The following is a 243436-nucleotide window of genomic DNA, read 5'->3' as shown; positions in this document are numbered from 1 at the left end:
TTGTCTATGAGGACATTAGCTTATCTTAAATAAACATGGTCACCATCGGCCAATGAATTTTAAACACATATTAGAAGGAGGCCTATCAGAACGATTTTTAGTCTACATATTCGACTCTGGCCTTAGAGGTCTTCAAGAATTTTGAAAGAAATCGGCCACTAGTTGGGGCTAACGAGTTTTACACCTCTGTAATCACATGGTGTTTCACATATCCACACAATACTCATATAATTTGATAGATCTCCTCATACTGAGCAACTCATACTGAAGAACCACTGCTGTCAGTCAAATCGTTCATTAAATATTCTCCATCATGTAAAAGCCTACTTATTCATAGTCCTAAAGGTTTTTCCACTCAACCTTAATATAAGCACCATAGCACAATTCTCTGGACTCTCTAAAAAAAGCTGAACTTTTAGAAAAGGAACGTTTAGAAAAGGGGCGTGGTCAAGCGAGTGCAAAATCCAATAACTCCAAAACGAAAACTCAGAACTTTACGAAAATAGCTAAGCACATGCTACATGATTCTAAATAAGCATTCAAACATTTATGGTGACTGGCCCATAGGTGGCGCTATAACTGGTAAAAAGCTTTAAAAACCATGCATTTCCTTAGTTGTAAATCTGGGCAACTTCGAACCTGGAGGGCCACTGTCCTGCAGAGTTTAGCTCTAACCCCAATCAAACACACCTGCCTGTAGCTTATTAGTAATCTTGAAGACATTGGTTAGCTTGCTTAAGTTTACAGCCCTGCTGTAAATGATCTTTTTCATCTATAATGTAAGTGTATATATTTAAAGCGCTATTATACATCTATATCTATATCTATCTATCTATCTATATCTATATCTATATATAAATCTCTCTCTCTCTCTCTATAGCTTTTTTATCATAAGAAATGTCTCAAAATTGTTCTGCATACTATGAAAGTGGATGGTCATCAAAACAGTTTGGTTGCCTTTTTTTTATCTTTTCTATTGTGTTCCACAGAATAAAACATGAACATAAAGGGAATATGATGAGGGTAATAAAACGGAATGACGTGAGGGTGAGTAAATTAGTAAAATTTCACTTTACAGTGAACTATCCCTTTAAGTGCTTGTTGTGACAGCATCAGCACAATTTATAAATATCAAGTTTTGTGTGTGGATTCTATAATCGGTGACAGACTCATTTGCAGTGCGTGTTGCTGAAGTTCCTCAATCTGTTATTAGTCAACTGCGTCAACAGAGAGAACCAAAGAAAGACAGAACAAAGAAAAGAGAAGAGCAAATGTTGGAAAACAACAGCAAAGGCTGTTCACAGCTATTGCTATCAGTTAATAAGAGGCCTGACATTTTTTGTTGTCACTTTAAAAGAGGTTCATGTTAATGCATTCAGGATATAATTAATATGTTAATGATTTGTCAGCAGCTGATTAAAGTCTGCGATAGGTTGTTTGAAGTCTAACAGTGGTCTCCTGCTTCTGCAGAGGGCAGACTGTGCATGAGAAGCATAGAAATGCACTGCAGCTCAACAAACTGTTGTGTTTGCTTACATGTTTTTTTGTTTGTTTGTTTTTTAAACACCTAATAAACCCTTGTTCCTACATTCAGACTTGACCGTTAAGTGTGTGTCCATTCTAAAACAACAAGTGAGTCATTGTCAAATATGTTTCAAGAGTCAGGAAAATATTGATTTAAAACTGATTTACTAGTATATAATTATGAATGCACCATAGGTTGCTCTGGATAAAATCATCTACAAGATGCATACATTTAAATGTAAATTATTCACTACAGCTTTACAAAAAGAAAAGCCATTTCTCAGGGCCATTGCATTATTTTGCTGTTGTTCCTCTTTTGGGAGGAATTGCTCTTTTAGGTGGGAATCCCATGTGCTTGAACCATCTGTCTTAATAATTTTAATAAACAGCAGATGTCAGAGCTGTGGTGCAGTGGCTCAGCACTTGTAAGAGCTGTTGGTTCCTGTCCTGATCCCATTCCCTATCTCTCAGCCTTTCCTGTTTCCATTCCACCATCCCATATAAAAGCAATTGTAAAAGAATCATAATTTTATTATATATACTACCATGAATCAGATAAGTAAGACTTAAATCTAAGATTAATTAAATTGGTCAAAACTGACAGAAAATGCATTTACAAAAGATGTCAATTTCAAATAAACGCTGTATTCGCTTAAACATTCTATTAATCAAATAATTCTGATTAGAATTGATTTCTGAAAGGATCATGTAAGACTGGAGTATAAATGACTTTTTTTTAATTAACTAGAATAAATTACATTTTAAAGTATAAAAAAGAAAACAGCTATTTAAATTGTAACTCTGTTTCATAATATTACTGTTTTCGCTGTATTTCTGACCAAATAAATGCAGCCTTGGTGAAATCTTACAGACCTCAAACTTTTGACCGGTAGTGTATATGTATTGTGGCGGGTGGAGCAAAGGACAGACACAGTGGTCGTGACGTCAGGCCTCGGAGAGGCTTTTATTAAACATAAAATAACCAAAAAGTGTCTAAGAAAAGGGGGAAAATAATGTGTCCAAAAAGTGTCCGTGAAGAAGGGACAGTGTTGGAGAAGGAAGGTCCAGGTAAGGGGCGGAGTCCGGCGGCCGCACGTGCTCCCCTCTCAGGTCCGCGGGTCTAGGTGCGGCGGCTTTCTTCAGCGGCTACGTCCTCCTTGGCTTACGGCACTTCTGGGGGATTCAACGGCCCGGCATCCTCGCCCGTCAGCCGTCTAACAGGTGCGGTACTCGTTTTGGCAGCACTTGATCCCCCTCAACGCTGCCTTCCTGGACCCACGAGGACACCAGCGTCCATGCACGGGGAAAAGACCGGTCTCCCAAGATGATTCATTTCAACAGTGGCGGTGATGAGGCTTCATTTGCGTCAGGTGCGCCTCATCACACGCCGCCGGACCTGGCTGTTTCGGCGCCCCTCCTCTCTCGCACGCCCACTCCCATCGGGAGCCTGGTGAAGGGCGGCGATTACCAGACGGGGTGACGAGGATAAGCAGGGGGAGGCAGCTGACTGGTCACAGTATGCATATATTAACAAAAGCAGGGAAAGAAAAAGTGTCGAGTTCTGTTATGATTCTATACCGTGTATCATGAGGCTTTGTTTGCGTCATTATCAGAGCAGCAGCTGCAGTCTGTCAGAATGAATGATCACAGTCCAGTTTCTGTGCTCCATCTCTAGGCTGCTGGAGAGGCGCCCCCGGAGCATTGTGAATGCTGGCCTGAGTACTGTTCCTGGCCAACTAGAGATTATGGCAGGGAGAAAAATCTTCTCACAGGTCACTTAAGGCCATGATGGAATACGAAAGTGGTAGAGCCTTGCTAGAGCAATCCTATTCCCAGGTCCATGCTGAGCACAGGGGGCTCATCCTCAATATTGTGCCAGATACCTAAGCTTGGTGTAGTGTAATACCTTTGGAAAAACTGGTTGTGCTTTGGGTGACCTGAGTCTCCTTTTCTCTCATACATTGCTTCCTGTCCTCTCTATACTATACTATACAAAATACACTATAAAAATGGCACAAAAAAGCATTCTGGCAACGGAAAGTATGCGTGAGAGAAAGGCTTGTTTTATTACGTTAATAACAGCAAGAAAGTTCACTGCTGGGGCAGAGGAGAAAGGTCACTTTCAACTATCAAAAGATCCTTCAGAGCATCTGCTCCAAATCTCTAATGTGATCATTACAGCATTTTCAGACTCCAGACCTTTCTTGCCCACTCTTTTTCTCTGAACTTCTAAAATATCAACATTTTAGGCGATGCTGATGCACTGTGGCTCAGCTGACCTAAAGATGTTTTTCACCTACTATCCAAGGATAGAAATAACACCACTGTGACTCCCATCATGTCTCTGTTCCAGCAGTCAATCAAAATGCAACCTCATCTGCCAGATTTCTGCAGCTGGGTTTCCTCTCGAAGTCAGCAAACAACTATCTATAAAAGCATTGCTGAGTGTGTGTAAGGCTGGGCAAGGCTTATTAATGGGGGCTTGGGACAAAAATGTCCCTGCACAAATAAACTAAATCCATTAAGGCTGTCATTAATAAAATGATCTGAATTGATTGCGGCATCAAATTTGGATCTGCCATGTTTTTACAGCGTTATGCATTATAACTAATCACAGACAATTCAGTTGAGTTTAGTTTTTAGAGTCATTGCCCAGTGTTTTGTTGTTCAGTGTGCTGCACTCTTGTGAATTCTCTCATCATAAACAAATGCAGATGTATGTACGATTTAAATAAGAGATTCATTTCTCATACAGTGTATTCTATGACATCACACACCTATATCTGGTATCTGGTTTATGATGTACGTAGTTAAGATATTGCACTAACATTAGGCTAGCCTACTTTTAGCCTTACCCTGCAGTTGGTTCATATGAAGGAAGCCCATGTCTGCCACTGAATTAAAAAAAGGCAATTGTGACTTTTATCTCATGATTCAGATTTTTCTCTCACAATTGCGGGTTTACAATTTTTTTTCTCAGCACTGTGAGATATAAACTCGCAATTAAAGTCAGAACTGCAAGATTCTGATAAATAAAGTCAAAATTGTGAGATATAAACTCGCAATTCTGCAAAATGAAGTCAGAACTGTGTGATATAAACTCCCAATTAAAGTCAGAATTGTGATAAAAACAATTTTGAGAAATAAAGGCAGAATTGTAAAATGTAAACTCCAAAAAATGACTTTTTTTCTCAGAATTGCAAGTTTATCAACTGTGAATTGTGAAGTCAGAATTGCAAAATATAAATGAGCAATTCTGAGAACATATCAGTCTTTTTTCCTTAAAAATGGCATTTTATAACATGCAATTGCAAATTTGTATCTCACAATTCTGAGAAAAAAGCCAGAATTGCGAGATATGAACATACAATTGTGAAAAAAAAGCCAGAAATGCAAGATATAAACACTAAATTCTGACTTTTTTTTCTCAGAATTGCGAGTTTATCAGTTGTGAGTTAAGTCAGAACTGTAAGATATAAACATGTAATTCTGAGAACATATCAATCTTTTTTCCCTAAAAATTGCACTTTATAACATGCAATTCCGAGTTTATATCTCACAACTGCGAGAAAAACGTCAGAATTGTGATACAAACTGAAATTGCGAGTTCTTATCTTTGCAATTCTGACTTTATTTCTCGCAATTGTGTTTATTATTCAATCTGGAAAAAAAATCAGAATTGTGACTTTATATCTCTATATAACTTACAATTGCGAGTTTATATTTGTTTATATATGCAAGTTTAAAGAAATAAAGTCTCAATTCTGAGAAACTGTCAGTATTTCTTAGAACTGCGAGTTTATATCTTACAATTCTGAGAAAATAAGTTGAAATTACATTTTTAAATTTTTTATTCAGTAGCAGAAACGGGCTTCCATAGGTTAACCCTCAGTCTATGCATACGATTGTTTATATTGTGCTAAGAGAATCAATACAGTTCCAATAATCAGCACCAAAATTGTGCGACCAAATGATCATTTATAAAAAATAACATTAGGGTATTTAGTTTTATGGCCATAGAGAGTACAGGCAAAATTAAACTCTGCTCAGGAACATTTTTTAAAGCATCAAATATTTATAATCTTTCCTGACACTTGCTATCAATGACATGTGTCCCAGAGCACATGACACATTTTCACTTCTGTCATTATACAGCATTTGCCAGGATTTTATGGGAGCAGAGCAGGAAGCTGAAATTGGTCTTTAAAACCCCCAGACAATGGCAATTTAGAAAACGACTGTTCTCTTGTATTTGATACAAAAGTTTTTGTTTTTTTTTTTAATTAAAGTTGAATTATGTAATTTTTGCCTCTTTGTCGCCATCTCTGTTTGAAATCTGCAAATGCAGTTATTTGCGGAATTACTTTCTTTATGTGGGTTGTGCATTCCCAGAGCAACATGGATTAATCTAAGGCACCAGTGTGGATATTCGCTGTACTTCGGAATTACAGATACCACGCCTTATAAGTATGTCCAAAATAAGTTTTACCAGAAAATATCATCTTGACAAGTAAGTAACATCTGCCAGTTTTGTTCTGACCAACTGTAAAAAAAAGTTGTACAACAAATCCCACTACGAATGTTGATTAAACCTAACAACACAAAGTTTGGCTAAAATAGGGAGATTTTGAACACTGATTGGTTATGTACTTGCTCAGTAATTGATTTTGAGTCATTTTTAACCAAAAAAAAAGTTACATGATGCAGCTTTAAGAAGGGATATGTTTGGCTTATTATGAGAGATTTAATACAATAAAAGGCATATTTAGGCTAAAACTTAAATATACATCTGGCAAGTTCTGAAATGTAACTGCAGTTAATAACCAATACAAGTACGCTTTGAAGAGTTGCTGCAAGGGGCGCTATAGTGAAAAGTGGCATCTGAACTGTTACCATCAGTTTTTTAAACTGCTGTGAGGGTATGTTTCTGCCTAGGCTGTGTAGTGTGTGGGTGGCATTAGCCTGTCATGCCATTCAAAAGCTGTAGTAACGAAAGGTAAAGGAACATGGCAATCTTAACAAAAATCCATGCTGGTGCTGCTTGTGATAACTTGAGTCAGTCCTGCACAAATAGAAAAGAACAACAGACAGCACAGGGAAGCAGAATTTCTCAGCTTAGAATCTTTCCTCTTTGGAGATAACAATCGCAGAACATCAGAGAAAGACGACACTAAGCCCGTCTCTGAGGAAGTGGCAGATGTGACCTGAATGTCAAAAGAACATTTGTTGTCTGCATTTCAGTATTTGATGTAGATATTGATGCCTAGAATGCTGTTCTATGCTTTCAGTTTAAATGACATTCTTGAGAGATGAGTGAGCAGATTGCTCTTTCAAACCCTTAATGCCTCTATTAGAGACAAGAAGCACATATCATAAACAGGTCCTGGTAACAGCTCCTGTCTAAGATACCTTTGCAACCGCTTCTGGTTGCAATAAGAATATTCTCTGAAAAGATGGAACCAAAATTACATGTTTATATCCCTGGAAGGATGAAACTGGCTTATGAGTTAGCAAAACCTTTTCCATTTGAGAGCAAAACTGGTTATAGCAGGTTATGGGAACTGCATCATAGCAATGTTGGTGGTTTGTTATGAGCTCGTATATCATTCATGTACACAACGTTTAGTATAATGTTACATTTCTTCAGTTCAGTTAAAATTTCATATGTTGTTTCATTAAATCTTTCAGCTGTTTTTCACAGCCATTAAAGGAGACCTATGCCCATTTTTACAATATAAGTCTCACGTGTCCCCAGAATGTGTCTGTTAGGTTTCAGCTCAAAATACCCCACAGATCATTTATTATATAGTTATCATTATCATGTCTATTGCACTGAAATCATGAGTTTTATAGCCAGATTAGTTTAAACTTCTGACATAGGGTTTTCTGAGTGCACACATCCGAAGATGTGCGCAGAAAGTGCCTGTCGCACGGCATGTGAGTACTAAACTAAGTTCTCTTTCATGCTTATAAGGAGTGCTATTATGCTTTTTCACTTTTTGAATTTTAGTCAGTGTGTGGTGTGTATCTTTGGGCATAAAAAAGATCTACAAAGTTACAAATCTCAAAGTTCACTCCAAAAGGAGTTTTGCAATGATGTCCTAACGTAGTCCATTAGAATATCATTAAATTAAATCCGGCCTACGGAATTCGAATTGTTGGAGGGTGGGTAGGGACGAGGTGAGGCCTGACTTTAGTGATGCAGCGCAGAGAGCCGCTTCAACGAGCCGCAGCGCGGTGGGTATAAACACAAGTGGCCACTTCAGAGCTGTAATGCTCCGCAGACGTGTGCAGTACAGGGGGTCGAAACACATGCCGAAGCCGCAATCTACTTCGGTTGCCGCGTCAGAGCCGCAACGCTCCACAGACGTGTGCAGTGTGTGGTAAGAGATCTATTCATCAGACAGTATAGATAGCTTCACTTGTAACACGAGTGCTTTTTAAAATGCATTAACTTGCACTAGAATAGGCTAGGCTAATCATTGATGATGTTTTTTGAAAAGTGTTAGGCTGCTTTTAGCCTTATGCTGGAGCTGGTTTCAATGAAACTAAGAATGTAAAATAATTAAATAAATTAGCACGATAATATCATGTATCGGCGATCTCGCAGGCTGAGGATAGGACTCAACATTACTGTAGCGTATTATTTACTCACCCTCCATGCATCCTAGGTGTAAATGACTAGCTTCTTTCAGACGAAAACAATCGGAGTCTAACAAAGTCTAATAAAGTGCATCTATCCATAATAAAAAGTGCCTCACACGGCTCCCGGGGGTCTGCTGTTGTGAATCGATGCGTTTTTGTAAGAAAAATGTCCATATTTAAAACGTAAGATTCACTATTAATCTAGCTTGCGCTAACTGCTTTGACAAGGGGCGTGGCAGTACTGAAACACCATCTAAGCTGTTCGCCAATCGCAACGCACTGGGATAGTTAACCAATCATAACACATTTCCTTTTTCGGAGAGCTGGCCTTAATTAAACCCAGAACTAATCAAGCCTTTAGTGCCAGGCTGGGAGAAATGTATTGTAATACTGTAAATTATGTGAAAAATAATGCATTTTTCTAGTACACCCCCAAAACAAAATCAAGACTTTGAAAAAGAGCATAATAGGACCCCTTTAAACTGTCAAATACACACAAGTTGATGTTAAAAACACACAGGAGTTACAAAAACAGTCGGTTATGTCTGTGAAGGTAAACAGCTGGGAAAAAAATTGCATGTTTATATTACATCTGTGTGACAGCAGTGTTATATAGACGTTTCTCCTGAACGCGGAAGTCACGCCTGACTTTTAACTTTAAAAATGCTTTGCATTTCCGGTCTCCAGTCTCAGTAAAATTAGCGTATATTCCGATCTGATAATCTAATGTTAAACCTAGTAAAAAGCACATTGCTCCATAGCACCATCACTTTGCAATGTCGCAATGACCGTCACGTGAAAACGTGCAGATTAAAGAGCGGTAATATTATAATAAGAATCCCTTTCTATGTTATGGGGGTTGGTAGATGCACTGGTGACTCTATTATAGCACTTATGGAAAAAGTCTGATTTTCATGATATGACACCTTTAAGGAAACTGTTTTTTGTTAATGCAACTCTTTCCGATGATTCATCTCTCAGTCAATTATAGCATATTTTCTGTCAAAGTGTTTGCATATTCTCATTTTACTTTTGTTCAGTTACTGTCATCCTTTTTTTTTGGGAGTGGAACTGATCAAACTTCATCACTTGAGAACCCAATTGTTACCAGGCATGTTTTAAAAATTGGGTGTGAAATGAAAAAGAGAGAATCATTATCATTTTATTAAAAAATATTCCATAGTGAGCCTTGAATCACATTATGTTAAAAAAACTCATTCAGGAAGTAATTTTGAGAGTTTTTGAAATAATGAAGGACGTATATTGTAGTCTGCACTGGTGGAAATTTTGATTTGTCATTTCCTCCTGATTGAGCTAAAATGAATCAGATAATGTGAAGAAAGTCAGTGAATGTTGATTGATAGGTCATTTACAGTGTTCTCTCTGTTAGTTTTAAAACAAGGTTTGACAGAGAAACTGATGATGGCAGAAGGGTTTTGTTGATAATTGTTATGTTTGATGGGATACTGCAGGGTGACACTTACAAATGAAATCAATTATAATTAAAAATCATCTAGGACTTTGAATGGAAATGATGCTTTTGTCAATCAGAGTGCCTGCACGAGTCAAAAAATTGACCATAAGGACGTCCTTATTACTATAATTAATAATCAAATTGACTGCAGTCATTGATAACATTTTAATATTAAGGTGTCTGGTTTAATTTCCACAAGGAGCCAGCCATGAGCGAACACTATTTGAGGAAAGCAGTTTTACACCAGGTCGCTTAGGGCAAGTTGTCTGTGTAATGAGTGAAATTTTGGAAATGAATTCCACTGGTCTAGTCTGAGTGGTGGTAAATAGAGAATATATCCAAATGACTGTAAATGAGTTGAATGTAGATTATGAGACGCTGAACTTCCTCTAATAATTTGAGTATTTCAAATGAGTTGGCTGAAAATCTGCTGACGGAGGTGCTCATGGGAATCAGAGACAAATTCTTGTGTGTGTAGGCCTGTGTAAGAAGTGCCTATGTGTTTGTGATCTCTGGCATGCTGGAGTGGGAGAGTGAAAACACTGTTAGTTTTTGTTTTCTTTGTTTTTGACACATAACAAGAGTGGGTGCGAGTTCTCAAGAGAGCTACTGATAACTATGTACAAACAGTGTATGTGTGTGTCTTTTTTCCTGCAGGGGTCTGATATAATAGTCAGAAACAGATTTGAGATGTCAAATCGATTTCATGTTTCAGAGTGTCTGTTTTTTGGTAGTTTTGCGTTCATGTTGCCATCTCAGGCAATTAAGTACTTTCTGTTCCTAAGCTGTGGTATAATAAGGCAGTGTTTCCCACCCTTTTTCCCAAGACTATACATTTTGGATGTCTCTTTTATCTGACATATACCCATTTCAGGTCTTGGAGCCTTTAGTAATGAATCAGGTATATGCGAGGGACAACCAAAATATGCAATATGAACAGGCATTCAGAAACATAAACACTGGTTTAATTTTATATTCATATAATTTCAACTGTTAAAGCTATCATTTACACAAATATACACTCTTTAACTTTATTGTGTTTAGGTCTCAAACCAGTGATCAAATGTTTTTTTTTTTTTTTTTTGCAGAGCTTTCCTGGGGTGTGGTCGTTGCGGTACTCTCCTGAACACATGTTGAAGACAGACACGGAAGAGAAGAAATTGTTGAGTAAAGTTGTTATTTTTGTTTTCTTTGTGCACAAAAAGTGTTCTCTAAGCTTCATAAATTTAAGGTTGTACCACTGATGTCACATGGACTATTTTAATGATGTCCTTACTACCTTTCTGGGCCTTAAACTTGTCAGTTATTTTGCTGTATATGCAGGGTCAGAAATCTCTCGGATTTCATCAAAAATATCTTAATTTGTGTTCTGAAGATGAACGAAGGTCTTAAGGGTTTGGAACGCCATGAGGGTGAGTAGTTAATGACAGAATTTTCATTTTTGGGTGAACTCTCCCTTTAAGCGGATCAAAAGGTTTGGGAACCCTTGGTTTAGCACTGAAGTCCTTACGCATTAAAAAAGGAATCTGTGAAACAGGACCACCAACTGTAAAATCAAAATTTTGTAGTGAAATAATTCAGTTTTAAAAAAAGAAAAAAATGGTTTTGCAATTCACAATAAAGCTCTTTACCTTTTCAGTGAAGCTAGCTGAATCTGAATATGTTTTGGAGTGTTAAAACAAGGGCTATTGCATAAGTTGTTTACTTTTGTGAGATTCTTTATGTAAGCACTAGTTTACCCAAACTGGAAAAAGCTGCAGTTTTTTCCATCCGCTTATTTTCTTCAGTCATACACAAGGTGTTTGTTTAAAAATGTAAGTGTTTAAAATGTTTCCTTGCTGAAAAGATGTATTCACTTATTTTTTAACAAATCTTTCTAACCCCATATAGGCTGCATTTGCAAACCATGTGAGCTGTCTGACATTAAATTTAATCTGAAGAAAAGCCTATTGTAATGTAAAAAGTGTACTTCAAGTATCCTTGTTATTAAGCGTTTATTTTATGAAGGTGATGCTGAAGCACAAGTGAGAGTGCCCAGAAAAGCAGACACAAAGATGTTGTTCTGAGATTACATCAAATGTGAACCTTGAACCACAAAACCAGTCTTAAGTAGCACGGGTGTATTTGTAGCAATAGCCAAAAATACATTGTATGTGTCACGACGTCGTTCGCAGGGAATGAGGAGTAGTGACGAGATCAAGAACATGCACTTTATTTAAATAATCCACAATATGAACAGGAATGAACAGGAACAGCAGGGAATCCACACGCAGCACAACTACAAACATGTTGAATGACATAGAGTGATAATATAAGAACTTAAAACCAAACGGGGAACTCAACCAAACTTAGATACACAGACTAATCAGAGGGAGACAGGTGAGAACGATTAAACAATGATGTAAAAATTGAAGACAGAACAGGAAAGACCAAATAAGGGCATGCATGGGGAAAGCCAAAGAAAACAGTCCATAGGGGTGTGACAGTATGGGTCAAAATAGTCGATTTTCCTTTTATGCCAAAAATCATTAGGATATTAAGTAAAGATCATGTTCCATTAAGATATTTTGTAATTTTCCTACTATAAATATATCAAAACGTATTTTTTGATTAGTAATATGCATTGCTAAGAACTTCATTTGACAACTTTAAAGGCGATTTTCTCAATATTTGGATTTTTTTTTGCATCCTCAGATTCCAGATTTTCAAATAGTTGTATCTCGGCCAAATATTTTCCAGGGTCACAAATATGGTTGTGGCATTTTTTCCTGATGTTTCAGAAGCTGACCTGCTGTCGTGTCCAGAGCTCAGGTAAGGGTGTGAGATTCTTTTATAGCTGAGTGGCTTTGCCACTAACAACATTATCACGGCAGCTGAAACAGGACCACCAACTGGAAAATCAAAATTTGTAGTAAAATAATTCAGTTTAATAATTTTATGTAAAAAAAAGAAAAAAAAGAAAAGGTTTTGCGATTCACAATAAAGCTCTTTACCTTTTCAATGAAGCTAGCTGAATCTGAATATGTTTTGGGGTGTTACAAGGGCTATTACATAAGTTGTTTACTTATTTTGTGAGTTTCTGTATGTAAGCACTAGTTCACCCAAACCGGAAAATGCTGCAATTTTTCCATCCGCTTATTTTCTTCAGTCATACACAAAATGTTTTACGGAAAATACACAGATGTTTGGCAGAATGTCAGAATGACTTGCATACTATTCATGTGGATGTTTTTTTGTACTGCCAAACAAAAAGACAAAAAGCACAATAAAATGGTCCATATGTTTTATATCCCAAGCAGAGGTCGCGTTAACCGAAAATTGTCCGTCACTGACAGATTTTTTTTTATCAGTGACAGAAAAATCTAAGGACGTCCATCACTTTGACAGATTACACTGATGGTAATCTATTGTAATTTCTAACTGTAATTCCCACTGTCCCCTGTCCAGTTGGTGGCCAGTGTGCTCCAGTATAGCAGCAGAGGACTGGATCCAGAACAAAAACGAAACTGTCACCAATCTTTTTCTGTGTTTGATTACGGACAGGCGAGTACCCAGTTTTAAGACACAACAAATACCAAAACGCTATTTTGTTTTATATCAAAAGTTCACAAGGCTTATTAAAGGTATTGGATGGGAGGTGCACTCTCTGTTCATTCATCAACTAAAAACAGCATAGACCAAAAGATTGACTGGGATTTACAAATCGATATTAGTTCATAAAAATGAGAATTTAAAATCGTTGTCACTGCGGGGTGTAACATTAGCGTTGAACATGAAAAGTTATGCAGTCTCATCTGTTTTCTTTTTCAAAAAAAACCAAACAAACAAATAAAACTGTAGATTAATAATTAAAAATGAAAATGTGAACAAAAAATGAAACAATTAAATGTGTTATTATAATTAAAGGGGTCATCGCTTCTACGTGTTGTTTGAACATTAATGTGTGTTGGCAGTGTATGTACAAATCTACCCTATAATGATACAAATCCATGAAGTGGTTTTTAATGAATCTGTAAAAATAATATCGCCTTTTTCAAATTCTCAGATGCCTGTCGGTGTGACGTCACACCCACAGAGGCCGCTCCCACAATAGTTGATTGACATGAACGTCTTACCTCAGATCAGCTGTCACAGTCTGCCCTCTTTATTTCCATGCCAGAGCAGGGATGTAAGTTAGACAAGAATATCTCCGATTGAGGTGTTGTGTTGCTGGATGTAATAATGAACATAGTGGTCGTCATTTACTCGCGACATCTGAGCTGCTGAAGATGCAGTGGATTACGTTTGTTTGTGAAGGGAATGCACTTCCTGATCTACATATATCCGTCTATGTTCACACAAATCATTCATGATCCAGCTTCACTTACAGCAGAAGTGAGTATAAGAGGTTTTTTATGAATCTTTGCGATTGCCTTTCCTAATAATGTGCTAGTTAGCAAGTTTAGCGGCTAAATGAGGCTAAATGCGGCTAACGTAAACAATCCGAGCAGCTCCTCACTCCACAGGAGCTCCTTTGCATTTAAAGCAGCCTAGACCAGAATGAGATGATTTTTTGCAGAGCTGATTTGGCAATGTAAAAAGGGTGTTGTTTTACACTACCATTGAGAATTTTTATCCAAAGTATATTATAGACTTTTTATTAAGACCCTAAAGAATCATATCAACTTGTGGAAAATGGACAATGACCCTTTTAAAATATGAAAATGATAGATTATGATGAAGTTTTTACGACCCTGTCCATCAAAATGACAGACAATGTTAAAGTCTAAAGCAAACTCTAATCCCAAGTCAAACTATATCACGAATCTTTTTAATTTTTGTGATGAATTAGAATGCTGTTAATATAAGAGTAGCTCATTCTGGCTAGCATCTCTTTAGTATTTCACTGAAGAAAGAAAATAATACAAAATTGGAATAACGTTTCAAAGTTTGCTATGGTGTGCTTTTCCCTGTATGGTCTCTCTGTTCTGATAGCAGATCCAACTGGGCTTCTTTGGATTTCCCGCTGTGTGTTAGCATTTAGTGCTAGCTACAATGGTATGCTGAGAATCTCTTCTCTTGGCCAGCTGAAATATGGCCTTGTGGCCCCTCCCTATCTCCCTCTTCAAGCTGCTGAACTCCGGACCATCAGACACTCAGAGAGCCGTTATTCTGCACAGACTCACACGGCAACCTTCATGACTGTTCGGCCTCAACCTTTTGAACCTGACCCTCAGTGTGGGTACCTGTGAGCATGGCTTTTTTCAACTGCCTAAGAGCACTCATCAACCAGGCTAAGGTAAGACAGAAAGATACAAAAAACGCAAAGTATAGATTTAAAAGCACAAGAAAACTTGAGTCATGCTATTACTGACAGTTGTCAAGATCAGGTTTATCTGAGAAGCGAAACAGCTGCACTTATCTTCTGTGTCTAGAAACGTACCAAAAGTTACCATGGTGTTATCATGCTTTCGGATGCTCTTAGATATGGTTTTCTTTGAATACCATAGTATATGAACATCTTACACAGGCACAAAAGAATGTTTTTTTGAAATATACATGTGAATTGTTGTTAGAAGGCACTTTGTGAGCATGTGTAAGTGTTTTGGGTGGTGCGGTGGGCGTAGGAAATGATCATTTGCTGGACTGGACTCACTCACTGGCTGCTCATAGTGAGGTGAGAGTCGGCCAAAACTCTGTTACCAGGGCAACGTCTTTTTAAAAGCACCCATTCACCCTTTCCGCATTGCTTAGCCAGTAGGCTACACTGCAAACCTTATGACATCACAACGTTCCTAAGTGAGAGATCCTGATATATTTAGTTTTTTTCCGTTGCAGACTTAGGATACAGTGAAATGCCTGTTCAATTGAAATTACTGGAGAATCACACTTTGATTCAGGGGCACACACACACACACAAACACTCTACAAAGTGAAAAATGAGCTGTTGGGCAAAATTTCAGAGATAATAAAGAAAAAATACTGTGTGTATATATATATATAGAGAGAGAGCTTTATTGTGAAAGCAGTTGTGCTGCTTCTTTTGTGGAAACCGTTATACATTTTTAAAGTGAACTTTCTTATTAACAGAAAGTTCAAGTGAACTGCACTAATTTAAAATAGAAATCTTTTGTAACATAAAGTTCTCCACTGTCATATTTGATTGCATCCTTGCTGAAAATAAGTTTTTTTTTTTACAAATCTTTCTGACCCCATTTAGGCTGCATTTGTAAGCCATGTAAGCTGCCTGACATTGAATTTAATCTGAAGAAAAGTCTGTATAGCCTTGTAATGTAAAAATTGTACTTCAAGTATCCTTGTTATTAAGGGTTTCTTTTATGAAGGTGATACTGAAGCACAAGTGAAAGTGCCCAGAGAAAAGCAGTCACAAAGATGCTGTTCTTAGATTGCATCAAATATGATTGTGCCATTTTGTCCTGATGTTTCAGAAGCTGACCTGCTGTCGTGTCCGGAGCTCAGGTAAGGATGTTAGATTCTATTACAGCTGAATGGCTTTGCCACTAACAACATTACCACAGCAGCTGCTAGAGCACCTAGAAAAAGACTGTGAGTGGAAACTCACCATTCAGCCTTAAACAACACACTAAGGCATGATACCATGTATAACTGTCACTCTGCTATCACTGTTAATGAAAATGTATGCAAATAATGTAGATGATATGGAGGAACTATCCCATGGTTCAGTGTTGTGCGGTGATGTTCTGAAATGAGAAGGTGACATACTCAGTTGTTTTTTTATTTTTTTTTATTTTTTATTTTTTAAATCAAATGCAAATGAATGTCCTCTTGGTTAAATAAACGTTACTTACACGATCAGAAAAAGTAAGGGGGGAAAAATCTATTTTATAGTTTTACATTAACAATATAATCAATATTCCATTTATTAAAACCAATTATGAATCTCATCAAGTTAGTGTTTTTTACATTTTACATTTATTCCAACATAGTTAACATTTAACTATTTTTGAAATTTTTGGATCATCAGTCATCAAAGCCTAAATAATGAAATAAATATAGACCAATTTGGAGTAGATGTCATGAGTTTGTCAATTCTCAGGGGGAAAAAGTCAGAGCCAAGGGGAAAAGAGAGAACGATGAGTTGTTTTTTCTTATCATAATTGTGAGATTTAATCTCAGAATTGTGAGAATAAATCAGAATTTTGAAAAAAACGTCATTTTCTGCAACAAGATAAGCTTCGCCCACAAAAAAAACAAAACTAAAAAACCCCGTCATCACTGTTTGCAAACACTGAATTGGTCTATTGGTCACAGACATGGTTTTTACTCACTAAAAACTCCCACAAATCCTGTTTTCATGCCAATTTAAGTCTTATTTTGATGTAAAAAAAGTGGTGTGAGTTGACTTTTTTAAATTAGTCTTCCCAGTAACTCCATTATATTGTTCATTCAGACTGATTAGTGAAATGCGCACAAAAACAAGAGGCAGGATTTATCGCATGAACCAATCACAGTCGAACATAACTAGTCATATCCAATCATATCGCATTGCTTCCTCTTACATGACTTTCCCAATTCATTCTCAATTAACCCACCAAACTCACTGCACGCTTTAGGGGGTCTGTTAAAACTCACTGGGCTCAGGAGAGGTCTGCTGTAACTTTACCTGCTGGTGTCACTGTTGGACAATGTTTCTTTAGAAAACAAGGGATTTACACACTTTTTAATATGTTCTAATATTGGCGTTTTTGTACTACAAATTTTTTCTCATCCAGTATTTTGAGGAGGCTCATTTTACATTATTTGATGGTACTTTCTTGATGTCTCTTGATCCATAGTTTGAGCTGTTCTAGAACTCCCAGACCTCTACCCTCTCCGTGCAGTGATCTACCGTAGTTGTCACCCAGTTGCATTTTAGGAAAGTCATGGTAGTCTCCAGTCTTTGGGTCACGTGACGCAGAAAGTAGATCATACTATTTATAACACACCTCAGATGGCATGGCAGATATCTAATGTGTAATTATTCACCACAGACTGTGAGGCACAGGGGTTCCTTATGTGTGCCATTTTAGGAGCTACTCTCTGGAAATACTTGCTATAAAAAACACATTTAGAAATAAAATGTATAGCTTTAATTTTATATTGCATGTTTTATGTGGATGATTACCTGCAAAACTTTGCAGAAACATTAAAATAAGCCAAGATGTCTTTACTTGTTCTACTTTTAAAATGATCAGACTAACAAATATGATTCAGTCCCTTTGGGAAGCATATTTTAGGCACAGCTTGTTCAGTTTCCGCTGCGACTTTATGGGTATGGTTTATTCGACTCTAATTAGAATGTTTGTAGTTCATCCTAGTTTGCAAAGGTCCCCACAAACTATGCAAATGAACAAGCTCAGCAAACAGACTAATGTGTGTGGTTGTTTCTGTGTAAATTTTACACACAGACAAGCCATCTTTAGCCCACATGGGTGATAGCTTGGTTCTTTAATAGCTTACTGTCAAGGTCTCTTAATGTTTTTTCATTCAGTTTGCTGAATTGATTGCTTCATCTTGTCATTGTTCTCTGGCATGTGAACAAACTTTAGAAATGTTCTTTCCAGCAGTCATTCTGATTTTACCTTAGATTAGATATCTGTTTGGTCACATAGATTGGTCAAGCACTGTAACATAAGTGTGAGATATTTACTTTGTATATTTACAGTTTCATTCAGATCAAAGTCTGGGAAGTATCAGTCCACAATGGCAGCAGTATCAGGAGCCTCTAACTTCAAATACTGTATAATTTATTAATTTGTTTATATGTTCATGGCTGTAACCACCATGTTAAGCAAGAGTTTTTAACCAGGACACAAGGAAAACAAAACACTTACACTACCAGTCAAAAGTTTTTGAACAGTAAAATTTTTTGTGTTTTTAACACAAAAAATTGCATCCACCAAGCCTGCATTTATTTGATCCACAGTACAGCAAAAACAGTCAAATTTTGAAATAGTCTTTACTATTTAAAATAACTGTTTTCTAAATTAATATATTTTAAAATGCAGTTTCCCTGTGATTTCAAAGCTACATTTTTAGCATCATTAATCCAGTCACATGATCCTTCAGAAATCATCCTAATGTTCTGATTTGCTGCTCAAAAAATGTTTATTATTATGTTGAAAACAGCTGAGTAGAATTTTTTCAGGTTTCTTTGATGAATACAGTTCAGAAGAACAGCATTTATCTGAAATAGAAATATTTTCTAACTCTGTAAATGTCTTTATCATCACTTTTGATTGATTTAAAGCATCCTTGCTAAATGACGGTTTCAAATATCATTAATAATAATAATAATTCATGTTTCTTGAACAGCAAATCAGCATATTAGAATGATTTCTAAAGGATCATGTGACTGGAGTTATTTAGCATTGCTCACATGAATAAATTACATTTTAAAATATTTTCAAATAGAAAGCAGTTACTTTAAATAGTAAAAATATTTTACAACATTACTGCAAGTTACAAAATTAAAGTTTAAAAGTATTGAACTTGGCCTGAGTGCAGTTAAACGATGACTAAACATAAAGACTCTTAAAATAGGCATAGCATTGCATCAAGCATGACTACATCGTTTAAACAGCTCGGGGACTGTTTAAAAAAGCTGGGCGTCATCACGGAAACTACTACAGTCAAAAGACGCACACGTGAAGAGACTTCATATCCCGTGATGCTTAGCGGTTTGAATGGTTGCGGGGCAGCGTCCACGGAAAGTCTCTTTAATTAGAGTTTTTTAAAGAAATGAAACGGTAACGCTAACAACTAATGACGAAGCAGCATGAGTAGCCGCTACTTCGTCTCAGGACTAAGACTTTGTACACGTCAGGAGTCTAACAAAGAAAAAGTCTAAGGTTAAAAGTTAAGTTCAGAAGTCAGGAGAGAGCTGGCGAAGGAGTTTGGAAATGGATAAAAGCTGCAATGGCCAACAAACGCGATCTCTAACTTCACAATTCAGAGAATCTACATACAGAGCCCTGACTTTACTGCGGAGGAAGGCGAAACAGCGGCAGATAGCGGGTAAGTTACAGAAAATCGATTTTTTTTGGAGGAGAGTGAGATTTTCTTAAGGCACCGGGTGAGACAGCAACGAGTCAATTTGTGAAAACCGTTCAACGGGGCTCGAATGTGTGTCCAAGATTGTTTTCTATAAGATTATGGGTGTTTCATTTAATAATAAACCAGATATGTTTGTTACGTTCTAACATATATAATGAAATATTGTATGTGTATGAATGAACGAAACAGTCCCTTGAGATTTTCTTCATGCATTGCTGAACCCTCAGAAATTACGTGGTAACCATAGTTTCAGCTAATTTAGTCAACTTATTGATTACTTCTATATAATCAAAATATTTTCATGTGAATTTATGTATTTTTAATGGCAGAAGGCCATTTTTGTGTGTGTGTGTGTGTGTGTGTGTGTGTAAAAACAATAACTGCAGACATAGTAACTATCATATTTTAGCTAAAGTTATGTTTACCATGGTAAAATGTTGTGAAGGTCAGCTATAACATGGTTATTTGAGTGTACAGGCGCTGCCACGTTTTTACATGCAACTGAAATAAGAGATCTATTCATCTGTTAGAGGCCAACAACCACACGCAAGCGACTGTGGAAAATGCATGTATAGAGAGCTAGGTGTGAGTTGAGGCAGTGAAAGATCAGTTTACACTGCTCTCCTTGAGTTTGTTCACTAGCTGTGTCTCAAAAACATAATGCGCTTCCTACCTACACAAACGTGATGTTCAGAAGTGCTGTTTTGGAAGGACTTTCAGTTGGTTTTAAGGCACGGCCCCTGTTTGTGCATACATATACATTAACATAGCATTGCTAATAATCACCTTTGGCTTCCCGCAAAACTTTTATCTGCAGAAAGAAAGAGTGGAAGATTTGAAATTGCCTTCAATTAACATAACTGTTCACATTTTTGGTCTTTTAACAATCCCTGAGTTTTTTTTTTGATTTATGAGTTGACTTTCTGCTGATCTCATTACAAACATGACACTACGAGTTTCCCATTTCCAATGAGACTGTGATTATCTTAATGAGTTTTCCAGTTGCTGTAATTAACCCGTTTTGGAAATGCACCGCCTGTCTTTAGAAGTAGTTGCCTTGTGCCAGTGGACTTTTATCATGTTTGCCCCAAAGGACAGGGGTGTGTTTGTCATTGTGAAAGTAATTTTTGACATTAAAAGTAGGAGGTTCAAAAGTCAACTGCTTTTACAGAGAATTTGCGTTTCCTCTTTCATGTGATTTGTTTAATGAGCTTATGATGGGCATGTGATGAGCAGGTTTATCCTTGACCAAAGCATTTCAAATAAATGAATAATTTAGATTTTTTTTAACAGTGTTTTGGCGTTAAAGACCATTAAAATATTTTTACTCGTAAAGTGAGGTCACTTGTGTAAAGTATAATTTAGTTTTACTTTTTAATGAACATTTTCCAGCCTTTTAGAATTAATTTTTATTTTGTCGCTTGGCCTTTATAAGTTTCATTCCTAATTTTTGATTAGTAATATACATTGTTAAGAACTTTATTTGGATAACTTTACGTTTTCTCAATATTTAGATTTTTTTGCACCCTCAGGTTCCAGGATTTCAAATAGTTGAATCTCGACCAAATATTGTCCTGACCTAACATCAATGGAAAGCCTATTTGTTCAACTTTCAGATGATGTATAAATCTCAATTTTAAAAAATTGACCCTGATCCAGGGTCACATATGACATTTTGAATGGAGGCGTTAAGTGTGTCATGCGTGCTGCTGTGGCTTTATGGTTTGAGTTTGTGGATGGTCCGTCTCTCTAGGCTTCTTTCGGTTGTCATGTGTTGATTGACGTTCATTACTAACCTCTGCAGAATGTCAGCTGAGAGGAAGCAAGCGTGGAAATCCAGTGTTGCAACGTGAAAAAAAGTTTGTGCGGTTTATTGGAAGAGTCCTAGTTTTAGATGTCCAGGGCTTCGTTTACCTTAATACAGAAAAAATAGAGAGAGAAAAAAGGGTGCTCGTTTTGTGTGTGTGTGTGTGTGTGTGTGTGTGTGTGTGTGTGTGTGTGTGTGTGTGTTTATTGGCTATTTGTGTTGCTGTCACATCCAGAAAAAAAACAGAGACTATAATATTTGTCCAAATAAGCTTGGTGCAGATACTTTTCCTTGTTAGATGAGATTGTGACATCTAGACTGTTATACAGTTAAGGTAAAAAGTTTATATCCCCCTTTCAGAATCTGCAGAATGTTAATTATTTTACCAAACTAAGAGGGATCATACGAAATGCATGTTATTGTTTATTTAGTACTGACCTGAATAAGATGTTTCACATAAAAGGTGTTTACATATAGTCCACAAGAGAAAACAATAGTTTAATTTATAAAAATGAACCTGTTCAAAAGTTTACATCCCCTTAATTCTTAATACTTTGTTGTCACCTGAATGATCAGCAGCTATGTTTTTTTTGTTTAGTGAGTGATAGTTGTTCGTGAGTCCCTTGTTTGTTGTGAACAGTTAAACTGCCCACTGTTCTTCAGAAAAAAATTTCAGGTCCCACAAATTCTTTGGTTTTCCAGAATTTTTGTGTATTTGAATCCTTTCCAGCAATGATTGTATGATTTCGAGATCCGTCTTTTTACACTGAGGAGATCTGAGGGATTCATATACAACAATTACAAAAGGTTTAAATGCTCACTGATGCTCCAGAAGGGAAAACAATGCATTAAGAGCCAGGGGGTGAAAACTTTTGAAATATCATATTTTTTCACTTAGTACTGCCCTTCAGAGGCTACAGAAGATACTTGCATGTTTCCCCAAAGATAAAATAAGTTAAATTTGCCCCTACAAATTCAAGAAGTTTTCATCCCCCCACTCTTTATGCATTGTTTTTCCTTCTGGAGCATCAGTGAGCATTTGAGCCTTCTGTAATAGTTGAATATGAGTCCCTTAATTGTCCTCAGTGTTAAAAGATGAGTCTCAAAATCATACAGTAAAAGTTTGAAAGGGTTCAATTACACAAAAATTCTGGAAAACCAAAAAATTTGTGGGACCTGAAGGATTTTTCTGAATAACAGTGGGCGGTTCAACTATTCAGGACAAACAAGAGACTCATTAAACAAAAACAAAAAAAAAAAAACACAATCAAAATGTAAACTTTTGAACAGGGTCATTTTTATAAATTCAACTACTGTTTTTAAGAAATTAAACATTTTATGTGAAATATCTTATTCAGGTCAGTACTAAATAAACAATAACATGCATTTTGCATCCCTCTTATTTTGGTAAAATAATTAACATTTTGCAGATTCTAAAAGGGGGGTGTAAACTTTTGACCTCAACTGTAAGGCAAGGGGTAATGCAAATTGTCAGTAATTTTATTATATTTTCATTCTAATTTTGAATAATTTCAAACATTAGAATTTTCCACAGAAATGTATTAGTAAATTGCAGTCATATTTAAAACAACAACAACAACAACAAAACAACAACAACTGTTATACTATATGATTTGACACCCAGTCTGCACAGGGACAAATACTTTATCTGTGCTGCTGTCAGTGATTAGGTTCTAATCTCATGCCTGCTAGTACTTGGCGGAAAAAATAAATGAAGTCAAATAGTGATATGTGAGATTGTGTGGATGAGATCTCAGTTCTATCTTGACCCGCTGGGTCGATATTTGGTCAGGTTCGTTGGTCTGATGAGGTCTCAGTGGTCTGGCTAGACTACCCTTAAATAAAATTGACACTCTGATCTTCTGTGGTGTATCAGAAAATAACTGTGTTTGATGATGTTGATTTCTGCTCGTGTGTTTGTCATCTATATCCAGACAACTGTAAAATGCCATAGAGGAAACCTGCGAGAACCTTAGTGAGAGATGCATATCACAACACAACAGAGGCAGACATACAAAAGGCCATGAAAGTACAAAGCAAACAGTAAAGTGCAAACAGCCCACAAGCCTCTGCAAGAGGAAGTTGATCGTGTACTACATTCTCACATTCTTTTTAATAGTTTTTCTCTTTCTCATTACTGTAATATGTGTGTGTGCTGAATTTCTGAGGCCTTGTTAAAAAAAGGTCACTGCAGTTACGGCCATGTAGAAACATCTTGTGTGTGCTTGTGCTCGTGAGGGTGGTGTTTGAGTGTGTGTGTGTGTAAGGGAAATATTTAGGTAACAGCTGTTCTTGGAGCACTAGACCAAATAGACTGGTGACTAGACAGGCCACACGCTGCATGTTTGATGTTACCTTGTGTTTCAGCCTGCTGATCTTGGATGATGATAGTGATTTTGACTGGGAAGAGTTCAGTGAAATGGTCTTAAGAATTTGTGTTGTTTTGTGTTTACAGATGTAAGTGGAAGTGTAAAAGTTTCCTTTTGTCTGGTCTGTTATTCTTTAAATATATAGATTGTAGATTAGGGTTGATGGATGGATTGATTCATTTAAAGATTCATTGTTTCAGTGATTTATGCATAATTTCATAGATTTATGCTTTTATTGATCAATTTCTTCCTTCATTCCAGTTGATTTCCAGGGATGGAAATAAGAGGAAATGTAATAATTCTGATTTCTCTTAATGATTCTGGTTAGTTGATTTCTTACTTATTTTTGCATATTTGGGAACAATAAAATGCATTTTATATAGTGGCCTGTTGACAAATGACAAGGTCACTTCAAATTTCAGATTTTAGTCTTAGTCCTTTGTCAAATGTACTTTTTAGTAGGGCTGTGCAAATAATCGCATGCGATTATGATGCGCATCTCTTCAGTAATGCCGGTTCCGTGATTAGTCGTAAATTTCCATCATGTGCAGTCAGACGCATTCATTATGGAGCGGCACTCACTACAAAGAGCCGAAAGAGCCGAAATTCACTGACAAGCCGCGCAATATCGCATTCATTATTGCAGGCGATAATGAACGCGATATTGCGCGGCTTGTCAGTGAATTTCGGCTCTTTGTAGTCTTTTCTACAGTCTTTTCTACCACACAGTATTATTGCTGTCTTACAGTCTTTCACATTATCACAAAAATATGGGATGAAAGATTATAAACATCTCTATGGTAACGATCAAAATAGAGCAAGTCGTCTTGTAAAGTAACTGGGGCTTCAAATAACGTTTGTGTCGATTGCGCCGTTTCACCATTAGGTGGCAACAAGTGACTGTTAAAAAATGTCTTTGTCATTGAATCATTCATTCAAGAGATTAGTCCAAAATGCTGATACATTTAGTTTTGAATAGGAGTGTAAGAAAATATTGATACACGTGTGTATCGCGATATTTAGTTTGGCGATATTGTATCGATTCTCAAAAGTGGAATATCGATATTTAAAAAAAATAAAATAAAAATCATACAAGATTCATGACAGTTGCTTCGTTTTGAGCGTGTATCCTGACCGCTAGATTGCAGTCGTCTCCTCTCTGAACTTCAAGAGTGACAGGAAATACTAGCATAAGGGCACCCCACTAATGTTAGCGTTAATGGAGGATGAAAGAATAGTTCCTACTCCCGCCTCGGTGTAAAGTGCGGCGTCATTTCGGCTTTTGAGGTAAAGTTCGCTCCAGGACGCGGCAAGCAGCGGAGCCGCGGTTCTGCTGCTTGCCGCGTCCCGCAAAAGGGCCTTCACGCTGGGCGTGGTGGGGTAGCCGCGCAGCTGCCAGCTGCTTTCTTTCGTGGTGGGACTGTCTTGTGCAGTTGAGCCGGTGCTCGCTTCACGGTCTCTGCGATTCCACGCGGAGCATAATTACAAACTGAAAAACTTGCGAAATCCAAAACTTGCGAAATTCTCAGAACAAAAAAAAGTTCTCAGAATGTCCAATATCCGTATTTAACAGATAAAACTTTTTGTTGTCTTTAGGAATCTTGCAAGCACTTTATTTTTTATTAAAATTAGATGTAATTCTTAAGTTCAGATCAAAATGATCTGATATGGTTACAATTATAAATTGTAAAGCAGGGTCTAAAAATATATATGGTCTGTTTAAAAAAAGCTTACATTTTATACATTTAATAACTAAAGAATCTTGCAAGCACTTTATTTTTCCCCTTTACTCGTACTGCACAAAAAGTGATTCAATAACATTGAATGGTTTGCATATGGTTGTGTGTTCTTAATTACAGCTTTCCTTATGTCCTATTCATAAAATAAGAAATTTCCCAATATATCGCCTTGTTTACAGTATCGCAATGTATTGCAACTTATCATATCGCAACCCCTGTATCGTGATATGTATCGTATCGCCAGATTCTTGGCAATACACAGCCCTAGTTTTGAAACAAGTGAAGTATTTATGAGTGAGTCATTCATTCATTCAAACCACTTTTATATAATTTTAATGGCAGAGTACATTCAGCAAAAAAACTGAATTTCATTTTAACAGATAATCTCCGATTTGGGGATTTGAACTCTTGATATCTGGCAACCGCACACATGAAGGCTCACGTAGTAGAAGTGTGTACAGCATTCCACAATAATATTTTGTCTCCTTTTTTGATGAAATAAAGAGATTTTGTCAAGTTCTCATTTTTTAAAAAACATTTTCTTGTCATTGTCTTTTATCATCAATAATGATATTGCATGTTTAAATAGACACACTTATAATTTATTAACCTTATTGTTGTCTTGTCATCTCATTTTAGTAATAGGAAAAAAAGCTTGTCAATGAACTTTTTTTTTTTTTTTTTTTTTTTGTCATAGTTTTTGTTTATTGATTATTTAGTTATTAATTTAGTTACTTATTAGCATTAGTGTTTGGAACCGGTTTGGGTAACACTATCTCATGACCAATTTTACGAGGTGGTTAATTCATATGACTTTGTCAGCCTCACACGATTTTCTACGATTTGTCTAGACCCTAGTGACAGATAGGTTTAGGGGTAGGTTTAGGGGCCACCTCGTAAAATATGAATTCCTCGTATTGCCATGAGATCAAGTTGGTTTGGAATAAAATGCCACCAGAGATTGAATTTGCTTTTTCATTCATCCTGTTGGTCTGAACTATCACATTGAATGTGACGATCTCAGCCAATTTTCATGCATAACATTTGCGCTTGTGTGAAAGCCTATACGTGCTGCAGATTTGATCGCATTTGCTTTGCTTCTTTATAAAAATGTAATAAATCTTTGTCGTATTGGATCATTTTATCAACGGCAAATATTTTGGGTTTGCAACAAGTTCTAAACACACACGCTGCTTAAAAATGCACACAAGAAAGCACACACGTTTGAAGAAATCTGAAGTGTTTGAAGCGGCTTTCTTGGATTTCTTTCTAGATTGTGTGTGTGTGCGCGTGTGTGTTAGTCATGCTGTGTTTGTGTTTGAAGTGGAAATGCTGTGTGTAGCAGTAGGTCCGTGTGTGCTGATAATGCTCTGTGTATGTATAGGTGTGTGTATGTAAAGTGATGGCGTGCATTTGAAAGGGGGGCAGATTGTCAGGGCCGTCTTCTGCTCAGTTTGTGATCTGATGTTGCCTTTGGTGTGATCGGCTTCAGAGTATTTTAGTGTCCATCAGTTTTTGGGAATGTGAGGTCAAAGCTGAGTCACTCACTGTCATTCATTTCCTCTTTCAGATTACATCGTCGGTCTGTCTCACACTCGTGATTTTCTCATGGTCTGTTTCACTTTTGTCCCGCTCCCCGTCTTTCTGCGTCTGGGGTGTGCGAGTGTGTGTGTGTGAGTGTGTGTTTGTTAGTGTGTTGCCTGTCTGTTGATGATAGACATCAAAGAGGCCCATCGAAAAGGAAGTGATGCGTGTATGACAACGCCACACCCTTTTCGTGCCGTGACATTTTCCTTTGTGTTTTCCTGGCTGATCCCTTGTTTCCTGAACTGTCTGTCCTTCCCCCTCTTCTTTACCACTCCTTTCCTTTCCCCTCACTCTCACAGGACCTAAGGAATGACAGCCAATCCCAGGGAACAGGAAATGACTGTACAGACCATTTGAACTGTGATCCAATTAGAATTGTTTGAGTACCATCAGGACATACTTGCGCCATTTAACTATTCCTTTGAGTAGTTTTTCAAAACTACACTGTAAAAGAAAATTGGTAAAATAGGACACAACGTACTGTTAAAATGAAGTTTCCTGTATAGATTTTTACAGGTGTTTTACCTGTATTTTGAATTTTGCTCTTTATTGTGGTGTTTTACGGTTACCTTACCTTTATGGTTAATGGAAATGTCTGTAAAAAAAATTAATGGACAATGTCCTAAATTACCAGTACATTTTAGGCAAAATATTGTCAATTTTATGTCCGAGCAGCACACAGCAGAGTTTTTGTTTTCTTTGCACACAAAAAGTATTCTTGTAGCTTCATAACATTATGGTTGAACCACTGATGTCACATTTTAACAGTGTCTTTACTACCTTTCTGGGCCTTGAACGTGTCAGTTGCGTTACTGTCTATGCAGGGTCAGAAAGCTCTGAAATGTAATCAAAAATCTTAATTTAACATCTTAATTTGTGTTCTGAAGATGAACGTTTTGAGGGTTTGGAATGACATGAGGGTGAGTGACAATTTTCCTTTTTGGGTAAACTTTCCCTTTAAGTGAATTGCTACCACCTACTGCCCGATTAATTTAAAGGAGAAGTTCACTTCCAGAACAAAAATTTACAGATAATTTACTCACCCCCTTATCCAAGATATTCATGTCTTTTTTTTTGTTCTTCAGTTGTAAAGAAATTATGTTTTTTGAGGAAAACATTTCAGGATTTTTCTCCGTTTAGTAGACTTCAATGGCTCCCGCGACTTTAAACTTCCAAAATGCAGTTTAAATGCAGCTTCAAAGAGCTTTAAACCATCCCAGCCGAGGAAGAAGGGTCTTATCTAGCAAAAAGATTGGTCATTTTCTAAAAAAAATACCCGGAATACACAGAGTTCACGCAGAGCTAGATAAGATGAGCATTTGAGGTTAAAAAGTATATAAATTGTTAATTTTGTTAGATAATAACCAATCGTTTAGCTAGATAAGTCACTTGGACCGTTTAGAGCCCTTTGAAGCTGCAATTAAACTGCATTTTGGAAGTTCAAACTCACCGGCGCCATAGAAGTCCACTATACAGAGAGAAATCCTGAAATGTTTTCCTCAAAAAACGTAACTTCTTTACAACCGAAGAAAGAAAGGCATTAACATCTCGGATGACATGAGGATAAGTAAACTGTAAATTTTTGTACTGGAATATCTAAGTTTTAAAGTAACATTTAACTTTTTTCAAATCGTAAACATAAACACATTCTGCAACAAAAATCATCTAATTATCATGTTTGTCAAAATCCCACAGGTTTTTTGGTCAACATCGTACACCCCCATGTTCAGCACAATTATTCGCCGAAACACAGACGCACACACCTTATCTGAGTGTCGCAGGTGTGCAGTTGTGCTTCGGGCTGGTTGTTATGTTAAACTTCACCGAATTTAATAACTTTATGAAGCACCTAACAATCCCTCAGGGCCTAACACACAACTCTAATAAGGCTAATGACAGGCCGTCTGGATTACGGCGCTTGAGCTTGTTTAGCATGTTGAGGCACACAAGCACACACAGATTGTAGTGTGGTACATGGAGGAGGAGTTTTTGAGGGCCGAACATTTGGTCTCAGAAACCAGATGGTGTAAATGGGTGGGGGGCGGGTGGGAGGGCAGGAAGGGCCGAACCCCCCACCACCCCCTCCCCCTCAGGATACTGTCGCCACAGTAAATCAGATCCTACTCTACTTCTCAGCGACGATTTGGTTAAATGTGACTCTAAACGCGCTATGGCCTTGTTTGGATAAAAACTACTTTTCTGTTCGGACCTTTTGGAAATGTGTGAGTGTATGTTGGTCTTAAGCAGGTTTTAGGTGTTTGAATGGCTGTTAGAGGCACTTTTTTGTGTTTCCTGATGGTTAACACGTAATGTTGGACCGCTGGAGTTTAAGTGATTAGGATGGAGAGGTCGTCCCCACAGCGTCGAAAGGGTCATGGTGAGTTTTAACCTCACTTTATTCTTCAGTGCGTCTGGTTGTGGTCTCCATACTAAGTGCCTCTGGGTTTTTGGCTAGTTTTCTGTAGCTATGTGGTTTGATTCAGAACTGAATTCAGAAGTGATTTAAATCATTCAGATTGTTTACATTGGATCTTGTATATCAGGGTTTTTTAAACTTTGGTGCCACAAAATATAATGACCACCTTGCAAGCGACCCCGTTCTGAGAATATTCTGTGACAAATAAGTAAATATGTGTAATATATTACGAAACCGTATGGTGCTAATACAAAATATTTTATTTTTTATTTTATTTATTTATTTTCTGATGTCTTCCATGGAACCAGGACTCCTTTAAAGACAGCTATACGTCAAGTATTTCAAGTATAAGTTTCAAGTAAAGTAAAATGTTCTGTATGTGTAAAATATTTTTTACACATTTTACATTTATTATTTTTATTTATATTTATTTTATTTTATTATTTTTAAATTATATCTGTTTTTATATTTTTACGCTATTTTTCTCTGGACCTTCCCATGGACCCCATAGCACCCCCTTGTGGCCCCTTAAGGTCCCCGAACCCCATTTTGAAAACCTCTGGTGTGGATTATAGGATAATTTCTTATGACACTGTAATCTCAAGATATACAGCACAGTTTAGCCATATAAGACTGAATATGTGTGTGTAAACTTGAAACTGCTGTGTTTAATAGCTTACTCCTGAACTAGCTGGTACGGACGCACAGTGCTGCTTATGACACGAAGGGTTTAGTGAGAATTTGACCTTTGAACCCTGAAACTAATGTCAAATCAGTGAGGAATGTTAATCATACATTAGTTTGTTTGTTGGGTGAATGAGAGGAAAAGTGTAAGAGGAGAAAGAGAGGCATAAACAGGATTGGTAGAAGAAGAGGAGGAGAAGTGTAATTGGGGTAAGTGGAGGTGGACTGTGGGACTGTGGGTAGAAGCCAAAGAACCACTAAGAACAATGAGCTGTATTCAGCCAAACACACACACACACAGCTAGAGTACAGAAAACATTTCCTTCCCTACACACACATTTCACAGATGCTATTTATTCATACAGCAGATGCCTCTGTCCAAAGGAATTTTACTATGTAGATATGAACATCTGAAACTGAATGATTTGAGAACCTGTTCACCTAAAAATGAATATTCTGCCATTTTTTTCACCCTCATGTTGCTCCAAACATGTATGAATTTCTTTTTCATAACGCACACAAAAATATATATTTTGAAGAAGGTTGATAATCAAGCAGTTTTGGTTATTACTGACATCCATTGTATTGAAAACATTAAAACATTTCTCAAAATATCTTCTTTCACATTCCACAGAAGAAAAAGTCATACTGGATTCGAACGACATGAGGTGAATAAATGATGACTGAATTTTAATTTTTAGGGATACTGTTCCTTTAACATCATGTGTGGGTGTGATCCGTTTCTGTTCAGACAGATGTGTAAATTCATAAAGTTCTGTACATGTACCATAAATATCCAGAAATTTACAGTAGCATGTTCACAAGAGTACTTGTATTCTTCAGGAACATAGTGATACTGTGCGGAGAGGGTGGAGAATCCTCAGAAAGTCCTCTGAAGAACACAGGGACTCTTTAGAAATGCACAGACACTCTTTGAAATGCAGTCTTTCGAAACACAGAGACTTTTCAGAAACACACAGAGGCTCCTTAGTCTATTTCTCAAAAGTCACAGTGTTTTCCTGATGAGCCTCTGGATATGTCCGTGACCTTTTACTTTAATCAGCGATACAAAGATGTCATAGAATTATCAAAAATGTACCCTAGCACATTGGGAAATATAGGAGAAGTCTTGAAATAGTCACTGGAGTGGCCTAGTTAAAGCACTGACCTGAATGCCTAAACCACTTCAGGAACACTGAAGAAACATAGAGGCTTTGTTAGCGATTGAATCAGCGGAATTTGATTTTTGTTCTTCAAAGTCACTTGGAAGTTGATACAGATTGAAAATATGCAAATATAGACGATATGGCGATGGTAGAAAAGTGAACATATTTTTATTACACGTTAACAGTAAGGCCAGGTCTTTTCTTTTTTTATCATTGATTAATGCATTAGATATCATTAACATTTATTATTAATCATTTATTATTATTCATTATTAATCTAGGTTAATATTCATTTATAAATATACTGTTTATTGTTAATTCATATTTGTTCATAATAGGTTATCTGTTCACTTCGAACATTTTAAAAAAATTAATATTAGTTTATTTATGGATTAGTAATTTTATGTTGGCCTGTCACAATATAGGATTTTCACTACAGAATTATTTTGGCCAAAAAAAATTAAAAATATTATTACAACCTATAGAAATAACTAAACTTTTATTGATTTAAACTTTTATGATGTATTTTCTTTATCTATTCTATTCTATTCTATTCTATTCCGTTCTATTCTATTCTGTTCTATTCTGTTCTATTAAGATTAATCAATACTGAAACCTTATTGTAATTGAAACTTATTTCAAAATTATTTGATTATTTAAACTTTTATTTTGTATTTTTTTTTTATTTTAGTCTTTTTAATTTAGTCTTTTCTGTTCTATTCTATTCTATTCTATTCTATTCTATTCTATTCTATTCTATTCTATTCACCAAGATTAATAAATGTCGAAACCTTATTGTAACGCGTAACTAAACTTTTATTTCAACTTTTATTCTGTATTTTTCTATTCTATTCTATTCTATTCTGTTCTATTAACCAAGATTAAATGTTGAAACTTTAGTTTAATTGAATCTTATTGTAAACTTTTATTTATTTAAACTTCTATTCTATTCTATTCTATTCACCAAGATTAATAAATGTCGAAACCTTATTGTAACGTGTAACTAAACTTTTATTTCAACTTTTATTCTGTATTTTCTATTCTATTCTATTCTATTCTATTCTATTCTATTCTATTCTATTCTATTCTATTCACCAAGATTAATAAATGCTGAAACCTTATTGTAATTGTACCTTATTGCAAACTTTATACTTTTTTGTATTTTTCTCTATTCTATTCTATTCTATTCTATTCTATTCTATTCTATTCTATTCTATTCTGTTCTGTTAACCAAGATTAATACATGCTAAAACCTTATTGTAATTTAATCTTATTGTAAAGTGTAACTAAACTTTTATTTGTTTAAACTTATTTTGTCTTATCTTTTCTATTCTATATTGTAATTTAACTTTATTGTAAAGTGTTACCAACATTTTATTTGACAATACTGAATTGCATCAGATGATACAGATTTTGAAAGTTCATGCATTTCCATAACCTTGGCGTTGCTTGTTGCATGCTGTATTTTTTATGTCTGTTTATTTTTATTTTAATACAAATTTTAAAATATTTATATGATTATTCTCACATGCAAGCAATGATGGAACTATTTCACCTCTGGCCATGGGGGTGTAAACTCCTCGTATGGATAAAACTCTTCCAAATGGGGGCGTAATTTGATTACATCACTCTCATTCTTTCACTTTCTCTTCTCGTCTTTTTTTATCTCGCTCAGTCCTTTTGGCTCTGTCCCTGTGTTAAACACACAACATGAGTTTGGTCATCTTAAAACCATCTGCTCAGGGTGCAACCAGTCAAGAAGCACACACTCTCACACATGCAGAGAATGAAGTAAGGCTCCCTCCCGGCACACAGCGGGCTCACACTACATTCAATTTACCAAAGGTCACTCCCCCATCACACACATACAGATACAAACATATGGGATGCCAACAGGCTTTTAAAGTACATTCAAAATGAGATGAAGTACTTTCCTTCTGCTCGCTCAGTGCTCGTGGGAGCATTTAGTAGTGTTTTTTCTCTTCTGCTTCAGGGTTTTCAGTGCTTTAAATGCCTCTCAGTCTAATTCTGGTTTATTTTGTTCATGCAGCAGGGATTACCTAGGCTTACTACAAATCACTCGCACCCGCTCAGCGCCGCTCTGTGTGCGGTTTGGAGCTGAGAAGGAGCGAGTGGGCGGGTATCTTATTAATCACGGCGTGTTTATTTCAATTGTTAGTTATTGAAGGTATTTTGCACTAATCCAGGTTTCCATCGCTTATATAATGAGGTCCTAAAATAGCTGTAGAAATTCTGTGTCTGCACTTTGAATTTATGAACATTTTAGTTGCTCTGTAGCATGTTGAACTAATGCAGCAGCTTATGTTACTTCAGTACGCATGATGTGCTAGTACTATAGAAAAGTGAGGAATTTGGCAAATAAGAAAATGAATGACGCTTTACTTTTGAGAACTTGAGTGTTTAAAATTATGTTTTCTCCAGGTTCTTTGACAGTATTATGGAGGAATTCACTAAGAATGAATTTCAGCCACTGATAGGGTTATTTTGCAGTTGCTGTCTGCTTTTTTAGTGCATAACTCCCTAAAGGAATTATGCAAATTAGGTAGCATCACAAACGCGTCCTCAAAATACACGCTGAATGCAATTTGCACTGTTTGTCCACTGTGGTACAGGAACCTGAATCATCTCTTTAAAATGCTGAAAGTGCACACTGGATGCATGCCCGGTTATAATGCTTCATTATTTGATGAATAACTCCTGTCTTGATCAGTAAAAAAAGTACACAAACATATTTTGAATAAAAGTACATTGACCACCTGTTTTCTGTGGGTGGTAATAATACGATATTAATTGAACAAGGCAAATAGTGCTGAGTTTTGTGAATGAAGAGTAATCTATACTGAGTCTCATTTACAAAGAAGGTGTGTTTGCTTCATTGTTTCAAACCTGTATGTCTTGCATTCTCCTGGTGAAGATAATTTGCCAAAATCCATACAATGGAAGTCAGGGCACCAGGATTGTTTTGAGTTCCGCTAACGTTCACTGTACAGACAAAATCATTTGAAACATTCTTTAGAATCTCCACAGAATAAAGTAAGTTAGACTTGTTTGGAACGACGTGAGGGTAAATCATGACAGAATTTTCACTTTTGGTTAAAGGTGAAGTTCACTTCCAGAACAAAAATTGACAGATAATTTACTCACCTCCTTGTCATCCAAGATATTTATTTATTTTATTTTTTTTCATTCAATAAGAAATTATGTTTTTGAGGATAACATTTCAGGATTTCTCTCCATATAATGGACTTCTATGGTTCCTGCGAGTTTGAATTTCCAAAATGCAGTTTAAATGCAGCTTCAAAGGCCTCTAAATGATCCCAGCTGATGAAGAAGGGTCTGATCTAGCGAAATGATCTGTCTTTTTTTAAACAAATTTACAATTGTTCAGAAAAAATATACTTTTCAGGGCATGACAATAATGAGTGCCCGATGGCCCGGGGCCAGAGTGAAAGACACTTGGGACAGCTGACAAATCTGTCTCTGGCCCGATTGGGCCACTGCATTTGCCATGTGTTTTTTTAACCTTGTTGATTTGAAATTAAGCGATCACAGAGAGATGTGTCTCTGACAAATAGCCTACAAAAGTATGTCAAATACTCGTCTTGACGATTAGCTTTGTAGCTTTAACAATGATCAATCCATATCTAATTTATACAGTTGAGTACAGATTCACAGATCGACCAGACATATTTCAACTGATCTCTGTTCCGGGCTTGCACACAAACTGCATGCAATCTTTTTTCAAAATGTCATGTGTATGGAAATAATACGAACTCTTTAGACATCCGTTAGAAGAGGCCAGAGACACCGAAGACAAACGCAACGATTTTTTTTGTTTGTTTTTGTGGTAGGGACAGTGAAAATTTTGACCAGGCAAGTACAAATTTGATTGAAAATTTTGATTGGTTCAAGAAAGTTAGGGTAGGTCGAAAGACTCCCATCTCATTTTCTCCTCCAACTTCAAAATCTACATTGCTGCAGAAGTACCGCCCCAGTGTTTACAAAGTGAACATGCAAAGAAGGTCAAATGCCCTTTATAAAAAAACAGGTAAAACAGCGATATACATCTTGGATGACAAAGGGGTGTGTAAATTATCTGTAAATTTTAGTTTTGGAAGTGAACTTCTCCTTTAAAGCAACCCTCAAAAGAACCTTTTTTAGAGGCAGAACAGCTTGCATTTGATGAATGTAAATCTTGTTTTTAACTAAAGCTGTCAAGCTTCTGACGATGTGAACATGTACTTTTTACAGCATACCCTGAAGGGACAAATATACATCAAACGCATTCAGTGTAAAACATCCTGATTCACTCTGTTGCAATCACCTGCGTTCCCCAGTGTTCTTGTTCTCATTTTAGTGATCTTTGCATTGGTTTACTAACAAAATTAAGGCAGTAATGCAGGCAACACATGAAAGGGAGTCATTAAGGGAGTCTTTAAGGGTTTTTTTTTTTTTAATGTTTTTTCGGTAACATTTTACAAAAAGGTTCCTTTTTGGTAGTTAATGTATTAACTAACATGAATGAGTAACAAGCAGTACATATATTACAGTATTTATTAGTCTTTGTTAATGTTAGTTAATGAAAATACAGCTGTTCATGTTAGTTCACATTGCATTAACTAATGTTAACAAGCACAACTTTCGAGTTTAATAATGCATTAGTAAATGTTGAAATTAGTTAACTACTTTAGTTAACACGAATTAAGAATGAACAATTCTCCAGCATTTATTAATCTTAGTTAATGTTAATAAAGCTTGTTGTAAAATGTTACTGTTTTGTCTTATGCTTGCCAAGACAAAAAATGTATTTGATCGAAAGTACAGTAAAAACAGTAATATTGTGAAATATTACAATTTAAAGTAACATTTTTTTCCCTTTGGTGTATTTTGTTACATTTTATTATTTATTAATTTATTTCTGTGTTGACAGCTGAATTTCCACAGCCACTGCTTCAGTCTTCAGTGTCACATGATCCTTCAGAAATCATTCTAATATGCTGATTTGGTGCTCAAGAAATGTTTCTTACTACTGTAATTTTTGAAAACAGTTGTCTTGGTGGAAAGTGTGATATGTATTTATTTTTTTTTTTAGCGTTCTTTGAATAGGAAGTTCAAACAAACAGTATTTATTAGTTGCTTTTGATCAAATACATGGAATTAATAATTTCTTTAAAACATATCTTACTAACTCATATGAACTTTTGTTCACACTTTATTTTAAGGTCCAGTTCTTGCTATTAACAGACCATTAACTATGACTTTTGCCTCAAACTACTAATTTGCAGCTTATTAGTAGTTAGTAAGGTAGTTGTTCAGTTTAGGTATTGGGTAGGATTAGGGATGTAGAATATGGTCATGCAGAATATGTGCTTTATAAGTACTAGTAAATAGCCAGTATGTTATGAAGGCATCATAACATGCTAATAAGCAACTAGTTAATAGTGAGAATTGTTCCCTATACTAGTGTTACCAAACTTTTATTTTTATTTTAAATATTTTTTTTAATGAACCAAAGTGGTGCACGTCAGTGGGAAAAGTAGAACGTCTAAAAATATCCTTTGCTGGTTTCTTCGCGGGTCTAACAAAAGACAGATGCTCGGTGGCAGGAGGTTACAGCGGCTGTCATCATAATTATTTTAGAGCACAAGTGATGCTTTTGAAACGTTTAAAAATATCAGTAATGGAGAAAGAGAGATTGCATAGGGTGGGAAATTGTGTTGCGTTTTAGCATGCATGTCAACTCAAGTTACAGAGTAATCTGTAAAGAAAAATAACTTTTAAACACTATCAAACATTGACTTGCTGCTCCATTGATGTCTGTATTCGTAGGTAATTGACTCAGAATTGCAATATGAGTGCAGTCGATTGCGATTACATTTGTAAACCACAGGAGTTGCTTAAACGTCAATACCACTAAAACGGTATAAGCGTGCGGTCGAAAGTTTGCATGCTGTTACTGACTTCTCTCATCTTACTTTTTTTTTTTTTTTTGTGTGTGTGTGTGTGTGCTTTTTTTTTGAATACAAATTTTCTTGATGCTTCCATGAGAGAATGTCTTTCATTCCTTACCTGGGTAACCCTATTTTAAGCACTTTGTATGTAGACAAAGCCTTGTCAAAAGCGACAGATTATAGAGTTCTGTAGTATACAGGTCTCATATCAACACATAGAGACACTTACGAATGCTGTAAAACCTCAAAGCATGTTTTTGAAACAGCTGTGAGAGGAATGCTGATACACATGAACACTCCCTCTATCACAAGAGCTTTATTTAGCCCAGAGCTGTGGCTGACATGTCTTTGGGCTGCATAGATGTTATAGATGTAGCCCAACGAGCGACCAATGGTAATGTTGGGCAAAATGCTGAGCGTTTGGTGACGTTTAAACTATTTATCAGAAGTAACTTGGTATACATTCTACAGAAAAATTTAATAAAGAGAGTTATCGCATCCTTGTTTTATAAAACATCAAGCAGTTCACACAGTTTGACAGCGTATACTGATCTTCAAGTAGAGGACATAGTCATCTGGGATATCCTAGCATCCCGTTCACGCTCGTAATGAGGACACTGCAGAAATGTCTAATAAGACCCCAGTGAAGCAGCTGCCCTGGAGGCAATTACAGGAGTGTTTTTTGTGTTGTTTGTGGAGTAGGGATGTTCATTTCAGTTATTTTTCCCAATCAACAGCCGACGCTCGTTAACCGATTTTATATATATATATATATATATATATATATATATATATATGAATGAATAGGCCTATACGATAAATATTTTTACTTAATTAACAAAACGAAAGAAAAGGCCTTTTCATTATCATAATAAAATGCAGTCAGCCAAACATATGGAAAAATCACACTGCTTAATTGTTTTCAACATACTACTGCCGTGATATTATGCCTAACAGTTTGTATATGTGGATATCGAAATGTGAGTGAAGTACAAAACCAGGTTTACATAATAAATATTTTGGCATTCAAATACATCTCAAATACGGAAACATTTGGATTTGTGTCGTATGAGAGACCCAACGTTAGTTTCAGTTTTGTTTTAGCCTAAATGAATTTGTTTTGGCTTGTCGTTTATATAGGCTAGCTTCTTATATTTTTCATTCTTGTTCTTTTCGGGAATACTGTAAAAATGAAAGGATTTTTTTGTGGAGTGAGGGGAACTAAAATAGCCTAGCCTATGTTTATAGTGTTTGTAAACATTTCGCGTCGACATCAGGTCAATTAACGACTTAATGTTATAGGCCTACGTGATTTTATCTTTTGTTTTGTTTTGTTTTTTTCCCTCTCTTTCTCTCAAAAATGCAATTTTATTTTAATTTAACCATCCAGCAAATATTTTAAAATATTTTGAAAAATTTCTCCAAAAAAAAAATCAATATATATTAAAACATTACTGGAAAAAAAGACCTTTTTAAATGACCTTTTAAACCGTTTAACTGATTGTATTCATTTTTTCTCTCGGTTAACAGTTAACCGGTTAAAATGAGCATTGACGTCACTTTCCTGCCAGGACACGCCCCCTTTTCAGTACTTCAGTACTTCTCTTTTCAGTAGCTTTCAGCATTCTGTAAAAATATACCTCAGGTTTCTTGTTAAATCTCTTTGTACAGTCAATCGCAAAACTTGTTCTGGTTTTAGAGGTGTTATGTGTGTTCTGTCGCAGAATTCACGTTGAAACCAATGCTGCCACTCAGTGGGCGGAGCAGCAGCCACTCCAACTGACAGTGATGTCACATGCATACCCTCTATTGGTTGGTTGGATGGTGCTATTTGCATATAAAAAAGTTGTCAGATTTCATTGGTGATTTTAAATATGAAATTTAATCGTAAGCTTGATGAACCACTTTGGAGAATTTTATTTTTTTTCTCTTAAAGAGATAGGAGCTAAAATAGTTGCCAAAGAGGCCTTTTAAAGATGGTCGCAGAGTGAAATGACTTGTCTTAAAGTGACTTTCCTAAGTGGTCTTGTTGAATGTTTTTTATTTTGTCTTATTTTGTGAATCAAGTTACGCTGGTCACACTGTGTGTTTGTTTTCGAGTGCAGCTGGCAAGGATAACTCAATAGAGAGCCATTTTTCGCAATTAGTTTGTGTTGAACAGTCTTTTTATTGTACACTGATGCAGACTGTGGACTTACATTAGTAACTCCAGTGAAATGCCATGGTGCTCTTTTAGCATTGAAATCACTAGACATCAAGCGTGTTATCAGAGTAAAGGTCAGTGGTGGGGTAGTGGATTGGAAAAGATTGTTCATATCTACTAAAATAGAAACTGGTGAAAAATTCACAGATTTTTGAGAGATCTTAGAATTTTACATACTAGAAAACAATGTCCATGTTATATAATCAGCCTCACAAACAGATGTTTGTGAGAGCTGCTACCTTGTGACGGCACAGTGATGACCATCACTGTGCCGTCAAAAGCTTTGAGCTTTCTCAAATGTGTCCACGCATGGAAGAACATCATAAATGAAACATCCCTTATCCTGTAGGGTTTTTTTTTCCCTAAGTGAGCAGAATTACAGTAAGATAAAAATGCTAAGCCATAGTACCCCCACCCATTATGCACTCACTTCTCCATTTTATTACCATAACTCTTTAGACTTCCTGTTTATTGACTGGAGAAAGAGGGAGGGGGTGTAAAAAGGAAAAGAGAGGGAGGGGTAGTGGAGAAGGAGAGGGGAAAAGAAACACTTTACTTGGGGGGTTTCCACCTTTCCTGAGATGAGAAGCAGCTGTATAGGAATGTTCATATTTTATGCCTGTCTGGACCTTATTATAAAATGTGAATCTCTTATTTCACCATCAATGATTTCTGAACTTACTAATAATAACATTAACTGTTGTAATGATGAATGACATAAATAAAAATGTACAGTAATGATTTAAATAATTTAAACTCTTGTTAAGGGTTGCGGTGGTATACTGGTTTCTTAGTATATCGTGGTATGAAAATTCACGGCTGTCACACCTTGTGCGTTTGCTTATTTATGGTATTGAAAAAAAAATCATCCGGATGGAGAATGTCAAGTGCATGTACACAAATCCTTTCCTCCTCAAATGTCTGTCAGACTTGTCAACTTGCGCCAAACATATATGTCGGAGAGAAGTGAGGCTGAAATAAAGATATTAAAATTGGCAACATGAGTTTATTTTGGATATCCCAAAAAGGTTCAAATCTAAATTTTAATGATCTTGATATGGATCCTTAAAGGAACAGTTCACCCAAAAATGAAAATTCTGTTATTAATTGCTCACCCTCATGTCGTTCCAAACCAGTAAGACCTTTGTTCATCTTCGGAGCACAAATTAAGATATTTTTAAGGAAATCCGAAAGTTTTCTGACCCTGCATAAACAGCAACACAACTGACACATTTAAGGCCCAGAAATGTACTAAGAACATTGACAAAATAGTCCATGTGACATCAGTGGTTCAGCCTTAATTATATGAAACTTTGAGAATACTTTTTGTGCGCAAAGAAGACAAAAATAACAACTTTATTCTACAATTTCTTTTCTTTTGTATCAGTCTTCGACAAACATTCATGAAAGACTCAGGAGCCGGCGTTCTGTTGTGGAAGAGACATGGAAGAGAAAAAAAAATGGAGAATACTTTTTGTGCGCAAAGAACTTTATTCAACAAAGTCGTTATTTTTGTTTTCTTTGCACACAAAAAGTATTCTCATAGCTTCGCAAAATTAAGGGGCCGGTTGCATAAGCTTAGTCACAATGTTAAGACAGTTTCTTAAGAAATAGTTAGACCAACTAGCAGTTAACCAAGTGGTAGAGCTGGACGATATGGCCAAAATTTATATCACATATATCTTTTAATTTCGGTCGATTTGAACAATATTCGATATGAACAACAGCCTGAAAAACTGCCAAGAACACCCTCAACTGATGTCTGTTCCATGTCTGTGACACCTCCTCCTATAAAACTATATAATGTTTTAGAAACAAAAATGGTGCAAATAAATTCATGTTAACCTTTTATTTGTATTTAGCCTTCATACAATGATGTGAAATTACAGTTAAATAAACACAAGACTCACAGACTCACCTTATTAATATTATTATCTTTAACTTAAAAAGTGAGAAACAGCAAAAACATGTTGCTGGAGAACCTTATTGAAAATGCAGATTCATTCTCTGCCAGCAGGAGGTGCTTTTGGAGTGACGGAGATGGTGGTTTCTCTGGTAACTGGACTGTACACAAAACAGTGTTCTGCTCATTTTGCTGCTTTATCAGATAAAATGAAAATGACATCGAAACTTTTAAGAATACAGTCGAATTCCTTCGAAGATGCATTCATATAAAACACCCACGCTGCATTTTGATTTTGAAACGCGCAGTGCTTGTGTTTATTCAACTAAGTTGTGGTGGGCCGCCACAAATAAATTAGTGTATGGGAAATCAAAATATCAGAAATGTGTTTAAAACACTGTTATTAAAAAAAAAAAAATACTACGATATAAATTGATATTAAGTTATTGTCCATCCCTACCAAGTGGTAATCAGTCTTATGTTTCAGATTCAAATTAGACCAATATACCATTTTATGTAAGTGAATTCAAAAAGTTATGACCAGTCATAAAGAAAAAAAAGACTAGTTTAAGTAGTTTATGCAACTGGCAAAAGGTTGAACAAATGACGTCACATGGACTATTTTATCGATGTTCTTACTACTTTTCGGGCCTTGAACGTGGTAGCTTTGTTGCTGCGCAGTCAGAAAGCTCTCTTTCACAAAAATATCTTAAAGGAACCGTATGTAAGAAATTTATTTCAGTTAATCATAAAATGGCCCTGACATGTCACTAGACATTAAGAAATCATGTTCATTTCAAATACTTATATCACTGACAACAGTGGTCCGGCCAGGATATTGTCATTTAAAAGTGAAAGTTGCAGCCCTCAACTGATGTTGATGTTGTCATGTTGTGTTTTGGTCTGAGGCGCCACCCTCCAGCTATCTACCAATCACAAAGTCAGTAGAGTTTCGTCATCCGGGTTGGCAGCTCTGCTGTAGTTACAGCTGCACCTACGAACGTGTCGGATAAAACATGTATAAAGTTACGAAACCTTAAAGACCTCGTTATGAATCCGAAGTACGTCCGAAATAAAACAAGGATTTGTATAGGAGATGCCTTTGACAGATGGAGACGGCTGAAAACGGAGAAGAATTTTGTTGGTATAGGCTAAAAGCCCCGTGCTTCCGTACACAGTGGATTTTCCACGGTCGCCCGTGCTAAATGCGTTCATAAAAAGCTTTATATCCCACCACTAGCACGGTATGAAAACAATCTATGTTCCGACTGAAATGTGGTATTACAGTACGTCTTTACGAAATGTTTGGCTAATCGCCTTTAGTAAATTTTTGCGACACATAATTACTTCGCAAAACATCTCTCGTGAAGCATAAACATAAGTAACAGAAGAAAAAAAAAACTTATTGAGTAGGACTCGTCACTTGCCATTGGAAGCTCCTTGTAGCAGCCTACGTTCCTGCGGAATCCTGCAGCTTAGCTGGCAACCTCGAGTCAGGGAGAAGGGGGAGGGGATACGCCATTCTACAGTATTTTGAAAGTGATTGCAGTACCAGTTTTGGCCACAATCCTACATACGGTTCCTTTAATATCTCTTTAATTCTCAAGATTATTTTAAAATTTGTTTCATGCTGTTTTCAGCTGATGCATGGTCCCATTCAGCAATCTCAATGAGCTTTATGCTTTATTTCTTCAATAAGAAACAAAGTCTCAGCTTTCAGATTTTGTCAGTTATGAAACATTTTCAAATGATTCGATATTGAATGAAATCTTGAAATGCCATATTCTGTGAAGCTGTGACACTTTCTGAAACGGTTATTGTACTGTGAAAAACTCATACTGTTGCAACCCTACGGCGTTTGAATGTATCGTCAGACAATGTGTTTGACTATAAGTGTGTGATCTAGAGGCAATAGCAATGTGGGCGTCTGGGCGGGAAATCCCAGAACACTGCTGGGAGTCAGGGAGTTCTGGAATGCTGAAGGGGCAGAGCATGGAGGCAGGAAACGGACGAAGCTGATCTGATCATAGGAATGAAAAGCGTGTGTACGTGACCATTGGCGTTCATACACGCATGAATATTTACACATACACTTTCAAATGTGAGTTCTCCTGGCATCTGAGATTATAATTTGCTATCCAGTGACTTGGGGTGGGGGGGAAACCTCTATTGTTGTCCTCTTTTTCTTTTCACCTTCATTTCCTTGTGCTTTTGTTAGAAGCAGAATTGATCTTTTTAGAATAGCTTGAATAGACTAATTTGCCATTATTTGTTAATTTTATGTATTTTAGATCACTAGTGTGTTAATGGTTTAAATGTGCATTAGACCGTTTAAACTGTCATGCATATGCAAATGAGCTCTAAAGTCTGTTCGTATGATGTAATTTGTCATTTGAGTGTCATTTGCTCCACATCTGTTCATTTGAACACAAGTTTGCTTCAGCGTGCCAGCAATCGTCTTTAAGGGCTTTCGGCAGACAGTGCCTGCCTTTATAAATAGGCCAGAATTTCAGAACCCAACTCACCCTGACAGCTGTATCAGCTCAGGCTGCTTATGAATACAAAGACTGTTATTGACTACGTTTGCGAGCTGTCTGATTGTTTTGGATTAGGTTCACACGCATTTATATTTCAATTTTGCTTGTTCATGTTTATAGTCACAGTGTCAAATTGTGCCACTTCTACTGTTTTGATTGACAGGGTTATTCTGCTGAAAAATGTTGGTTTACTACTACTTGTCTCATGCAGCAATGCCATTGGCTAGTCAGCATATGTGTGGATCTGACTGGCTAGTTTCCCAAATGACAATGTTTTATGTTCAATTTTTATGCTAATGTGACCTGCTTATGAAATCATTTTATTGTTATTCGTGCTGCACAAAGAGAAAATGTTTTGGCATGCAGAAGACACAATGACAGTTAATCATGGTTTCATCAAATGCTTATTCTGATATGCCATTCGCATATTTTATACTCTACTGGGATTATTTGTTTCAGAGTAATAAATCCCCATTTTATGCCATGCAATTCCAAATCACTATATTCAATTAAAAAACTCCTTTGCTCCTTCCCCCGATGTACATCAAACTGTATCTCAATATTTTCAATGCAAATTACTCATATAGGAGAATATTTGGTGTGTTAACTAGTGCCGTGTAAACTGATTTGTTCTGTCAGTCAAACACCAACAAAATCAAAGAGCTTTCGTTGGCTCCTATAAACATATAGTGTGTAATTTCTCCTGTGCCCTCGCAAATCTCTTGATAGAGATCACTACTGGAATATTAATGACGTGAGGAATCTACTGTTTGCTCTCTGACTATTTCTCGCTCTCTCATGTATTTTAATTCCTCTGTAGAAATGTCGCTTCTGACAGGTTTAAATCAAGTTTTTAATGAGATGATAATGGGATCTGGGTTATTGCTCCTCAGATTTGGTGGATAGTGTCCAGATGGAGGCTGATGAGGTACTTTAATGTCAGGATTCAGGGGTAGAATATTTCAAAATCCCTGGTAGCCATTCGGGCAGGGATTTTTCATATTTTGATAGCCAAAAATAAATTTAACTAGCCCAAATAAAAAATATATTGGGTGAAATTCACTTTGGACAAATCGGCATGAACAAAAACTGCAGTGATTGTTGTTGTTGTTTTTTTTTCCTTTAAATGACAAGTTCTTTGATACCACAGCAAAAATTAGTAGCATAGTAAAGGTCAAACATTATTAAAGGGGTTATCGGATGCCCATTTTCCACAAGTTTATATGATTCTTTAGGGTCTTAATGAGAAGTCTCTAATATACTTTGATTAAAAATATCATCTCATTCTAAGGGGTTCTTCCTTAAAATGCGAATGAGCTCTGCTCGCCCCGCCCCTCTCTTCTCTCTGTGGAATGACGATCGTGTTTACTTTAGCTGCATTTAGCCGCTAAACTTCCTAACTACCACGTTATAAGGAAAGGCGATCGCAAAGATCGCAAAGAAAAACGCTTATACACACTTCTGCTGTAAGTGAAGCTGGATCACGAATGATTTGCGCGAACATAGACGGACATATGTGGATCGGGAGGCGCATTCCGTTCACAAACAAATGTAATCCACTGCATCTTCAGCGGCTCAGATGTCGGGAGTAAATGATGACCACTATGTTCATTATTACATCCAGCAACACAACACCTCAATCGCTCAATCTGAGATATTCTTGTCTAACTTACATCTCTGCTTCGGCGTCAAAACAAGGAAAGTTACTGGACTGTGACAGCTGGTCTGAGGTAAAACGCTCATGTCAATCAACTATCGTGGGAGCGGCCTCTGTCGGTGTGACGGCACACCGACAGAGCATCTGAGAACAGCTCGATTTTGGAAAAGGGGATATTATTTTATTATTTTATTTATATTTTTACAGATTAATTAAAAACCACTCCATGGATTTTTATCATTATAGGGTAGATTTGTACATACACTGCCAACACACATTAATGTTCAAACAACATGAAAAAGTGAACTTAGCATCCGATGACCCCTTTAAAGACAAGTGAACTGTCAGTAATAAAATACAACAAATTGCAAGCATAGATAAAATATTACAAAGCTACAAATCAAGTCTGGTCTAACATTAGTTTTCAGGTGCGGAAATATAATAATTAGATGTAAAATAACGCTAGCCCGACTGGAAAACATAATTGCCCAGTAACATAATTGGATGTTGGGCTAATGATTTTGTGAGCCCTGTTTTTATTTTATTTTTTTCCCCATGATTTGTCTTGTGTTTGCTTGAGATCTGGTTATTATCAGGCAAATACCAGTATCCTAAATAAACAGTAGTTTACTTTGTAGTTTCAGTTGTTTAATATGGTAAATGGGAGTTGTGTGGACTAATTCCCAGCTAGGGATTAAAGGTTCCAGGCTACACTTGCAGAGATTTTGCTAAAACTATACAACATTACAACTTAAAAATAATAGGGCTATCAACAGATTAAAACTACAACAGCCAAAAACTGCTAATATATTGAAACTGCAGCTAATCATGACTAATCTTAAGATTTTCTTAATTGCTTTTTTGTGTGTAAAATTGTGTAAATTTGCTTCTATAGCATTCATAGGCAAAATGTATGTAAAGTTATCATGTTTTTGTGTATCACTGAGGATTATCAATTAATATTAATCCAAAATAACATGATTTGATAAACATTCCAGTATTTATTCTATGTTTACAAAAAGAAAAATCAGGAATACAGATGGCTAAATGAAAAAACTGGGTTTAGTTTCACAATTTCTCACTTGGTTTTCACAGTAAAGTCTTGGATTTGAAATGAAATGATTGAGGTGGACATTTCTCTTACATCTGTATTTAGTTTTTGGACAGTAACTTAATGGTTTCTGCAAACCATTAAATATTTAATGCCACATTTCGCTGTCAGTGTGCTGGACTTACTGTTGATTAGCTCACTGCTTTGAATTTTTAAATTGCAGTTTTAGGTTGTTCTTGTATCAAGGCCGTTATTTCTAAGATCCTATTAGTTTTTGTTTCAGAGTTGGTGATCCAACTCCTTTGTCACCTCAGCAGTTTCCATGGTGATCGTGCACATTTCATATCAGTCTAAAGGCATTGTCCGACAAGTTGCTGATGACAGATGACAGGTGAAGCGTATGGCGCCTCTGGATGAAGACTGACGTGTCAGTTATTAAAGTAGAATATACTAATAAATGTGTGTAGATTCATCTTAATTATGTTTACTTGTTGCAAAGTTTGTTGGACTGCAATAATCTCATCTTTCTATCTCGGCTAAATGTTACAGTTTCAGTCTCATTGCCATGCTGAACGCAGACATACCTAATAATATAACCACAGATTATCGAAATAACCTTAAATGGCTCTTATTCATGGTGAAACGAGTAATCAAATCAAGTCTGATGTCTCATTTAATCAAGTGATGATGATTAATAACGTGATTAATTTCTTTCATTTAGTTCAGTTGCCTTGAATTTCTTAAATGAAGTATATTATCTTACTGATTTCATTAATTCATTCATCTTATTCTCTTTCAGAGCTGGAGGCAAAGGAGGCTTGTGAGTGGCTCCGGGCGGCAGGGTTTCCTCAGTATGCTCAGCTCTATGAAGGTAATCCAGAACTCATCCCACAAAAGTCCACTCATCCCTCCATTTCCACACTATTATCTGTCTCTTTCATTCACCCCTTAGCTCTGCTCCTTTGTGTGACTCAGTGTTATTTTCCTATTTTCTTTTCTCCTGCTTTCCCTCTGTATCGTCCCTTTAGAAAGGTGCAGAGATACTCCCTCCCACTCTGTCTCTGCTTATGTCCATGACTGAATAGATGGAAGCGCTCCGCTGTAGAAAGCTTGCATATTATTTTGTTTTAGGCTTAGTGATAGGGGAAATACATGTGAGACCAGATGGCGTTTGGTTTTGGTTTAGATCCCTTTTGGGTTGTGAGTGTAAAGCCATGCTGAAACAGCAAGAGTTCCATAGCACTGCTCTACAGCAACCAACACAGGTGCTACGGATATTCAGAGCTTGTTTTAGTCCTGCTGGCCTGCTTCCACCCCAGAGATTGATTTAAACCATTTCACACACACTGAAGTTTAACACATCTCGAAAGCTCATGCAGGCTCAGTTCACAGAGACTGGATTTGACTTAATTTTTTCCACAGAACATAAAAATATTTCCTGCTCACCCATTTGCCATGTAATAAAAGTGAATGAGGAGAGGTGCTGTCAAGATCCACAATGACCAAAAAAAGCCCAAAGTATGATCAAAGTGATTCCTATTCCAAATGTTCTGAAGCTCTGCCATAGCTGTGTGTGATGAACAGAACTAGGGATGCACAATATAAACTTTTAGATCTATAGGCGCTTTCGCACCACATAGTTTTAAGAACTCAGTTCTAGAAACTAGCCAGCATGGTGGTTCCTAGAGAACCAGTTTCCCCCTCAGATTGTTTTCCTGGTTGCGTTCGCACTGGCAGCAGGACAGCCGCTAGACATCTTTATTTTCAGCATTTACAAACGTCAACAATCTGTGAATGGAGGACGCCATGATCGGAGCTGGTATTGTTGTGTGTCGTGGTTTTGTGATAACGAAGATAGAATGTAAACGCACAATTTACGCCATTAAAATAGCATGAAAATCTGACAACATGCAGTGTTACATATCATCAAGGCTGAGAAAAGAACACAACGCGGCAGATAACAAGTAGCCGAATGCCGTTATTATTGCTGTTTTCCGTGTTTGTGGAGTAAATATTTTTACACAGCTTTTTTTTTTTAAATGCCGGGTAGGCAGTGTTTCATATACGTTTGGTCAATCAACATAGATAGTTCACCAAAAAATGAAAAATTTATTTTTATCTGCTTACCCTCAGGGCATCCAAGATGTGGGTGACTTTGTTTCTTCAGTAGTACACAAACAAAGATTTTTAACTCAAACTGTTGCAGTCTGTCAGTCATATAATGGCAGTCAGTGGGGATCCACGGCTTTGAGAGTCAGAAAAACATACACAGACAAACCCAAACTAAACCTTGTGGCTTGCAGCGATACATTGAGGTGTTAAGACACGAAAGAGCCGGTCTGTGCAAGAATAAAAAAAAATATATATGTGTGTATATATATATATATATATATATATATATATATATATATATATATATATATATATATATATATATATATATATATATATATATATATATATATGTGTGTGTGTGTGTGTGTGTGTGTGTGTGTGTATATGTATGTATGTATATATGTATGTATGTATATATATGTATATATATGTATATATATGTGTATATATATATATATATATATATATATATATATATATATATATATATATATATATATATATATATATATATATATATATATATATATATATATATATATATATAATTTTTTATTTTTATTTTTTTTTTATTATTATTTTATTTTATTTTTTATCTCTGATCCACTGCAATGTCCAGCTGTCCTGAGCACATTCACAACAGCCGTCAAAATGCTGTGGCATAGGCAATCAGGCTGAAAAGTTGGGAGTCAGTGAAAAGCCAACACCGCTGGAAGAGTTTGCGCAAGCAAACGTAATCTTTTAGTTTTTAATCAGTTGCAACAATCAGGATAAGCACAAGTAATTACTACTTTGAGTAGCCGTCGTACCCACTGTGTAAACAATGAGTGACGTATACGCGCAACAGATCATTTCCGTCTATGCGTTTACTATGCCAAAGCACGTTGACTCGTCATGCGCCGGCTATTGTGAACATTCTTAGGACAGTTGGACATTGTGGTGGAACAGAGGTAAAAAATGAGATATATATACTCTTCAGTGTCTTGCACAGACCAGTTGTTTCATGTCTTAAGACCTCAGTGTGTCGTCACGAGTCACAGGGTTTAATTTGGTTTTGTCTGTGTATGTTTTTTGATTCTTAAACCCGTGGATCCCGTTGACTGCCATTATATGACTGGCAGACTAAAAAAAAAAATCTTTGTTTGTTTTTTCATTTTAATTTTTGGGTGAATTATCCCTTTAACATCACTGATATTTCCTATAGAACTTGTTTGGACCCTACTCTTAAGTAGGAGCTAATATATTTCCCCCAAACGGAGTTCTTAGAACAAAATACATTCCTAGTTCCTGCAGTGCAAACACGCCAAAAAGCGTGAACTTCCGCCAATAGTTCTAGGGACTGTGAAAAGGTTCCTCTGGTGTGAAAGCCCCTTATTTTGACATTTAGATTACTTTTGCCATCATCCAACACTCACTTATATTGATATTAATATTTTACTTATTAATATTTTAATGACTATTAAATGCAATATTTTGTAAATCTCAATCAAATTTTTATACTGTAACATATATAACATTATACTTAAATTAAAGGGGGTGTCTAATGCTATTTCATGCATTCTGACTTATTTACACTGTTAAAGTCCCCATGAAATCAAAATGAAAGTTGTTGTTTTTTTGTTTTTGTTTTTTTAGTATGAATATGTTAGCCTTAGCCTAACTGTAAAAAGTTAAAAAGTCTCTCACTTGCACCAATTTGAATAAAAAATTTTGATTCAAAATTTTTCACCTGCACTTTGGCTTCTCATCAAACTTTCTGTCCAATCAAATGCTCTCTAGAATCCAAAGCGTCCCGCCCCATCCACTATAAATAGATATTAAAGCAGCGGCTGAGATCGGTCACTTGTTCAAAGTGTTATTTTCTGTATGACGTCATAAAGGGCGGAATTTCTTGTGCTTCAGCAGGAAGAGCGCACACACATATCAAGCAGAGTGAAAACAAGAGCACGCCCATCAGCGTTCTTCATTTGGGTTACACAAGTCGTCAGGATCAAATATGTATGGCTGGATTTTTGTTGCCGTTTTATGTCAGGGTCACAGCTTGCCTTCTAAATGAAAGAGCCAATCGCTGATTGGTAAAGTCATTGCGTCACTGCAGCAGCCGTTAGAAGCTATGATTCTCATAGAAACCTGAGGCTAGCGCATTGGCTGAGCACATTGGCTGGTCTAGCCTGAAAAATAAGCTTTTTAAACGCTATTTGAGCATAAGAAACAACATTTCATGGGCCAGTTCATTTTCAGACTTTGTTGCTGATTGGAACTTGTAATTTAATTGGGAGTTCAGCGAGCAATTTTTGAGATTTCAGGATTCCCCCATTCATTTAGATAGGACTGCCCGGAAGCGTTGCAAATATCACTGCAGAGTGAACAGACTTTTCTTTGAAAGGGGTTTTGTCGCTTCACATGCTTATGACTCTAGCTCCGCCCTCGACACGCCTCCAGGACCTCGACTGTTTTCTTAGTGAAGCTTTATATCTTTCATTTATAAATCTGATAAAACTAAAAACGCTTCGGAGATATGAAGAATGCAATACTAGTCTGTAGATACTCAAGATTAACATGAGATTGAGATTGGCAGAAACTGTGTTTTGTCCAGTTTAACTTTTATCATAAATCCATCACTAAACAGAACTCACTAAAAATCTTCCCCTGCACTGTAGCTTTTAAATCAAACTTAGTGTCATGAAACACGTTAAGTTTTGTCAGTGTTCTATGATCAAATGTTATGATTTCAAACACATATTTTAAGTCTGATGCACTCAACTCATTATATGGAGAAGAATATTCTTTATGAAAAAAGTTTCCTGTTGTGTTCCACAGGAGAAAGTCATACAGGTTTGGAAAGAGATGAGATAATTGGAGAGAGAGGGAGTTTTCATTTTTTGAAAAAAAAAAAAAAAAAAATCACACACAAAACCTATCCTAACTGTGACCATGTCACAGTAACTTTTCTTTTTTTTTTTTGTAAGTGATGTGTGGTCTTAAAAGGCCACGCTGTTATGTTTCTTTACTTCCTGATGTTTTTACTCGTACAGCAACTGCAGGACTGTAGGTGATGCTGTGTGAAGCAGGCGTACCCGTGACCCAGACGATGACGAATCCACAGACAGGTTCTAATATTAGCCTACTCAGATTTCACTGGCAGGGCTGAACCTGCACCTGAATGCACATAAATCATTTTTTTTTTTTTTTCATCCCTCAGTAGGCTTCACGCTTATGAATATGAAATAAGAACCAACATGTCTCTGAATTTTTATATATATATATGTATATGTATGTATATGTATATGTGTATATACATATATATATGTGTATATATGTGTGTGTGTGTGTGTGTGTGTGTATATATATATATATTTTTTTTTTTTTTTTTTTTTTTTTAACCAGCCCTTAATAATAGAAGAGTGTGTTTTTTTTTTTTTTTTTTTTTTTTTTTTTTTTTTTTTTTTTTTTTTTTTTTTTTTTAGTTTTTGTTTTGTTTTTAATTAAGGTTCTCTGTTCTCATTAGTAAGCCAGGCTTCTGGCAGGTCTGTTTTTTAATGTTTCTTAAGAAAAAAACACATCTGTGTCACCTTCCTAATTATTCCTTCCAGTGCATTTAAAATGTTAAAAAAGAAAACGGGATGATGGATGAAAACAGGGCTGTGAGAAAGTACAGCAGTATAATCTGTTGAACACTATGTACTTCTGTCCCTCACAGCCTCATTTTCATTCCTGCCAAAAAAATGACTAAGATCTATGTACAGACTTCTAGTGTATATACAGGCTATTGTATCACACCCTTCTGTATTTCATTATCTCTCACCAAGAGTGCTGCGTTTTTATGATGCTGTCGAGTTATAAGCCGTAACTTGGAATGCACAGTATTTACATGATACAATATTAATTATCAGCTGATATTAGCATAAAAAAAGATTATTTAGGTGAATACATCATAGTTTACAATATTACATACATTTAAACTCATTTAACAAACATTTAAGACACAAAAAATGTAACATCTCAAAGTAGCATTTTAGTTTTTAGTGTATTCAGGCGTTCTCTGTAATCGCTTTTTACCGAAATAGCGCTAATTCTTGTGCTGGTGTTTCACTGAAATCTGAGCCGGTGAAGGGCTGCTGTTTGCTGGTGTAACTGCAAATTTCAGACCGCGGCCTTGCATTTCACTCGTAGCGGAAAGATGCCGTGACTGACTCCAAAATCTGCCCTTAAACGAATAGTACTGACATTAGAGAACATATTTTAATACCAAACTAAATTAAACTATACAATAAAGAATAAAATCCATTTATTTTATGCAAGGAAAAAGGTGTTTCCATCCTGTGAAACAACCGCTGCTGACGCAGCTGACTGACATCTCGTCCTTGCGTTGCGTTGTGTAGAATAATAGTTTACAACACAGTAAAGACTTTATAAATGAAATAAAATTTATACAAACCTTTATTTCGCTGAAGAAGTGCACCAAATCGGCACGCTGAGAACCTGTCTCTCCTGTAGAGGACTCAAAAAGCCTGCTGTAAGTCAGCAGCTTGGCTATTTCATTACAGACCGGCTCAACCCAGCACCCAACACTCTTAAAAATAAAGGTGTTTCACAATGCCATAGAAGAACCTTTTTTGTCTAAATGGTTCCGTAAAAAAAACCTTTAGCATCTGAAGAAACTTTCTGTCTCACAAAAGGTTCTTTGTGGTGAAAGAAGGTTCTTCAGATTATAAAAAGGTAAGAAAGAGACTTTGACTGAATGGTTCTTTGTGGAACCAAAAATGGTTCTTCTATGGCATTGCTGTGAAGATCCTTTTAAAGCACCTTTATTTTTAAGAGTCTAGAAAAAATAACCCAGCGTTAAATGACCCAGCAGCTGAGTTACAGAAAAAAATACCTAGCACCTGGGTAAAAATATTAAAAATAACCCAATAAAATTACCCAACGGGCTAAACTCAGCATTTGGGTAAAAAAAATAACCCAGCATTTTTTTTTTTTTTTTTTTTTTTTTTTTTTTTTTTTAAGAGTCTATCTATATTTAAATTTATTTCTTCTTTCAAGAATTTTAATATTAGCCTTTTATTAGTTATTAGTGGTGAAAATAATATCAGCTTATGTGTTTCAGCCAGAATTGTAATATTGGTGCATTTCTAGTTGTAACTTTTAAAAATGCTTTTAGCACCATTCCTTTGCAAGAACCCATTCTTGAACAGGTCTTTACTCATTCTGAGCTCTTGGTAAGTGTGGTGTGGTTAGACATGTTGCCTGCAGTAGCAAATAGGTTTTTTGTTTCCGCTTCAAAAATTGCACCTTATTGCAGATTTTTTTTTTTTTTTCCCCATGCATGAGACAGAGTGCATGATTGGATATTTTTTAATAGTTAATCACATCACGCTAATATGTTAGTTTCCCTAAAACAAATAACTGTCAATGTTTTCTTGCTTTAAAAATTTTGCCACCTGCATGCTGAAAATTTAAAAGCCAAATGCTGCAGCACTTCCGTTCACTTGTCTCATTTAAGCATCCTGACAAACACCTGTCATCTGCTTGGCTTCCTCTGACAGACTTGTGTATTTTCCTGCTGCATGTCACAGACTAAGCTGGCAGTGCCCTGACCCACGTTGGCTGTGACAGAAACAGAGATGTGCTGAATTAATGATACGTCGCTTGCCAGGATGTTCCCGCTGTTCACGTCATAGGTCCTTATTGGATTTTTTTTCAAACCAATATATATCAAAGCGAACTTGGACTCATTCATCCTCTTGACATTTGCATAAAAATAACTTGAAAAAAAGTAAAAAAAAAAAGACTTTGATCCAGGGTCTGATCACAGAATAACTGCTATGAATTGGTGTAGGTGCTGAGGCATTCTGTGATCTCTGCTGTTTATTGATGTCCAGTTTCAGTGTAACAGTCAGTGGTTTCCCACTTTGTCTCTGCGTCATCCCCTGACGCTCTATTAAAAACTCGATAGTCGGTGCTGTTTTAAAACAGCAGGGATGCTGATGTGTGTCTTCTCTCTTTGCAGCTGTTGAAAACAGGTTCATGTGTGATATTACCTTTGAATAGTGAGCTTATAGCAATAAACATTGATGTATTGGGAAAATAAATGAGGCCAGTTGTTGTCACTTTGTGTTTGGAGGCTGAACTGCATCATCAACAAACAAACTGGTTGGGCTTCCCCTGGAAAGGGATTATTTTATATTCTGTATCTACATGTATGCTTCTATTTTTATTTTTATTTTTTTAGAAAAACAAAACATTAAATGTGGCAGAGTGGCCTTGATGCTTTATTTGCTGTTATTTGTGCATTCGTGTCTGTAATTCACCTTCTGAGCAACAGCATTGATTGGATATTTTCCTCAAGTAGCGTATGAAATAGAGAAATTTAAGTGTCTGGCAGTGTTTGAGTAAGAATTTGTTGGTGTTCCTTGAACTCCTGTGATAAGGACACTCAAAACCAAGACATTTTTCGAGAGGAAGAGACACGAAGAACTTCTTGTTCTCTGATCAACAAAAAGAAATGGCAGCTTTTAAAGTTCACACTGACACTGTATGTGTCCTGCTGTATTGCATATTGTAGAAATGCCTAGTTTAACTTAAATGTAACTTTGTTTGGCAGCAGATTTCTTTTTTTCTTTGTGTGAGCTGAATTTTTTTTTGGCAATCTTCCTGCACTAGTGTCATTAGTTGGATCTGCAACCCAGAAGGGAAGGAGGTTGAAACAAAACCTGGAAATGGGACACCTCAGCAATGTTGACGCACTCACACACACACATAGGCACACAAACAATACACAGGTATACACACACACTCACAGTCTCTCTGTTCTATCCAAAAAAAAAAAAAAAGGGCGGTAAGACATTATTGCCGTCACTGTGTATGCATTTCTATATTTTAGGGTCTTGTTACAGACCCCTTAGTAGATAGATGGACAGAGCATATGTAATGCTCACATTTAAAAAAACATTTAATGTAATCATTACTGGTGTAACATCAAGTCATATTTTGATGTTACTTAAAAAAACAATTCAAATTTGAGCTGTTTTATAATTAACTTAATGTACTTTTGTTTAACACATTTTCATGTTGTTGTTTTTTCCCACAAAATTTGTGATGAGACAAAAGCTGATGAAAGCCCCAGAAATAACACTATAAATCCTCAAGCAGTCATGGACCCCTGCTGAATGTCTAAGCTTCAAAGAACAGCGGTGTATTTTTGTTGTGTTGTACATGTGCTCAAAACACATTATCTATTGTGCTAACAGGGACATGTTCAAATCTGACCTTTATGTCTCAATCTCATCCCACCACACCCTCTGTCCACTTTCCTGTCTCCTCTCTATTGTCCTCTTAAAAAAAAAAAAAAAAAAAAAAAAATCATATATCTTTAGTCATGAAAGTATGTGTATGTTTGTAAATACTTTCCTAAAAGATATTAGAATTGACCTCTGTCGCCCCAGAAGAAATTTTTCTTCATTATTTTAAAGGCACAATGTGTAAGATATAGTAACAATGTGTTACACTAGTTAAAATTGCTAGATTTAAACATTCTTTGAAACATTTTGGATGAAGTACAAAACTCAGCAAAATATATAAACCGTTCTAGTGGTTTTTGGATATTTAAAAAAAATTATATATATATATTTCAATTGCATTTAAAGGCACAATATGTATGTTTTTGCCGCAAAAGGGTGGATATTCAGCCCCACCATGCTTCATACTACAGTGACCTTAAGTCTTTAATACAGTGGCACATCCATGGACGTGATTTCTGCCCGAGACCCATCGGATTGTACCGGTTGATTCCACACTCAATCACAGCGTCATCAAACCATGCCTCTGGTTCTTGTTCGTTTTGAATATCCACCCTTTTGCGGCAAAAACATACATATTGTGCCTTTAAATGCAATTGAAAAGCATCAATCTAATGTGTTTACTGAAAGAGTAAAAGTGTTTGTATTGACTTTCCTGGATGTTAAAGTGAACTCAAAACATGTTTAGTTCCCATTCACACTGGTGTTTTAGGATGCCAAACAATTTGAAAATAAATAAATAAATAAATAATAATAATAATAATAATGATAATAATGCATTTTATCAGTGCCTTTCATAACACTCAAATACACTTTACATCAAGCTTAGACATCAAATTAAACATTATAACATATAATAGAAGAACAACAAAAACGCATGTATATGAATTTTATAAATGTTGATATGTGTATGCTAATGTAGGGCCCTATGAAATCCGTTTCATTTTTTTTCCTGATTTTTCCCAATTCCAAAAGTTTATTTTTCCCAAATTTTGTGGTTTCCATTAATTTTCTGGATGGTGTTTTTAATGGTTTCATTAAATTTTAATAATCAAAAGCATTTTTAAGTAATTGATTTAAAAAAAATAATTATTTATTTATTTATTTTCAGAAATACTCTTCACATTTTTATTGTAAGCATTCCTTAACAAATAATGTTTTAATATTAATTTTATTACTAGTAGTAGTATCGTTACATTAAGTAAAATATATTTCTGTCACAGTTTCTTCAAGTTAAATCTAACCTTTAAGAATACCTATGAATACCTTTAAGTTTCTGTTTATATATGAACTGATGATCTTTTTTTCTCAAAAGAAACAGTAAAATACTTATGAAGTGACTCTCAAAGCAGTTCTAGAGATTATGTGTTCATGTACTCGTATATTAAGGCGACAGAGGCTGAAAACACTGCAAGCGTCACGCACGCTTCAGTTTGTGTGTATTAAACAAAACTGAGCGTCTGCGGCATTCATTCACAAAGAAACACGCAGAACATGCGGGATTCATATTTAAATAATGTTTTTGTTGCTTAATATCCACAGAAATTAGTCCATGTTGTGTTTTGTTTTAAGTGAACTAGCCTACTTTTGATTTATTCATTCAAAACGTGTGGAAAATTCTGTGTTCTACTTCTGTAAATTCCATTTTTATGACCGGATTTCATGATTCCATCCGTGTTTTCCACATTGCTGAGATCATAATGTTGCTTTGTGTTGTCAGTGTTTTGTGACTGAACATACTAACAACTCAGTCTCAAGATTTATGTATTCTCGTGAACACATGCAAATACATTTTCTCCGCATCTTCATATGTGGGTTAAAGTTGACGGTGTCCCGTGACGTTTGTGTGATTAATCTTACTTCCTCTCTTTCTCTTTCTTCCTTTCACTGACCACTAGATTAAATGTTACATTTTGTCTCAGTAGGTTTTAATTAGCCCTATTATACAGCTGAATGAATTAATTGGTGCGTCTTTGTGTTCCTTCAGCCTCTCTGTTCCCCATCGAGATCTCTGCTGTGAGGAGAGACCATGAGTTTCTGGATCAGGACTCTCTCAAGGCATTATGCAGGTGAGAAACCATTGCATATTCACTTAAATATTAATTACAGCCCTTTAAAAATATTCCATCCTACACAATAATCCCTTCTGGCCTGAGTTTCACTCAGTACCTGACTGCACTATGGCATTTATGGGGGAATAACGCATGATAAACATTCATAAAGTAATGTGCTCATGACATACGTTTAATAATGTGAGTCACATGTCACAAGGGGGCATTCGTCATTTTCTATAGACTTTCAGTATCCTTTTCTAATCACCATGGCGACTGGCCGTTTGTGTCAGCAGGCCTTGCTATGCTTCATTGTTCTGTATGTTGCCTTTTTATTCTTAACTTTATTCTATTTCTTTTCACCCCTCAATGTGGAATAAGTGATTAAGTGACCGGTCACACCTGCAGAAGTCACGGTGGAGTGAATGGCCTTTTCTGAAAGATAAGGAGTAAACAGAGAGGGGGAAATTATATTTCCCAGGGTGCAACTGGTGTCACTGGTCCTAAGGCGATAGAAGAAGAGAGAGATGCAGATTGAATATACCATTTGTCCCACAGTGGCTTGTTACACACTGTATGCTTGGCTGCTAGCTACTGATAAAAAACATCAGGGTGGCTCGATATATTAAGAGAACTGAAACACACACACGCACACACGCACACACGCGCACAGCTGAATCTGAAATGCCATAACTCTAAATTGTATGCATGTCCGTAGTTATCTATATTTAAAGCTGTGAAGAAAATGAAGCTATGTTTGTGTGTCTCCTAGGGCCGATTGTTTAGATTCAATGCTAGTGTCAACACTAAACTGATATCTTACTTATAAACAGCCTCAGGCACCCGATGAAAGATACTAGAATATTTAATAGATTAAATAATTAAACTTTCATCATTCGAATTAATTTTGTGATCGTGTTAAGTCTTTTTAATTTAAAAAAGTAAAAGGAGAAGGCCATCAAATGACAGCTGCAAAAACTTCTGTTGTGTTATATTTATCCAAAGCTACTTATATTAACGATATACAATTCGTAAATACCATTCTGGTCACAGTGCAAGGTTCTCGTTTTAAAACATCTTCGATTCAGATTGCTCGTAAAAAGTCTTAAATGGCATAATAAAAATCTTAATTATATTTTAAGAGGTCTTAAATTTGGGCTTTGGAAAAAGGGGAATTGCATTACAGCCTAATGTGATGATTAAACTTCAAAAGGCAATTATTTAATTAAATACATCTGGGAACATTTCAAAGTGAAAAGAGTCACTGTTGCGCGTAATACAACCTTGCGGTTTCAGAGCAGTTTACGATCAATTTAATAGCGTGCGTTTGTGACAAGCAATTGTTTATGATCTGTCACTGTTACTTTATGGACTTTATGTAATATGTGACCCTGGACTACAAAACCAGTCTTAAGTCGCTGGGGTATATTTGTAGCAATAGCCAAAAATACATTGTATGGGTCAAAATTATAGATTTTTCTTTTATGCCAAAAATCATTAGGAAATTAAGTAAAGATCATGTTCCATGAAGATATTTTGTAAATTTCCTACTGTAAATATATCAAAACTTAATTTTTGATTAGTAATATGCATTGCTAAGAACTTAATTTGGACAACTTCAAAGGAGATTTTCTCAATATTTTGATTTTTTTGCACCCTCAGATTCCACATACTGAAATAGTTGTATCTCAGCCAAATATTGTTCTATCCTAACAAACCATACATCAATGGAAAACTTATTTATTCAGCTTTCAGATGATGCATAAAGCTCAGTTTTGAAAAATTGACACTTACGACTGGTTTTGTGGTCCAGGGTCACATATATTGTAGATGGAGATAAAATATGCACTCTCATAACCATGTTTTTGAATGAGCAGCTGGAAGTAGTAAAACCTTCAAAATGTTGAGGCGTATTTCAGACTTGTTTAAAAGTCCTGCATTATGCATTAAGTATTTTTTCTGCATATTATTTGTATTTTGGTTATGCTGCATCATTTAATTTAATACAAACTTTCGTTTGTATCTGTCTGGGTTACCCTGCCACTGGAAGGAAAGGCAAACACCATTATTTGATGGTGCAAATTATCACACTGCTTATTATTGATACGTCGTATCAGCAATATCTGGTATCGCTTAACTTAAATCTAATGTCTCTTTGTATATCAGTACATAAACCAATTTCAATACATATGTACTGAATAAAACATGTGTTGAGATTGTGCCCCAGTCTGTTTAAAGAAGTAAAAGAATGTCAGATCCATGATTTTGATATTGTACATGTTTGTTTTGTATGGACATACAGTCTTAACCAACATTTATATTTTGAATACATGTTGAAGCAAAGTTTTTCCTGGTTGTTCACTCTTGCGACAGCAATATAAAAATCGATCTCCTTGTGCAGAATCACTTGTTTTGCTCTAAATGCATTCCGGCTGTCACACACCTGATGACCCTCTTGCATTAGTGAGATGATGAGCTCATCTGCTCGTCTTTCAGCCACAGCAGGTTACTAGTGCACTTAAAAATCTCAGACTGTCTCTCGATGAATTTGCTCCTTGCAGAGTCTGTCTCGCTGCTTGAGTGAATATGTCAGTGTGGCCATGTTAGCAAATAGCTTTAAGATCAACTAGACTGCCAAGTATACCTCATCAAAAATGCAGAGGTGAAATTTCATGCTGTCAGTCAGCTGTCTACTGGAAACCGCTATGAGCTTTATTCAGCTGGTACTTCAAGTGTATTTTTGCAAGGCATTTTCCTTGACTAAATATCTGTACTGCTGAGGCAGTGGCTGTCAAGAAAACATGTTTAAATTGGAGCTGTAGCCTAGTGGTTAGTGTTACATTTTGACCCAAAAATGAAAATTCTGTCATTAGTTACTCACCCTCATGTCGTCCCAAACTCGTAAGACCTTTGTTCATCTTTGGAACACAAATTAAGATATTTTTGATGAAGTCTGAGAGCATTCTGATCCTGCATAGACAGCAACACAACTACCACGTTCAAGGCCCAGAAAGGTGGTAAAGACATTGTTAAAATAGTCCATGTGACATCAGTGGTTCAAACATAATGTTATGAAGCTATGGAAATACTTCTGGTGTGCAAAGAAAACAAAGTAACTTTTTATTCAACAATTTCTTCTCTTCCATGTCAGTCTTGCGTTGTGGTACTGTTGTGAATGTGCATTGAAGACTGACATGAAAGAGGAGAAATTGTTGAAGTCGGTCAGAAAGCTCTCGGATTTTATCAAAAATCTGTGTTCCGATAATGAAGAAAGGTCTTACGGATTTGGAACGACATGAGGGTGAGTAATTAATGACAGAATTTAAATTTTTGGGCAAACTGTCCTTTTAAAAGATTTGGCTTTCAGTTTTAGATGATACTTGAGTTGAATTTTGGCGATTACTCGGGCAAAATGCAATCGAGGATTTAAAAAAAATCGAATACTCAAATAAAATCAAGGAATCGTTGCAGTCCTAGTATATATTTATTAAGATCTCGCGAGATCTCGTGACGAAATCCTTGTAAAACATTTTGCAGTATTTACATTAAGGCTGCACGATTAATTCTTAAAATATGGAGATCTCGATTCAGACACCCACGTGATCTTATTCCTTTATTAAAAACTGGGATTCTCAGTTTATCCAGAATCGTGACGCTCTTGTTTAAATGTTGTTTATTACTGCATAAAATTCATTAAAATGGAAGTTTAATTCATAAAGTTCAAAACGCACCTACATTTTTGCATTTTGTCTTTTTCAGTTGAATAAAAGACTATTTTCCCTATATATTTCATCATTGAGGATTTCTTAAGAAAAGTTTAAAAATCTCGTCTCGTCTCGTTCTCGTGAACCCAATCTCGTGTCTCATCTCGTCTCTTGGGATAAGTGTCTCTTCACACCCCTATTTATTATGGTTCTTTGCCCCCAAGAATTTCCTGTTCCCTCCCTTGTATCTCTTAAAACAGTCCTAAAAAGCCTTTGAATTGAAATTTTTGAATTCTGCAGATGACATACATTTTTACATTTGGCAGATACATTCAGACTACATTCAAGTCATACATTTTATCAGTTACATACATTCTCCGGGAATCAAACCCATGACCTTGGTGTTGCTAGCACCATGATTTTTGCTTGAGCTACAGGAAGTAAAAGAAATCTGAAAGGCGTAATCTCACGTTTTATTTATATCCTATTTTAAAGTTTTGGTTTGTTCCATATTCTTAATAATCTGAATTTTCTCTTTTTTTCTGAGAAAGAAGACAAGCAAGACAACAAAATAGCTAATTCTTTCAAAAAGGCAGACAAGCACACCAGCAAAATGACTAATGATGCACACAGCTAACAGTCTTTAAGTGTTTGCTTGCAAGCTTCTTGCTAGCCTATTGTTGGCACTCTGTAGCCTTATTGTCTTCCTACTGATTATTATTCACCAAGAGTAATTAGTTTAATATGTTCATGTGCACAAACTCTCAGATTCTTTTATTGTTTGTATCTCAAATGCCACCAAACACAGTCCCCTCTTGTGTTTTCTAGGATTAGTTTTGGTCTGTCATGCAGAAAAAGCAATATGTCCGACAGAAATCCTGTGCCTACTCGTGCCAAACGCTATGGTGTTATTATACGTGTTACTACTGTGAGCATTGGTGCAGATCGACTCCATCAGTCAAAATGGATGGTCGTTTATGCTTGTAGACGTTCATACTGGCTGGTGTGGACTGTATTTATCTTTGTCTCGCAATATGTGTACTTCAACTGTAATGAGTTTCTCAGCTAAATCATATGGGGACACTCACATACATGAATATTGGTCATCTTCTTACATATACACACATAAGAGGCGCAATGAGATCATGCAGGGCACATTGAATGCACTAATTAATCGAAAGGGCCAAACGCTCATGAACGCATCGTTTACTGTCGCGCTTCAGGGTCACTCACATCAACTGTAAACAGATTGATAATCAGATGATGACATGGTGATGAATGCCTCCTTAGCTCTAACAAAACTACTGTCATGTCAGAGCCAATCGGGCACAGATGGAGGGAGCGGCAGAGTCAAGTTCAAACCGTTCTAGAAAGGATACATGGGCTGATAGATTTATCACTCTGTCAAGTGTGACATTAATGCAATTCACTTGGGAGCATCAACAAGGCTCAGGCAACATCACGAAAAGCACACCCAAACAGAACTGAATGTGTTGAACTTGGTGGCTTTGTGGGTTAATATGTCTATATTTGCATCACTGTTTTACTTTGTGGTTTTGTCTTGATCACAAGAACATATAATTTGTACTTAAATTATGGTGTCATTCAGCTGACGATTTTACTTAATGTTACTAATAGTAATATAGTTGACTTCAATGGGGATCAGTGAGTTGAAGGTCCAAATTGATAGGACTCCAAATGGCCCAGCTGAGGAATAAGGACCTTATCTAACGAAACGATGGGTTTTCCAAAAAAAAAAAAAAACCTTTTCAGCTGAATAAAGATAGACATAAACATCTTTGATGACATGGGGGTGGGTGATTTGTCAGGATTTTTTTTTCTGGAAGTAAACTAATCCTATGCGAAATATGGTGGAAACCAGGGTCAGAAATTAACAAGGGTTTGTGGCAAAAAGCCACCAAAATGAACAAAAATGCCCCATAAATTCAAGACAAAGGGGCAAAAAATGCCCCTCCATAATTAAACAACGTATTAAGTCTGTTGTAATTAAAATTAAATCTGAAAATTAATGTAACATGTCAATAGATGCTTTCAACGGCAACAACATAAACAAAAGTTGCTGTGCATGCATGCTTTTGTGGCCCAAACATAACTTCCAGTAAACTTCCAGAACGTCCCTCTAAAGTTGATTATTTCTGATAACAAGCAAAATAAATAACAAGAAAGTTGCATTAGCTGTGCTCTCTTTACATAGTGGTGGTCCATGCTCGCCATCTCCCCTCGCAGACTTACACTGTATGTGTGACGGCACTTCCACTGGGAAATATATACATGTACAAGTTCACATCTACAACTCTGCTCTGCTAGTTTGCTATGTAAATCAGATGGGCTGAATGAAAAAACAAATTCATTCTCTGCCAGAAGGACGTGCTTTTAGAGTGGCAGAAATAGAGGTTTCCCCAGTAACTAGCCAGACTGATAAACAAACACGGACCAGAAGTTAACTTTGAGCCAGACGCATACGTTCGATGAAACAATCTATACATGGAATTATATTCAGATTCGCTCACACTGCATCAGATTGCTTTTATGTGCTGTTTTGTGCAGCGTTGAGCCTTATAACCAATAAAACACGTTCACTGGCCAGGCGCTTAGAATAGTCAGCGCTGAAAATGCCTGGAGCTGTTGATGAGTGCGCACGCTTGCGAAATTCCAGATATGATGCAGATATGATGTAAATAAAAGATTAATTTAATTATAAGTATAAATCAATTTAAGTATAAATTAATTCCAGGGGACAGATATTGCCCCTTAATGAAAAAGGTCATTTCTGACCCTGGTGGAAACACAGATCCAAAAAATAGATATCATATCTATAATCTATATATAGAGGTCAAATAATTTTTATTTTTTTCATGTTGTATTTTCAGTCATTTTAAATGTGTGATGTACTGATCAGCTAATACAAACTAATACAAAGGGTGCAAAATGAAGTATGTTTGTTAAATACTATATATATAAAAGTGATAGAAATGCATAATTTTCATAATTAAGGAGAGAGTCCATTTACACCTGGTAGTACTATACCAGATCACAACTTGTGAATTAATTTCATCGAAGTAGATGGTCTTTTGTGTGACCTATGCACATGTGTTCACTTGGCATATGTTATACAAAAATCTTACTGTTCTCCTGTGTTTGAGTGTGGATGCTGAAAATGATTTGTGAAGGGTTTTTTTTATTTTTTTTATTTATTTAAATTTTTTTTTTTTTTTTTTTCCAAATTTTAAAAGGTTATTTTCATGCTTAACTCAGACTAGTACCTTATGCCAACCCGCCCCACCAACCAAGAATATACAAGTAAATTTAATGTGAATTTAAATCCTACAGCACTCAAAATATGCTCTTCCTTGTGTTTATGTGTGTGTTTAGGAGGTTAACAACCCTGAACAAATGTGCTGCGATGAGCTTAGAGGTTCATTTCCAGTGTAAACAGGTAAACAAACAAACATGCCATCCACTTCTAATGTAATTATGTGATCTGATGTCTGCTGACAACTGCTCTTCCCTTGTCTGTTTTCATTAGTATTGACTTCCACTAGATGGTAGCTTTTACACTTAACTTTAACAAGCCTTGTAAATCTCACCTATGCCCTTTTTTTTTTTGCTATTTTTAGTAGTAAATTCTGGTACTCTCGTTTAGCTACTTTTCTTCAAAATACTCTTTCTTTTTCATTATCTAAGTGTGCATGTTTGTGTTAACATCAGCAGAGTGAAGACTCAGAAGAGGATGACGCATGCGCCCTAAGCTCTCGCTGGGCGTTTCAGCGTGAGAGTAAAACTTGGTCCCGTCTCCGCACTCTCTCGCCGACCCCTGTCCCCACTGGCAATCGGGCCACGACCTTACGACCCTCAGGCAGTAGCGATAGCGTGCTGAGTGACATTAGTCTCCTAGAAGTCACCTCGCTGACCTCTGACCTCAGTGCTAGCAGCTTGAGCTTAGACAGTGCCCGGGAAACAACTTCTCCAGAGGTTGCAGCTTTCAGTGACATCACGGTGGGCGAGGGTGCGTCATCAGTTTGCGTCTCAACCGCCCAAGATGAGAACGACGACACTGGATCCTCATCTTCATTGCCGTCCGTAAGAGAGAAGCCAAAGCGTCCTTCTAGATTTTTTTTGCGGAGGAAGGAATCAATAAAGAAGCGGGATTGCGAGAAAGAGAATGTCCCAAGAAACATTTCAACGCTAACTCAACACCAGCCACCCTCAGGTCTACACTGTACATCTGATGCAAGTTTGCCTGGACAAACCACAAATAAGTGCAGAGTTGGCAAAGATGTGGCATGGCGGTCACATACAATATGCCGCAGTAACGTTAGCCAGAAAGCCACTCTGCGCAAGCCTCACAGAGCGTGCCTTTACCTGGAAGACTACCAGTTAACTTGGGAGAAGCCCAAGTTAACCAATCAAAACAACTTTCAGAGAAAAGAAGATCGTGTGGTCCACCTCCCCTTTGACCACAAGCCTGGAACCTTCCCCAAGTCTCTCTCTATCGAAAGTCTCTGTCCGCGCTCTGTTTCTCAAAGTCCTGACCATATTGACTGGGCGGGAGAAGATGTAGACTTGTCCTTGGATGGAAGCATTAGTCGCAGTGGCTCGCAAGACTTTCTCTCAGGTTTTGGGAGGAGGAGAAACTCTCTGAGCTCAATTGGAAGCATTTACGACAATGTTCCAGAGACACCAAGCAGTCCATGTGACATTTTCGATCCTGGAAAAGAGAAAGCCTTCCAGCATCTGGATGACATTCTACAGCATGTACATGGGCTACAGCACAACATTGACGAATGGTCGCGGTCACTCGGCATTCAACTGCAGGACCAATCGACTGCGGAGACTGAATCTACAGCGGACACAACATTACCCAGCAGTCTGAACTATGACGAGCAATCCATGTCGGATGTTGGGACAACAGTGAGTGATTATGATAGTCCAGGAAACTCTGTCAATGAAGGGGAAGGAGAAGGAGAAATGAGAGAGAGGAGGGACTCAGGGGTTGGGGCATCACTCACAAGACCCAGCAGGTGAGTAAAACTGATGGTTAGAGTTTATAGACTGGAAATTTTGACCTGTCCACACTTGTGAGTGCAGTTGGCACTTATCCAGACAAGGGGTTTCAAGCGTTGTGAAAGAATGTGATAGAGAGAGAGGTACTCCATTTGTCTTTTGGTAAACTGTCTGGAGACAGTGACAGCTGTGTGTACCTTGAAAGCCTACTTGCAGCTTGTCTGTGTTTGGGATTTAGTTTATTTCCATATTATAAGCATAATTCCACTTCATGCAAACTCATCACTGATGAAGATTAAAGGTCCTAGAGGGAATCCCTGGGGTACACCAAATCTGTTCACTGGAAAAACACATTTTCTGTGTCAGGATTTTTGTAAAGACTTTTTTGTAAGTCTTGTTCCAATGAAAGTACCTAAGCATTCTTAAAATATGATTTCTTTATTACTTTACAAAGCAAATTTGCACACTATAATAGGGTAATATAACTTTTACCATATTAATTATTTTTTTAAACAATAAAATGAATGTGCAAGAAAGGGTTGCAAGAGCTTGACAAACATACACTGCCATTCGAAAGTTTGGGATCAGTAAGATTTTTAATGTTTTTTAAAGAGGTCTCTTATGCTCATCAAGGCTGCATTTATTTGATTAAAAATACAGAAAAAAACAGTAATATTGTGAAATATTATTACAATTTAAAAGAACTGTTTTCTATTTTAATAATGTTTAAAATATAATTTATTCCTGTGATCAAAGTTGAGTTTTCTTCTACCTTTACTCCAGTGTCACATGATCCTTTAGAAACTATTCTAATCTGCTGATTTATTATCAATGTTGAAAACAGTTTTTGCAGCTTAATATTTTTGGAACCAGTAATACTTTTTCAGGATACTTTCAATTTCTCTTGTGGTACCTCGGATTCGATTAACTACTGTGGGTGCCAGATCCTTTAGCTATGCTGCCCCCCGCTTATGGAACTCTCTTCCCCTTGATCTCCGCAACAGCGACTGCTTGGTGACTTTTAAAAAACGTCTTAAAACGTATCTTTTTATACAGGCTTTTTTATAATATGTTTTTCAGTCTTTATTGTATTTTATTTTTGTATATGGAGTGTTTGTTGTTTGTGTTTTGTTTTGTGTAGTGATTTTGTATTTTTTATTAATTATTCTTCCTTATTGTGAGGTGACCTTGGGTGTTTTGAAAGGCGCCGTTAAATAAAATGCATCATCATCATAATCATCATCATCAAATAAAAAAATTTATTCAAAATAGAAATCAAATACAAAAACCATATACACAACCATTCAAAAGTTTGAGGCCAGTACATTTAAAAAAAAAAAAAAAAAAAAAGAGAAGAGAAGAAGACTTTTATTCAGCAACAGTGTGTTAAACTGATATAAAGTGATAGTAAATGCAGTTCTTTTTAACCTTTTATTCATCAAAGAAATCAGAAAAAAGTATCACAGGTGCCAATAAAATATTAAGCAGCACAATGGTTTCCTACATTGATAAAAACTGAATATCATATCATCATATTAGAATGATTTCTGAAGAATTGTGTGACACTGAAGGATTGTGTAGAATTATATTTTAGAGAGTATTAAAATAGAAAACCATTATTTTAAATTGTAATAATATTTCACAATATTACAGTTTCTTGAGAGACTTCTTTAAAAAAAAAACATTGAAAATCTTATTGATCCCATTCTTTTGAACAGCAGTGTAGTTTGAGAGGGCAGGTCCAAAACATATGAACAAGAGTGGTTAAATCAGATTTAAATCTGCCACATTAAGAGTCAAAAGGGAGGTTCATGCAAGCTAACCTGCTTTTTCACCTGAGCTATTTTGTCATATAAAGTTACTTCATTTCTAGACATTTACATGTGTCTCTGCTATCCAGGAGAGTGAATGTGCCCGCTTTTATATTTATATCCATCTGTTTATCCTTTCATAGTTGTCATTTTTCTCACTCTTGTTTGTTCCATCCATTTCTCTATCCTCAGGAAGTTGCGCTGGCACAGTTTCCAGAACTCTCATCGTCCGAGTGTGACCTCTGCGTCTTTAGAAATCAACAGGCAGTCAGCTGCCCAGCTCAATCTGCTGCAGAAATTCAGCCTTTTACGACTGACCGCCATCCTGGAGAAACACACAGACACCAGTAAACACGGCTGGAACTGGTGAGAAGGCATATTTTCATTCACACATACTCGTACATGGTCATGCATTTTCTAAATAACCCACAAGATTGCAGCTCAAGGCATGGTCCCCTCCTAAAAAATGAGAGTGATTGTGTACACACATTGATGTGGTGGACACATTCTCTGACTCATCAGGTCAGTTGTGGCATTAATGCTCTCTTATGTCTGAGGCGGGAAATCTCATTTCTGCCAAAAGTGTTTTTTAATGGCACAATCAGTTGAGTAAAACAGCTCTAACAGATGCGGTTAATGACAGCATCTTTCTGTCTCTCTCTCTATCTGTTCCCCGCTGGCTTTTTATTGCTTATGAAAATTACATTCCATATCTACCTCTGCCAACAGGGCTAAAATTACAGTTCTATTTATGTACGCTCACAAACACACACACACTCTTCCCTTCTCCAGTAATTTTCTATTTGGCATTGCAGAAACGTATGCAAATTGGTTTATAATTTTTGCATTTGTCCATTTTAAACTTCAGCTGCCGGAAAGGACTTGAGATGAGAAGCTTATAGGTCTATCAGACACTGTCATGGCTCGCAGATCTAAAAGATGATTCATTTCATTCTGCACTGGTGACTGAGGAGGCATTATCTTTCCTCTTTCGTCCATTCCCACACACCCCACAGTCAAAGGCCGGCATCATGGTCATAGGCAGCAGACAGATCCAATTTTCACAGGGTTTATACATACTGCAATTCCATTTGCTCTTGCTCACTTACTACATCCTGCTGCTGTGATTTTTGAGTTTATCTTGCAATGATATGACCTTGCAGTTCCATATATTGGATTCCTGTAGTATTGTGCTTTTTAAACCTCATTTATACATGAATATATTAGTATATCAGTATATACTTTCATAATAAAAAAAAATTCATTTTTTTCCCTCTGTCACTGGTCAGGGTCGTTCCAAAGTTTATGAAGCGTTCCAAAGTTCCGGATTACAAAGATAAACACGTGTTTGGAGTTCCACCGATTGTAAATGTCCAGCGAACCGGTCAGCCTTTGCCACAGAGCATTCAGCAGGCGATGAGATACCTACGCAGCCAGTGTCTAGAAAAGGTCTGTATGTAAGCAAAAACTCGCATACATCCACACCGTTTTTTTTTTCCCACTTCTTACCTCAAATTCTTCTCTACAGGTGGGAATATTCAGAAAATCGGGAGTTAAATCCCGAATCCAGGCTCTCAGGCAGCTCAATGAGAATTCCCCCGATCATGTGACCTACCAGGGCCAATCAGCTTATGATGTGGCTGACCTGATTAAACAGTACTTCAGGGATCTGCCCGAACCCGTGCTCACCTCCAAACTTACAGACACTTTTCTGCATGTGTACCAGTGTAAGTGACGCACAACGCCTCGCAAATTTTTTTATGTTCGCAAGTTCGCATTTTTTATGTGCCAAACGCATCATTGCTTCAATCAGCTCTACAGCTTTGTCCCCTGTGTGTGTGTGTGTGTAGTCGTTCCAGCAGAACAGCGTTTACAGGCCGTGCAGGCAGCCGTGATCCTGCTGCCGGATGAGAACAGAGAGGTTCTACAGACGTTGCTCTATTTCCTCAGTGACATTGCATCTGCACAGGAAAACCAGATGACTGCGGAGAATCTGGCTGTCTGTCTCGCACCCTCCATACTGCACCTGAATGCCTCCAAGAAAGATGGAGCTTCACCAAGGTGTGTGTGGGTCAAGTTTTGCCTTTGTTGGGGGACCAGCCATCATATGGGTCATATGGGTTTTTGAAAAATATCTTTTTTGCAGTTTGTAAGGTAGCTATGTTTCAACATAAACAGTCTGCAAAGTTGTTAATCAAACAAGTGCATTATACATAAAGATACTGTCTCTCAAAAGAAAGAGTCGACCATAAAGAATCAGTGGTTTTTCACAATACCACATCAATTCAGTTCAAACCTTTTGTTGTGTGCTCGTCATTTTAACAAGGACTACTTCTCTAATCTTGGCTTTTTCTTTGGATTCTAATCTTCTTTATCTGTACTAACAAGCGTCTCCGAACCACAACCTGTAAGTACGATTGATACATTGTGTACATTTTCAAGTGAGGTTTTTAGGTTTAGGTTTCCAGGTACACCACGATATTACTGTCTTACTGAAATAGTTCTGATAATTCGCTGTGAACCCACTATTTCCTAAGAATGTGTTGATTAACGTAGACTGTCGTTGGGGGATGATTCGCTTACAGAAGTGTTACACAAAATGTTTTTGTTATTATTTTAAGAACAGATTGGTTTTATGTAGAGGTTCATCAGGGTTGCCAGGTTTTCACAACAAAACGCACCCAACTGCTACTCAAAACAAGCCCAATTGTGTTTCGAGGGGTCCCCCATTAAAAATCACATTCCGGGGGGTAAAATACATGCCTTTTGTTGGGGTTCCCCTTTTAAATTTGCATTCCAGGAGCTAAATATGATGTTATTTGGGGTCGCTTCAATCCGCGACATTAAAAACATCCGCAGACTTGGCGACACAGATGGTAGTATTCGCTAACTTGTTCAAGTACTTCTCTCTGTTCCAATCACAAACAGACTTGGCCAGCTGGCCAATCAGAGTAGGCTTATGGAAGGGAGGGATTTACAGACAATACGTTCAAAGCTGATTCAAACTAATAGTTTGATCTCTGATAAATTACTCTATGTATAAATGTACAGTCATGGCCAAAAATATTGGCACCCTTGCAATTCTGTCAGAAAATGCAACACTTCCCTCAGAAAATTGTTCCAGTTGCAAATGTTTTGGTATTCACATGCTTATTGTTTTTGTTTGCACTGCAACAACACAAAAAAACAGAAGAAAACAGAGAACAGAGAAAACTTCATAAAATTGAACACAGAACTCAAAAATGGACTAAACAAAAATATTGTCACCTTTTCAAAATTGTAAGAAATTATTGCTTTTCAAGCATGTGATGCTCCTGTAATTTGTATTTAGACACACCTGTGGCAAGTAACAGGTGTGGGCATTATAGTAATCACACTTGCAACCAGTTGCAAGGAGAAAAGTTGACTCAATGTTTGTGTTGTGTGTAGGGTGACCACCTGTCCCGCTTTGCGTGTGTACGGCACAGCATTTTCACCCCTTGTCCCGCACGTTGCATATTGGGAAAATGTCCCGCATTTTCATCAGCCTGTTGGTTTTTAATTTTTATATTAAGAAAACATCCATTCTTTTGCGTTTTATAGAAAACCTTTTATTTAATCTTTTTGCCGCATAGTTTTCGCGCAAAGGATTTGCGGACCTCATCAAGTGATCCAGCACTACCGACGGAAATGGTCAAGCGCACGGAAAAACACGATATTCTCTATTCGATATAGCCAATTTAGAAAATCGAGGCAGCTTTCAGACGCCACTTTCTTCTTATTTTAATAGTTCGTTTGATGTGGTTTCTATGGCGTTATTTTAATTACAAATGTCTAGGGTGCATTATTGTAATGTGGTAGCACGTAAAAATGAGCACGCACAGTTGGATTCTCTTAACTTTCAATAAAAAAGACGCGCTTTCTCTCGCTTGTATGTGCACACTCAGAAACATAAATCGGCGTGTATAACAGCGGATGTAAACAGTATTTACATAGATACATTTTCTACTGTTATGCTATCTCACACGTGTCCTGCATTGTCCCGCAAAATCACATCTATGTCCCCCAACAGATCTATTGCCAGGTGGTCACCCTAGTTGTGTGTCACACTGAGCATGTAGAAAAGAAAGAAGTGTAAAGAGTTGTCTGTGGATTTTAAACAGAATGAAATGAAAAATTACTACTAAATCTTCCAAAAGAGCTCATAGTCCATTATGAACATCAAAAATGCTTTTCAATCTCTCGTTGAACACATTTTGCCTGTTTTCTTGTCAACTTTTCTCTTACTGTTTGTTTTTGTTACAGGCTCATGAGCAGGAAAGGAGGACCCAAGCCAGACCACAAGGACCTGAGTGAAAACATGGCTGCCACACACTGCCTTAGTCACATGATCACAGAATGCAAGAAGCTATTCCAGGTAACCACTTTTTAATTTTCTGGTGTTTGAGTTCTGATGTCATGCCATTGTAAATCTTGTATAAATAAGCAGTGGCAGGATTCATTTGTGGGAACAGGGCGCAGCTCATTTTTGCACTGATCAGCTTTCTGTCACTGTTTCTTTCTGCAGATCCCGCATGAGATGATGCTTCAGTCTAGGAATTCTTATGTGGCTGCTGACGCTCAGCCGCTGCCTTTGCACGGGCTCGGGGTGAATGCCCTGGGCGAGCCCGTGGATTATCGGGCGTACCTAGAAGACAACATCCAGTGTCTTCTCAGAGAGGCATCCGAGCGCAGTAAAGGGTGGCACCATGCCCACGGACCCGACAACACCGAGCTGGCTTATAAAAAGGTAGAGATACACTTACTCTCAGAAGCAAGTCTTGACTACAAGGTTGAATGCAAGATGGGTGAAATTTGAGCAGACTAAATGATTAGAGAAATCTGGCATGTGTCACCAGAGAGAAAACTTTCATTAGGAAGATGAATAATTAAGAGGTCAAAACAAATATGCAAAAAATGCAACATGCATAGATTAATCATTCATAATAAAATCAATAACATGGTGTTTAAATTTTAATTTCATGGTGACTTTAAAGAGGTTGTACATCCAAAAATGAAAATTCTGTCATGAATTACTCATGCTCATGTCGTTCCAAACCCGTAAGACCGTTCATCTTTAAAAACACAAATTAAGATATTTGTTGATGAAATCCAAGAGCTTTCTGACCCTGCATAGGCAGTAACACAACTACTATGTTCAAGGCCCAAAGAGGTGGTAAGGGCATTGCTAAAATAGACCACGTGGCATCAGTGGTTCAACTGTAATTTTGCGAAGCTATGAGAATACTCTTTGTGTGCAAAGAAAACAAAAATAACAACTTCATTCAACAATTTATTCTCTTCCATGTCTGTCTTCGACGCATCTTTACAAGAGTACCACGATGCATGCATGTGGTGCTGCTGACGCAGGAGCCGGATTTGGATGCTCGTATCTAGAGGGAAACAGTGCTTATTAACAGCATTCATCCCTCTTGGATTTATTGCAGGATTCAGAGTGGACTTAAAGTTTTTGCAGTAGAGGGAATACTCTTTAATTAGACCTTTATTAAAAAAAAAAAAAAAAAAAAAAAAAAAGTGACCAAAATCATTTTGTGTATTAAAGAAATGTCAAGGGATTTTAGTTGTTTTTAGTATAAATGCACCTCTGCAACTGTTTGGTGAGTCAATATTGTGGCAGCATTTGGACCGTGAAGAAAAAAGGAGCACTCTCAGCAACTCTGTGAAAGAGGAATGGAAAAACATGTGGCTAGGATGGATACAAGCACATTTCCAAGTCACTGAATATCCATCGGAGTGTGGTTAAATCAATTTAGACATTATTAAGAAATGGAAAAGAGCGTGGCACCGCTGTAAATCTACCTATGGCAGGCTGTCCTCAACACAGTGACTGTGCGTGAAGGTTACAGGTTTCAGTGGCTGGGACTGGAGAGACTGTGCATTCCACAGTACTTCATCAGTCACAGCTTTAGAGTGGCACTGGAAGAGGAGAAAGTCTTATGGCATCTCCGCTACAGTTTGCCAGAAAGGATCTGAGAAACAAGCTTGAAGAATGTTCTGTGGTTTAATGAAAATACATGCTTAAAGGCACCTGCGGCTTGCTAAAAACATATTACGTCTTGATTTCTTTCATTTCTGTGAAAAATTCTTTAAAGGTTTTCAGTTTAATTCCCTCAACCACCATGCATGACAGCCTCTCTCTTTCTCACAAACAACATAATAAGGTCTTAATTGCTTTTGATGTGAATGTTGTTTGTGAGGTTCAAATATTTTTATTTTGACAGGCATGCAAAACTGTAAACTTCAAGACAGTAATGGTTCAGAAATCACTTAATGGGGTTTGGCTGTTCTAATGGACATTCAGAATTTACCTCAGATGCCCGATTCGTTAATAAAACACATCCATCACACATCCGTATGGGCGGTGTTGTTAATGCGCTTTAAGTGTTCGCTCTCAATGTTGTTTACAGTTCAGTTATGCAGTTTTAGGGCAGATTATAGCAACACTTTTGCAGAATAAATCTTTGCAGAACAGCAAATTCAGTTTTAATATTATTGTATTACATAATGGTTTTGAAAACACTTTAAAACCCTGCTGTTTTTATCGTTATCCTGATGCCAAATCTGATCATTCCGGTGTTTATGAGCTCCAGGGAAAGATTCCCAGTCCTTCCCACTGATTCATGACAAATTGTGTCAGAATAACAAGAAGAGATGTTTATTTGTGTAATTAATTGTTTCATCACATTCCAGTCACTCTAGGCACTTCCAGTAGAAACACAAATAAGGCCACTGAGGATAGCCTACCGTTTTTAGAAACAGACTTGTGCTTAACAAAAAAATACCCTCATTTATTTTGTGAAGTATGTGGCTTTTAAAAGGCAATCAACTCTAAATGAATTGAATTTCGAGTCAGGTTGAGTCCGAAAGCAGAGTGCATTTGTTTTGTCCCTGTTTGTCAGACAGTTGGCCAGTTACTATCTGTCAAGGAGGCTGAAGTGTACCTGCCCACAGTAGACAGATGTACTCTACTTGTCTCTTGTCACTTACACTCAGGGGAATGAGTTTTTAATGCATGTGGCAGTCTGCTCTGTCTCCCCTTAGATTTAACCTGAAAATATCAGACGCCCAAGCACCATGAAGACTGTTGGCACAAACCAGGGCTTAGACCATCTGCCATTAGCTCACCTGCTGAAACGGTCTCTCTTAGATTCAATCTGAGGTTCATTTTAATGGTGGTTCGCTGTGAGACATACACAGATATCCTCTTCTGATCAGCTCATCATTTTCCACTAATTTCAGTAGAATTTCTAGAACTTTCAAATCTGTCTGTGTTATCGTGTTACACTTTCATTACTGTAGTTTTGTAATTGCCCTGACCGTTTAATGTTTGGTTGGTTGCAGGTAGGAGACGGGCACCCGATGCGTCTATGGCGCGTTTCGGTGGAGATGGAGGCCCCGCCGACTGTGGTGCTGCAGCGTGTTCTGCGAGAGCGCCACCTGTGGGATGAAGATCTTCTGCACAGTCGAGTCATTGAGACTTTGGAAAACAACACAGAGGTTTTCCATTACATCACAGACAGTATGGCTCCACATCCTCGTAGAAACTTCATAGTGCTCAGGTACATAGCTGGAAGAAACTACCATTTTTAGTGTGATCAGTTTGGTTTTTATTATGCCACATCCATAATTAACAAACTGAGAACCCTAGCTGAAAAATCTTGAATGTACAGGTTTTCAAATTTAAATTATTGCCTAATTATTAACAGGATAACATAAGAATCAAAGAATCAAAAGATTTTGATTTCTGTAAAGATGTTTTGGGATTCTATTAAGATCCTTAAGGATTGTTATGTTAAAAAAATTCCTATGTGTTTATGTGTGAGAAAAAAGTCAGAATTGTGAGTTTGTATCACGCAATTTTGAGAAAAAGTCAGAATTGAGTTTTTAACTTGCAGTTCTGACTTTATAACTTAAACTTGCGAGTTTATAGCTTGCAATTCTGAGGAAAAAAGTCAGAATTGTAAATATCTTGCAATTCTGACTTTATAACTCGAAAATGCGAGTTTATATTTCACAGTTCTGAGAAAAAAATCAGAATTGTGAGTTTGTATCATGCAATTCTAACTTTATAACTTGAAATTGCGAGTTTGTATCTCATAATTCTGAGAAAGTAGTTGTTTGTATCATGCAATTCTGAGAAAAAAGTCAGTATTTTGAGTCTTTATCTTGCAATTCTGACTTATAACTCGAAAATGTGAGTTTATATCTCACAATTCAGAGAAAAAAGTCAGAATTGTGTTTATATCTTGTATATTTAAGGCCCCTCATTATATAACACAATATTCAAGGGCTATTTATAATTTATTTATAGGCTATTTTGGGTATTTCTGCTGTAATTATAAAAAAGTGGTTTGTTTTTAGACTTTATTAACTGAAACTTGGACTATTGATATGAATAAATTAACTAAAAATTAAATTAGGGATGTCAGAACTGTCTGTTCTTCAGTTAAGTTACTAGGAGGGATTTTACTATTTTTACTATAATTTATTTTTTTTTACTTTATTAATGTATATTTAATACAATACTTTATTTAAGGTTTGACTGTTTTAATATAGTAGTAATAATTTATTCATTTAAACAATTTTATGCCCCCTTGAAAGTTTGCTGAGGCTACCTACAGCATTTTGCCAATTCTTAAACCGTACTGTGCATTTCCACCACATAAAAAAGGGGGTTCTGGGCCATATCCCTAGGGGGCACAGATTTGTGAAACTGTGAAAGAGACCTGGCGTGCAAGAGTGCGATTGAATCAGCAGTTTCAGTCTCAATATCACTCCAGCAAGGACTGAACTGAGCTGTCGGTACACTCGAATCACAGTGTTTGCATTTTGACTGGTTATAGTCAGGTAAACACCACACAGCAGCGTTGTGTCACCATTCGCTTATCAACTGGAAACATGCATCTCCAGTTCTCCTGGCTGAAAATGGGGTCTGGCTCCAGAATGTGAATTATTCAGGTGGAAATGGGGGTACTAGGGTTATGACCCACTGATCTAAATGTAGCATTTTGCGTTGCAGACGGTGGTGTAATGATCTTCCAAAAGGAGTGTGTGTTCTTGTGTCCTCCTCTGTGGATCATGATAACGTCCAGCTGGAGGCAGGATTACGGGCTGTGCTTTTGACATCACGCATCTTTATTGAGCCATGTGGAATGGGACGGTCCCGCCTCACACATTACTGCAGAGCTGATCTACGGTAAAACAAGTCTCTACAATATACTGAACAAAAACAGCTTGTGTTAAGGTCTGTCGTCATTTTAACCTTACGTGTTTTTGTCCCACAGGGGGCGCTCTCCTGATTGGTATAACAAAGTGTTCGGTCATCTGTGTGCAATGGAGGTTGCGAGAATACGCAGTTCTTTCCCTGTTCTGTCAGCACGAGGACCTGAGACCAAACTTTGAACCCACTCGGGTTAAATCTAAGACTGTTTTGTATGAGAAAGAATGAAAGTTCTGAAAGCACAAGTATAAAACCAGGATGGCCGCGCAAGTCAGAAGGTGGAAAAGTAAGAATAGTACAGAATGTTGCAAACTGGTTTATTAATGAGAATGAATACGGAATGAATGAAAAAGAAGTCAGTACTGTGTAGAATAGTAGTTGGACTATGCAAAAAAACAAACCCGTTGTGGTTTTAAAAGCCATGGATGATTAATGTGAAAAAGCTCAAGCTCACAATCATACTGTTGACGTTGCGTCTAATCTTGTATGTGTGTTTTCTTTGTGAGAGTGTTCGTGTTAAGCAGTGTGTGTCGATAGACATCTGTTACGCCTTAAAGTCTTTGTCTAATAATCCGGTGTGGTCTGTCAGACAACTCATTCGTTCTCAGGGTAAATATAAATAAGTTTTGCTTTTTTACTTGCACAGGAATTTTGCCATGTGGCACTGATAATAACCAGCTGGCAAAGAGAAACAGACAATCACCAAACATCATAAAACACGTGGCCTGTTGTTATAAGCTCCCTGTGTATTTTGCATTCTGTACATTATCAGTCCAACACGAGAGACTCCGTGGTGTTGTTGAGCAGATATGACACCCTCTCCACTGATACAGCAATTGATAATCTAATATATGCAGGCCAAATTGAATCAGTCTGACAATTTTCTACATCAGTTATATTTGTGACCTCAATCTCTTTCTTCCTTTTCTACTACCCCTCCTTTTCTTATTTATTTGCGTCAGCCATTTGCATGTGGCAAACTTCATTTGTGAAGTTTTAATAACTTAAGGTCTGCATGGAATCCATGGGAATGATATTCAAGAGACTTTAATACAGCTTTACTTTTGTACTCTACGTTCTCTAAAGCTAAAGATAATTTTTGCGACACAATTAGATGATTCTCTTTCTTATTACTGTTCTTAATTGTCCTTAAGTGCCTTTGAGTGACTAAAGAGAAACGTGTCTTATATTTGTCATTAAATCTGTGCTGTTTCACCAGGGCATTATGTAATATCAGTATTTTATTTATTTAAAAGTATAACTGCATGTATGTTGTTTTAAGCATTCTGCCTCAGTGAAATGGTTCAAGTGATCATTTTTATATGTGCGTTTTATGATGTACAGAGCTGTGGTCCATTTACCCATATTGTTTATTTTATTGTTTCAAGTTGTCTTTTATTGAATGATTATTCAGTGTTAAACACAGATGTCATTTTCTAATGTTGATTTGATTATTTCATTTTCAGACGTACTCTCTTGTGTATCGTGCCAATTTAGCTTCCAGTGCAATTAGAATAAAGGAGCCCTTCCAAAAAAAGTTTCAGTGTTTCTTTGTACACACGAAGGTGTTAAGTCTGAGAACAGAATTTAATTCAACTAACAGGTGTCTTACGGTGTGCTGCAATCCATTTAAACCACATTGGTGTCCTGCTGGCACAAGGTATTGTAGGACATCTAAGGACACAGGTTTGGTTGGCAAACATGTCTGTAAATGTATTTTAAGGCAGGTGATGGAGAACTCCCATTTATACAAGCTGCTTTTCTACAGTATTCATTCCAAATTTGTTTGATTGATACAGAGTAATTACTGCATCTGAGTCACAGTCTGTGGGCTGACAGCCTGCTCCTTCGCAGTGAAAACTCCTCGTGAGCTGTCATTTCTCTGGGGAGATAAAGTGCTCCTTATTTTTTGCCTCGTTAATTATTAAAGTGTCTAAAATTGGCCAATTATGCTGTGCTGACGGCCTAACAGGCGACAGTTCCCGGGCACCTTTTAATGTTAGATGAGAGAAATGTTTTTGGAATGGTCAGAAAATACAATACACAATGGATGGGGTTTTTAAAGGAAATTTTGTTTGTGTCGAATAGAGACATTTCAGGCTCTGTCAACTACAGTTTTTTGATTGCATCAGCAGACCATTTTGTCATTACAAGTGCTGTAAGTGATTTTTTTTTTTTTTTTTTGACTTTTTTTTATGGAATTTCGTTTAGAAAACTATATTTCCTGGAAGTTATCACTGAAATAATTGTCACTGCCAACTCTGACTGTTTCTCTAGTTTCTGTAAACATGGAAAAATAAAGTGGCTGTCTGTTGCTATCGGATTCTTTAGCCAATCACAATGTATTTGTGGCATTCTCTGCCTGTCAACTATTTGGCGCGCTTTTAGTATGTAGTCCATATATGGGGCATCGGAAGCTTGGTGAACTTGCAGCGTTTTTAATGAGCTATGAGGCGAAACGACTCACGTTTTGAATTGTCACCGCATACACAGCTAAAAGTCCTTAAATAATAGTCGACAGTGGCAACACAAAGAAGAATGTTCCATCGCTAGAAGGAGCTGGGAGTTTTAACGCGCTTGAAAATGATTTACGTCTGCTTAACAGGTAGGCCTAAATATATACAGTTAGTTAAAGCTGCAGGGTTACGAGTGGAGCGTTTTTACACTCGGTGGAAGCTGTGAAAAGGCTGACATCGCTTATAACTAGCGCCTTTAACCAGACTAACCAGAGCCACTGAGAACGAGAGTTGCGTCAAGCTTTTGATCTCACCGTCAGGCGCTCACGTGGTTTAACAAGTCCGGGCTTTCAACCTCTTTGAATAGGTTTAAGTGGGACTGATAGCCGCAACTACTATTTGCAATAATTTTCTGGTAACATGAACACGAAACGATCATCAGTAGCATTTAGGGAAAAATGAGAGACGGCTTCGGCAGTTCTTCTGTGTTTATTTTTAACATAATGGAGCGGTTTTTTTACGACGCATCATCAGTCGGCCATATTGGCGGCACTGAATGTAAACAATGCCAATGAACCTAACGAAACTCGCATATTTTGCTGATTATTGCTGCTGAAAACGATCAATTATTGTCATATTTTGGGGAGTACTAATCAAGGGACCGGGAAAAACCTTTGGAGTACTATAGACTGCCAAAAGTCTTAACAAATAAAGGGGAATGCCAAAAACTGAGGAACAAAATGCGTTTGTGATTGGCCAAACTAAACCAGGATTTCGAGGGCAAGAATCGTGACGTTCTTATTTCCGGTCAGGTACGTGAAATATAAGGCTAATATCTTAATTAATACTGCTCGTACATATCTTTACTACGTGTTAACTTCAGTTTGTCAAAATATTGTGCCTTTTCCTGCTTACTAAGTCATTCTCTATATAATTTAGCAGTTTTCACGCATTTGTTCCGTGGTTTAGGCAGAATGTATTAGCAGAACAACGTATTAAGTAGTACATTTACTGTGCAATCCATGCTCTTTTTTTTTTTTTTTTTTTTTTTTACATCTGAGTATCGCCGTTATGGCTGCGCATGCGGGTAACCCTCTGTACACGTACAGTATGTATGCATTAAAGGAGAGGTTCACTTCCAGAACGAAAATTAACAGATAATTTACTTACCCCTTGTCATCCAAGATGTTGATGTCTTTCTTCAGTCATAAAGAAATTGTGTTTCTTGGGGAAAACATTTCAGGACTGTTCTCCATCTATGGTGCCTGTGAGTTTGAACTTAGAAAATGCAGTTTATATGCACCTTCAAAGGGCTCTAAATGATCCCAGCCGAGGAACAAGGGTCTTATCTAGTGAAATGATTTATCTAATTGGTTATTTAAAAATAAGTACAATTTATATACTCTTTAAAGTCAAATGTTTGTCTTGTTTAGCTCTGCGATGTGCATGCATACTGTGTGTAATCCGGGTCAATACAGTTAGGGTATGTCAAAAAACACCCATCTCATTTTCTCCTCCGACTTCAAAATCGTTCTACATTGCTGTTCTCTTTTCTTTGCACGTTCACTTTGTAAACGCTGGGTCGGTACTTCTGCAGCGACATAGGGCGATTTTGAAGTTGGAAGAGAAAATGAGATGGAATTTTTTCGACATACCCTAACTGTATTGACCCAGATTACATACAGTACGCATACACATCGCAGAGCTAGACAAGATTTTGAGATTTGAGGTTAAAAAGGATATAAATTCTAAACTTTCTTAGAAAATAACCGATCGTTTCGCTAGCTAAGACCCTTCTTCATAGGCTGTGATCGTTTAGAGCCTTTTGAAGCTGCATTTAAACTGCATTTTTGAAGTTCAAACTCATGGGCACCATAGAAGTCCACTATATGGAGAACATTCCTGACATGTTTTCCTTAAGAAACATAATTTCTTTACGACTGAAGAAAGACATGAACATCTTGGATGACAAGGGGGTGAGTAAATTGTAAATTTTTGTTCTGGAAGTGAACTTCTCCTTAAATAGTTTTCCTATTGCTTCTGTGGTCATAACTGCTCACACCCTGTTACCTTATTTTAAAACATTTACATAAGCGTGCACAACACTTGAATATCAATGAGCACAAACAACTGCTTGGTTTAACCCAAGACACAAGTTTGGTCAGTAGTTAAGGGAAAGGGTAGAGGAGTTTTTTTTTTAATGGTTAGTCTTTATAGAAACTATTTGACCTTCAACAGAGAAAGAAAGATGGAAGCAAGCAGGCCATGAAAAGCATAAAAGAGTTCAAAAATAGGCATTGCAGTGTTTCAACACAACAGTAGAGAGAAAAGGACAGCTGGGCACCTGGCCATAAGTGCTCGATAAACTTCACTGGATGGCGACTGCTCAAAACGTCCTCAGACACTTGTGCAAGAAGCACAGAATCAAATTCTGATCCATAAAATGGTAGATAAAACATTCAAACTTTATGCCCTGAAGTACTGCTACAGTTACCGTATGTATTTGGCCATTGGCATGATTTCTGTCAAGTGCATTGAATTTGAAATGAAATAATGAGTATGGACTTATGGTACAAACTCTAAGCTTAAATATGTGGGTATTTATGAATGTATCAGTTGAACCATGTAGTAATTATGGCCATTTGACAGACTGCCATTTTTAGAGATCCAACATTTATTGCAGTAGTTCCTCTTCATATAAATAAAATAATCAATTTAGATTTGGTTGAAGATTCTTTGAATTTGATGAACAAATAATACCCTCATACTGGAGCTGAAAGTCTGCAACACCTAATTATTATTGTTTCAAATCAGTTCCAGAATAATAACCAAAAATTGAGTGTAATTAGAATTTAACAAGCTTTTAGCTATCTAAACAATAACAAAAGCTGGCTACATAAAATATCACTACTAACTAGATTCATGAGAGGTCAGTAAATACAATAAATGTCCAAAAAAAAAACAACTCATCAACTTACCAGCAAGTGTGCTTGTTGCTCATTTTCCCAGTAGCTCTGCTTTAACCAGGATCATTTTCCTAAACATATTTTTTTTTTATCTTGTTTTCCATTAAAAATATTTAAAAATCTATTAAATGACGAATTCACAAGGACCATTGCCTGCTTGAGGAAGGCATTTACCTATTAACCTAGGATATCCTAGATGAGGGTTTCCCAATTCAAAGTGACTTTGGATAACGATGCATGTGCTAAATTTAGAAGAATATAATGTAACGTCCTATTGATCACCTGCCTAGAAACCAAAGCGGTTTCCTGTTCTTTCAAGCAGCTTGGCTCAAAGCTATTCACAGGCCAGTGGTCTTTTGAAGAGCAATTAATTTCCTTGTTCTTTTGTGCTTCCTCCTCCGTGTTATCTCCTGCTACAGATTACAGTGTAACACATAGAAGGAATATAGATTCATTTGACTCCCTTTTGAAAAATTCCCTTTAGCACTTGATGTGGCAGGTGGCAATGCATTCTGCAAGTTTTATTCACAGGGTCACAGATGAGGTTGGTTTTTGATTTACTGCGATGTTTTCGCACTCTCTCGCTCTCTTTCTCTCTTTCGCACCGTCTCCTTTTCTCTCTTCAGTCTTGATTGTGTCTCATCTGCTGTATCGATTAGATAAATAGATTGTCTGATAGCTTGGCTGGCTCAGGTGATAGAAAGAATCACTTAGGTCACATTTCAGGCCTGTTAAAAAAGATTTCTTGTAACATTCTGTTTTTTATGTCAGAATATACCTGAATCAATGTGAGATGCAGGATTATTTTTGTAACTGGATCAAATGTAGCATTAGCTGTTACTGATACAGCATTATAAGCATTACCCTACATTTTTTAACCAAAATACACAGACGAAGAGCTAATCGCGGGTGACTTTGATTACGCAATGCGTGAAGACACATATGCACATCTCAGAGCTAGTGCAGGACGAGCATTTTTTGTTAAAAAGTATATCATTTTTAATTAAAAAAATTTTTTTTTTTAGATTAGACCCTTATTCCTCGTCTGGGATCGTGTAGAGCCCTTTGAAGCTGCATTGAATGTGCAATTTGAACCTTCAACCCGTTGATCCCAGTTGAAGTCCACTATATGGAGAGAAATGTTTTCCTCAAAAACCTTAATTTCTTTTCAACTGAAGAAAGAAAAAATGATGAATTATCAGGAAATTTTAATTCTGGAAGTAATCCTTTATCATTGGTGGACTTGTAAAATGGTGTGTATTGACATCGTTCTGCGGGTAAAACAAGATACCTTCTGATGTTCACTCCTGCTTATTTCGCACTGTAACTAGTAAAGAGATGATCGATCGCTGATGCAGCTACAGTGATCCGTCAGGACACATTAAAGAGCCACAGAACAGTATTTATAGTTTGAAAGCTGAGACTTTGTTTTATACCAAAAGTAACCTGTTCTGTCTTGTCTGTCGGCATGTTGTCAGTTTCGTCTTTGCTCCGCAATGTATTTTTCACTGCGTGAGAACATGATGTGTAGCGTTTTCCTGCCTACACCAGGAGACTCTGGAATGGGCTTCAGCATACCAATAGTCTGGAAATTGGATGGATGAAGCTGTATATTCCAATCTGTTTTTGAGTTATGACTGTGAAATAATCCAACCCTGATCAAACACAGAAAGTTAGATCAGACCTTATGCTGTCTGACTTTGTGAAAGTAAAAAAGTCTAGCTTTGGCATGCTGTTTAGGACTGTGCAGCCCAGGGAGATCAATGAACGTCTTTATTCAGTAAAGCTGCTCTCTGATAATTAAGCCTATCCTAAATCTTTCTTAAAAGACATTCTTTAAAAGCTGATTTAGTGGTAAGATACGTCAGAGCAAAGGAACAAGTGCTGCCAAACCAAACCAGTGCAATGAAATGTAATGAAATAATTATCATTTATTGATTGCAATTATTTGGATGTTACATTCATTTTACATATTGTAGACAACTGACAAATTACAGAAGATAAATGAAAGCCGTGAGATTAATAAATAATAGACTCGCACAATAAATTCATGTAATCTTAATAACAGCAATCTGGAACAAATTTGTCATTTTATGCGAACGTGAACACCATAATGATCTGGATTTCTTTGTATTTTTTTTTCACGGATGGAGTGCTGTGATTCATTTTAGTGTGATCTTTGATTGTGAAATCTTTTTATATCCATTTCTTCTCCTCCAGCTTAAAGTTTTTGGTCTATCTGGACATTTTCTGTCCTGACTGTATGCAACTGTCTCTTTGTTTTCCAAACACATCCACACAAGCTCACAAAAATGCAATTAAATCAGTCGGAAAGGTTCCAATCCTCAGCCCGCCGGGGCCGTCTAACGAAACGAACCGTCCTGAACCGTTTCCTGCCTGCATCTTCTGACAAGTCTATATGCCAGTTGAAGTTTCTTAGATTTGCGTGTATGTCATTTCTTTGTTTTTTTCACATAAGGCTTGGTTTTACATATTAATTGCATAAGCATACATTGTTTATGATGGTCTGCTGGTTAATGTTGCCGTCTGTGCTCTCATTACTTCAACCCTACAGGCTCTTAAGCCTTATTAGCTTGTGCTGAGGATGAGAGCACCTCATGTATGTGTGTGTGTGTGTGTGTGTGGTCATTATACTGTCATCTATTAACTTTTAATTCCACATGGAATATTAATCTCAGAGCATGTGCATAGTGTGCATAGTGTGCGTTTGTGTCAGTTGGTCTGCTGGCAGCGATATTTCAAACACTGTTTGAGTCTCTGCTGAAAGGCGCTGGTTGTGATAGTGTACAGGATGGGGTTCAGGGCGCTGTTTATGGGAAGGATAAAAATCACCACCCACAGAATGATGGTACCTGGAGGAGACAGAGAGAGAGAGAAAAGAAAGTGCAGATTAAACCGTATTGTCCAAGGGAAGAACTGCAAAGCCATTCTAGCTGATAAGCGTTCATGTGTGCTCATGGCAGTTGAATGTCTAATCCTCTCTGCACCCGCAGCTTCAGCTTCTCGGCCATCTACTAATCAAAATGTGCCTGTCGGCTCAGACTGGCTACTTGCATAACTTGTTTGGTAAATGGCAGTTGTCAACAGACTTTTGCAAGGAATAAACCGTTATATCTGGATTCAGGCTTAAAATTCAGGATTTAGGAAAACAATGAAATTGGCTCACTGTGTCTCAATTAAGTCAACTGTTTAACGATCAATACTCATTGATCAAAAGTAATGTGAATATTAAGAGATGTATAATGCCCCTAGAAAAGATAGCATACTAGCTAAAATATTACAAATAAAATGTTCTCTCAAATTGTGCCACTTTTTATTGATTTTAAGAACAAAATGCCTCTAGATAAGATTGATTCTCCTAAAATAATCTGAAATGATTTATCTGTACCACACAGCATATGCTAACCTGTATCAGCCCCTCTTTAAAAGATACACTAGTATTACCTAGTACCTTTACTCTCAGAAACAACTGTGCAAGGCACATTAAAATAGTCCATGTGGTTCAACTGTAATGTCATGAAGGTACAAGAATACTTTGTGTGTGCAAAAAAAGACTTTAGTTTCTTCTTTTCTGTGACAGTCTTTGATGCACATTCACAAGAGAAAAAATCTAAAAAAGCTTAATTTGTGTTCTGAAAATGTTTTTCTGACAGTGTTTGATATGTAATTTTCGTGGATTTATGTGTGTTTAATTGTCAGTCCTTGAGCTGCAGTTTATTTTTATTTATAGTTGTGTAAATTTGTCCACAAAGCAAAAAACAAAATCAATATTTACTGCAGTGGAGGCCAGATCTGAATGTAAAGCTCTGTAAATCCTCCTCTATCCATCAAACATCCACAAGAACAAACCAGGGGAACTGTAGTTTATTAACTAGAACGCAGGTTGAGAGAAAGCAGTGATACATGGGTTTCATTTCACCATGGTATAATATTAATGAGTCGCCTCATTAAGATCATTAGCTAATGTGCAGCCAAACTGCAGTCACGGCAATTATTAAGTGAGTTAAGTGACACATTTATATCCTGTCGGCGTGTTCTTTCACACATATTAGCTTGTAATATGTGATCACACGTGTTCGCTTACCTGCGATCTGTACTCTTAGTAGTGATAGTATCTTCAAGAGGAAGATGGGGATCCAGCACATGGCATCAGTGAACACAATGAAGAAAAATCGCTTTGCAATAGTGACTTCTCGATCAAATACTGTTTGACGCGCTGTCTTCGCCGTCTTCTGGACGGAGTAAAACATACTGGAGTAGGAGAATACAATCATCACGAAAGCCAGCAGATTCAGACCTGCCAGAGAAACACATACATCTTTAGTAAAATCAAGTGAAATGTGTTCAACTAAATAAGCTATTCAACAAATGTTAATTTGACTATTAAAGTTTATGAGGTATTTTACCAATTTAGTCTTTTTATACATTAGCCACATATATTGTTGGAATTTTTTTCTTTTTTCTTTGGGTTTTTGAGCTTTGGAAGCCTTTTTTAGGGGTTCAAGCACGTAGTTCGGAAATTGCTTTTATGGATTTTAATAACAAAACACAAGAAACAGGTGAATAAAGACTGACAATCACTGTTTAATGTTCAGAAATTATTATTTCAAAAAATGTAAAGAATTTTGGCTTGTTTATGTGTCTCGTGTTCTATGAGAGCTGTGTTTGGAGGGAGGGGAGTGTTTTTTTTGAATGTCTGAATGCGTTTCGTCCATTTGCACACATTGTTTTGAACTATACTGTATGTGTGTTGCGATCAGGGCCGTCCCATGCATGGTTGCGATGTGTTCATTGTGAAACTCAAAAATTAGATTATTTTTAATTCTTAAAACACGCCATTATTTAATTTGAAAAAGTTAATAATTTTATTTTATTGATAAAATATTTTATATTTTTTTCATTCAATCAGATAACATTTTAAGCTGTCATATGGTCATGTTATAACGTGCTCCTCACATGTTACAATGTACCCCACCTACAGGGCATGTTGTCACATTTCCCTTCCTTTCTTTTGAGGTAAATAATGTAAAATGTATACACTGTAATTATGAAACAAAGTGACATATTTGTACTAGACAAGTGTGAAATTAATGTGGAATAAAAATTATACTCTGAACCCCACGTGGATTTTCACAAACTGAGAAATTCATAAAGTGTTAGGTTGTGCCCTACGCTCCCCTACTCACACTGTCTATAACAGGGGTGCCCAAACAAGCCTTGGTGATGTTGTAGACCAGGGGTGCCCAAACTCGGTCTTGGAGGGCCAGTGTCCTGCAGAGTTTAGCTCCAACCCCAATTAAACACACCTGAACCAGCTAACCAAGTTCTTACTAGGCATACTAGAAACTTCCCCACAGGTGTGTTGAAGTTGAGGTAAGTTGGAGCTAAACTTTTCAGGACACTGGCCCTCCAGGACCGAGTTTGTGCACCCCGGTCTACAACATCACCAAGGCTCGTCCCAGTCGGCCTTACGGGGGTGCTACAGTGATCAAAAGAACAAAATGGCTCAGAACTCTTAAACCATTTGTCGCAGGCTCAAGCGTCTTATGGCTCATGCTGGACAAAACCATTCCTCGGATTTGTCCGTCACCAGAATTTTCGGGTGTTTTGTATTTTTTGAAAAACCTACTTTTGCAAACTAGTCCTAGGTTTTTCACCTGATCGGAACCAAACCAGTGCAAGAAGATTCTCTGGAGAGTGCGAATCTCTGCCGCAAATGGATGCCAAAATGTGTCAGAAAGTGGCAGGGCTGCCTTTACTTAACGGCTATAACTTTTGAACAGATATCTTTGCCAAACTCACAATGCATATGTAAGAGCCAAATCTGAGGTCATATGCCTATCGACATGAAAACTGGTATGCACAGTCTTAGTCCAAAGTGCCACAAGTGGCTATAAGGACATTTGCGTATCCAAAAAAGCATGGCCTCCATACGCTGATAAGCACCTATTAGACAAGCATAACGGAGGTTGAACCGAAAACTCGGAATAAAACTCTGTAGGCCTGTTTGACTCACGGCTGTAAAGGTCTGTGAGAAATTTGAAAGAAATCGGTTACTGGGGGGAGATATCGCATTTTTAAGGGTGTAAACAATTGTATATTATGTGGTTTTTCAAAAAAAAAAATACTTTTGCGAACTGGTCTTAGGTTTTCATTCAATCTGGAAAAAAACACTGTAGTACAATTCTCTGGACTTTCTAGGTCAATAATTAAAAAATATTTATATTGAAATCTGCCCTTTGGGAAGCTATAACGGCACCTGTCCAAATATACCCAAAAGCCTATAAAGCCTAAACGAAAACCTGGGAGCACATTTGACAACCATGCAAAGTTTTATGGAGATCAGACCACAGCTGGCACTATAACAGTCATAAACATTAAAAAACATATTTCTATAGCAAAATTTTATTTGCGAAAAATGCTTTTATAAATCATTGATTTAGGTGGTTACAGGCTTGCTAAATAATATGTAATGTCTTTTTTTCGTATGTGCTTAAATGCCAAAAAGTGCTTGAACCCCAGTAATAACTATATTATTTTTTATATACATTTGAACATTTATTTTAAGAAAACAGACTTGTTTTATTAGGTTTTAAACACATTTTGAATCAAGTTTTCTTAAATGACTATGGGGAAATTAAAAATACTTTTTCAACTTAATTCATTATGTGTTCTCTGAAAACAAGTCGTAATATTTTACACAAAAGTGCTTAATCACATCTTCAGGATGTTTAGACACTTTTGTTAAAAAAAACGAGAAAAATAGTGACTGCAGACCTTTTTTTTCAGTGCAGTTGCAACCAAGGAGAATCTCTTTCTGAGTTAAGTTTATTAAAAAAGAGCATGGTTGAATCAATGGGGAAATGCAGTAAAATTGTTAGATAACCCTGGAAAAGCCCAATACAAACCTAAGTCACCTCCAGGGAATGACACAAATTCACACACTGGCTTATTCAGGTCGCAAACATACACAGTTCAAAATTTACACACTCCACTGCTCTCCGCTCTCACCGAGAAAAATGGCTGTAGAATAGCATCTGGCACCAGGTTTCTCTGTCTGGTCTGAGTGAAGAGGGAAACACACTCCGTTCCGCCCATAGAAATTCCCAAATGTCTGTTTATCCCAGAAGGGAATAACGGCAATGATAAATCCTAGCAACCAGATGAAGGTCAGTGAGCACAAGGTCTGTTTTCGTCCGGCACGGTAATGTTGGAATGGGAAGACGATGCACAGGTACTTCTCTAGTGTCATGTAGGTCAACATCATGACGGATACCTCAGTGGACAACATAGCCAGAGAGCCTATCAACTGGCAGGACAGGCTCTCCATCCATATCTGAGCGTGACGGTTGTACTCGCCGCAGTACTTAATGTCAAAGGCACCGATGAAAAGCAGATACACACCCATGAGACAGTCTGCACCTATTAGAGATAAACAAATCCATCTTAATATATGGTTTAACATCTGTTCATCAATTTATCTATTCATTCATCCTCTTTCCATTAACCTGTCCATGCATCCATCCGGCACATGCATTTAGGTGTTATTGTTAAAGAGATAGTTCACCCAAAAATGATAATTCTGTCAGTAATTACTCACCCTCATCTCATTCCAAACCTGCAAGACTTTCATTCATCTTCGGAACACAAATTCAGATATTTTTAATGAAATCTGAGAGCTTTCTGACCCTGCATAGACAGCAACCAGTCAAGTCCAACCTGATCTCATGACGAAAACGTACCTGTGGGAAATTTTACGCAAAACGCAAAATACGTACTGCCATGTGAGTTTTGTGACGTATTAGATGTGAAATGTCCACTAAGTGGTGCTAAAAGAGTATTTGTTGTTTGTATGTTTTATGTGATATTGGTTTTGTACGCGTCACCACAGTTCTGACTTGAAATGTCCATTGAGTGGTGCTATAACTCGTTTTAAAATAACGTACCATCTGCACTACCCCTAAACTTACCAGACAGTATGAACAAAAGCAAATGTGACATAAAAGCTCAATCCCAAGCATGCCATTTTAGCTTGTTTTTCGATCTCTCATCTTTCAGCTCTTTCATCGCGAGTCATGTTTTTCACAAGATTCATACCCATGGATTCCGCAGCCAAAGTCCAATTCTGTGCCGGGTGAGCTACCAAGCAAGCTTGCTACATCCAGAAAGCAAAACATATGGAGCTCATAACTCGATTACAACGAGTTAAAACGATTACAAGTGCTCACTGTTTTACCACCTCTAGTGTTCATTTCTGTTGGAAAATTCAGTGATATGTATTTATTGGTATGTATTTCGTGTCTTGTGAAAAATTCCCACAAGTATGTTTTTGTCATGAGATCAGGTAGTTCAAGCCCCAGAAAGGTAATTAAAATAGTCCATGTGACTTCAGTCGTATTTTTATGAAACTACAAGAATACGCTTTGTGCACAAAGAAAACAAAAATAACAACTTTATTCAACAGTTCTTCTCCGTGTCAGTCTCCACCGTGCATTTGCATTGACATGGAAGAGAAAGGTATTCTCATAGCTTTATACAATTTCGGTTGAACTACTAATGTCACACATTTTAACAATGTCTATACCTCCTTTCTGGACCTTGAGCATGGTAGTTGCATTGCTGTCTATGCAGGGTCAGAAAGCTCTCGGATTTCATCAGAAATATCCTAATTTGTGTCCCTACGTTTTTGGGTGAACTATCCCTTTTAACTAAGACTATTACAATTTTTTAGGTATTTTTCAGTATTCATAATCAGTCATGTTCTATTGCATCCTGCTATATTTACTTCCAGGGTGTGTAGTCAGGCCAGTTTGTGTATTATTTATTTATTTATTTTTTGCAGTTCACTCTATTTGTGTGTCCCAAAAACCTGCAGAGCAGTTGATTCAGCTAATAATTAAGAAGCACCAAATCACCCACACACTTTCATTCACTGCACTCCCTCCAAATCATTTTCTTTCCGTCACAGATGTCTCTCTCCACTTCGGTTTTCATTCATCAAATTCAGGGCCTCCGAGATGAGATATTTCTGTGAATGGGTTTTTGCAAGTAAGCATGAATATGGTGTTATTCTAGTCCTAACTGAATAAGTAAGGCCTACAGAGACAGCTAGACCCCCCTCCCACTTCCACCACCACTACTAAACACATTCCAGCCAATGTCACTCAGTGGGGAAACTCCAGAGCTTGGAGAAACACACCGCAAACTCTTACCTCTCTCTGCATGTCTCTCATCTGAGGGGGTGGCAGGTTTTGATAATTTAAGAGAGCGACGTGTCCTTTCAACTCTATGTGAGTTAAAAAAAACTTCACCTATCCAGCCATCTGTTCATCCATCCATCTCTTTTCAGCCCCCTGTCTGCTATCTTTCTCCATCACTGAGACACAGATTAGTCCTCAGACTCTGATCCCCAGCTGAACAGCTCTAGATATCGCAAGCCGATCCAACCTTTTCTAATAAAACTTTCCATTTCTGTTGTTGAATGAAAATGTGTATGCGTGTCCAGGTATGAGTCGTTGTGTTGCAGTGTGCGTCATGTGTCAGTGAGGTCGTACACAAGTCAGCAAGCTCTCTTTGTGTGTGTCTAAAGATACCGACTGTTGTAATTATTTATCTGCCCAGTGGGCGGGAAAGAGTGTGTGTGTTTTGATGTTTATTAAAAGCTTGTGATACTGCATAGATGTATAATTTAGTGAGTTTCAGAGCAATGTGTTGATGTGTATAATTAGCAGAGTGTGTATAATGGCACGTGTGTGTGTAAATGTTGCAATTAGAGGGAACTACGACCCTTTAAGCCTGTTTGTCTGACGCCTGTGAACTTCCAAAATTAGACCCTGCATTCACAGGCTGCCATTTCAAAAAGCAAACAAACAGCTTTTCATTAATTTTGATTCACTTTACATAGATAGATGATTATGTCAATGCAAGATTAAATAATTGATTTAATCAGGTCAGGTATGTGTATTACCATTGTAAATGGTAATACACATACCTGACCTGATTAATCAATGTTATGCCAAAATACAGCTGAGGTCAAAAGTTTACATACACCTTGCAGAATCTGCTAATTGTTAATTATGTTTACCAAAATAAGAGGGATCATACAAAATGCATGTTATTTTTTTATTTATTACTGACCTGAATAAGATATTTCACATAAAAGATGTTTACATATAGTTCAATTTATAAAAATGACCCTGTTCAAAAGTTTACATATGCTTGATTCTTAATACTGTGTTGTTACCTGAATGAGCTGGGGGTTTTTTTGTTTTTGTTTAGTGATAGTTCATGAGTCCCTTGTTTGTCCTGAACAGTTCAAGTGCTTGATGTTCTTCAGAAAAATCCTTCAGGTCCCACAAATTCTTTGGTTTTTCAGCATTTTTTTGAACCCTTTCCAACAATGACTGTATGATTTGAAGATCCATATTTTCATGCTGAGCACAACTGAGGGACTCATATGACTTCTTGAATTTGAAGATCAGGGTAAATTTGACTTATTTTGTCTTCTGGGAAAGATGCAAGTTTTTCTGTAGCTACTGAAGGGCAGTACTAAATGAAAAAATACAATATTTAGGCAAAATAAGAAAAATGTACACATCTTTATTCTGTTCAAAAGTTTACAACCCTGGCTCTTAATGCATAGTTTTTCCTTCTGGAGCATCAGTTAGCGTTTGAACCTTCTGTAATAGTTGCATACGAGTTCCTCAGTTGTCCTCAGTGTGAAAAGATGGATCTCAAAGTCATACAGTCATTGTTGGAAAGGGTTCAAATACACAAAAATGCTGAAAAACCAAAGAATTTGTGGGAACTGAAGGATTTTTCTGAAAAACAGCAGAAAGTTTAACTGTTTAGGACAAACAAGGGACTCAAGAACAAATATCACTAAACAAAAACAAAACACACAGCTGTAGATCATTCAGGTAACAACACAGTATTAAGAACCAAGGGTCGTTCCAAACCCGTAAGACCTTCGTTCATCTTCGGAACACAAATTCAATTATTTTTGATGAAATCCGAGAGCTTTCTGACCCTGCAACTGAAGTGTTCCCAGACCCAGACAAGAATATTTTTGTGTGCAAAGAAAACAAAAATAACAACTTTATTCAACAATTCTTCTTCCCCAAGTCACCATCTGCCGCCATTATCGAGTGTACTCAAGAATGGTGCTCTCAAGAATGGTGCTCTCAATAATGGCGGCAGATGGTGACGTGGGGAAGAAGAGTTGTTCAATTAAGTCATTATTTTTGTTTGCTTTGGCCACAATTTTTTTTTTCGTAGCTTTATAACATTATGGTTGAACCACTGATGTCACATGGACTATTTTACTGATGTCCTTACTACCTTTCTGGGCCTTGAATGTGGTAGTTGCGTTGCTGTCTATGCAGGGTCAGAAAGCTCTCGGATTTCATCAAAAATATCTTAATTTGTGTTCTGAAAATGAACGAAGGTCTTACAGTTTTGGAACGGCATGAGGGTGAAAAATTAATGACAGAATTTTCATTTTTGGGTGAACTATCCCTTTAAATTGTTTAAGGGACAAACTTCTATTCATCCTAAAAAGGCAGCACAACTGTTTTCAATATTAATAAAATCATTTAATAATGTAAATAAATGTTTCTTAAACAGCAAATTAGCATATTACAATGATTTCTGAAGGATCACTGACAATGGCTGCTGAAAATTCAGGTTTAGGAATAAATGAAATTTGAGTATACAATATTATTAATATATAATACTATTAAAATGTAATGATATTTCACAATATTACTGTTTTGACTGTATTTTTAATCAAATGAATGCAACCCTGGTGAGCATTTGAGAATTTTTATAAAAAATTTATATTAATAGCCTCATTCTGGTCTAGAAAGTCTTTCATGTTCCATTCAATTCCTGATGGATAAAACTTGGTCTACATCTATTCTCTGATTTGAAGTATTACAGATTTAAAATGGGCTGTGAATGCTGTTTCATGCTGACTTTAGGTGTTTTAGTTGATTCTATTGTGGAAGTGTATAAATGTCACTCTTTATCTGATGTAGTCAGACAACTGCTTTGAGTCCAAAAGTTTTTATCTCACTTTCTAATGCATGAAATTGATTTGGACTGATTGATCATTTGTGCTTCACTGTGCTTGAGTGGGAGCTACATGTTAGTTTTGATGTACTGTGGACTCACAACAAAGGGATTTGATGGCCATGGTGTGATGTTGATTCTCTGAAGCAATACAGGACCGCAGACAGATGACGAAGATGTTTCCGAAGCAAATGATGAAGGCGACGACCCAGACAAACACGCGCAGAATGATGTTTGCCAGCAGATTCTCAAAAGATGAGATTCCGTCTGTGTTTGGTTTGCAGCTTCGCACGTTTGGAGAATATCCACAGAATTCAAAACGCTTAAAATAACTGAAATGATCCAACACATTAATGATAAAAAAAGAGAACAGAAAAGCAAAGTTGTTTTACACACAATTGCACATTTCATCAAAAATCACATAATGGAATTTTTCATTTGAAAAAGGAAATTCTTTCATCATTTACTCATGTCACATGTCTTTCCAAACCTGTATGACTTCAGTCCACTTCTGTCCACATCGATTCATTCATATTTCCAATGATGGAGGTACCATTATGAAGTCAAACGGTTGCACTCCGTGAGCTTCTGCCGCTACCTGTTGCTATTTTTACTGCAAAACTCGAAAAATAAAATACTGATACGATGACCGCAGCTACTGAAAGAGCTTACAGGTGGTGATGGATATAAGGCTTAAACCAAATGCTGTACCATTTATTTTTCCTTACAAGGAGCCTCATTCATGAAACACTTTTTTTTGTTCTTGTTCTGATGTAAACTTTCGAATTAATGAAAATGTTCGCATTTTCAAAACGTTAGATGGTACGAAAGAAATGTACACCTGCACCTTACCACAAGGAAACGGTGTGTAAAACGTTCTGTGTTCTTGTGGCAAACTGAATTTTGATGCACTGCATTATAATTACAAGTTCATTTGCCCTTGACCTCTTTTTGAATTTTTTTTTTTTATAGCCGAGTTCATAACTATAAAACAGTGCGCTCTCCACTGTCACGCTTACTTTCCTACTTGTACAACGACTGCCTACAACAATGGAGAAGTCAATATTACTGGTTACTGCTTTTTTATATTTAGTAAAATTCTTAAAAATGAGATACTAGTAATATGTTGCCACCATGGATATTCCAAATCAACTTAAAGCAACTTAAAGCGTCTCAGCTGGAAAAACGCTGTGTCAACAAACGTTCTCAAACTCCACCAGCTGGTCGTTTTAAGAAGAGTACCTTACATATTTTCAGCTGGCTAAAAACTCTTTGGTAGACACACATTATTGAATTTTTATTGTTAGGCATATGGCCTATTAGCCTTTTTTGCATTTATGCAGTATACTGGAGCCAAACCTGAGAAAGTAGACCAGAATATTCCACTGCGTTCCTGGACACGCAATTTGCGTAGCTGTAATTAATAGGCGGGGATTATGCTAAATTGGAATCAGAGTGCACGAGTGCACTATTTACGATTGATTGGAATTCATTAACATACACATGATTAACTATCAAATCGGACGTTTATGAAGCATTTGTGAATCCGGAGGAGAGTTTTCGGGAAGGTCTGTTTTACGCGCGAATTACTCAGAATTTACTCATATATTTACTCAAGTTTCATGAATGAGGCCCAAGGAGTCTAAATGACCCCGGATATCGAGTGAAATTAACACTGAGAAACTTTTTCAGTAGCTGCGGCATCATGACAAGCGTCGGCATGTTTAAATCCTGCCAGGACGGCATCTAGCGTTTCTTGTCTCTGCCGTTTGTAAGCTCTTTCAGTAGCTGTGGTCTAATAAAAGCCTCAAAGGCATCAGGGCTAAAGTGGAGAGAACAAAGACGCGGGTCTTTAAGAAGTTTTATTCCTCCACAATCATCTTCCCATTCTTTTCTCTTCTTCTTATCGCTAGGAAAGCAGTGAAGACTTACATAGCTTCTCTTATTGCCCTTTGACTGAAAATTACAATCAACAGTCGCACAATGTCACACCGCATCAGTATTTTATTTTCCGAGCTGTGTTGTGGTAAAAATAGCAACAGATAGTGCCAGTAGCTTACAGCCATTTCACGTCATCGAAATGATGGCGCCCCCCACAGTCCAAAATATGTATAAAACGATGTGGATTATTTAAATAATGTAAGTCTTTCATGGGTTTTCTACTACCTATTTCAGTAAAAGACATCATTTACTTTATATTCAGCCATACAATTCTTTAAAACGTGCATTCACTACAGCACATGCAAACAGTTCTGTTCACATTTACGCCTCATCAAACTCATCAACAGGTTTGTAAAATGCAGAGCTAACCTTCTATTACTGTCACAGTCTGCTAGAGTGGGCCTGTCTCAGATCAAAAGTGAATTTCTAGCGCGGCTCATATCTGTAAAGTAACGACTCCGAAAACCTCATCTCCACATCAAAGTGTGGACAGGTTCAGCATAAGGTTCAGCGCTCTAAAGACTTCAGTGCAGCATCTCTCCTAGGCACACGGTGCCTCCTTTGTTCGGCGCTGGTGTGGAGGGGACTGATTCCTCATAAAGAAATGATGGCATTCCATTTAAAAATCTCTCTGAAGACCTACACTCTTCTACTTTTTTTTATTTCATTTTCATTTTCCCGGAGGGGAACGCATCTGTTCTGGAGATATTAAATTTGATGGAAAAAAAAAGTTAAAGATAGAGCGGAGAGAGGTGCTGTAATCTTGTCACCTGTAAAAAAATCAGGAGTTCAAGTTGAGCTTTATTTACCAGAGAGTTAGACTTTTCAAATGCAGTAGTCATTCACTCTCCGACTGACAGCTCTTGGGCCAGCTTACATTCAACAGTAACAACCTCTCTCTGTATCTCGCTCAGAGGGCGTGCTATGTGACTTACTGGCTTAATGGAGGTTTTTGTTGTGTTTGTTTTGACTCATGAGAGACTATGGAGTACAAGGAATTTGAGCGCAAATGTGAAAGTCTGGAGCATACTGATAACTCTCTATAGAGGGCACACAAGTGCAACAACATATAAAAATAAAAATACGAAAATACAGAACAAAAGATTATATAAATCTCATTGGATATTTCAGTATGCTTACATGTGAGTGAGGTTAGTTAGGGGTCGGAACATCCTGATGCTGATGTTGGGGATCTCTACCTCTTCCATACTCCTGCACACAGAATAGACAGATGCACATTTTACCTTCATCAGGTGTTTTTTTTTTTATCCAGAATAAAAGTACGTTTTCAAAGCAAATAAAACGGAGAACTGTAAGCCAGGAAAGCCAGCTGAATAATTACTGGCATAATGCCCAGAAAAATATCAATGAATGCAGATACATGAACAAACACAAAGGCTGGTAAATACTGCAGTTCTGAACATGATTCTCACTAAACAGCTTATCTACATTTGTGGACTCCAAAACATTCACTGTGATTCTAGGATTTTCCTACAGTCAAGATAATTAGCTTTTATATATGCCCAAATGTCTCTTTGGTTGTTAATAACACACAATCAACCAGAAATATTTTTTTTTAATTCTGAAATGAGTATAGTCTTTTTTTTCTACCAGGGGCAATTCTTCTTTTTCGGCAGCAGTTCTATCTCTGTGAGGGTATTTTTTTCTAACCATATAAAACTTTCATTTACATCAAATATTTAAAACACATACACTACCAGTCAAAAGTTTTTGAACGGTAAGATTTTTAATGTCTTTTTTTAAGAATTCTCTTTTGCTCACCAAGCCTGCATTTATTTGATCCAAAATACAGCAAAGCAATACTATTGTGAAATATTTTACTATTTAAAATAACTGCTTTATATTTGAATATATTTTAAAATGTAATTCATTCCTGTGATCAAAGCTACATTTTCAGCATCATTACCCCAGTCTTCAATGTCACATGATTCTTCAGAAATCATTCTAATATGCTGATTTGATGTTCAAGAAACATTTATTATTTTTATCAATATTTAAAACAGTTGAGTACATTTTTTCAGGATTCTTTGACAAATAGAAAGATCCAAAGATCAGCATTTATCTTAAATGAAATAGTTTTACAACATTATGGAAGAAATTATAGAAATTAATACTTTTATTCAGCAAGGATGTTTTGGACTGATCTAAAGTGATGATAAAGACATTTATAATGTTACAAAAGATTTCTATTAAAGATAAATGCTGTTCTTCTTTCTTTTTCTATTCATCAAAAAAACCTGAAAAAAATCTACTCATCTGTTTTCAACATGATAATAATAACAAATGTTTTTTGAGCAGCAAATCAGAATATCAGAATGACTTCTGAAGGATCATGTGACTGGAGTAATGATGCTAAAAATTCAGCTTTGAAATAAATTACATTTTATATCATTTTATAAAATATCTTCAAATAGAAAATAGTTATTTTCAACAGTAAAACTGTTTCAATATTTTTATTATTTTTCTGTTTTTGCTGTACTTCGGAACAAATAAATGCAGGCTTGGTGAGCAGAAGAGACTTTAAAAAACATTAGAAATCTTACTCTTCAAAAACCTTTGACTAGTAGTGTACTGAACTTGACAGGCCTAAAATAGAATGCATATTCATTCAAATTAAATATAGTACAACATCAGTATAGAATATACCATCAAATACTAAAACACTGAGGAATTCAGGGGCATTTTCCAGTTGCTTTCTGTTGCTTTTTTTTTTATAAAGCCTGGTAATTGTTAATTTCTGACCATAGTCAGCAGAACTCACTGGGGATCGAAATAGTGAATGGACTTGTGAGAAGAGAACTGCAGCATAGAAATAAAAGCCTTACATGGGTTTCCTGGATCTGTATCTCAAAATTCAACCTCAGACAGCATTACTATCAACCAAAAACTGACATTTAGGATTCTAGTTCAGGCACAGATTAAGTTTCTATTACTCTAAGAAAATCGTAAATATCTCAGTTGTTTATCCTAGTAAGTAATGAGAATAAATAAAAAGCAAATGACAACTTGTAGTCTCAGCCTCTGATTTTACGCGCACAGACTGTTGGCTCAACGTCTGATGCAAATGGCACACAAAATTAGAAACATTTCAGGAGTTTTAAAATCGTCATCAGATTGGTTGAAATACACTGGATTTTGTGTTCATTAACAAAAAAACAAAAACCTTGATGCCAAACCACCTCATTGGAGAAGAAAGCTGTCTTGTTTACAGCTGTGGCAATGAGCGCTAATCAGGACCAACTACACACTGGATTTTCAAAAGTATGTGAAATATGTAAAATTTGCAGCACTTTTTTAAAGAGTTTTGCATACCGGTCTGTTATTGTGGGGACATTTCCACACCCCTAAACGTTACGCACCACAAAACAAAATGTGATTGGTTGCTTTACCTGTCAGTCATATGGCCTCCTGGGCGGTCCTTGGCTATTCAAAGCCGCCAAGGTTCAGTCTGAAGGTCTCGCTATGCGAGACTAAATGTCGTGCTACTCTCTGCTGAGATCCTCAGTTTCAGAAGAGATCTCATTTATATTAAAGCTCTCTAATCTTACCTTATGTCAACAATTGTTTAATTTGGTTCTATTTGTAATTCACCTCAGGATTTTTAGGAGTCCCCTGATCCACTGAGCACTAAACATGCCTTCCGAGTAGGGCTATAATTGGCTGAAAGAAGTGAATTTTCTAGTAACAACATAAGATGTCGATCCAGGAATATGTCCTACTTCTGTAAATCACGTGGTGCAGGTCTACAGAGCTCAAACAGCAGAAGTGTGAAGACAACACTAAGCTGCTTCACTCCGAGATACTGTGTGCAAAATGCAGTGATCAGTGACAGAATCTGAAAGCTTGTTAAACCAGCTTTATTAAAACAGACACAATGAAACCCGTCATATAAGATTGAAATAATATGTTTGTAGCCATAATTAACTGCCTAATCAGAGTGTGTATAAAGAGCTCATTCACTGTGACTTTAGATATTTAATTATTCTCTGATTAACAGTCTGAGTTTGATCACAGGCCGAGACATGAAGACATGAAGCTCATGTAAATATGATGTAGATTTCTGTGTACATCCTGCACCCATGAATAAATCTCCCCTAATGCTCAACATCAATATAATAACTTAACCAATGTTTTGCTTACTCACAGTGACTGCAGATTCACCAAACTGTCAAATTGATTGTCGTATATATGTGCCAGGGGATTGTTGGAAATATTTCTGAAACAAACACACAGAGGCACACAAATAGTGAAATAGTTATTGGTAAAGTCCACACTTTGGGTCTGTGATTCATAAGGCCTGTCACTTCGTCTGAAGAGGCTTTCAGCCAATCAATGAATCACTGGGCAAATCAGGACAAATAGAAAATGAATAACACTGAAATATTGCACCACTGAGGGATCTCAATAAAAATATGGTTTAACTTTTAAGCTTGGAACAAGGATTTCTAAACAACACAATTTGCGACATAAATAATAAAGTGCAGAATGTGTCTCTCACAGCTGTTTGAGGTTCTGGAGATTCTGGAACAGAGATGGAGGCAGGTCTTTAATCTGGTTCATAGACACGTCTCTGTAAATCAAGTCAAAGCAAATTTAGCAGCTCATTTTTCAACTTAATCATTCATGAAATAAAGAAAACCAAAAAGAAGATCTTCAAATAGAAGCTCTGGTCCAACAGTTGTGCTTATCAGACTGAGATTGTTTAAGCAGGTGTTTCTCTTTTAGTCCTTTTCTCTCAGCAGTGATTTGTTAAAAATGATGGTTCACCCAAATGTGTTTTGAAACCTCTATGACTTTATTGCTTTTTTACTATTTAAAGGGGACATTGGATGCAAAATACATTTACTCCTAAACCTAAACAGTCACAATTATCAAGCCGTTTTGATTTTCTGCGCAGGATGATGTCATATTGCTCAGGCCCCACCCACGACCACTGACTGACTGTCATATACTAGCATGTTTACACCCTCAACAAAGTCTCAAAAGTAATGCAGGTGTTTTGTAGTTGGATGTAAAAGTGAACATAAGAGTCTCCTGACATCAGAGCCACTGAGGACGTAGTGGATTCGTTTTGTTTTTGATGGTAATGCGCCACCGAATACACAAAAATGCTTAAGAGAGGGGTGGGGTAAGTGGGGGCAGCAGCTCATTATCATTTAAAGAGATATGCACTGAAATGGCTCGCTGTGAACAAAGTATGTACAGTATGTTGCAGACATTTCATGAAGACTCTAAATAATCATACCAACTTGTGGCAACCGATGTCCCCTTTAACAAAAACACATGACCTGGGAAAACATGCTTCACAGATGAAACTTGTGCACAATATTTTAAGTCTTGAACAAAGAGCAAAACTTTACGTATTGACTCTAGCTCTTGGCCTCGAGCTTAGCTGTGAATATATACAAACTTCTTCCATTTTCTGCTTTTCATTTCTATATGCTTTTGTTGAATGAGAGACAGCCATGTAAACATTTTTCCTCCCTTTTTTGTGTTCCAGGGAAGGAAGAAAGAAAGAAAAAAACACGGGTTTGGAACGACATGAGGGTGAGTAAATAAGAACGAGAGACAGAATTTTCATTTGAAGGTGAACCTTTAAAAGGCTCATAAATACAATCTCTTTCTTTCTCTCCAGTGCACACAGTTTTATAAGCAATGAATTGAAAAAATGATGACAAAAAATGTAATCTAGGAACTCAGTTAAAACGAATGCCCCCATTTAGTTGTGCGTATACTCACAGGTCTATCAATCTGTGCATGTCTGCGAATGTTCCCTCCTCAATGGTGCTGATGCGGTTTCTCCTCAGTGCTCTAAACCAGAAAAAGACATATGTATAATGGCACGATTCGCCAAGGCCTTCAGTGCTGCAGAATGAAGTCATATACATCTATATGTAAATCAGCTCTGCCTCTATCCCTGGGTCTTAAGAGAGTCTGAAGATCACACTTAAGAACTATCCATCTGGTTCACGCTTCCAGGAACTATCGCAAACATTTTCCATAATGCTTGAGTACACAAGGACACACTGACAGTCCCAGATTAAGTCTGAAAAGCACCGGACGTATCAAAAGACAAGAAATATTTACATATTTGAAGAAATGTGGCCTGTCGTGATAACTGAAATAGCTTTAAATTGAAAGACAGAGTGACTGAACTGGATCAGATAACACAACAAACACACTGTCACTTCAGTCAATGTAAGATTCACTAACATACCATATGAGTAGAAGAGAGAATTCAGCCTCTTAGATGCTGGAATATTAAATTACACTTCAGTGAAATGTTGTATAAGCACTTTTGGGCCTGTGGCAAACACTCAGTAGTTTATGTGTCTGCTATAAGTCCAGCATACATGCATCAAAGCAGTGTTGCCAAGTCTGCGGTTTTCCTGCGGAATTGGGCTATTTTAACACTGTTGCCGCTGGTTGTTTTTCATGTCCGCGAGTTAAAGCGACCCCAATAATGTGATATTTAATTTTACCAGAGGAACTGCACCAAAAAACATGTATTTTACCCCTCAGAACCCCCCCTCAAAATGCTAGTTTTGGGCTAGTTTTGAGTGGCAGTTTCATTGTGTGGGTAGGTTTCATTGTGAAAAACCTGGCAACCCTGCATCAATTTAATTTACATAATAGCATTTTGGTTGGACATTAAGTTGTGGCAGTGAAGTTGAATGCTAGTGGCTATTTCCACTAAATGTAAATGGTGATAGATGCTGTTTACACCATTTAAAAATAACAGTATTTTCTGCTATTTATACTACTTATTGCAAATAGTAGCAAATATCTGCACCTCAGTATTGTAGTACATTATAAAACAGTATGCAATAATAATGTAGTGAGTGTAAAATCTGTAAATTATAATTTTTTATGATGGATCCTGCCTTATTGGGACAATAAAGCCCTCCCTACACCTACCCTAACCCTACCCAATACTTTATTTTCAACTATTCTCAATTATTCTCAATTATTTCCCAATGTGATGGGAAAAGAACGAGTTCACCAAAAGGTGGATTCGAACTCGGTTCGATTGTGTCAAAAAAGCATGTGTAAATGTCCGCTGAAGCTGTCGTTTGACAGCCGTCTTTTGTAATCTTGTCTAGCCCAAACACACGTTGGTGGGCGAAGTTAGTGTAAATAGCCTCTGCCAACAAGGCGGGCTATTTGCACTTAGTGTAAATAGACACTCCATCGAAGTTATTTCGGGAAACACAGTTAAGTAGCATTTTCACACTTTTTGCATAATCTTGACTGGACACACAAGTCATATTCTGTTTGCACACAGGTATTGCTTTGTTTTAATTTGTTATTATTATTATTTCATAGATTTTCATAGTTTAAAAAAAGTTGTGTTTGGGGTAAAACAGCCAAATACATAATTAAAAGGAATAAAAAAAAAAGCAAAAATAAATGATGAAATATTAAAATCAGTTAGTATTAATTAAAAACAACTTCTAGGACATAAAAGTGCCTGTAGTTGAAGAAACACCAAAATACATGGGAAGAGTGGGAGAGGAGCTGTCGTGATGCTGCAGGCTTTGTCCCTCAGGACAGACTGTCCTTCAAATGTCACTGACAGATCAAATCAAAGGCCTTACACCACTGCACCAGATATCTGTGATGCATATCAACATGTACATCTGAAACATGAGAAATTATTGTAATTTATTCACTTTCGATGTCTTTAATCTACTCAGGTCTTAAATTATTCAGCTCAACCTAAATCTGCGTTTATTTGTAAGTGTTTCCAGCCGAGCTGAGAGACTCAGAAGGAGCTGTAGTCCCACTTCTGTCCCCTTCTCCCACACTCGGCTGTGACAAATAAACAGTCTATAATATAAATACCCTGGATCCCATAACACTCACTGCGGTTTACATTTACCGTGTATGTGTGGATTGTGGATACTCACAGAACAGTAAGAGAGGAGCAGTTCTTAAAACTTGACGCCCAGAGAGATGAAATTCTATTCCCCTCCATTTCCCTGCAGAAACAAACACCTTCAGCTGATCACCGGAGCGTGTAGAGTAGATGATGTAAATACATTATTCTTTTTTAAATATAAAGATTTGCTTTGGAAAAAAGTAATCAAATTTTCATTCAATTAGAATACGAAAATAGAGTAACTCTCAGAACACAAAACGTACTCTGTTTATATTTACTGAAACAAAGCTGCAAAAGTAGCTTGTACTTCCAAAATTAACTGACCCACTTATTGCCCACATTTTACCACCAACAAAGTTGGAAAAGCCTGAAAAACTATTATATACTATTATTCCTAACATCAGAGGAACCAGTGATAAGAGTAACATTTAGGGATGTCTTTCAAACCTTCTGCTAATGCAGGCAGCGTGTCCACAAACAAATGATACCAAACCATTTCTCAGAACTTGCTTCAATTTTCCTGCCATTTTGATGTTATTCTTAACTAACTGGATGTTTTAATGGATGTATAAAGTCAGTTCCTCTCAAGTTCACCTAGATGCCTGAGCATTAAAGGGACGGTTCACCCAAAAATGAAAATTCTGTTATTAATAACTTACCTTCATGTCGTTCCAAACCCATAAGACCTTCGTTCATCCTTGTAATACAAATTAAGATATTTTTGATGAATTCTGAGAGCTTTTTGACCCTGCATAGACAGCAATGTAATTACCTTCCTTGCTGCCTTTCTGGGCCTTGAATGTGTCAGTTGTGTTGTCGTCTACGCACGGTCATAAAGCTCTCGGCTTTCATCGAAAACATCTTAATTTGTATTTCAAAGATAAACAAAGATCTTACAGGTTTAGAACGACATGAGGGTGAGTAATTTATGACAGAATTTTCATTTTTAGGAGAACTATCCCTAACAGTAACAGTACATACATTTTTGTAAACAGTATAACTTTCTGCATGCCATTAGGTTTGATATTTTCAGTTCAGCATGTGTCCAAATACTTCACAGATCTACCTTCTGAATATGTACAACAATTAAAATTCATTTCTAGAACAAAAATTTACAGATTATGTACTCACCCTTTTGTCATCCAAGATGTTCATGTCTTTCTTTCTTCAGTCATAAAGAAATTATGTTTTTTGAGGAAAACATTTCAGGATTCCTCTCCATTTAATGGACTTCTATGGTGCCCCTGAGTTTGAACTTCCAAAATGCAGTTTTAAGTGCAGCTTAAAAGGAATAAGGATCTTATCTAGCGGAAAGATTATTTTCTAAAAAAAAAAAAAAAAAAAAAAAAAAAAAGACAAATTATATATTTTTTAACCTCAAACGCTTGTCTTGTCTAGGTCTGCGTAAACTCTTGTTTTTTCTGGTTTGTTGAAAAACTCCTATCTCATTTTCTCCTCCAACTTCAAAATCGTCCTACATTGCTGCAGAAGTACCAACCCACTGTTTACAAAGTGAACATGCAAAGAAAGTTAAACGCCCTTTACAAAAAGAAAAAAAAAGAAAAAAAAAACAGCAATGTAGGGCAATTTTAAAGTTGGAGGAGAAAATGAGATAGTTTGAGCGTTTGAGGTTAAAAAGTATAGAATTTTTTTTTTTTTTTTTTCACAAGATAAGACCTCGGCTGGGATTGTTTACAGCTTTTTGAATCTGCATTTAAACTGCATTTTGGAAGTTCAAACCCGGGGCACCATAGAAGTCCATTATATGGAGAGGAATCCTGAAAAGGTTTTCCTCAAAAAAAAAAAACAAACAATTTCTTTATGACTGAAGAAAGACATGAACATCTTGGATGACAAGCAGGTGAGTACATTATCTGTAAATTTTTGTTCTGGAAGTGAACTGCTCCTTTAAGTATCTTGTTTATAACTTACAGCCAGTTGAGACGGGGCATCTCAAGGCAAATCGAAGTTTTAGGAAACTGTTCAACAGAGTTGTTTAACAAAGACCTGCAAAATACATAGATATACATTCTCACTGTTGAGTGATACAATACAGCCAACAGAGAAATTACTTTACAAAAAAATGAAAACCAGGCATTCACTTTTCTATTTATGCTGCTCTTTTAAAAAACAGCATATGCACAATAGCTTTGCACATACCATATTTCATCTATCACTTTTATCTGTCAAGATAAATTATAAGGTCACTCTTACAGGAAAAATAACGATTTCAGGCCTTCAAAAGACTTCTGACGCAGAGATGATATTTTGTTTTCATCCAGAATCCTACACACAGACAGACAAACATCAAATAATAAATATCCTTACCACAAAATGACAATATAATCAAGAAACTGAACCTGAGAACCATTTGAAAATAAGCATCAGTCTTTTGAGAAGGGCATGTTGAAGCTCATTGTTTTGTAATGAGAACAGGTCAGACTCATCCTAATCTGAGTGCTGACAGGGCTGAGATACATTTAAATGATTCTGCATTTCACTCTCACAGAGAATGAACACAATCCATCAATTATGTCTGATTGAAAAAGAAAAAAGAATGCAAGAAAGGGAAAGCGCCTAAGAAACAGACCAAAAAAAAAATCAAGAGAGAAATTGCAATTCCTGGCCCGAATCACACTTAACATCTAATTTTATCCACTATGTGAGTGTGTACGTGTCTGTGTTTTTCTACTTACAGCCACTCCAGACTGCTGAGGTCACTAAATATTCCTGCTTTCAGAGACACAATTCTATTCTGACTCAAAAAACTGCAAAAAAACAAGAGAGAGATGGAATGAGACAAAGAGAAAGAGAAGGCCACGTTAACAGAGGTCTGATGTTTAAATGGGTTCTGTTAAGAGTTATTACAAAGACCATCTGCTGTATGACCATCACTGCTGTTCTTCCTTTCTTTCTCTCTCTCTTTCCTCCTTCTAGATGTCTGATTAATGTAAGTATAATGTTGATTAGTTATGCATATATTGAAGCAGACCTCTGTAAGTAAGAGCCCAGGTATACATGGAAGGATAAACACACAACAGCATTAGGATGCATTAAAATTCATTCTTTGATCATGGATCTGTTCTGCCTGAATCAAGCCTAATCCACCATTCTCATTGTTACGTCCTTCTTCCCCTTCTTTTTCTTTTACATGGATGAATGGGTGGATGATGAAAGCCTCAGACTGACTGATAGAAAGAAACAGATGGGACGCTCGTAATTGCGTAGACAGATAGTCATTGATGTACAGTTACGTGATGATTTAAACAGGAGCTCAGGGAAGGATCAATGTCATTATTCGTGATGTGTCAGGGATATAAATGCGCGCAGTCACACACACAGTCAGTCCGTTCATTTACACATTACTCACAGTTTACGCAAAGAGATCAGTCCTGAAAACGCCCTCTTGGAGATTATTTCTATACTGTTACTTTCCAAATGTCTGTGGAGACAGAGAGAATATTCACAGCAGTTTGAGTTGTAGCTCAAGGTGCATGCTGTATTTTTCGCCTCATTAAAAAGTTTTACCCCTAAAGAAATGAATAGTCAATCGCAGCATCCTGCGGTCAAATATTTTTGTATAAAATTTTTGCATAATGTATAATTGGTTGCCCTGTGCCTGGTAACCAATTTAATAGGGTGCTAGTTTCATCATTGTTTTTGCACTCCAGGGTTTTTAACATAAAATTATTTCTGCTTCAGTCAATATTTCATTTATTTGTTTAACTGCTAAGTAATCAAATAATAAATGGTTTAAAATTTAAGTCAGACAGTCTTTATTGCCAGTAAACCCATTTGGTGTTAGAACAGTTCTTTTCTTTTATTAAAAGAAATAAATACTTTTATTCAGCAAGAATGTATTACATTGATTATAAGTGTCTCTAAAGATATTTATAATGTCACAAAAGATTTCTATTTCAAATAAATGTTTTTCTTTTGATCAAAAACTTTAAAAATAAATACATAAATTAATCTTGAGCACTAGCACCAAACTAGCATATTAGAAAGATTTGAAGAAATTTACTGCTGAAAGTACAAATAAATATATTTAAATAGAAAACAGTTATTTTAAATTGTAATAATTTTTCACATTACTGTTTTTGAGCAAATAAATGAATACCCCTAGTAAAAAAGTAATATATTTAAAATATATTTATTTTATACTAAGTATAGTTCAAATCTATTTACATATTTACTGACATATCTCTTGAGACTTTCTGATATAAAAACTATAATTAAATTTATTTGGAGTGCTACTTGTGCACAATGCACATTTCTTAATATTAAGCCTAAAATATATTTAAATTTAACTATTGATGAGAATTGTATGATATTTGAATATCATCGGTCTCTAAATGCAATATATTTAAAATCTACGTAAAGTATACTTGTAAAAGTTCGACTTTAGCACAGATATACCTCAGTATATCCTTAGTTGGACTTCAGCACAACTTCCACACAATTAAAGTGCATTAAGTACAAAATTAGTTGTTCCAATTTGGCAAACCTATACTATAACTATACCAGTTTAGTACGCTAAAAGTAAAATTGCAAGGTATTTTTATTAAGTATTAAATATGTAAATGTATTTGTAGTATACTTAGGACAGAATAAATGTATTTTTAATACACTTTAGTATATTTATTATTCACTAGGGACCTTAGTGAGCATACGAAGCTTTCAAAAACATTAAAAAAAATCTGTCCAACCTCAAACTTTTGAATGGTAGTAAACATCTACAAATCCTTCACTGGAAACACAAACTTCCCTTGAAATAGCATATATGTCATTAGATAAAAATCGTGAACTGACAGAACTACCTAGTGAAAAATAAATATATTTAATAAATATTTACAATACATTTATTTCATGCTAAGTATACTACAAATACATTTACATATTTATATGTACTTAACAAAAACACCCTGAAATTGTACTTTTAGTATAGTAAACTGGTATATTTAAAGTCTGCTAAATTGGAACAACTAAATTTGTAATTACTGCACTTTAAGTGTGCAGTATAAAGATACTGAAGTATATTTGATTGTGCTAAAGTGCAACTGTTGCAAGCATACTTTAGGTACACTTTAAATATTTTGAGACCAATATTATTTAAAGATCATACAATCCTCATCAATAGTCTGGTTCCAGTCACCCACAAATGTGCATTGTACACAAGTAGTACTCCAAATAAAGTTTAATTTTATATTAGTAAGTCTTGAGTGATATGTCAGTAAATATGTTAATGGACTTGAACTGTACTTAATATAAACTAAATGCATTTTAAATCTTTAATTTTTCTTACTAGGGGTGGCATGCAAATCAAAAGCAAAACATACAGTCTGCTATTAATTTGTTGTTGATGTGAAATCATTTAAACCTTTTAAAAAGACTTTTTGTTATTGTTTATTGACATCAAAGCATGAACCTATGATGATCATCTTTATCATGGAGTTTTCTAAGCAATGTCTGTCATTTATTATGATAAATTAATGGGATGTCTTGCTCTCTCTTTCTTCATCTGTCTAAGAATAAATGTTGTCTGGCTATACTGAGTGCTACACTGTTGAACTTTGATGGACAATAAAAATGTCATCCTGTCTGAACTCTACAAAGGACGCTGAGCTTTAAAACCTCCACTGCACTTAGTGACAAATAAGGAAGACATGGGGGTGAGATTTTTTTTTATTTTTTTATTTTTTGTCAGCAGAAAGAAAGGATGCAAGGGAAAAATGAGTCAGATTAGCTATTATGTCTATGCATGAAGCACTGACAAAAACAAACATAGTCATGTACATGGGAAGGGTCTAAAACTATTTTATTTCGACATCTAACAATGGCCATGAAACTATATTTGCATTTTCCCCCCCTATTACTGCTACATTAGGACTATTTAGATGTTTACATGTGCAGCTTAATATGCAAACTATAAGCATTGTGATTTCATTCCTAATATATTTGTTTTGGTTGGGTGGTTAATATGATGAATTTAAAGCCGCTATATTCTGCCATCAAATTCTGATGTAGATTTACTAAGGCAAATGTTGTTAGAGCACAGATGATTTCTGTTACAGCCCAACTGGTCAATTTCTTAGCTGGAGTGTTGTTTTGAACCCTTAATTAAGCACACATATTCTGAAAGCTGTCTGTTTGATATTTTAGAGAAAAGGAAAAACTAATCATTGCAAAGCTGTTGCTAATCATCATTTATAAATCATGACTTTAGCTCAAGGCAATGAGACTCAGACATTTAAAAAGCTTAAAAGAGATAACGGAGAGAGGGATTAGTGGAGGAGAAGATGAGAAGAAAGGATGAAGTGTCACTCACAGTCTCTCCAGGTGTCTGTAGCGGATGAACAGATCACGAGAGAGAGATTCGATCCTGTTGCTGTTCAGCTCTCTGAGGGCAGCGTGGGAGGAAAATAACAGTTATTACATTTGGAAAACAAATATAATGATTTCCATGTCAGTCCCTGATTGAAAAAGAAAAAAAAAGCTGAAATCAGCTTAAGGTGCTAGTGCTTTCCACTGGTTAGTCTGCTAGACTGACCCGTACCCAAAACCCCAATAAAACCAGCAACCCTGACAGTCAGAGTCTTGCTTTTATGTAGCGGAGGTGAAGGTCTCTCGCTCTTTGTTATACTTACAGTGCAGTTACATTAGAGGATACAACAGGTACATGGAGGAGGTTTTTGCCATTACAGTTCACCTTCCGACCCTCACAATGACATACATCTGGATAGACATCTAACACTGAAAGCAAACAGACAGAAACAGGCCATTAAAAATCCCACAGGAATATTGCTCAGAAAATAAATGCTGAATGGTACCATTTGCCAAGCAGGAATTTCAATATTAATAATGAATATGGTTCGCTAGGCAATTTCATTTCGTTTTAGATAAGGAGGGTAATGTGTACTTGTAAAGGTACTAAGTGTATAATTAGAATTCATTGACGGTGTGTGTGTCTCCCTGTGTGTGTTTATCTGGTATTACGAAGCAGGCTATAATGTTTTATCTCAGGGCGTGCTAATGAGTATTGACTTTATTCTTCAGAAATCATTTGATAAAGACAAAAAAGCATGAAAGAGACAGAGACAGAGACTGATTACCTTATGTCTTCCCAAATAGATAAACTCCTGGCATTAACATGACAAAACATGCTTTTGTAGACCCTCTCAAACCTCTTTTGCATTTCCCATAAATGTATAAAATCTGTGCTTTAGTTCTTTTCATGCCTTACTCAATCCATTTAAAAACAGCAGGGCCTCACAACCATGACCATCTGAAAGCTTTTGTTTCCTAGTTAAATAAATTGCTATGTTCCATGCCTGCACCAGCTAATTGCGTAAACAGTGTATATGGATGTTAAGCTAAAATCAGAGAGAGAGAGAGGGAGAGAGGGAGAGAGAGAGAAAATGAAAACAAAACAAAGAGAGAGAGACAAAGAGAGAATGATGTGAAAGTTAAATCCCCATTTACTGTGGAAAGTGTCCTGTCATCTTATCTAGTAAAACGATTGGTTATTTTCAAAAAAAAAAAAAAATAAAAAAATGTATATACTTTTTAACCTCAAATGCTCATCTTGTCTAGCTCTGCTCTGCGCCTGCATACTCTGTGTAATCCGGGTCAACAGAGTTAGGGTATGTCGAAAAACTCCCATATTATTTTCTCCTTTAAAATTGTCCTACATCGCTGCAGTGTTTACACCCTTTACAAAAGGGTAGGAAGATTTTTAAGTTGATCTTAGGTTAAGTTAAAGTGAGATAGGAGTTAAAGATGAGAGATAGACAAGATGATAACAAGACGATTTTTTTAAGAAAATGACCGATTGTTGGAATGACCCTTTCCAATGTAATTACGTAATGCGTGAAGACGTGCATGCGTATTGCAGAGCTAGAGCAAGACAAGCATTTGTGGTTACAAAGTATATAAATTAATTTTTTTTTTAGAAAATGACTGATCATTTCGTGAGATAAGACCATTTTTCCTTGGCTGGGATCATTTAGAGACCTTTAAAGCGGCATTTAAACTGCATTTTGGACGTTCAAACTTGGGCACCATAGATGTCCACTATATGAAGATAATTAACTGAAATGTTTTCCTCAAAAAATATAATTTCTTCACAACTGAAGAAAGAAAGACATGAACTTCTTGGATGACAATGGGGTGAGTACATTATCTGTAAATTTTTATTCTGGAAGTGAACTACTCCTTTAAAAATCATCAGAGAGAAGGAAATGTAAGTTAAAAAAGTATAAAAGAAAGAAATAAAAAGAAAAGAAAATTACACCTCTCAATATCGTATCAAAAACACAAAAATATTTTCAATGTGGCCACGAGCACAACCAAGAAGAATCTGTTAAATGTCAGAATTTTGAAGCATTTATTACAGAAACACTGTTACAGCTGGTTTTCCCACATATTGTTTGTCCATTATGGCTCATAGAGTTTGACACAGAAGGTAGTTTCAGGCTCTTTCAACCCACTCAACACATTTGAGACATCTACAGCTTAATCCCCAGCGAGACTGAAGCAATCACTTTCAGACACATTCAGGCTGTGAGACAAGTGGGTCTATGTCGCCTAACCTAGGCTTGAGCATCTATTTCCTGTGGGGTTTCTTATTTAGTACAGGTAAGTTTTTGATTGGTACTGACAAAAGCATATTACGTTACTACATTCCATAGGATAGCCTTTTTTACTCTACTACATTTGAATAAAACACACCATCCACTGTAATTCCAAACTGAAGAAATCCAGATTCACTTCCAGATTGAAGATTTCCCAATAATTTACTCACCCCCCATGTCAACCAAGATGTTCATGTTTTTCTTTCTTCTGTTGAAAAGAAACTAACTTTGTGTGACCTTTCCAACGTGATTATGTAATGCATGAAGATGTGCATGCGTATCACAGAGCTAGAGCAATACGCGTATTTGTAGTTACAAAGTATATAATTTTTTAAAGAAAATGACAGATTGTTATGCTAGATAAGACCCTTTTCAACGTAATTGTGTAATTCTTGAAGACATGCATGAGTATCACAGAGCTAGACAACCATTTGTGGTTTCAAAGTGTACAAATTGCAATCGTTACGCTAAATAAGACCCTATTCCTTGGCTGGGATCGTGTAGAGACCTTTTCAAGCTGCACTGAAAACCCATTGAAGTCCATTATATGAAGAAAATTCCTGGAATGTTTTCCTCAAAAAAAACTTCTTTCTTTGCGACTGAAGAAAGAAAGACATGAACATCTTGGATGACATGGTGGTGAGTAAATTCAGGAAGTGAACTTCTTTAACAACTCACTGTTGGAGTGAATCTCAATTTGACTCATCGCAGGGAGTATGATTGACAGGCGATCTGAACAATCATGTTGGCGAATCTGCCATTTTTGTCCGAAAACCAAACCAGAAGGAGAGTAGATCAGTGGACTTGAACTTGAAAAATGGTGCGCATATGTACCTCTTTCCGTGGTTGAAACGATACTTTCTGATGTTCATTCATGTTTATTTCAAGCTATAACTAGTAAAGAGAAAGAGACGATTGGTTCACGTGCCACTTGAACTACAGCGATCTGTCATGACACATTAAAAAGCCACAAAACGGCAGCCTTTTTGTGACCCTGGACCACAAAACCAGTCTTAAGTCGCTGGGGTTTATTTGTAGCAATAGGCAAAAAAACATTGTATGGGTCAAAATTATTGATTTTTGTTTTATGGCAAAAATCATTAGGATATTAAGTAAAGATCATGTTCCATAAGATATTTTGTAAAATTCATACTGTAAATATATCAAAACTTAATTTTTAAATAGCAATATGCATTGCTAAGAGCTTCATTTGACAAATTTAAAGGTGATTTTCTCAATATTTAGATTTTTTTGCACCCTCAGATTCCAGATTTTCAAATAGTTGTATCTCGGCCAAATATTGGTCTATTATAGCAAACAATACATCAATGGAAAGCTTATTTATTCAGATGTAGAAATCTCAATTTGGAAAAATTGACCCTTATGACTGGTTTTGTGGTCCAGGGTCACATTTATTGTTTGAATTTCTTAAAAAATGACAATATCTGAAAGCTGAGACGTTGTTTCATACCTAAAGTGACCTACTCTGTCTTGTCTATCTGTGCGCTGTCTGTTTCCTCTTTGCTCCGCAATGTATTTTTCACTGCATGAGAACCTGAGAGCGCCATGGCTTGTCAGACATAGCAACAGTAACGAAGGAGGTTGGGTCTTTGCGATAGATCAGTTGAGCAAACTGCTGTTTGGTCTTGTCCATTTCAAAATGAACCAGAAAACAGAAGTAAAATGTTTCCTTGAGAGTGTGCATTGACTGCTGATTTATAATACATGATATATAAAGATCACTTGATCACGTGCTGACTCATAATAATGTTGGACTGAGCTGTATCTGCATGACTGACATTCCTTGTCAGATAGACGCATTCAGATATTTTTTAGGTACATTCAAATATTTTGAGCAGGAAGATATATTGACTAACTAAATAGTAGTCCTTGAACAAGTACTTTTGCCTCTTGAGTAAACTTTTGAATGTACATACTGTAAGCAGAAATTTCAAAGAAATACTGACAGAGTAGCTACTTTTTTAGGGTATCTGTACTTTTTAGGTACAAGATTTTGAGTGCTTCATTCTTTTCTGCCCTAAACCTGCTTCAAATCTACCGTCATTATTCCAGTGAAAGTCTCCTGAATTAACATTCCCCTGTGTCGCCCACTTCCATTGCTATGAAGTGCTTTGAGCAGCAGGTCAGGGCATATATCAAAGCCTCCATCCCAGCTACTTCGGACCCTCACTAGAATGCTTATAACCGCTCAACCGAGAATGCCATAACAACCCCTATCCATCTCACACTCGGTCACCTGGAAAATAAAGACCCGTATGTCAGGATGCACTGATTTCAATTCAGCTTTCAACACAATCTTACCTCAGACCCTAATCAACAAACTCCACACAGAAACTTTTTGTCCCACCGGTGCTCCGCAGGGCTTTTACAGAAAGAGAGTGTTCAGACTAACTATCTGGCCTATGGAAGTTGTTTTGGTGCTGACAGGAACGACTTGTAACGGATAGTAGAATTGGCCAGTATGGTACATCACTGTGACCCGCTTTCCACCATTGGGAAGGACCCCATTTATCTGTCAGACCCAAGGCTAAGAAACATCTTTGTTAACATTTTTTTTCCACAGGCAGTCAGAATTTATCGACCCTGCTTGGTCATACCTGCACAAACTCCATATATTGCACATACATTGCATCATGCATACCACATGTCATTTAATAATTTATAATCTATCTCAAGGATCCACCTCAAGATTGTGAAACTTACTGTACTAATTTGCTCTGTCATCATTACTGGATGTTACACTAGCTGCTTTATGCTTTGTGTGTATAATCTATATTTATTTCCCCTTGTGCATTTATTGTCTGCAACATTGTGCTACTATAAATATCTTTGCTCTTTTTTATCTGCCCTGCAAAGAATAAATAAAAGACTGAGAATATTTTGGCAGCCAAAACCTGAACATTTCCACTATTCTCCATTGTCAACACCACCATCTGTACTTACTTTTCTCCTTACTTTTTTTCTGTACAATGAAAATAAATGGAGCCCTTTGTTGTTTTGGACCTCACTGACTTTCATCAAGGACAAAAAACAGTTAAAATGTTCTTTTACGTTTTTTTTTTAGAAAAGAAAAGAAAAGTCATACAGCTTTGGAACAACATGAGGGTAAGTAAATGGAGACAAAGTTTTCATTTTATCCCAATCCTCTTAAGTGGAGTGCTATAACATTGAATAAGACCACAGCGTTCGGGAACCTGTGGCTCGGGAACCATACTGGCTCTTTGACAGAAATCATGTGGCTCGCCAGGTCTCTTAAGCTTTACCAAGAAATGATCAAGAAAAAATTAGACACATCACTAGTTCAGCTTTCTGCGGGTAAAAAACCCAGCCAATTACAACTCCCTTGCTGTATTACCTACCGAAGTTAATTAAAAGCTAAGAATAATAGTATATTTATAGGTATGGCCTGTTCACTCACATTTTTTATTGTAGTAACCCAGAGCACTCAGATTCAAGAAGCTATGTAGTTTGTTTGTGATAATGATGAAAAGAAACATTTTTAAAACAGAAGCACAAATGTAAACATCCTTTTATTGAAACTGGTGCTCTGCTGTGCCAAGAGACATTAGGAAACTTTATCGCGTAGGCCTACTTTCGGTTTTGCCACACCTATTTATTTATGATAATCAGTGCAGCTTTTAGTGGGTGGGACAGTTTGAAATTATTAAAGAAACATGGATGAATGAGAAAGTAAAGAACGAGGTGTGCTTGATATTAAAAAGAAATAAAAACGCAATAAGCCATTTCTGGGAAAGATCATTTCTAACGCCTAAACAATTGACCCTTCACAAAACCCGTCCGCCTTAGTTACTGTCGCTATGTCCGACAAACCATGCCGCTCTCACACTACACATCATGTTCTCACGCAGTAAAAAATACATTGTGGAGCAAAGAGGAAATTGACAACACGCCGACAGACAAGACAGAGCAGGTTATTTCTGGTATGAAACAAAGTCTCAGCTTTAAAATGGTGTCATTTTTAAAGAAATTCAAACAATAAATACCGTTTTGTGGCTCTTCAATGTGTTGTGACAGATCACTGTATTGCCTTATTAGATCAATGACACATGAACCGATTGTCTTTTCTTTTTCACTTAAAGCATAAAAAAAAAAAAAAATGAATGAACATCTGAACGTATTTTATTTTAACAGGGGAAAGACATCAATACTCCCTTCACGTGCTATCGTAAATTTCCTATTTCCCAATTATGAAGTCGTGATTACGAGCTTGTCGCTTTCAAATGCTTTGTTGTCGGAAAGAATAAAATGTAGCATCCAATTGGTTGACAGTCATATAAACATTCATATGTATATACATTCATATATATATAGCTATTAAAACACCAACACAAGACTAATTTAGATCCAAATCCATTTGCATTATGCCTACACACTTCATAAACAACCCTCACTTTTATTTTATATGGGTAACTCAACGTTACAGTGAAAGCCATGCACAATTAATTCCATATTCAAACTTATTTAGTATTTTCTACTGGAAAACAAAACATGTTTTTAATAATGGTATATAATTTTCCTGTGTTTTTGTTTTTGTTTTTTGGAAAAATGCATTAACCAAAAATAAAACGGGCTCTTTGGTGAAAAAAGTTTCCCAACCCCAGGTTTAAACAATGTTATTGTCTGTATTTGGTTTTAAACAGACATTTATTGTGTATCAGATATTGGAAATCAATGTGCATGGAAAACACATGAGACAAACAAAGATAAAGACTTAATAGAGTGGTTTTAATGAAAGCTGCACAACTTTGGTCTCTCTATCGCCATCTGTGGTTGACAAATAAAGTTGCAGGTTTTTTCAGTCCGATATGCTTTAGAACTCTTGGCTCCTCAAAATGCATATTAGAAAGAATGTATCAAAAACAGATAAACTGGATGTTTCTTTTAATATTTGCTCCACAGTACACTTGAAACAAGCTCAAAAAAGCTCTTGTGGATGGGCCACACAGCATCTATAATGTGTTCCCAGCAAAGTATTACAGTATAGTGTTATGAATCGCTCAGCCCCCTGGGAGCCCTTCTCAGCCAACATAGGACAGCTTTTTTAAGAAAGCAGCAGCAGTCTATCCCTACCCATTAAGCCCAAAGCTCTGGAGAGACATGCATAACAAAGAGAAAACCCTGTTAAGCACTACATAACATCTGCAGTTAGAAAATCCGCCTCTGACAAGCCCAGTCTGCTATACATCTACAGTATATGACAGTTTTGCTATACTACTGAATGACTGTATTAACCAAGGGTTTTTAAACTGGGGTATAAAGAAAAGCTATAAAGAAAAATGGTATAAAAATGTAACTAATAACGGAGTAATAACAAACACCTTGCTGGAAGTTTCTAGCACTTCTAGACTTTAATTAGCAGGTGTGTTTAATTAGCGTTTGGAGCTAAACTCGGCAGGACAGTGGCCCTCCAGGAGCTGAGTTTGTCACATGTGTTCTAGAAAATTAAATTAGTTGTTTGTGTCATCTTCAAGAGCCCTGCTGGTGTCATCAGTGATAGGTGATGGCAGAGGGCAGGCACCAAGCTAATAATAAGTATATTTCCCCTGGAAGTAGATGTCGCCACCATCACCCTCTCCTCCTATCGATCTCTAAAAGCTTTCCTCTCGTTTTTCTCTCACTCCTGCCCCGGCACTGCTGGGTAATAATGTTCAAATGATCTGAATTTGAGTTTGTCCCACTAAGGTCAGTCTATTAACACTGCACCAGCCCTCTTGCCAGCTGAAAGTAATTGGCAGAAACTGAGCGGTAGACAGAAAGCAAACCCTTTGCTAACTTCATAGAGCTTATAGGTGGGCTAAGAACCTCGGAGTTAAATGGCTTTTCCTGGTCAACAGAAAGTCAGATTGATTTTTAAGGAAGAAAGTTGTGCAGAAATGTCTTGATTCTCATCCATAATGGAGTTGGCGTAAACAGCTCTAATCACTATGTATGACCTTCCCGGTGACTTCATTTAGCCCAATCTGTTTGCATTCTGTTGAGAGAGTGTGTCGGATCATCAGACTGATCCCCGAGCAAAACTTGTGCATTGCTCCCGCAATAAAACAACCTGAACCTGGCTCTTCTACCCTCAGGCCCTGTCCTTTCCCATACGCTACACTGCGGTAACACCGCTTGCATTAAGAGTGGATACTCAAGATGAGTATTTGCTTTTCACCGAGAGCCGAAGCAGGTCTTCACGGAATACAGGTCATCACTTTTGCCCTTTGCTCAAACTCGTACGGCTCATATGTGATCCTAACTCTCGACGGAGCAAAGATGGCAAATAGCCAAGCTCTGGTGTGCATTTTAAACCTGGCCTATATTAACTTACGTATGTATTTACATACATTCAAAAGCCATTAGTGATGCATCATATACTTCTTTACCTCCACTAGCTTTAGTTGAAATTAACTTTATACTGCAGTTCTGTTAAACACGTTTTAATTTTTTCACTGTTCCGCTACAGTTTATTGTCGTCAACAAAACTCATTAAATAATACTTTGCGAGATGTCAAGCTTTAAATTTTTCCATCCCAGCCTTTCATCCAGGCAAGTGTATCTCTTTTTGGTGAGTTTTTAATTTAGGCCAATTTGCTTAGAAGTTTTTATAATCAAATCAGAAGTGTGACAGATTGGTTTGTTGCAGTTTAAAACAGTTTGTTGTTTGCCGTTTTTGAAAACAAATTGATCTTCAGAAGTGAGACAATGAAGCGTGTCCAATATATTCACCAAACTAAACACATTGCCTGTCCGTGTCCTTCTTTCTGGCACTCAAAAATGAAAGAGGGACAAACAGCTCAACGAGTTCTTGAAGCTGCACTGTAAGAGGCATATTTCTATATTTTAGCAATTGAGATGTGTCATATAGTGTTATTTTAGAAAGAAATTTCTACAAATTTAAAATATAAGCAAACGGAATAAAAGCATAAAATTAGAGTGTTCGCTAGAATTTTTACAACAGTTCTCAAGGGAATCAAAGAGACCCTTTCAAACAGTTCAATAAAATGTGATTTAAAATAAGAGTAAGTGCACATTACTTTCTTTCTCGTTTTTGACTGTCCTTTTCGATAAAAGCAAAAAAATAAACTCAATTCTAATACCAAATAACACCCAGTGATAAACCACACAATAACACCTACTGATGGCATCAATTTATAACACCTACTGATAAACCCATTCAAAGGATCTGTTCCATCTAACCGAGAGTTGTCAAGTATTAAACCCATCTCACATTCATGTCACTTGTTTCTAAGAGAAGTAGGATACAAATTATATTGAAAGCTCCACACTGGAAAATAAATAAATCTTAGAAAATAAATGATAATGGTGAACAGAAAGCCACACTTATACCTCACTGCCATATTTGTAAAGCAGAGAAGCATAGTGCTTCTGGATTCAACACAACATAATCCGCCTTTAATGATTGTGTATGTAGTCTTTATGCATGTTTATCCTTTAAACAATTCACAAATACAACAGTTCAAAACAATAGAGACAGAGAAAGGGAGAATAAGTGAAAGAAGAAACAAGGGAGGACAAATGAGAAAACTTACTGCACTCTTTCGACTCCTGGACCCTTGTTTTCATGAAGGCATCAAACAGATGGGGCCAACCACTGTTATCCACTACAACAAACACACATATATTCTAATATGTCATTTGTATTTAGAAAATTCATATTTCTGCATGCATATGTGTGTGTTTAAGGCAATATAATGTGAAAATGTCTGCACACTTGCATTACCCTGTTGGAAAAAAAAGAGCATATGCTGGTTAGGTATGTTTTGAAGCATGGCAACTGGTTTGAGCTGGTTTAAGATGGTCATTAGCCTGAGCAGGAGCTACACAAAGTAAAGGTTCTTTATTGGCATTGACGGTTCCATGAAGAAACTTTAACATCCATGGAAACTTTCAAATGCAGAAAAGGTTCTTTATAGTGGAAAAGGGTTCTTTAGATTTTTTAAATGTTCTTTAAGAACTGTTCGCTGAAAGAACCAAAAATGGTTCTTCTATGGCATCATGGCAAAAACACTCCTTTGGAGCTTTTATTTTTAAGAGAGTAATTGCTTAGGACCAGCACATGACCAGTTTAAACCAGCACAAAACCAGCTAATAACCAGCTCAGGGCCAGCTTAAAGCAGGTCCATACCTAATCAAAACATACCTAATCAGCATATGCTGTTTTTTCAACAGGGCAGTGTGCATGCATTTGCATATAATCTATTGTACGTGTCTTTGTGCATTCTTGCCCAGAGTCTTACCGCAGTTCTCTTCGTCTGCTCCATTAGGACAGTCCTGCTGCCCGTTGCAGTGCTGTGGTTGAGGCAAACACACTGACAGATTCCCACATGGAAACTGACCCAGCGGACACATATCAGAACCCGAAGAATCTACATACACACAAACACATCCATTGACAGAAACAAGGTGATGCCAAAGTCGGTTCAGACATAGGTTTAGGTTTTGACTGTTAAATACATTTTTTATTCCTGTCGAGAAACTAATGTAAATAGCTCAAAAACAGAATAACTCATAAATAAATACAATTACCATGAAAAATTGTGAAAATGTCTTCCAGAATTAATTAAATCCAGCTGATAATCGCATTTCGAACAGACCTGACTTGATCAATCAACCAACCAGCAAAAAAGGTTCATCCATCACATTACACTGAATGAATCCCTGTCCTTGTTTTGCCTGCTCTGCTCTTTCTTTTTTTTTTCTTTCTTTCTTTCTTTCTTTCTTTCTTTCTGTTTTGACGTAGTGCTGTGTCAGTTAACCTATTTAAGTTTTTTTTATTTGAAATAATAAAAATGTACTCTAAAATCTGTTTTATACACATATAGGACAAGAGCAGTTCATAACATTTTTAGTCAATGTCAAGTCTTTTACAATCATAAAATTTTCAAAAACATAAAAAACCTTTTCAACCCGTTATATTGTAGTCAGCGGAGCGCACTGTAACTTTATTATATATGACGAAGTCGCGTTGTGTTTCAGTTATGATCACGCATTCATTTGGCGAAAGTGAAACATCCATGACAGCGCCGGCGCGTCGTTCGCTTTGAGACACAAAACACAAAAAGAGTGCTAACAAAGTAACCAGTTTTAACCGGTTTGCCACACACTACACAACATTGGGTTACACTGACCCAGTGCTGGGTAGGTATGTGAGGGGATTCATCATTTGTATTGGCAGTAAAAATTACGCGCGGAGTTACAGAAAAACATATTAAAAATAACCCAATAAAATGACCCAACAAGCTGAGCCCAGCATTTGGGTAAAAAAAAAAAAAAAAAGAACGTAATTTTTTGGAGTGCAGAAAAACTACCCAGCACCTTGGTAAAAATATTTAAAATAACCCAATAAAATGACCCAACAGGCTGAACCCAGCAACTGGTTTAAAAAAAAAAAATAACCTAGCATTTCTTTTTGTTGATATGGTATATGAGTGATACATAAGTATACACATCTTTAAACGGCAAGTAAACACATTTAAAAAAGTTAAAATCCCAGCCGAAACATATCTTGTTGTCCCAGTGTATTTAATGCAGTAATGATGCCCAACTGAAATGTGTGTGAATGTTGTTGTTCTCCCTTTTGTTGCACTTCTGGAGGTCAGAGTTCATGATGCAGGTAGGTCACGTGACTGATGGAAGACTTCAGTTGGTTTATGGCGACCCTGCCACCACTCGCGTGACCTCTCAGCCTCATGACAGCATCACATTGTACGTCTCAAACTGATGACATTCCAGCACACTGCAGTTGTGATGTAACACCTTGGAAATGTAAGGTTCTGAAAAAGCATGAAATCTTACCTTATAATCAATTTTCAATATGTGACATAAAATCTTTACATTCAAACCTCAGATATGCAACCCCTGCAACTGAAAAGGGTTTAAACCAGCGGTATCTGCTGCTTTCAATAAAAAATAATATTAAAGCAACACAACTAAAGTCTAGCACCAGGATTACAGTATATTGAAAATACAATTAAAAAGGTCTTGGAGTAGAATCAAACGAGGAAAATAAATGTAGCATTTCTATAAAGCTTCTAAAGTAAAAGCTCTGAAAGCTCTCCCCGCTCTGCAGGGTACCCAAACAGTTTTTTTTTTTTTTGCATCTGGACTGAGGAGAAATTTCCACTGATGCAACTGGGAGATTAAACAGCGATGGGCGCTTCAGGTTTATTTGGAATATTTCTACTGAAAAACTGTGACACCTAGAGGATAACAGATTTTCTTTTAATACATGACTGAAGAACATGATCGTGTCTGTGTTATTGTGCATTAATGATGTGAGGCAGTTATTTATGCAATTTCAATTTCATTAATACTAATTGCACAAACAGTACTTTCCAATATTGTAAAAACATTTAAATAGCATGTCGTGTGCACTTGCATATTCAACTCTTCATTTATTACTTCACTTCTTTCTGTCATTTCTGATCCTGGGTCACCGTTAAAATGTACACAGTCAGGGATAAAATATTTATGACTAAGATTCCTTTAGCCCACAGTGAGTATGATATAACATACGGCCTTAGTGGTTCTCATCATGGGCGGAAAAGGACAGCGTTGTCTCCCCCTGACAATAGTCTTGATGACGTCATAGAAATGACAGGCATTTTCATTTGCTTTCATTCTTTGACTCTTTGACAGAAACCTTTAGTCACTGTCCATCCCGCATTCCTCATTCTGCTTTTCATGTACACTATGTTTTAGTCAATGAACTCACTCTCTCTGTCTCTCTCTCTCTCTCTCTCTCTCTCTCTGTCTGCAGGATGAATATAAAGCAGTGGTTGGTCTATGTGAAGCCCCGGGGAGCTGCTGTCATGTAGCACAGACACCTCTACACATCCCCATCAAATCTAAGGGTCAACTGAAATCCTCAGTCTCTCTCCATCATTCACACACACGTAAACACTTGAATAATCCTCCTGAATGCCTTGGCAATACACTCACAGCTCTGCCATCATTATCAGACGGTAAGTCAGTCACGTACATGATAAGTTTGTCTGCCCTGAACTGCACAGTATCCAATTAGCTCACCTCTCCAAAACTTCAACCTTCATTCACACTCAGGTGTTTTCTTCTTGAAATCTCTTAGACACAAACAGAAACACAAACACATCTGCTCACACATGCACAGATGATCTGCATTATCAACATTACACCAAGATTATGACTAAAGAAAATGTGTGAGACAAAAAGACTCTGACACTGAAAGGTGTGTTTGCCACCTCTCACACACACATACACAAGCAGTCTAGTAACCACCTCTAGCCTATGAAATGTATCACCTTACGGGAGATAAATTTTGTTTAGTGCAACTGTTTAGTCCCACAGTCATAAAAATGGTTGGTCGCAGGGGCAGTATCTTTGAAGAGACAACTTTGCACCTACCTCTAAGATGTTCATAGTATGACCTAAGAGTAGTGATATGTACACTTAAGGCAGTGGTTCTCAATTCCAGTCCTGGGGTCCCATTTTGCATGTCTCGCTTATTTAACACAGCTGATTGAGATCATCAGCTCATTAGTTTAGTTCATGGATCTCTCTCCTAATGAGCTGATGATCTCAATCAGGTGTGCTAAATAAGGTACACATGCAAAATGTGCAGAGAAGGGGCCCCCAGGACCAGGATTGAGAACTGCTGACTAAATGTACTAGTAAAAACCATTCAGAGCCAAATAAATAAAGTAAAAAGTAGGACTGTCATGATAAATCGATGCATCGCAATTCATGGATCGATTTTGAATGCATCACGATTCTCTCTGGAATTGATTCTGAGCTTAGGTTTTAACAGCAGATGGCGCTCTGATCTAGTTTTTAACTGCACACTCAACTGCTTACAAAGAAGAGCGCTTGTGTGTTCGTATGAGTAATGTAATTACACCTCAGAATCAGGGTTGCTAGGTTTTCCCAACAAAACCCACCCAATTGCTACTCAAAACTAGCCCAATCATTGGGGTTGCAACAGTGTTAAAGTAACTCAATTCCACAGGAAGACCACAGACTTGGCAACACTACTCATAATGCTTTAATGACACGAGATGTAAACACTGCTCACTGTAGATTCGCTTTACACTTTTCAAACTTTATGAATGATTATTGTAGCTTCAAGTGTGTGTAAGGAATAGGAAGCAAGCAGAGTAAGCAGAGCTTTTCAGTAACACTATAGTACAGGGAACAATTCTCACTATTAACTAGTTATTTATAAGAATGCCTATTATTAACGTATTGGCTGTTTATTAGTATTTATAAAGCACCTATTCTGCATGACCATATTCTACATTCCTAATCCTACCTAATACCTAAACTTAACAACTACCTTACTAAGTATTAATAAGCAGCAAATTAGGAGTTTATTGAGGCAAAAGCTGTAGTAAATGGTTTGTTAAAAGCAAGGACTAAACCTTAATATAAAGTGTGACCACTTTTTCAAAAGCACGCAGTGCCATCTGCAGTTAAAAACTAAGCTCAAAATCGATTTGAGAGAGAATCGCGATGCATTCAGAAAATCTCTGAATTGATAAAGTATCATTTCTTGATTTGCGATGCATCTATTTATTTCCCCAGCCCTAGTAAAAAGATGACCTACAGCAAATATAGAGGTTTGCACTTACGTCACAATTTGGTCAGTTACCCTGATGCACGGCCATATTGGAGATACTCAGATGTAAACAACAGTACATTAACCGTGCAATCTATGCAGTACATTAACCATGCATAGATTGCATGGTTAATGTACTGCTGAATATGTTGTTCTGCTCATTTATGCTGTCTAAACTGCTGAATAAATGTGCTTAAGCTGCTAAATCATATTGAGAAGGGCTGAGTAAGCAGGAAAGGGCACAATTTATTGACAAACTAAAGTTAATAGGTGGTAAAGATACGTATGTATTATGTACGTAACAGTATTAAGATATTAGCCTAATATTTCACCTTCCTGACAGGAAATGATAAGAACAAATACAAATGTTGTCAAGATTCTTGCCCTGAAAACCTGTTCAGTTTGGCCAACCACAAACGTATTTTGTTCCTCAGTTTTTTGCACTCTTCTCTTTGATTTTGATTTAACTTTTGGCAGTCTGTAATACTCCAAATGCTGGTCCAACCGGTTAGTGCAGCCTAAAACATGACAATAATTGACCATTTTCAGCAGCAATAATCAGCAAATATGCAACTTTTGTTTGGTTAAGTGGCGTTGTTTACATTCAGTGCCGTCAATATGAACAATTGATGACGCATTGTGAAAACACTCTGTTGGCCCCAAGGTGACTCTAAAACACTACTGTGGCCTACCAATTGGTAAACACAAATAAAATTTCTCAGAGCTGAGAAAATTGTTTTATAAATATCACCCATGCATTATGCGTTCCTTAAAAAATTGTGAATCCTAAATCCATTCTTCTTGGAAATGTGAGTACCACTTGTTTTTGCTTCTATTTAGCAGCTTTATATTTCCATTCATCTCTTTTAACAGAATTGCTTTAATCAATGTTTCTTTCTTTTTATTGCGCAACTCAGCGTATTTCTGGGTTGAGGCTGAGTTCAACCTGGAAACGATATCTTCATCAGTTTCTTTTGCTATATTTAATGCAATGCATGAGACCACATTCTGCTCATGGACAAACACTTCATGCTCCTCTAACCTATGTGACTCATTCCTCTTTGCCCTAGTACCGGCATCTATTAAGAATTCATCCTACCTTCAAGGCTAATTAATTCTGTTACAAAGTAATTTAAAGTTAGATGCTACCGTTAAAGAAAACATTCTTCAATATACAAACATAACTTAAGAGCGTGTTCTTCTGGAGACAGGTGTAAGAAATAACCTCATCAAACAAGATTTCTAAATACCAAAGAACATAAGTTCCTGTTCTCAGAGGAGAGACTGCCCTAATAATTAATGGTTTGAAAAGGTCACAAAACCCCCAAAGAAAAAGCAAACATTTACAATGTATTTAGCATTGATTAACATCTGCGTAATCTTGTTAATAGAAAAATGAACAAGGTAGAATGCATACACATAACTGATATTAAAAATCTGGCCAATATAAATACACTGTTAGTGGTTTTCATGTTATGACTGATAACCAATAAATGAGCAGTATAAAAACGTTAGACTATTTTGTCTAAATAAATGCAAAAACTAAAACCTAAACAACGCCTAACGGTGTTATTACATTATTATTGCTTTCGAAGATTTAACTTTAAGTGATTATTTGACGACAGCAGAGGTAAACTAAATTTGAATGCGTGCACAATGAAATGTTCAATCCTGACTAATACCAATAGAATTTAAAAAAAAATCAGCTGATAACTAATATGGTACTGTAGATATACACACCAACCTTCTGGCATAAATTAGAGTCATTTTGACAAGCAGAACAAAACACTGCAAGCCAACAGAAGGACCTCAAGAACCATGCATGAGGTGAGAGTGTCACAGAAGGATGCATACGTCCTCCAGTCCTTGGGGGAATATTGAATTCTTGATTCATACTTGTGTCTGTTCATGACCCAAAACACTATAGATTATGAATCACAGGAGGTGCCACAGGTCATATCACAAGAGTATAAAAACGTGAGAATCTCCTGACAGGTGAATAAATATGGTGTTGCTTTCCAACACCTTGGGGAATTTTGCACAGAGTGTATGTTCTTGCATGTGTGTGTCTGCGTCCATCAATCTTCTGACTTCTCCTCAATAATTCAACACACCCTCTCTCTCAGTCTCTCTCTCCCTCACACACACATTTTCTGTATTAGGAGATACTTTTAGGTCCACCATCTGATCTAAAACAGGTGAGCTTCTCATACTGAAAAAAAAGACCAAATAATTACAACATATCTATAAAGGCTGCTTTGAAAACTCACACTTACAGGACGCAATCAAACACATTAAAACTAAACCAAACTGCATATGTGGAAATCATTTCTGCGGACTATCCCTTCACAAAAGTGCCAGATAAGAGGAGAACCAGCGTTCTGTCAGCATCTCACAAGATCATACCTCTATTATAGCAGCATAATACTGACAGGCATTAATATAAAACCTCTAATTACATTAATTAAAAGGTCTGATCCCGAAAGGCACATCCAGCTGCCTGAAGCTCATTTGCATTGAAAAAAGCTCTTTATCACATTCATATTCATTCAATCACATTTATATCAACCCATTCACGACATACTCGTACTGATAAAGCTTCTTTCAAAAGTGCAACCCATTAACTAACTGAGCGGCTCATTCAACAGATGATTCATTCTCTCATTCATCTGCACAGGTATTTTACGCATTCTTCGAGCAGTTGTACGTCCACCACAAACACCATTAAGACAGAATGAAAGCGAGAAAGTAGCAAGCAGAGGAAAAGAATGCTTAAGAGTATCTCCTAAGACCACAGACAGCCATGCGGTTACCTGTGTTCAGAATGAGAAAGCCATGTGAGATACAGTTAAGAGATGAAGAGACAGGATAAAAAAACAGAAGTGGGTCTTACCTGAAAGAAAAGCAAGGGAAAAGGATAGAGAGGAAAGGAGGAGAGGAGGAAGCATGATGCGTGGTGCTCTGAGAGACAAGTGAGTGTGTATCTCCTAGGCTGCTAGTTGCTGATCTGAGCAATGGAGAGATAGAGAGAGAGGGAGAGAGAGAGAAAGAGAGAGAAAGAGAGAGAGAGAGAGAGAGAGAGAGAGAGAGACTCACATGTATATCTCACAGATAGTGCTTGGACATGGAAACATACTCTCTGACAAACCAGCATGATTCCTAACACATACTCATACATGTGTGTGCTTGCATAAGGAAAACCATGTGCTCTGTCTATTATTTAATTTATTATTTTTATTTATTAATTTAATTGTTGCTACTTTCCTGTTAAGACTTTGTAAGGTAGGTACACTAAAAAAGGCCAATTCACACCGCACAGACAAACGGCAAGAAACATGTTTGTTGGGTTTTGTTGGATCAGTGTGTTACCCCTGTCAGCGTCTGTTGCCGTTGGTTGGTGTTCATTGACACCTGACTGAACATGTTCATTCAGCATTTGTTGGTGTCTGTTAAGGCAGTGTGAACACAAGAGTTATTTTTCATAAAATTCTAAATCCAATGGCTAACTTGTTTGTTGCTGTTTGTCTGTGCAGTGTAAATTGGCCTTACGGTAGGATGTCTTGGATATATAATAATAATAATAATAATAATTCATTACATTTATATAGCGCTTTTCTACATGTGAGGTGGGATCTCCTCATCCACCACCAGTGTGTAACATCCACCTGGATGATGCGACGGCAGGCATAGTGTGCCAGAGCACCCACCACACACCAGCTTACTGGTGGAGAGGAGGCAGAGTGATGAAGCCAATCAGTATATTGGACAATATTTGGCCGAGATACAATTTTTTGAAAATCTAGCATCTGATGGTGCAAAAAAATTAAGAGAAAAAATCCCCTATAAAGTTGTCCAAACGAAGTTCTTAGCAATGCATATTACTAATCAAAAAGTAAGTTTTGATGTATTTACCGTAGGAAATTCACAAAATATATTCACAGAACATGATCTTTACTTAATATCCTGATGATTTTTGGCCTAAAAGAAAAATTGATAATTTTGACTCATACAATGTGTACTACAAATGTATCTGTGCTACTTATGACTGGTTTTGTGGTCCAGGGTCACATATACTAAGTATTATAATTACACAAGTAGGCTGTATAACATAAAGATGAGGAATAAGAGTGAGACACTGTTAGCAAATTTCAGTCACTTACAAAAGAAAACCCTCCTAGTAGCTACACTAAAAAATACTACATATCTACCATATCTACTTCAGAGACATTTGCTTACAGAAGTCGTTTTATATGTATTATGGCCGTAGATTATGAAAAGCTCTACCTACTGCTGTCACGAATGCCTCAATCTTAAATGTTTCAGGAAATTATTAAATACCCATCTTTTTAACCTTGATTTAATCCATGTAGCTTTTCGTGTGCATTCTTCTTCTTATTATTATTAATTTCTCAAAAGTATTGTAGCGTTTTGTTGTCAGAAAGCTGCTTTATAATTAAAATGTACTGTATGTTTAGTAGTAGTAGTAGTAACAAATGAGAAGTAATTGACTGCATCAGCAAAAACTCCCTCTCTCATCGTTGTATCTCACTTCCATCTGTGTTTACTGTTGTCATGACTCATATCCAGTTTACAATCAGAAGGTTTTTCCCACACGATTCTGGTAGCGTTTTAATATCCACAGCGCCATCTAGAGGAAGCCAGGGAAAACATCGGCGGGTGTCTCTGACGTCACAAAATTGTACGACGTCATCACCGGGCGACAACTGGAGAGTAAACAAGCCTGAAAACACGTATGTCGTTCTGAATTTAAAAAGAAAGTAAACGAAGTTTAAATATGCCTAAAGTGGTGTCTCGGAGTGTGGTGTGCTCGGATACCCGTGACAGGGAGGAGTATGATGACGGGGAGAAACCCCTGCACGTGTATTACTGCTTGTGTGGACAGATGGTCCTTGTTTTAGGTGAGTACGTAATAGCCCAAATTTTTCGACAGTTATGATCGCAGCCGTCCAGTAATTCACTGTTTACATTCAGCTAACAGTCACCAGATATCAAACCAGCTAAAATGTTAAGAAATCATCGTGTTTACAGTGTTTAAAACAGTCTCACCCCGTGTTCACTTACAGCGACACAACAAAATGGAACACTTTTGGTGTGTGGACAGCGTCACTGATTATAACGGAAGTTTACTAGATTCCTCTGGCAGTGTGTGTTTTGGGTTTTGTTTAGACCCGGAGAGCATATTTGGTGATGTTTCGGTTATAATCGAATTAGAGCTTTGAACGAATTATGTAAAATATTGCAAGTATGAGATGTTTTGTTTCCACTTGTTCGTGCCTTTATCACCAGCAGTGACTCATTCATAAAGACAGTCACTTGTTGCCAAATGCTGGGGTAATATTGTGACCTGTTGAAACGTTCACTGAAATAATCTTTTTTAGCTGATTCAGATTATTTTTTTTTTTTAGCTTGGTAAAACATTTGACAATAAGGGCAAATGACAATTGGGGAAACTATGATAGATCTTGCTTTGATGCTAGTAGATATAAACATAAATATTTGAATAAATAATCATATCAAATCTAAACGATTTTTTGATTCAGTAGCTGACTCAACGACTTACTCATAAAAAAATTAACTTGTCGCCACCTACTGGTGTAACTGTGTGACCTCCCTGCTGAAAAAAACAGCTAAAACCAGCTTAAGATGGTCATCCAGCCTGGTCTTAGCTGGTCAGCCTGGGAAACCATCTGGAACGAGCAGCTAAAACCAGCTTGACCAGCTTAGCCAGGCTAGGAGATCAGCCAACCAGCTTAGTCTGGTTTTAGCTGGGGTGGTTTTCAGCAGGGCTGTTGAAAGGGTCACTGTAAAAATCTTTTTTTAACAGATTCAGATGATTCTAATCAATGGTTTGAATCAAATCCTTAACACTGTTCAAATTTGTCCTCTAACCTCACAGTGTTCTCCTCACACCTGTCTGCACCTGAACTCAGTCAAATGTGTGAACAGGGAAATGCTTTTAGAGCAGACGGACTGATATTTCACACAACAGGGCTTTGTCCCACTCAGCCTCACTTGTGCTGTGAATATTGTAGGATAGGTGTCATTTTATACGTCTGGCGCTTCAAAATGTGTTGTTCTCTGCTTTGGCCTGTGGTCGTGATATGAGATGCTCATCCCAAAGCACAGGAGCATCTGTGCTCATCTGAGTCCTGTTCAAGGGTCTGTCTAAATGTCATGCTCCTGCATTAAGCCAAAGACTTTTTATAGTAGGGGAGCTTTTTTTTAACGTAGCCTTAAAGGGACTTTGATTAAGCGCATAGATACTTGGTTTAATATAAGTATTAGTTTATTGTTTAGTGTATTTTAGTTTAAAACCCCAACAAAGGGCAAATTACATGTTTATATACATGTATACACTGCTTCAAAAGTTTGGGATCAGTAAGATGTTTCTTAAAGAATTATCTTATGCTCATCAAGGCTGCATTTACTTGACAAAATAGAGAAAAAACAGAAATATTGTGAAGTGTTGTTGCAATTTAAAATAAAGTTTTTCTGTTTTTATATATTTTAAAGTATAGCCATTACTGCAGTCTTCAGTGTCACATGACCCTTCAAAAAACATTCTAAGATGCTGATTTCTTACTTTTATTATCAATTTTGGAAACTGTTGTACTGCTTCATTTTTTTGTGGAACCTGTGGTTCTTTTTTCAGGATTTTATTATGAATAAAAAGTTAAAAAGAACAGCATTTATTTAAAATAGAAATAGTTTCTGACAGTGTAAATCTTTTTCACTTTTTTGTATCAATTTAACACATCCTTGCTGAATGAAAGTGATTTTTAAAGAAATTTCTTTAAAAAAAACAAAAAAAACAAAAAGAAGTAATACAAAATTACTGATTACAAGCTTTTAAATGGTATTTTATATTGTTAAAAAATTCTATTTTAAATAAATGCTGTTTTTTTTTTTTTACTTTTTATTTATTTAAGAATCCTAAAAAAAGTGTCACAGGTTCCAAACAAAATATTAAGCAGCACAATTGTTTTCATCACTGATAATAAATCAGCATATTAGAATGATTTCTGAAGGATCATGTGACACTGAAGACTGGAGTAATGATGATGAAAATTCAGCTTTGCATCACAGGAATAAATTAGATTTTAAAATATGTTAAAATAAAAAAAAGAAGTTTTTTTTTTTAACTGTAATATTTCACAATATAACCGTTCTTTCAGAATTTTTGTTTAGATAAAAGCAGCCTTAATAAGCATAAGAAACTTCTTTTAAAAAACATCTTACTGATCCCAAACTTGAAAATCCCTTTGATATGCACAGTTACGTCATGAATTCTTGACTGGTTTTTTCTTGTGATCACTGCCTATTCTTGTTGTACACTTCTTCACCTCAGCAAGAGTGTGATAATGAGAAATAACACATTTAGTTGAAAAATAACACGAAACTAAGGATAATTATCATGCTGTATTTCTGCTTTTCATTCATATGGTGTTATTCATATGATTTCCTTCTAGGAATGAAATAAGTGTGATTACACTCACTCTCTGTGGTATTTATGTTCATTATAATACTTGGAAATGAATTGTCATGAAGCTGAATCATTTTAAAGTGACCAAACCTGTATGACTTTTTTTTTTTTTTCTTCTGTGAAACTTTGTCCGGACAGTGGAGGTCAGTGGTCTTCAAAACAGTTTGGTTTCCAAAATATCTTCTTTTGTGTTCTGTAGAAGAAATTAAATCATACACCTTTGGAATGACATGAGGGTTAATAAATGTTGACAGAATTGTTGAGTGAATTGTCCCCTTAAAATGTCTATTCAAAGCTACATTATGGTGAATTTCAACTAAATGTAACTTAGATTTCAACACAGCTTTGTGTACAATCGATACAACCTAATATTACCGAAATCTGAATGTTCTAGACGCGATCTATGGGGAAAGGTCAGTGAGATCACACTGGTCAATAGGGCATCACCTTTCTGCTTTACAAGAGTAGGTATTGTCTGTTGTCTCTGCGGTGCGTGTGCTTTGTGTGAGAAGTGAAGAGAACGATAATTAAGCTTTCGTGTTCCTTTTCAGACTGTCAGATAGAGAAATTACCCATGAGACCACGGGACAAAGCCAGAGTGATTGATGCCGCAAAACACGCCCACAAGTTCTGCAACGTGGAGGAAGATGAGGCCGTGTACTTGAAAAGGTGTGTGTGTCTGTAAGATTGTGTTGAATGGTGCATTGAGAAATTGATTAAGGTTCACTAACCGCGATATGTCTCTTTGCAGGTCAGAGGGCATCGAAAGACAGTTTCGCAAAAAATGTGGGAAGTAAGTAAGCCCGCATGCTCATTTCACAATATCTCATAATACATACAGCTTGCAGCAGGCATTCTTTCTTTAGTCATAAAGAAACTATGTTTTTTGAGGAAAACATTTCAGGATTTTTCTCCATATAATGGACTGTTACAGTGCCCTGAGTTTAAACTTCCAAAATGCAGTTTAAATGCAGCTTCAAACGATACCAAATGTGGTTGTAAGCGATCCCAAAAGGTTTTATCTAGCGAAACGATTATTTTCATTAAAAAAATACAATTTAAATGCTTTTAATCTCAAACGCTCGTCTTGTATTGCTCTTCCTGAACTCGGTGTATTCTGACTCAAGACAGTTAGGGTATGTTGAACTCCCATCGTATTTTCTCCCTCAACTGCAAAAATAATTTCAAAATCATCCTACATCGCTGCAGAAGCACCGACCCAGTCTTTGCAAAGTGAATATGCAAAGAAGACCAAACACCTTTAACAAAAACGGTAAAACAGCGATATAGGACGATTTTGAAGTTGAGGGAGAACATGAGATGGGAGTTTTTCGACATACACTATCTGTCATGAACTGGAAAAAAAATGTGTTCAGGCAGAGTAAGACAAGAATGGAGTTTGACATTAAAAAGTGTATAAATTATATTATTTTTATGAAAGTAACCGAACGTTTAGCTAGATAAGACGCTTCTTCCTTGGCTGGGATCGTTCACAACTGCATTTGGGATCGTTTGAAGCTGCATTTAAACTGCATTTTGAAAGTTCAAACTTGGGGCACCATAGAAGTTCATTATATGGAGAAAAACGCTGAAATCTTTTCCCTTAAAAATACAATTTCTTTACGACTGAAGAAAGAAAGACATGATCATCTTGGATGACAAGGGGGTGAGTACATTATCTGTAAATTCTTGTTCTGGAAGTGGACTTCTCCTTTAAGACTTGTATTGCTTAATATAACATGAACAAAGTCTCTTACTGAAACATGTAGGAAAAAAAACAAAGGATTTACGTTACTTAAATTCACATCATTTTATTCATATTTTGGACTATGGGGTTACCATTATTTCAATAATGTGTAATGGTTGTACTCGGTGAGCTACTGGTGCTACCTGTTGCTACTTTTACTGCAACACTACTTGGAAAATACAATACTGATACGATGACCATAGCTACTGAAAGAGCTTAGAGGTGACAATGGATATAAGCACAGGCTTAAATCAGATGCCGTACCATCGATTTTTCCCCACAGGGAGTCTAAACGCCCCCAGATATCGAGTGAAATCCATGCTGAGAAACTCTTTCAGAGGCTGTGGCGTCATGACATGTTTACATCCTGCCAGGATGGCATCTAGTGTTTCTTATCTCTGATGTTTGTGAGCTCTTTCAGTAGCTGTGGTCTACTAAAAACCTCAAAGACATCAGGGCTAAAGTTGAAAGAACAAAGACGTGGGTTTTCAGTAAGTTTGGTTCATCTACAGGCATCTCCCCATTCCTTTCTTCTCATCTTATTGCTAGAAAAGCAGTAAAGACTTGCATCACTTCTTTTGTTGCCATTTGAAAATACAACCAAAAGCCACACAATGTGTATTAGTGTTATGTCGCAGTAAAAATAGCCACAGGTAGTGCCAGTACCTTACAGAGTTCAATCATTTCACGTAATTAAAATAATGGCGCCCCCATAGTCCAAAATTTGTATACAACAATGTGGATTTTTTTTAAATGACATAAATCTTTCATGGGTTTCTACTACATATTTCAGTAAGAGACATCATTTGTTACATTAAGGCGAAACACTGCAGGTAAATAGGGTTAAAAAAATTAACTAATTGTTGCCTTACTTACCCAGTTGATTACATTGATAATTGTAAACATTTTTTCTATTACGTTTTCTAAAATGTCAGGTTTAAATATGCAATTGAGGCATTATTTAATGAAATATTTGCTAGTTTGCATAAATTTCTAGTACAAAAATCTGAACACTGGATGAAGTCAGTTTAAAAATTCTTGTTTAATTTTTTTTTTTACATTAGAGTCAAAATTTTAGAGTCAGGTAATTTTGGGTATCTCATTTTTGTTACTCCATAAATCAGAAAACAGAACAGACTTAAAATATATATATATTCACAGTTTTGTGTGGAATAAAATATTGTTTATGATCAAGCAAATTATATTTTGTTATCAGGATGTAGACAGGAATAAATATGTAACGTTTGGTGAGGGTATGTGCTACTGAAGTAGAGATTTATGGCTCAGTGTAGGAGGAAAAAACTTATTTTGAGAAAAAAGCCTTTAAAAAGTATGTATTGTAATTGAAACCTATTGATACAAATAGATAAAGTGCTATAAAAGAAACACTTAACAGTGTCTTTTGTGTTTTCTTTCCACTAGTCTAAAAAAAAAAAACAATTTATGAAAAACCAGAAAGACCAAAATCTAAAACTTGACAGGTGCATGAAAAACAGTTTTTGCCTGCAGTGTCTTGTAAGTCATACAAGTCTTAATACTCAGGGTTCCCTTAAATTTTCTTTTTAATCAGTGCATCATTCCGCAAGGATGCGGAAAATTGATCAAAAGTGACAGTAAAGATGTTTATAATGTTACAAAAGATTTCTGTTTTAAATAAATGCTTTTGAACTTTATATGTGACCCTAGACCACAGAACCAGTCATAAGGGTCTTTTTTTAATAAATAAAATAAGCTGAATAAATAAGCTTTCCATTGATTTATGGTTTATTAGGATAGGACAATATTTGTCTGAGATAATTTACAAAATATCTTCATGGAACATGATCTTTACTTAATATGCTTATGATAAAAAATAGATAATTTTGACCCTTACATTTTTGGCTATTGCTACAAATATACCTGTGCTACTTAAGACTGGTTTTGTGGTCCAGGGTCACATATTTATGTGAGAATCCTAAAAGAAAAATATATATAGCATAGCACTGATAATAATAATAATAATAATAATAATTATAATATTTAAATGTTTTCACCATATCAGCAGATTAGAATGATTTCTTAAAAATCATGATTTTTTTAAATAATATATTAAAATAGAACATTTATTTTCAATTTTAGTAAATTAGTTCCTTTAAATTGTAATTGTTCATAATATTTGTGTTTTTACTGTATTTTTAAATATAGCATAGGTGGCTTCTTTTAAAATATTTTTTAAAATCTTACGACCTCAACTTTTGAACAGTTGTGTTATTGAATCAATATTCCATTTCCATTTATTTATTTGGTAAGTAGGTTTGTAATTTAATCTGTGTAATGTAGTCATAAATAATCCCCTTCAGGATAATACATAACCTTAGCCTTGCAATTTCTCAATCACTCAGTCAGGAAAACTGTGGTCTTTTCCAGTAATATTACCTCTTGTCCATAAATAAGCATGCAGAACAGTCAGTCCCGAGCTTCCCATGTCGCCATGACGACTCTGTCATGCTGTGCCTGAGAGGTTGACGTCAAGGCTTAGGGAACGATTGCAGCAGTGTCACTGTGCTTGTAAAATGTGCTAATTATGTGTGATCTCAGCATTTTTAGCAAGTTTGATTACTGAGTCATCTGACTAGTCTCATAAATCAACACCAAAAGTGCCCCAAGTTTGAGAAATGGGCTGTTTTTTTAATGTTTTAACTGTTTTTTTTTTTGTTTTTTGTTTTTTTTTATCTAGGTGCGGTCTGCTCTTGTTTTATCAGCATCAGATGAAAAGCACTCCAGCGACGTTCATCGTGGATGGAGCGCTGGTGAAGTTCGGCCAGGGATTTGGCAACACAAGCGTATACAGCCAGAAACAAGAGACGCCGAAGAAAGTCAGGGTAAGAAACCACGTTTTTATTTTTAAAAGATGTGAGAAAATTGCAGAATATGAGGTTTGTGTAATATACGTTTGTATGCATTGTAGGTTATGATGACAAAACGCACCAAAGACATGGGCAAGTTCAGCTCTGTTACAGTTTCAACGATCGATGAAGAGGAAGAAGAGATTGAAGCGGTAAGTTTAAGTTCATCAGCTGCCCATCAGGCCTGACTCATCCCTTACATCATCTCTCTTTGTTGAAGAGCTGTGATTGATTGTGATTGGTTTATCCTACAGCGGGAGGTGGCGGATTCTTATGCCCAGAATGCCAAAGTGATTGAGAAACAGCTTGAGAGGAAAGGAATGAGCAAGAGACGACTTCAAGAACTGGTAAGAGTACACACAGGAAGATGAAAGAAAAGCCAGTGTGCATTCATGCTTGAGGCAGATTGAAACTTTAATATAGTTTGCACAGCTAATGAATTTAGAGTTAAAGATGACAGAGAACCCTCACACACACACACACACACACACACACATACACTCTTAATCTTATTTACCTTGGCAGCTCTTTAAAGTGGGTTGGTTAAGCAGCTGAAGGCTTGTATTTGATTATTTTAAAATGTGTAGAGATAAGCACACACAAGTTCTTGAGTCGCACTGTAAACACACATACCCACAAACACACACACACATTTGGCCATTCTGAAGCCAGGTCATGAACATAGATTGAGGCCCTTTTTGGCTGCTATTAAAGACTGTGTACTGTGAAACAGCAAAAAACTTTTTTTATATTGCATTGTCTACTTCAGCTGCACTCAAAAACAAACATACAGCTTGACTAGTGCAGTTTGATGCATGAACAACTGATTTATCAACCAGTTATTTTTAATGAAACAGAAAAACTCAGAAGTTATCACTGTGATTCAGTCAGATGAATTGTTGACTGAATGAACTCGTATGACCTCATATGATAATCACTTATGACTAGAGCTGGGCAATAGACCGGTTCAAAGAGTAAACCTGTATGAAATACTGACACGGTATGAATTTAAAGGAACACTTCACTTTTTTTGAAAATAGGCTCATTTTCCAACTCCCCTAGAGTTAAACAGTTAAGCTTTACCGTTTTCGAATCCATTCAGCCAATCTCGGGGTCTGGCGGTAGCACTTTTAGCATAGCTTAGCATAGATCATTGAATCCGATTAGACCGTTAGCTAAGTTTTAAGTAGGAAAAATGTCGTCATTATATATGGTCATTTTTGAGCGAGATGCTATCGGTCTAATCAGATTCAATGATCTGTGCAAAGCTATGCTAAAAGTGCTACCGCCAGACCCAGAGATCGGGTGAATGGATTCGAAAACGGTAAAACTCAACTGTTTAACTGTAGGGGAGTTGGACAATGAGCCTATTTTCAAAAAAAAAGTGGAGTGTTCCTTTAAAAAAAAAACAGCATACTGGTACAAGTGGCTGAGCAAAATTGAGAGGAAATCCCTGTTACAGGGTTCCTACGGGGTTTGGAAAAGTATTTTCCAGGTCTGGAAAAGTATGGACAATCATTTGTTTTTTCAGACTTTTGCCCCATTTAGATTTTTATAATAGAAAAGTAAGAATTTATTGAAAATAAATTTATCGTACAGGAAGCAAGGTTTCATGGCAGCTGTTTAGTGCGTTCATTAGTGATTGTTAAAAATATGACAGTGAATTCAAGCACTGTTTCATTATGCAAAATTCAGGTTATAAGCATTTTGGGATTCTTCTCACTGTATTTTTAGCACTGTATTAAATAGCCTCAGGGACCTTTGCAAAAATAAAAAATATACAGACTTTTATGTGCGCACAAGAAACCATTGAAGTAGTAGTTCACTTCCAGAACAAAAATTTACAGAGAATTTACTCACCCCCTTGTCATCCAAGATGTTCATGTCTTTCTTTCTTCAGCTGTAAAGAAATTATTTTCCTTGAGGAAAACATTCCTGAATTTTTCTCCATATAGTGGACTTCTATGGTGCCCCCAAGTTTGAACTTCCAAAATGCAGTTTAAATGCAGCTTCAAATGGCTCTAAATCATCGCAGCTGAGGAAGAAGGGTCTTATCTAGCAAAACGATCGGTCATTTTCAAAGCAAATTGACGGTTTATATACTTTTTAACCTCAAACGCTCATCTTGTCTAAGTCTGCGTGAACTCAGAATTGTTCTACATCCTGCAGAAGTACTGACCCAGTGTTTACAAAGTGAACATGCAGACAAGAACAAACGCCCTTTACAAAAAAAGGTAAAACAGTGATGTAGGACGATTTTGACGTTAAAGAAGAAAACGAGATGGGAGTTTTTTCGACATGCCCTAACTGTATTGACTCAGACTACACAGACTATGCATGCGCATCGCAGAGACGAGACAAGATGAGCTTTTGAGGTTAAAAAGTAAATAAATTGTCAATTTATTTTAAAAAAATGACCCTTCTTCCTCGGCTGGGATTGTTTAGAGCCATTTGAAGCTGCATTTAAACTGCATTTTGGAAGTTCAAACTTGAGGGCACCATTGAAGTCCACTATATGGAGAAAAATTCTGGAATGTTTTCCTCAAGAAACATAATTTCTTATCGACTGAAGAAAGAAAGACATGAACATCTTGGATGACAAGGGGGTGAGTACATTATCTGTAAATTTTTTTCTGGAAGTGGACTTCTCCTTTAAAGGTTCATGAAACCCTGGACTACTTTTTCTGAGATTTTAGCAGAGGTGTTTGTGTTGCACATCGTAGATGACAATGTTAGCATCTGTTAATTGTTGGAGAAAACTGGTTAATTTTGAGCTTTTTTGCGCTATTTTCATCTTCCGGGTTTAAAATCTACATTGTGCCGACGTCACAGTTTGTGACGTGGAAACGGACTATAGTACATCGATGACGTGCTGGTGTCTCATAATTATTCATGAGGTGCCGTTTTCTTAACCTAGTTATTTACGACAGCCTGTGTTGATTTGCTATGACAGACGCTTCAGACAGTGAGATTGCGTATATTAACTGAGAGAAACGTTCATGGTTCGAGAGAGGTTGCTTAGTAAGAGTTCGGCACAAACGCGATTCATTCATATAACGTTAGTGTAATAGCAATTTTTACAGCTCATTTACACAACCCATCAAAAGGATTATAAACGCCGCAAAATAAGCCTTAAAAGTTAATAGACGTGCAACGCGTTCATATATGTTTTCGATGCAGAGTGCAAATGCCTGTCCATTTATTTGTGTTGTTAACTCAATGGGAGCAAAATGAAACTGTCTAAACAGTCTGAACCTGAAGCTCACTCTCTCCGCTCTCTTCCCCCTCTGCTTTGCAGCGCACCACGCCCACTTTTTCAGCATTTTTTAAAACTGTGGAGAACTAACCAGTGCTGAAACAGGGGGGTTTCATGACCCTTTAAACTTAGCATATAGGGCAACGCACACTGATCCGCCTATTGTGCCATCAGCCCATTTCGCAGTGTGGTTTCTTGGCTACCACAGACTATGCATTAGAGGCCGAAGGTATTGAAATATAGAATACTGCCCTAATGAAAGCCAAATTTTGAGCAAGCAGATCTCTGTTAATTCATGTGCATCCATGCTCTCGTTTTTAGTAAGATGGCAGTGATGCACAAAGGAAGTAATTATGATTTTATTAATGTTTTTGAAAAAAGTGCCCTATGTTCACCAACTCTGCTGTAATGGTTTCCACTTTACAAACATTACTACAACTTTTAACCATTAAAACCATTAAGAAAATGGTTTCCTGTGTTTTGGGACCTATTCTATTAGGATTTAATTAGTTTTAACAAGCCACCAATAGAAGGCGACCAATTACCAGTAGAAACCCACAGGGTTCATTAAAGTTTATCCCATTATAACTAGTAAAACCATTACAAATTCTGTGATGGTTTCTATTGTTTTTTTCAGCAGGGAATGATTCTTTTATTTGATGAAACATACAGTTAAAAAAAAAAAGAGAGAAAATATTCAAAAGCCATTTTCTGCTTACATTCTTTGTGGAAACTGATGGTTTTTTTTAAGAACAGTATTTATTTGAAAAAGAAATCTTTTGTTTTAACATTATAACACTGAAGACTAGGGTAAAGGCTGTTGAAAATTCAGCTTTGCCATTAAAGGAATAAATTACATTTTAATTGATATACATATAAAAAGAAGAGGTAGTTATTTTTGCTTTAAAAATATTATACAAAAGTCTTTTTACATAGTAGTAATATTTTTCCAAAAACTCTGTGCATATATGGGCAGCAGGGGGTGGGCAGGGGACTTCCCTGTTCCCATTTAGTTTGAAACACTGCTGTGCAGATACACACAACCCATAAATCAAGTCCATTTGAGCTGTAGAACTTCACTCTGTGAATCTCTGGACATGATACATAAACTGCAGCTGAGAGGAATAGAGTTGAGTTTTACAGATCTAGGCAAGAGTAAGACTGTGGGAGATGCTGAGTTTCTTTTTGCAGTTAGTTTTAGCTACTGCACACACAGAGAAAACACTCAGGGCTCTGCTAATGTGATTTTACACAAATAAGATTCTTTTGAGGAAAAAATAAATGACTAATGAATAATATGTGAATGGTAAGGCTACCATATACCATTTTAAAAACCCACAGAGAAAGTTGAGTTAGAGAGTGGTATCAGTGAGAGACTCAAATGATAATGTGGGATTGATTTAAACAGATTTCATTAGTAATCCGAATGCTGTTTCTCTCCACACAGGCGGAGCTTGAGGCGAAGAAAGCCAAGATGAAGGGAACTCTCATTGACAACCAGTTCAAATGAAGATTGTGTGTAAATGAGAGAGACAGAACAAATGAATGAGTTCTCTGCTGGCGAGTGTGTATATTTGTGCAGCTGTGTGTATGAATGGAGAAAGAGGGTTTTTTCATATCTCACGTTGTTTTGTTTTTTTATTACAGATTTATTTAAAGGTTTGAATGGTAAAAATCATGTTCAAGCTATTTTTCATTAAATAAAAAACAACTGAATTTTATGATGTCAGCTATCTTGTTTGTCTTGTATTAGATACAGAGCTTGTGAGCTTTTAGCTTCTCAGATGTATAATTTCAGGACTACTGTGTCTGTGTAATGTTTGCAGGAGCCTTTTTTTTTTTGTACCCGTCCTTCGACCCAGCATGTGTCATGGTCATATTCACACATGTTCAGTTCAGTTGTTCTCCGCAAGATCGATCGAGCAAATTACTGGACAGAACCTCTTAGACAACCCCTGAAGAGTGATGATGTGCACCTGCAGGAAGAAAGCTTGTGTGTATTTATTCGGCAGGGCCAGGGTTTCTCAGTCCTGTGCGGTCCGTGATTAATGATCAGATTCTGGATCAGTGAACAGTACATGAGCATTACTTCACACCTGCACAGACCCCAGTGAGTCATTGTACCTGCACAGGTGCAGTTAATCGCCCCTCATGCTGGTCAGGCATCATACCACACTGTCTGTAATGAACAAGTCCAGGACCCAGCTGCTGCTGACACATGACTAGATTAGGATGATTTTTGTTAAATATATGTACTCTAAATAGTATAAGTTGTTTGGAAAATAAAATGATGAATTATCAGGCCTACATATAAAATCTTTGTCTTTGAATAAAATAATCAGTGGTAATTATGTTTAATGTGTTGTAAATAGGACAAAGAACAGATGCAAATGCTGATTTGTTTTTAAATGTCTTCATTAGATGCTTGTTAAAACTTCTGTCCTGTATTTAGAGATGCTATTTTGGTGGCGGGAAAAGGTCATGTGGTATAATGAGAAAAACTAGGCATGCGTGCCCGCTGTAAAAGCCTCACTGAAGAATAGATTGTTCATTTTAGGTGAGAAAATGTTCCAGAATTTAAAAGCCTTTTGAAGATATTGCTGAATTTTTTTTTTTTTTTTTTTTTTTTACCATAGTAAAAGTACATTTCTGGCTGAAGTACATTTTTCATCTCATTTTTTAGTATTCCTTTAAAATGAGACAAATCTGCTATTATTTTAATCTCCAATCTGTTATTTATCAGTTTAGAGCCAGTAGAAGACATTAACCAGTTTTATATTCCAGTCGTGCTGATGGGAAGCGTTGTAACACTGCGTTACAATGTGCCCTGCTATTATTAAACTGTGACATTAGCGATGTAATTTTCACTATTTTAGGAATTTTAAAAAGAAATCAGAAGAAAGAGGTGAATGAAGACTGACAATCAATGTTTAATGTTAAGAAATTATTATTTCAAGAAATGTAGAGAATTCTGGCTCGTTTATGTGTATCGTGTTCTATGAGGGCTGTGTTTGGAGGGAGGGGAGTGTTTTTTTTTTTTTTTTTTTTTTGAATGTCTGTATGTTTCATCTATTTGCGCACATTATTTTGAACTATACTGTATAGCTGTTTTGCGATCAGGGCTGTCCCACGCTTGGTTGCGATGTGTTCATTGTGAAGCTCAAAAATTAGATTTTCTTTTCATTCTTTAAAAACGCCATTATTTTATTTTTAAAAATTAATCATTTTATTTTCTTGACAAAATATTTTAGTTTGTCGTCTATGTTTTTTCATTCATCAGATAACATTTTAAGCTGTCATATGGTAACATTACAACGCGCTCCTCACATGTTACAATGTACCCCACCGACGGGGCATGTTGTCACTTCACTTCCTTTCTTTTGAGATAAATAACGAAAAAACGTATATGCTGTAATTATGAAACAAAGCAAGATATTTGTACTAGACAAGTGTGAAATTAACGTGGATAAAAAAAAAATGATACTCTGAACCTCACTTAGATTTACACAAACTGAGAAATTTAAAAGGTGTTGCCCCGCGCTCCCCTACAAACAGATTGCTGAGGATTTTACTCGTCTGAGAGTTTCAGGTGGTGAACATTTTTTCTGCAGCTGCATACTTGACAGTTTTTTTCAGCTTCACATATTATATAGGGTAAGATGCCCACTGGGTACACACCTACCCCCCTTTCATTTTTTTTCTCTTGATCATAGCGCAAAATCTCATCTCAGATCTTTTGATGAATGCCTTGTCATTTCACCTGAATATCAAAATTTGTAAGATTTAGTCAGTGAAAAAACAGCTTTAAGATTAATTGATCTATTTCCAGAAAATAGTCTCTGGAAAATAGTGATTTATGTATATTAGGGGGAATTTGAGGACACATGTTTTTAGATTTGTGGAGAAAAGGCATTACGAAACTCAGCCATGATTTGACTATAGTTAAACCATGGTAACCACAAATTAACCATGATCTTACTACATTAACCATAGGGTAGTTTAACCATGGTATTTGTAGTAAAACAAGCTATTATGTACAGCTAAAAATAGCTGGATGCGAAGCCAGACCCATAACATTTACAAATGGCCACGCCCATATTATTATGTCATATCTTCAATTACAATGGACAATGGACAAATAAATATGTAAATATTCATACGCCTGTATATGTCGGACTAACTTTACCTTTTAGACGAATCTTTTTTACTTTGTCTGTTTTGTCATCAGTTATTGAATTAAATTGTCAAAAGTATTTGTAATAGAGTAGTTGATTTAGTATTTTACATTAATGACACTTTAAAAAAAAATCTCTCTATAGTTTATATTACGCAATTCTGACTTCATAACTCGCAATTGTGAGTTCATATCTCACAATTCTGGAAAAAAAAGTCAGAATTGCAAGTTTGTATCATGCAATTATGAGAAAAAAAGTCAGAATTGTGAGATAAGTCACAATATCCTTTTTTTTTTTTTTTTAATTCAGTGGCGGAAACGGGCTTCCATAAGTTTCTGTGTGTACACTGTAAAAAATAAAAAAAATTTGTTACCCTGCTGCCTTAAAATTTTAAGTTCAGTCAACTCAAATAAGTTTAGTCAACTTGAAATGTTAAGTTGTACTAAGTAACAACTTAGATATTTGTGTTTGCTAAACTTAACAGATGGGTAAGTAACCCAGCTGCCTTAAAATTTTAAATTGATTCAATACTAAGTTGTCACTTAGTATAATTTAATATTTCAAGCTGAATAAACTTGACTGAATTTAAAATTTTAAGGCAGGCAGGTTACAAATTATTTAAAGTTGACTCAACAAATAGTTTTTTACAGTGCATATAAGCGGTAGACTATTTTAGAAAGGAAAATTTAAAAGATAAAAAAGAGGATTTAGAGAGAATCAACAAATGATGAATAATTTGTTGATATTGTGTGAATAACATGTATTCCATAAAAAAGTACATTTTAAATGTAACTTACTCTAATTACAAGTACTTAATTTTTGGAATCTAGATTACATGTAATCAGTTACTACCCAGTTCATTTTTATTAGTGTGTGTGTGTGTGTATATATATATATATATATATATATATGTATGTATGTTGATATATACTAATAAAAATTATATCAAAAGTCATTTATGACATTTTGAAATATATATAAATATTAATACGAATTATATCAAAAGTTGTAAAGTTGTACAATGTAAAAGTTTATCCAGGGAGGCCAATGTACCCCTTCAGCAAATTATTTTAATATTTGTTTGTCTTTAAATTATTTATCTATAATTTATTATATATATGTTTGTCTATAATTTATTTTTAAAATGATATTTATTTCAAAATATTTCAGCGTTCAGTAAACAGTCTCCATAAAGAGTGTGCTTGGAATGAGATATGACATGATGTGTGAAGAAAACAAAGAAAAATCGAGATAAATGCTACTTGCGAGCAATATTTTCCGCATCATTTCCAGTCAAGCTGTAATTTTGTAAAATTATGCAAAGATAGTGAAAATTGTTTAATTGTGTGTATTATGACACATAAAATGGCAGTTATAAAATAGGCCTCATGAGTCAGCCATTTTATTCCAAACTTTTTCAAAATGCAATTTCTACAGTACATACAAATACAAATGTTTGTATGTTGTTAATGACAGTAAACCATGATCCAAATTTGATTTACAAACAGAAAAGGATCACTTATATGAGAGTAAACAATACACAGGCCTTAAAATTCTGCCAAGCATTAACCCAGTGGGACATGCGACATGAATATAACAGGCTAATCTCTCCGTAGGAGGGTTCTACAGGTGTGCATTCGGGTAAAGGTTAATGTGTGATCATTTTAATCAGTTTCAAGGGTTTCAAAACTGCAAGGAACTACACTTTAAACAGACTGCAGCAGCTTCTGCGAGCCATTGTTTCAATTTCTGCCCTTGATTTGTATAACAAATCTGACACACGGCTCCTCAAGACAATCTCGCGCTCAAACACTCCACTGAGCTCCACATCACGCTGCAGAGCACGGATCCGTCCAGCCTGTCTCTCCTCATGGGTGCGGGAGAGCTGCCAGCACAAGACAGCAGGGGGCCGCAAGAACTTTTTCAATAGTGGACGCTGCAGTGAGTCAGATTAATACACGCTCGCTCCTGCTGTCCCACGGCTCCTCCAGTCAGAGTGTGTCGTGTTGTCTTTGCCCTGTTAACTTTTAATTAAAAACCAGCTAGTGATTTAAGTCCTTAAAGGCTTCTCTATAGTCTCTGTGTATTGCAAGCAGATGTGGATTTATCACAGCTTGTGCCATGAATCATTGAAGTGCAGGGTATATGTGTACGTGATGGGTTTAGAGAGGTGGAGTATGAGTAACTTCATAAATATCAAGGGATTTTTTTAAAGTTTGTAGGAAGTCCTCAGGTTCACACTGACAGTGATGTGTGTGTGTTATTGATGGGGGTTGTAGGTGTTAGTGCAGATATAAGCATGTTGATGTGGGATGGTACGAGTGTTGACAGGGTGAGAAATGATTCTTGGGCTTGAGGGAAAGATGGTGTGTTGCTGCATGCTAGTAGCTCAATATATCACTATGTTGCTTTAATTCTCAGCAAAAGATATTTCTTTAATTCAAAATTTTAATTTTAGATTAATGTTGTGTAAAAATACAGTAAAAACAGTAATATTATTACAATTAAATAATTTTTAAAAAATGATGAAATGACGCAAAACATTTTTTAGCAGTCATTACTCCAGTGTCACATGATCCTTCAAAAATCATTCTAATACGATGATTCGGTGCTGATGAAACATTTATTATTATTATCAATGTTGAGCAGTTGTGCTATTTAACATCTTTGTGGAAAATATGGTATTGGCTACTAGTTGCTACGAGTGTGAAATTGTGCTTAACAGATGGCGTGAGTGTGGTAATACAAAAGAAACAATGGAGTGTCTCTAAATACCCTCTTTTATGCAAACTTCTTGCTTGAAACTACATTTCGTGTACAGTAGGCAGTAGGCTATTATTTATAAAATTATAGTGGATTTGGGCATCCTCCATTACACTTGCTTCAAACGGTGAAACGGTTGGAGTTCCGATATTGCTAGAATATTGCATTCCTCCCAGCAGTGTTGGGGGTAACGCATTACAAGTAACGCGAGTTACGTAGCTAATAAGATTACTTTTGTCAAGTAACTAAAAGTAAGGTATTACTTTTAAATTGACAAGAAAATACTTTTGTTACTTTTTCACATAAGTAACGCAAGTTATTTTGTTTTCCCATTTATTGACTTTTTTTAAAAAAAATAAATAAGCAAGCCCCACCCGGGTGACAAAAAGTAATGAAAACGTAACGTAATGCATTACTTTTGACAAGAAGTAACTAACACAATTAGTTATTTTTTATGGATTAACGTAATACTGTAATGCATTACTTAAAAAGGTAATGTTCCCCAACACTGCCTTTTGGCCAATCAGATTTCAGATTCAAGGATTTCTCACAGCAACTGTAATAGTGAACACCCAAATCCGCTATGATTTTAAAAATAATACTGATTTTGTCACGGAATGTAGTTTTAAGGAAGTAGTTCACACAAAAAAAGATTTTTAAAGACACTTCGATGTTTCTTATGCATTTACACACTCCTGGCATCTAACTATTGTATAAACACAATATGACACGTGTAGCCATTCGTTATTGCTGTATATTGGCACGCTGCAGTAGAATCACAGCCATGATACCGCCATATTGTACTGCTACTATATATATATAGGGATGTCACAATTCTCAATACAATATCGAACCGTTCGGTACGACATCCACGGTTCAGTACACGCTTGTGAATTGCGTTTTTTTTGGTTTTGCATTTAAATAACTTACTTGTTTTATTATATATACTCTCTGAATTAATCTTGTTTTTATTCAGTTACAGCAATAGCGATGCCTTTATCCATATTAGAGAAGCTGGAACGGAACGTAATCAGTGCTACTTCTTTGACGCATATGTGGATTTTCTGCACAAGGTCGACCTCTGTCGTCCAGTATGAATGAAACCCATTCTATTTTGCGTAAAAATCGAAAAATAATACCTCACTTGAAAGAAAAATTAAGCATACATATACTAAACCATGCTTTTTCCAGTTTACAGAGGTTTAAGGGAGTATTTTGTTAATTTGATGCAAAAAAAAAAAAAAAAAACACCACGCTGAAGTGGCAAGATATCACAACCGAACCGTGGTTAAAAACCGAGGTACGTATTGAACCGTGGACTAACTGTATTGTTGCATCACTAATATATATATTTTAACAGTCAATGTGAACCTTTATTAAATGAGGTGTGTCTTATTAGGAATCATTTACTTCAGTGTAACTGCTCTGTACTGTATGTTTATTTGAGTTCAACCTGATTTTTTCCTCAGGCAGTAACTTTGCTGCAGTAATCGGTGTCCTGGTGCGTGTGTGTGTTCAGTCTCAGTGGAGACTGTCAGTGGGAGAGATTTACTTCATTGCTGACAGCTAAAGATGAAATTCCCAGGGTAAAGACTGAGCACAGTCAGATGTGTATGATGGACAGAATGGGTTCCTCTAAAGGTTTCATTATTTCAGGCCAAAATAATAATTCTGCCATTTTTTTTTCACCTGGGCCTCCCTTTTTGTCGTTCCAGTCCCATACAGTTATCTTCTTCAGACAACACAAATTTTCAATGTTTATACCAGGGGTGCTCAACCCTGGTCCTGGAGATCGACCTTCCTGCAGAGTTCAGCTCCAACCCTGACCAAACACACCTGAACCAGCTAATTAGGATCTGAAGGAGCACTTGATAATTACAGACAGGTGTGTTTGATTAGGAACTAAACTCTGCAGGAAGGTCGATTTCTAGGAGCAGGGTTGGGCACCCCTGGTATACACTGTTTTTTTCTTTTTTTTTTCTAATTTCTGTATAAACAGTTACCATAGCTGTTGATGCAACAACAACAAACTCTCTGATCTTTGCTGTCCTGCAGCTTTATGACATTTTGACAGAAATTTCCAATGGGAATTTAGGACTCAGAGTAAGCCCTGTAGCTGAATATTACACTTCCATTTGAAAGGGAAAATCAGTGGCAGTTAATTTAATTACATTTTATCAGATTGTATGACATTTAGCTCCGTCCTTTGATGTCTGAACCAGCAGTGGAGACCATAGAAATTATGATCTCAACATGCCCTCTAGTGGCCATCATAATGAAAAGCACATGATCACAATTAAGAGATTAACTGTACTCCAGTGATTAGTACTGAAGCCGGATTTCTGTGTAAAGTAGAAAGGTAAAACATTTTAATGACTTTCACTCTCAGTCCTCCGTTTTAATGGGTTTAACATTTGGAGAAAGCCTAAGGGAGCTCATAATGTCTGTGTCTATGGCAGTGAATTGTTCAGAGTATGATGAGTGATTTAAAGTGAATCCGAGACAAGAATGAAGAAATTAACACAAAAAGAGAGGAAAAAGTAGCGTTACAGTTAGTGTGTGAACCAAGGAGGCTGTAGAGGTCTGTTAGCATTCACATTCATCCCAATGACAGTTACCACAAAGACGCTTTTAGTAGTCAGATGGTGTAGTTAAGGCCTCAGATAGTTGTAATCTAACCTCCATGATCAAACACACAGTCACATTCTGCTTCTCTGATACATAATTAATAGATTTACATGTATAAAACAACAAGAACATCACACAATCCATAGTTAACAATTTATCAGACATCAAATGAAAACCTTAGACACAACCTCTTCTTGTCAGTCCCAACACAAATGAACTCTCTCAGAATCCTTCCTCAGATATAAATACAAACTCACTAGCAGAATTGATTTGTGTTGTATGTGGGTTTGTATTTAATTTCCCTTGAGCCTTAGAGGAGCAGCTCCCCGACCTTAACTTTTACATTGTGAATTTACGGTTGAAACAAATGCTTTGTATACCATAAGCAAACACACATGGGACAAGAAGATTTCCTGCCCAACATGAAGGAGTTTTTACTGTTAGTAATTTAGATGGTCTTTCAGCTTTACTTTTCGAGTCTCCTGAGTGATTGTAGCTCACAGTTTTCTCAGGATTGATTTGTTACATTGGGAACAGCAGATCTCTGTCACTATACAGCTAGATAATTTACAAAGACAGGCATCAGCAGAGACTAAGAGATTATCTGTGAAATTTGAATTGAAAAAGTATACGCCTTAAAAGCTGACACACATATTCCTCTTAGTACCTACTCTAAATGAGATAAGGTGTGATTTAGCTGCAGGGCTTAATTACTTTATAAATGATCAGTCAGTTATACTTCTTTTTTTTTCATTTGCACATTTCTCTTCATTATCTGTAATATAATTTATTAATGAGCAATGTGTCTTGTGTGAGCAAGTGTTTTTTCTCTTAATTATTAAACGTGTATACTTAAAATCTGAGGAACGTACAAAGATAGACCCTAAGTGGTGTTCAAGCACCTGCCTTTTTAGCTGGATAAATGGGCTTTTTGCAAAACTTTTTTTTTAAATTTTATTTTATATTTTAGTTTTTGTTTAAATTTGGCCCATGGCATTAATTCTCAATTAAGTGTGTGCCCGAAAAACTGCCCGAAAAGTCCTAATTCGCCAGACTGCACAGGCCTCTTTCCCCATCTTTGATGATTTTTATGCTTGCACTGTTCCCACACGTGCAAATCGAGTGTCAGTGTCTCCCTGACTGGCCTTACCCTAAACATCGGGTACTGTTTGTCACTAATGTTAAACCACTATTAATGAAAACATTTCAATAGCCCTCCAGCTTAACAAGCAGCAAGCTAGTCTGGTGTTGGTGTAAGTAGCATCATGCAAGGTTGGACTTGGAAATGTCACCAAAAGGAAAAAAAATGCCCCCAAAATTCAAAATGTGATTTGCCCCTTTGAGTTTTTGTTTAAAACATACTTAAAGAAATTTCACACAAGCAAGAGTGCCATTTTCCAGAATATCAGCACAATTGCAAATGTGATAGTCATTTTACACAACAGGTCAATGAACAATAAATTAACCGTAACTGACAATTTTTAGACAAAACATTAGCCCCTTTTACACATAATTACCATTAAGAGATCATGTGTGAACAGGATGTTTTCAAAAATACTCCTAAATTCATTCAGCAGTTTGCCACTTGTAACATTATCAGTACTGATATGATGCTGTGTGTGAACGCAAAATGAAAATTACCAGTATGAGCATGTATGAGTTCAGAACGTGTTGACGTGAGATGTCTATTCTGGGCCAATCATAATGTTCTCATGTGTAGTTAAGTTTGAAGTCGTCTGATATGGTGTCTCTAGGCCAAAAGCGCTGCATGAATGTGAATGTGTGACACAAAAATGAAAACATCAACAAAAACACTGACCACATTTACCAATCCATGTATACAAACACAACACCAGGAGGCACAGCCTTTAAGAGGTCATTTTTGGTTAATGATGTCACAGAATTTACCAGTAAAAAGATGGAACATCCTTTCCTGTGTGAACAGTGCATTTTTTGTATTTACTGGTAAAATGCACTGCAGGGGTCATGCCAAATCAATTCCTGCATGTTCCCACATCCAGATATTGGCACCTGCAACTGAATTCATCCATCCATCCATCCATTTTCTAAACCGCTTGTCTAATGTGAGCATACAGCATAATATCATACAGGTATAATTTTTTTGGGAATTGATTATTAAATAGCTTAATTAATGCTTATACATGCTAGTTTCAAACACACCTTCAAAATACATGCCAGCAGCCAGTCAAATTTCTAATAACAACAAATCTGAATGACCCAAAAAACTGATATATTTCTACATAATGGTAAAAGTAATATGTGTAAAACAAACCATTCTAATTTATTTAAAAAAAAAAGCTTTTTAAAACTCCCCCTATGTTTGTCAGATCTTCGCTAAACTTTTATGTCAGCTTTAAGACCATGCTGCCAAAATGTTTTCACAAGAATTTTGAAGTATTAAACCATTTTTTATAATGTCTTGAATGTCCCATCATGACTAACTTGTCTAATAATATTTTATAACTACAAAACAGTGGAGGGCGCTATTTTGCCGAAATCTTTAATGAAATGTTTAAACCGTTTAAAAAAGCTTTTTTTTTTTTTAATGTAATGAAGGTCCACTTTTAACGTTTGTTCAGTATTTAAATTGTTAAATGAGTTCAAATATGTATTTTATTATCACATTAGCACATATTAGCCGCTCACCCTGGTCATTGCTGTGGCAGGCACAGTCACGTGACCAAAATGAATAGTGGAGGGAAAAGTTCTTGTTAGCAGAACAGAAAATAACAAACGGAAACAATTGTTTCGCACTGAAATGAAGATAGCAATGTCCAAACAGAAGATGTAAGTCATTAAATCAATAAACATAACAAACTTGCCTGTGAGGGCAAAGTTATTCAGGTTAATATCTTTTCATTTCCGAGTAACGTTATCTCTGTTGCTCGAAAATAGAAAAGCCGTGGTGTGTATGTGAATGACCCTACGATTTACATTTGACTGAAACTGAGGAGGTACAGAACAGTGCTTAACTTTGACAAAAAATATTTCAAATGTTAAAATAGTGATGTTCAAATATGGATGTCTAAATATAAATCCAGAGGCAAACACGTGAAAAGATCTATATTAGAGAATGAGAGAGCAAAATGAGCAAATGTGTGGCCTCTGCAGCCATCTACTGGTTATAGTGGTAATAACATATCATTTTAATTTTAAAAGTGTTTTTGTTTTCCATGAAATGTCTCCATGAAGAAAAATGGAAAAAAAAGGGAATTTTACATTTTACAATGTCTCCATTTGATATAAAATACACAAAAATATGAATAATTCTGAGGTAAAGTAATACAAATAATTACTCAACTAGTCAAAACTACTCAACTGAAAGTGATCAATATTATTCGTGTTGTTAAAAAATGTCTGGGGTCAACAGTCATCGGGGGGTTAAAGGTGGTCTTTTACAATACACTTAATGTCTTTGTCACTTTTTTTCACCCCTAATGAGGTTAATGTTAGTGCAGACAATGTTATGTCTTGCAGTATTAGTTGATATCAGAAACAGCTGGATGTGTGAGTAAATTACCTTCAACCAGATATAATTTAATAATTACAGAGGCCAAGTTATTGACTTGCAGAAAGTTTTATGTGAGGGTTTGAAGTTTGAAGTTTTATGTGCCAACACTGATCTTGCAGTGGTTCTAAGCAAATGTGCAGTTGCACCCCTGTGTACATTTTGACACCCTTAAAAAAAGCTGGTCAGCCTGCCTGAATCTGCACTCATTTTTTCTGACTCAGTTCTTTTTACCAGATCAATCTAAAAGAGTTTGACTGCAGCATATCACTGCTGGCCCTAATCTTATGTAACCTGCTGGTAATGTTTTTAAATCTTTAGGCTGAACTCATCCAGAACTACTTTAGGACATGAGCAGGATCAGCATGAGTGGAGTAAACAACATTGATGATAATACTTCTTGTCCTGTACGTGCATCTGAACTGACATATCTCTGGGTTTCCTTCCATAATAAATGGTTTTGCCAAGGTAAGTCATACAGTTGCTTTATTTCAAGTCCAGGTTGTTTTTACTGCACAGTTGTGTGCTCTCAGAGTCTTCAGTGACATCAAAAGAACTTGAAGCTTTGATTCTTGTTTCTTCTTGTAATAGAAGGATGTGAATGTTCTCTGTTTTGTTCTCAGTGCAGCACATAGAGACAATGTGTCTTAATGCATGAGATCATTTTGTGAGTCTGATTTTCATCTGAAATTCTCTTTGTGAAGAACTGTCGATCTGTTTGTTACTGAATCCTTGCTCAATAGTAAACAAACCTAGATACTTGGAAGGAATTTGATTGGCTGCCTATGTTTGGGAGGTTTTCCAGAGGAAAGCTGAAGGAAGCAGATTCCCTTTGACTAGATTTGTAAGCACATCTAGAAAGGATCTTTTCTCAGCACTAGCGTCTGCTTTCTAAGGCAGTCAGCTCCCATCAGTTTCATCAAATATAAGCACAAGCTTCTTATGTAACTTTGTGTTTTGGCTTCTTCCAGTTCTAAAAAATAAATCATGTAAAAAAAAAAAATTACACTATGGTATCACGTCAATATCTGTTTTCTGAAGACAACATCATTATTAGTTATATTATACTCTATGGTATTTTGAATATACTTGGTAAAAATGTCCTCTATCAAGTCAAGCTAGTGAAAATGGACAGGCTTTGTATTGATTCTTATGAAACAGCAGACATTTTTTGGGTGATCTTCCGCAGAGCCTTTTGGAGAAGAAGTTAGTTATGATTATACAGACACACTGGGCTTTGTGTTCAGCTCCACCTCCAGGTTTAATGGGCCCCATGATGCAGCTCCACCTTAGGGCTCTGTGGGTCCCTTGCTACAGTGTCACATCTGGGCTCAGTAGGCCCAATAGTGCAATTTTGCTTGTGGGCATTGTGGGTTTCTAGTGTTTTTTTCACCTCTGGGGTCTGTAGACCCCATGGTGTAGTTTTACCTCTGGTTTCCGTGGCTCCTGTGGTGCAGCTCTGCCTTGGGTTCAGTGAGTCCTGATGTACAGCTCCACCTCTGGGCTTTATTGTGCAGCTCCACCTCTGGGCTCAGCGAGCCCTGGCCAATTTAAAATGTAGGGTAAGATTTTCCATGAAAAACGACCCAAATTTCAGTCTGTTCTGCACACAGTTAGTTTATGGCTTCAGAAGATTATAGTACACAAGTTTATGTTTTTACTGTTTGACATTGGTGGTCACTATGAAGTCTTGTTGTGTGGCAAAGAACTGGATAAAAGTTCTTTAAGAATCTTGATAAAAGATCAGTGTTGTTCTGTAAACATCAGAAGAATCAGATGACATCTGAAAATAATTGAAGCTGAAAAAGTCTGATCTTTCTTTCTTTCTTTCTTTCTTTTTTTTCCATTTAAAAATCTACTGCCAGTACGATTTTATTTTAAACATGTACACTACCAGTCAAAAGATTTTTTATGTTTTTTTTAAAGAATTCTCTTCTGCTCACGAAGCCTGCATTTATTTGATCCAAAATATAATATTAGTATATATTAAAATAACTGCTTTCTATTTGAATATATTTTAAAATCAAATTTATTCCTGTTTCAGCATCATTACTCCAGTCTTCAGTGTCACATGATCCTTCAGGAATCATTTTAATATGCTGATTTGCTGTTCAAGAAACATTTATTATTATTATTAATATTTAAAACAGTTGAGTAGTTTTTTTTTGTCAGCATTTATCTTAAATAAAAAGATTTTATAACATTATACAGTACACAATACCATTCAAAAGCTATTGAAAAAGAAATGATAGAAATTAATACTTTTATTTAGCAAGGATGCTTTAAATTGATCAAAATTGATGATAAAGACATTTATAATGTCAAACAATTTCTATTTTAGATAAATGCTGTTCTTCTGAACTTTCTGTTCATCAAAGAACCCTGAAAAAAATTTGACCCAGCAGCAAATCAGAATATTACAATGATTTCTGAAGGATCATGTGACTGAAGTAAAAATTCAGCTTTGAAATCACAGGAAAAAATTGCATTTTAAAATGTATTCAAATAGAAAAGAATAGTGAAAATATTTCAAAATGTTACTGTTTTGGATCAAATAAATGCAGGCTTGTTGAGCAGAAGAGACTTCTTTAAAAACATTAAAAATCTCACTGTTCAAAACTTTTGACTGGTAGTGTATGTCAGGGTATCAGGGTAACTATTTATGACAGTACTTATACATAATGCTGTCAAATTTCACAATATTGTATTTATCAGTGTGAGCTAAGGCATAACAATATGTCTATTATCTACTGTGTACTGTTGCTAGCCATGTCATGTACATTTTATACATTAACTTTTGATTTGTAACCATAATCAGTTAATAGTGAAAAAATACTCTAATTAATCCCATCATGACCTTCCACAACCAAGCAATTTTGGCTCTTTTGAGTATTGTCATGATGACAGCTTCTTCAGAAACGTAACTTGTAAACATTACTTTATTAACATTAAATATTCAAGACATATGTGACCCTGGACCACAAAACCAGTATTAAGTGGCACGGGTATATTTGTATTTGTATATTTGTATTATTTTGCCAACAATACATTGTATGGGTCAGAATGATCAATTTTTCTTTTATGCCAAAAATCATTAGGATATTAAGTAAAGATCATGTTCCATGAAGATATTTTGTACATTTCCTACTGTGAATGTCAAAACTTAATTTTTGAATAGTAATATGCATTGCTAAGAACTTCATTTGGACAACTTTAAAGGGGATTTTCTCAATATTTTGATTTTTTTGCACCCTTAGATTCCTGATTTTCAAATAGTTGTATCTCAAATATTGTCCTAACAAACCCTACATCAATCGAAAGCTTATTTATTCAGCTTTCAGATGATGTATAAATCTCAATTAAACAAACTGACCCTTATGACTGGTTTTGTGGTCCAGGGTCACATATTTTAAGTTACTATGAGAAGTCATCTTAAATTCTGCATTGAATCTCAGATGTGTAGTTTATTTTTCTGATCACTAGGTGGCAGCGTTATTTCATCTGTGACAGTTCGTTTGCAACAGGTAGATCGACAGAACGTCATGCTGATCACAAACAAGCCGTAATATCGCTGCAGACAAAATCACCTGTAAACGTCTGGATACCGAAGATCTGTAGGAGCATGTACAGGTCTTTTCAAAGTTTTATTTCTGTTTGAATGGAGGCTCTGTTCTGATTGTTTGTGCATGTGAAACTGAGTTAGTCTTACCACAAGATAGGCCTAAGTAGATAATAAATTGAGAGGACATAGAAAGAGGCAGAGTAAGACAAGTGACAGTAAATTTTATCCAAAGGATAAGAGGAGGAGAGACAATCTGTCTAAAAGAAAATTGTGGCAGCAGCAATCACGATTGTGTTTCTCTGTCTCTTTTTTTTTGAAAGGACAGCTTCTAAGATTAGCCAGTCTGTATCCTTCTGACTTGTGTGTGTGTGTGAAGATGAATGTCATAAACATTGCTGCTTTCATCTCTCCGATTCATTCTCTGTCATAACTGGAGTTGATTACATGAGCCAAACGAGAGAAAGAACATCCTCTGATTGCTGCTGCCTTCATTCATAAACAGGAAAGACTGTCTAGATCTTGTATTCAAATGGATGTTGCTCAGATAAACACCGCTGTATTCAGATTACGCTAAATGACCTTTACAGTGTTCTTCTCCATCAAATCACTGAGCATCGTAGCTGAAAGTGGCACCGGTGGCATAAAAATATATAACGTGGATGCATCATAGTCTCCGTTTCAGGGTCTGTCTGTCTGAATATCTCCTCTAAAAATATTCCTTGTTTGTCTGACATTTGCAGTGATGCTGACCTTTCATCTCACCACACTCAGCTCTCAGACTACCCGTCTCTTTCCCATTTCAGAAAACCCATCCTATCTCATCTTCATCATCTGCATTTTGGCCTTGTTCGTTGTTTCACAAATATATACACAAACACACACACACGTACTTCGACTGAACTTATGTTTTTACCATCCGTTGGCAGATTTTTCCTCTACAGAGGTTGAAAACATATTGTAAGATCTTATTTTTCTAGTTTCATTATTTAACTTTTATGCTAATTTGGATGTTTTTATTATCTTTTGGTAATGAATGTAACTTTGAGTTCTATTGAGTTAGCAGTTTTTGTTCTCCTTACGATCAAACCCTGTCTAGCGCTGTCAGATTGAATTGAGGGCATCTACTGCATGTGCTGTAGTTTACAGGTTTTTCCTTTTTTGAGGTTTAGGTCTGGTTTTGGCTGAACTTCATAAGCTGTTTTAGCAAAATAGTTTCTCTTAAGCTGAGGTTACATTATGCAGTAGTTTAGGTTTTCTGTAAAGGGATTAGTTCACCCAAAAATGACTTCAGATTCAGAAGACACATGTAGTAGACGAGTTGTATAAATGACTTTTAGGATATGATAATTGTTTGGACGTTTTACCTCATTGTTAAAGCTTGACTCCATTCTCCACTCTCCTCTGTCCCATTTCCTGGGGTTTGAATACTTTTTTTTTTTTTTCACTTCCAAATTAAAAATTTCCTGATAATTTACTCACCCCCATGTCATCCAAGATGTTCATGTTTTTCTTTCTTCAGTCACAAAGAAATTAAGTTTTCTGAAGAAAACATTCCAATATTTTTCTCTATATAGAGGACTTCAGTGGGAACCAACAGGATGAAGGTCCGAATTGCAATTTCAATGTAGCTTCAAAAGACTCTACACGAACCCAGCCGAGGATTACGGCTCTTATCTAGCGAAATTATCGGTCATTTTCTTAAAAAAAGGAAGTACCAACCCAGTATTTACAAAGCGAACGTGCAAAGAAAGTCAAAAAAAAAAAGGTAAAACAATTATGTCAGATGATTTTGAAGTTGGAGGAGAATATGAGATGGAGTTCTTCATCTTACCCCACCTTTTTAAACCGATGAAGCACAGATGAAGAACTAACCATGGGTGACCTTTCCAACATGATTATCTAATGCGTGAAGATGCGCATGCGCCTCGCAGAGCTAGTGCAAGACGAGCATTTGTGGTTAAAAAGTATATAAATTGTATTTTTTAAAGAAAACAAACAATTGTTTTGCTAGATAAGAGGATTATTCCTGGGCTGAGAATATGTAAAGCAGGATTGAAACTGTAATTCGGACCTTCAAACTGTTAGCCACCATTGTTAGTCCACTATCCTGGAATGTTTTCCTCAAAAAACTTAATTTCTTTGCAACTGAAGTAAGAAAGACATGAACAATTTGACATTGGGGTTAGTAAATTACCAGGAAATTTTTATTCTGAAAGTTTACTTTAATTAAAAAAAAAAAAAGTTAGAGGAGTATTAGTGGTTGAACGTTTTATCATTTGACAACAATAGAGGCTCAGTTTTAATGTGGATCTATTAGACTTTAAATATGTATATAGTATGTATCTATATTATTAATATTTCATTTAGTGAATTTAATTGTAATAGGTGGATTACAAACAAGATATCAAGATGATGATTAAATGTCAAAGAAATGTAATTGATTGCATTTATTCTGAATGAATTGGTAAGAAAAATCTAAAAACATTATTATGGGTTATGGTATGACACTTCTGAACACTTTGTGAAGGCCCTTTAGATCATATTTCTCATTGTCTTTCATGTTATTAAGATCACATTCCATCTCTCAGTCCTTCTGTTCACCTTCATCTCTCTCTCTGTCTCTCTCACTCTCAGATGTAATGATCAGGCATTCATGTTAAGGCTATTAGAAGTCCCATGTGTTATAAGTCAATAGAGCTGATTTATGTTCCTTTGTATAGAATCATTCTGTCTCCAAAAAAAGAAGCATAGCTTCTTCATCTCTGTAACCTTCAGCTAAGGGGGAATGACATTTTCAGCTTCTTTGCAGCTCACACTGTTAAGATAATCAACAGCACAGACTGAGACTGCCTGTTTGAGCTTATACGTTTACATGTTATAACGTTTATTAATAAATTCCTACTGATTTAATATAACAACACACTTTAACCAGTCAATATATAAATGCTTTTCCTTGTTTCAGACTCTTTTCAAAGGCTTTCCGTGGTTTTTGCCTAGTAATCAAGGATCTGAGCTGGAAACACAAAGGTCAAAGTTTGATCCCAGGTATGGATGACACCATTGTGCTTTTTAAGCAACTCACTTAACCCAGTGTTGCTCCTGGACGCTGTCCTGACAATTGAGGTATTGTAAGGCACTTTACACAGAAAGCAGCTATTAAATGAAAAGTAATCAACTCCTCTTTTCAATCTTCTTGTCAGTTTTTGTCTTCTTCAGAACTTAATTTTAGCTCTGATCGCACTGCAATTGATTTCGTTGTCTACTCGGTAGAGTATCTTCTATTGGCCGTATTATATTCTCCCTCCCTTTGATCATATTTTACCCATTTGAGAGAATGAAATGTGAGTCACTGCTGACACTGCAGATCAATCCTTCTGAAATACAATGAAGGAGAGATGCTAAAAATGGATGATGGAAGCTGGATCCTGGGGTGTGTTTTTGTGAATCATGAAAATAATATAGCATCATCTTTGCAGTATGAGAACCCATAAATGAATAAGACCAGAGCAGAAATGACTGTTTTTCAAGATTTGATTTAAAGTGTATGTTTTTTTTTATTGAAATCTTTGGATATTTCATAGTGCATACTCATTAAACCCTTGTTTTTTTATTTATATGACTTTTTCCATTATTTATTGCTCACTGAAAGTTCTTCAAACCTGTAAAATACTAATAATTTAACACTAGCAAATGTAATTTTTAGTTCTTCTCAGAGTTTTACATTTGCATGCAAAAGTTTGGGAACCCCTTGCTGAATCTGTAAAAATGTGAATCATTTGAACTAAATAAGAGAGATTATACATAATGCATTATTTTTTTAAATTTAGCACAGTCCTGAGTAATATAGTTTACATAAAAGTTGTATACATATAGTCCACAAGACCAAAAAATAGCTGAAATGATTAAAATAACACCCTTCAAAAGTTTGGGAACCCTTGGTTCTTAATACTGTGTGTGGTTACGACTGTTTTTTTGTTTTGTGATGGTTGTTCATGAGTCCCGTGTTTGTTCTGAACAGTTAAACTGAGTGCTGTTCTTCAGAAAAATCCTCCATGTCCTCCAGATTGTTCAGTTTTCCAGTATCCTTTGCATATTTGAACTTGACTGTATGTATGATCCATCTTTTCACACTGAGGATGACTGAGGGACTCAGACACAACTATTAAAAAAAGGTTCAAACATTCACTGATGCTCGGGGGGAACTTTTGAACAGGATGAAGATGTCCAAATTTTTCTTATTTTGTTGAAATATTATTTTTTTTCCATTTAGTACTGCCCTTCGGAAGCAACAGAAGATACTTGCTTGTTAAGTACAATTTACCTTGATCTTCAAATTCAAAAAGTTTGCACCCCCGGCTCTTTGTGCATTGTGTTTCCTTCTGGAGCACCAGTGAGCGTTTGAACTTTTTTTTAACAGTTGTCTTTGAGTCGCTCAACTGTAAGTGTTTCATTTTTAATTTATTTAGAAAAAATAAAACAGAGAATAAAATTATTTTCAGTCGTGAGGTTAAACGCCATTTGCATTTCCCTTTGCCTTCCCTCTTCAGGTTTGTCAGAATGTGATAAAACCTACTAAATCTCAAAGAAGCTGTGGGTTACCTTGTGTTTTATTTCTTGCCTTCGAGGACATTGTTATTAATGTTGAAACAGTGACCTAGAAGGTAATTCTGTAGCTTGCAGCGTGCCAGTTTTATAACAAGAGCCTCCGTGACCGTATAATTCATTTTTATTATGTACAGTTTTTGGCATGGTTAAGATCAGGACAGCGTAACTGGTACCTGAAGCATCAGTCTAGAGTGGATAAGGCTTCATAATGTCTGACAAATGGATGAGGGCAGGCCAAGAAGACCCTCTTAGCCCCAGCTGTCCATTCAAAACACCTGTGATATCTTTTCTTTGTTGAAGGGCAGTGAGAGCTGCACACAGTCTCACTCTTCTGCTTTGATTTAATGAATTCCAAGAATTCTCTAGAAGAAGAGATGTTTCCTCCAGGCCTTTTGGCCTCAGCAGTCTGCAGGCCATGGAAATGGAAAACGTCTGTTTGCAGAGACCAGAGGATTTCAGTTAAGAGATTGATGCTCCTTGAAATTCTCTGTCACTCTTGTCATGAACATATGCATTAGCTTGCATCCCGTGTCTTGTTCTTTTTTTCAGTGCTCACACGACAGCTTTCTTCCGTCTGGGTCTAATTCTAACAGGCCGGCTTTACTTTCATGCATTTGGCAGATCCTTTTATCCAAATAGACTTAAATTGCATTCAAGGTACACAATTTATCAGTTCATGCGTTTCCTGGGAATTGAACCAATGTTCTGTAGCAGCATGCTCTATTGTTTGAACTGCAGGAAAGGCGAGCTGGAATTGGAAAGCTTCATCGGCTTCATACTTTGTGGTTTGTGCGTTCCAATTGCAAATTAAAATGATTGAGGTGAGACATTCACATTGAGATACATTGAGATGAGAGCAGTGAATCACTGTGAAATAGTTATGGCTTTTTGCTCAGTAGGCTGCCTAGAAAGAACGAAAGTCTCTGGGAGTTCACACACTTTTCCCGACATTCGGCCCATAAGCCAGCACGCATTGTTATGCAGCGTAAGGTTGTAATCTTTTGCATTTCCTACATCGGGACTCTGAAGAGAAGTTGAGAAGTGATGTTATGGGCTAGAAATTTTATGAGCCATGTCACGGTATCCATGGTGTCTTTTATTTTCTCGCTCAGTTTGGCACACTACACTGCTTTATCAATAATGCAGTGAAATGCTATTAGTGCTGGGAGTGCAGCAGTTAGTCTGCTTAACAGACCCTTGTGTTGTCCACCCACAGAGCTCTATCACTAACAGTTATGCCTTTTCCAAAGCCAAGTGTTTTTTTTTGTTGAAAATTCTGTTTTTTATTTGCTCACTGTAATGTCATATAAACCTTCATAAGAATTTACTTCAACAGAATACAAAGATGTTTTGCAGAATGTACAAGCAGCTCTTTTCCATACAATGGAGCAGACTGTGACCAGGAGCAATCATGCTAAAGAGCAATAAATGTAAACTTATGAAGCCATACTATATCTTTGTGATGAACAGATTCATCACAAAACTATTATAACTATACTGTTATAATTTGCTAAAAATGTTCCTGTCCATCATAGTTCTGAAATTGTGTATTAAAGAAGTCCACTTTCAAAACAAAGATTCACATATAATTTACTCACCCCCTTGTCATCCAAGAAGTTCATGTCTTTCTTTCTTCAGTCGTAAAGAAATTGTTTTTTTCAGCATTTTTCTCCATATAATGGACTGATATCAGTTTAAAAAGTTTTAATAAAAAGTAATATAATGGTAGGGGAAAGACTGAATATGGTGCCCTGAGTTTGAACTTCCAAAATGCAGTTTAAATGTGGCTTCAAACGATCCCAAATGCGGTTGTAAACAATCCCAGCTGAGAAAGAAGGGTCTTATCTAGCATAACAAACGGTTATTTTCCTAAAAATAATACGATTTATATACTTTTTAATGTCAAATGCTCATCTTGACTTACTCTGCCTGGACTGATTTGTTCTGGTTCATGACAGTTAGGGTATGTCGAAAAACTCAGATTGTATTTTCTCCCTCAACTTCAAAATCATCCTATATCGCTGTTTTACCTTTTTTGTTAAGGGTGTTTGATCTTCTTTGCATGTTCACTTTGCAAAGACCGGGTCGGTACTTCTGCAGCGATGTAGGATGATTTTGAAATGATTTTTGAAATTGAGGGAGAAAATACAATTGGAGTTTTTTGACATACCCTAACTGTCTTGAGTCAGAATACACAGAGTTCAGGGAGAGCAAGGCAAGATGAGCGTTTGAGATTAAAAAGTATTTAAATTGTATTTTTTTAATTAAAATAACTGGTCGTTTCACTAGATAAGTTCCTTCTTCCTTGGCTGGGATTGTTTATAACCACATCTAAACTGCATTTTGGAAGTTTAAAAATCGGGGCACCATACCAGTCCATTATATGGAGAGAAATGCTGAAATGTTTTCCTCAAAAAAACTTAATTTCCTTACGACTAAAGAAAGAAAGATATGAACATCTTGGATGACAAGGGAGTGCGTTCATTATATGTGAATCTTTGTTTTGGAAGAAGACTTCTCCTTTAAAGAGCAAGTAATGTTTTTTTTTTTTTAAGTGTCCTAATATTGTGTTGGAGTCCCCAACAGGAGGTTTAAATGCATCTAAGGTCAGAAAGCATTGTAATTTTTTCAGAATATACATTTATACATAGTCAATTATTTTGAAATGGTTCGTTCAAGCAGTTCTGAGCGAAATGTCTGTAAACCCCTCCTTTCCATAAGCCTACTCTGCTCTGATTGGTCAGCTGGCTGAGCCTGTTGTGATTGGTACAGAGATGAGTACTTGAGCAAGTTAGCAAGCGCTGCCATCTGTGTTGCCAAGTCTACGGTTGTTTTGACGGTTGAAGCAACCCCAATAACATCATATTTAGCCCCTGGAATGTGAATTTACCAGGGGACCCTGACAAAAAGTGTGTATTTTACACCCTGAAGTGCAGTTTTTAATAGGGAACCCCCTTGAAATGCGATTGGGCTACTTTTGAGTAGCAATTGGGTGGGTTTTGTTGTGAAAACCTGGCGACCCTGCACCATTATATAAAACAATACTATAGAATTGCCCTGTATCGCTGTTTTACCTTTTTTTTAAGGGTGTTTGATCTTTTTTGCATGTTCACTTTGCAATGACTGGGTCGGTACTTCTGCAATGATGTAGGATGATTTTAAAATGATTTTTGAAGTTGAGGGAGAAGATATGGTCAGAGTTTTTCAACATACCCTAACTGTCTTTAGCCAGAATACACAGAGTTCAAGGACTGCAAGGCAAGATGAGCGTTTGAGAATAAAAAGTATTTAAATTATAATTTTTTTTTTTTATGTAAATAACCGATCGTTTCGCTAGATAAGACCCTTCTTCCTCAACTGGGATCATTTACAACTGCATTTGGGATCATTTGAAGCCGCATTTAAACTGCATTTTTGAAGTTCAAAATCGGGGCACCATATCAGTCCGTTAAATGGGGAAAAATGCTGAAAAGTTTTCCTCAAAAAACTTAATTTCTTTACGACTAAAGAAAGAAAGACATGAACATTGTGGATGACAAGGGGGTGAGTAAATTATTTGTAAATTGTTGTTCTGGAAGTGAACTTCTCCTTTAACAATTTAATCAATTGTCTGTTTATTAAAGCCAAGTGTGAATTTCATGAAGTTATTTTTTTAAAGCATTTTACATTTATTAAAATAATAACTTAAGGCAGTAACAATTTAATCAATTTATGTATTTTTTGTGAACTTATGTTCAGCTATTATTTTTAATAGTTAACTTTTAAGTCTTTTTGAATTTTTCAGATAATCAGTCATCAAAGATCAGTAAATACTGGTCACAGACACAGAGATTTACTTTAAATCTCACCAAGCTGTTTACTTACTAAAAACTCCCACAGGATCATGTTTCCATGTCATTTTAAGTCTTATTTTGACGTGACAAAGTTATTATGTCTAAGTGTGATAGTTGTTTACTACTTTTTTTAAAATTACTCTTCCCATCAACGTCATTATATTGTTCATTCATTCCGATTCATGAACGTGGAACATGCAGGAACATGACAAGGTGGGATTTATCGCATGAACCAATCATAGCTGAACATAAACAGTCATATCCAATCATCTTACAATAGAGGCATTACCTCCTCTCAAGTGACTCACGCTTTGTTGTTGCTGTTAGACAAAGTTTCTTTAGAAAAACGAATGATTTATGCACTTTTTAGTGTTATGATTTGTAATACTGGCATTGTTTTGTTTTTGTACTACGATTTTTTTTCTCATCCAATATTCATATTTTCTCATCCAATAAAACACGTGGTCGAAATACAGTAGCCTGCTTTGATTAGTTGTCGTCAACATAGCCAGCAGTTTGACTTTGTCCTGATACAAGCCAAGGGCCACCTTTCGGGAAACTCTGCACTGTAACATCTGTTTTAGAGTTTGGCTGAATGTCTTGACTAATCTGCGAGTCTGCTGTCTTCAGACTTACAGCCCTGAGCTCTTTCTGGCATTAAGATCAGGGACTCAGGGAGTTAGTAACATATATTTAGAAGAACCAGCTCCATTCTGCATTGCTTTTGTTTTCTTTCATTTGGTGACTACTCATGCCAGCAGACATGCCTGGTTGCTCTGCTTCAGCCCACCTATTTTGACCTCCACATTTTAGACAACAATACCATCCATTACAATTAAATCTGGGGCAGGGTGGTCCCACCTAATTATGTGTTCGGTTCATTCAGGGTTCACTTCAACTAATCACAGAATTGCTCACTTTCAGGTTGATCCAAATTTCCGTGGGAACAATGGACATTTTGAGACCACATAAATGTAATTAGTCTATTTAATGTTTTAAACAATGGAAAATTAATACCATTTCTAGGTCACAAATCAAATGTAAGTATATTTATGAATCAATTTTAATTTGGTCTAAAAATAAATGCAAGTAGATTAATTCATTAAGACATTGAAAATTGCAAAACACCTGTAATACCATGTCTTTGTTGAAGGGCTGTTTCACTCTTCTACTTTGATTTAATGAATTCCAGGAATTCTCCATCAGAAAAAAACGTTTCCTCTAGGCATTTCAGTTTGATCCAGATTTCCATAGAAAGTTAATTTATGTTTTAAACAATGAAAAATGAATAATATTTCTAGGTCATAAATCAAATTTAAGTATTTTTTTGACAACTTTGGTCAATTCAAATTTTCATTTGGATTATGATGCTGATAATGTAATTTATAATTAAAAATGTTATGACCCTGATTACGGCTGCAACAGTAGTTGCAACAGTAGATGATCTAAATAGATTTTAATTAGATTAATCAAAACATTGCTTTTATTTTCAATTTCACAGACCTATTCACATCAGATCTGCCTTAGATAATATATTCATGAACTGAACTGTCATCCGTCCAGTTTAGACATGGGTTACAAAAGCTGTTGAAAGCAGTTTCACTGAACTCTGCTGTTCTAGCAAATCTATATTCCAGTCATTCACATTACTTTGAAGCAAAAACCACAGCCACAGAATTGGACACCCCAAAACGTCACACAACTCTTTAGGAAGCTCTTCAGTCACATTTAAACGTCTACATCTTTTATAAGAGATGAGCTCAGCGAGACCTCGTTTAATAAAACCCGCTGCTACCAGAATACCGCCTAAGCATTTGCTCTTGCTGCACTATTGCACTCAAAAATTTGTCTGCTGACGTCTTCACCAGATCATGATTTCAGCCTCTGTAGTGTCATGATGTGCAGTCGAGCGTTCAGCAAAGCTCATTTCATTTGGTTGTCTCTCACAAACAAATTTGCTCCAGTCCATCTCTACCCAACACTTCCCAGATGGGAGTCAAGTGAGTGAATTGTTCATTTAGATCTACAAAAAAATAATTTTTACTATACAGCAGCCCATCTGAAATCAAATTATATCAGATGTTACAGCAGAGCATTCGCCAGCTGCGTTCTCTTGCACTTTGGTCCGTGTTTTTGCATATGTGTTCAGTTTTGTGTGACATGGGTATGCATACGTCGTGTTTTCTCGCAGTGATTTGATAAATTCAGACAGAAGATGGTGGGCACAATGAACATCTCAGTTCCTGCAGAGAACCATGGCGCCACAGGATGCCACCGTCTGTCTGCTGCTGTTATGTTTGAGTGTGTGTGTGTGAAAGGGCACCTTGTTTTGGTGAATAATTAAAATCCTTGTTAATCAGCTCATCATTGGCTGCACAGTGAGTGAACAGGCATCCAACCATGATATAATTATTCGCACACACATACACACACTCCTTCTGATTCCCATTTCATACACACACATATGCGCGTACACGCATGGTAACCAGCATGTTTAATTGAATGATCTTTGGTTTCCCACTCCCCGGATTCAACAATCAGGCTGCTGTCCAAATTGACACACACGCATTTTTGTGAATTGATCTGATGATCTGGGTTGCACTGAGAGGTCATTTCAGATTCTTAATTATTTTTAACCTTGTGTGGATATGCATTGAATGATCTGGGGAAGCCCGTTTCTGCAACTGAATAAAAAATGAAAAAATGGTAACTGCGCCTTTTATCTCACAATTCTGAGTTTTTTTCTCGCTATTCAGATTTTTTCTTACATATGAAATTGCAGTTAAGAGTTATAAAGTAAATACTATGGAGATAAAATAATGCCATAAAGATTTGCATGTGAAGAGTACGTGTTGTGCAAGTGTACATAAGACTGTAAGCGTAAATTAAATTTGCATGCGCAAGAGAAGCTTTGTAAAAGTGTAAATCGCGTTTCAAGCGTAAGGAAAAACAGATTTGCAGCATTTTACTGTTACTCGTAAGTGTAATTCATGTGTTGTGAAACTGCAGCTTTATGCTTTCGCAAAATAAATACGATCTGCATTCTTCCGACTTCCATTTCTCCGCGCTTACACTTGTGGCACGTTCTTTTCGCTAAAATACGGTCAAAAGCACTGCAAGTCTGTGAACAGTGATTTGCACACGAAAACAACAGTTTGCAAAACAGATTGACTGCGTAGGACCAATATGTATGTGAAAAAACAGACTGTTGCAAATGTCTAAATGACTTGTGTATGTAGGACACAAAGTTGCCGAAATAATCCGATACGTACAGCTCCATCTTTCTTTTTTCCGCGCTTACACTTTTGGCACGATTCTCTCACTCACTGAGTTTTGCAAGCGTGAGGGGGAGGGCGGGGCCACCACTTTCTGTAGCCAATCAAATGAGACTCTCGCGGACTCCATTTACTCTTATCTGATTGGTTCAATAAACACATCACACGCCAAAACATTTATCTTCATTTAGTTTTCGCTGTCGCTCGCTTCCAGTGGAATGGTACTTTTAATGTACATGTACATTAAAATAAATAAATAAACAACAACTTAATTAAAACATGATACTTTATAAGTTGTGTACCATTAGACTAGACTATGTGTTCATCCTGAATTGTTAGCTGGTGTTAACATTATTGGATTGGTTTGGCTTTACATTGAAATGCATATATCATATAATATAGCCTAATATATAGCTGATGTTAAACATTACGTGACAATGCTCAACAATAGTATCAGAGTGCTATACTTTTGATAAAACCTTTTTACTATAACAATAAAGCTACATAAATCTGAATTTGACGATTTTCCAGACCATGTCTCTGTTTATTGTATTTAACACTCAATTGTAAAAACAATTGTAAAATCCCCTTAAATTATAACATGTTAAAGTGAAAAAAATATGTTATATTCACAATATTGAACCAAATTTTAGTTAAAAAATTTGAGTCGTCCCTGATCAGTAGACAGGTGAAATTATGCATGTTATTATAAATGACAAATTATGCTGCTAGTACAGATACTAGGCCATGTTTAACACTAGCACCGCCAGGGGTCGCTGTATACCTAAAAACCTCCAGCGGGTAAATTCTACCCAAGCATGACTACCGTTTTTATAGGCCTAAAAAACATTTTATTTCAGTGTATTATGCCACTGTTTTCATAAAGAAACATCTAAATATGAGATCACAGTCAGATGAGCCGTCAGATGCTGACTAATGGCATTTAGTGCTTCTGTGCTCTTCAGCATCCATAAATCACCTTCTTTTACTAATTTTGACTTTATTTTTGAATCTCAACTGCTAATTCAGTGAGTAAAAGGCACTGCCTAGCAATCTAGTTACAATTAATACATAAGTAGCAAGATAATGACAGCACGAAAATATACGCACAATATAAATGCCACGTTTTTGATCTTTTTCTTTTCTAAACCATTTTTAGAGGATTGTAAATTACACCATTTTAGTAAAAGTCAGTGACTGGGAGACTTTAATGCTTTATTCAAAGTCTGTTATGTAGGCTACATTTAAAAAACAGCCACGGGTAAAATATACCCCGTGGCAGTTTTAGTATTAGGTATCATCAAAATTACAATATTACAGTAAACTATCATATATTGCCTGTTGAGGACGATGACGACACAGCTCGAATTTCAGAATGAACACACAGCCTGGTACACAACTTATATCGTGTTTTTATTTTATTTTATTTTTAATGTATGTCTACATTAAAAGTATCATTCCACTGGAAGCGAGCGACAGCGAAAACTAAATGAAGATAAATGTTTTGGCGTGTGATGTGTTTATTGAACCAATCAGATAAGAGTAAATGGAGTCCGCGAGAGTCTCATTTGATTGGCTACAGAAAGTGGTGGCCCCGCCCTCCCCCTCAAGTTTGCAAAACTCAGTGAGTGAGAGAATCGTGCCAAAAGTGTAAGCGCAGAAAGAAGAAAGATGGAGCTGTACGTATCGGATTATTTCGGCAACTTTGTGTCCTACATACACAACAAGTCATTTAGACATTTGCAACAGTCTGTTTTTTCACATACATATTGGTCCTACGCAGTCAATCTGTTTTGCAAACTGTTGTTTTCGTGTGCAAATCACTGTTCACAGACTTGCAGTGCTTTTGACCGTATTTTAGCGAAAAGAACGTGCCACAAGTGTAAGCGCGGAGAAATGGAAGTCGGAAGAATGCAGATCGTATTTATTTTGCGAAAGCATAAAGCTGCAGTTTCACAACACATGAATTACACTTACGAGTAACAGTAAAATGCTGCAAATCTTTTTTTCTTACGCTTGAAACGCGATTTACCCTTTTACAAAGCTTCTCTTGCGCATGCAAATTTAATTTACGCTTACAGTCTTATGTACACTTGCACAACACGTACTCTTCACATGCAAATCTTTATGGCATTATTTTATCTCCATAAAATACTGCAAGATATAAACTCACAGTTCTGACGTTATTTCTCAGAATTGCATGATATAACGTAGCAATTGTAAGAAAAAACTCAAAATTGCGAGATTTAAAGTTGTAATTCTGAGAAATAAAGTTGCAATTCTGAGAAATTAAGTTAGTATTGAGTGGTAAACTTGCAATTAAAAGAAAAACTCAGAATTGCAAGATATAAACTCTCAATTCTGACTTTTTCTCAGAAGTGTGAGTTTATATCTCGCATTTGTGACTTTTTTTTCGCAATTATGAGTTAAGTCAGAATTGTGTGATACAAACTCAACTTTGTGACAAAGAAGTCCGAATTGTTTTTTCTCGCAATTGTGAAAAAAAAAATACAAATTTTCTTGCAATAACGAGTTTATATCACGCAGTACTGACTTTTTAACATGAGTTTTCAACAGTGAGTTTATATTGCGTAATTCTGACTTTCTTTTGACTCAATATTAACTTTATAATTCGCAAATGCGAGTTTATATTATGGAATTCTGACTTTATTTTTCAGAATTGCGACTTTATTTTTTAAAATTGTGACTTTATATGATGCAACATTAACTTTATAATTCACAACTGCAAGTTTATATTATGTAATTCTGACTTTATTTCTCAATTCTGAGATTTTTCTTGCAATTGCGAGTTTGTCACACAATATTGATTTTATTTCTCAGAAATGAGACTTTATATGATGCAATACTGACTTTATAACTCACAACTGTGGGTTTATATTATGTATATTATGACTTTATATGATGCAATATTAACTTTATAATTCGCAACTGCAAGTTTATATTATGTAATTCTGACTTTGTTTCAGAATTGCGACTTTATATGATGCAACATTAACTTTATTACTCACAACTGCGAGTTTATATTATGTAATTCTGACGTTATTTCTCAATTCTGCGTTTTTTTTCTTGCAATTGCGAAGTGGTCACGCAATATTGATTTTATTTCTCAGAACTGAGACTTTATATGATGCAATACTGACATTATAACTCACAACTGTGAGTTTATATTATGTAATTCTGACGTTATTTCTCAGAACTGCGACCTTATTTTTCAGAATCTTTTTATTCAGTGGCAGAAACGGGCTTCCATAATAATCTGAGGGCCGAAACGTACAACCTGAATATTGAAATGCCACATGTCTCAAGCAAAAGGCTTATTTATTATTAAAAAAAGCAGTCGCGAAGGCAGCACAATCATTTGGTTGCAGTGTATGTCAGTGTATGTTTATATTTGGTGCTTAAGCATCCGTGGATAAGAAACTCTTCATTCTCTTCAAGATGAAAGAGCTTACCGTTCAGGACTATTTTCATGCTCCTGCTTATGAAGAAAAACACCCGCTGGCATATATGAGGGTTCGTTTATTTGTTTATTCTGCTAGAGATCTTTCATTATTGCTGAGAAATGAAACTGTTTTCATAAAGATTAATATTAGGTTTAAATTAAGCTTTAATTTTCAGATCTTCCCTGAATGAGTAGCAAACTGTTGTATTTGAGATCAGTGGTCCCTGGAGTGTGTTGATTGGTCTGTGTGTGTGTGCTGATTTATGTTAGCAGGCTGTTAGTTTTGTATCCGAAACTGGAGAACTACCGCTAAGAGACGTTTTCCTGAACTTAAACTCTTTTGAACCAATTAAAAGAGGGAACTCAAGTGCTTTGAATGTTTCAGTTCAATATGAGCTGGGTCTTTCACTGTTCTGGGAGATGGGAATTGTCCCAGCACGCTATATGATGATCAGATGCTTTGAGCTTCTGTTCCTGACATGGGTATTGAGTTGAAAGAAGAGAAAATCAATGCATATATGAGCAAATCAATGCAGGGCGGGGTGTCAAATAAGCTGTAACTGATCTGAACATGTTACATTGATATTACTAAGGGGAAAAAAGTGGATGGTGTTCGTGTTACACTTTCTGTTATTAGTAGTGTTAATTTTGAATCTAATTTTGTATTTGTGTTACTGATATTATGCACTGATAATGATATATGCACATTATTTTCATGTTATGGCTGATATTAAAATGTATATTATTGAATCTAAATAAATTAAAATCAGTTTTTAATGTTACAAATGAATTTAAGCGTTACGTTATTATAATGTACAGTATGAGAAATGTAGGGCCTTTGTTTTCCATGGTGTGGAAAATGCAGGCGTAATCGCGGAATCCACTCATAAAAATGTAATTTACTTTATAACGCGGAATTTCACGGAATTTGTCAAATTTTGGATGAGCAATTTAAAAGTAGTTTAGTACACTTAAATCAAAACACAATATAGACTAGTCTCTGTGAAAATTAAGTTGCAAAGCACAATTTTAATACATATCCTCCATGTTCTGTTTGTCTGTGTGTGAATGAATGGCGCACATGCACGGTTTCATTTTGCTGAAGCACGCATGATGCTTGTGTTTTTTTTTAGCCTTGCCACCTCAGTAAGAAGATGAACAAATAAATCTCTAGAACTGCTCTGAGAGTCTTTTCATAAGTATTTGACCATTTCTTGTGAGGAAAACCAAAGCTACCATCATATAATTTACAAACAGAAATTTAAAGGTCTTCACAGCAATATGTCAAAATAAAAATTTGGTTTAACTTTAAGAAACTGTGACAGAAAAATATTACTTAATATAACGATAGTACTACAACTACTAATGTTTACCAGAATTTATTTACAAAAAATGTAAATACACAACACTATTTCTAAAAAAGAAATGTAATCATTTTTTAAAATCTTTTTTTTAATAAAATTAATTATTTAGAGACGCTTTTGATTGTTCAAATTGAGTGAAACCATTAAAATGGAATCCAGAATATTAATGGAAAACAGAAAGTTGGTAAAAATAAAACTCATTTTGAGGTAGTAAAAGTGCATTTCATAGGCCCTTAAAATTGTAATTTTTGTTAAACTGTGTAAGTTTTGTGATCTCAATTAATCATGCTTTTTGATTAATAAAATTCTAGAAAAATTAAAATGGAATTTTGAAAAAAATAAAATGGATTTTATAGGGCCCTAAAAATGGAAATTTATTTAATTAAGATTACAAGTAACACATGAAATTATTATGATTTTTATATATATTTTTTTAAATAACTTTAACTGTTAGATGATATCAAAGGTAATGCCGACCAATACCAATAATTAAAAAAAAAAATCAATAATTTTTATCCAGATGTGAGCAAAACATGTCCAGACAAGTTTTTGAGGCTGTCCTTATTCATAAAAACTGTATAAAAATAAAGTTAATGGTAATTAAGCTAAGCAAATTTGCGTATACGTGTGTGTGCGTGCATGTTCGTGCTGAGTTAGGCACCACAGCCCAACCTGAGAAGACATTCAATTAGATTTACAAAATTCCAGCGTTAATAAAAGAGAATCTGACATTCACAGAGCCGCCCACCCTTCTCCCTTCCTCACTTCTGCACTCCTACTCTCAGTATTGTGTGCACTAATAATAGGCATTAAAATGAGTTTCTGATGCCTGTCTTCCAAATGCCACGCTGGGGATGAGCGATCGTTCAACAGAAACGATTAGATAATTAGACCATCCTCTCGCTGTGCGAATGTACGCACTGGCACACACATATTGATCTTCTGCTTGATGAATGTACAGTAAATAAACTTCAACCCTCTCGATGACATCACTTTTGAGTGATAATGACACCATCAGCTACCTCTACGCTGTTATTCCAATGAATCAGCCGACTATCCAGTTCCTATAGATGGGATGGGATGCGAGATAGCTAAAGGATATTTCAAAGAATGCTGTCCCATCTGTTGTGGAGGGGTGACATGTGCCTTGCAGTGTGGGAACAAACCAACAGGGGGCAGTGCAAGAATGTTTCAGTGTGATAATGGGCTGAAATGGTCCTCACGGTTAAGACTTATCTGACATCTTGTACTTCACGGAAAGTGGAGACGCGAAGCCAGATACTAGCGTGGATATAAAAAAAACCTCTTGTGAAGTAAAGAGCGGCTGTGTGAACAGCAGGGGCTTAATTTTAATATAAGTGTTATGTTTTCTTACTTTTTTTTAATGGGGTTTAGGCCTAGCTGTTTATTTGTAGACGCATTTGCTGTGTATTTCGATACACAAGTGTGGAAATGTGTGTATGATTTCTAGTTGTTTTGTCTGGTTTCAAGGTGAGGCTAGTTTGACCTCTTGCGGTTGTGCTCCACTTTTGAAAGTAGAGGTTAATCTGCATTTTCAGTATTATGTCAGGCAAGTCTGGAGTTAAACTCCATTCTTTCGCTCGCCCCCCCCAACCTCAGCCCCCCCTTTTCTCTCTAGGTTGCGCCGTCAGCCCTTTTGTTCCAGTCTCATTGTAATGCGTTGGCGTGGAAACGATGCTTTCTGACACCTGGCCCACATGAGCCAGGCCCTGTGAAACAGACCTCATCACCACCAATCAGATCAGCTCTCCCACAAATCACAACCAATCAGATCACTAGCCGCGCAGACACAGCCGACGCCACAGCGACCGCCGACCTAGTTGTGCTCTTAAAGGGACAATACGCACTCATCTACAAAGCCCTGCACCCACGAGCACAGAGGGCTGTTTAGGGAGTCCTTCATCTGTAAATGATGTACTTCTTATTTGTTGATTGTTTGAATGGAATTCACACAAAAGAATTCATATTTTAAATGTAAAACCCATTTCATTTGCAAAACATTTAGGTGTCCAAGCTCAAAACACATTAGAATCCAATTTCCATAATTGTGGGAATCATTCCATATCTAGGAAATCTGTCTATCATGTCTTTAGTTGTAAAAATGGTTACATCTACCACCAAATAAAAGTGTTCAAGTATTCAAAACTTTAAGATGCTTTAAATAAATAAACATCTATTGCATTGTGAGCATTTAGATGGTCTCTGTTGATCACTAAATATGAATTTAAATATTCAGTAGTTATTGAACATGTTTGTATGTTGTGCGTGTGGCCGGTAGGCCTGTTTTTCAGCACACTGTGGTCCCAAGTGATCAATTTTCAGCGCTAAAATATATGCGAAAATGGTGCCGTATTACAAGTACACAGGAGAGTTCAACCCACAGCGACTGTTACAGCTTTTTTCACAGCTCCCCTCCTCCGTTGTGCATTTTTTGTCGATATAAAAAATAGATGAGAAAGCCAGCAACGGTGCATATTTGTGTGCATTTTCAGTGACGTTTAAATGCCCGAACTTTAGGAGGTGTGCCTATGCGTGTGCTGGTTTTTACGGCGTATGTTTGACAGACTAGGATGTCATCTAACGTATACAGCCTGCAGCTTTTAGCTGCCTAATTTCTTCAAGACCCGTTCTCTCCCTCCATCAGATCCACGCGGGCCATTACCATTCTCAGAAAACACAAAGACAAGAGCATAGTCCTCAGAGGAATGCATCACACATATTACCTGCGCTGAATATTAAGTGGGAATTTTAGTTTTCTCATTGGAGCCGAGGAGATGGCACTGTTTAGACTGTAAATGTTTCATTTCAGGTTATTATAGTCTGACAGAGAATATTGATGAGTTTGTGTTTAATATAGAGTTAGAGGCGGGCAGTAATATTGCTTTGTGTGTAAATCAGGAATCAATCCAAAGTGAGTGAGTGTGAGTGTGTTTTCTTTTAATTATACAGTTGTTGTTATTATTTAAAAATGTGTAGAATCAGTCTGACAGAGTATAACGTGACTCCTAACGGTCCCAGCGCTAGTGCATTGACTGGTGAGTTGACTGTTTTGTGTGTGCAAGCGCGCGTGTAAGAAAGAAAAAGTATGTTGCTGTGGGGGTAACAAAAGATGTCTCTTAGATCTCTTATGTAATTCAATACATGCAGTGTAGATTGAGTTTCAGCTGATCCATATCTGTCGGTCCTCTCACAGTGAGTGGTTTGTATGCTCACATCTGAACATCATTTCTCTCTCTTTCTGTGTTTCTTTTTGGAACACATGTTTTCCACTCAATCTTTGACCCAGATGATGTTGGGTCTGCTGGGACTAAGTACTCTTCATGGACTCTCTGTATTAACGACGGGCTGGGGAAACACAGATTTGAATGTATGTTTAGTGTATGACTACTGTAGATAACACTCTTAGATAACAACCTGCACAGTCATTTGTATTCACATAGAGTGACTATGAAAATAGAGTCTGAAATCTTTGTATTTAATGTGGTTATGTTCCTAATTTGAACATCTGGCTCATGATACATTTTTAATAATACGTAATAATGTTTGAAGATGCGTGCGGCATGTTAATTGTATCAACAGTATAGTTGGCAAACTATGTGGAGCGCACATCAAAGCCGTAATAATGTATAAACATACTTTTCATGACTGTAGTGAACACATTAAAACATGTGTTTTCACGGAAGGCAACCTCAAGTTTGTTTTCATGTTTTGCTTTATAATTCACTTGGTTCAAATAACTCGTGGGAACACATTTTCTCAGAGGCTTAAATGTACGCTGAAAGTGAAGAATCAATAAATCTTGGGCCCAGAACTGTACCAACCAAAACTGTTTGACTCTCCGCTTCCCTCCAGACTGACTGATCACCATAAAAGATTAGATAAATCAAATTTCCTCCAGTGTGTTTTTAGTCTTCCAGCGTAGTGCCCAAATATTTCCTCCTCAAAATCTCCTAAGTCTTTGCTCAGATCGTGGCCGGATGGTTAATGATCTGGTGTATTAACACAAAGGGAGGAGATTTAATTTCTAAGTCATGAACCAGATATACGGAGATCAAAACTTTGCCCTTGAGCAAGTCAGGTTGCTGCAGGGGGACTGTACTTCCATTTAGTTTAGAGCGTGAAAGTTGTTTAATTTAGCTGTATTTGCTCTGCTTGCTGTTGAATTAGTTTTTTTTGCACTATTAAAAGTGAATTTAGGTATTGGAACATGTACAGTATGAAAAATGGATTGCTTTTATCAGTGTTATTAGTGTTTTTAAAGATTAAATTGAATTGATTAATACAAGAGAGCAAAAAGTTTTTTAAATTGAGCATGTAAAATGAATGATCTAATATTGACTGTTACCTATTAATTAAACATGCTTTAAAGCGTTATTCAGACAGTAATTGTTTCTCATGGGGCGCATAAGTCATTTTCATCATTTATAGGGGGTAGCCTGTGATTTTACTGCCGTACGAATCCAGAATGTTGGGGTTTATCTCTCACCGCCCATGTAAAAATCCCCCTTCGAATTACCTACTGTTTTTTGACAAACACCAGGGTTGTGTGGGAATTTAATTGCCACCTGAATCCACAGTTTACAAGAAGAAATCGTTTCAGGATTCACCGTTTAAACTGTTTTTAACCACTCCTGAACACTGTACGATAACTGTTGCACTTCACTGTAATTTGCATGCATATTTATTGCTGAAGTGCTGTGTATTTACAAGAATATTCCATAACTGCTCCACCACAGCGGGTGAGAATTGTTAAGAACAACATGAAGAAAGAGAAGAAAATTGTGTAAACATTTGAAATATGTCGTTATTATGGCAGCAACAGGTATGTAATACAGGTAAAAGATATATGTATTATGCACAGAACTATATCGCGTATAATTATACATCTAGTGCAGCTAGTCTATTTTTCTATTTTTAAACAGAATAATTAAATCAATAAATAGGATTATGTTGGTGTGATAGCCTTGTGGGTAATGCGCCAACATACAGCGCCGTTGAGCCACGGGTGTCCCGTGTTCGAATCCCAACTCGAGGACCTTTCCCGATCCCGCCCCCTATATCTCTCCCACTTCGTTTCCTGTCCATTCTGATCTGGCCTATCATAATAAAGGCTAAAAATGCCAAAAATTATTCTTAAAAAAATAAATAAATAGGATTATATATTATAAAATATGCTTGGAATAATATAAATACATTTTGCATACACTGTAAAAAATAACTGTCGTTTTTAACAGTAAACGACTGTAAAACTACAGTAAAAAAGTGAATAACTGTAAATTGACATTCCCAGAACTCCCTGCGTTACATTTCACATTTGATTTATTTTTTTATTTTTTTATTTTTTTGAAATAACTGATTCTTTTTAGTTTTTTTCTTATTGGTTGTGTACATTAGGGTTATACTGTATGTTGCATCTAATATTGTTAAATGAATGTTTATTGCATTATTTCATTGTTTCATGTGTGTTACCGTGGTGGTGTTTAACGTTTGTGTAAATGGCACTGTGCACCTTCTATTTATGTTAGTATTTAAATGCTACTTATGATCGGCTTTGGTTTATCATGTGACTTTGTCATCACCATCTTCTTTTGGTGGTTATCAGTGTATTGCAAAGGTACAAAACAGATTTCAATACTTCCATAGGTTGTTATATTAACATTATATCAGTTAATCAAATTACGGTATTTAAATGTAAATTTAAGATAAATCCGCAAAACCTAAAATGTTGCTACCGTATTTTTTTTACAGTAAAATTCTGGCAATTTTTTACAGGAAGTTTTGCCAATTTTTTTTTTTTTACAATGCAAGTCTTTTTTTTTAAATAAATTTTACATAATAATAAAAGTATATTTCTAAATAAAATACATTTTATTTACAGCAGAAAACCATATGACTGGTCACGTGAGCAGCGCCTTCCTGGGTTCGTAGGATGACAGACCTCCCTTCTCCACCATGAATAAATCACCATCCGAACCTGTGCATTTTATTACTGAGGTGCCAAGTAAACATTTATTTATTTTTTTAACAGACGTCCATGTGAGAAACAATTACCATCAGAATAGGGCTAAATACTGATTTAGTAATGATATATTGTGCAAAGTCTTATCTGAAAGTACATCAGTTACTGATCTGTTTAGTATTATGAAACATGGTAATGAGTTTTGTTCAAAGTTATTATAAAGTGTTGCTGCTTTGGTAAGAAATTGTCTGTGAATATAAATGGAGAAAATGCTTCGGAGACCCAGACATGGCCTTGCCTGAGAACATAGACTGACTCTGACTTAAAATTCAGCGCATTTGGATTAAATTAGACACGGTTCGACGGGGGTCTCTAGATGATCTCCAGATAATTCAGTGTTTTTTTATCTTGAGGTAATCCCACTATACATGAATACAAGCTTGCCTAACAAGTCTAAACGGTTAATTACAGACTTGTCCTAGCCCTGTGTCAAAAGTGGATTAAACATATTAATGATTCATTTAGGTTTTAGTGAGCAGAAGTTCCTTAAATAAACCTGACTGAATGATCTTTACAGCTAACACAAAAGCTACAAAGAACCATGACAGCAAACTCAAATTAAGAGGATGAGCAAAATCAACATTGTAACAAAAGAGTTTATCACTGATAAATATATTTTTTGAAAAACTGATTTGTAACATCATGCACTACATGAAATAGAATTCAACAGATTTGGCAATGGATTAATATGAATTTTTAATTACTTTTGAGTTCCTACGATTTTAATCAAGCATTGTACGTTATAATACGAAAAGTAAATATCACATTTGCTGTGCCAAGGAAGGAAAGTAAGAGAGAAATGAGTTGAGCTTAATGCTTAATACCAAACACTTAATACTTTGTAGCTGTTAATGTTTTCTGAGGGAAAAGCCGAATTTGTAGAATTTGCTAATCTTGATGCATAAGCCTCTCAAGGATTTATGGAAAGTTCTCATGGCTCAAAGTTTGGTGTGAAAGTTTTCGGATGTTCCCGTAACTAGTTTGTGTTAAGGACTTGTGTGTGTGTTTAGTCGCTGGCCTTTAGGGCAGATAACACAGGTGATAAATGAGTGTGGTAATTTCTCCTTGTACCTGCTTTTAGCTGCCCTACAAATACATCCTCACAACCACATCCACGTACATACGACCTCCTCCTTCATTTTTAAAATAAAAACATTACCATAAACTCAAAAATTCTTACTAAGAATCATAAATGCACAAAAGCCTGTCGTCAAGGCTTGTTTTCTTCAGTGGAAACTGTGTGTGTGTGTCTGTGTATTTATCCTTCGGTCTTCGTCTTTTTTTAATGTGTTTATTTTTTTTCCTCAGCCAAACAGGATATTACTTTTTCCTTTGCTTTTGTCTTTCTCGTTCACTTGCTTGTAATCACTCTTTCTGTTTGTCTTTCTTCTCTCCTATGGCACAGCTCTGACTCACACTCTCTCGCTAGTAGTTTGTTTGGAATAAACAGTATGATATTGTATGCACAGTGAGGTAGTGATTACATATGTGTGTGTGTGTGTGTGTGTGTGTGTTTGTCTCTATACGTATTTGTGTGTGTTTGGGTGATTAGGGTCTGGGTTTGTGTTTCCTCAGAGGAAATTAAGCAGGCATGGCCTCCAAAAACTTCCAAAACTCCTAAAGCATGGAAATCATATCCAGACCGCAGAGCTGTGTGGATGTATGTACTTAGCTGTAGTTGGGGGACAAATTCATCCCCAGAAGCTATCGAAATCTGACAAAACGCTTGAAAACTTTTTTTGTGCATTTTAAGAAATAATCAAACTAAATGTTATAGCTAAATCTGATAAGGCTTCCTTTTTGGAATGTCGACATTAGCTTTTTTTTTTTTTTAGCATTTAGTTTTTATTTATTTTTTATGTATATTGTAAAAATGCAGAGTTTTCCATTTAGGGTTCACTTTAAATAGTCAAGTAAATGGGTGCGTTTGAAATAACATGAAAGCTGATTTGTTTTAAATGTTTGAGAGCACTCTATTTTGTCTTGAGACATTTACATTTTGTGTTAATTTCAGAGTAGTAATAAAAACTTGACAAAAGCTGGACATTACGTTATATTACATATACTAGCATGTTGAAAATGTGAGTAAGAGATTGTTTGAGATTACAGAGATGATCCATATTCACTTTTAAAAATATGCTTGATATGTTGTATTTTAAATGGACTGGAAAGGAATGAACTTTGCAGTTAAAGAGTATGCTCATTTGAATAATAATAATTTAACTTTAGGATTACTTCGGATTTTCGGATGTCAGAGGGTGTCAGCAGTTGCTGTTAATGGTGAAAGTTGTGATGTTTTGTGTGTAGTGAGGTTGTAGGGCTTTACTGTGGCCAGCAGGGTGAGCTGTGGTGATGTCCTGTCAGTTCGACAGTGTCTCTAAATTCTAGCTTCTCTGTCAGGACTGTTAATTCTGCGAATTCACTCCCTTGTCATATGTGAGAGGTTTACAGCATGACGCGCCAGCGTTCACTTCTCGCACTGAGCAGTTTGTCATTTCAAATCTGTCTCTTTCTCTTCCTCTGCCTTTCACACTCAGACACACATACAAATTTGTTTGCTATCATGATGGGGACTTCCCATTGGTTTCTGTTCTTGTTATACTACGCTAATGAGATTTTTCTTGCCCCCAACCCCTAAACCTAAAACTCACATAAACCTTTTAGCATTCTAACCTAGTCATTAATATGAATGGTCCCTACAATGTATTTAAGCGATTATAGGTTTTACCATTCTTCAGAAGTGTCATGTAACTTTGAAGAAAGAAAAAAGTTAGAGGTTTAAAAAGTGTTTTTCTAAAATGCCGTAAGATAAATCAACATTCACTGCCACACCGTTCAGTCGAGTGCTTTAAAAACACATTTCTCCTGAGAACCACAAGGATGTTTTATATAAATGTCAAAATGTCAAAACTAAATTGCATGGTGATCACCGGCTGTCCACCTTGATGGAATTTTTGATTGGTTCATAAAAAAAATAAATAAAAAATGTTGAACCTAGGTCTCCTTGCAAGTTAAATAAAAACTATAGCACTAGACACATTTTACTTTTTTATTATGAAGTACTAAATTCTGTTTTCTATTAATATAATCATGTTTTGTCTTACTTTATCTCACAGCATAGATCACTTACTTAGCCGACTAAATGAGGACATGCCATGGACATGTCAAAACTTTATTTTTGTTTTTTAATAAATAAAGCTAATTACTTTACTATAGACCAGACATATTAATATACAAATGCCGACCGCGGTCTGGACCTTAAGATGTCCAGCTGGACCGCAAGATGTAATGACAATATTAGTGCCATTTTACCATTTCTATAAAGTAAGCAGCGTGTCAAAACAACGGAGCAGTTCACACCACGAGCGCTTAGCGTTTTTTATTGTAATGATCTTTTGCTGTTATATCCTCTAATATATTTTATATAGAAATTTCTATTTTAACAAGATTAGCAGAAACACATTTAGCAGCAAAATAGGTTGATATTTTTGCTAAAACACTGCAGAAAACAACAATGCTGCAAACATAGTTTCAGTTCCGTTCAGTAATCACATCATTAATTTCATCATATCATTTAACATTTATTTTACTTATCATACTCTGACCGTTCAAACCAGGTTTGAGATGAGATATTTTTTTACAATATTTTTAGCATTGTTCAACAGTATGTTACAAGCATTTTAAGATAAACATATAGTTGATATAACTGAGAAAATTATTTGTAGATAACAGGGAAAGGCAACATAAACTTTGCAATTATAGTTAACTTTGTTTTCTGTTTAGATAATTATGTACATTGTTTGTTTGTTTGTTTCTAGAAGAAACTTATTTTAAGCTAAGATAAAAATGGTCCAGACTTCAAGAGGAAAACCCTGAATTCACATATCTTTTCTCACATGGCCTTTTATCTACATATGTACTAATGAAGAGTTCAGATGCAAAACCAGCTAAAAGCCATCTCGGTCAAAAATGAGATAATGATACTGAGTTAATGCTTTTGACACATATTATATGTCCATCAAATACTTTTACTTCAAACTTGCTAAATTCCAGCCTCAGCCCAAACAGAAGTACCAGTACTTACATAGAAACCTATACAAAGTAGCCAGAAAGAAATGCTTATTTTAAAGAAATACGTCAGATGGATTTAGGGGCTTTTGCATCTGAACTCTTCAAATCTAAATGTAAAAACAATAAAATCTTGATAAAACATCCAATGTTACCATTTAATATTCATAACTATTTGGGCTTGTGTGTAATTTTTTTGTTTTTATAGTAATAATTTTAAAAATATATTTTATTTATGAGTAATTTGTCCAGATGTGCCCAAAATGAAGTTTTGTCATATTTAGAGAAATAATGATGACATATAAACAAACACACACATATACAGCCACTCACTGCTTTTAACTACATGCATTTTCTGAGTCAGTTTTTATAAATAATCTATTGATTCATAAATGCTACTTTATGAATATTTAACCATCAGGAGAGTAGTGTAACGAGTCAGTTTGTCTGCACTTACTTCAGGGCCTTTGAGACACTGAGAGAACCTGCCTCCATGAACTTCAATAGACTAATGATCATATCATATATATGATTTGATTGCCACTGGAAAATTATTTAACTTATGGAAAAGCTCATAGAAAAATAAATAACATTCTCTAAATAGTAATGTCATTAATAATACGATTGAGAGATTCAGCGTTGTACTGCCTGGCTTTTGATTTTGATTAAATAAGCAGAAGTTAAGAATTCATAGTTTATTATTAATATAAATTATTAGACATTTATTACATTTTATATGATTTCATCGAAGTGATAGTTCACCCCCAAATATTTTTTTTCCCCCATGATTTACTTACCCTCATGACTTTCATGTGCTAAGCACAAAAGATTAGCAGAGTGCTGCTCTGTTTCATACAGTGAAAGTGGATGTTGTCCAGGGACAGCCGTGGTCATCAGTCACTTTTATAGTATGTAAAATAACAGCTTCATTTTACTCTACACTTGGGTTCATTGGACATCAATTAAACATCGAGAGTTCTTTAAACATCAATAAGCCCGAGTTGGAAGTAGGAGTTCTTGCACGTAAAAGTTTTATTCAAGATTTTTTAAGGTAAAGTTAGCCTGAGTGAAAATGTCAGGCTACGATTGTGTGCTGTAGGTGTGATCGTGTGAGAGAGGGAAGAATAGAAGCAGAAGCCGCGAGAGAGGCGTGTGAGGGCTTTTTGCTGTGGTGTTGGCAGGTTATCAGACAGCTATGAGGTGTCTGGACACTCTGCTTTATGACACACCAGGACGTTTCCTCTCCTTCCTGCTTATAAATATTAAAAAAAAGTAGAGCTGACATTACGCATAATCCCACACACTAACAACCGGTATTGTATGTATGTGCGTGTGACTGTGCTTCTGCTAGGTACCAAATGTCCCAGCAAAGACAGTAAAGCCTGACATTGCTGGGACCAGCCATCTGTCTCCGCAAGGAAAACAACTTAATAAAGTGGTTAACTTTAAAACAAATACATCTAAAAATGCTATAATTAATGGGTAGACATTACATTAGACATTAGGTTAGGCTATAGAAAATAGAATCATCTTTAGCAAGTCAATCATGTGTATGATTAGGTTTTGCCTATATTGTGTGAACCGAAAGTATTATAAAATAGCTTTAAAATGATTAAAGTATTGAGACGTTTTTGTTTTAGTTTTAGGTTTTTGTATTTTAGAACTGAAAAAGTTAGTACATTAACTGTACTATTTAAAAATGATGATTGTAAAGGTTTCAAGTTCTGCATTAGCATTTGAGGGTTAGTAAGTTCCCCTTCAGTCATACTCTATGATGTTACGTCATAACTGACGTATTTGGGGTCTCCAAATACGTCAGTTATGACATAACGTCTCCGTTCCCTCCTTCAGGGAATGAGGGTTACAGATGTAACCAATACGTTTTTTTTTTGTTTTTTTTTATGTTTACCAAGGCTGCATTTATTTAAACAAAAATAGAGTAAAAACAGTAATATTGTGAAATATTATTACAATTTAAGGTTTATTTTGATTAAACTTTTTATAGATTTTAAGATCTAGAAAAAAAGCAGTTACTTTAGACTTTGGTGCTACATGATCCTTCAGAAAAAAAAAAAATACTTATATGGTCAGGTAACGTTTCTTATTATTAGGAAAGTTGAAAGAACGGTAGTATATAATACACCATGTATTAAAAACTAATAGTTAAATTTATATTTTGGCCATTTTTATTTTAATGTACTCTACCAGTCAAAAGTTTTAAGGTTTGTAATGTTTTTTAAAGAAGTTTCTTCTGCTCACCAAGCCTGCATTTATTTGATCCGAAATACAGCAAAAGCAATAATATTGTGATATATTTTTACTGTTTAAAATAAATTAAAAACTTTATATATATTTTTTTAAATGTAATTTTTTTCCTGTGATCAAAGCTAAATTTTCAGCATCATTAATCCAGTATTTAGTGTCATGTGATCCTTAAGAAATCATTCTAATATGCTGATTTGCTGTTCAAGAAACATTTATTATTATTATCAATATTTAAAACAGTTGAGTACATTTTTTTTAGGATTCTTTGAGTAGAAAAATCCAAAGATCAGCATTTATCTGAAATATAAAGCTTTTGTAACATTATACACTATACCATTCAGAATACCAGTCTTTTGGGGAAAGAAAGTACTACTTTAATTTAGGAAGGATACTTTAAATTTATCAAAAGTGAAGATAAAGACATTTATGTTACAAAAGTTTTATATTTTAGATAAATGCTGTTCTTCTGAACTTACTATTCTTTAAAGAAACCTGAAATAATTCTACTCAGCTGTTAATAATATTAGAGTGATTTCTGAAGTATCATGTGACTGGAGTAATGATGCTAAAAATTCAGCTTTTAAATCAAACGAATAAATTACATATTCACATAGAAAACAGATATTTTAAATAGTAAAAATATTTCAAAATTTTACTGTTTCTCCTGTACTTTGGATCAAATAAATGCAGGCTTGGTGAGCAGAAGAGACTTAAAAAAAAAAAAAAAAAAAAACATTAAAAACCTTCCTGTTCAAAAACTTTTGACTGATAGTTTTGGGGTCATGAAAATGTGTTTTACTTTATGATCCTCGTGTTTATAAACCTAATAAATAATGAAAATACCAATAGGCTTATCTCAGTAAAAACAATAGAAGTCTGTGGAAATTTCCGACCATGATAGAAAAACAAATGTGTTTTTTGTTTGACTATGTTTGGAGCATGTGTCAGTTTCATTTAGCAAAAAGCCATGATGAGGACGATGATGAAGGCTAGCTATCGATCATGCCACCGCTATACACAGGAAGAGCGTGTGTGCATGCTATTTCTTGTTTATCCATCCGGTGATGGAAAGATGGACGACGACCGTAAAGAAAGCATGATCACACATTTACTCGCCCAATTATTACAGGCACACAGAGCAACAAGCCACAGCACTGTAACCTAATAGAGGAGCGAAAGGACAGAGAAAGACTGCAGCTCATTGAATAAATGGGACAGCCACTGTTTGAGAAGGAAATTGCCTATTTAAACACTTACATCATCTTCACCACACACACACACACACACACACAATGACCTTGATCTGTTTTTTTATCAGATGCCTTTGAAACATTTGTGCATGTGGGATAGGGAGTCTTTGTGACTGTTGTATTAAGTGAGTTTTTTTGTATGTTCATTGTAATGTATTTGCCTTTAAATTAATGTTGTCTGTGCTTCTCCTGGCTCGAGTGAAATATAGCACAAGGTAGACAAAGAAAGAGCATGTGTTTGTTTAATATCCGCTCTAATAATCTTGATGTCAGTTTGCTATATTAAGTAATTGCCACCGGCAGTAGTTGCCACAAGCCCTGTCAGAGTCTCATCAGTGCCTGATTCTCAGTCTTGCCTTCAGGGGCCAAAGTATGTTTGTTTGTGTAAGTGACACTCGTCAATAACTGTCACTCAGTTTGACATATTTTTTTGGGATAAACACGTTTGTGTGAGTCTGTATGTGCATGAGTATATATTCACGTTAGCTATGAATTCCATTTCTGGTTTGTGTATTTTGTTTGTGAGTGTAAGTTAAGAGATTTTTATAGGGCAATTTACTGTTTTTTGTCTTTGAGCACAGAGCTAACAAAACCGTGCCATCCTTTTGTGGCTGTTTTCTGTCTGTTTTAGCTTATAAGACATTAATGCCCAAATTATGGCCCTGAATCAAAATCTGAAGTAGTAAAATATTGATACAGTTTTAATGCTCTGCTGTAAATCATGCTGTCATACATAGACCACCTGTATGGCAGGCGAATGCCTCTTATTGCTAAATCAATAGTTTTCTATTAGAAATGAAACCTGGACAGCCAAAAACATTGTCTTCATTTGGGGCGGAACGATAGATCAGCGCTGGCCTGAACTTCAGCTGAGAGTCATTAATGTCATGGCAGTGGGACTCAGAGATTTAGAGCGGCCTGGGTATATAAGCTAATAATTCTACATTTGTGGATTTTTTTCTTTTTTTTTCTTTAGAAATAATAAATTCATTGTGGTTAGAGAGCTTGCTGACTATATTAGGCTCGAAGCAATATCAAAGCACGTGCTCTAATGTTCTAAGGTCGTGGAGGATAATTTGCAGCGGCGCAGACACGCACACACTCTGCGTCTCTCATGCCGTGCGTGTTTGACAGGTCGCGTGTTTGATCTGTCTTAGACATGCTGTAATAGCTAGAAATACGTAATAATAATCGCTGTGGGCTGCAGACTTCAAATGTTATTCAGATGCACTGGAATTAGGTGGAATTGTTAAACTCATTTTTGAGAAGTCATTATTAATAACTGAGTCATGGGTAACGTTGGGCTATGAATGTGTGGCTCTGTGCTGTGAAGGACAGGAATGTCCACGGGTCAGGGTTTGGCGGTGCATAACGAATTACAGTCTGAAACATTTAGAATGCAAATGAGACGTGCTTGTGTGGAATGCAGTGCTTATGTATTCAAATGGCAAAAAATTAAATACATTTAAAAATATTGAGAAAATAAATAAAGTACATACAATTACATTAAATTGTAATAATTTGCAGTCAGTTTACACTACCAGTCAAAAGTTTATTTTCATGTTTTTTTAAATAAGTCTCTTCTGCTCACCGAGCCTGCATTTATTTGATTCAAAATACAGCAAAGGCAGTAATATTGTGAAATATTTTTACTATTTAAAATAACTTAACTTTCTGTTTGAATCTATTTTAAAATGTAATTTATTCCTATGATCAAAGCTAAATTTTCAGCATTACTACTCCAGTCTTTAGTGTCACATGATCCTTCAAGAAACATTATATTATTATTATTATTATTATTATTATTATTATTTTCATCATCAATATTTAAAACAGTTGAGTACTTTTTTTCAGGATTCTAGAAAGATCCAAAGATCAGCATTTATCTGAAATAAAAAAAAGCTTTTGTAAAATACTCTATATAAGCTTGAAGTAAATATATATATATATATTATACATATATATTCATAAAGACATTTAAATTGTTACAAAAGATTCTATTTTAGATAAATGCTGTTCTTCTGAACTTTCTATTAATCAAAAACATGAAACAATTCTACTCAGCTGTTTTCAACATAATAATAATGATAAATGTTTTTTTTTTTGAGCAGCAAATCAGAATATTAGAATGATTTCTGAAGTATCATGTGACTGGAGTAATGATGCTAAAAATTCAGCTTTGAAATCACAGGAATAAATCACATTTTAAAATATATTCAAATAGATGTCAGTTATTTTAAATAGTAAAAATATTTCAAAATTGTACTGTTTTTGCTGTGCTATGGATTGAACAAACACAGGCTTGGTGAGCAGAAGAGACTTCTTTAAAAAAAATAAAAATAAAAAAAAACATTAAAAATCTTTCCGTTCAAAAGCTTTTGACAGGTTCAGCTTAATGATTAGATTAGACCAAAGGCTGCATGTTAGATTTACCCTCAAAAAAATATATCTCATATTTAATCACTATAGAGCCAGCTGCAAATTCCATAAGATCTGGCCGAGGTGAGGCTGCTCTCGGCGGGTTCATGAGCGCTAAACGCTTACTGACGTCCTGGAGCACATTTTGTGCGTTATCTTTATTTAACAAACCGCATATTTGAAGTCTAAACAAGTACATTCTTGCCTAAGAACTTTTACTTGTGACAAAAAAATGGTATTGTTTATAAAATTTTAGTGCATTTGGGCGTCAGCCATGACACTCGCTGTGTGAGGAATATTGCAAGTGATACAAATGGTGAAATGACTGGAGTTCTGATATCACTAGAATATCACACTCCTCTCAGCTAATTAGATTCAAGGACCAGAAAGAACTGTTGTATAAATATATATTTAGGCCATATCATGTTTTTTTCCCTTCTATTGTTTAAAATGTATTTTCAAAAATACATTTGACCCCAAATTTGACCGCAAATTTTTCCTTAAGTTGTGTTGTTTACAACATATATTTAGCATATATTTGAATATATTTTGGACTGAAAAAAAAGAGATTTTTTGTTGCCGAATGGGTAGAATGTGTTTCAGTCCTAACCGTAAGTAGTTAAAGGTCAGCGCCTACATATGAAATGTGATATGATATGTAATGGGGGTCTTTTCTGGCACTATTCCCGCTGAAAGAGACAGAGACATGAGGTTGTTAAGCAACTTGGTATATGCCTCCATTTGTCTGGCCCTCTATTTCGATCTATCCATACGTCTGTGTCTCTCAATCTAGCTGAAAATCTACACTGCCAGACTGGACTCTCATGTATTATGAAAGCTCCTGGTCTGGCTGATTGTTTTTTTTGTTTTCTCTCAAAGTCCACACCTGCTCCTGCTTGAATGATCCAACAGCCCTGCAGTTCCGTGTTGGTACATCAAATCAATAATGGCTTTATATGGCATCAGATAAGAATGTCTCGTCTTAACCTTCGTGTCATAGGCTGATTCCATTATGCTATCAGTGCTGCGCATCTGTCGTTCGACAATTTGTCACGCTTTATTTAAACAAACGCCTGATAGAGGGGTTCGAGGAGGGCCGGGTCAGATCTTATGCAAACTAATAGAACATTTTTTTATTATAAATATGCCGTTTTTCTTCACAAGACCTTTCAGCCAGCTACCCTTTCTAAATATTTGTGAACAGTTTTAGAGTCAGTAAACTCTAGCAGAGGCCAAATGAAGGACAAACAGCATCTGAAACCATCTGGTGTTGTACTGTCAGTATGCGTGTGCGTGTTTGTCCTCTATGTGTTTCGTGTCTAGGGAGGTTCAAGACGTCACGATGCCCTAGCGAAGTCCATCAATGCTTCCAAATAGCAAACTCGCCTGTAAATATTTGGTTTGGAGGAAGCATTATATATGTATAAGCTGTCAACACACCAGCTAAAATGCACTTTTGGCAGCTCGTTCTGTTTATGACACAAATGCGCTGCATTGATAGCATGTAAACTAACCCAATTTCAGATTTCCTGTCAAAGCCACAGTGTTATTATTTGCCATCGTGTTGAGTGTTTTACACTGTTTCCCTCCAGTTTTGGCTGTTGGAGGCAGGAAGTTTTCTGTTTGAACGTTTAAGAACGTCCCTGATCTGGGATCTGTTCACGTGGCTGACCTTAGTTTTTAAAGGCAGCGCTTTAAACTTTTGAGCTGGTCTGGAGTCAGCACTTTTCCGGCTCTTTTCAGGTTTACTCATTCGAGTTAGGATCTGTTATAAATCCTTTGCTTTAGGTTTGTATCCAGCAGCAGTTCCCCAGACAGTAGTCTGTCAAACGCATCAGCAAGTCAAATGCGAGCTTCAAATATTTGACACACTTTATTGAATCAGTCCGCCGTCTCACACGGAGGCTAAATATGCAGTCAGTCAACTAAGACTTACCGTAAGATGGAGTTCACAGTTACACTTATTACACCGTAGCAAGTAACCTTGAAAAGGGTCGTGTTTTATGTTGGAGATGCAAGGGAAAATTGAGTCGACGTCTGTTCTGATAACTCTGTCCACTCGTCCGCAAGTGCGATTGGCCGTCTCAGAAATGATGTTCCCCGGGAACTGTCCGCTGTTTAACATTCAGAGAGGGAATATTTTACCTTTACCACATAGCTTATCTCTACAGGTCAGACGTGTGTGTGTGTGTGTGTGTGTGTGTGATGGAAAGTGAGGTGGAAAGAGGATGAAGCAGGACACTTGAGAAAGAGAGTGTTTGTTTCATGTGTTTGTGAGAGTGGCAGTGTGTTTGTATGTGTGTGTGTGATTAGGTGTACAGCTGTAGGCAGTATTAGCAAGGTGCAGAGTTGAGATTAAAGGCTGAGGACTTTGGTGGCATAGCTAATAGTCAGAGGTAAGGAGTTCAGACAAGAAATGTCCACTCATGTTCAGTCCATCAACACAGATACATACTGTATAATAATACTTAGTGCTGTAGACAATGGATATAGATATGTTGGACCGGAATGTGTAACAATGTTAAAGGGATAGTTCACCCAAAAATGAAAATTCTGTCATGAATTACTCATGTCGTTCCAAACCCATAAGACCTTTGTTCATCTTCAGAACACAAATTAAGAAATTTTTGATGAAATCCGAGAGCTTTCTGACCCTGCATAGACAGCAATGCGACTGGCACATTTAAGGCCCAGAAAGGTAGTAAGGACATTGTTAAAATAGCCATGTGACATCAGTGGTTCAACCATAATGTTATGAAGCTATCAGAATACTTTTTGTGCGCAGAGAAAACAAAAATAATTACTTTATTCTTCTTCTCTAAACTCTTCTTTTCTGTGTCATTCCCTGTCGCCATTCATGAGAGTACCACAATGCATGCACATTACGCATAAACTAAATAAAAAGTAAATTGATTTTTGTAAGTTAATTTTTACAGAATGTAAATTTGTCTGATGGAAAAATCATGCACACACAAGTTTGCACACTGCTGTTTTAGTATTATTTATATATTATTATAGAATTTTTTTAAAAAGATATTTTTAATTAACCTTTTTCTTTTTTTTTTTTTTACATTTTGGATATTTTTATGTCAGTTTTAGTAATTTTAATAATTTAACTTGATTAGAAATGTTACCTTGGCAAATAACTGAATTAAGCATGTTTTTTGTTTGTTTTTTCATCTAATTTCTGTAACCAAAAACAATTTTTAGTATAATTTTTTTTTTAGTTTCATTTTTGGTATTACTTTACAATAATGTTGTAAAACTTTGTTTTTTTTGTAGGAAAAAATATGCTCCCCCCCCCCTCAAATTCTGTTTTTTAAACCACATTCTGTGTTTTCCATTAATTCTGGATTCTAATTCTGGAATTTTAATAATCAAAATCATCTTTAATTAATTGATTTTATAAAAAATAATTTATAATTTATTATATATATATATATATATATATATATATATTATTATTATTATTATTATTCTTTTTTGTATATTTAGATTTTTCTGATAAAGTAATTCTGGTAAATAATTTTTCAAGTAAAAAAAACTCCTTTAAAAAATAATGTTTTAATAATAATTGTAGTAGTACTAGTAGTATTGCTGGGTGAAATTCTATTCCAAGTGCATCACACAAATCACTTCTTAACTGTCTTTGCAGAAAAGATGCATGAACTACAACTACATCTTGTACAAACTTGTCTGATACATATTATATGTTATATGAAAAAATTCTATGATTGAGGTAATTCAAATTCAAAATGACTGAAGGTATAACAACAGTTATTAACTATATGTTCTGTAAAAACAATGAACAGCAGCTTTCAGCCTGTCATCATGATGCGAACAAGTTTCAGACATACAGTAGTAGTTCTTCACAGGTTTTTCTGCTTTTCCATTGTTTTTTCTATGTAAACTCTTGCAGCGTCTCATGCATGTAACGTATTCTAAAAATGCGGCGCTCAAGTTAAAAGAAGGTCACTCCCATCTTCTTGCATATTTTTCCTATTTCACTGCCCACGTTGCATCTTTGTCAACACAAAAGCACATTCTGTGGGAATGGCGACAACTGATCTATAATAGAAAACGACGCTTAGCAATATGAACGCGTCACACGTGAGTGGTTAATCAAGTGCTCCGACATGCGGTCGGATCGTTCTTTTCCCTTTACTGTTATTATTGGCATACTGTCAAAATATCTAATTTTAATATTGGTAATATTTCTATTCAAAATCGTGATTTGTTGATTTCTAAAAAAAAGCGTGGCAGAGCATTAAATTCGAATTAATGGATAAAATCAGGAAAATCGCCCAGCCCTAAGCTGTAGTAGTAGTACTGTCATTAAATTAATGTATTTCTGTTCGCAGATTCTTTAAACCAAACTTTTATTTTTGACGGGTTGCTGTGAAGATCTTTAAGTTTCTGTTTGTATATGATATAATGGTAGTTTTTCTCAAAAGAAACAGTAAAAATGCTCATAAAGAGATTATGTACTAATATATTGAGGCGGTGTCTGAAAACACCACGTTTGCGTCATTCATTCACAAAGAGATATGCAGAACTTGCAGGATTCATATTTAAATAGTATTTTTGTGGTTTAATGTTCACAAACATTTGTTTTAATTTAAGTGTGCTGACCTAGTTTGGTTTTATTCATCCAAAATTCCATGACTTTCCGCTTTGCACAGTAAATTCCATTTTATGACTGGATTCCATTCTGTCTGTGTTTTCCGCATTGGAGAAATCATGGGGCCATACATTTGCAAGTATTTTTTGTGTTCATGTTTCTTTAGGCATATACCATAGTTATATATGACATTCTATATAGGGTTTTATTTGTTGAATTATTTTGAAGTACCATGTAACCATATTATATAAGAATATAGTAATCATATATGCAGTATTTGATTGATTTTTATCAAATTATTACAGTAGAGGCACTCTTTTGTAACGGTAGATGACTGAAGCACTTTTCACTTTGAGAGCACAGAGCAGCTGAAGGATCGAAGAGCATTTTGAGAGCTTCAGTGTTCTGCTCGAGCTACAGGCAACGAGACATGCTGGGTTGTGCAGGTGCTCTGATGGTTAGGCCGTTCTGTAAGAGCTCAAGGCTATAGGCTACGCTACACTAACCACATCATTGCCAGGCCAGGAGAGGGTAATGACTACATGTCCACATTGGCATTCATTCTCTGCTAGCAGTTTCAGTGCCAACAGACCCACATACCCTTAAGACACACATCAGCACAAACAGTAGTCTCCATGTGGCACACAGACATGCTGAAACTAGAGGACGCACACAAAAACCCAATGAAATGACTGACACGTTTTGAAGAAACATATGGAGAGACAAACACGCACTTTGGAGTCAAATGTTTTGAATTCTTGCTCAAAAAGATCTTGTTCTGATTTGTTCACAGATTTGTTTAATGATTCATTTAGTGAACCTTCCTGTTTGTTCACTAGTTATTTAATTATAATAACTAGATTAATTATTAATAATAAGTTAATGATTGGTCACTTTATAATTAATGACAAATTGTTAATTATATAAATTACATAAATAATTTAAATAAATTTGCATTTTTAAAAATTGATGTGTACCTATACTTTCTACACACATAAACACAAACACACACACACACATATACGTATGTTCACCTAAAAAATACAAATATTAAACATAAAAATATAATAATGATATTACACACGCGCACACACACACATATAAATAATCAAGATGTATATTCGCAGAAATATGTAATATAATGTTATATAATATAAAATAAATTTGAATGAATAATATGAATATATATTCACATAAAAATGCAATGTAATGTAATATAATATTAATTATATAATATTAGCACTAAATTAATTAAATAAATTACACACACACACACACACACACACACACATATATAATCAAAATGTATATTCACATAAAAAATGAAAATTTAAAATAACATAAAACTCTAATAGTAATGATAAATTATTAATGATATAAATTACACACACACACACATACATATATATATATATATATATATATATATATATATGTATATATATATATATAATGTATATGTCACGCTTGACGTCGTGTGCGGGAACAGATACGCAGGAGAGCGGAGATCCAAACAATGCACTTTTAATAAACAATCCAAAGGAACAGACTCAGGGAAACAACGGGAACCAGCAACCAACGACGAGCAAAACAAACTGAAGACAATCTAATCACCGACAAGACCGTGTGGAACAAACAGACCTTAAATACACAGAGACAAGGGAGTGGTCACAAACGAGATAATAAGGGGAAGTACAAATATGGGCAAGACTAAACCAAATGGAGACAGAACTAAAGGGGGAGACAAGGAACATACCAAAATACACTGGAACACAGGGGAAAAACACAAGGAAAACAGAATAGACAAGACAAAACAGAACACAATCCTGACATTACCCCCCTCCCCCTAAGGCGCGACTCGCGCCGTAACTATACACAAATGGGTGGGAGGGTGGGCGCCCTGGAGGCTGTGCCAGGCGGACACGGGGAAGCAGGGTGGTGCCTCCAGGGTGGGTCCAGGGACCATGGCGGGTCTGGGAGTTCAGGGAGCCATGGCCAAGGGTATAGTCCAGGCGGCCATGGCGGGTCTGGGAGTTCCGGGAGCCATGGCCGAGCACACAGTTCATTTGGCCATGGCGGGTCTGGGGATTCAGAGAGCCATGGCCGAGCACACAGTCCTTGTGGCCATGGCGGGTCCGGAGGTTCGGGAAGCCATGGCCGGGTAAACAGTTCAGGAGGCCATGGCTGAACAGGGGAGTAGCCCCCCCCCAAAATTTTCTTGGGGGAATTAATAGGGAGCGCTGGATGAGGTGCTGGCTCAGGAGGGCGTGCAGGAGGGCGCGCTGAAGGAGGAGCCGACTCAGGAGGGCGCGACGGAGGAGCCGACTCAGGAGGGCGCGCAGGAGGGCGCGCTGAAGGAGGAGCCGACTCAGGAGGGCGCGCAGGAGGGCGCGCTGACGGAGGAGCCGACTCAGGAGGGCGCGCGCAGACTCAGGAGGGCGCGCAGACTCAGGAGGGCGCGCAGACTCAGGAGGGCGCGCAGACTCAGGAGGGCGCGCAGACTCAGGAGGGCGCGCGGAGGGCGCGCAGACTCAGGAGGGCGCGCAGACTCAGGAGGGCGCGCAGACTCAGGAGGGCGCGCAGACTCAGGAGGGCGCGCAGACTCAGGACTCAGGAGGGCGCGCAGACTCAGGAGGGCGCGCAGACTCTGGAGGGCGCGCAGACTCTGGGCGCGCAGACTCTGGAGGGCGCGCAGACTCTGGAGGGCGCGCAGACTCTGGAGGGCGCGCAGACTCTGGAGGGCGCGCAGACTCTGGAGGGCGCGCAGACTCTGGAGCAGACTTGAGACCAGACAGGAACTCTGGAGCAGGCCTGAGACCAGGCGGGAGCTGGAGCGGAGCAGGAAACCGCGTTCTGGCCTGGGACCTGGGGAAAGCAGTGATAGAGGAGGAAGACTGAATAGGGGGAGAAGCAGAAAGGTTGTTGAGGGACGCCGCCTCCCTTGGAGGATCTACAGCCGTGGCTGACACCTCTGGGGGCATGGGCGCGGCTTCTCTGGCGGAGGGGGCCTTGGGCCCAGACGGGCTCTCAGTGGCGAACTTGTGAGCCGACGTGACCTCGGGAGCACAGTGTGCCGCCCACACACACCGAATAGCCACCGCCATTAGGGAAGAGCAACTGCGGATGGCAGGATCTCTGTATTAGGCTCGTGAAGACCCGCTGTGGCGTGACTTGACTCAGGAAGTGGAGCGGTGTCTTGGCTTGGCTCGTGGGGAACAGCTGTGACTTGGTTAGACTCAGGAAGTGCCGAAGGAGACGTGGGCTCTGGACGGCGCTCTTGAGGAGCGGGCTCTGGACGGCGCTCTTGAGGAGCGGGCTCTGGACGGCGCTCTTGAGGAGCGGGCTCTGGACGGCGCTCTTGAGGAGCGGGCTCTGGACGGCTGGACGACCCCAACGGAGACTCTGGAGGGCTGGGCGTCTCCAGCGGAGACACTGGATGAGCAGGCTCTGTACGAGCGGTCGCTTGAGGGCGCTCTGGCGGGTCCGTGAGCTCGGGTGCGGCGGCCATCTTGGCCGGGGGCTCAGGCTTGGCGGCCATCTTGGCCGGGGGCTCAGGCTTGGCGGCCATCTTGGCCGGGGGCTCAGGCTTGGCGGCCATCTTGGCCGGGGGCGTAGGCTTGGCGTCCATCTTGGCCGGGGGCGTAGGCTTGGCGGCCCTCTTGGCCGGGGGCGTAGGCTTGGCGGCCCTCTTGGCCGGGGGCTCAGGCTTGGCGGCCATCTTGGCCGGAGACTCTGGCGTGGCGGCAGCCATCTTGCGTGCAGACTCTGGCGTGGCGGCAGCCATCTTGCGTACAGACTCTGGCGTGGGCCTGGTGGCCGGCGGGCTTGAGCGCGGAGAGGAAGCCGGCGGGCTTGAGCGCGGAGAGGAAGCCGGCGGGCTTGAGCGCGGAGAGGAAGCCGGCGGGCTTGAGCGCGGAGAGGAAGCCGGCGGGCTTGAGCGCGGAGAGGAAGCCGGCTGCATCGGGCTGAGGACCACAGTGGAGCTCTGGAGGATGACTGGGGATTTGGGACTGGGCTGGCGGTTCGAGCCATTGACACGGTATGTGGAGGTTCTCGGCTTAGGGCAGGCTGGCGCGTTGCGCCGTGTCTGGGAGGGGGCCGGAAGATGAGACCTAATCGGACTCTGGATTTCTTCTACTTCAAAATCAGATCCGTTTAAATAGAGAATAAGATTGATTAGCTCGATCAAGGAGAAACTACTAGCGGGAAGATCGCAGCGTATGGTCTCATCATCCAGCCCCAAAACAAACACAGTGGAGAGAGCAGCTTCGGGCCAGCCTACCTGGTGGGATAACTCGATAAAATCCTCCACATACCGCTCCAACCCACGACCACCTTGCCGTATTCCCCACAGTGTAGCCTCAGCCTGACTCATCTTTAGTTCAGGTCGGTGATTCTGTCACGCTTGACGTCGTGTGCGGGAACAGATACGCAGGAGAGCGGAGATCCAAACAATGCACTTTTAATAAACAATCCAAAGGAACAGACTCAGGGAAACAACGGGAACCAGCAACCAACGACGAGCAAAACAAACTGAAGACAATCTAATCACCGACAAGACCGTGTGGAACAAACAGACCTTAAATACACAGAGACAAGGGAGTGGTCACAAACGAGATAATAAGGGGAAGTACAAATATGGGCAAGACTAAACCAAATGGAGACAGAACTAAAGGGGGAGACAAGGAACATACCAAAATACACTGGAACACAGGGGAAAAACACAAGGAAAACAGAATAGACAAGACAAAACAGAACACAATCCTGACAGTATATTCACATAAATATGTAATATAATGCAATATAATAAAATTCTAATAGTAATGATAAATTATTAATGATATAAATTACACACACACACACATATAATCAAAATGCATATCCACATAAAAAATAAAAATATAAGATAATATATAAAAATATAATTATATATAATTAATAAATGTTAAAATAATAATAAATGTAATATATAATAAATGTAAATGTATATTCACATAATGTAATATAATGTAATAAATACAATATAACATAGCATATAATATTATCTTACATTAATTCTAAATTACTAATTACACACACACATATACAGTATATTCAAAATGTATATTCACATAAAAATAAAAAATAGAATATAATATATAAAAATATAATGTAATATTAATGATAAATTTATAATGATAAATTACACACACACACTCAAAATGTATATTCACATAAAATATATTATATTATATCATTATGTATTTTGTGTGAATATACATTTTGATTGTGTGTGTGTGTGTGTGTGTGTGTGTGAATTTATCATTAATATTATATTATATTATATTATATTATAATATAATATATTATTTCATATTATATAATGCAATGTAATGTAATATAATATATTATACTATAATACAACATAATACAATATAATATAGATGCTTATGGAAAGACTTCAGTATATACAAGTATATACAAATACAAGTGAGTGTGTTACACTTTGTACACACCGCTGATTTGACTTTTTGACTTCTCGGTGTCTTATATTTCCTGTAGAAAAGTGCAGTTTGCTCATATTGAACAAGAAATGCTGCGTCATCAGGTATGAGGTTGACTGGGGAACATACAACACCAGCGGGACCAGAGGTTGTCCCATTAACGTCCTTTCAAAAGTGGCTAAATAGTGACCTCATTCAACTCAGGAAGTTAGGTGATTTATCTCTAGGTGTTTCCATGGTAACCACTGACAGGTAGGGCAGACAGTGTGCACACCTGAGTTCTATGTTTAGCCTATGCGTCATTGTCTCTCCTAGCAACAATAGAACACACTAGTTACCTGGGATTACCTGACTGATACACCCCTACTCAACCTACTCCATCATTTTAGATGAATCTGCAAATTAATAACCAGTTTATGGAGACATCTCAGTTTATTGTTAGCACTAACTTGTTTACCTCAGCAGAATCAGTATCCATCAAATTTAAGATCTCATGTACACTAATAACAATCAAACAAGCAGTCTCTTCATTCATCTACATTCATTAGTTTGAATTTTTTTTTTTCCAGCACTCTGATCATTATGCAGTAGAGCTTTGCATTCATATTTGTAGACTGGTGTGCGGTTTGAAAATAAGATGATAATTAAGCCGAATTCTGTTGTTCTGATTATCAGTTTATAAACAAGCAAACTAGCGCTAATGCTATATTTTTCTCGTTGACACTAGGGAGATATGGCTGTTTAATTAAGTGCTCAGTTTAACATTATTAGGCTAAAACAGTTTGTTCCTTTAAAAGCTACACAACTTTAACAAGCTTGTTGGATTCACCTCTAAATCTCCCTTCTTTTGTTTCACTCACCCCCACGCACACTTACACACACATCTCGTTTTTCTGTCACACTGTCTCATTGATTAGCCTATTGATCTCCGTTTCCTCTTCGCATTTCCCGTAATAGTGTGCCTGGATTGTAGCCAACTTTGTGTGTGTGTTTTTACATTCGAGAGAGGGGAAAAAAAAAGAGGGAGCACAATGAAAATACGGGGATATTGAATGTCTGATTTGTATTTAACAAGCGCTTGATAACTTTTTTCCTTTTTTTTTGGCAAAGGAAGGCTACGAGTGCATGTCATCGCTAGGATAAAGCTCTTCCGCCACCCCCCCTTTTTTTCCGGGGCCGGCGTGTGATGTTTACGAGCACATGTTAGCTGAACAGCTGTTTGTGTTTGTTTTTCATTTTGTAAGATGTCTTCTTTTATGAGTTGTCTGGATTCTTTTGACAGTGTTTTCCATGTTATTGATTTTTACAAGCTCACGGTTTTAGGGATGTGGGGGTGTGTGGTAGAATGTGAGAACATGCCGGGATTCTGGAATAGAATTCGATGAGGGGATCTGAAAGCTGAAGCGTCGTAAATCAGCGCGCTTCAGAGTGTTTTGCTCGGATCAAAAAGAGAACTTAACAGTGTCGCATTGTCAGTGTTTCAAAGCATATATAGTTCTCTAAAGTAACGCTGTAGGAAAGCTCAGAATTTACATGTCTCTTGTGTATTTCTGTTCATCACAGTGTTTTCGAGACAAACTGCTACACACAACCCTTGCAAAAGTTTAAAACGCACAATTAGTGTTTGTTACCGAACTGATTATTGAAGTCTGCGTTCTGACTACTTAAAGCACAACATTGAGGAACATTAATTGGATTACAAAAAATGGGCCAAGTACTTGACAAGTACTGTCAAGACTAATATAGTGGATACTGAAACAGATACTAAACAGAAAAAAAAACATTTTTTTTTGAGGATAAAAAGAGTTTTTAATAGAGTATATTGCTTATGCACTATCAGTCAAAAGTTTTTTAACAGTAAGGTTTTTAATGTTTTTTCAAGCCTGCATTTATTACAGCAAAATACAGCAAAATAAATAAAATTGTGAACTATTTTACTATTTAAAATAACAGCTTTCTGTTTGAATATATTCTAAAATGTAATTTATTCCTGTGATCAAGGCTACATTTTTAGCATCATTACTCCAGTCTTTAGTGTCAGATGATCTTTCAGAAATCATTGTAATATGCTGATTTGCTGTTCAAGAAACATTTATTATTATTATTATCAATATTTAAAAAGGTTGAGGACATTTTTTTAAGCATTCATTGATGAATAGAAAGAGCCAAAGATCAGCATTTATCTGAACATTATACACTATACCATTTAAAAGCTTGGAGTCAGTTACATTTTTTTTTTCTTTGGGAAAGAAATTATAGAAATTAATACTTTTATTTAGCAAGGATGCTTTAAATGGATCAAAAGTGATGATAAGGACATTTATAATGTTTTTGTTGCATTTATGATGTGAAAGATTTCTATTTCAGATAAATGCTGTTCTTCTGAACTTTCTATTCATCAAATAAATTCTACATCATAATAATAATAATAAATCTTTTTGAGCAGGAAATCAGAATATTAGAATGATTTCTAATGGATCATGTGACTGGAGTAATGATGCTAAAAATTCAGCTTTGAAGTCACAGGAATAAATCACATTTTAAAACATGTTTAAATAGAAAACAGTTTTTTTAAAACAAATTTTTTAACACTTTTTGAAAGTTTTTGCTGTATTTTAGATCTAGATTAAAAAATCTTACTGTTCAAAAACGTTTGACTGGTAGTGTATGTGCAATATATAAATTGTGTATGTGTGTGTGTGTGTGTGTGTGTTTTATTTATTTAAATTGATGCTTATAGCTGAGTAATATTTATTTAGGATAACTTACCTTACCTTATACAGCAGGATCTTTAAGCTATTTGTGAATAACCCCTTAAATGATGCTCCCTTTGTGAAGGACATCCACCACAAAATATAAATGAAACTACACCTTTCAAGACAAAACCAATTATACTGCGTGAGAAGTGTGATATAAAGACATCATGCTCAGATATTAAATAATTTGCATTTATGTTGTATTTGTACTAAAATACCCACTAAAATAAATCATTAGCTGGAAAATATTGTCTGCACTGATTTATAAATTTGAATAGAAGAAAAATGAATTAAAATGTAATTGTATTTATGTTATTTTTATTGATTTATTAATGTTTGCAGTAAATATAGTTTTAAAGTAGCTTTGCAGAGAATATTACAACTCTTAGTGAGCAAACATGCTGACAATGGCCAGGAGAAAACTCCCGAGATACGTTTTCCACTATATTGTTTAACTGTATGCACACTATATGTTTTTTTTCTTGTACTATTAAACTTTTTGTTTAAAATAACTACAATTCACATAATTCTTAACTTTTTATAAAAGTTAATTCACATAATTCTTAACATATGTGACTCTGAAACACAAAACCGGTCTTAAGTAGCACAGGTTTATTTGTAGAAATGTCAAAAATCATTAGAATATTAAGTAAATATCATGTTCCATGAAGATATTTTGTACTTTTCCTACTGTAAATATATCAAATTAAAAAAAATTTGATTAGTAATATGCATTGCTAAGAACTTAATATGGACAACTTAAAAAGCGATTTTCTCCAAAAAAAAAATGTTTGCACCCTCAGATTCTAGATTTTCAAATAGTTGTATCTCGGCCAAATATTGTTCTATTCTAGCAAACCATACATCAGTGGAAAGCTCATATATATATATAGATACATATATACTTTTTTTTTTTTTTTGAAAGAAGCTACTTTTATTCAGCAAGAAGGCGTTAAATGGATCCAAATTGACAGTGAAGACATTTATAATGTTTTCTTGCTGTTCATTTGAACTTTCTATTCATGAAAGAATCCTAAAAAAGTATCACACATATAACATTGATCAGAAATGTTTCTTGAGCAGCAAACCAGTATATTAGAATCATTTTTGAAGGATCATGTGACACTGAAGACTAAAGAAATGATTGCCATAAAAATAAAATAATCGTGATTAATCTCATGATTTATTAATTATGATCCAATCGTTTTTTTGTTAGGATTTAACTGGAAAGATAACATTTCTGTTTATGCCTGTCATTTAGCAATCACAGAACACTTTTAACAACTTTTTAAAGAAATGTGTAACAAACGTTACACAATCTAATTAAAATGAACATCACACTTACCCATGCCTATGAAAAGCCACTTAAGGCCAACGTTATATTTATGCTGGCATCTGTTAGGAGCTTTTGCATAGTCATTTTGGCCTATAATCTTAAAAGCAAACTCATGTTAAAAAAAAAAAAAAAAAAACGGAAGTCATGCATAAAGTGTCCAAATATGGCAATTTTTTTTCAACCCACATCTTTTATCTCCAAGAATTCTCTGACGTGCTAACCTCTCTGGCTTAAAAGGAACATTATGTGTTTGTAATCTGGATATGTGCTTTAGCCGAGATCTGGATTCTGCCTTCTCTCAGAGAGCAAAAGGGAGATACGAGACAGACCCCGCAGGCACAGACATTTAGCATATTAGGGTCAAGATCACAAGCCTGCAAACATCATCTTCAGCTACTGGCAATGTAATGAGAGTAAGAGACAGAAAAAGATGGAAAAAGTGAAAGAATGGAGCACTATCAGAACAAGATAGGAAGCATAATAGAAAGCCAGTGAGAGAGAGATGGTTTGAGGGATGAAAGACATAAATAGAGGGAGGGGAAGAAAAATACGCTTGGATGGATGGAAAATGAGCTGTAAGTGGCTCACTGATGGAGTGATCCTGATGGGCTGGAGGTGCTGGGAAGGGAGGAGGACCACGAGGCTCCGCGCACACTTTCACTGAGCGTTTTTAAGCATCATTTACTGTACATCAAATTGCTCGAAGGTCGTGCATGTGAACATGCTGTACCAATACCTGGCCCAGACCAGAACCTTTCTGTTTTAACTCGAACAGAGAGCGAAATCTTGACAAGTAAGCACAGACTGTTGTAATATAGAAGACATGTGCAGCGTTCGGGTTTAAGGTCTCTGCAAATGGCCAAGACCTGACACACACATGCACGCACACATACATAGCAGGCCAGGTGCTGGGTTAAGGCTCTGGTGAGTGTGTCTGGAGGATATTTTGCATGTGCAGAGATGATCAGTGATGGAATGCAGAGTGTGCATGTGTGTGTGTGAACGTATGTATATGTGTTATTCAATGCGCTTCGGGCTATGGGCCAAGGGTAGCCTAACCACCAGCTGCTTTCAACAGGCTGCAGTCCCCCCAAAAACACTCGCGCAGACAGAGACCTTGTTTCTCAATGAAAGGGACACAGAGGACAAGTCTTTGTTCAGAATTCACAATTAGTTTTATAGTCTATTCGTACATTAATTGTGATCAGTTTCTTAGTTTGACTGTTTGAAATGTGGTTTGATTCTTTAACATTAGTTCATGTGTTTTATAAACCAACAATGAACAATATTTTTACAGTATTTACTGTATTAATCTACAGTGATGTTAATTTATGAATTTACTAATTAAATTCAGCACTTCCAAGTTGTATAATTCTGTAAATTAATGTATTGAGAACAAACATAATTCAACAATGAACAGTGATATATTTACTAATGAACATTATACAACGGATAGTTCCGTTGAGCCACGTTCGAAGCTGCTGTAAATTACTCTACAAATGTACACCTTTGTTTACATTTGTTCGTTGCTCGGCAACCACTTTGTTGCAACCACAAGCGTTTCTGAGGAACTACATTGTTTGGCGGAAGAATAATGTTTTTATGCATATCATTACACTTCATTTGCTCTGTTTTATTTTGTGAAACCTTACTACGTATATAGAATAACCGTTGTATAAAAGCAGTAAGCCCTGTGAAGCCGCGGTTTACAGTGAATTTATAACACTGATTCACTTCGTACCTAACAATGCCCCTTAGGTGTTATAAATTCACTTTAAACCACGGCTTCTTGGGGCTTATTGCTTTTTTTAACCTACACAAACATTCAAAAGTTTGGGGTTGCTATGATTTTTTAAAATGTTTTGAAGTCCTAGTATTATTATTCAAAATAACTAAACTATAATAACTATATTATTGATACTACATTACTCCAGTCTTCAGTGTCACATTCACATGTATGGAGAGCCCAAAAATTTTTTTTTAAGTTAAATTAAGTCCTGAATTTATTTTTGTATTACTTTCTCTGCTTTATTTGTTTTTGATTTGCATTTTTTCTTTTCTTTTTTTTTATGTATTAATTTTGATATTTATTTAATCCCACATGTATTTCCATATTATTTTTTTATATAAAAAGTAATGCATGACTACAATGCTCCTTTTATTGCTTTTATTTATTGTGGTGCTTAATGTTTTTTGTGGAAACCATGTTACATTTTTTTTCAGGATTTTTTGATGCAGACATGGGGAAAACATCTTCAGGACTCAAACCAGGGACCATCTTGCTGTGAGGCAGCAGTGCTGTCCATTGAGCCACCATGCGATCCATAAGTTTAAATTTATGTAAAACAGATTTTTAATTTTTTTTTGGTAACATTGTAATAGACTTTACTGTCATTCTTGATCAGTTTAATGCATTTTTGCTGAAACGAGTATTCATTGCTTTAAAAAAAAATTGATACTGATCTAGCAAGTCGTTGCTGGTGGAAAAAAACTGGCGAAAACACCAGCATGCCATCCCATTGTGTTTTCAGTAGGGCCGGATTGATTAGCCAAAGATTCATTTAAAGCAGGCTCTATGAAAGGCTAAAGTTACCATAAGATGATGCAAAATCCAAATGGATTCATGAGGACCCTGATTACTTGTGAGTAGATTTTTTGGGTCAGGTCCTGTTTGCCAAAAGATTCATTAGGGCGAAGGATTGTTTTGTCCAGAATACTTAGGGGTTTCATGTTTTTGATCAAGAATCCCTTTAATTTGAGCTAGGATTTGTTGCATTTGCGTAGGACATATGGTTTGTTGACCAGGTTCCCAAACACTTCGGGGTACGAATCAATCATGCATCGTGGGACAGAGAGAGCTTGTCCTAGTTCAGAGTCCAGATGAAACACACATGCTTGTTGCACCGCAGTAACATAAGTGGACCTGCTTAAAACACACGCGCGCGCACACACGAGCGTTCCGTACCATATGGGGTGATATTGCAAATTATGCGCTTGCGATATAATTACATTTCACACATCACTGAGGTATCATTAGCACTAGCTAATGCTAACTGACCATAGCCTGTCACTACAGCATTAGCATGCCAGCTCACATATCGTCATGCTAATCCCCTGTCATGCTAATACACCAACTGGCTCCAAGGCTCCATTAATTCAAGTTTGGAGGCTTCCTGGACATATTAAACCTAGTCTTGGGCTAAACCGCATTAGTATTGGGCTAACTGCATTTAATCTGCTGATTAATTGCATTTATCTTGAGCTCAACTTCATCTGTGAATCAAATTACTCCTTCATGGACCCTGGAATCCCACAAGTACAACAGAGCATATTAACTCAATGCCTTTGGCGAGCTGGATTAAGCTTGAGATGGCAAATTTCATGTCATTCCTTACAAAAATAGTGTTCTGACAAACTGTTGTGGCTTAGGGCTGCAGAACGATTAATCACGATTAATCATATTCAAAATAAATTTGTGTATGTACTGTGAATATTTATTATGTATATATAAATACACACAGATACATGTATATATTAAAAAAAATTGGGTAAACTTTATTTTAAGGTGTCCTTGTTATACATGTTACATGTGATTATAATAATAATAATAATAATAATAATAATAATTAATTATACATAATGAAATGCAAGTAATCCTAAACCAAACACTAATCCTAACCCTAACCATATAGTAAGTACAATTAGTTAATTAATATTACTCAGTACTTAAATTAAAATAAAGTGTAACCAGTATTTGTATGTGTATATATATTTATATTTGTATATAATTTCTATTATATATAAATTAGTCTATATATATATATAAATTATAACTGTCTGTGTGTAATTATTATGTATATATCAATACAAACACATTAATGCGTATATTCCGGAAATATTTACAAGTGTATGTATTTATTATCATTTTTATAGAATTTATATTATATATAAATACAAGTACTTCATACATAAATTACATAATTTGTGTGTGTTGATATATACATAATAATTACACACAGTACACACACATATATTAGGCAAACTCAAACTTTTATTTTGTGTGCAATTAATCGTGATTAATCATTTGACAGCCCTAATATAAATATGTTATATATAAATCTAACATATTTTTCCTTAATATACATGTATGTGTGTGCATTTATATATACACATAATAAATATACACAATATGCACATATATAGTTTGTAAACATAAACCTTTACTTTGAATGCAATTAATTGCAATTAATGGTTTTGCAGCCCTAATATTACTTCAGATTTGTAGATATTAGCTGCGTTTACATGGACGCTAATAATCTGTGCGTAACAGGACTACACTGTAAAAAGCAATTTGATAATTAGAAAAAATAATTTGTAACCTGGCTGCCTTAAAATTTGAAGTCCAGTCAACTCAAAAAATGTTTATTCAACTTGAAATGTTAAATTATACTAAGTGACAACTTAGATATTTGAGTTGAATCAACTTAAAATTTTAAGGCAGCTGGGTTACTTACCCATCTGTTAAGTTCAGCAAACACAAATATCTAAGTTGTTACTTAGTACAACTTAACATTTCAAGTTGACTAAACTTATTTTAGTTGACTGAACATAAAATCTTAAGGCAGCAGGGTAACAAATTATTTTAAGCTGACTCAACAAATTGTGTTTTTTATTTTTTACAGTGTAGAAGCGCAATCAGAATAAAAAAAGTCACATGTAACCATGTCAGTCGGATTGAATTGGCCAGATCCAATTTAATTTTAGATCAGATTGAAAGGGGTGGTTTAATCCTTTTGTATTGCGAGCGAGAGGACATGTAAACACTTGATCGGATTGAAAACCGAAACTGAAAAGTAAAAATAGTGTAATGACTTATGACACGCAGAACGAGCTGTTCTTCCTGGCGAATAAAGTGTCATAAATGAGTTTCCGTCATTCTAAAATTCTGCTTTCACTCAGCGTCTGTAAAGTGGAGCAGCACAATGTCCGACCAGTTCTTGTTTAAGAGTCTCGTCAAAAGACGACTGGTTTTGGGTGCGGGAAGGGGCACTTTTATTGCTTTCTAAAGTAAGTAGCACAGCACAACAGTTCATATCAGATTAATGTCAAGTGTGCTTTTTGAAACAGTATGTGACAACAGTGAAAAACTCTGCATATTAATGCAGTGTGCGTATGTCAAAAGATTAAATCCGATCAGAAGCTTGTGACATATAAATGCACACATCAACCTGATCACTGTATTTAGCGTTTATGTAAACACTACATTCCGATTCATCAATCAGAATGAATTTATTTTGTGGCAAATTTGCAGAAGGCTCTAAATGATTTCAGCCAAGGAAGAAGTATCTTATCTACCAAAGGGATCGGTTATTTTTTAAATATAATTGACAATTTATATACTTTTTAACCTCAAATGCTCGTCTTGTCTAGCTCTGTGTGAACTCTGTGCATTCCAGTTCATGACAGTTAGGGTAGGTTGAAAAACTTCCATCTCATTTTCTTCTCCAACTTCAAAATCGTCCTACATCACCGTTTTACCTTTTTTTGTAAAAGGTGTTTGACCCTGCAGCGATGTAGGACGAGATAAGTTTACGCAGAACAAGACAAGACAAGCATTTGAGGTTAAAAAGTATATAAATTGTCCTTTTTTTTTTTTTTTTTAGAAAACCGATCGGCTCGCTACATAAGACCTTTCTTTCTCAGCTGGGATCATTTGGAGCCCTTTGAAGCTGCATTTAACTGTATTTTGGAAGTTCAAACTCATGGGCACCATGGAAGACCACTATGGAGAAAAATCCTGAAATGTTTTCCTCAAAAAAACATAATTTCCTTACGACTGAACAAAGACATGACTATCTTGGATAACAAGGGGTGAGTAAATCGTCTGTAAATTCTTGTTCTGGAGGTGAACATCTCTTTTAAGTAAAATTTATTTAAATTTTAGTGCCAATGCTGAAAAAGCAATGCAATTCCCGAAATATTTATTTTAATTCAAATCAAATTGTGTTCATTTTTTAGTATTTCAGGAAATTCATCTTCTTGTCACTTAAATTTAAATTCCAATTCAACATCCTCCATCTCATGAGTAAATCGGGAGTCATTTTTTTACATTTCTAAATTGTGCTCAGTCCATCCTATGTAACAGATTCAATTTAAAGGGATAGTTCACCAAAATGAAAATTCTGTCATTAATTACTTGCCCTCATGTCTTTCCAAACCCGTAAGACCTTTGTTCATCTTTGGAACACAAATTAAGATGTTTTTGATGAAATCCAAGAGCTTTCTGACCCTGGATAGACAGCAACTCAGCTACCACATTCAAGTCCCAGAAAAGTAAGAATATTGTTAAAATAGTCCATGTGACATCAGTGGATCAACCGTAATGTTGTGAAGGAATGAAAATACTTTTTGTGTGCTAAGAAAACAAAAATTACGACTTTATACAACAATTTCTTATCGACGCATGTTTATGAGAGTACCATGATGCATGAATGTGGTGCTGCTGACGCAGGAGCCAATGTTCTGATGTAGAAAGTCCATCTCTCTTAGTTCATCATCTTTATATTCTGGTTTGAATAAGTAAGGCTGGGCAAAAAATTGCAAGTCATCCTCTCTATTGAAATCTTCAGACATGTTTTATGTACAGCGTGCACGTCTTCCTCTGCTTGTATGCAAGACGGAGCACATCTGGGTTTTACGGGTTCTACGGGTCCTAAGAAATTGTTGAATAAAGTCATTATTTTTGTTTTCTTTGAGCACAAAAAGTATTCTCGTAGCTTCATAAAATTAAGGTTGAACCATTGATGTCACATGGACTATTTAACAATGTTCTTACTACCTTTCTGGGCCTTCAACGTGGTAGCTGCGTTGCTGTTTATGCAGGGTCAGAAAGCTCTTGGATTTCATCAAAAATATCTTCATTTGTGTTCCAAAGATAAATTAAGATCTTATGGGTTTGGAACAACTTAAGGGTGAGTAATTAATGGCAGAATTTAAATTTTTGGGTGAGGATTAGCTGTGTTTTTATTTGAAATCTGTGCTTGTGCAACTACACTAAAGTGGTTCAGGATGTTGCTTTTGTTCTGCAGATAAACACAGTTGACAGTCTAATGGCAGTACATGTGTCCATGGCTTAATACAGTAGACAGTATGCAGACCGCGGAGTTGTACTCCGACTGCAAATAAACACTAATCATGAGTTCACTGTCAATTGCAGGATCACAGACCTTAGGCCTGCATTAAACAGCAGGGTGTCAACAGTGTTATAATCCAGACAAACTGACACTGAGAGTCTCTGTGTCTGTGATTTAGCTCTGGTCCAGTGCTCAGATTAATGAAGATTTCACCGAAAGAAAAGCCTTGGAGATTGTCGAATGCAGTCTCATTTATTGATGTGGTCTCTGGCACTATTGGTTTAATTTGATAAGTGTGGCAAGTTTAATTTGCTGAGGTGAAATGAACACTTTGCTCGGAACAGTGTCCTCCGTCATAAGGACATTTCTCCTATCGGTTCTGCTTGCTGCCTCCTCCTTTTTCTCGCCCCAATTCTGTCTGCTGGTCTGTGTACGCACCGTTTGTGCTGACTCCATATTTTTCTCGTGTCCCCATAGTGTTTGTCTCACCTACAAAATGCAACAAACTGTCCTATTTGTTTCTCCGCTGCTCTCGCTCTCTTTCCCCTTTCTCTGTGTCTCAGTACATTGATCTATATCATAATAGGTTTCTGAGGGTTTACAGTTGACATGAAATCTCTCACAGTCCAGTATTGTCCGGTCTACATCCCTAAACCCCCAAATATAAATCCTTGTACTCGCCTCAAAAACAGTCTATAAATTTATTCTACACAAATCTCTTCCACATTTGCTGTATTATCCAGTATCCTAATGCATAAATTTAAATGTTGTGGGATGTGTTGCTGGTTCAGATTATTCTGTGTGAATTTTATTTTCTTGTCAGATGCTTTCTAACCAGGCAACTCATATTATGATGTCTTAAAATTAAAAAAACACAGTAAGCATATTTTACTGGTCACATCAACTACACTGCTAAAAGTTTCAAAAGTTTTTGAACAGTAAGATTTATTATGTTTTTTAAAAAGTCTATTCTGCTCATTTGATCTGAAGTACAGAAAAAACAGTAAAATTGTAACAATTTTTACTATTTAATTTTTTAATTTTTATTTACATTTTTTCTATTTGAAATATATTGTAAAATCTAGTTTATTCCTGTGATAAAAGCCAAATTTTCAGCATCATTACTTCAGTCTTCAGTGTCACATGATCCTTCAGAAATCATTCTAATATGCTGATTTGCTGTTAAAGAAACATTTGTTATTATTATTATTATCAATATTTAAAACAAAAACCATCAAAAGTGATAATAAAGACATTTCTAATGTTACAGAAGATTTCTGTTTCGGATAAATGCTGTTCTTCTGAACTTTCTGTTCATCAAAGAAACCTGAAAAAATTCTAGCTGTTTTTTGAGGAGCAAATCAGAATATTAGAATGATTTCTAAAGGTTTATGTGACTGGAGTAATGTTTAAAATTCAGCTTTGAAAAAATAAATTTTAAAATATATTCAAATAGAAAGCAGTTATTTTAATTGTTAAAATATTTAAAAATGTTGAATACATTTAAAAATGTATTCAAAAATGTTTTTGTTGTACTTCGGATCAAATAAATGCAGGCTTGAGGAGCAGAAGAGACTTTTTTGTATGGTATAAGTTATTTTGAAGTCCTTAATGTAAAACCATGTCTCAAGTTTAGGACCATTTGGACAATTTTGAACTTTCCACACAGGAACTCACCTGTCCTCCGCTATTTTTGAGATGCGCTCATAACATCGAACTACTGTATATCGATATAAACAGTATTTCCCCTAATGATGTGTGTGATATTGTTTTTATACAACAGTTCAGACAAGAAGTAAATATTTAGTCATTTACATTAAAGATCCAAAATTTGCAGTTAGTTTATCAGTTTTACTCTCTTAGTAAAAATAGTTTTAAAGTCATAAAGACTTTTTGTTGAAAGAATCTGTTTAAATATATCAAATGACTGAATCTATCACTTGCTCACTCATAACGACAGTCGCTTGTTTCATTCCTGAATTAATCATTACATTTTAACAAATTGTTTGACTGAATGATCATTGATTCACTCATAAAAACATCCACCTACAAGTGTAATGATGTAATTTGCAGAAACAATTGCAGAAAAATCCTTACTGCTGTCAGCACTGTTGGTGGACAGGAGCTAAGTGTTGTATAATAGAAAACATACCGCATAAAACTGAAAGAACAAATATTGAATCAATGCTATAATCATAATCAGTATTCAGTGTTGCATATAAAATGCATTCAGTATTCAGAGTTTGCCAGCACTAAAAGAGTTCACGCTGATCCCCAGTGCAAATTTCTTAAACAGTCTTCAGTTCCAACAGCTGGAGATTGACCCAGCAGAATAAATGTTTTAATTTCTTAAAGATATATTACCATTGTGTAAATGCAAAATTCCTAAAGTTGAGAGAATTTTGGGAGTGGAACGGATACTTTAGTCTCTGAGTTAGTAAATGTTTTGACTTCATTTTTTCGGGGGGTTTCCAGTAGAACGCTTCCTGTCTTTCCTGCGGGATGTGTTCAGTCTGTTTAGCTGGAAGTGATGGGCTCTTAGAGAGTCAAAGTCAAACTCAGTTTTAAAGCAGTGGATCGCCAGATTAAACAGCGCTTTTTAAAAGAAGTGGAAAAAGTCTGGGTGTCCTCTGTGTATGTGTGGGGTCTGGATGCATATAAAAAATACAACACGCATGTGTCCTGGGCTTCACAGATCCACCCTGACACCACAACTCTACCCGACTTCCTGTTTATAGGGGTGTGTTTGTGTGTGTACGCATGTATGTGTGTTTTTAACTATTGCAGCTGAGTAATCAGATCTCATAGAGACAGACACGAATGTCTGGGGAGGAAAAGTCTTCACACACCATTTACCCCAGCGTGAGCAGCCTCCCACATATACATAAACACTCACATACACACACCAGGTCATTTTTGTGTGTGTGTGTGTGTATGGAGTGTCTTTCACATGGATGAGGAAACACTGTGAAATCTTTTAGTCTCTTTCCAATGAGAGCAGTTCCGACATGGTAGAGGTTAGCAGCTTCTGGGCTGGTAATGCAGAAGTCGCGAGTTGAATTCCAGGTAGGGGGAAACCTCTGAACCACAGCGATGCTGAGAGAGCCCTATTGCTGTTGTGCCCTTTAGCGAGGCACTTAACTCCAGGTTGTTCTAGGGGGAATTGGTGTAGCTCACTTTGGATTGAAATTCGCTTTGTAACCGATTCAAAACAGCTGTGAGCATTTTTGGTCTGTGCCTCAAAAACCTGACTTTGTGCGATAGAGCGCTGAGCCGAACAGGGTCGTGCCGACCTTGATCGCCAACAAGAACATGAGTGAAGGACGTCTTTCTGCTGAAGGGGGAAAAAATTAAATTAATATTTTTTATCTTCTGGAGTACCACTACAATCAAGTAGTATCTTGAAATAGCATTGAACAATAACCTAGAATAATAAATTCAATAAATGTTAATTTCTACCTATATACATGTTTAACATTTCAAGTATTAACATTTAATGTATAACGAACAAGCATGAATTAACAATGAACAATATAGACCAATACAGTGTTTACAAACAGATGTTTTTTGTGGGTGGTTTGGTGGCTGGAATTGACAAACTTGCTATATTTGACTTAAATTGAGGTATAAAGTCTGAACTAGGAAAAATAAACTTGCATTTGCGAGAAAAAAAGTCAGAATTATGAGATAAAATGGGTGAATGTTGCGTAAAATGCTAGAGGTTTAAATAGTATTTCATGCTGTAACTGTAGGGCTAATACAGTATGTCCCATATGAACTGCATATGTGAATATTATGTAGACCTATTGTTTAAATCAAATTTATGCTTTAGTAGTAGAGTAATCACAGCAGGTTTCATCCATAGTCTGTTCATTTAAACGTCTGTGTTTAACTTCAAATGGCTTCTTTGACGACAGTACTCTATAAAAATGATTTGCATTCCAATTCTGACATCCAAAGGCACAACAATAGATTTTTTTTCTTTATCCAATGCTTTTTACCCGTTTCTCTCCACTTGTTACCAATGTTTTTCTGCCACCACAATGCGCACCCAGCTGCAGGTGACGTATCTGTGATGTCTACTCCAAATTTGTCTATACACTGCTGTTCATAAGTTTGGGGTTAATGATTCTTAAATGTTTTGCATTTATTTGACCAAAAATGCAGTAAAACAATAATATTATTTACTTATTACGGAGTATGCAAAGTTGCACTTTTAGCATCTATTACTTCTGATTTAGTGTTCAGTACTTGATTTATTGTTACTGATTAGGAACTCAAGAAACATTTCTTAGTAGTTTTATTGTTAAAAAACAGTTGTGCTGCATAATGTTTTTGAGGAAAACCTGACACATTTTCCGGATTCTTTGATGAATAGAAAGTTCAAAAGAACAGATTTGGGGTTTTTTTTATCTTTTGCAACATTATACATTTCTTTTATTGCTTTATAATTCAATGAGTCCTTGTAATTACTCACCCTCATGTCGCTCTAAACCTGTAAGACTTTCGATAATCTTCGAAACACAAATAAGCTCTTTCCCACCCAGGATTTTTGATGATTTTCACTAAAGTTTAATGGCCCCCAGAATATTTTTTTGTTGTATGAATATCTGAACATAAAATAAATCAAGATAAAGAGCAGACCCTCTACTTTTAAACAAACAAAAAAAAATATTCTAGCTTCAAGCATTAGTTTTTAACAACACTTGAATGTAGTTAGGTTTCATAAAAAAATCTACTTTTTGAGTAAAAATATGAGAAAATCACATTTTTATTAAATCCTGTAGCTGGATCATATTCAGTACTATTATCAAAGCACAGATGCAGTAGATCACTTCCATCAGCACTCCTAAAGCTTGCACAATCCTTTACCTCTTCTTGTATCCCCATTTTACTCTGTAACATTAGGCCGTTCACATTTATATGCGGTTAGTGTTGATAGTTGCATTATTTTTCATATGCATATGCTTAGATTGAGATTGCACATTTCTGCGTCTTCCTCGTCTGTGTTTTGATCGCCACATTCTAGACTCATTCAGGAGATGCGTAATAGCACCACAGAGTGTTTAACAGTGAAAACAAGGAAATCCGGAAAATTCCGTGTTTAGCAGGGAAGCCTTGTCTCATGAATAACGGAAAAATCTGTGTTTGGCGAGAAAAGAGTTAAGATATTTTTTATGAAATCCGAGGGTTTTCTGACCCTGCATAGACAGCAATGCAACTACCATGTTCAAGGCCTAGTAAGGACATTGTTAAAATAGTCCATGTGACGTCAGTGTTTCAACCTTAATTTTGAAGCTATGAGAATACAGGTCATTGCATACTGAGTCTGAAATTTTCGCATGTTAAAAAATAAATACGACCTCATTTTGTGTCAGTAACGTTTAGATACTGCCTCCGAAACTTTCGTCCGTCATAAAAAAAAAATCAGATTGGGTTAGATTTTTTGCATTTTTTGGATCCGTAGCAAGCATTTTGAGAGCAGTTCAGAGGACAGATCAGAGCCACCATACAAGCAAACACCAAAATCCAGAATTGCGTCTGACAAGTTCATCCACTTCATCTCGCAGCACAAAGCGCTGTAAAGGTCCTTAAACATTGAGTTCACAGAAATTAGTGGTCTTCTTTATAATATGTGGCTCCAGTAACATTAGCAAAGCATCGAAGTTCAATGACATCCTAAAGTAAAGTTTGAGTCGCCCAGGATAATCCTGCAGCTCCTTAAGGAGGTTTGCACAAAAAGTATTCTCTCCTTCCTCTCTATATCTTATAATTGGATGGAGCCAATATGTCCTTTCTTTTTTTTTCTTTCAAAGAGGTCATTGGATGCCCTTTTTCCACAAGTTGATATGTTTCTTTAGGGTCTTAATAAAAAGTCTATAATACACTTTGGTTAAAAATTCTCAGTGGTTGTGTAAAACAACACCCTTTTTACCTTGTCAAAATGAGCTCTGCAAAAATCATCCCATTCTGATGGATTGTTGCTTTAAATGCAAATGAGCTCTGCTTGCCCCGCCCCTCTCTTCCTTCTGTGGAGTGACAAGCTGTGCTCTGAGAGATTGTTTACTTTAGCCGCATTTTGCTCGTTTAGCCACAAAAATTTCTAACTAGCACGTTATTAGGAAAGGTGACTGCAGGCATTCATTAAAAAAACCCTTATGCTTACTTCTGCTGTAGGTGAAGCTGGATCACGAATGATTTGCGCGAATATAGATGCATTTATGTAGATCGGGAGGCGCGTTCCCTTCACAAACAAACTTAATCCACTGCATCTTCAGCAGCTCAGATGTCGGGAGTAAATGACGACCACTGTGTTCATTATTACATCCAGCAACACAACACCTCAATCGCTCAATCAGAGATATTTTTGTCTAAGTTACATCCCTGCTCCAGCATTGAAACAATGGAGGTTGGACTGTTACAGCTGATTTAGGGTGGGTCTGAGGTAAGACGCTCGTGTCAATCAACTAACGCGGATGCTGCCTCTGTTGGTGTGACGCCACACTGTCAGGCATCTGAGAATGGCTCGATTTGAAAAGGGGATATTATTTTTATAGATTAATCAAAAACCATTGCATGGATTTTTATCATTACAGGGTAGATTTGTACATACACTGCCAACACACAATGTTCAAACAAGATGTAAAAGTGAACTTTGCATCCGATGACCCCTTTAAGAAGAGAGTGGACAACAAAATCATCCTCACTGCTTGAAGATTCCATTGTGTATTGTTTTGTGAATTTTTTTGAACCACTGATGTCACATGGACTATTTTAACGATGTTCTTACTAACTTTCTGGGCCTTAAACATGTCAGTGTTGCTGTCTATGCAGGGTCAGAAAGCTCTCAGATTTCATCAAAAATATCTTAATTTGTGTTCTGAAGACGAACAAAGGTCTTACAGGTTTGGAACGACATGAGGGTGAGTAATTAATGACAGTGTTTTCATTTTCAGATGAACTATCCTTTTAATCTAGGTTTAAAATATTTCATGAAAAAAGTTCACTGTTAGGTCTGTTTAACAAATTGAACCTACAGTATGTGTTTCAAGACATTTTATCATATTTAATTCCATTCCACAGAATTCCACAATATCTCCCCCACAATCCGAACAGAAAATGTGAAACCAAAGCCGTCTGCAGATTCTCTCTGTTCCTGCTCATTGCTGAACAGTTCAGTGATTTTATATTTGTTATGAAATAAAAAACTATTACAGTGTAACTAGTCCAGCTGAACTCTCCCAACTCCAGGTCGTCAGAGGTATTTGACAGGGTTCTTACAAGGTCACTTGTTTTGCCAATGGACACTGCCAGACTTACTTTGCCTCATAAGACGAAGCAAGTCAAAGTTCAGCTATTTAACACATACCAGAATCCAGAGGTTTTGTTCAAGTTGATGTCTCTTCAAGGTTTTAAAATGTGCGAAAATCGCTTCAGATCAGCAACAAGCACTCATCCTCGTGACCTCTATCAGTCTTCAGATGCTCACGCTTCCAGACTTGCACAGGCCACAAAGTTTCAGCATCTGCTAAATGCATGAGTGTGTGTAAAATCTTTAGTGTGCGTGTCACAGACAGGCATTTTTAGGGTTGCACGGCTCTTTGTCTTTATAGTGTTTCCAAAACCAGGCCTAAACTCACCACAGCCTCCCTCTGCCTTGTGAAAACTGACTCTTTCCTTCTCTTTTCTCTCCTGGTCTCTCATCCGCATGAGTCACTTTCTCCCCTTCCATGCTCGTGACTGTCTTCATCTCTCCTCGTTAGGCCAAAGGTGACGCTTCCCAGCTGCGATTTCCCTTCTGCTACAGGTAGTGCTCATCTTTACTGTTTAAACGCAGAGCGCACGTACAAAGCAAGTGCGCGTACACCGTTTTAAAAAGCGAGATTTGATGATTGTAATTAAGACGCCAACTTTCCCATTACATGTGCTGGCAGGGTGAGTCTTTTTTTAATGATGCGGGTTATTAGACAGGAAGTATTTCTTTGTAAATATCAAATGACCTTTGAAGAGGGTCAGAGGCAGAATTGTTGATTGATGACATCAAAAGCGACTCATTTTTCACGAGAAACGCAAAGATGGAATAGATTTAGCCCTGGAAATCTATAAAGACAAACAACCGTGCAATTCTAAAAGCGAGAATATGGATGGTAATGGGGCCCATGTGACGGTTTTGTGTGTACAGTCTCCAAATCTTGAGATGATCTAGTGATGCTGGAGTGCTGCATTAGTTCATCTGCTCTGGAAGGTTCTTGGTGATTTTCTCACAATGGATTTTAAGGGCTTTTATCCGGTGTTGTGTTTGATAATGCACTCTGATTTAATCAAAAGACGCTAGAGAACATGTTTATATCCAAGTACGTGTACAGACACACATGTATGCACTGATTATGTTATTCACATATTTTCTCTTCATAGGTGAACCATTATCATGTATCAGTTTCAATCGCAACGAACTGAAACAGGTTTCATACAGCAGAATTATTACTTGCATCCTTCCTCTCATCTCTGAGGTCTGTGTTTGTAGTGCGAGAGGCAGAGTTGGGAATCTAAAACTAGCAGTGCTATTAACTATTGTAACTGCATTTGTCATTCGAGTGACAGTTGCGCAGGTGTTTTTAAATCAGAGTAGTTTTCCAGTAACAACCTACTTTTTTCAATTGGTAAAATCAGACATGCTTGCGAAATGTGCACTCTCTCTTTTTTATAAAGCATTGGGAAGTGAAGTCAGGTGTAAAGAATAATAAAAAAAAATTCACAGAATCATTTTAGTACCATTTGGAAAAAAAAAAAAAAAGACATAAAAATTATATTATTTGTTTATATTTTAAATATACACTACCTGTCAAAAGTTTTTAAACAATACAGTTTTTAATGTTTTTTTTTAAAGAAGTCTCTTCTGCTCACCAAGCCTACATTTATTTAATACAAAATACAGCAACAGCAGTAATATCGTGAAATATTTTTACTATTTAAAATAACTGCTTTATATTTGAATATATTTTAAAATGTATTCCTGTGATCAAAGCTACATTTTCAGCATCATTACTCCAGTTTTCAGTGTCACATAACATTTGTTATTATTATTATTAATATTTAAAACATCAAAAGTGATGATAAAGACATTTATAATGATACAAAAGATTTCTGTTTCAGATAAATACTGTTCTTTTGAACTTTCTATTCATTAAAGAAACCTGAAAAAATGTACTCAGCTGTTTTTAACATCATTATAATAATAAATGTTTTTTTGAGCAGCAAAATTTCTGAAGGATCATGTGACTGAAGTAATGATGCTAAAAATTCAGCTCTGAAATCACAGGAATAAATGCATTTTAAAATATATATTTAAATAGAAAACAGTTGTTTTAAAAAGTAAAAATATTTCAGAATTGTACTATTTTGCAGTACTTTTGATCAAATAAAGGCAGGCTTGGTGAGCAGAAGAGACTTCTTGAAAAAAAAATGTACTGTTCAAAAACTTTTGACTGGTAGTGTGTTATACACTACTGTTCAAACGTTTGGGGTCAGTAATATTTTTTTTAATTCAGCAAGGATGCATTAAATTAATAAAAAGGGACTGCAGACACTTTTATAATGTTTTGAAGGATTTCTATTTCAAATAAATGCTGTTCTTTTGAACTTTATATTCTTTAAAGAATTCTGAAAAACGTATCACAGTTTGTGCAAAAATATTAAGAAACAAATTTTTTTATATTCAAATAGAAATTACTTATTTTACATTTTAAAGACTAATTTTATAATACATCTGTATTTTTTATTTTTATTTATTTATTTTTTATTTGTGGCTTAGAGTGCATAAGAGACTTATTTTTTAAAAAAATGTATTGCTCCCAAACTTTTGATTGGTAGTATATCTTAAAACAATTAAATAATATCAGTGTTTATTACAATAATTATACAAACAAACATAATATTTAATCCAATGCTGCTGTTCATCATTATGTTTTTGACTTGGTTGTGTATTTTATATAAATTAAGTAATGTAGCAAACTGTATAAAGTAAGTAACGCAGCAAACTGCTTTTTTTTTAAAGAATGGCTTGACATAGTGTTCGTGATACACCGGTTCAGATGGTAAACCGATTTGAATTACACACACAGTAACATAGACAGCGTCATGAATTGAGAGGAGATCCCTGTCAACTGCATACACTTCTGACTAATGGTTAAAGAACTATTAATAACACACAACTAATTCTTTAACTGGACAAATAAACCAACTGTGAACGGCTGTTAATAGAAGTCAGAGACGCTGAAAGCAAACGCAAAGAGGAGGAATTATTGCAGCAGGCAGATTAAGCTCACTTTTCACAATGCACAAAATATTGGAAGAAAATCCTAAATACTGAATTGTGGGTGGAGGATTATATGAATATGTATCTGAGAGGAACTGACTGTCTTCAGAAAAGTTTAGACAATATTTTTATTCCATATTTTCACCTCCATATATTGCATAACCACCTTTTTCCTGAGTAACTGTTGAATGCTGACATGATGGATTCTAACTTCCGTTTAGGTGCTCCCATGTTCCGGTCTCAAAAGAAATCCATGTTAAAACGGTAAAAAAGATGGACTGAATTAATTAACTGACACTTTTTTAATATAACTAAGTACAAATATGTGCACAGGGTTAAGCTGTGCTGTTGTTGGGTGTCATAAAAAAGTACTTGTTTTACGAACAAGCAAATCTGTCCGTTAAAACCATTTTCAAGTTTAACATATATTATTGGCTCGGAAAATACGTTAATTTGACTATAAGCACAAGAAACCGGAAATGTAAACCATCGTTCCAGTTGGCAAGACTTCCTCCATTCAGGAAAAAAGGTGGATTAGTGTAGTATTTAAAAGCACAGCGCTACTTTGTTTACAGCAGTAACGAAGGAAACACTGTATTGCCACTCTTACATAAGCGCCACCTGCTGTCAGAGAGTGAATTTGCGTCTCATTCAGTCCGTCTGCTGTTCTTGTTTTGTGCAGATGTTATATGTAGCAGAGGTCAGAGCATTCTGTCTTTGCTTTAAAATTTTATACAATCTAATTTACATCAAAAACTGCTCGTGCAACAGATAGCATGTTTGTTTGGATCGTGATTAAAATGCAGTGTTTCTGCATCTGTTTAATGTATTCTGATTTATATAAAGGCACACAGAGAAAAAAGATGATAAACTGGGAAACTGCCAGCATCCTAAAAAAGGTGACACAGATTTTTGGTCAAACCACCCAGCGCTAGCCTGAAGTATTTTAGTATGGACAAACTACAGTTTGAAAGTAGCTTCCCCGACACTGCTGTGAGGTTTCATGCTGTTCCAGAGGGAAGCATCACAGTGAACTTTGAGGTGTTTTGTCAGTTTTAATAACAGATAAACCACCTCCTTTCTGATCTGAAAGGACATGTCACGCAAGCTTTAACTGCTGTGAATGAAATCGCACAATATTGCAGCATTTCTTTTTTTCTTGTTGATATAAACCATTCTGAATTTGGAAAATGTTCTTTTAAAAATTAGTCAAATCATATGCATATGCAACTTGTATTTTTTATAATTTGATTTACTACTTTAAAAATAATAGCAGAGTAGGGCTGGGCAATATGCTTTTAAATAAAAAACATGATTTTCTTGTGCCCCCTTAAAAAAAAACAACAAAAACAGTTTAGGTAAAACAGCTATTGTTACAAAGTAAATACAAAATGTTTAGTGTTTAGTTTTATTAAATGAATGTATATGTAAGTGAAGTAGTGCAAAACAAGTATAACTTTTTTTAGTGCATGCAATTCAAAATTTACACTGTGCAACTGGGGGAAATAATTAAACTGGGATAAGTATTTTTCCAAGTTTTACCTAAGAACAGTGACATTTCTAATAGTAATTCCAAATTGCAATATGTTTCTCTATTCCAGTGTTACTAATTGCGTGGCTCGCGAGCCTCATGCAGCATTTGTGGCTCGCATGGCAGTAAACAATACGATGATATGATCAATGCAGAGATTTCATAAAAACATTAAAAACAAGCAGGGCTGTAACATAACTCACACAAAAACTCACACCGTGTCTACACCGGACGTGAGCGTCGTGGTGCTGGAACAGTCACTCTTTCAAGTGCATGCAGTAGGCTGAAACTTGCCACAAAGCAACTGCAAAAGTAATTACCATAATTGTGTCGGGGGAAAAAAATCGCAAGGAGATATTTGAGTTATTAATAAATTAGTGTTTTCAATTGTCGCAAGGATGAGGTTTCGGTTCATTTTTGTGAAGCACTCCTGTTAAAACAACAGAAAGCGCATCATGTTTGTTTTCTTTATTTTATAAAAGCACCGTTTTATCGATATAGTGAGTGCACACAAATAAAAGTAGACCCTTTACAGTTCCGAATGATGTATTATTCTTACCGTTATGAGCAAAAATGACGGAATATTTGAAATTGTTTTCACTGAAAAAAATGCAAGTGCACACGCTGGTGTCTCCATGCCCTGCAAAGCAGCTTTAGCCTCCACTCCCCGCACACACGGTTGGATATTTGAGAAAATGTATCCTTGTAACAGCAAAGCTCTGATTCTTGATATTTGGCAACTGCACTCACGTCTCTTGCAGGGTAATACGTAAGGGGATATAATATTGGACGTTTGGCGCATTATGTTTGGGAAAGTATGCTTGAATTTGAAATATTCAACATTCACGATATTTTCAAATTTTACATCGTCATCAAAATTATTCGATATATTGCACAGCCCTATAACACAGCAATTACAGATTTATTCAGTTTCAATTATCAACAAACAATATTTTGGCTTCTGTTCAATATTTTTTTTTCTTTCTCATTTATAGTAAAGAAGTTTTGCACTCTCAGCAAAACAGCACTTTTGTCTTTTCTCCAGGTGTCTTGACAAACACAAGTTGAGAAATACTAGTTGTTAGCCAGTTGTGCTTCCCCTCAGTTGCTCCAGTAGTTTCCATGGTGATAGTGCACCTGGGTTTAAGCCTTATCTGAGGGAACTAGCATGGGTCATGCATACACATACGTTCCCACGGTGACGATTGTAAACAAGTAGTGAAATGAAGCGTATGGCTGTCAGCAGCTTTTCCAAGTGCACATACAACATCATTAAACCACACAGGCCTTTTTGGAACAAGTTTAAGGAAAACTGGTTGATGTAAACTAGTTGAAAAGAGAAAGAATTCATTAAACGAGCAAAAGCGAGTTGTTATCTCTTTTTCGCTTTCAGCTGCTTGACTGTATACTTTGCATAAAGTCATATCAGGCTGTTGCAGCGAGCTGTTTAGTAGAGGATTTCTCAATCAAAGAAAACGATTTTTCTGATCAACAGTTTGACTCTCAGGCTAACTTGGATGCTTGCTGTAAAAGTAGAAAAAGTTTCTTCTGTTATATATAAGCTTTCAGCCAAGCTAGAACCAAAAAAGGACCATTTGGAAAACATTATTTTGATTCCAGATCAATTTTTCAAACACGTTTTTTGTTTAACAGTGATGTATGGTGTGATGGTTGAAGTAATGAAAAACCATAAATCCTTTGATTTCTTTTTTGGAGAGGATGTGAACAATGACTTTTTGTTGATGAATAATCAGACACAACATTCATCAAAGCGCAGACCGCAGGACACGCTTTCCAAACAAGTGCCGATGTTCACTTTAAATCCAGTAGTGAAAACTTATTGTTTAGTACAGCAAATCACTTTTTTTGCATCATGCGACATGCTGAAATATGCTTGTCTTTGTGTAGCACACAGCGTTGAATGGAAAGAGCAGACCATCTCTTTTCACCCCAGTGGTCTTGGAGTTGCCGTCTGATGTCCGTGGGGGTTCCCCTCTATTCTCTCCCCGCTGAATCCCACCTCGCGGGGACCTTTCCCCATCCTTGTAAAAGAATATGTTTCAGAATGCTTACTGTGCAAGGTTTACAGCGTTCCATTTGAGCTGTGTGAACGTCTGGAAGGGTTCCAAAGAGCCTCAGATCTCCCAGCATTCCTCAGGAGAGCTGAAAGCGAGCTGCGGCCAAACACATGAGCCTTTCACATGAGCTCGGTGATCAGTACCACACTACAGCTGCCGTTCACTCCTCCCTTTGGCCTGCTAATTCTTGCTTCTCTCTCTGTCCTTCTCTCGTTTTCTCTCCTGTTGTGTCTCCCCCCTGCTCCCCTCCTTTCAGGGCTCACACATTCTCTCTAAAGCTCAGAGTGAGTTTGTCTGCGGTGCGTATCGCAAGCGGCGTAATCACAGGGGCCTCTCTGCTGGCCAGATGTTCAGGGTATCCATGCAGGCATGGCTGAATTCGATGCCGAACTGACTCTCCGAGCTTTTCTGTGGTTCTTCAGCAAGATGATTGGCTGGGAGACAGCAAACCCTGACATTCTAGAACAATGACATTTGCAAAATGGGTTCAAGATTCTGTTGGACAAAAAGCTACGAGGAATCTTTTCTCACTTATCCTTTAAACTTATGAACGTTCAATAAATTGAAATCATTTTGTGTGCGTGCCTGTGCATAGCTCAAGAACGAACTCATTGGGATCCGGATCGTGACAGTGATGAGAGCAATAAAATAAATACTCCTTTTGGTGGTTAGCAACAATTACAATCAAACACGCTACTGCGCACAGAACATACACACTCATGCAAAAGTGTGCCACAAACCACAAAGTATCACAAGTATTGCATATTTTTGTTTACTTTGATTTGGACCAGCTTAAACTGAACTAAGCCAACTCAAATATCAATCAACGACTGTGTCTGCAGGTTGTTCATTTATTGGTCAGAAGAATAGGGCCCCTTGAAATCTGTTTTATTTTTTCTCAAATTCCATCTTTGTCGGTTTTAATTTTTCTGGATTGTTTTTTTTTTTTTTTCCGTTTAACTTTTTCTAGACTTTGCTTTAATGGTTAAATTAAATTTTGTCTAATGTCTAATTAATGTAAATTCCTATGGAATATGTTTTATTTTTTTCTTACATTTATTTTTTGACCAAATTGTATTTTGATGTTTTCCATTAACTTTCTGAATTCCATTTTAATGGTTTTTAGTAAATTTTAATAATCAAAAGAATCTATAAATAATGGATTTATATATATATATATATATATATATATATATAAAATTACAATTATTTAAAAAAAATAATTATAATAATATAAATTAATATAAAAATTAATAATAATAAGTAATAAAAATAATACATTTAATTTATTTATATATATATATATATATATATAATTATTTTATTTATTTATTTTTTCATAAATACTGTTTTGTGTATTTACATTTTTTTGGTAAGTATTTTTTCTGCTAAATATTCCTTAAAAATAATGTTTTGATAATTTTATTAGTAATAGTAGTAGTCATTACATTAAGTTATACATTTCTGTCACAGTTTCTTCAAGTTAAACCGAACTGTTATTTTGATGGGTTGCTATGAAGAAGTTAAGTTAAGTTTTTGTTTGTGTATAATATAATGGTAGTTTTGGTTTTTCTCACAAGAAACTGTAAAATGCTCATGAAGTGACTCTCAGAGCAGTTCTAGAGATTGTTTGTGTTTATGTGCTTATATTTTGAAGTGGCAGAGGCTGAAAACAGCGAGCATCACACGTGCTTCAGTATGCGTGTAGTAAACGAAACTGTGTGTCTGTGCCATTCATTCACACAGAAACACTCAGAACATGCAGGACTCCTATTTAAATAGTATTTTTGCAGCTCAGTGTTCACAAACATTTGTTTTTATTTAAGTGTGCTGACCTACTTTTGATTTATTTGTCCAAAATTTAGCAAATTCCTTGACATTCTGTGTTATATAGTAAATTCCATTTTTTGTGACTGGATTCCTTCACTCTGTCTGTGTTTCCACATTATGGAAATCCTAAGGCCCTAAAAGCAATCTGATCTCATGACGAAAACATACCTCTGGGAGCTTTTTCGCAAGATGCAAAATATCTAGCGTCAATGTTCGTTTTTTCCCCCCTGGAACAGCGTACATGGTACATTTTATGTTACGTTGGTTTTGTACGTGTCACTGCAGTTCTGAGGCGTTTTAAGACAAACATTATTTTTTAGGGTATAATCACACAACATTTCTTCCATGTTTTAATTTTAATAATAAATTCCCCTTTGTTTGGCAAAAAAAAAGTTAATTAAAAATTAATTAAAAGATAAATTAAATTCATGTTTTATGCCTTCATTTGATAACCAGAACATTTAAAAAAAAAAAAAAAACTTTCATAAGGCTGTTTTATAAGAATAAATTTGAATAAAGTATGCATTTAAATAATTAGACATGCTAAAACACAGAATTTGATAACAATAAAACATATGGTGAGAAAAAACAAAAAACATTTAATAGGGCCCTAAACATGTCATTTTTGTTAAACCTTTATTAAATTGATGTGAAATTGTATACATTTCATGATTTTAATTAATCAGACATGCTCTTTGATTAATAAAATTTATTGTAGCCATTAAAGAGAAAAATGAAAACGGGAAAAAACGGAATCCAGAAAAATGAAAACGGAAAAAACGGAATTTGGAAAAAGTAAAACGGAATTTGGGAAATAATAAAATGGATTTCATAGGGCCCTATTCATTTGATAAGTAGAAAAACAAATTTAACGGATTTGATAGATCCCTAGACCTGTAATCATAACTGTGTACGAAAACGATTAGAAGTGCTACATGTAACTATTTTACTGCCTCTAGTGTTCATTTCTGTCAGAAACTGGAGTGATATGTACTTATTGGTACGTATTTCGCATCTTGCAAAAAAGTTCCTTACAGGTATGTTTTCATCATGGGATCAGGTAACCTAAAAGAAGAGGTGGGATGTGAGATTTCATAATTTTACATATCCCTCAATTTTGAAATTCTGTCATCATTTATACACCCTCATTCTAAACCTGTACAACTTTCTTTCTTCTGCATAACATAAAAGAAGATATTCTGAGGTTGGTAACCAAACAATTTTGATGACCATTGGCTTCCACTGTATGGACAAATAAAAAATAAATACATTTCTCAAAATGTACTTTGTTTCACAAAAGAAAGTTATAAGGGTTTGGAATGAGGGTGGGTAAATAATGACATAATTTTGGGTGGAGTATCCCTTTAAGCCATCATAGTAGTAATAGTGCTAACCACTGTTAGCTTCCATGTTATTTCCACATAGTAAATTGTTAGCTATTTTGTGACTCTCCGTAACATGATCCTCTGTGTTTGTGAAACAGAATGATTTTGGATTTTAATGCTTTTTTCATGAAGTTCAACATTTCAGCAATTTATTTACTGAGCTGTATGCGTTTGGGTGGGACTGCTTTTATATGTAAAACGAAACCAGGGTCCATATGGGATCACTTTGAGAGTGACATTTTAATGTTGACGAGAGATCGAATATTTAATCCACACACGGATGCGTAAAGGAGGTTTCACACCAGCCAAACCAAAGTGGATTTAGAGAGTAAACTCTGAATCACAATTATTACCAAATGTGTTACCAGATGATGTAGGAAACACTCCTAGATACACATTTGCAGAAATTCTCCTCAACAGCAGATATTACTAACAATTTTACTGAATTTATCTCAACGAATTATACATTCAACACATCATAAATCTTCAACCAGAGCATTTAATTTGCCATTTCTTTCATTTGACTTAAAATTTTAACCTCTTGTTACATAATTGCCATAACATAAATATTCAACCTCACTCAAAACCAATTTAAAAGCATCCTGAAACATCTACATTAAACCAATCACAAACCGTGATTTAAAAAAGGAAAAATACAAGTGTATCCACTAGAGCATTTAACTCACAAATGTATTACTTTTCTATCAGGGTACATACAAACATAATTTATAAATTATATCTGTGTTTCCCAACTGTGTGTGAGAGAAAGAGAGAGCGAATAAAATTAGACATCGAGATGCCAGGCATAACTCGTAAATATTTACAATGTGCAAATTTCCCAAAGGAGCATATAAACACATCACAATTTGGAGGATTTTATTTAACTGCGGAAGGTTCATAATGTGTGTACTAATACACAGAGGTTTATAGATTTTAAATATGGAAACTCTTACTGCTCTAACTAAGAATAAAAATGTGGATAAAACCTTAAATATTGTGTTAGATGGATAGATTACAACAGACATATTGAATACCAAGATGCGCAGTCACTTCAAAAATCAGCGTTCGTGTCAGTTGGGATTTTTACTGTATTTAAATAGCTGTTAGCGCATCTGCTCACTATGTCATTTAGTAGACTAAATCTGTCTAAAAGACTTCGGCCTGGCTCAGACTTGTGGACTGATTTGAAATTATGTTTATCCAATCTATGACAGACATGTTATTATGAGTCTTCTGAATAAGTGTTTGTATGTATGTTTGCAGTCAGATGTGTATTTGAGAGAACGAGAGAGTGTGTGTGTCTGTGGAAGAGTGTGTGGTTACATGTTGCTCTCTATCGGGATGCCACGTGGGCGATTCTAAGACAAGTCACATCTCGCAGACAGGCTGGGTTTGTGGAGGAGCCGATGCGTGCGTGTGTGTGTGTGTGTGTGAGCGTACACACTCACACACTCACACACACACACACGCACGCCGAGAGCTGTGATATTTCTTTATGTAGTCCAACTGACATGGGCGGAATGTAACATTCTCTCTTTCTCTGTGTTGTTAACACAGCTGTGTGAAATAGGCTGGAACTGAGGCGTAATGTGGACAGCTGCTCTTTTCCTACAGTCCTAATGAGAACACACACATGCACTTGCACTCACACACACTCACACATTGAGATTAATTTGCAGCAGTATTTAAAATTGTAACTCATTGTAATTGTGGATAAAGCTTCATGAGATGATAGAAATTCAATAGTTAATCAATAATTCATTTATGTAATAATGGTCTGTGGTTATTAAATAAAAACTTAATACAGTAATGATACAGTGTGTTACTTCTAGAGTGCCCCAGTTCAATCAATCAGCAAACACACACACTCGCAGCAGAACAGATGAACATGCTGGATTTGATTTAGAAACCACAGCATGAATACAGAGGAAAGGAATCTGAATTACTCTGTCTCTTTCTCTCTCTCTCTCTCTCTCTCTCTTTTCTCTGGTTTAGTATTGTCTTTAGTCATTATGGACTCTGTTCAAAATGAAACCGAAGACTAAAGACAAATAAACACAAATAATGCACATTAGCAGTCTCAGCTTCAGCAATGGAATGCTATTTATTCAGAGTATCCTGAATTTGTCTAAATTAAAACAATCATCTGTAGGTTCCTGTTGTGAAATACCCATATCATTTTATCCTCATGAGAAATATCCATATTTCAGAAAGGAAAAGTTTTGATTACTTACAATATGGTAAACATTGTGAATTTCTGGAGGTCTGTTAGTCTAACACACCCTCGCTCGCCTTCATATTTCTCTCGCTTTCTGTTGCATGGTGAAAAAATGTAAGTATGTGTGTGTATATGTATATACGCTGCCCTTCAGAAGTTTGGGATCAGTAAGATATTTCATGTTTTTTTTTTTAAAGAAAAAACTCATGCTCATCAAGGCTGCATTTATTTGATCAAAAATTCAGAAAAAACAGCAATATTGTGAAATATTATTTCAGTGTACAGTAACTGTTTTCTATGTGGATATATTTTAAAATGTAATTTATTCTTGTGATGTAAAGCTGAATTTTCAGCATAATTCCTCCAGTCTTCAGTGTCACATGATCTTTCAGAAATCATTCTAATATGCTGATTTATTATCAATGTTGGAACCTGTGGTACTTTTTATGATTCTTTAATAAACAAAAAGTTAAAAAGAACAGCATTTATTAAAAATAAAAAATATTTTGTAATAATATAAACTGACATTTAAAAGTTTGTGGTCAGTAAATTTTTATTCTTTCTGTTTCTGAAATAAATTAATACTTTTATTCACCAAGGATGTGTTAACTTGAAAAAAGACTTACATTGTTAGAAAAGATTTTTATTTTAAATAATTACTGTTCTTTTTAACTTTTTAATCATCAAAGAATCCTGAAAAAAAATCACAGGCTTCGAAAAAATATTAAGCGGCAGAACTGTTTTCAACATTGATGATAAAAGTAATAAATCAGCATATTACAATGATTTCTGAAGGATCATGTGACACTGAAGACTGGAGTAATGGCTGATGAAAATTCAGCTTTGCATCAACGGAATTAATTAGATTTTAAAATATATTCAAATACAAAACTACTATTTTAAACTGTAATAATATTTAAAAATATTAGTGTTTTTTCTGTATTTTTGATCAAGTAGATGAGCATGAAAGTTCTTTAAAAAACGTTAAAAATCTTACAGATTTTTACAGTACTGCTTTTTTTTTGCGGTCAGTGTTTACTGAAATGTATTTGACACTTGTAATTTATTGCTGTTCTCACTTTTTTTGATTTGCATATTGTCCTTTTGTCATAGGATTTATGGTTTACCCTGGTTAATTATTATTATTTTTTTGTCATATGGGCAATCATGTGATTTGGGTTTGTGTTGTGTTTATAAGGGCGGAGCCATGTATGTGTTTATTGTCTGATGAAGAGCATTAAAGCTCGAGACGTCACCATGTGGTGAGAACATAAATAAATATTTTTCTATTTCTGGAGCTGTGGTGTGCCTACTTTTTTGATTTTTTCAGTTAAAAATTTTGTGTGGTGGAGCACCCACATTGATCTTTTTGGCCTATTGGATGTGCGCACTTGGACTGCCTTTTCGTTTAACAGTATTTGATCAAAAATACAGCAACAAGTTTAAGTAACTGTTTTCTATTTTAATATATTTTAAAATGCAATTTATTCCTGTGATGGCAAATTTGTATATATATATATATATATATATATGTATGTATATATATTCAGGCCTTAAACGTTTGAACAGTAGTGTGACATGTATGTTGTAGCTTTTTTTAATTATTTTTAAACTAATACAAAAAAATTAAATAATTTAACAATAAAATGGTTATGTAAATCATAGTATTTATGTTATGTTCTATGCTGGAGTCAGACTAAATATTAATAATCTGATTGTTTAGTCTGTGTTGTCCATGTTATTCTATGAGTCTGTGTTAATATCTGCTAGGTCCTTCAACAATAGGTGGTGAATTTTTTAATTTATGAAATATTGTGTGGTTATTTTTACAGTTTAAAAGTGGGACATCCGTTATTTGTATTGTGTGTGGGGATGTTTTTAAATGTTATCCTGTTTTTTCAACTTTTACTTTATCCTGCTCTGTGCACGCCGGCATGCATGTGCACTCTTTCTGTGACCTTAAGATCAGTAGAGGAAACCTTTCATCTCACATCTTCCAAAGACCCTGGTGATCACACATGTCAGACATTTTTGCGTAAGTGATTTTCAGATGTTAGAGTAAAGATTCTCAGGACTTTTCTTTACGGTCCTCCAGCACATCAATGAGAGAAAATCATTGTTATCCTTTAGATTTCATAGTCTCCGCACACTGCGGTCCAAATATGCACAGGACAATTCAAAAAGGCATAAAACACTCTCTTACTGAGACGAAACGGTTATTTTCCCACTGAGAGGATTTTTGGTCCGCTGTGTGTAAGGTGATTCCCTAATGCATAGCCAGTGGTGTGTGTGTGTGTGTGTGTATAATTCCTGACAGGAAATTGTTCTCTGTGGAAATGAAACCACTCTATCGCTGCTCTCAGCGAGGAATGTGAGGCTTATGGAAGACTTCCTCCCCAGTCTTTCTCGCTTTGCACCCATCGTGGACATGTGCTAAAGTGTGTGTGTCTTTGTGAGGAAACTTTCCTCATCAGGGCAGCAGAAACACGCTGGACATCCTCATTGTCAATGGTGTGTGTATGTGAGTGTCTGTGTATACATTTACATGTGCAAGCTGTCATCAGCAATATATATATGTATACCAGTTTGTGTGTGTGTGTGACCCCTCTGCTCGATTTAGTGTTGTGATAACACCCTGTGGAGCGCAGTGAAGTTTATGGCCATGTTGAAGAAAAACACTTCTATATTACAGCCTCTGAAGATTGACAGGTGATATGATATGCCTGTGTATGTGTTAATATAATTGTTCAAAGAAATGAAACTGTGCGCTTTTTTTTTAAGCACGTGTTTGCATTGGCCAGTCGAAATAACTCCCCTGAGAGCGTTATATCCTATGTGACTGAAATCTGCTCATCTGTGGTGTGGTGTGGAGAGAAAGGTCTCAATTTAGTGGTGTTACTTCTGACGAGAGAGGCATTTAATGAAAGGACTCATTCCTAAACATTTGCATATGTTGGTTTATTCTCTTTATGCACAGGGCTGTGATGAGATGTCTGTGTGGGAAGCTAAACATACTTCAATCAAAAGTAAAGTTTTTACCTCCACGTTTAATTATAATTTCCAGTTTTTATGGTGTTAAAAATATTTAACACAGCTAATGCAGGGGTGGGGCTAGAGTTGACCACCCCTCTCACAACTGCTGCTTATGTTTTTTGTTTTTTTTTTTGACAAGAAGTGCATATATTTAGTTGCAGAACGACCGCATCAAATGGGCGACTTTTTAGACATGCACTCCAACTTCAGTCAAACGAGCATGGGAAGGGTACGGGGTGACAAGAAACGTCTGTAGAACAACAACACTGTAAAAAGTTTTTACCAGTTTCAACTTAAAAACTTAAGTTTAGCAGCTGCCTTAAAATTTTAAGTTAATTCAACTTAAAACTACAAGTCATTTCAATTCTCTACAACAAAGTGAGTTAAAATGATTTGAAGTTGATTTAACTTATTAGTTGAAATGACTTGTACTTTTAAGTTGATTTAACTTAAAATTTTAAGTTAGCCGCTTAACTTAAGTTTTTAAGTTGAAACTTGTAATTTTTTTTTACAGTGTATGAGCTGCGGTCAGATGAGATGTTGTCAGGGCATATGTGAGTAAAAACGAATTTACCTGTCCTGTCAGCTGTTATGCTTTGCTTGTAGCATGCACACTTCAGTTGCACACACTAATGTGACGATGACACTGTATCCTGTATTATTTCATATTAAAGCGCAAATTAAACAGATCAGTGTGTCAGATCCACGTCATGTGCGATCTCTTAAAGTAATAGCATCCAAATAAGCTAATAACCGAGCTGCTGTGATGTCCGTTAATCAAAGAACAAATGAAAAAAGGAAATCAATAACTTTTGTAGCTTTAAAGATTCATCTATATTTAATTTAGTATTTAGTGTTTGGTAACTTTATAAAATTTCTGTATAATTCCTACTTGCTAAAGGGCGTAGGTAAATAATGGGTTTATGTGAAGGTTGTTTTAAGTTCGCTTAAATTAGAAGTTGTTATTAAAGTCCCATTCATGTTAAAATGCTCTCTGATAGCTCTCAGTTATACTGTAATGTTGAATGGCTATAGTCAATGGTTAAATATTAGGAAAAAAAGAACAATTTCCTAGAAACATCAGTAATATTGGTATCAATGATACTCACCTTCAGTCAAAAAAAAAACAAAAAACAAATATAAAAAATACTCTCCTTATGTTGTTTCTACAATAATTTTAAGATTGAAAGTGAAATTTTTGCAATATAAAAGTATATTTAATTAATAGGTGGGATGAATTGTGATTTAATCACGATTAATCAAAATTAATCATGATTAATTTCAGAAAAATTGTGATTAGTTATTTTTATTACATTTACTGCACTAGTTTAAATGTAAAGTTATTGTGATAAAGTATTTAAAATGACAAATGTGCATTACTGTTCATTGGAATCGGTTCATGTGTCGGCAAGTAGTGTAAGCACTGTACAGTAAAGGTCATTAGTTAACATTAGTTAACTAATTTAGTTAACTAAGAATGAAAAATACTTCTGCAGCATTTATTAATCTTAGTTAATTTCAACATTTACTAATGCATTATTAAAATCAAAAGTTGTGCACGAATGTGTGAACAACAGTTTTTTTTAACTAACATTGACAAAGATGAATAAATAGTGTAATAAATGTATTCATTGTTAATTTGTGTTGGTTGACTAACATTAACTAATGGAACCTTTCTGTAATGTGTTACCTTTGAACTTTATCTAGGATTGCTAAAAATCATAATTTACACAAAAATGTTAAGAAACATAGATAACAAATTGATAATAATAAGAAATGTTTCTTGAGCACCAAATCAACATTAGATTAGACTGATTTCTGAAGGATCATTTGATACTGAGGACTGGAGTAACAACTGCTGAAAATTCAGCTTTATTTGGAAAATGTTGTAATATTTTACAATATTACTATTTTTGCTGTATATTTGAACAAATAAATGCAGGCTTGCAGAACAAAAGACACTTTTAAATGCATTGAAAAATCATACTAGCCCCAAACCTTTAAATAATACTTGTATCTCTTGGAGTTGACTGATTAAATCAGGAGATGGAGGTGTTCTCATTAAAGTACTTTGTTTAATCACAATTTAAGAATGAAAACAAAGTTCTATGACACGCCATATGTTAAACTGAAACCTCTGCCCTGAAAACTCCAGCAGCTGATTTTATAGTTATTAGACATTTAAATGCAATTTGAATATAGACTGATCATCAACTGCATTCACATTTGCGTCATGTCCATTCATCTTAAGCATTGTCTACAATTAAAATGTCTTACTTGACTGATGGTATGTCTCTTTAAAAGGACAAATGAGTGTAGTTCTTTCCAAATAGAACTTACAGTAAATTGGATGTCATTGGCTATAATTTCAGCTGGGAGTATAATTTGATTAGTTTGTTAGTTCAGTAAAATGGACCAGAGATTCAAGCCATGATGACCTTCAAAGAATGTTCTTTGGAGGTTTTGGAAATTGTAAAGTAGCTGTATCATGTTTGCCTTGGAAATGTAATTGAGCGGAGTACAAGTCTGTCGTAATAGGCCTACTTGTGTCAAGTACGTTCTACAAAATATAATGAAGTACAATTATTCAAGTACTTCACACTCCTGCTTGTTCACAAATCTTTCTGAATGTTTGTGCTGACTTTATTGTTTGTGTTTGTTTATTTTTAGCCCATGGTTTCTTTGCTAGTCAGCAAACTGGACTTCCTGGGTAGTGGCCCACACACACTCCCACACACCGGCTCTGTTCCAAAATTGTGTGTGTTGCCTCGCTGTCTGCTGCCTATAGCTGCCTTCTAGGGCAGCATCCTAACTGAAATGGAACCTCATAAATGACCTATTTGGAGCACACTACATAAACATCAACCGTACTTCATGCAAATAGCGCTCTTGACACTTGCAGTAGAGTTTGGCATGTTGTTAAGCTGAAAATATGAAACTCTACTAAGCACAAAAATACAAATATAGAGTGAAATAGACCACTTTTCTTTATTGAATGAATTCCAAGTACAGTTGAGGTCGAAAGATTACATACACCTTGCAGAATCTGCAAAATGTTAATTATTTTACCAAAATAAGAGGGATCACACAAAATGCATGTTATTTTTTATTTAGTACTGACCTGAATAAGATATTAAAAAGACCACCATATAGTCCACAAGAGAAAATAATAGTTGAATTTATAAAATCTGTTTTTTTGTTTGTTTGTTTAGTGATAGTTGTTTATGAGTCCCTTGTTTGTCCTGAGCAGTTTAACTACCTGCTGTTCTTCAGAAAAATCCTCCAGGTCCCATAAATTCTTTGGTTTTTCAGCATTTTTGTGTATTTGAACCCTTTCCAACAATGGCTGTATGATTTTGAGATCCAACTTTTTTACACTGAGGACAACTGAGGGACTTACACTTTACTATTACAGAAGGTTCAAATGTTCACTGATGCTCTAGAAGGAAAAATGATGCATTAAGAGCCAGGAGGTGAAAACTTTTTGAATTTGAAGAGCAGGGTAAATTTAACTTACTTTGTCCTCTGGGAAACATGCAAGTTTGTAGCTTGTGAAGGACAGTAATAATTGTAAAAAATATATAATATTTAGGCAAAATAAAAAATATGTACACATCTCCATTCTTTTCAAAAGTTTACACCCCTGGCTCTTAATGCATCGTTTTTCTTTTTGAAGCATCAGTGAGCGTTTGAACCTTCTGTAATAGTTGCATATGAGTCCCTCAGTTGTCCTCAGTGTGAAAATCATGAAAATCATACAGTCCTTGTTGGAAAGAGTTTAAATATACAAAAATGCTGAAAAAACAAAGAATTTGTTAGACCTGAAAGATTTTTCTGAAGAACAACTGGCATCTTAACTGTTCAGGACAAACAAGAGACTCATGAACAGTTATCACTAAACAAAAAACAGACAAAACAGCTGTGGATCATTCAGGTAACAACACAGTAATAAGTATCAAGTGTATGTAAACTTTTGAATCGTTTTTATAAATTCAACTATTATTTTCTCTTGTGGGCTATATGTAAATGTCTTTTATTTAAAAAAAAAAATATCTTATTCAGGTCAGTACTAAATAAAAAATAACATGCATTTTGTATGACCCCTCTTGTTTTGGTAAAATAATTAACATTTTGCAGATTCTGCAAGGTGTGTGTAAACTTTTGACCTCAGCTGTATACCTATGAAGTTCCTCTGCAATTTTGAATTGGATCTTTTTAACTGCAATGCATTATGCATTATTATAAAATGCATAATTGTGTCTAATAGAGTTATCTCAGAAGCCTGCGTAACTTTTGCACCAAGCATCGTGTGTAAAGCACTCCCACGATGCCTCAAAACGCTGCCTACGCAGGCAGCTCGCTGGGTTTTGGAACAGAGCCATACGCACATACTCATTATGCATGAACAGTTTAAAATGTCCTGCATTTACAAGGGCTAATGGTAATTCATAACACTAAACCAAAACCTAACCCCAGCCCTCTGGCTGCTGGCTCAGCCCTACTTGAAACAGAGCCTGCAACCTTTGAGTTAGCAGTCCAGACCCTTCACCGTCAAGCCACCGCGACCCAGAGCTCTAACAGCTGTTTGCTTTCGGCTAAAGTAACAATGGTGTCATAAAGGCCGCATCCTGATTTCTGTTTTACTAGTGGTCACCGAGACAGTTAACATCTTTGTTCCTGTCGAAACCATTGAAACGGGGGGTATGGATGTAGCCAAATGAGAGAGAGCATAAACATTCAAGAAAACATCTTGCAGGGTTAGGCAAGTTTTCTTTGGCTGTAGTGGTCAGCACTTGCTGAGAGCGGTGAGCCCCCACATACAGGCTGGACAGGCTCTTTCTCGTTCTCTATTTCTCTCCATCTTTCCTTCTCTTTTTCTGTCAGCTCTTCTCTTCATGATCCCAGTGTTTTGCCCATCCAAACACATAAAGTCCCTACACAAACAGAAGTTGTGGCAGAGCGGGTCTGCGTTTCTAGAGATGAATGAGAGTTGTACGCGCAAACGTCTGTCCGTGCGCGCTCTCACGGTGAACCCTGACAGATTAATGTTGTTTTCCTGCAGTAAATAGTGCCGATGACCTTAGGCTTTGTGTTTGAAGAGGACTGAAATAGATGGGTCAAAATATTTGATTTTATAATATTATTAAAGGCGTAATATCGCAAGGGAAAGATTTATATCGCAGTTTAAATTTGACTAATAAAATATGTCAGTCCTCACTAATGCTGGAAGATGTGAGCGTTCATATCATTAGGATGCTTCGTCAATGTCCGCAGGAGACCGGACGGAGAGCGATTGTATCACTGTCCCACCACAGAGCTTTAAAATGCCTTCAGCATCTTGCACGAGTATGTGTGTGTGTGTATCACATATGTTCGCAATAACTCTGTGGCAAAGCAAACAGTCTAAAGCCTCTCATGCTCCGTGAAATCTCACCCCCATTTCTCAGGCATGCACTGGCCACCTCAGGCTCAGCGAGGACCCTTAGGGGCCTCTGACCAAGACACATACACTCATACACACACTCTCAGCGCTTTGATCCGCTAGTCCACATTATAAATGTGGAGGGGAGCCAGTGGCCGGCGGCTTAGAGCCGGAATGGATCTGTCCAGATTCCAGTTTCTCTGAGCTCAATTGCTTTGGCAGGAAAACGGATGAATGCGAGAATGAATACAGTTAGCTGAGGTGATTCTTCCTTTGTGAACTGAACCGGGCCAAGTGTTCTGTGCAGTACACCTAGACGTCCGTCCATCCATCCATCCTTCCTGCCGTCATTCAGTCTGACTCCTCCTGTGCCATGGTTATGTATCATAACTCTTCAGGGCTGCCACTGTTATCGAAAACTTTTACAATTTTAGTTCATCCATGTTGATTCATAACAGATGATAATGTGCTGTGTAATATCTCTTTATGCCCGTTTAGACATCAGAGAGCGAGAGAATGGAGGCTGCTTGCTTTGTTAACTTATACGCCTGAAGGCAGATGGTTTTTTCTGCCGCTACGCTAAACACTAAAGCCGTTTAAACGTTACTGAACCCAGAACCCGGGGGAGAGAAAGAAATTATCATATTAGAAATGAGCTGCATTTTTCATGGACTACTAATGAATGCATAGATTTTTTCCTCTACTTCTCAGGCTTGGCCGCCTTGTAGAACTAAATTGAAAACGGATTTTAAATTCCTGCTCAATTTCTGAATTTTAATTGAATTGGAATTGCCCTTGAACTGGTAGCAAACTGGATTCAGAAGTGTAATTTGTAATTTCAAGTAAAAAGTTAAAATGTCAAATATATTAAATTATTCAAATTCAGGAAGTTAGTGTTTAATAATATGTTTTTCAGCTTGAAACAACATTTTATCAGCTACTTCCGTACGATACCAGTCAAAAGTTTTTAGATTTTTAATGTTCTTCTGCTCATCAAGCCTGCATTTATTTTATCCAAAGTACATCAAATCTTGAAATATTTTTACCGTTTAAAAAACTGTTTTCTATTTAAATATATTTTAAAATGTAATTTATGCTTGTGATTTCGAAGCTGAATTTTTAACATAATTACTCCAGTCACGTGATCCTTTACAAATCATTCTATTATTCTGATTTGCTGCTCAAAACATTTATTTTTATTATTATTATTATTGTTGTTGTTTCTTTAATGAATAGAAAGTTCAGAAGAAAGGCATTTATCTGAAATTAAAATCTTTTGTAACATTATAAATGTCTTTATCATCACTTTTGATCAATTTAGCATGCTTGCTAAAAACTAATAAAAGTATTCATCTCTGTAATTTCTTTCCCAAGCGATAAATAAATAAAATTAATAAATAAATACATTATACTGACTCCAAACTTTTGAATGATATAGTGGATAATGTTACGAAAGCTTTTTATTTCAGATAAATGCTGATCTTTGGATCTTTCTATTCATCAAAGAATCCTGTAAAAATGTTTCTTGAACAGCAAATCAGCATATTAGAATGATTTCTGAAAGATCATGTGACACTGAAGACTGGAGTAATGATGCTAAAAATTTAGCTTTGATCAGAGGAATAAATTACATTACATAAAATATATTCCAATACAAAAGAGTTATTTTAAATAGTAAAAATATTTCACAATATTACTGCTTTTGCTATATTTTGGATTAAATAAATGCAGGCGTGGTAAGCAAAAAAGGCGCATATAAGGCTTATGTGAATTAATAAATTGGATATTGCATTATATATGGAATATCACAGAAGCAATGAACTGCATGTTTATTATTGGTACACTTTTGTGATATAGCAAAAGCAACATTTTATTTATTTTTTTATTATTTTATTTTATGTTATTTTATTTTTTATCAGCCACAAATTATTTCTCATAATATCCCTGTTTTCACATAGTTTTTGTTAACAATTAAAACACTGCTATTTGAATAGGCATAATGACTCAAAATGAATCCGTCAGAACTGGAGTCAGTCTACTGAAAGTCCTCTATTTTGAAATGCAGTACAGCCAGTTTTGCATCCAGTCATTCAGATTCCTATTCTAATTTAACATCCTGTGGGTTGAGGTCAATTCGCATCAAATTCCAAGTCATGAATCGAAAGGGAGCCAGTTATTCAGTTCTGGATGTTGCCCAACCCTGCTGCGTGTACAGACGGTTAATTAAACATCCCATACATTTTTATGCAAATACCCAATCTCTGCTTCCATCTATCTGTACATCCGGCGATGAATGAAAGGACATGAAAGGACATAAAGGACATACGTTCAGTTTTTTCCTCATTGAGCTTCAGAATGTTTTATCTCGGAGCATTCAGACTAATCTTAGATCAGATCAGAGCTGAGCTTAATTGAATCATTTATGAACACACAGCTGGGGAAACAGATCTAAATGGCAGGCCTCAGAGCAGTGAGTGGAGAGAGATTCTCATCTACAGGTTAAACCTCCTGCCAACAGGGTTCAGATTAGTCAGAGATCTCTATCTCTCCTCCCTTAAACCTATCAGCTTTACACCTTCCCAAGTGGCCGGGCCTCGTCATGTGTGTGCGAGCGCGCAGGTGTGGAACACAATCTGATTGTAAACAGAAGCATAAGCCTCTTTATTAAAAATACATGGGAAATGTGAAGAAAAGCCGTATGGCGCTGTAGCCGTCATCAGCGCTCGGGCGAGAGAAAGATTGAGAGGAAGGCGAGAGAGATGGAGAGTGACAGAGGACAGAAATAAAAAACACTCACTGTATGCAGAGACGATTGAAAAAGGAAAAGGAAGAATAGACGGAGAGTGAAAATATGGCAGGAAAAGGGCAAAGATGGATAAAAAGAAAACCAGATACATACAGTACACTCACACACACACAGACACACATATAACATATCTTAGTTTCACATCAAGCCAAGAGG

General features: G+C 36.2%; 3 protein-coding genes across 7 annotated transcripts; 2 read left to right on the top strand and 1 right to left on the bottom strand.

The window, feature by feature from the left end:
* The first annotated feature begins 14765 nt into the window (after positions 1–14765).
* On the top strand, positions 14766–79649 carry stard8 (StAR-related lipid transfer (START) domain containing 8). 5 transcript variants are annotated; one of them, XM_051109493.1, is made up of 15 exons: positions 14766–14921; positions 16072–16102; positions 47611–47682; positions 58212–58293; positions 65373–65436; positions 65709–67021; positions 69008–69181; positions 70105–70264; positions 70344–70542; positions 70666–70876; positions 73100–73211; positions 73362–73583; positions 76196–76413; positions 77874–78050; positions 78139–79647. In XM_051109493.1, the coding sequence occupies exons 1-15, from the start codon at positions 14877–14879 to the stop codon at positions 78254–78256; spliced, it is 3198 nt and encodes a 1065-aa protein (XP_050965450.1). In that variant the 5' UTR covers positions 14766–14876; the 3' UTR covers positions 78257–79647. The 5 variants fall into 5 exon arrangements, with proteins under 5 accessions (XP_050965450.1, XP_050965449.1, XP_050965448.1 ...); XM_051109492.1 differs by lacking the exons at positions 14766–14921; positions 16072–16102 and adding an exon at positions 19302–19660 and having other exon boundaries at positions 65712–67021; positions 78139–79649; XM_051109491.1 differs by lacking the exons at positions 14766–14921; positions 16072–16102 and adding an exon at positions 19302–19660.
* A 5795-nt stretch (positions 79650–85444) lies between these two features.
* rxfp2l (relaxin family peptide receptor 2, like) lies at positions 85445–129702 on the bottom strand. The gene is made up of 18 exons (XM_051109504.1): positions 129597–129702; positions 122349–122477; positions 121641–121712; positions 112081–112186; positions 111762–111833; positions 108804–108875; positions 108130–108201; positions 107648–107719; positions 107366–107440; positions 105462–105533; positions 103291–103362; positions 102050–102121; positions 101696–101767; positions 98671–98742; positions 95692–95921; positions 90529–90939; positions 87602–87814; positions 85445–86369 (listed from the first exon to the last, which is right to left on the bottom strand). The coding sequence occupies exons 1-18, from the start codon at positions 129649–129651 to the stop codon at positions 86230–86232; spliced, it is 2079 nt and encodes a 692-aa protein (XP_050965461.1). The 5' UTR covers positions 129652–129702; the 3' UTR covers positions 85445–86229.
* A 1692-nt stretch (positions 129703–131394) lies between these two features.
* On the top strand, positions 131395–143816 carry steep1 (STING1 ER exit protein 1). Its single transcript, XM_051109528.1, has 7 exons — positions 131395–131622; positions 134759–134876; positions 134959–135000; positions 138671–138815; positions 138902–138991; positions 139094–139186; positions 143543–143816. The coding sequence occupies exons 1-7, from the start codon at positions 131499–131501 to the stop codon at positions 143603–143605; spliced, it is 675 nt and encodes a 224-aa protein (XP_050965485.1). The 5' UTR covers positions 131395–131498; the 3' UTR covers positions 143606–143816.
* Positions 143817–243436: the final 99620 nt, after the last annotated feature.

The sequence above is a fragment of the Labeo rohita genome, chromosome 5, assembly GCF_022985175.1.
Source record: "Labeo rohita strain BAU-BD-2019 chromosome 5, IGBB_LRoh.1.0, whole genome shotgun sequence".
Lineage (NCBI taxonomy): Eukaryota > Metazoa > Chordata > Actinopteri > Cypriniformes > Cyprinidae > Labeo > Labeo rohita.
This window is presented reverse-complemented; position numbering and strand designations above follow the sequence as displayed.

What these genes read in the sequence shown, in the direction of transcription:
- stard8 (XM_051109491.1), top strand. Translation starts at nt 19,546, where the DNA reads ATGGATAAAAGCTGCAATGGCCAACAAACGCGATCTCTAACTTCACAA. An exon ending in TTCATTTCCAGTGTAAACAG is followed by an intron (nt 65,437 to 65,708) that starts GTAAACAAACAA and finishes TGTTAACATCAG; the next exon opens with CAGAGTGAAGACTCAGAAGA. An exon ending in TCACTCACAAGACCCAGCAG is followed by an intron (nt 67,022 to 69,007) that starts GTGAGTAAAACT and finishes CTCTATCCTCAG; the next exon opens with GAAGTTGCGCTGGCACAGTT.
- rxfp2l (XM_051109504.1), bottom strand. Translation starts at nt 129,651, where the DNA reads ATGCTTCCTCCTCTCCTCCTTTCCTCTCTATCCTTTTCCCTTGCTTTT. An exon ending in CCAGGAGTCGAAAGAGTGCA is followed by an intron (nt 112,187 to 121,640) that starts GTAAGTTTTCTC and finishes GTTTGCTTTCAG; the next exon opens with TGTTAGATGTCTATCCAGAT. An exon ending in TACAGACACCTGGAGAGACT is followed by an intron (nt 108,876 to 111,761) that starts GTGAGTGACACT and finishes CTGTCTCCACAG; the next exon opens with ACATTTGGAAAGTAACAGTA.
- steep1 (XM_051109528.1), top strand. Translation starts at nt 131,499, where the DNA reads ATGCCTAAAGTGGTGTCTCGGAGTGTGGTGTGCTCGGATACCCGTGAC. An exon ending in ACAGATGGTCCTTGTTTTAG is followed by an intron (nt 131,623 to 134,758) that starts GTGAGTACGTAA and finishes GTTCCTTTTCAG; the next exon opens with ACTGTCAGATAGAGAAATTA. An exon ending in AGACGCCGAAGAAAGTCAGG is followed by an intron (nt 138,816 to 138,901) that starts GTAAGAAACCAC and finishes TATGCATTGTAG; the next exon opens with GTTATGATGACAAAACGCAC.